Source organism: Zonotrichia leucophrys, chromosome 9 (assembly GCF_028769735.1).
Source record: "Zonotrichia leucophrys gambelii isolate GWCS_2022_RI chromosome 9, RI_Zleu_2.0, whole genome shotgun sequence".
In the NCBI taxonomy this organism is placed as follows: Eukaryota; Metazoa; Chordata; class Aves; order Passeriformes; family Passerellidae; genus Zonotrichia; species Zonotrichia leucophrys.
In genome coordinates, this window is record NC_088179.1 from 24,583,931 (window position 1) to 24,865,321 (window position 281,391).

At 49.4% G+C, this 281,391-nt stretch overlaps 9 protein-coding genes and 1 long non-coding RNA gene across 16 annotated transcripts; 7 read left to right on the plus strand and 3 right to left on the minus strand.

Annotated features, from left to right (window-relative positions):
• Nucleotides 1–2,588: 2,588 nt before the first annotated feature.
• On the minus strand, nt 2,589–27,293 carry GMPS (guanine monophosphate synthase). The gene is made up of 16 exons (XM_064720729.1): nt 27,163–27,293; nt 21,380–21,561; nt 19,550–19,664; nt 18,318–18,415; nt 17,248–17,351; nt 16,411–16,604; nt 15,658–15,823; nt 14,080–14,231; nt 13,539–13,712; nt 11,537–11,642; nt 10,914–11,029; nt 9,919–10,044; nt 9,379–9,494; nt 8,000–8,130; nt 4,997–5,169; nt 2,589–3,090 (listed from the first exon to the last, which is right to left on the minus strand). The coding sequence occupies exons 1-16, from the start codon at nt 27,187–27,189 to the stop codon at nt 2,989–2,991; spliced, it is 2,082 nt and encodes a 693-aa protein (XP_064576799.1). The 5' UTR covers nt 27,190–27,293; the 3' UTR covers nt 2,589–2,988.
• Nucleotides 27,294–28,386: 1,093 nt separating this feature from the next.
• Nucleotides 28,387–38,660, plus strand: SLC33A1 (solute carrier family 33 member 1). Of its 2 annotated transcripts, XM_064721300.1 has the most exons (6): nt 28,387–29,176; nt 33,327–33,517; nt 34,141–34,325; nt 34,718–34,835; nt 35,554–35,769; nt 37,351–38,660. In XM_064721300.1, exons 1-6 carry the CDS (start codon nt 28,447–28,449, stop codon nt 37,516–37,518), a joined length of 1,608 nt encoding a protein of 535 aa, XP_064577370.1. In that variant the 5' UTR covers nt 28,387–28,446; the 3' UTR covers nt 37,519–38,660. The 2 variants fall into 2 exon arrangements, with proteins under 2 accessions (XP_064577370.1, XP_064577371.1); XM_064721301.1 differs by lacking the exons at nt 33,327–33,517; nt 34,718–34,835 and having other exon boundaries at nt 37,351–38,649.
• Nucleotides 38,661–40,083: 1,423 nt separating this feature from the next.
• On the plus strand, nt 40,084–45,832 carry C9H3orf33 (chromosome 9 C3orf33 homolog). Its single transcript, XM_064721471.1, has 5 exons — nt 40,084–40,188; nt 40,275–40,334; nt 43,076–43,229; nt 43,903–44,063; nt 44,687–45,832. The coding sequence occupies exons 1-5, from the start codon at nt 40,090–40,092 to the stop codon at nt 44,957–44,959; spliced, it is 747 nt and encodes a 248-aa protein (XP_064577541.1). The 5' UTR covers nt 40,084–40,089; the 3' UTR covers nt 44,960–45,832.
• A 2,769-nt stretch (nt 45,833–48,601) lies between these two features.
• PLCH1 (phospholipase C eta 1) lies at nt 48,602–103,924 on the plus strand. 4 transcript variants are annotated; one of them, XM_064721178.1, is made up of 24 exons: nt 48,602–48,687; nt 58,831–58,948; nt 77,339–77,485; nt 77,941–78,184; nt 79,392–79,521; nt 81,014–81,184; nt 82,987–83,080; nt 84,272–84,475; nt 85,934–86,054; nt 86,850–87,021; nt 88,498–88,605; nt 89,182–89,343; nt 90,430–90,501; nt 93,752–93,846; nt 94,477–94,574; nt 95,210–95,389; nt 95,481–95,588; nt 96,108–96,232; nt 96,656–96,740; nt 97,224–97,370; nt 97,775–97,854; nt 99,099–99,158; nt 99,625–99,985; nt 100,759–103,924. In XM_064721178.1, exons 2-24 carry the CDS (start codon nt 58,870–58,872, stop codon nt 102,972–102,974), a joined length of 5,259 nt encoding a protein of 1,752 aa, XP_064577248.1. In that variant the 5' UTR covers nt 48,602–48,687; nt 58,831–58,869; the 3' UTR covers nt 102,975–103,924. The 4 variants fall into 4 exon arrangements, with proteins under 4 accessions (XP_064577248.1, XP_064577250.1, XP_064577252.1 ...); XM_064721180.1 differs by lacking the exon at nt 99,099–99,158 and having other exon boundaries at nt 94,474–94,574; XM_064721182.1 differs by lacking the exon at nt 99,099–99,158.
• Nucleotides 103,925–123,818: 19,894 nt separating this feature from the next.
• Nucleotides 123,819–126,390, plus strand: STRIT1 (small transmembrane regulator of ion transport 1). The gene is made up of 3 exons (XM_064721512.1): nt 123,819–123,831; nt 125,266–125,396; nt 125,517–126,390. Exons 1-2 carry the CDS (start codon nt 123,819–123,821, stop codon nt 125,358–125,360), a joined length of 108 nt encoding a protein of 35 aa, XP_064577582.1. The 3' UTR covers nt 125,361–125,396; nt 125,517–126,390.
• Nucleotides 126,391–129,566: 3,176 nt separating this feature from the next.
• On the minus strand, nt 129,567–160,820 carry MME (membrane metalloendopeptidase). 3 transcript variants are annotated; one of them, XM_064721343.1, is made up of 23 exons: nt 160,723–160,820; nt 157,198–157,367; nt 155,673–155,708; nt 152,774–152,935; nt 151,662–151,742; nt 150,877–150,972; nt 150,657–150,775; nt 149,904–149,969; nt 147,156–147,290; nt 145,750–145,851; nt 144,093–144,229; nt 143,916–144,009; nt 142,707–142,835; nt 141,093–141,191; nt 140,517–140,597; nt 140,092–140,195; nt 139,862–139,920; nt 137,436–137,555; nt 136,180–136,313; nt 135,183–135,248; nt 133,084–133,179; nt 132,604–132,680; nt 129,567–130,180 (listed from the first exon to the last, which is right to left on the minus strand). In XM_064721343.1, the coding sequence occupies exons 2-23, from the start codon at nt 157,355–157,357 to the stop codon at nt 130,081–130,083; spliced, it is 2,253 nt and encodes a 750-aa protein (XP_064577413.1). In that variant the 5' UTR covers nt 157,358–157,367; nt 160,723–160,820; the 3' UTR covers nt 129,567–130,080. The 3 variants fall into 3 exon arrangements, with proteins under 3 accessions (XP_064577413.1, XP_064577415.1, XP_064577416.1); XM_064721345.1 differs by lacking the exons at nt 157,198–157,367; nt 160,723–160,820 and adding an exon at nt 156,846–156,902; XM_064721346.1 differs by lacking the exons at nt 157,198–157,367; nt 160,723–160,820 and adding an exon at nt 156,481–156,594.
• Nucleotides 160,821–182,466: 21,646 nt separating this feature from the next.
• Nucleotides 182,467–186,710, plus strand: LOC135451778 (uncharacterized). The gene is made up of 3 exons (XR_010441428.1): nt 182,467–182,610; nt 184,400–184,492; nt 184,939–186,710. It is a non-coding gene; the product is annotated as an uncharacterized LOC135451778 (long non-coding RNA).
• Nucleotides 186,711–196,725: 10,015 nt separating this feature from the next.
• On the plus strand, nt 196,726–206,189 carry GPR149 (G protein-coupled receptor 149). The gene is made up of 4 exons (XM_064721038.1): nt 196,726–198,104; nt 198,916–199,108; nt 199,703–200,106; nt 205,492–206,189. Exons 1-4 carry the CDS (start codon nt 197,169–197,171, stop codon nt 206,038–206,040), a joined length of 2,082 nt encoding a protein of 693 aa, XP_064577108.1. The 5' UTR covers nt 196,726–197,168; the 3' UTR covers nt 206,041–206,189.
• A 690-nt stretch (nt 206,190–206,879) lies between these two features.
• DHX36 (DEAH-box helicase 36) lies at nt 206,880–222,238 on the plus strand. Its single transcript, XM_064721176.1, has 25 exons — nt 206,880–207,123; nt 207,646–207,767; nt 208,638–208,839; nt 209,522–209,560; nt 210,260–210,430; nt 210,909–210,988; nt 211,875–211,949; nt 212,081–212,247; nt 212,793–212,874; nt 213,331–213,471; nt 213,953–214,055; nt 214,367–214,454; nt 215,304–215,359; nt 215,470–215,534; nt 215,999–216,142; nt 216,638–216,755; nt 217,202–217,300; nt 217,743–217,916; nt 218,206–218,292; nt 218,939–219,022; nt 219,121–219,220; nt 219,306–219,396; nt 219,767–219,887; nt 220,447–220,599; nt 221,221–222,238. The coding sequence occupies exons 1-25, from the start codon at nt 206,914–206,916 to the stop codon at nt 221,404–221,406; spliced, it is 2,958 nt and encodes a 985-aa protein (XP_064577246.1). The 5' UTR covers nt 206,880–206,913; the 3' UTR covers nt 221,407–222,238.
• A 730-nt stretch (nt 222,239–222,968) lies between these two features.
• Nucleotides 222,969–250,330, minus strand: ARHGEF26 (Rho guanine nucleotide exchange factor 26). The gene is made up of 14 exons (XM_064720988.1): nt 249,243–250,330; nt 247,825–247,861; nt 245,827–245,972; nt 242,579–242,635; nt 241,122–241,282; nt 235,419–235,571; nt 234,873–235,002; nt 233,541–233,615; nt 232,296–232,385; nt 228,979–229,133; nt 227,048–227,263; nt 225,472–225,539; nt 225,188–225,292; nt 222,969–224,443 (listed from the first exon to the last, which is right to left on the minus strand). The coding sequence occupies exons 1-14, from the start codon at nt 250,290–250,292 to the stop codon at nt 224,301–224,303; spliced, it is 2,586 nt and encodes an 861-aa protein (XP_064577058.1). The 5' UTR covers nt 250,293–250,330; the 3' UTR covers nt 222,969–224,300.
• Between the last annotated feature and the right edge of the window lie 31,061 nt (nt 250,331–281,391).

Genomic DNA, 281,391 nt, shown 5'->3' on the forward strand with positions numbered 1-281,391 from the left:
GCACACCAACCTCCCAAAACTGCCCAGCAAAGCCATTGGGATGGGCACACCAACCTCCCAAAACCACCCAGAGCTGCTGGGATGGATGGGCACACCAACCTCCCAAAACTGCCCAGCAAAGCCATTGGGATGGGCACACCAACCTCCCAAAACCACCCAGAGCTGCTGGGATGGATGGGCACAGGATGGGCACCAACCTCCCAAACAGCCCAGCAGGGCTGCAAGGCCTGGCACAGCTGCAGGCAGGGCTGAGGGGCACAGACTCCCCTCCCATGACACATTCTGATTCATAGTGCAATAGTTTACACCTAGAATGTCCAATACCCAACTTTCTGAGCTGAGGAAGGGCAGGGGGGCTGCCCAGCTCCAGGAACACAGAGGGGAGCAGCCCAGGGGCTCAGGAATGGTGACAGTGCATGGCAGATGGGGTGCCCAGGGTCAGGAGGCAGCTCCAAGACTTTTCCAGGGCTGCAGCCCGCAGGGAACTAAAGCAGAGCTGCAGGGCTGTCCCAGGGGTGTCTCAGCAGCTCCCTGTACCCCTCAGCCCTCACTGGGAGCACATTTCACCCTGCAGGGAATTAAAGGAGAGCTGCAGGGGTGTCCCTTTAGCTCCCTGCAGCCCCAGCCCTCACTGGGAGCAGATTTCACACTGCAAGGAATTAAAGGAGAGATACAGGGGTGTCTCAGCAGCTCCCTGCAGCCCCAGCCCTCACTGGGAGCACGTTTCACCCCTCACACACCACCTGCAGCTGCAGCTGCACAGGGGCAGCCTGGCAGAATGCAGCAGGGGCTGGGCTGCAGAGCTCTCTGGATTATTTGCATTATTTTTAGTGATTCCCTCAGCTTTGCTTGTTTGCTGCTGTCAAGGCAACGCAGCAGCCACGAGGGCGAGCCCGTTGCTGTGAGAACTGAGGGGGCTCTGCCTCTCACAGGGATTCAGCTGCTGGCTCTGCAGCCTTTGCAGCGAGACAGCAGCAGAGACGACAGCAGCTGCCCCAGCCCTGCTGACCAACGGGGCACAGAGCTGCTCTGGGGGCTGCCCAGCAAACACCCCCTCTGCAGGGCACAGAGCCACCCTGAAGCACAGCAATCAACACTCCCTGCAGCTCCCAGAGCTGTGACAGCTGTGGGTGCACATCACCACCCCTTGGGAGGGGGCACTGACGGAGCAGCTCAGGCTGCAGGAGCAGGGCTGGGGCCGGCAGAGCCCCCCACCCCAATTCCTGCCCCCATATCCCCAGCAGCCCTGGAGCACTGCCTGGGATGTGCCACCTCCTCCCCCTCGTGCAGAACACCCCCCAGTGACAAAATAACACACTGACACCAGTTGGGCATTTCCTGGGAGCAGAAATTGCCAATTTCCATAACGTGTGGGCAGGGAATGTAAGAGCAGGAAAATGCGTGCCACCAAAAATATGGAACAAACACTTTCAGTATGATTCCAGTTCACAAATGCAGGCAAGGGCAGAGAGGAGGCACAGCCATGAAATTCTCCATGTTGCTGAACAGCTCAAAGCAAGTATTTCACCCATAGTACTGCAGTGATCTCACAGCTGAACAGAACACAACTGCTTGAACTGGAAACCAGGGGTAAGGGGGTGGGTGCACATCCCAGCTGCCCCAGTGGGGCCCAGGGCAGAATCCAGCTGCTCATGGGACAGGGGCTCAGGGGGATGGAAATGGCTTTGCCTCACAACACAGAGAGCTCCTGTCCAGCAACCAGCTCCAATTATTGCTTCAGCACCAACAGCAGGACAGGAGTGACAGGAGGGGCTGCAGGGCTGGGGAGCTCACCCCGACACCTGGGATGATCTCACAGACTGAGCTGAGCACAGCACAGCCCAAAACCCTGCCAGGGCAAAGCTGCAGGACACAAACCATCACCAAAACCCTGTTAGAGCCAACCTACAGAACACAAACCATCACCAAAACCCCTGTTAGAGCCAAGGTGCAGAACACAAACCATCCCCAAAACCCTGCAAGAGCAAACCTGCAGGACACAAACCATCACCAAACCCCTGTTAGAGCCAACCTACATAACACAAACCATCCCCAAAACCCCTGTTAGAGCAAAGGTGCAGGACACAAACCATCACCAAAACCCCTGTTAGAGCCAAGGTGCAGGACATAAACCATCACCAAAACCCTGTTAGAGCCAAGGTGCAGAACACAAACCATCACCAAATCCCTTGGCAGAGCAAACCTACAGAACACAAACCATCCCCAAAACCCTGCAAGAGCAAACCTGCAGGACACAAACCATGACCAAATCCCCTGGCAGAGCAAACCTGCAGGACACAAACCATGACCAAATCCCCTGGCAGAGCACAGCTGCGGGACACAAACCATCAGCAGGTCCAAGGGAAGCACAGGGCAGTGCTGGGACACTCGAGGCACAGCCCAGCAGCTCTGCACGCCCAGGTTTGTCAGGGCAGGAGGAGCTGGGAGCTCTGCTGCGGCCCAGCAGGGACAGACACACGGACAGCAGTGCAGGACAGGCCAGCACTGCTCCCCCTGCTGCCCTGCCCAGGAGCACAGAGCAAGGGCACGGCACACGGCACACACAGCCACTCAACAGCACCCACCACTCCGTTTGGCAAAATATTTATTTATAATAAATCCGTCCCAAAGCGGTTGGTCACAAAGAATTGACTCCTCCTACACGGCCGGGCTGTAACAATGCTTGTGGTAGAAGTAAATAAACTGCTTCTTTTTCCACAGTGTACAAAAACAAAGAGACACCGAAATGACAGGTAACAGGACACGGGGGGCACTGGAGAGGCAAAGGCAAAGCAGAGGGGCCTGGCTGGCAGCGCTGGCACCGTCATTTACCCGTACAGTCTGAGCCCTGGGCCGCTCCTCTGCCCCGCAGGGCAGGCTGGTGCCCTGCACAGCTCCAGCCACGCTTTCACAGTACTGCATGTCAACACTGGGAATGGTTTCTGATATGGTTTAGACTGCACACAGTACTTGAGAGGGAAAAGGGAGCTACTCCCACTCCGTGGTTCCCGGCGGCTTCGATGTCAGGTCGTACATCACCCGAGAGATGCCAGGGATCTTCTTGATCTCTGCCACCATCTTCAGCACCACCTGTGGGGCAGGGCAAACACAGCATCAGGAAAACGTGTGTGAAACAGACCCAAAGAAAATCTGTCGCCCTGGTTTTTTAAGGTTTTCTAAGCCTTCTGATGTTTGCATTCCTGTAACGAACTTTCTCACACACTTTTTGTAAATAACTTATTGTTTTGCATTCTTTTATAAAAGAAGAGAAATTTGATGGACTGTTGGTTTGTCCAGTGTCATTGGAGAGGTGGCACTCCAATCCACTGTCACTTCTGGAAATCTATAAATGTTAGGGCCAGAAAATAAAATTCCCTCTTTTCCACCCTGAGAACAGCAGTGTATGCACTCGTGTTACTTCATGTCCTGTAGTGACAAAAATCACCCTGGAAAGGCTGGAGGGCAAACTGCTGACACCAGCTCTGCTGGACACCAGAGCCTCTTGGGACCAGCACTTTGCCACCAGACATGGAATAAAATCAGCTGGAAGGAAACCTCTGCTTTCCAGTGAGAGTCATCTTCCAGAGCTCACAGTTAATCCATGGCAGCAGCAACATTCCAGGGGGGAATTTGATGATCCTGAGAAGTTCAGCTTCCTTAAAAATCCCCCAGTTCCCAACACCACGTACATGACATGCTGTTCTGTTTATAGTGAAAACACAAATTAACACTACATTGTTCTGCATAGAAAAACTTGATTATTTCCCCCATAAATATGATTACTCTCTATAACCTCTATTACTTACCCACTACACTACCACCTATCCTTAAAACAACCATTTTTCATTTTGAAGAATGCAGGGCTTTTGTTTGGGGGTGGGTTTTGTGGTGTTTGGTTGTTTGTAAAGACAAATGAATCCTCATTTTATACAGTGGGATAGTAGCTCACATGGCAACCTGAGCTGCTCTTTTCATGGACAGGCTGCCTCAAAGTAGAGGACTTCAATTATATACAATTACTAAACAATGCTCAGATGCTCCTCAAGTGTGTTTAAAATAAAAGGTCAATCCTGCTCCTACAGTGCATTCCCAGAGGGACAAAGTACTTGACTGGACATGGATAAAGTTAGGAAAAAAAGAAAAAGCCTGAACCTGACTCTTAAGTAGTCTTAGTGACTTAAAGAGCAAACAGGGCACTGAGATGTTAAACTGCAAGTTTCAGTAAAACCAAAAGTGCCAAAGAAAAGTAATTCCTAAATTCCTAATGTCAGGCAATTTCCAATTATGATGCAAAAATTAACTCTAAATCCCAGGAATGGCTGGGGTATTCTTTCCTCTTTATCTGGTTGTATTTTAGCTCAGCTCTGCTGCAAAGCCTTTGATTTGTCATACCCACCTGCCAGCCCCTCACTCTGTTAGTTTTTCTTCCCAGAACGCCACAATTTTTTAATGATTATTTATAACAGAGAAAAACAGCAAGAAACTCGAGGTGAAGGCAGTGGGGTGAGAGGAGAGTGCAGTGAGAGGAGAGCTGAGGGGAGCAGGGCTGAGGGAGGAGAGCAGGGGCTCAGGAGGGGAACAGGAGCTGGAACACCAAGGAGCAATGAGTGCTCCAGGGATGAGCTCCCTGACTTTGGAATATGCATCCATCCAGAAGAGGCCAGCACAGAAAAAGTTGTATTTCTGCGTTATTTCCACCAGAATCACCTTTTGTGCTCTGTCCAAGATCATCTAGCACCAAAACCACAACACAGAACACACTGCTGTATTGATATGCAAATATCTCATGGGATAGACATGAAATAAGTTATGGTCAGAGTAAAGTACCCACACAGAAATCCATGTGGGCTTTCCCCAATGTAGGACAGATCAATATTTAGAAAACCATCAATTGCTATGTTTCAGCAGTGCAGCAGGAGAGAAGCCCTGAGGTTTCTGGTGCATCCTGTGCACTGTGCTGGGTGCACACAGGACCCCTCCTGCGGGATGCCCTCACCTCCTCGGGCACCTCGGCGCCCGGCGTGGCGGCGATGCCCGTCATGAAGTCGCTGGTGATGAAGGGCCTGATGACCACTGACCTCTGGCACGAGGGCTGCTTCTGCAGGGGGTCCCGGTCGAAGTGCAGCGGGGTCAGGATGATCGGCATCTGGCTGATCTTGCCAGCATAGCCTGCAGCACACACGGGGCACACACGGGCACGGTGAGCTCTGCACTGCTCCCCCTGCGCGTCCCGCTCTGAACCAGGAGTGCTGCTCATCCCGTGGGATCTGCTCCTCATCCCGTGGGATCTGCTCCCTCACATCCCGTGGGATCTGCTCTCCTCACCCTCTAGGATCTGCTGCTCATCCTGTGGGATCCGCTCCCCTCACATCCTGTGGGATCTGCTCCCCTCACATCCTGTGGGATCTGCTCCTCATCCTACAGGACCTGCTCCCCTCACATCCCGTGGGATCTGCTCCCTCATCATCCTGTGGGATCTGCTCTCCTCACCCTCTAGACTGCTGCTTATCCTGTGGGATCTGCTCCTCATCCTATAGGATCTGCTGTTCATCCGGTGGGATCTGCTCCCCTCACATCCTGTGGGATCTGCTCCCTCATTCTATAGGATCTGCTGCTCATCCTGTGGGATCTGCTCCTCATCCTATAGGATCTGCTGCTCATCCCGTGGGATCTGCTCTCCTCACATCCTGTGGGATCTGCTCCTCACCTCTAGGACCTGCTGCTTATCCCGTGGGATCTGCTCCCTCATCCTATAGGATCTGCTGTTCATCCTACAGGATCTGCTCCCCTCACATCCTGTGGGATCTGCTCCCCTCACATCCTGTGGGATCTGCTCCCCATCCTACAGCACCTGCTCCCCCACCGCCTGTGGGATCTGCACCCTCAATCTGTGGGATCTGCTCCCCTCACATCCTGTGGGATCTGCTCCCTCATCCTATAGGATCTGCTGCTCATCCTGTGGGATCTGCTCCTCATCCTACAGCACCTGCTCCCCCACCGCCTGTGGGATCTGCACCCCTCACCTCCTGTGGGATCTGCTCCCCTCACACCCTGTGGGACCTGCTCCTCATCCTATAGGATCTGCTCCCCCTGGTCCCACAGCAGTGGTGCAGCTCTGCAGCTGCAAACCAGCACTGGCAGGGCCCTGGCACAGGCTCCCAGAGCAGCTGTGGCTGCCCCATCCCTGGAAGGGTCCAAGGCCAGGCTGGACAGGGCTTGGAGCAGCCTGGGATAAGTGGAAGGTGTCCCCAGGGCTGGAGCAGATGATCCCTGATGTCCTTTCCAACCCAGACTGTTCTGAGATTCTATAAATTGCCACTTGAGATGATCCTCAGCCTTTGCAGGCACGCAGAAAAAATCCCAGCTAATCTGTGTTATCCCTGTAATTCACAATGGAAGAGCCACTTTCCTTCCCACATAACATAAAACCAGGGGGCTTTATCAGTCCCCATTTCAAGCCCAATAAAGAGATATTCCCAAATAAATCTTTGAAATATTCTTTGAAATACTATTCTTTGAAATAGTCTTTGAAACACTCAGGACACAGCTCTCCAGTACCCCTGGCTGGTGCTGGGCAGGTAACTCCAGACATTTCCCTCATTTTCCAACATCTGCTCCAGAAAGGCAATGCACAGCTCCCCAGTTTCCCTGTTCCAAGGAGCTGAAGGTCCAAAATCCAGGTGTGAGGAGCTCCTGGGGCTCAGGCTCCCTCCCTGTGCCAGCCCTGGCCTGAGCTGCTGCACTGGGAGGTTTTCTCACTGAGCCACAACTCCAGGCTTATTTTTAGGAGCAATTCATTCACACAGAGCCAAGTGTCACCAAAAGTTAGCGAGACACAGCTACAGCTTTACCAACACAGCCAACAGTGTTATCTCAGCCTTTTGAGGTTAATTCTGTACAAATTCTGCTCACACAGCTCTGCAAACTGAGTATGGATCCTCAGAGAGAGGGATCTGCTGTAACTTGATTTACAGCAAATACAGGCAGGGCTGATGCAGTGCTTCCCACACAGATCACATCTCCAAAGGTAATTAAGTAAAAACCTGAGGAGGCTGAACCTCAGAACTGTTTATTCCCAGGCTCTGCCTGGGCAGCACATCCAGGGGACCCCACACTCCCTGGCTGTGCAGGGTTGGGGCTGCAGCTTTGATTTCAAGTTAAGAAATCTGAAACCACCACGGGCTGTGAGCATCACCCCCATGAGAAACCTGGTATCTGGGCTCTCCCCAGAACCAACACCATTCAAAAACTGTGTCAAGTTCCTTCACCTCAGGTAAACACTGAGCTCAGCAAAGAGAAGGGATCTGGGTGACTGAGCTGCCTGCACAAGTCTGCAGTGAAGCACCACAGCTTTGAGCTTCATGATGTGTAAGAAGCAAGTCAGTCCCCAAAATCCCCTAAAATGAATTCCTGCCCTTTGGCTATCAGCTTCCACAAATTTTCACTGCCATTTCACTAACTGATCATTTTTTTGGACTGCCATTCCACTAACTGATCACCTTTTTGGAAATACCTGTCACAGACATCTTTTATGGAAAATCCTTTCCTTAGGATTTTTCCTCCTGAGAAGCTGAGAGGCCTCAGGAACAAAATGTAAACAATGGTTATCTGCTGCTTGGAATGCAACAGGTGCATCTGTGGCTGGCCCATGTTGGATGTTGGTAATTAATGGCCAATCACAGTCAGCTGGCTCAGACAGAGAGCCGAGCCACAAACCTTTGTTATCATTCTTTGCTATGCTATTCTTAGCCAACCTTCTGATGAAACCTTTTCTTCTATTCTTTTAGTAGAGTTTTAATGTAATATATATGATAAAATAATAAATCAAGCCTTCTGAAACATGGAGTCAACATTCTCATCCCTTCCCTCATCCTGGGACCCCTGTGAACACCATCCCAAACACCTGCTTGCAGATTTGACAGCAGCACTCTATGACCCCCACAGTGTTTGCAGGGACCTGGGAGCACAGTGTGACCCTGGGACGAGGGGGAGCACGTACCAGACTCCCTGAGAATGTTGTGAGCCTCGAAGTCAGCTTGCCGTAAAGTGCTGAGGACTCCCGTGGTCAGGAAGGTGGGGGTGACATCCGTGGGGGGCTCCTTGACAGGGGGCCCAAACACATACACCACCCTGCAAGAGACAGAGCAAACACACAGCCTGCAGGGCAGCACAGGGCTGGGACAGCACCAGGCTCCATCCTGCTCACAGCAAAGCACCAACCCCCGGTAAATGCTGCACCTCATTGTTAATGAGGGCTTCAGCACAGGGCACTGACTGCAATTCGTGCATCTCCAGAAGCACATCTGCAACAAAACATCTCCTGAATTCAGAGCAGTCACGTCAGCTTTGTGCTTTTAATGTCATTCCTTGTGTCGCAGAAGCTGCAGGGCTGGAGTGGCCTCGTGCATGGGCTCACCACGAGGTGCTCCCAGCACTGTGTGGGCCTGCAGACACAGACCAGGAGCACCTGTCTGAGGCCCAAAACACACAGATGTGCCAGTCTGTGCTGTGCATTTCTGTGTGGAACACAAAGCCAGCTGGGCAGGAGCCTCCTCAGCGTGCCTGGAACAGCAGAGGAGCCTGCAAAGACAGCAGAGCTCCCAGAGCTGTGGGATGCTCAGGAGGGCACTGCTGAACCCAGCAGAGCTTAAAGCAATCAGCAGTGCTCTGAAGGCACAGACTGGCTTTTATTTTCATTTTCTGACACACTCTGGAACTGCGCAGGCAATCCTGATTTACGCCTTCTTTTGTCCCCTCTGCACTTAATTTAAACAGGTGCCTTGCAATTCCTGCTCTCACCTTTCAGAGTAAAAGCTCTGTCAGTAGGTGTCACATATGTGAGAAAATGAAGTTTTGCTATAAGCAATTCTAAGCACTTCTGGCAGAAATCCCACAGCCAGGCAAGGAGGGTATAATTCCCCAGAGCTGATTTCATGTCTAAGCACCTTCAGCTGCTGGGGAAGTCCTGGACTGGAGTGGGCAGGAAATGTTACCCTCAGAGAGCTCAGCTGAGATCAAACTGGCCAGCTTTGGAGCCTCCCTGTGCATCAGGGCTGACAGCCCCTCACCAATCCCCTCCTGACACAAAGGCAAAGCAAAGTGCAGCACATCACAGCTCAGCCCCAGCCCGGAGCCCTGCAGAAGGGATTTGCATAAATTATAGTGGGGCTGCCTAATCCAAGGATATAGGCCAGCAACTTCCTTTCAAGCTGGAAATAAATCCATATTTTGATTTATTGTGCATTTGTGACCTCTGTATGAGACACCTGTCCAACATATAAAAATATCACACCCCAGATTAGACAGAGAAATGTCTGCACTTGGTGAAGTTCCACATATGAATTAGACAATTAAAAATAAAGACAGATCAGTACCCACCTGTTGATGTTGTGGCACATGCGTGGGATGAGCCTGGCAAGGAACATCAGGGACTCCCAGTGTGGGGCATCCTTGCTGGAGATGCCACAGACGTAGCTGTAGGAGCGACAGTCACCCTGGGGACAGACAGACAGACAGACAGCCACTCTGAGTGCCAGCCCTGCTGCCACAGCCACCCACAGCCCTCCTGTTCATGCAGGTGACAGCAGCACAGCTGGGGACAACACTGAGCACACGCTGAATGCCCAGGACAGGCTGGCACAGCCCCTGCAGCCACCAGGACAGGCTGGCACAGCTTTCCCTGCATTCCCAGGCTGCATTCCCAGCCCTGCACTCACCAGGACAGGCTGGCACAGCCCCTGCAGCCCTGCACTCACCAGGACAGGCTGGCACAGCTTTCCCTGCATTCCCAGGCTGCATTCCCAGCCCTGCAGCCACCAGGACAGGCTGGCACAGCTTTCCCTGCATTCCCAGCCCTGCAGCTGCACAGGGGCTCCCCAGGCCTGCCCAGCTCCCTGCACACCTGGAGCAGCCCTGTACCTGCACTCCCACAGTTTTGATGGGCAGCAAGAAGGCATTCAGTGAATGTAGGCTGGTGATCTGCATCAGCTTCTCCTGGTCCTCCTCACTCGTGCACGCCTTCACCCTCTGCAGCAGCGTGTGGGGCTGCCAAGGATGGAAGCAAAACTTAAATACAATAAATTAAACACAGCTCCCAGCCCCTCAAACACAACCTGCACGGCACAAATAAAACTGTAATTTAAATAACTGTTTGCTTAGTCTACATTTACCCCTTGGAGCTATTTAAAGCACACCTCTCATCTGACAATTAAACATCAGCTGAAGCACTTCTCTGTGATTACACTGAGTTTGAAGCTGAAGCTCTCCAAGGCCATAGGGAAAGCTCTTTTCCTGTGCTCATTTCTCCCTCACAAAGCTGCACTTCCCAGTTTGATGGCACCACAATTCCACAGCTTTTGAAGGAAAGGCAGATGGAAATCCTGCCCTTCAGGATTTACCAGAAAGGCTCTGGAGGTTGTTTTGAACTCACACCTCAGAGCAGACCCCAATAATGCCTGACAGCCACCACAAAGGTCAGCACAGGTAGGAAATGTGGAAATCACACATCAGCCACTGGAAATTCCTGGTTTTGCATCAGGGCCAGCTCCTGGCTCCTGCACTTGCATTTACACACCCAGGGATTTTGGGGTGTGCAAACCCAGAATGTCACAACTCCTCCAGGGAGGGAAGAGCTTCTCCTGTCACTGCATGATCTCATCTGCACAAAGTTTAACTGCAACAGCATTTGTTTATTATTTGAAAGGTAAATAAAGTTCTGTTTTCCAGGAATGGTTCAAAACACTTGCAGCAGTCACAGCACTAAAAATTCCACTGAACAGCTTCAATGGAGCTGTATTTGGAGGCAGCATTCCTCAAGGAGCACAGACCAGTCCTTTTAACCTTTTAGCAGACTAAACCTCCCTGCAGATCACTTCAGAACCATCACTCAAAATTAAAATTTAGGATTTCCTTACCTTCTTCACACTGGCAGAAAAATCTGCCACTATTTTCAAGATGTTGTTTGTCTCTGGGAAGTCTTTGCACACGTAAGGTTCCTCAGCACAGATCACTCTGATTGCTAAGCCAGGACCTGCAAAGCAACATTGAAGAGATATTATACCAAATAACAGAAGCTGTTTTCAGCTGGAAGGATGGAACAGTGAGTCAGTCACTGAGTTCTGTGCATTCTGCCATTCTGTCTAAGCTTCAGCTGTCTAAATATCCTCAAGGACAGAAAGAAACCAACCCACAGTTGCCAACTTTGCTGTTTTCTAGTGTTGGAAATGTTGAGTATTTACTTTCAAGACAGCAAATGCCCCTTGGAAAGGCAGATCAGGCCATTATTCCAGCTCAGATCCAGGTGGCAGCTCAGGCAGAGCTCACTGCACTTACTGAGAACTCCTCCTTTGGCTTCTCCCACCAAAGCTCAATCATAAAACATGATGTATATTTATCAAGCTGCTCTCAAGTCATCTTTCCTGAAATACCGTGCTTAAGTGAAAGCCTAAATCCATTTTTTCTGTGTTTGAAGATCAGTTTTACACTGCAGTGACTCTGATGTGCTGAAGAGCCCTGCTGTGACCCCCCAGCCCCATACCTGGGAAGGGATGCCTGGACACCAGCTCCTCAGGCAGACCAAGCTCTCTGCCCAGCACTCGCACCTCATCTTTGTGGAAGTCCTTCAGTGGCTCTATTACTTTACCCTAAAAAAGAAAAAAAAGCAATTTACACTCCAGCTCACATATCCAAACAAAAAGCCTCAAATGTTCAGGTTCTGGCACCTAAACCGGCCTGAGCTCACAGCACCAGTGCCAACGATTCCACAAACACTGGAAAGAAATCCCAAGTGAATGTGGGCTTTGTGGAACAGCTGAGCACAGAGGGTGAGCCCAGGCAGCCCCAGGTTGTGCCAGAATCCGTGGCTCCAGCAGAGCAGACAGAGCTGTAAGGCCAAGCTGGCTCTGCCTGCAGGAATTCAGACCTTTCTTGTCCCACAGCCTGGAACACACTTTGTGCAGGGATCAATACTAAAAATGGGATTATTAGTTGTCTCCTGTGGGGAGTTGGTAACTGAGCACCTTCCATCAGATTGCTGGGTGAGGCCTCTCTGCTGGGCTGCTTCTGAGTATAACACAGTTAGAGAACTCACCATTCCAGTGCCAGAAAACCAAACCAGGCAGCCTCCCAGCTTTGCTTGACATGCTAACACTAAAGAGCTGTGCACAGAAAGGGGTTTAAAGGGCTTTTAGGACGGCACATGAACAGACCCTCAGTTCGTTTATCTGATAAACAGAAGCAATGCAATGAACTGCAAATGACAATGGACTCTCAGGGGCCTTGTCAGAGCCATCAGTGGCAGTGGCAGCAGCAGAGTTGCTGGTTTGGTGCTGGCTGTGGCAGAGGCAGCAGCAGCCCCTGCTTTGGGTGCTGGGTGTGTGGCAGTGCCAGCACAGTCCCTGGTTTTGGTGCTGGCACTGCCACTCACCCAGCAGAGGTGTGCCACACACGGTGGCAGAGGCAGTGCCAGCAGCACCAGAGCTCCTGGTTTGGTGCTGGCCATGGCAGTGCCAGCAGCAGTCCCTGGTTTGGTGCTGGCTGTGCAGAGGCAGCAGCACAGTCCCTGTTTTGGTGCTGGCTGTGTGGCAGTGCCAGCAGCAGCCCCTGTTTTGGTGCTGGGTGCAGAGTTGCTGTTTTGGTGCTGGCCGTGGCAGTGCCAGCACAGTCCCTGTTTTAGTGCTGGCTGTGTGGCAGTGCCAGCACAGTCCCTGTTTTGGTGCTGGCCATGGCAGTGCCAGCAGCAGTCCCTGTTTTGCTGCTGGCCATGGCAGTGCCAGCAGCAGTCCCTGCTTTAGGCAGTGCCAGCACAGTCCCTGTTTTGGTGCTGGCCATGGCAGTGCCAGCAGCAGTCCCTGTTTTGGTGCTGGCTGTGTGGCAGTGCCAGCAGCAGTCCCTGTTTTGGTGCTGGCCATGGCAGTGCCAGCACAGCCCCTGTTTTGGTGCTGGCCATGGCAGTGCCAGCACAGTCCCTGGTTTGGTGCTGGCCATGGCAGTGCCAGCAGCAGTCCCTGGTTTGCTGCTGGGTGCAGAGTTGCTGTTTTGGTGCTGGCCATGGCAGTGCCAGCAGCAGTCCCTGTTTTGGTGCTGGCCATGGCAGTGCCAGCAGCAGTCCCTGGTTTGGTGCTGGCTGTGTGGCAGTGCCAGCACAGTCCCTGGTTTGGTGCTGGCTGTGTGGCAGTGCCAGCACAGTCCCTGTTTTGGTGCTGGCCATGGCAGTGCCAGCAGCAGTCCCTGGTTTGGTGCTGGGTGCAGAGTTGCTGTTTTGGTGCTGGCCATGGCAGTGCCAGCACAGTCCCTGTTTTGGTGCTGGCCATGGCAGTGGCAGCAGCAGTCCCTGTTTTGGTGCTGGCCATGGCAGTGGCAGCAGCAGCCCCTGTTTTGGTGCTGGCCATGGCAGTGGCAGCAGCAGTCCCTGTTTTGGTGCTGGCCATGGCAGTGCCAGCAGCAGTCCCTGGTTTGGTGCTGGCCATGGCAGTGCCAGCAGCAGCACAGTCCCTGTTTTGGTGCTGGCCGTGGCACTGGCAGCAGCAGCCCGGGCTCACCTCCTCGCGCAGCTTGCGGATCAGCTCGGTGTCGTTGTGGTGGGTTTTGATCACCTCAGCCTTGTCGCTGGCCACCAGGGAAGCGCTCTCGATGAGGTCAGGCCTCAGGGTGCCCTGAGCAAGGAACACCTCCTCGGGTTTCAGGTTCATCTCCCCGATGACCTCGTTGGCAATCTGCAGCAGGGGCACAAAGAGACAGAGTTCCGGCACTTTTGGGGCTCTCAAAGGTCTCAAGAATGAATGAATTTTACAGCAGGGAGCTGGAAAAGCACAACCAACCAGCAAACTCATGATGTCACTGTCCCACTGCTGAAACACTCCTGTAACCCCATCTTGTGTTGAGCAGAAAATGGAGAAAACACCCCCAGAGCACAGGAACATCAGTGCCTGGTTAAATATTCTCCCTGTCTTTCTTCTAGGGTCATCCACAGCTCACACAAGCACCCACTAATTAAACACCACCAGCACTGATTAAACACTGAAAGATGCACCCAGGAATCACAGTATTTAGAACTTCAACCCAACAACAAGTAAACATTACCTTAACAAAGGTGTCACCGATAATTTTTCTCTTTTCTTCGGGACTCGTAGTCATATTTAAGGTCTTGCTAATTCTTTTACGTGGAGTTCTGTCCTCATCTGAGATGGGCAGAGTCGTTGTGCCATTATAGAATGAATGGGCTGCATTCACCACTGCAGGAAACCACAGGGAGTTTTTGGGGTTTTTACAAAATCAATGAAGATTTTTGTGCAGGTTACAAAATAGAAGCTTCACTTTATTGCTTAAAAAAAAAAAAAACCCAAAAAATAAAAACAATTTCCTTTGACTATTAACTGCATTGAAGAGGGCTGCTCAATACCTCAAAAATTAATTTTAACAAGAGCCTTTTATTTCTCTTATTAACCTATTACTTTTTCCATATTGTGAGATCAAGCAGCCACATTCAAGTCCAGTTCTTGCTTCCCTCTCAGATTATAATTTACTTGCTTTAAACAGTTTACAGACAGTGTTTCCCCAAGGCCTTTCTGCAACCCAAATTAAATGATGCACTATTCACTCATGCTACATTATGCCACTTAATTCAGAGAGGCTCCCGACCCAGAGATCAGCTGGGAGGCTCTCTGGCATCCTTCACCAGCACTGAACTCCCTGACCTACACAAGGAGCACTTGCAGCAAAGGGATTCCCTCAATTTGCTCCTCTGGCTGCCTGCCAGAGCCCAGGTTTATTGCTCCACAGACTGCAAGAATAAGACATGGATTTTCCACTAAAAAAAAAAATAAAGATAAATGTAGAAAAATGTGTTTAGAATGCAGCTGAGGACACTGCAGCCCAGGCTGCACTGTGCCAGTGGGAAGCACTGCACAGTGCCACGACACAGCAGAGCCCCTGGGCAAGGCAGAGAGCCCCAGGAGAGGCAGCTGTGGCTCAGGAGTTCACCAGGCAGCACAAACTTGGTCTTCTCTGACCTCCTCACACCTGAGGTACCTCTGAGCCTTCTCATCAGCCACATCAGGGCACCGTCTGCTCTCTCAGGAACTCCTTCACAGAATCAAAAAGGCTGGAAAAGACCTCCCAGACCATTAAGTGCAGCCTTTGATCAAGAGACCTTGTTCTCAAAAAGTCACTCCAAATCCATTAAAATGCACCTCTTTCAAAGCAAGAAAAAATGCTTTGAGAGTCATTTTGCCTATGGTAGCATTCAGTCACCCAAATGAGCTCACAGCTGACAAAGAGACAGACTCAGGATAAGGAAAGGATAAGGATAAGGAAGCCCAAAGTGTTAATCAGGATACTGGAGAAAATGGAAATGCAGTGAGCTCTGCAGCAGCTAAACAGGATCAGAGAAATGACCAAGGCACAAATCCACTGCTCTGCTGTGCCCCACCTGCACACACACCAACATCTAATGAGGTGGGGCAGCTCACTGTGTGCTCCCATCAAGGAAACCAGGCCTAACACTCCAGGTTTAAATTCTGTGCTCAGGTTCAGGTGGCTCCACATCACCAACCTCGCCTCGGTACCAGAGTCTGGCAACAAACCCAACCCTAGGGGCAGGTTCTGGGGAAACCAGCACAAGTGGCAGTGTGGGAAGGAGCAGGGAGCAGGAGGAGGTACCTTTGACGTGGATGCCCAGCTTCCTGAGGGCCTCCTCCACGGCCTGGCTCTCCCTCTTGCGCATGAAGCCGTTGTCGATGTGCACGGCGATGACCTGCTCGCGGTTCAGCGCGCGGTTCAGCAGCGCCGTGCACACCGTGGAGTCCACGCCGCCGCTGAGCAGCACCTGAGGGACACACACAGCCTGGCACACCCTGCCACAGCCGGCCTGGGGGCAGGGGGTCAGCACAGCACCCACCTGCAGTGAACACACTGCCCCAGCCGCGCCATGTCACAGACATCTTTTATGAAAAATCCTCTCCTTAGGATTTTTCCTCCTGAGAAGCTGAGAGGCCTCAGGAACAAAATGTAAGCAATGGTTATCTGCTGCTGTGGAATGCAACAGGTGCATCTGGGATTGGTCTCATGTGGTTGTTTCTAATTAATGACCAATCACTGTCCAGCTGTCCGGACTCTGTCTGAGACACAAGCCTTCGTTATCAGTCTTTCTTTTCTATTCTTAGCCAGCCTTCTGATGAAATCCTTTCTTCTATTCTTTTAGTATAGTTTTAATGTAATATATACAGTAAAATAATAAATCAGCCTTCTGAAACATGGAGTCAGATCCTCATCTCTCCCCTCATCCTCACACCCCTGAGAACACGGTCACAGCGCGACTCCCCCAGAACCCGGGCATGCAGCACCCAAACCACCACAACTCCCCACACCAACCCCAGCCAGTGCAAACCAGCCCCCAGCTGTGCCCCCACTCACCAGGACCTTCGAGGAGCCCACTTTGTCCTTGATGTCCTGGATGCACTGGAGCTCCCTGTTCTGCACGGTGAAGGTGCCGCTGCAGCCCGCGATGTCGTAGAGGAAATTCTTCAGGATCATCTTCCCGTTCACAGTGAGGCTCACCTCGGGGTGGAACTGTGCTCCATACAGCTTTTTAGACTCGTTTGCTATGCCTGGCACACATGACAAAACAAAAGTAACTGAGCTGGAACTGAATAGCCAAGTCAAGCAGGAGACCCAAAGTGGCTCTTTGGGATTGGCAACTCCAGCAGCTTTCAAACCCCAAATTCTAATGTCCCACAATCTCCTGTGACAATCTCAGTGTGATGTTAAAGCTCTGCTCTCAGTACCTACATTACTCCTGCTCAGTTGAACATTCATGCAATATTAAAAACAGTAACAAGTTAATAAAGCTTTAATAATTAAACAGTGCCTGACCTGTACTGTGACAGTGCACAGCCCAAACCCCACTGGCACTGCACACCACAGTGCAGGTCCCCTCTCCCCTGCCTTAAGGGCACAGGAGATTTTATTTCTAAGACAATCAACACATGCATGCTTTAAAACAATATAAACTGTATAAATAATGTTAACTTTAACCACATTTAAATCAGGACCATTCCTTTTAAAGTCTATTTCTTTATAATCATGGCAGCTTGACATACAATCACACTCCAGAAATTGTTAAAATCAATCCATTTATTTGGCAATCAAATAACAAGGGCTATTACTCTGTTCCCATTTAGTTCTAACGCCTGTCTGCCATAATTCTTTACCAAACACTATCAGAAGACAAATTCAGGATAAAATAAATACCTGCTATGATGTTCCCAGACTGTGCCACCACTTTGAATCCATCAGCCACTTTATCCACGCTATCTCCATGAGTGAGGAGCACAAGCTCTTCCTTCTGAAGGCCTCTAAACCAGGATTAAAAACCAGAATCAATTCAAGGAAGAACAAAGCCCTAACTCTGTGCCTTTACGAGAGATGCCCTGAGGGATTCCAACAAAAGCACATCTCCACAGACGGAGCAGGACATCTGAAATGTCTGCAGGATTTCCTCCCAGGAACAGCCATCTGCAGCTCTGAGATGCCTCCTGGGAAGCTGCCCAAGTCTCTGTCCAACACACCCCTCCTGCAGGAGGGAACTGATCCTGATTCTGAAGGGTTTGTGGGTTTCTCCTTACACACACCCCAGGACTGAGGTCCCCTCTGGGACAAGGGGAGCCACCTGGACACAGTCAGGATAATGGGAGTCTTGCTTTTTATTTCAACAAAGTGAACTTCTCTTGTTCAAAACTAGGTGTTTTCAGGGCAATCCAGGCACATCAGACAGCTCTGCAGGGGCCCTACAGAAGGAAGATAATAAAACTGGAACACCAGGAAGGAGTAAACTGTCAGACTTTTCACAAGGAACTTGAAGGCCATCCACAAAATTATCAAGAAATCTAATTCTGGTTTATAAAACATCACAAAGCAGTTTTAAAGGAAGGTAGAAGAGGAATGGGTTTGGATTTTCTGTGCCCTTTCCAAAAATGGATGGGCACCCACAAATACAAGAGCAGTGCACAGCAGGAGACAAGAGCTTAACTCAAATATTGTCAGATCATGGTGCACTTACAGTGTCTCAGTGAAGGCTCTGAAATAAGGAGTTTATACAATATTCCCAGCAAATACACCTGCTTTTTTAGAGCCAATTGGAAAGTCATCCCTAAGTATTTGTTTCAGTCAGTAACCTGCTTGTTTGTGACCACACTTGTAGAAGTTTTATTAGAAATTATCAGCTAATTGCACTGTTTAAAAAAAAAAACAAAAACCTTCCTCTCATGCAGACAGCCCTTCCCAGGCTGACAGTGCTTTGATAAGTGGAAATGTGTGTGCACCTGAAGAGTGAGCAGGTGTTGTCCAGGGTGATGCTGAACACTCCGTCCTCCCGAACGCTCTTCTTGTGCACCGTGCCTCCAAACACCTTGTTCATCATCTGAGAGCAAAGGGATCCATGAGAAAACACCCCACCCTCACCTCCAAACACCTTGTTCACCATCTGAGAGCAAAGGGAGCCATCAGAAAGCACCTCCCCACCTGCCCCAGCCCTCACCTCCAAACATGTCACCACATCCCAAAGCTACAAGGATTCCCTTCAGAGTTAACCCTGGCTCTGTACTGGGCTCGTTCCCCACTGCCACACAAAGGGAGCAGAACAGATTTGCAAAATTATGTATATTCCATAGTGTGTAGCCCCTTCCCTCAGAAATGGCTGCTCTGCAAACCAGCTGAGTACCTGAGACCACACCAAAAACCTGAATTTGTTCCCTTAGTTTTATTCTGGGACTGACCCTGGAGAAGCCAAGATGCAGGGGCAGAAGTCATGCACCTAAAGCAGCCCTGGTCTCCCTGGAAGTTTTGCCCAGCTGGGATCTACCAGATCCCTGCAGGACCACCAGAGGCTCCAAAGGGAAGTAAGGGTTATTTCTTTTTTCATGAAGGAGTGTTAAGCACTCTGAAGAACTCTGCTAGGAACAGCCCATGCCTGAGACACTGCTCCACTTGTTTCCAAGAGAGGTGCCTTTCTCAGCAGCAGCTGGGCAGAATCAATGAGTGACTGACAGGTTATATTTACCCTGACAAAACCAGGAGTGTGGAGCTCAATTCACAGCTCTGCAGCAAAGCAAAACCATTTATGCAACTGATCCCAAACTGGTTTGGGTTGGAAGGACCTTAAATCCCATCTCATTCCACCCTGCCATGGGCAGGGACACCCTCCATGGTCCCAGGTGGATCCCAGCCCTGTCCAGCCTGGCCTGGGCACTGCCAGGGATCCAGGGGATCCCTGTGCCAGGGCTGCCCACCCTGCCAGGGAAGAGCTTCTCCCTAATCTCTAACCCAGACCTGCCCTCCTTCAGTTTAGGCAGGTACAAGGTGAGGCAGAGCCAGGAGAGGAGCACGCAGCAAGCTCAGCCCATCCGTGGGTGCTGCAGTGGCTCCCCCAGCACTGCCCCTGCAGCCCACGCAGAAATGAGCCTGAAGGAGGCTGTGCACAGGCACATCCAATGGCTGCACGGGCTCCTGGAGGTGTGTCCCAGCCCCAAGGACCCTGTGCTGTCCCCAAGAGCACCTGCATGCCATAGCAGATGCCAAGCACTGGTTTTCCTATTGTGAATATGGCTGGGTCGAACCACGGTGCATCTTCTGCATACACAGAGTTTGGTCCTCCAGATATGATGATGGCTCTGCAGACAGAACAGGAAGAAATCATTAATCCAAACACACTGGTTACCTTGAAATCTATTTACTGTAAGCACTGGCACTGTCTCACACCACTCTTAGAACTGATGCTTTCTAACAGACTTAATTTTAACACAGATATCATTCATTACATGTAACTAGATTTTTGCTGTCAGACCCAGCAGGTTTTCAGGGAATGATTTCCCCAGTTTAAACAAAGTCAAATATAAATCATCATAAAAAGTGCCTGTATTTTAAATTTCTCATAGCTAACCAGTAGCAATGAGAGAAGCAGGATGGCTGGGACAAATGCAGAGTATTAGCACCAAGATATATATTTTTATATATGTATATATATACACATAATTTATGAAGTCTGTGACATCTGGAGGAGACCTGCAGTCAAAAAATGCACTCCCTAACTCCTAAATCTGCTGGAAAAAAGTCCCTTCATCCACTCTGGTTATGCAGAAATGGCATTAGCAGCAAGCTGAGAATTACAAGCACAATACATGTGATCATGTAGGGTTTGGAGTTACTACTTTACCCTAGAACAGAAAATTAAGTTATCTCAAAGGGGAAGAGAAAGTTTTTGCAAACCACAGTGATTTCCAGGACCATGAACTGCAGAAGCACCAGTTGGGCAACACTTCTGGCCTCGTGCTGGGATGGAGCAGGGCTGTACCAGACCTTGGACTCAGAACTGTTTGTTTCACAGAGAACATCAAACTTGTTCTGAGCCAGGAGTGCAAAACCAAACCAGACAGGACGTGCACAAATGGGATTAACAGAGCTGAGCTGTTCTGGCTCTGAGCAGCAGGAGCAGGAGCTGTGCTGCCCACTCCTCCCTGTGCCACCAACAGGATCAGCCCTGCAGGACCAGCCTGGCACCAAGGCCACCTGCAGCCCCTTCAGCCCACGGGGATGGGAGCTGGAAGGGGCAGCATTTGTTCCCCTGCCCGCTGGCATCTCCAGGCCAGCTCTGGAGCCAGCACAGCTGATGTGGGCGCAGTTTTACCATCCTGAAACCACCCTGAAAGCTGCTCCCTGCAGCTCCTGCACAGGCACTCCTGGTCAGCCTGGAGACACAATGCATCTCCTGACCCTGGACTGCCATGAAGAGCCTGAACTCCCCTCTGTGGCTGCTGGTGCTCCTGCTCCAAATAACTCCATGCACAGAAGCAGTTAGCACAACAAGCTATTCTAGTAAGAAAAATACGTTGCACCTGTAATAACAGAAGATCTGTCCCATAAAAATCCACAATGAAAAATGTAAACATCTTGGTGAAGAGAGAATCTTAGAAAAATGTAAACACCTAGGTGAAGAGAGCATCTTAGCATATACCCATAAAAACACCTTTGAACCAATGAATTGGTCAAGAAAACTACCAGCCACCTGGAGCTGGACACAAGGTCTGTGAAAGCTACATAAAATGAGTTATGTGAATAAAGAATTGGCTTTCCCTATGTGAAAAAATTGTGTCCCGTGTGCTTTATTGCAACATTAGAGCTACTGCTCAGGTGGTGAGCGTGGAACGGAGGGCAGGGAAGGGGCAGGAGGTGAGCAGGGAATGGAGAGCAGGGAACGGAGAGCAGGGAAGGGGCAGGAGGTGAGCAGGGAACGGAGGGCAGGGAAGGGGCAGGAGGTGAGCAGGGAATGGAGAGCAGGGAAGGGGCAGGAGGTGAGGATGGAGCAGGGAATGGCAGGGAAGGGCAGTACCTGAAGCCCTGCTCGCGGATGGCGAAGGCCGGCGTCTCCAGCGGGAAGATCTCGGACTGCACGAAGAGCTCGCGCACGCGGCGGTCGATGACCTTGCCGTACTGCGCGCCCGCGTCCAGGATCACCACGGCGCCCTCGTAGTGGTGCTGCCCATCCTTGAGCTCTGCCCCGGCGTTCTCGGGCTGCCAACGGCACCCACTCAGCAATCCCATGGGGTCACCCACAGCCGCGGCAGAAACCCCGTGGAACCGCTGACACCCACATCAGAAATCCCATGGAATCACTGACACTCATGTCAGAAATCCCATGGACTACTGACACCCACGTCAGAAACCCCATGGAACCACTGACACCCACATCAGAAATCCCATGGAACCGCTGACACCCACTCAGAAATCCCATGGACTACTGACACCCATGTCAGAAACCCCATGGAACCACTGACACCCACATCAGAAATCCCATGGAATCACTGACACTCATGTCAGAAATCCCATGGACTACTGACACCCACGTCAGAAACCCCATGGAACCACTGACACCCACATCAGAAATCCCATGGAACCACTGACACCCATGTCAGAAATCCCATGGGACCACTGACACCCATGTCAGAAACCCCATGGAACCGCTGACACCCACGTCAGAAACCCCATGGAACCGCTGACACCCACTCAGAAATCCCATGGAACCGCTGACACCCACTCAGAAACCCCATGGAACCGCTGACACCCACTCAGAAATCCCATGGAACCGCCAGTGTCCACTCAGCAATCCCCCAGAATCACCCACACCCACTCAGCAATCCCATGGGGTCACCAGTACCCATGTCCCACCAAGTCACCCACACCCCTCAGCAATCCCACAGAATCACCAACACCCAGGTCAGAAATCCCATGGAACCACTGACACCCATGACAGCAATCCTATGGAATCACTGACACCCATGTCAGAAATCCCACGGAACCACTGACACCCATGTCAGAAATCCCACAGGGCCACGCACACCAGCAATCCCACAGGATCACCAATACCCAGGTCAGAAATCCCATGGGGTCACCCACACCCACTCAGCAATCCCATGGAACCACTGACACCCATGACAGCAATCCTACAGAATCACCCACACCCACCCAGCAATCCCATGGGGTCACCAGTACCCATGTCCCACCAAGTCACCCACACCCGCCCAGCAATCCCAACAGGGTCACCAAGGGCTGGCAAAGGCCCCTGTGAGTGGCCAGAGTCCAGCTGTCCACCCAGCTCCATCACCCTGGTCACCACTGAACCGTGCCCTCAAGTGGTGCTTGCACACATTTTCAGATCCTCTCAGGGGTGGTGGCCCCATCACTACCCTGGGCAGTCCCTCAAATGCTTTACAAACGTTTTTGTCAGGAAATGTTTCTTGATATCCAGCCTAAACCTTCTCTGGCTTTACACTGACAGCCCACTGACTAAGCCAGATCTCTTTAACAACTAACATGTGCAAGACTTTGCTAATTAGCTATGCTAATTTATGATAAAAATGACAAAGACCAGCCAAAAAACTTCAAAATGCAAAAAAACAAAACAAAAAAATCTTAAAGGTTATAAGGAGCAGTTGAGGCACTTGCGAGATAAAGGTGCTGGACACCAGCACAGAACATGCACCCCAAGCAGACACACAGACACGACATTCCCCAAACCAAACAGGGCACAAATTAGGGAAGAAAAATGCTAATGATCTAATGAAGGCAGAGCTTTCCACAAGCAGGAGCTCATATGCCCTGATCACCATCTGCAGCCTCTCCATCTCTTTCCATTTTCCAGTTCCACACAAACCCCAGCACAGCCCATGAGAACTGAGAGCATCAGCCTTTTTCTCAGGCAAAACAGCACAAAACCAAACAAAAAATGTTTTCCCCCGTCATGCTGGCTCGTATGCTGAACTTCACTTGACATAACCTCCTGGAGAGAATAAAAAGGGGAAATTGAGAACAAATGTCCCTGCTAAACGATTAAAAAAAAAAGAAAACCCACACATTTTGTGTGCAGCATTTGAGCAGACTGCACGTCAGAACAAAGCAGCGGTTCCCTCTGAGCCCCTCCTGCCTGAACTGCCTGCCCAACTTCAGCCAAACCTGAAAGAGTGCTAAAACACACAAAGCTGAGTTTCCTCATTGAGGAAACTTGTGAGGAGAGCAGCTATTCCATGGAAGTGTCTTTATCAGAGCAACTCCAAGGAAGAATCAAGGAATCAATCAAGGAAGAGTCACGCTCCAACACCAAAAATCTGTAACATAAAAAATTGAATTCTGTCAAGGTGTTCTTCCCCTAACTTAAAGCTTACCCTGTCCGTGCCAATGCAGCTTGGTGAAGGACAAACTGGGAAGGGTTTTGCTTTGGCAAATGCTGCCTCCAAACACCTTGGAGCTCCATTTCAAGTTTTACTGAAACTTGAAAGGTTGGAGTGGCTCTGTTGCCTGCTCCAAACCAGCAGAACCTCCAACCAAGGACTCGCCTGTGTTCCCATCATTGCTGCTCAGCCTTGCCCACCTGGGGCAGGAACTCAGCCCAGAGCAGCCACAGGTGATTGTGGAGAGCATCACCCTGCTGGGACACAGCCTCCCAACAAACACACTGGAAATGTCCAAAGTTCACACCAGCTGCAAGAGGTTTTATCTTAATTAAAGTCAATAAGTGGGGGGAAAAAATAGTGCTAAATCCCTCAAAAGCCTAAATCCAGGTTAAACTCAGATATTTAATTTTTGCCCTTCAGCTGGCAGCCAAGTTGCCTGATGGGGAGCTCTTAATGACATTTAGTCCTGGGTTACACAACAAAAAGTGCACATGCTGGAAGAGAGCAGACTTCAGCCGCCTCAGCCCCAGTGAGGCAGAGTCACCAGAGCTCTCCTCCCTTCCAGGGCAGGGAGGGAATCACTGTTACAGTGATTCTGGCCATTTTCACCTGGCAATTTCTAAATTAGCAGCTCTTGCCAGACAGACCAGCATCCTTATGCTTTCCTGAGCCCATCTTGGAGAAAACACTATTCCTGGCAGTGCTAGGTTTTTATTTCAAGCCTTTAAGTGTTTCAGAGCAGTAGGTTGGGTCATTTAGGGCCAGAGCTCTGCAGCCTCCTCACCAAAAAAGACTAAACAGAAGGTACTGTTGGTGTCAGCTCAGCTGGACTGACAGCCAAGCATCCACATCTGTAGCTAATAAATAAATAAATCTGGTTTTCAGTGCCCTACCCCGAGATGCTTTGGGCAAGCAGGTGTGGTTAATGGGGGCATGAGTTAACAGGTGGGAGGGAGACAGGAGTGTGAAAACAGAGGCTGAAGTTACATCAGGAGTAGCTTGAGGAGCACTGTTAAAGCAGCATGGTTTGGTCTGTGTCCTGAACCTGCACCTCCCTCAGACCCCAGCAGAGGCAGGACAGCAACCCAGACTCCTCTGAACTCACCAGACAAGCAGAACTGTAAGGGGGTTCAGGACTAAGAGAGCCCAACACACACCACCATAAACCACAGGCAAAAAGAAGAAAGGAAAAAGGGCAGAAAAGTCATCACAGGATCTGGCTTCACTTATTGAAGGGCACAGTTCCAAGGCTAGGGGCTTTAAACCCCAATTTACCACGGGAAACGTCACTTGATGAAATCCCAAAAGGAACAGATGCTGTTCCTGTGCAGCCAGCACGGCAGCTGAGCCCTGCACACCAGGGTGTGCCAGCAGATTTAGAGGACACCAGACAGCCCAGCTCCTGCAGGGACAGACAGGGTTTATGGGGCCAGCACCTCCTCCTGCTGGGGCTGGCAGCCTCCCATGAAAGCTCCTTTCCCCTCAGTACAGGTGGAATAGAGCTCGTCTTCTGGTCTATCACACAAAATTCTGGAGAACGCTCTGGTTTGAGAGCGGCTGTGGGAGCTGCTCTGACACCTGTCCCAGGTGGTCCAGGCACAGGGCAGAGGCACCACGCTGCTGTCCCAGAGTGGGACTGAAAACAGGGCTAAAAGCGTGGGCACGCTGAGAGAAGAAGGTCTCTATTCAGCTAACTCAACTCACAAGTCGCCCTGAACACCACGGACCCGGGACATGGCACCAAGGTGCCACCTGAGCTGTGTCACCCCAGCTGTGCTGCCAGCCTCATGCCAGCACCTCAGCTCCACCATGCTAACACTGGAGGGCAAAATCTTCCACCACTGCTGCTCCTCTGCGCCAACACCAAATAATTCTGAGTTCTCCAGTGAGCTGAGGTACAACTGGAATCAGGTTTGGGTTACCAGCCATGGACACCACAAATCCTGTTCCTCACATACCTACCTAGTGCCTTAAACTCAGTGTGCAAGCTCCTAGCAGCCCACTTGTGCAGAATTCAGCTTTTCACACACCCACATGCTTGCAGGTTGGTCATTAATGCAATTTATAAACCACATTTCCATACAGACCAGTCCCATGCTGGAGTACTGGAAAGCAGCAGCAGCTCCTCTGCCCGAGCCCCCGGCCCTGAGCTGTCACCCACCCTGGTAACTCAGAACAAACCAAAACCAGGACCTTGATCTTGCACTTTCAGGCCAGCACAGGTTTTAGAAGAGTTTAACTGTTTCCCTGGGTATTGAAATTAAGCAGGTTTAAGAACACTCACTCGTATTTCACAGCATAACAGGAAAGCAGCTCCTTCAAACTCAGGCCATCCCCAGGACAGGGACAAGAGCCCCCAAATCTTTCTATCAGGGAAGCTTTAACAGACAGGTGTCACCTGCAGGTGTCGATGGGCTGCAGGGAGCCAGGCCCTGCACAATCTGCTCTTGCTCTGCAGGACGAGCCAGAGCTGCACACCCCATGGCCAGGAGAACCGGAGCTGCACACCCCATGGCCAGGGAGAACCGGAGCTGCACATCCCATGGCCAGGGAGAACCGGAGCTGCACACCCCATGGCCAGGGAGAACCGGAGCTGCACATCCCATGGCCAGGGAGAACCGGAGCTGCACATCCCATGGCCAGGGAGAACCGGAGCTGCACACCCCATGGCCAGGGAGAACCGGAGCTGCACACCCCATGGCCAGGGAGAACCGGAGCCCCAGGAGCAGGAAAGGAGCCCGTGACCACGGCCGGGGAAAAGCGGGCCAGAACACTCACACAGGGACGAACCGAGCACACAAAACCCCGCCAGAGGCACAGCTTCTTGCAAACGAGATATGGAGCCGAGAAGGAGGGAGGAGGGGAGGTTGCGAACACGGCCAAGGGAAAGCGTGTCAGAAACTTACAAGGGACCAAGCGGTTTCCCAGAACGAGCGCCCGAACCCCCGAGACACGGATTTTCCCAAACTCAATAAAGAAACCAGAACAAGTCCTTTATCCCGCCACAGCAGCGGCTGGAGGCAGCTCGGTGGGAAGTTGCATTATCAGAAAGCGCTAGAAGTTCCCGCGGCGCACGGCTCGCTCCGTGCCCCGCTCTGCCCGGCCCACACGGACACGCGGCCGCCCCGTCCCCGGGGCCGCGGCGGGACACGGGCGGTGCAGGGGCAACCGGGCCGGGGCTGGGGCGGGGAGCCCTGCCCGTGCCGCTGGGTGAACCGAGCCCCCGGCCCCGCTGCGAGCGGGGACACGGCCGGGCGGGGTTAGGGTTAGAACAGCCCCGCTCGGGGGGTTAATCAGTTAATTAATGAATTAGCGCTCCGCGAGCAGCCGCGGCTGTGGCTGCAGCGCGGGCGGTCCCGCTCCCCTCCCGGGCCGCGGGCCCCGCCATGTGCCCGGCCGGGCCGGGCCGGGCCGCAGCCCCGCGCCCCGCGGCCGCAGCACTGACCTTGGTGTCCCCGTTGCACAGGGCCATGGGGGCGGCGGGCAGCGCGAAGAAAGGGCCGCGAGGAGCCGCGGCCGATGAGCTAATGCCGCCCGCGGGAGGAGGAGCCGCCCGGCACGGCCGCTCCGGCGGAAGGGGAGGAGCGGCGGCGGGGTCAGGGGCGGGCCGGGGACACGGCGGGGACACGGCCCGAGAGCCCCGCGCCCCGCGGGGTTTGGGGTGTGACAGCACATTTTGCTCTGTTATCAGGGTAAAGACAACCAGAGCTCTGCAGTGAGTGGGGTTTGTGCGTGAGCATCCTGTGGTACCATGGGATCGCTGCCTGCTTTGCGTTGGGAGCTTAAAGCCCATCCCGTCCCACCCCTGCCATGGGCAGGGACACCTTCCATCGACCAGGTCCATCCCGGCCTTGGACACTGAACCTGCTGTGCCTGCTGGGTGAATCCCCCAGCGGACACCGGAGAACGTGACTGCGTCCGTGGAACCCTCCTGGGGCGGTCTCGGGGCGGTTTTGATGCCTTTGCCAGAGCATCAGTGTACATAAAAGGAATGAAGGAAGGGGTGAATGAAGGAATTCTGTTTAAGGAATTCTGATTCTGCTGTCAAGATTCCAAACAGTTCTGACACGAGTTTGATAGAAATGTACAAGTTTTGTTCAAACTCGGGATTTCTGGTCTGTTTTTTTTTTTTTTTTGGGATGTGTCATTCTTTTACAGTTCTATTTACATTGGCATTGAGGCAGGGTTATCTCAGAGCACATGGCACAGATTGTGTCCAGACAGGTCTGCAATATCCCCAGTGAGGAGACTCCACACGCTCTGTTACAGTGCTCGCAGCAAAGATCTTCCTCCTGTCGAGGTGGAACTCCCTGGGCTCAGTCCCGGTGCCATTGCTGGGTCTCCGGAGCAGAGCCTGGGCAGAGCAGAGCTCTGACCCTCCCTGCACCCAGGGACAGCCAGGCACAGTCAGGGCTAAGGGTTCCTCTGGAGGCTGAACAGTCTCAGCTCCCTCAGCCTTTCCTGGGCATGGAGGCTCCAGTGATCCCGATCCGCATGCGACTCCCGATCCCGGTTCCCGTTCCCGGTTCCGCTCCTGCTACCCGTGCCCCGTCAATCAGGCTCGGGGGCGGTGCTATGCATGACGTCACTCCCATTGCACCAATGGGACGCAGCCACGCCTGGCCCGCGCGGGGCGGGGCTGTTCCCTCAGCGCGGCGGCGGCGCCGGGGCCGCTCCGGGCCGTTCCCGCCCGTGCCGGGGCCGCTGCCGCTGCCGGGCCGTGCCGGACATGGCGCCCGCCATCGCCGCCGAGGAGGGCGGCCGGCAGCGCCGCGCCGCCACCCGCCAGCACAGCCTGGACCTGACGGGCGACCCGCCTCCCGACGGGCTGCCCGGCGACACCGAGGCGCTGCTGCCGGCGCCGGGGCCGGGGCGGGCGCGGGGGTACCGCGCGGAGCTGGGCAGCATCCTGCTGCTGCTGGTGCTGTACGTGCTGCAGGGCATCCCGCTGGGGCTGGCGGGCAGCGTGCCGCTCATCCTGCAGAGCAAGAGCGCCAGCTACACCGACCAGGCCTTCTTCAGCTTCGTGTTCTGGCCCTTCAGCCTGAAGCTGCTGTGGGCGCCCTTGGTGGACGCCGTGTACCTGCGCGGCTTCGGCCGCCGCAAGTCGTGGCTGGTGCCCACGCAGTACGTGCTGGGGCTCTTCATGATCTACATGTCCACGCAGGTGGACGCGCTGCTGGGCGACGGCCACGGCCGCGGCCCCGACGTGGCGGCCCTCACCGTCACCTTCTTCCTCTTCGAGTTCCTGGCGGCCACGCAGGACATCGCGGTGGACGGCTGGGCGCTCACCATGCTGTCCCGGGAGAACGTGGGCTACGCCTCCACCTGCAACTCCGTGGGGCAGACGGCCGGCTACTTCCTGGGAAACGTGCTGTTCCTGGCCCTGGAGTCCGCCTCCTTCTGCAACAAGTACCTGCGCTTCGAGCCGCAGCCGCGGGGCATCGTCACCCTCTCAGGTACGGCCGGGTGTGCGCCCCGGTGTGCTGGGACAGAGCCAGAGTGCGCTGCTTTGGAGGGGACCAAAGGGATTCCCATGGCAGGGACACCTCCCACTGCCCCAGGTGCTCCCAGCCCCAGTGTCCAGCCTGGCCTTGGGCACTGCCAGGGATGCAGGGGCAGCCACAGCTGCTCTGGGCACCCTGTGCCAGGGCCTGCCCACCCTGCCAGGGAAGGATTTTTTCCTAATGATAATGGTTATATCTTCCTCAGGATGCTTCTTCCCTGTGCCTGGAGCCCTCTGTGGTTTGATGCTGGGAACCAAACAGGTTTGGTGTGTCCCTTGCCCCGTGGGAAAGCACAGCCTGCTTGGAGGCTGGCAGAGTCCTCTGCTAAATGCACTGGAGTTCAGATTTTGCTGGGCTTTAACCTGCCTTGTCATTATCTTGGCTGACCTAAGCACTTTGGAGGAACTCTTTTTTTTTTTCCTCCTGGTTTAATGGCCATGGACTAGATTACTCTTTAAGAAAAGCAAGCCAAAGTCTCCATGTGGGAAGAAGAAAGAATCAAACAAACAAAAAAAGATTCTTCCAATATGATATTTTTCACAGAATAAAAGTGAAAGTGTTCAGGGTTGGGCATGTAGCCAGTTTCTGAAGGAAGGCCTTATTTTAGGGGGGAATTTGCTTTTTCTCTTTAGTGAATTAAATGGAATGTGGTAATCCAAGCATAACTGTCTGTCAGTGGAGGAATGTTTCTGTTTGCTGGGGTTTGGGATTTTTCTCAGAAAGGTTCTGTGTGGTGGTTGATGTTAGGGGCATTACCCTGGAGATGCTTGAGGTGCAGCTGGTTTGGTTGCAAGGCTGAGTGAGGACAGGAAATGCTGGCCCCATTCTGGCTGCAGCCTCAGGGTGACCCTGCAGTGAAGAGCAGCTCCCAAGCTCTCAGTCCCTGCTCCCCTCACACTGATTGCCTTGCCTGAGCCATCTCAGATCAGGGATGCCAGAACAGGCTGGAATTGTGTGAAGGGGAGCTTTGCTTTCTGTCCTGCCTTTCCTCAGGGATGAACCAGGACAGCAGCGTCCACACTGCTGTGCTTGCCTGGTCTCTGCAGCTCTCACCCCGCTAACCAGTCCTTCCCTGTGCTGCCTGCTGCCAGCCTGTGCCTGGCCTGTGCCAGGGAGCACAGAGTGGCCCTGCAAGTGTCCCAGCTGGTTCCTGGCTTTCCCTGGGGCTGTGCAGCTCCTGGGCTGCCGTGTCCATCCTCTCACTGCAGTGCACACTGACGTCTTTGCTGCTGATGCAACTTGCAGCCACTGCTGTTCAGACAGCCTGGCTTGGCTCTACTTCCCTCACTGCCCAGGGTTTTGGTTGGTTGGGGCTTTTTCCCCTCAGGGCTGTTTGTATAAATGGGTTTGTTGCTATTACAAAAGTGCTGTTTTTAAAAGATATTATCCCCTAACCCAAACAGCACCAATGCCACCTCCTTAACCTGCCCTGGAGTATTGATGTGGGTGGAGTAAGAACAGCAAATAACTGCCACTGTAGTTGCAGGATATGGTTTTTCAGGTGGTAAAACTGTAAGAAATTTCTGTTTCTCAGTGGTGTGAGTGGCACAGTTTGGTGTTTCCCTGGAGCAGCTGAGAGCAGCAGGAGTCACCAGCTCACCAAGGAGCACAGGGGCTCACTGTCCTTGCCCTGGCTGTAATGGGCTTGTGATGAGCAGGTTTGGGCAGGTAAAGCAGCAGAAAACTTCACTGCTGGAAAAGGTGAATGTTCTCTGCCAGCTCAGATCTCTGAGCACTTTTGTTGTAGGCTGAGCCCAGTGCCAGGGAAAGAACAAGTCACCACTCCATGATCCAGAGGGCAGCACCCCGAGGGAGCTGGGTTAGTTTGGGTAGCAGGGAAGGTTCTTCCCCAGAGGGTGCTGGCTCTGCCCAGGCTCCTCAGGGAATGGGCACAGCCTTGAGGCTGCCAGAGCCCCAGGAGCCTTTGGGCAGCACTGCCAGGGATGTCTTGTGCCAGGCCAGGAGCTGGGATGATCCTTGTGGGTCCATCCTAGCTGAAGATATTCTGTGATCCTGAGTCAGCTTGGAGTTGTTGAGAAGCAGCAGCAACATTCATTGTTCTCATTAACCTCAGGAAATAATATGGACAAATGTAAGCCCATCATCAAACTCACCAAAGCACAGGCTGTGCTGGGCTGTGTCAGGCTGAAGTACCAGAGAAGGAAACAGAAAAACCCTTCTGTGGGCTGGTTGTCCTGGCACGTCCAGGGGTTTATTTTGCACTTGCTGTTCAGGTGGCTTCAGTTTATTTAAGAGCAGGGGAAGCTCCCTGGCTGGGTTTGTGATTCCTGCCTGGTTTGCCCATTCCAGGGAAAGAGAGGGAAAGGGAAAGAGTGAACACAGGACAGAGGTGCCCCTTAAAGGCCTCCCCCACTCACCTGTGCCAGGGACTGTGGAACACCCCTCCTCCTGGGATCCTGGGTACCTGCACCACCTGGGTACCTTCTTCAGGCTGTTTTCCAGCCTGGTCCATCCCTGATCTAGTTCAAAACCTTGTCTTGCCCCATCTCAGTGGTTTGTTTTGTTGCTAGCAGTGTAGCTGCAGAAACAAAATAGGGCTGGGGGAAGCAGCAGTGGTGGCACCAGAAAGTTTGTCCTTGAAATCCCTTATGTAAACTCTCATTCAAAGTTCTTCTGCTTGTAGCCTGTTAGTGAGGTTCCTTGCATTTGAAAGGAAATGTACCTTATTTTTGTGTAAATGGCCTACAGTGTCAAAAAACCCAGTTTTTCTTGTCTGAACTACTATATATATATATATATGGTGGGGTTTTTTTCTTTTTTCTTGCTTTGCTTTGTTGCTGATGCAGCCCCTGCAGTGCTGTGCTGCAGCTGACAGGGCTGGCCTGATCAGGAGCACTCATGTGATGATGCTCAGAGCTATTTCTATCCCCATCCTTGCACTGTCTCTCACTGCAGTGATAATGCTCAGGGTTATTATTAGAGAACTCCTCTACATCCTTTGTAGCCAGCAGCTGTGATTTGTGAGACTCTCAGGAAATGCTTCTTTCCTTGAGAATGTCTGCTCAGGGCACCTTGTGTTTTTTAAGAGAGAGCAATCTGACAGCATTGCTTGTGAGGTCATGTTTGTTTTAGGAAAGGGAAAAGTAGCACAAATGGCATGAGGAGCCTTTTTTCTGTTACCCTGGGAATGGTGGGGCACACCTGGAGCAGTCCTTGCACGTTTTCTTCCCTGCTGTGCAGGAGCAGCGGGCAATGATTGACCAAACCTTTGTCTCTGCACTTTCACCCACCCTGGCTGCTCCTGCTGGGTTTCCTGGAGGCTGCTGGGGCTGCTCCTGACCAGGAAGAATAAAGGCTGTGTCTGTCCTAGCCCTGCACAGGCTGAGTTCTTTATGCTGCTTCTGTCCTAGCCCTGCACAGGCTGAGTTCTTTCCTGCCCCTGTCCTAGAGGCACAGGATAGGATGATCTTGACCTGGCCATTCACTCAGTCAGAAAGTACTCTCCTGGTGGTTTTTTGCTGCCCCACATCCATGATTTAGCAGATACTGATCTGCTTAAAGCAGAGCACTGGAATGCTGCCAAGGATCCACTTCAGCCAGATAAATCTGAGGACTCCTTACAAGTCTGTGAAAACTTTCCTGGGGCCATCTTCACCCTCCTAAATGCCCGTTTCCTGCAGGTGGGAGATGGATGTTGGGGCTGTAGAGCTGAGGCACAGAGTGCTTCCCTGGCTGCAGGGTAAGGGAGGAGCTGGGAAGGAGTTCTGCCTCTGGAGGTTCTTCCCTGCTTTCTAACGATTACATGTGGTTTTCCTCCTTTATCAGCCTGTAGTGGCTGTGTGTGTAATCCTTCAACACGTTCATTTTTGCCTCTGTTCCTTCTCCAGCATGCTCGCTGTGGTAATAACCCAGCAAGCAGCAGGGAGGTGACCTGGTTTGCTGCTGCTCCTCTGCCTCAGCTCCAGCATCACCTCCTTGCAGAGGAGGGCAGAGCTGTGTCACTCACTGGATGTAGCTCTGTGCTTGTGGTTTGATTTTGCTGCTTGCTTTTATTCCACTTTGGTTATTAAGTTTACGTTCTACAACTGTCAATCATGGCTGCTACTAAGAAATTTTTATTTTATTTTATTTTCCCCTCCAGATTTCCTGTTTTTCTGGGGAGCTGTCTTCTTAGTTACCACTACATTGGTTGCCTTCTTGAAAAAGGAAAACGAGGAGCTAATACCAGCAAAGGAAGAAACAAAAGGCATCACTGACACATACAGGCTGCTATTCTCAATAATCAAGATGCCAGCAGTTCTTACTTTCTGTCTCTTGATCCTCACTTCAAAAGTAAGTAAATACACGTAAGAATTGTTAAATGCTGATATCAGAGTCTGGAAGGCTGCTGAGTCCCTGGGATGTAGCTAAGTTTTGCTGTTGGCTGTCACAAGAGTTGTGAATTTTCACATGAAATTCAAGCAGAATGGGTTCTCTCGTTGTGCTGAGCAGGGCTGTGCAGCAGAAAAGGTTTGTGAGAGCTTTTGTGTTTGACACAAGCATTGAAGAGAAGTTTGGTGGCAGTGTGGCATTAAAGTAAAGTCCATTTTTAAACAGGCTGTGTAGCCTGCAGTTGAAAGGACAGAAAATGTTTGTTTTTAGCTCAGAATCCCCAGCTCTGCCCAAGCTGGGTTTCCATGGCTCCTGGTTGGACACTGAGGATGCCAGCAGGGAAGGCACAGGAGTGAATGGCAGTGCTGCTTAATGTTCCTGGAATAGTTTTGGCTGGGGTGACAGTAAGAGTGGTCAAGTGTAGAACATGCAGAACTAATCTGGAAATCAAATCAGGGGCAGAAGTGACTTCAGTGACAGTGTGTTCTGTATCCCATTTCTCAATTTACGTGATAGGGAGTAAATTGAATTTGTAGCCAAACTCCCTGTTCTCCTCAGCTTATTTTGTCTCCCTGACATTGCAGATTGGGTTTTCAGCAGCAGATGCTGTAACAGGACTCAAACTGGTGGAGGAGGGAGTCCCCAAAGAGCACCTGGCTCTGCTGGCAGTTCCAATGGTTCCTCTGCAGATCATCTTGCCTCTGGTTATCAGCAAATACACAGCGGGCCCCCAGCCCCTGAACACCTTCTACAAAGCAATGCCTTACAGGTAAAGCCTCATTTTAGTGGAACACAGTGTGCTCAGTTTGTGTGTTCAGATCACCTGTAGGGTTTTGTGTGTAACTCTCTCACTTCCAGGTCCAGAGAAGTGTGTCAGGATTGTCACAGTGAGTTGAACTGTCTGGTTCATGCAGTGTCACTGTGTGGAAGCATGGGATGTGCATGTACAGCACCATTAGAGCGGTGCTCTCCTGCTCCTAACTAGCAATGTCACTGCTTGTCAAATATTTGATATCTAGTTCTGAGATAGAAATAGGTGTAACTCTTTGGATCTAAACTAATTTAATGTAGTCTCTGTAGTTGTTCAGTGGTTGCTTTGTGTTGGGGAACCACATGGGAAGGATTACTTGGAATAACAAATCATCTTTCTCATCCCTCCAGGTTGCTGCTTGGCCTGGAATTCGCTTTCCTGGTGTGGTGGGCTCCTAAAGTAAAGCATGAAGGAGGATTTCCTGTCTACTACTATGCTGCAGTGGTGCTGAGCTATGCTCTACACCAGGTAACAGTCACAGTGTGGGGAGGGGAAATGCTGTTCCCTCTCTTGTCCTGGCTCACACTGCAATCCCTCCCTCCTGACCTGTGCTGTGTGGCAGGACTGACTTCTAATACTCTTGCCAGTGGTATTCCTCCCTATTCCCTGTGCTCCATTGGACATCATCTGGCAGCTACTTGAGTTCTCCGTGACTGGTGTAGTTCCCCAGATTCCTTTTTCCCCAGACCCAGAAGTTCAAAAGCACAGAGGAACTGGAGAAACCCCAGAACTGTGCCTGAGCTTGGTAGGCATGCTGATGGTTGTGCAAACAAAGTTAGGTGATCCTGGTCCTAGGAAAAGAACTCATTTGTTGGAGGAACATCATAATGGATCTGATCCAAAGACTTGGAAACAAGCACCTGATACAGCATGGTCTGTGCATCAGAACTGGAATGCAGGGCCTTGAGAGGTGATTTTCAGATGCAGAAGGGTTGTGTTAGGTGCTGTTTTAGCTGGCTGATTGTGTTTCAGGTTGCTAACCCAAGTCATGCCAGTGCATGTGAGGCCGGGTCTGTTGCAGCATGACTGGAGGCAAGCAGCAAGGCCACTCCCCGAGTTAGCGCAGGGCCAGGCTGCAGGAGGAACTGCTGCTGCTGCTGGGGTCGTTTCCAGTCAGTGCTGCTGAGCTCAGGGCTGTGCTGGGGGTTTCAGCCCTGTCTGTCTGTGTGTGTCTGTCTGTCCCCAGATCACCCTGTACAGCATGTACGTGGCCATCATGGCCTTCAACGCCAAGGTCAGCGACCCGCTCATCGGGGGCACCTACATGACCCTGCTCAACACCGTCTCCAACCTGGGGGGAAACTGGCCCTCCACGGTGGCCCTGTGGCTGGTGGACCCCCTGACAGTGAAGGAGTGTGCCGGGGCCCAGGGCCACACCTGTGCCACTGCAGGGGCCTCAGAGGTGAGCCTGGGGCTGGGGGGCTCTGCTCCATGTCTGTTAAATGGCTTCCTTTGGGAACCTTCACAGTGCATAGCTTGTGTTCAAAATTCCCACTGATGGGGCTCATTCTCCTGTCTGATAAATTCCAGGCTGTCAGCAGCTGGGCACTCAGAATAAGCACCCCTTACCCAGGGTTTGCAGCTGCACAGTTGTGAGCCCTTTGTTCCCATGCTACCTGGAGGAGAAGCACCAGACTGGTGCCACATTCCCTGCAGTGTGAGGAGCCTGTAGCTGTGGTTGGGGTCAAGGGCTCTGTCCTTGGCAGGCTCTCTGTCCCTCCCCCAGGGCCTCTGTTTCTCTGGCAGGTTTTTCTTCCTCCTGTCTCCCTGGAGGCTTCTTATCTGCCTGCCTTGATACCTTCTCCAAGATGCTGCTCTGCTCTCTGATTTTGGTGTCCACTTTCCCCATGAAATCAAGTGGAACTGGCTGCCTGCCCAGTTCTGGGAGCCCTGTGGAAGAGAACAAAGAACTTGCTGTACACAGATCAAACAACAGGACACAAAACTGCTGGGAAAGCAACATTTCAAATTCACCTCCTCACAGCAAATGAGACATTTGACATGGCTGAAGAGTAGAAATGTTTGGGGCTTTTTTTGTTTTGTGCTCATGACTGAGATTTATTTCACTCCTGAATGCCAGGATGCTCTGGGAAATGGAGGTTCTCTAAATGATCAGAGTGTTCTGGAGTCCAGCATGACTTGTCTGAACTGGAGTTGCAGTTTTTGTTGGTGCAGAGAGGAAACTGCTTCTGCAGCAGATGCTTTCCCAGCCTCTCACTAATTAGGTTCCTTGTGTCTCAGCTTCTACTGAGCTTGAGTCCTTCCTCCTCCTTCACCTCACTCCTCTGATCCTCCTGGTTGGTGACATTCCACCACCACCGCCACCACCACTCCCTTCTTATTCCTAATCTGATTTTGACATGTCTCAGAATAATGACCATGCTGGCAGAGCCTCAACTCAGAGAGTTGATTAATCCTGGGATTAGAGCAGTGTTGAAAGCCAAACAATAGCAGAAACAATCCTAGGCTGTACAATCACCCTGTGAATGCTGGGTGTTTGTCTTCCAGTTCAAAACCACCCTGGGTGTGTTTCTCCCAGACACAACCATGGGATGGTTTGGATTGGAAGGACCTAAAAGCCCATCTAATGCCACACCTTCCACTATCCCAGCTTGCTCCCAGCCCTGTCCAACCTGGCCTTGGACATTTCCAGGTCTGGGGAGCCCACAACATGGATGGCTAGAGAAAAAAATCATCTTTCTCTGTGAGGCTGGGAGCAGTGGTTGCACCTGCAGGCCAGCACGGACAGCGGGGCTGTGTCTGTTTGCTGGAGTTTGCCCTTTGGGCTGATGTGCTCCATTTCCCACATGTTTAGGGCAGGTTTGGTACTTTGTTACTTTTCGTGCTGCTGATAAGCTCAAAAGCCTCTCTGACCAACTGCATAGGAAACAAAGAGTAAAAAACTCTATTTAGTCCTGCCGAGGAGCAAGGAGACGGCTCTGGAGTGCTGTGTGCTCAGTGCATTGCCTGTGCTCTGTTTCAGCTGTGCACAGCAGCTGGGGGCTCCTGTGTCACCACCCTGGACGGGTACTACGTGGAGTCCATCATCTGCGTCGTCCTGGGCTTTGCCTGGTGGTTCTTCCTTGGACCAAAATTCAAAAAGCTGCAGGACGAAGGACAGTCTTCGTGGAAGTGCAAGAGGAGCAATTGATGCACTCAGGTGTTGGATGGACCAGCAAGGTGGTTTTAGTTTTATTACAAAGACGTTCCCCATAATCAGCACCCCGGAATCTCGGTGTCCTGTGCCACGCCAGGGAGATCTGCGTGGCCGAGGCAGGGCTGTGCGTGGCACCACTGCCCTCCCCACAGCACAGCAGTTCAGAAAGGAATGGCCAAAGCAGCACCTCCGTGCCCCATGCTTACCCCTGCCTCCAGAGCTCTGCTTCCATAGGGCACCTCTGCGAAAGCTCCTGGTGCCGTGGCTGTAGAGGCAGCAGCATTGCCAGCTGAGTGCCAGCTTTTATTTTCACACAGAAATGGTCTGACAGGGCAGCTGAGCCGGGGAAGGATGCCCAAGGCTTTCTGACTGGAGGTTAAGCATGGTGCTGTGGAATTCCTTGTGGGAAGATCAGTGTGAGATGTCTGTGGGCTTTGCTTCTTCTCACTTTCTGAACTGTAACCGCACCTCAAAGGATGAAATGTTCCGGAGATTCTTTTAAATGTATTTTCTGGCTTTTATAAGCTTTAAAGATTTATAAGAAACTATTTTTATAAGCAAATTACATTTGTTTAATTTATTTCCGCTGTTTCAAGGCAGTTTGATTTACGTTCAAGGTAATTTCTTGACGGCAGAAGGCTGTAAGGTAGGGCTGGAACAACGCACAATCCTCTGAGCCTTGAGTCCTGCAGCTGGAGCTGGAGGTGCTTCCCAAGGGAGGGCACGTGGGCCTTTGGAAGGGCTGAGTTGATAGGGGAAGACCAATCCATTGGTTTTCCAAAGTGTATTACTAAAATTTGAATGTTCATTCTCAAAAGCAGTGGGAGCACCGAGAGTTCCCCCAGGCAGGGTGAGAAGAGTGAGGTGGTGATGACAGAGGTGCCAAACTCCAGGGAGCTGGTGCAGGACTCACCCTCACACCAGTCCAATCCAACGGGCACAGTCCTGTGGCAGAGCTGCTGCAGAATTCACTGCTGGTGCCATGTGCTGGAAACATCCCTGCTGGATTGCTCCCACTGAGTGCCTTAGGGACCCACAGGGGCTGGAGAGGCACTCAGACCCTGCTGGGTGTATGTGGAACAGTGGTATTGAAAAGGAAAACTATTAAACATCCCTTGCAAAGGTGCACGAGGTCACCTGGCACGTTTCTTGTCAATATTTGAGGGGCTGGGCTGGGAGGGGGTTTGGGATCTCCTGCTACTATGTGTTTTGGGGGAAAAGTGACCCAGTAGCACCTCTGGAGTGCTGGGGGGTGGGTGGGTGGGTGTACAAAGGGTCTCCTTGGCATCAGGGTAAGGAGGGGACTGGCAGAGGGCACTGTGACCTCGTGCTTCACTGGGCACTGCCTCCTGTCCTGTGTCCCCTCCCCTGAGGACACACCTCACAGTGTGCTTCAAGCACAGCAAAACCACTCATGCTAAGTGAAATCACATGGCTCTTACTGCCCAAGCCCAATGTCTTCCAGTTTTCCTTTTGCATGAGAACAAAACATAAAAATATATCAGATTTATGTCTGCCCCTTTCAGTCCCTGTCCCACCAGCTCCACTGCATTGCCTCTGTGAGGCTCTTCAGTTCTGGATCCCCTCTGGAACCGTGGGCTGCTTATTGAAGTACATCTTGCACACCTAGAGGGGTTGTTTTAACTTTTCTGATTGGGAGGAAAAATGTTGAGTTCACAAGCTGATAAATTAAATTTGCTGTGTATTAGATTTGGGTTTTACTTTGCAATTTTTTTTCCCTATTTCTAAAGGTGCCAGTGAAACTTGTCACTAATAAAGATGGGTTAAGGATTAACTCAATCAATAATTTGATTATCAACAATATCAAAATTGCACATAAACTCCAAATAGGTAGGAGTAGATATGTTACCTGAAATAAATAGCTGTGTTCTTTTTCAAACTGGTGAAACAAGTTATGGATTAGTACTTTTAATTTAAGTACTTATTTTGTAAATTGGAAATGTTGCTGCTGTGCCAGCCCCTCAGCAGGCTGCTGAAGAGCACCCATAAAATTTTGATCTTGCTACTTTTTTTCTACCAACTCTGTTCAAAAGTGGTTTTTCTTTTTAACATTGGAATTCGTACAGACTTAAACATCTTTAACATTAAAAACACAAACAAACAAAAAACAAACCCCAAACCAACAAGAATAATAAATCAAACAAAATTGAAATACCAAGAAGAAAGGAGCATCTGAAATGTCAGAGGTGGTGTGGTACAGGTTTGAGGAGCTCAATGCAGAGTTCAGGAGCTCAGAGCCCTGGCAGGGCCTGCAGGGGCTCCAGGAGAGCTGCAGAGGGGCTGGGGACAGGGATGGAGGGACAGCACACAGGGAATGGCTCCCATTGGGATGGACGGGAGATTGGGAGTTCCTGGCTGGGATGGGATTCCCAGAGCAGCTGTAGCTGTCCCTGTCCCCTGGCAGTGTCCCGGCCGGGGCTGCTCGGGGCCCGTGTCGCTCCGTGGCACGGCGGCGCCGGGCACTGTTCGTTCCCGGTTCCCGTAGCACGGCGGCGCCGGGCGCTGTTCGTTTCCCGTTCCCGCGGGGGCGCTCGGCACGCCGCGATGCCGGAGCGGGGCGGCGGCGGCGGCGGCTCCGAGCGCGCCGCGCTGGCCCTGGCCCGGCTCTCCGAGTGGGTGGACGCGCACCTGGGGCTGCTGCGGGTACCGGGGCTGGGCGGGCATCGGGGCTGGGCGGGTACCGGGCCGGGGGGGCCGCTGGGCCCGGCTGAGCCCCGTTCTCTCCGCAGGGCCTGATCGCCGGCGCGGCCGTGGCCGGGGTGCTGCTGCTGGCGCGGAGCCTCCGCGTGGTGAGTGCGGGGCCGGGGGATGCGGGAGAGCCGGGCACGGGCCCGGGGGATGCGGAGGAGCCCGGCAGGGGCCCGGGGGATGCGGGGGAAGCACGGCACGGGCCCGGGGGATGCGGAGGAGCCCGGCAGGGGCCCGGGGGATGCGGGGGAAGCACGGCACGGCCGCTCAACCAGCAGGTGCGGGGAGAGCCTGTCACGGGCCCGAGGGTCGGGGGAGAGCCTGGCACAGCCCCTCGGAACCGGGGGCAGCCCGGCGCGCCCGGGGGATGCGAGAGACCCCGGCCCGGCCCCTCAGAACCGGGGGCAGCCCGGCACGGGCCCGGGGAATGCGGGAGAGCCCGGCCCGGCCCCTCAGAACCGGGGGCAGCCCGGCGCGGGCCCGGGGGATGCGGAGGAGCCCGGCACGGGCCCGGGGGATGCGGGGGAAGCACGGCTCGGGCCCGGGGGATGCGGGGGAAGCACGGCACGGCCGCTCAACCAGCAGGTGCGGGGAGAGCCTGTCACGGGCCCGGGGAATGCGGGAGAACCCGGCCCGGCCCCTCAGAACCAGGGGCAGCCCGGCGCGGCCGCTCGGGCCCGCGGCGGAGGGGCCGGGCCTGCCCTGCCCTGCCCTGCCCGGCCCTTCCTCGCGGCCCTGGCTGTCCCGCCCGGGGCTGTTCCCGCGGCATTCCCGTGTTTTGTTCGGGTTTGCGCAAAGCGGGAGCCTCCAGCTCCCGAGAAAGGCTGCCCGCTCCTCAGTACTTAAAAATATTTATATATTTTAACAAACCATCAGCATTCGCTGTTTACAAGTTCCGTAACTTTTCTGTCAATTCTATAAACTCAGCCCTTTCTGTGTCAGCTGTGTTTGTCGTTTCTCGTGCTGATCAGCCCCAGCCCTTCCCTCTGCCGGAGCGCGGGGTCCCTCTGGCTCGGGTGGTCAGTGCTGTGCTCAGCGGTCAGTGGCTGATGCTCAGTGCTCAATGGTCAGTGCTCAGTGCTCTGTGGCCGGTGGTCAGTGCTCAGTGCTCAATGGCCGGTCAGTGCTTAGTGCTCAGTGCTCAGCAGTCGCGCTGTCCCCCTGCTGGAATTGCCTTTTTCCCGGCACGGCTCAGCCCGGCTGCCCCCACGGCTGGTGGCTCCCGCCCAGACAGCCCATTCATCTTGGCATTGTCTTCCCTTTTCCTTAAAACTAAAGATTAGCCAAGCGTGCAAGGTTCACAATGCGGTTGCTTAATCATAACGGTCCTGCTACAGCTACTGATTAACAAGTGAAAAAAAAGCCAGCACTGTTTGATTCAGGTCCTGAGGGACGCGATATCGCTGTCCTGTGGCATCTCCACGGGTCCCTTGTTCTCGCCTGTTCCTGAGGCCCCTGGGAGGGGTAATGACCCCTTTGCCTGTCCCACTGCAGCTCGAGCACCCTCCCTTGTCCAAACACAGCTGAAACAGCTGCTTGCCTCGGGTATTCTCTGTCCTTCACACGCAGAACTGCTTCTGAATGGTTTAAAACAGCACCCAAATCTTCCCTCACTGCCAGGATGGTCAGGGCACGCTGGGCTAACACCACGCTGCTCACTCCTGGAGAAGCTGAACCTCCACGGGCAGGAGGCACCGTGCTCCCACAGGGTTCCAGCTGCTCAAAAAATCACACTTACCTTCATCTTCCCCCTGCACAATTCCAAATAGTACAGGAGAACATTTGTGTGGCGTTTTTACTTAAAAATCCTACCAGAAAACCTGAACTACAAATGTTGCCAAAATGCTTTTTCTCTGTCTATTTTTTTTTTTGTTGGTTTTGACCCAAGGGCCTGTGAATGCATTAACCTGGCTGGTGGAGCAAATGAGATCGATCAGCTTTGAGCAACTTTTGTTCCTAAAACCCTCCAGGTTTCCTGCCTGGAGGAGGTTTTGGGACCCAAAAAGGTCCCAAATTCCCGTGTTCTCTGTGGGCCGCAGAGGGGGAGTTTTGCTGAATAAATGGCACACAGGAGGCACAGCTTTAGTTGTGGTGTTTTGGGGGTTTGTTTCCCACAGTTGCACAGCAGTGCTCAGTGGGTTTCACAGCTCTGCAGGTCAGTGCTCTGATAAGGCCTCTTACGGTGTCTTAAATTTTGGGGGTCTTAATTTTTTGAGGTCTCACGTGTCCTTCTGCCTCACCCCAGACCTGTGGCTGCTCCATTCCCGTGCCACAGCCCAAGTCTTTGCTGCTGCTCAGCTTGGTTTTCCTGTGTGATCACATAACCATCCCCTTTGGATCCTCCCAGGCTGTAGTATCAAATTTAATCTTCTTGTGATCTTCTCAGGGCTGTTCACCTGCCTTTGTCCCTCTCCTGGTTTCAAAGGCGGGGTTGTTTCTGCCCTGCCTGCTCCGCCTTTGTTTTCAGCGTGTCTGTCCTCTGGCTTCCCTTCACTCCTCTCCCCGCCCCATTCAGGCTGCTTCTAAAACTCTCTTGTCTCGGGGAATCAAGTGAACTTCAATAGGCATTGCTCTAAAACCGGCAGTTTCTGTTCTTTCCCTAAACCTGGTTTTTATGTCTGTGCTGACGTTGCAAGTCCTGTAAAACAGGGAAAATGGTAAGTGTGGAGAGGCTGGCACAGCTTCTGCAGCTGATTAAATATACATCTATATTTACTTGCCCATGGTGTGTAATAATAAAGGTGGAATTTCCCAAACTATTTTGAGACATTGGATTTAGTGTGGCTGTAACTGCTCTGTATTTTTTCTTAAAATTTTTTCTTTCTCTTCCTTCCATTAATAGACAACGAAATTCACAAATCCTTTGGAAATACCTGTGGAGTTTGTAGAAAAGAATGTGAAACTGAGAGGGAAATTACATCACATCACAGAGAAGGGGCTGGAAGTTGAGCACATTCCCATCAGCATTCCTTTCATCTCATCCATCCTGAGAAAATGTGAGTAATGAGGAAAAGAGTGTGAAGAGCAAGGGCAGAAATGAAATGTGCTGCTCTTAGAGTGGCTGCAAGCTTGAGAGGAAGGGCTGAGGCACATTTCCAGCTCTGCCTTTTGGTCTTTCTGTGCTTTGCAGGTGGGAAATAAAAGACATGAGGAGACAGAGAGTTTGTCACTACAGTGTTTGTGTTAATCCTTACAGTTACTGTGATATTTTCCAGCAGCAGAAGTAAGCACTCAGGCAGTGCTTCTGCTTGCACAGCTCATCTCGTTCCTGGCAAAAAGCCTCTGTTGGGATTGTGCTTTTATTTGCAGACAGTGATTTTTGGGGACAGTTTTCTGTCAGAAACAAACTGTCCATCAAGTCCGTGACTCACACTGGCTGTGCAAACAACAGCAGGTGCTGATGCTTCTGCCCCTGTGGATGGAAGATAGGGACTGAGAGTGGGAACAGATCTTTTTCTTTGCATGCACAATAATCCAAATTATGAATTAGGCAACCTTGAATTGATATATTTTTTTTTCCCTGAAGAAGAGATGAGACCAAATTCCTGTTTGCCTTGAGGAACCAAAGGGGATTGTTTTATTGCACAGGAATCAGTTCATTGCCAGCAGCCGAGGGTGTGTGCAAGGCTGAGCTGTGCCCCAGCAGCAGACGTGTCCTTTCCCTTGCAGGGCAGCCAGAGGGGCTCCTGCTGATCCGCCTGGCCGGGGTGGAGCTGGCTGCAGGTGGCACGGCCTGGCTGCAGCGGGAGCTGCTCCCCAAACAGCCCCTGTGGTTCCAGCTCCTGGGCAGGGACAGCTCGGCCCTGGACTGCCTCGTCCTGGTCCATAAGGTGAGAGACACAAACACTGGCACTTAGCTGCGGTTTTAGATGTGACTGCACTCACACAGTTCTCTCAGTGCATTTAACAAATGCTATTGTGTATGATTTATCATCCTTGGTGTGAATTTTAAATGTTGCATTTGCAAATCTGATTGTAGTAGCGGTGGTTCTTCAGACTGATTCATGGCAGGAATGTGTTTCTCTGCCAGTGCCAAAAAGGCATCTGTAATTCTGATTAGCCTAATGTTTGTTATCCAATGTTCCCTCACAAATGCCTTGCATTATAGAATCACAGCATGGTTTGGGTTGGAAGGGACTTACAGACCATCCAGTCCCAGCCCATGGCAGGGACACCTCCCATTGTCCCAGGTGCTCCCAGCCCTGTCCAGCCTGGCCTTGGGCACTGCCAGGGGCCCAGGGGCAGCCACAGCTGCTGTGGGCACCCTGTGCCAGGCCTGCCCACCCTCACATGGAGTTGGGTTTGAAGTCACCTGGATTCCTCTTCACTTCTAACTTCTCCTGCCATGTGTAGGTACAGCCATGAGTAAAGCTTGTACCTCTGAGGGAGTTCACCCCAAACCCCAAATAACCCCGTTTCAATGGTGAATATCTGTTTATTGTGGTTCTTCCAGGGTGGGTTTTTCAGCATGTGCTTGAATGAAGAGCTGCTGAGACAAGGGCTGGCCAGAGCAGCCCGGATTGAGGGGCTGCCTCACCACTCCCGCCTCTACTGGAAACTGCACAAACGGCTCCTCCGGGCTGAGTTAAAGGCTGTGAAGAAAAATAAAGGCATATGGAAGGAGCAGAGCTACTCTGAAAGAATCCAGGAGCGCATAAGCAGCAACAAATTCCTGCAGAGGCTGAAACAGTTTGTGAGCAGGTTTAGAAGCTCCACTGAGAGGTGAAAAGGTGGGGAATGCAGCTCCCCACGTGGGAATCAGTGCATGTTTGTGATCACAAACAGTGCTGTGATGTTGAGGGTCCCTGTCTCAAACACAAACCCCACAGTTCATGGTTACACAGAATGGAAACCCCCAGTTCATGGTTATTTAGAATACATCCCATATCATACCCACACAGGATTGAAGTTTAGTAGCAGTGTGCAGGCCACCAGAGAAAATGTTCAGATGCCAAACTTCTCCACAGTGATGTCCTGCATTACTCGTCCAGTTTCCAGCTGCTGAACTCCTCCAGGCTGTGCTGCCCAGTGCAGGTTTGAGGGGCAGGGTCCCTTCACACCCCTGCAATGTGCCACTGCTGCCAAGCCCACACCAGACACAAAGCCCAAGTCAGGCCTTTACAAAGCTCGTGGGATGCCTTTAAACACAACCTTTTTGTTTGAATTCTGTTCTTATGCTACTTTTTGGTGAAATTTGTGGTTTAAAACTCATTCATCTTGAATGATGGGTTGCATTGTTAGTGATATAAAAGGTGATTTGTTATGGTTGATCTTAAAAAGCTGATAAGGTTGTAATAACTAAAGTTCCTCAGGGGAAAAACATCACTTGGTGTATCAAAGAATATAATGTCAGGAATCCAAATATTTCAAAGACAACTTTCATTTGAAGAGGAAAAACCTGTGGGCTTTTTTTTTCTGATGGTTCTGTATCTAAAATTAGATGAACATAAAACTTTAACATGAAATTTGACAAGGAGGATCAGACTGTGCTAAGAACTTGAATTCTTACTTTATTTTTGATACACATGTGAAGTATATTAGTGTATTATTATTTATGTTGTAAATATTCTCAGAATAAAGACTGAATTTCTCAAGTTCATTGTTACATGTTTTATACAACCAGCCCTTGACTTTTGTTTAACCTCCCACAGTCCAAATATTTATTTAAAGTGAAGTGTTTTACAAATTTTCTTTCTTTCTGTGTGATTGCTTTCCAATGAAACACTGGGTAGAAGAGTGTGGTACATAAAACCTTAATAATTGAACACTGCTTATCTGGCAATTAGTTGCTACATCAGCATTTTCTCTGCTGACTTCAGGGCGAAGTTGTGACTCTTGGGATCCCTAAAAAAATCCAGTTTCCTTGGGTAAGAATAGATGTTAGTGGTTCTTTAGTCCTTTTGTTCCAGGGTGGGGCTGGTGCTAGGGAGCAGCGAGCCATGAAATCCCGGCAGTGTTGGAACCCAGTGTGGGAGAGGGGAGGCAGCAAACCAGGTGTCTGTGCCCGTTTGAAAACGGAAAATGAGAAAAGTGACATCCTGGGTTTATGCATAGGACAGCAGAGGGCTGAGCCAGCCACCACCGCGGTTCTTGGACATGAAATTCATCAGGCAGTCAGGGATTTGGGGTTGGCTGTGGCACCCTCCAGAGCAAAGCTCTTGATTTTTAACCCCAAAGTACGCATTCAGGCTCAGCAGCAATTCACTTCTGGGGGTTTATGGTGTTCCTGCGTCTGGGAAGTAAGAGGAGCTTTTCCAAGCTGGGCGTAATTGTACACTGATGATTTATTTTCTGTAATAATTAAATATAATTCTGGACTTTGCACTTCTGTTCTGTAGATGAGTCACAGGAGGATTTATCACAAAAATCCACTGTAAAGCTGAGTGAAAAGTCTCAGGAAGCCACATGCTACATTTCTAGCAAGCAGAGGTGAGGTGTAGGCGAATGTGAACAGAGTGTGTTGTTCTCTCACATGGATTTGGGGTTGCAGTGACAAATGATTTCTTGAGGGTCAGGTCCTGTAATTGTTTGTTAATGCTGTTTTCCTTATCACGCAGGGCTTATCTTTAAAAAAAACCCCAACCCACCAGCACACCCTCCCCCTTCAGAAAGAGCCCAATTCAGTTCAAAGCTGTGCTTTCCATCTGTGCAGGGCTTGAGAGGTTGCAGATCCTGTCTCTGTGGGAGGCCTGGCTATTGGAAAAGCAGTAATAGGAGCACAGACAAATATCTCTGCAGCAGGCTGGGGGAGAAGCAGCATTTTCTCCCCTGCATAAACCCCCTCAGCAGCTCCATCCCTCCCTTCAGCCGCAGCAGTGCCCAGCAGAGAGTTTCCAACAGAGGAGGCAGTTCTGTGGCTGGGAATAGGGACAAGAATTAAACTGTTTAGCGCTTAGCACTTGTGCCTTTGCCCTCGCAACTCTGAATGTGCCGTGAGCGATGCAACATCTTCAAAAGACCACAGGCAGTGAAAGGAGAGACCCGGCCTCCAAATGGCCCAAGAAAAATACCTCCGACACTGCACAGACTTTTTATTGCTGGTGTGGCATGTCAGGCAAATGGCAATAAACATCCCCGGCCCCTCGGAGCCCACCGGCAGCGCGGGCACCGGGCTGCTCTTTGCTTCCTTCGGGAACAAACTTCTGAGCAGGGCTGTTGTCATAGCACAACGGGGAAGGGCTTTAAACGAAGGGAGGTCGGTTTAGATCGGATTTAAGAATTGTTTTACTCAGAGGGTGGTGAAGCCCTTACACAGGGTGCCCAGAGGAGCTGTGGCTGCCCCATCCCTGGAAGTATCTGAGGCCAGGTTGGACCGGGTTTGGAGCAGCCTGGGACAGAGGAAGGTGTCCCTGCCACGGCAGGGTGGGGTGGGAGGGCCGGGGGTCTCCATGGCACCCGCTGGGCGAGGGGCCGCCCCGAGGGGCCGCTTCTCGCTCGGTTCCCATCGCGTCTCACCGGCACCGCTCCCCACGAGGAGCGCGGTGAGTCCTGCGGGAGGAGACTCTGCCGGGCGGGCGGGGGGCAGCGCTACGGGAGCGGATCGAGGGCTCAGTCCCGGCTGGGCTGAGGGGAGCGGATCGGGGGCTCAGTCCCGGCTGGGCTGAGGGGAGCGGATCGGGGGGCTCAGTCCCGATGGTGCGGAGGGGAGCGGACCGGGGGCTCAGTCCCGGCCGGGCTGAGGGGAGCGGAACGGGGGGATCAGTCCTGGCGGTGCGGAGGGGAGCGGACCGGGGGACTCAGTCCCGATGGTGCGGAGGGGAGCGGACCGGGGGGCTCAGTCCCGGCCGGGCGGAGGGGAGCGGACCGGGGGGCTCAGTCCCGGCTGGGCGCTACTGAGGGGAGCGGACCGGGGGCTCAGTCCCGGCCGGGCAGAGGGGAGAGGATCGGGGCACTCAGTCCCAGGGGCGCTGATGGGAGCGGATCGGGGGCTCAGTCCCGGCCGGGCAGCACTGAGGGGAGCGGAACGGGGGCTCAGTCCCGGCGGCGCTGAGGGGAGCGGACCGGGGGGCTCAGTCCCGGCCGGGCAGAGGGGAGCGGATCGGGGGGCTCAGTCCTAGGGGCGCTGATGGGAGCAGATCGGGGGCTCAGTCCCAGCCGGGCGGCGCTGAGGGGAGCGGGCGCCGCTGCCCCGCCGCTCGCAGCGCACACACAATGGAGCAATGGAGCAGGTTGAACGGGCTCGGGGCCGCGGCAACACCGGGGCTGGATCACAGCTCGGGCCGCCGCAGCCGCTCCCGGGCGGACAGGACGGGACGCTCCGCTCCGCTGCAGGGCCGCTCCGGGTTTCGGCAGGGCCCGCGGCGGGGGCGGGCCGCGCCGGGCCGGGCCGGGCGGGGCGGGCGGCAGCGCTGGGGTTTGAACGGAGCAGGTTGAGCACCCGCACCGGGCTGGGGCTGTGCGTGCGGCCGGGGCGGCGAGGCACAGCACCGGACCGAGCCCACCCCGGCGGTCACGGTGAGTGAGTGAGGGCGGACGGGACCCCCGAGCCCCGAGCCCGCTCCTGGCGGGACAGGACTGTGTCCCTGCGAGCCTCCTGGGCTTTCCCATGCGGTTGGTGCTGGTTTCTCACGGTGTTCGCGGCCGGGCTTGAGGTGGGGGTTTGCGAGCTGGAGTTTCTTCTCAGCCCGTTCAGACGGGATCCGCGTGTCCCGAGCGCTCGCCGTGCAGAGCCGGGGCTCCCCGGGGGCCGCCGCCGTGCCTCGGCCGTGTTTGTGCCGCTGGACACGGGGAGATGGCCGGGCTGAGCTCCAGCCGCTCTCTGCCCCGCTCGCCATGTGCCGGGCGGCGCTGCCCCGCGGCGGTGCCAGGGCAGCACCGGGGCCGCGGGCGCTGAAACCGGAGCGAGCCGCAGCCGCTTGGATCGCCCCAGCCCAGCCCGTGTGCAGCGGGGCTTGGTGGGAAATGCCGAGCCCCTGAGCAGCGCAGGACAGCAGTGGGAGCGCCTGTCCCCATCTGGAAGGTGCTGGGATGGTGCTTGTAATCAAACCTCTTGCTGGGTTGAATCTTCCCTAAAAATACCTTATTTCTAATTGCCTACTCCATAAACCGTTTTTTTTTTTTTTTTTAAATGAAGTACAAATTAAACTCCGTACACGTTTTGTTGTGATTCAGCCACTCTGTGCAATTCTGGGAACTCCAACTCCAGCTGGCCAAAAAGTGTTTTAGAAGAAGTGTTATTAAATTCCAGGGAGAAAGATATAAGCCTTATCTGATGGACCAGTCATAGGCTCTTTGTTTAGAGTGTGCTTTAACTCCTGAGTTATAAAACACAATGTTTGCCTGTTTTCAGGGGGCCCTCCTGCTTTACTTGGCCTTGGGACTTCTGGCCCTCATGTTGCAAAACTTAGGAAATGAAAGAAAAGTTAAGGTGTTTGCTCTGAAATGTGAAAGAATAATTGCAGGTAACAGTACTGAAAAGAGAGGCAGGGTTCAACCCTGCAGTGAGGCACCTGAGTTAAGATAATGTGCGATATGGAAAGAAAATCCAGGCTTTTTGGGAGGTGAGAGGCAGCCTCTCCTCTGAGAGGATACACGCTGCTAAAAAGTCTTCCTGGTTCTTTAAGTTTCAGCTCCCTGCAATAAGTTTGAGAGCGCTACTTTTATAAAATCTGTTTTTAACTCTGATGGATGCTCTTTTCCTACATTTAAAAATGCCTGTTACAGAAAGAAATGTTGAGTTTTATCAGCTGAAGATGCACGATTTGTGGGAAATGATCCATTCACGGGTGCTTTCTGGTTCTCTGCTACCTATTGTCTATAAAAACGGGGATCAGCTGGTGGGTTGGGATCAAGTGGCGCACAGCTCATTATTTTAACAATAGGGGCTCGGCTTGGGAGGTTGCCTAGGGAATTGATTTAATGCTGCTGTCCTTTCAGCCGTTGAGGCGGGTGTCCCGCCATGACTTTGATCAAAATCACCGGTATTTGAGAAGGAGAATAAAATTTTCACTCCGTAAAAGCAAAGGAGAGGTCAGCCGCTATTAACAGCTCCCAGCTTTGCATGAGCTGATCTGTAATTTAAAACACTGTCAAGAAATACCCGTGACACTAAAACAGTTTAATGAGCATCAAAATGTAGAACGAAAATTAGTCCTCTGTTCAAGGTTTGGCTTCCCCTTGTTTCTGGGAAAGGCTTTAAGCTGCGTGTTTCTGTTTGGTCTATAAGATAATCTTTCTATAAACGGAACAGTTTTCCTTTAATGAAATCTGAATAGGCTGCATTTTTTTTCTAAGGTGTCACCCAAGATCCAATTCAATTTAAATGGATAACGTTGGTGGCACAGTCAGGGCACAGCCACGTGGGGTAGTGTGGTGGTGTGCAGATTCATTTTGTTTGTTTGCTCTTTAATAACTTTAAACAAGCCTGAATGTCAAAAAAACAAACAAAAACCAACTCTCCAAATTTGGAAAGCAAACGTCTATTTCCAGGTCTGCTGGAGACCCGCTGTACTGCCTGCAGCAGGACAGCATTTTCTGCGTGTGCCTTCAGAGGAGGTGAGACTGTGATGCCTGATTGCTCTGGGGGCTCTCATAGGAACTCAGGAACCAAATTGTGACCCTGGGTGCTGCGGATGTGCTGGGCTGCAGTGAGGGTGCTGCCCAAGATGAGTTTGGCTCTGTGGCAGTGAGGATGCTGCCCAAGATGAGTTTGGCTCTGTGGCAGTGAGGGTGCTGCCCAAGATGAGTTCAGCTCTGTGGCAGTGAGGATGCTGCACAAGCACTTCGGTGGTGTTTTCCTCGTGGCCCGGCCATGGCTGTTGCACTGGGAGGTGTCAGAGGCACTGGCCAGCAGCCAGTGGCTCCCTGGGCAGTGGATTCACTGGTTTGAGCCCGTGGCTCTGGGCTGTGCCAGGGACCAATCTGGTTTTGTTTCCCAGCCCACGAGCAGAAGGTGATTCTGGTGGAGCCCAGCTGGAGCCAGACTGGTCTAACGGGCAGCAGGGAGCTGTGTGTGCTTGTGTACTCCTTCCTTCCTTCTTGTTTATTTTAGGAAGCTGGAACTGTTTTCTGTGACAAAGGTGGCTTTCTTGTGCCAGTCTCCACGGTCACAGCGGGCACTGTTGTTACTGCAGAGATCTGAGCTTCCCTCTGCACTCCTGACTCTGGAGCCTTTTGCCGCCCATCTGACACTGCAGAAGGACTGTCAGGTGTACCTGGGGGGCTGACAGTGCTGTGGAGCACAGCTCTGAGGGATGAGAAGGCAGGTTGGGGATGCTCAATGCGAGGAGGTATCTGACACTGCAGGTGGGCGCTCACAAAGGTCCCCCAGGGACAGAGGAGGGCAGAGTTTGGAGCAGATACCAGTTGCAGGGCTGGAAGAAGCAGGGCACAGGGTGCTGAGGGTGCCACGTGCCCTGGTGGAAGCTGAGTTAACCACTGCAGGATGTAAAACCACTCCAAGGGTGTTTGGTGTGTGTGTTACAGGTCTTGGCATGAGGTGCCCATGTGAGTCTCTTCAGGCTGAAGTAACTCAAGGCTGCTTGCAAGAAACTTCAAGTGCAGGCAGGCAGTGGTGCAGAGTGGTGTGTGCTCTGTTACAGGTGTGATTTATTGGGACTGACACGGAGTTCCTGTTCCTTTGCACACCGAGTGTGACCCAGCGTGTGGCTGGGATGGTGTGGGTCACACCAGGCAGTGCTGAGCCCCACGAGCTTCTCCTTCTTTGCTTGGCTGTTCTTCCACCCACGGGTGAAAAAAAAATAAAAAAGTAAGAATGTTAGCAATTGCCAACTGTGTTAATTGATGTTCAGCAAAGAGGATCTTATGGTGTGAAATGCCCACTCCTGGGGGAACCACACACACACTGGTAACTGGCCAGGGACACAAAGTGCAGGTCATCCATGTCCATGCCTTGGACGTGGCTGCATTGGCACAATTCCTTCCAGGTGTCCTTATCTCCACAGTTTATCACATTGTGAGTTGTACATTTCAGATTTTCATTTGCAGAAACACTCCGGCATTCATTTGCAGTTTGAAACTCTCTGTGCAGCGAACCCAAACCTGATTTGGATTGGTGAATGGTGTACAGAGCTGGCAGAGGCAGCAGAAAGGTGTGCAGAGCACTGAGGTCTGTGCAAGGCAAACATGGAAAAGTCTCACTGATATTTACCCATCCCATGTCTGCGGGTGAGTGTTACCCTGGACAGGGTGTGCAAGGCAGGTGCCAGCTGAAGCTGTGCCTGCTGAACCCTAGAGGCAGCAGCACGCTGCCCTCCTGCACATAATTCCTCAAAGAGCAGAAAAACAAATTCCATCGAGGCTTCTCGAGGAATGGGGAGCAAATGCTAATTCCCTTTCAGGGTCCGTTGCCATGGGGAGTGGGCTCAAATCCTTTCTAATGCCTTCCTCAGCAGCAAGTAGTGCTGACACACGCTTTTCACGGCTCCCAGAAGGAGTGGGGGAACGGCTGGGAACAAAAGCTGCATGGGAATGAGCAGCAGGGGCTGCTGTGGGCTGGCACAGGTAGAGGAGCCTTTGCACAGGGGGCTCAGCCCCGTGCCCTGCCTGCCTGCAGGGCTGGGTGCTGGGGAGTTGTGTGCCAGAGCCTGCTCTGGTGCTGTGCAGGGAGCCCAGCCTGCTCCTCGTGCTCCTCAACAGCAAATCCTGGCATTTGTCCTCTAGCAGGCCCCAAACTGCTGCAGTCAGGGCTGGGCTGAGCCTCTGGCCTCATCTGGTGAGCGATGCAAGATGTGTTTAGTGCTCTGCTGGGGGAATAGCCAAAATACCAGATTAAACCCAGTAAAAATTCCTAAAAATCTGCGTTTTCAGTAAGTCTCATCTACCTGAGAGCATGCAAGTGCAGTATCTGCATCCCAAACTCCATTGTGACCTTTCCCCTTTGATGAGACATCTCTGAATTCTGAGTTTGATGATTTCACATCTCTGAATTCTGAGTTTGATGATTTCACATCTCTGAATTCTGAGTTTGCAGTGGCTCCCAGGGAAATCCACAGGATGTGTTCCTGTGCTCCTGCTCTGGCTTGCCCCTTCAGACACCTTTGCTGCCAGCGTGGTGCCAGCACAGCTGTTCTGGCCTCTTGGCACATTTGATTAGGGAACTCATCTGTCAGAAAAATAAACCAAGCTAAAATCTCTGCTTTTGTTCCTCCAGACCAGTTCCTAGAGAAATAAGAAAAGAATCCCATACTGGATGGTTTTATTTTCTATTGCCAAGCATTGTTGATATTTTTTCCATGCTGGTAATATTTATGGTTAAATATTTGCTGTTCAAAAGGGATTGTAACACTAAGGATATTTTTTAAGCCTTTTGTTTCATACAAGATGCTTTAACTCTTAAAAGTAGCCATACATTAATGACATAGTTAATACAATAGGTAGGTGAAGCTTTATTTTGTAAGTATGAAAATTATATCAATTTACTGGAAAAAATGTCTTTTTGAGTCAGCAGTATGGAACTTCCATCTTGTGTGCCTTGCTTATTCTGCCTGGCTCCCATATGTGTAACTTTAGCAATGTTTATGCAAGTTATTTTGAGTGAATGATGATATTTGATTCTGATTGAAGTGGAGATTTGCACAGATGATGTGTGGAACCCTTGGAGCCTGGCTTGTGTGACAATTAAATCTAAATCTGCATGAATTTAGACCAGCTTAAATGCTTAGCAATATTTGGGTGACTGTTGGTGGCTTAGTGGAATAAGAAGCCCAAGACTGCAGATGGGTGGATGTCTCATGGAATATTGTCATGTTAGGCTTTTATAATCTCTTCAGATTTGTGCTTTTTAGGTCTAACTATGGCTAAGCTTTTCATCCAAGAATTTCTTTGGTTTGTGGGTACTGTTTCAAAAAACCCAGCCCCTGTTGTGCAGAACTGGTCTCTGAAGTTTGAGAGCTGTTCTGCCAGAGTTGTCACTTTGGTTAGAAAGTAAAAACCTGGACTGGGAAGTTCCTGTTGGTGGCTACTGATTAACCAGGAGAGAGCCTGCAGCGTATTTTAATAAGCTGGTGAGGGATGGAGTTTCCTGGTTGCGTGTTGTGCTGTGAGCAGAAGGGCAGATGACCTCTCTCCCTCTGGCCAGTACTGTTATTCCCAATCCCAGTGTAACAAGGGCTGAGCTCTGGGAGCTCGTCCTGGAGAAGTGTCTGTGTGCTTGCCCAGGTGCTGAGTGCTGATGACACCTTGGCAAATGATGTACAGCTTGATGGGGAACATTTCTTTATTGAGCTAAGAAACTGTGGGGAAAACCCAGTGATCCCCAGTGGGCAGCCCTCGCTCTGTTCCTGAGGAGAGCAAGTGAATCTCTTGCTTGTTCTCACACTGAAGATAAAACACTTCACTTCCTCCCTTCTAATAACACTGAAGGTTTGTAGTGAAGCTGAATTGCTTAGATTTTCAATACCACTTCAGGATCCTCCAGGGGAAGTTCAGAGTGGCATTTGTCCTTTGGTGTTTATTTTCTGTTTGCAGTGGCTGGGAGGTGGCTGCCACACGAGATGGTGTCATCAGAGATGCTGCATGCCCCCACCACCATCCCAGCTGCCACACCAAAGCCCAGCCTTTCTCTCTGGACTCTATTCCTGCAGCTTAGTGCCAGCCAGATGGTCTGTGCTCCCTCCCACACTGAGATCTCTAAAGCTCATCAGAGGGCTCTGGCCATAGCTGGGCCACCACAGCATCATTTCCACCACACACTTGGGGTGGCCTTTGTGTGACTCTGGATTGCTCTTCTCATTTCTTACCTTTTTTAAAAGTAATATTATTATTTTGTTATACTTTTCCTTTATGTCAGTTGGAGAGCCCAGTATCTCTGAACTATTTTTCATACTAAAATTTGTCATCAATGGGCACAAACTTCCAAAATCAGTAGCCCGCTTAATATTCAGTGTTTTCTGGACTTTCCTTTAATTACCAGGAACATGAACTTTATACACCATTTGGGGCTAAGGAAACGAATCAGATTTGATAAGTCATACTTCCCGTGTGTGTTCACTGGGTAGATCTGAGCTCTGAAAGTGGAGCTGTGGTTTGGTCTGAGGGAAGTGCCAGTGTCCTGCCCTGTCCTCAGGAATGATCCCTGCTCCTGGGGCTGTGGTTTGGTCTGAGGGAAGTGCCAGTGTCCTGCCCTGTCCTCAGGAATGATCCCTGCTCCTGGGGCTGTGGTTTGGTCTGAGGGAAGTGCCAGTGTCCTGCCCTGTCCTCAGGAATGATCCCTGCCCCTGGAGCTGTGCTGTGCAGGTACACATTGGGTTGTGCTGCTGCTCTCCAGAGCAGGTCTGTGCTGAGCCTGTCCCACAGCCTGGGCTGAGAAGGTTTCAGAGAGCATCCCAGCCTGCAGCTGCTGGTGGCAGGGCTGTGGTTGCCTGGAATGAGGGAATTCCCTGCTCCCCTGCACAGCACAGGGGCTTGCTCTGTGTGAGAGGGGAAGCTGCAGACACAGTGAGATATGGGGGTCAGGCTTTGCTCTTGGTGCTGAGCTCTTGCCATGAGAAGCATCTCTGCCAGCCCAGGCAGGGCATGTGCATCCTCTGCTGCATTCACCATGCCTCACACATTCATTTCCACTGCTTTTAGAATCAAATAACTTCATAAAGCATGTGTAGAATGAAACATTCCTTGAGAGGGGTTTACCCACTTTCTGACAACAAAGATCATATCTGTTCATCTCATCTGTCTGTATCTGCATTGTTTATTCATGTGTGCACACATGAATCTAAGTTTACTTACAAGTTAACTTATTCCTTGTATCCAACTTTGAGCAATACCAACTTACTTCTATTAATAACAATACCAGTTAACTGATACTGCTCAAGTTATTAATGGAAGTATCTTTCCATTAATAACTCTCTTGTGAAGTACAGCTCTGTACAACTAATCAAAGCTCTCTGGAAAAGTGTCTCTCATGGAACACAGTGCTCAAAGCACAAAAATAAGGCAGCTGACAGGTTTAATGGAAATGAATCAGCTGAAATAGCAGATGCAGTTCTCTCAAGGTGCTGTGTTTCTGCACAGCACATAATGGACACCTTGCTCAGCTTCCAGATTAATACACTTTATCCAGATACAAATAGATGGATTCCTGACACGCTGCACTAGCATCTCTGCTCTCAGGTGGTGAAGCACCAACTGTTTTACCTTTTGGCATGAATGTGGCAGGCTCAGGGCTGAACCTGCAGGAATTTGCTTATTGTGAAAATGATACCCCGAGCTGAGAAACCTGCAGAGTGGAAAAGTGAGGAGTGTTTTCAACTCTCTCTGAATTGGCTGCTTTATCAAGCTGGTTTTGAACCAAGATTTATATCTCGTCAGGATTTTGGTAACTTTTTGCCAAAATAGTTTTGCTGTTGCAGTCCTAATTAAGCTAATTATATACATATGGACACTTTTTACTCTAATAATTTGTTCTACATGTATAAAATAAGTGACACAGGTACAGCCTGCATTTTAGTCAGTGGCATAGACAGAATGTTCTTTTTCTCCTGTATTGAAATGATGCAAATTTGTATACAGCTAAGTTCCTAAGTGTGTGTTCCTTTGAAACGATGGTATTTGGCCCAAGTGTGGGGTTGGTTGGGATTTTGTTTGCTGTTTTTTTGGTACTGTAGGGTAAGGCATGATCTTGGCTGGGCGCTCCCGGAACCCTGTAAAGCAAATAACTTTGAGCACTATCCAAAGAACCGCTGGTGTTTCTTGGGAAGGTTTTCTTGCGGCATGTTTGTGTCAGCTGATGCAACCCCTTGGGGAGCCCGGGAGAACCTTTGTTCCGAGGGGCCACCGTGGTGTGGGAGAACCCTTTGTGCCAGAACAAAGGAGGATTGTGTCAGCCGGCCGTGAGACGGAGGGGAGGGGGCTCAGGGGCTCTTTCAGAGGCACTGCAGGGCGGTGTGGAGAGCCACAGCTCCCTGTAAATCTCCCTGTGATACGGGAGAGATCTGGGTGGGAGATAAGATCTGCTGTTATTGTGTGCAAATTCTTGGAGGTGAATATTTGATATGGTTTCCTTAATTAAAGCACCATGCCTCTTGGACTCCTGTAGCCTAAAGCAAAAAGCCTGGCTGTAGGCTGGACTGTGGTGTTATTCCTGTGCTTTAAAGGTAACTAACAGCTTGTGCCTTACTAGGTAAAGCAGAGTGGCCCTAGTGCAGGCTATAAGGAGAGCTGCTGGGTGACGAGGGTGAAAGAGCAGGGATTGTGGAAGATGAATCCTGGCAGGGGTAGTGGCTATTGCTGCTTGGGCTCCAAAGTTGGCAAAACATGCCTTTAGAGTAAACAACACGCGCTCCATACCCAAAACACACCCTCGGTGGAGCTGGGGACGTTTTCAGATGGAGCAAAGCACACACAGGTGTTTGTGGCTCCCACCTGCAGCACAGCCCCCAGCCCATCCCTGTGACACCCATGGGTGTCACACTGGCACTGCCCTGCGGGTCTCTGGCGCTCTCAAATCAGCATCAGCATTGACACCGAGGCACTGAGGCTGCACGGGGACAGGGGAAATGTTCTCCAGGTCCTTCTGTTCCCTTGTTAGCTGGCTGCACCCCCGGAATGGACTGTGGCTAAGTTGGTCATTAAGGATCAGAGGAGTCCTGTTGGCTGGGATTTCAGGTTATTTGTTGTCCTTGTTGTTTTGAATGAAATGGATCTGTGTCCCTTCATGTGCTGTGGTGCTGCATTTGGGGGTGGCTTTGTTACTAAGGCCCCCTGGCAGTAGTTTAGTGAGGAGATTTGGGTGACAGTGTCCTCACATCCTGCTAGAATTGCTTGGATGAAGGCAGTTGGAGTTGTTTGTGCCAAGTGTGGGCGAGCAAGCAGCTGGGTTGGCCAGAGTGAAGGTGGGAGGGAGATAAAATGGGAGACCTAAGTGGGCATGTAACAGGAAGGGGTGTCTGGATTGCTGAAACCAGAACCTGAACTTCATAAAATAGCAAAGGGAGAAGGAGGATCCAGTGAAAGGATTTGGTGTCAGCACAGGAGATTAAGAATTCCGTGGCTTCAGAGAAGTATGAAATGCTGGTGTGTCTGCCTGCAGCCGTCAGTGTTAATTTTGGGCGGCTGATGTAAGTGCTCCTCCCCAGGCTCAAGCTGCCCGTCCATGGGCGATTTCATCCCGAGTGCCTCAGGCCAATGTCAGCCAAGGGCAAGGGCACAGGGGCGCTGTGTCCTCATAACTCTGCTCTGGTCTCAAAGTCAGGGGGTGATTACCTCTGAGTCACCTCTTTAATTACTGTAACCTTCACTTGGGGAGGATTTATAGCTCTGTGGTGTGGGATGTGTCTGTAGCCTGTTAAATATGGGACAGCATCACTGAATGGATTAAATTGATCGTGTCTCCGGGCCCCACAGTGGCCTGCGCTGGCTCGGGGAGTGGTGACAGAGGTGACAGAGGTGCCCATTGCTCCCTGCAGCACCCGGGGAGGTGCTGGCTGGTGGCACCAGTGCAGCACAGCTCTGCCTCCATCCAGGTGATGTGTCCGTGGGGATGGACACGTTTGGAGAGTGAAGAACTTCCTTTGTTGTCATCTTTGTGTGAAGCCGACAGAACGTTTTGCATGAAGGGCTCAAATAACTACAGTGGCAGCAGGAGTTGGGGGCATTGTTTGTAAATGAAGCCCCAGTAACCCATTCCCGTTTCCCTTGCAGGGTCAGAGCCTTTGATGGTGAGCGGGACGCTGCCTCACGATGAGTTACTGGAGTCTGGATAAGAAGAGCTGCCTGCAGTACTGCCGGCACTTCCTAGCGGACAACGGCGTGTTCCACGGTGAGTTACGGTAACTCTGCATTCCGGCTGTCGGTGTTTGCTGCTGCCGGCGGTGCCCGACATTCTGTGTGCCCGGGGTATCTCCTGGGGACGCTGCTCCGGGCAGAGCGGGGCCGAGCCCCGGCCGTGCCCGCTCCGCCCGGGGAGCGCTCGGAGCGTGCGGGAACCCCGGGAGCGACGGGGGAACGGCGGGGCTGCGGCGCCGCCGCCAGGGGGCGCTCCGGGACCGCCGCCCCCGGTACCGGCTCCGACCGATCCCCCCTGATGTGGCTGACTTCCCCCGGTACCGGGCCCGACTGACGTCCCCCGGGGCTGCCGGGGCTGGGTCCGACCGATTCCCCCGGTACCACCGATCTCCTCTGGTGTGGCCGGGGCTGAGTTCCCCCGATCCCCCTCGGGGCTGCCCGGCTGGATCTGCCAGCATTGCACCGTCCCCCGGGTCCCCCTGAACCCCCCCGGTGCTGCCGGGGCTGGATCTGACCAATCCCCCCCCCGGTCCCACCGTTTTCCCCCGGGGCGAGGTCTGACCGATTCCCCCGGTGCCACCGATCCCCCCTGGTGCTGCCGGTACCGGACCCGCTGGGGCTGGCCCGTGGCCGGTGCTCGTGGCTGTGCAGCAGCGGCAGCCCCGGGGGCAGGCAGGGCTCGGTGGAGCCCCGAACCCCGCAGAGGAGCTGCAGCCCAGCCGGTGGCAGAGCCGTTCGGGTCGGTGCTCCTTGTGCCCTGGGTGACACGGGCTGGGGGCTCCAGCAGGTCTGCTCTGATCAGACAGCTGGACCCGTCTGTCTGCTGAGGGAGTGACCCCCAGTGCTGCTCTGAGAGGCCCACACCTTGTGTTCTTTATTCCCTTTGAGGTCAGTAATTAAACCCCATCACTGGGGCAGATTTATGGCACTATTAATAACAGCGGCATGGAATGGCTTTGAATTAAAGATAGAAATGCTCGTCTCATTCAAAGCAAAGGTGATTTTTTTTTTACCTAGAGAGCATACAGCTCCATTTTCAGTGTGTTTGTCAGGACTGGAGAGGTTTGCAGCCCACTGTAAAACAAACTATATCTGCATTTTTGTCACTGTGGTTATGTCACCATTGATGAAGTTAATGGCTTAGTGAGAGAATTAATAATTTGTCAGTCTGTGAATCTTCCTAATGAACGCCAGCTCTCAGAGAAAGCCCCATTTTTCCCTGTACTGTTTTTTCCTTGCCCACGAGCACTTCTAGTCCTATTTGGGACACCAGAAGAATGTTAATAACTTTCTGTAAGTAAGTCTGACAGTGGTGTTGTCACATTAATTCATGTGTGTGCTGCACTTGGGACTTGCGTTAGCGGGAGAGTGCTGTCATCTCCAGGCAGAACCACTCTGCTTCTCCAATGAAATGAATTTGTTCCTGGCATTTTTCAGGCCACTCGTGCGGCCCCACTGGTTTTGGTGGGATCGTGTTCCTTCAGAGCTCCCTCTGACCTTGTGGAAGGGACGTGCTCACCCAGGTGCCCCTGGGCACTGTGGCAGTGTTTTGGTGGGTGCCTGTTAATCCCTGCTTTCCTGCACCAGTGTGGGACTGGGGTGTGGATTTGCAGCTCTGCCACTGCAGAGCAGTGAAAGAGGAGCCTGGTCCATGCTCTGAGGCCTGAGGTGTGTTCCAGCTCAGAGCAGCACCTTGCCTTTATCCTGCTAATGGTGCACAGGCTGGATAATGATCCATCACACAGAGTCCAGCAATCCATGAACAGCTATTGAGGGATGAGTCTGCAAAGTGATAATCATCTGCAGCCCAGGGCATAATTAGCAGGAATCCTAGACCAGAAAGATTTCATGGCCTAATTTATCTGTCTTTGATTGATGATCAGAAAAGATTAACTATTTTTCCCTCACAGAATCCATCAGGGCTTCCCATTTGTCTCTTTTAACCTAAGCAAGACACTGCAGGACAGTTCCTTTCCCTCTGAGTGTATGGAGGGGCTGAATTCCCTCTGGACAGTGACAGAGGTGACAGTCCCACAGCATGGGTAGGGATGTGTGATGTCCCAGGAATTAGTGCGTTTTTCTGGAGCTCCAGAGAGGCTGGGCTCCTCCAGGGCTGTGCTGGTAATTCAGGCTGCTCACATTATCCAGGTGCACCCTGCCTGGGAGCAGTGGGGCAGTCAGTGGCACCAGGGCTGTCTGGAGTGATTGTCTGGAACTGAACCTGTGAGCTGGAGGAGCTGCAGCACCTTGGGGCAGCCCAGGTAAAAACACCCCACTGGGCCAGCTGGTGTTCTTAAAAAGCACAGGAGGATCTTTAGGAGAACTGGAAGTGTCTGCAGAGGTGCATGAGAGGAATTTTGCTGCCCAGCTCTGCTCATCTCTGGTGTTTTCTTCACACCCTTGTGGCACCTGCATTAGTTGAAGCACCTGAGCAGATGGGGTTCCATTTGTTCACCTGCTGCTGAGGAGTTCAAAGGCAAGAACTCATGGACTGCATTAATAAGAATGCTGAAGCTCTATTGGGAGTGGTTTAATTGTTTAATGTAAAAAACCAAAAACCCTAAAGACCACCAACAAAAACCCCAAACAAAACCAAACCTCTCCAAAACAAACAGAAGGAAAAAAGGCTCAGCTTGCAGCAGAAGCAGCCGGCTGAGCCTGCAGCCCTGTTGCAGTGCAGTGCCCTTGCAGAATCCCATTAGTGTGGGATGTCACATCCCTGGAAGTGCTCAAGGCTGGAGGGGCTTGGAGCACCCTGGGGCAGTGGAAGGAGTCCCTGCCCATGCAGGGGTGGAACAGGGTGAGTTTAGGGCCCCTCCCAAGCCAAAGCACTCTGGTTCTGTGACCAGGTGAAGGAAGATGCAATGTTGAGCACTCAGTAAGATGAAGGTGTTGGTGCCACAAGGCCCAGCCCAATGCAGTTCGGGGCAGCAGAGTTTGAGCAGGGGGAGCTCAGGAACAGGGAGAAGGTACAGAAGGGGAGATGAGATGAGTCAGGCTTGTTTAGTTTGGGAAATCAAAGATTGAGAGGGGATGTGACTGCTGGCTCTGAGTGCATTGCAAAGGGAAAGCTCAGGGAGGAAAAGGCTTATTTGAGCTGATGGGGGAAGTTGGCACCAGAGCAAGCTGAAAATTGCCCACAAGTGTATGAAACAGGCCCAGGAAAAACTAAGATATTTTGAGTGAGAGATTGACAGGTTTTGGAAAAATTGTTGCAGCATTGTATTTGTGCTCTTGCTCTGAAGTTGTAAATGTGATTAGCAGGCAATGTATTGACTAGTGGGAAATGAGGCTGGCAAACTATCTGTGGCCCCAATTCAATCCCTGTGTCCAGTGAACATCAGCTACAAGCAGCAGAGCTCCCGTTCCATTCAGGAGGTGCTGCTGGCCGTGGATCAGGCTGCTCTCTGCTGGGTTTAATGGTGCTTTGGGACACTTGCAGGCTGTTACACAAGCAGTGTTGGTACACAACTGTGGGGCTTTCCACGGGCGCTGGTGGGTTGTCTTTAAATAATGACTGAGATTCATGTGTGTAATGAAGTACTGGGTGCATCCACATCGCCTAAGGCTCTCTCATCATTTTATAATTTTATTAAGAAATGCTGCTAATGGCTGCATTTGCAGGATATTAAAATTCTTATCTGTTTATGTCTGAAATTTTTGGTTACAGAAGTGGAGGTTGCTGCTGTGCCTTGTACTCTGGGGAGTCTTATCTGCCCAGAAGCAAAAATGTCAGTTTTCTTCAGCAGCAGCAGCAGTGAGATACAGCAGTGTGTGTGCACACAGAGAATAACAGACCAGAGACAGGGCTGGGGGTGAGCTGTTTTAGCAGTTTCTGCAGAACAGAGAAGACAGGCAATTAGAATGTTTGGAATAGCCTTGAGGATTTGATGAACTCACTTTCATTTCCTTCCTCTTGCAAGCAGTTCCAAAATACAAAGTACAGCATCCCTCTAGGCTTGGAAGAAGAGATTTATTTTTTTTTTTTATTTTTGCTGGGGTTTTAAGCTGTAACTGTGCATCATGTTTTGTTTGTTTGCTGGCAGTAACAATGTAGGAATGGCTGTGCTGTCAGAGCAAACATCCATTTAACTTTGCTGCTCGATGGTCGGGGCTAGAAATACAAAGGGGAAAAACCCAAAGTGTACAGAGCAGCCCTTTCTGTGGCTCTCAGTTCCTCCCAGTCAGCAAGGCAAGTACTTCCCCAGCCAAAACTGCACCTAGATAATTCCAGTTTCTTCATTGCATCTGATAGCTTTATTTTTTTCCGTAAGATTTTTGGAATTCATTTATGCTTGTGACCATCTGTGGGAATTAACCCCAAAACTTGTGGTGGTTGATGGGGACCCTCTGGCTGGAGGGAAGCAGGGATGGAGCAGGCTGTGTTTCACCTTGGGAAGGGAATTGCCTGGAAGGTGGGAGTGGGTCTGAGCCTGGCAGGTGACCATGGAAGGTCCTTAAATCATGTTGGGCACATCCTGGTGCTTTTGGCTGTCCCACACCCTGATGAGGAAACCACGGAGAGCCCCTCCTTGCTTCAGTGGCCTCAGACTTCCGTGCCCAATGAGAACAGAAAATGCCTTCTGTTGTCCTTTTTTATGCAGTCAAACGGCCGATTTTGGTTATTGGAGCACGAGAGTTTTGGGGGAGCAGTCCCGGAGCTTCGCCAGATTGCACAAATCCTCCAGGCCTGATGTTTGCTGATGGGCAGTGCTCTATAATTAGCTCTGCTGGAGCCTCGTGCAGGGCTGGGGGCACAGCTACAGATGCCAGCTGTGGGCTGCAGGACTCAGCCTTTTATCTGCTTCAGAATGGTGCTGGGAAAGCAGAACGAGTTAGTAGTGCAGGAATTTGGGTTTGGGTTCATGTTCTGATTTATGTGAAATATCCACAATCCATTCCTTGTGACAAGCAGATGTAAATGGAAATGTGTTTGCAAGAAGAGCATTAAGGAATTAATGTATTCAAGTCCACTGAGGTTTAAAAAGGGCCTGAAGTGCCTGAAGAAACTCTCTCTGCTTTGTTCAAGAGCTGTGTCTGTCTCTGCATCTGTTAATGAAAGGTGGAGTCTCATGTGGGATCTCTCTCCAGACAATATTTCAGGTCCTTGTGTTCTAATGCCAAGTTATTTTCTCCTTTCATTTTTGAGTGTTTCTCAGCTTTCCATAGAACCATGTCTTCATTAACGATAAATGAGTTGATAAAAGCTTTAATCTGATAAAAATGGCAAGTTTTCTGTGCAGCTGATACAAAGTTTTATTCACTGCTGGCTGACTTTTCACAAGGAGATTGTCTTACAGTTCAGATCTAAGATTACACTTGGAAGATGATTATGAAGATGTTGTTATCTCCTTATTTCATTATCTATTCCCCGTAAGAGGTGTTAGTTCTCTAATCAGCTTTTCTTGCTCTTTAGCAGAATTAGCTTTGTGCTGGTTTCCAGCTATTTTGACAGTGATAAAGGAAAACCCAATGAGCTAGAAAATGAACCTTCCTCTGATGCTGTAATTTCCAAACTGTTAGTTAAATCATATTCTCATTTATTGGAAAATGGATATTTTTGCAGTAGGACTTGCAGGGTTGTGTCTCTGTGCAGTAATCGGAGCCTTGTGAGGTGTGGGCAGGAAACCCAGGTGGGAAAAGCAGGCGTGGAGGTGAGGCTGTTGCTGTTGTGCCAGCCCTTAGCTGGGACTGTGCAGCCCCCCCAGGACGGCAGTGATGGCCGAAAAGGTCTTGGCTTGCAGTGACCATTGATGTCAATCAGCTGCAGGCAAAGGGAAGTGGGTTCTTTGTTCAGAAACTCGTTTGTCACCATCACCTCTGGGACTGCTGGAACCGTGTGAGCTGTGGCCCTGCAGAGCATTCCCAGCAGGACAATGAGCCTGTGAGCAAGGGAAAAGCCAAACCAACTGACAGGGCTTGGGATTCAGTGCACAACCTGGCTTGACACTGAGGAGTTGTCATGGGGATTGATTTTGGAGTTTTTTTTGAAGTTGGATAAACCTACAGGTCTTCTTATACCATTTGGCATCTGTCAACTAAATTACATAACATCTTCATTTGTTTGCTGTAATGTGCTTCTAACCTACATAACATGCTTGAAAACATCTTCATTTGTTTGCTGTAATGTGCTTCTAACCTACATAACATGCTTGAATTTCTAAAGACATGTAGCATTTAGGCATGTCTGGTTTTAAAAGGAAGCTTATTTTGGAGACAAAATAATGAAGAGTGTATTGGTGATTGTGTAAGGTTTCTTACAGAGCAGCTGTGGCATTGAAGGTGCTTGTGTGTAGCTTGTATTATAATTAACAGAACAGTAGGAGTGTGGGTAATTTGCATTTAACACATTATCAAGTGCAATCTGATATATCAATAATTAAACTGTACAGCAGTGACAGTTTATTTTTTGTTGTTGAATTGCATAATTTCAATGCACTGGTAACTGTCTAGAGGCACCACAGTGGTGGTTTCAGCCACGAGCGTGGTGGGCTGAGAACCAGAGCTGGGGTAACGCCATGGCCACCCCATTTCCCTTGCAATGGGTGACACTCCCTCCTCAGCGTGGGACTTGTGCCACCTCCTGCCAGTGCCACCAGAGCCACAGCTGAGCAGCCAAGAGATCCTGCAGTGGGTCTGGGGTCTCGTTTCACGTGCCAGGGTGCTGGACACGGTCCATGGATACCCACAGAGTGCTGAGCTCTGTCGTGGGGGCTGTGGGAAGCCTCTCTGTGTTACCCACAGCTATGAAATTATGATATCTCAGCAAGTAAAACACGTCAGCTCCACTTGGATTTTGTCTCCCATCCCACTGAAGTTCTGCAGGGATGTGGAACTATCATGGGTGGTTTTTTTGAGTGGTTTTTATTTGTTTTCCTCCTCTGTCACGCTGTCTCCCGTGTAACTTTTTCCTGGCCTGTGCTTGACAAATTCTGTCTCTTTTATTGCTGTCACAATGTTTAGGAATACAGCTGGGAATTCCTTTGGTGTGCTGATGTAAATGTCACAGTGGAAGAGCCAGCTGAAGAGGGAAAGAATTAGAAAATGCAATAAATGAAGGATGTGAAGCATTGTATGTGGAGCTGACTTCATTCTTGCTGTGCTTTCCAGCCCTGTGGGCTCCGTTGTAAGGAAGTGCGATTTATGCAAGTCTGAGTGCTTCTGCCCCTTGTTCCACATTGCCTGATTTCAGGAGCACGGGATGCCTTAAACCAGCCCAGGGTTTCGCCAGGGGCACGGGGGGTTTCTGTAGCTGCTGGCAGAGCTGGCGCTCAGCCCCTCCCGGGGCACTCCTGCTCCTTGTTCCTTGTTCCTTGCCCTGCTCAGGGATGCTCAGCCCGAGCCGGGTGCGTTTGTGCCGCAGCTGGACTGTCCCTGCAGGGTGGCTGTTCCCGGAGTTGGGGACAGCGGCAGCAGGAGGGCACAGCAAAGGCCACAAAGGTGCTGGGGGCTTCTCCCCTGCGGCTGCAGATGCGGGGGTTACTCTGGAGCGGGCTCGGGTTTCCCCTCCCGCACTCAGCCTGCGTCACTCCGCCGCTCCGAGCCGGAGTGTGGTAATCCCTGCCCGCGGGAGTCCCTGCGCTTCCCGGGGCCGGCCACGCTCCGAGCCCGGAGCCCCTTGCGGAGCCCGGAGCCCCTTGTGGAGCCCGGAGTGCCTGCGGAGCCCGGAGCCCTTTGTGGAGCCCCTTGCGGAGCCCGGAGCCCCTTGTGAGGCCGGAGCGTGCCGTGCCCGGCGCTGTGTCGGAGCCCGGAGCCCCGTGCGAGCCCGGAGTTCCTGCGGAGGCCGGAGCCCTTTGTGGAGCCCCTTGCGAGGCCGGAGCGTGCCGTGCCCGGCGCTGTGTGCGGTGCCCGGCGCTGTGTCGGAGCCCGGAGCCCCTTGCGGAGCCCGGAGCCCCTTGCGAGCCCGGAGCGCTGCGTGCGGGGATGCCGGAGCAGCGCCGCCCCGCAGCCGCAGCACGGGCAGACCCCGCCGGCTCCCGCGCAGCCTGCGCTCCTCCAGCGGGAGCCCAGTGACCGCCTCTCCCCTCCGCATTTGAGCTATGGATCGCCGAGGCTTCCTCGCTCGTCCTGAGGAGCGGCGCTCGGCTGTGCTTCCAAGGATTTGCTTTCCAAATGTGTTGGCTCTGAAGGCGTGAAGATCAAACTGAGCCTTTCCCGAAGGGAGAATTTCCATTCTGCTTGCCAATAATGCCCGAGTTACAAATTTAATGGCAGACCTTGAAGTATATAAGAATTTAAGTCCAGAAAAAGGTAAGGATGTTTGAGTTTGGAATTGCCGTAAGACAAACTTGTAATCTGTCTGGAAATAGTTATAGAAAAATCAGGTAACTTAACCCTTGGGTTTGGTAAATTGCAGTGTTTATGTGGACATTGTTGGTATAACAAGTGTGCATCTATTCCTGAATGTTTAACAAGAAAACCCGGTGGGTTTGTATTGACTTGAAAGTCAAGTCAGCTTCTCTATGAAAACATGTAGCTTGTGTTTGAGATACTGCTCTTTTGATGAGAACAAACTGCACTTCTGTGTTAGCCTAAATTATTACAAATGTGTTTGCCTTGAATGAAAACATTCTTGACCTTTTCATCTGTTGGGAATTTTGCTGTGGCTTTCAGTGGAGAGGAGTTTTTTTTAGTAGCACTTATAATAGTATAACACATTTGCAAGTAGTATGTAAAATTTGAATGAAAGCACTGGATAAAAAGATGTCTTTCCAAGAATTGCAGGAGATGGTACAAAAAAGGAAGACATCTTGAATAACTTTCTTCAGTATCTTGTAGTTTATAACATCTATTTTTTTCAGTTTATCTTGAATAACTTTCTTCAGTATCTTGTAGTATAACATCTATTTTTTTCAGTTTAAGTCAGTGCTGAATGGAAAGTGGCAGTTAGCTTAAGCCTCTAAGTGGATAGAGAGTGAATGCTGTAGAGAGAAGGAGAAATCATGGTAGACTAAAGTTAATTTTTGTATTTTGCTAATTCTTAAGGACGTTGGATTATGTTCTTTTATAGAAGACACTTAGAAAATACATTTAGCATAAGAGCTTTCTTGCCAGAATTGTGTAGAGCAGAAGAAATTTTTGTGACAAGATTGTCTGTAATTTAAAATCAAACAAGCTAATCTAAAATAAAGCCATCAAAACTCATGGATTATACTTTGAAATATCATCTTTCCCGTTATAAGATGTTAAAATATTTCAGGGCAGTGTTGGCAGTTGATACTTTTTTTTCTTTGTATCTGTCATGGTTGATTTTAGTAGATATTTTTTATCTGCTGGAAGTCTCTGGGAATAGGGACAGCTTTTGTATAGAAACCAGAGCCTATTTCAGGCAGAATGAGTTATTTGAGGATGGCCTGCAGGGAGGGCTGCTGGTGTTGGGTACCCAGAGCTCTCCATGGAGGCCGTGGCTAAAGGAGGGCAGGTGTTACTCCATCTGCCTCCCCAGGTAATGGATACGGCCCCACTGAATAATTCACAGCAGCCAGCCCTCCTGGAGGGGCTGCACCAGCCCTGCAAGGAAAGCATCAGGTTCAGGTTTTGAATCTCATGGTCCTGTGTGTGTGGGTGAGCTCATTCCACAGCAGGGAACTCGGCTGAGGGTGGAATTCTGCTCCAGGTCGTTCTGCAGTCCCTTCCTCGCCCAGATGTGACAGCAAGGCCAAATGCCAGCTGGTCACCCTTGGCCGTGGCAGTGCCATCTCTGTGTGGGGAGGGCAGCCGGGGCTGTGCAGCAGTGAGTGGCTGTCCCTGCTGTCCTGGGCTGTCCCTGGCACTGAGGTTTGAGGTGGGGTCATGGCCAGGCTCCCCCTGTAGCAGGGACCATGGCAGTGCCCTGTTCAATGTCCTTATTAGTGCTGCTTTGGGACTCGTGTGCCTGCAGCTGTCCAGGCACCTGTCCAGGCACTGAGTGCAGGCTCTGGAATCCTGGTATGTAAGGGAATTAGCCTGGAACAGCAAACTGGTCTGAGTGCATATGGAAGGCACCAATCTCTTGGGGAGAACTTGGCCATCCACAGGTTTCGCTCCAGTAACAGCTTAAATCTGTCTCAGCATTAAATGCACTCACAAGAAGTTAGCACATGCACATGGCAGCTTGGGCAGGTGGAAAGCCTCCAGGTGTTTGGGGTATCCTGGGGAGGTTGCCCCGTGTTGCCCTGAGTGCTGCCTGACCCAGTGTCACAGTGGGGCACCACAAAGTGTCCCTGCATGGCCCTGGATGCTGATGGGGCAGTGTCTCACCAGCTCTGCAGAGATGTGGCTGGCCAGGGAGTAAATAGGTTCTGTGCTTGCTAACTGCTTAGTGTTCGTGGTGTTGGTGCTTATGGGTGAAATCTACTCATTTCAGTAAATCCACAGAGCACAGTGATGGTGTTAGGGGAAACGTTTTTGTCATTTGCTGAAGAACTGCTGTCTTTCCAAAAGCCTGGGGCAGCGTAGATGAGAGTTGTGGAGGTGACTCCTTCAGTGCTTGGCTGGAGCCTGAGCTGCCCCAGTGCCACGCTGGGGTCAGTGGTGGCTCACAGCAGCCTGGGGACACCAGGGGCTGCGAGCAGAACGTGCCGACAGAAACCTCCCAGCTCTGTCCAGCACTGAGCCTGCTGCAAGGGGGGTGTGTGTGCTGGCTTCTCCTCTTTCCTCCAGCAGCTGGTGCCTCAGGGAGCGAGTGCTGCTCGTGCCTCCTTGCCTGAGTGAGGTGGGAGCTGTGAGGAGCCCAGGCTGGCTATTCCCTGCTGTAGGGCAGGGAGCTGGAGCTGTGCTGTGGCAGGTCATCAATACAGCAGAGAACGGGCTCACAGGTGTTCCCACGTTACCAGCAGAAACATCGATCAGCCTGGAACTCAGATGCACAAAGCAGCATCATTTTCAGTAATAAAATCACTTTGGTGTTTGAGACTGTCAGTTCATTGTTTGCCCACAGATGACTCACTGTCGGTGACTTGCACCGAGGCAATTTAAAATAGAATAGATAAACATGTTTCTTTAGCAAAATGACTATTTCTGAGGAGAGTGAATAAATTAGTTCATATCATCTGTTGCACTGCAGTCTCCATTCATTATTTTTAAAGGTTAATTAACTTCACCTTCCATTCTATTCTGCCTTTTTCCCTCTTCCTAGCCTGTAGCCGAGCCCCAGATGTGGCTTTGCTTGGCAGCCTGGAGGGGAGCAGTGCTCCCTCAGCCTGGCCCCAGGTGCTGGGCACTGGATCCCCTTCCAGCTGCTCTGTGCCATCAGGGCACTCCCATGCCAGCCCGTGGTGCTGACAGGGCTGAGGGGCTGCCACACGTGGCTGTTTGCTGATCACTCTGCAGACATCAGGGCTGGCTGCTTGCACTGAGGCTGGCACAGTTTATCCTCTGCCCGTCTCTGTGTGGGCACAGGGGTGAGCTCTAGGAAGGGCCTTTTGGTGGTGGGGTTTTTTTCCCCCTATTTTTTGTTAAATTGGTGCAGTTAAGTGGGAGGTGTGACATGCAAAGGCCAGTGTGGTGAATGAGGAGCTCTGCCCTAGCTCAGTGTGCTGTGGTGGGAATTGTATTTGTTGCATCATACAACACAGGGAGGCTGAGAACAAGGTCTGGTTCACTGATGTATGATCCTTATTTATGCACTTATTGATTTTTTCAGAAGGCAGATATGGGATTCTGGCAGAGAAAGAGCTCGTGGCTCACTGTTCTCCACCTCTGCACCCAGAGGCTCAGCTCCTGGGGCGCTCAGATGTTCTCTGCCAAGGAGGAGCCCCTGGCACTGCAGGGGTGGCTCAGCTGCAGTGAGGAGGCATTGCCCTCCTGGGCAGAGCTACCCTGGCCTGGGGAGCCCCAGGTTTCATGTGGGGACACGGGGACAGACCTGGGGATGGTGCCTGGTGCTCCGGGCCATGGTCACACAGAGGGAGGGTGCTTGTCCCGAAAGCCACCCTGGATGTGGCACAGTGACACCACACACCTGTGTGCTCGTCCTCCCCTTGGCAGGGGCAGCGGAAACTCTCCTCCTCCTCCTCCTCCTCCTGCACCTCCTGCTTTTTCCACTTTCTGGAGTGTCATAATCGACTGCTGCGCCCTCCCTGCTGAGGGATCCTCGAGGAAGAAAGAGGATTAGGATGTGCAAACTTAACAGTGTTTGCTTAATAAATCTGTGCTCCTTGTTCACCCCATTGATGTGACAATGTGCCTTGGCACTCGGCCATGGCTGTGCTTAAACGATTGTGCTTTTCAGTGTTGACAAAGGATTAATTCCACAGTCCTAACGGGAAACGAACAGTCCCCAGCCACGCCGTGCTGCTGTGGCACCAGGGCTCTCACAATGCCCAGCTCTGGTGGAGTTGTTTCTGAAGAAAGGATGAAACCTGGGCTAATTGCTTGAAGATAATGAGTGGAACTTTGCTGAGCTGGCAGAAGGAGGGGTCCTTGGGCGGGGCTGGAAAACATGCATTATTCATGGGGTCCAACAGGGCAGCACAGCCCCTGTGAAAGAGGCACTGGCCTGGCAGGACATTTCTGCGCTGCACAGTGCTCTCTGAAGTCTCAGTGAAGGAACAAAGCTTGTCATTAAGGACCATTCAGGCTCTTTTTGGATTATACTGTAGTGCCAAGCTTTTGTTTGGATACTTCTGGTTCCTTTCTGATCTCTCAGAGCAAAAGAGGAGGGGGCTCAGCCTGGGAAGGAGCTCTGGGCTCTCCCATGGCAAGAATAACTAAGGGTTGTCAGGGATCAGCTTGAAAAGGTGAAGAGCAGAGACCTTTCACTTGTAATGTGAAAATAAGATGAGTTATTGGCCGTCCTGGAAGCACAGAGCCCGCAGTGTCAATAGGGGAGGCTGAAAGAGCAGCTGCTGTGAAATATGTGTTACTCAGACATGACTTCTGGGAGCTGCTGCTCCCCAGCTTTTGCATTTGTTTTGGGTTATTTTGAAAGAAAAAAAGACACCACCAGACAGTTCCCAGACTTACAAGGAGCTGAAACACGCTGATAGATTTTGGTTGTGCTTGGGGTTGTTTCTCCATTCTGGATAGTGAATGGTTTTGCTCTTCAGCTTCACCCCTTTTTTGTTTGCATATTATTTAGTGACTTTACAAGCACGAGCTGCTTCCCAGAGTTAGTGATTTCCTTTGATTAGACACCATTCAGTTGTTTGAGTAGTCCCAACTTGTGTTTGGTTACTGGTGTTGATGATGCTCTGCCTCTCCAGGGCTGAGCTGAATTGCCCGTGACCTTTTCAGCCTCTGGTGGCTCTGCTGGTGCTGTGTGGCTTCCTCGAGGGTTTCTTGGGAAATGCAGAAGTGTGAGAGATTGATTGTCCATCTCATGTCCACGGACTCCCAGAGATTACCATTAAACCCACTGTAAGAAGCTTAATGTGAAATTCCGTGAGGCTGCAAGAGCTGCTGCGAGGCAAATTAAACTGGCATAAAATATGAGCTGTGCCTGTTTAAACCAAAGCCCAATCCTGCTGGGGAGTGCCCCAGACCTGCGTCTGCCCCCTGTGCCCCGGGCCCTTGGGCTGTTATGTAACCCCAACAATCAGCACCCTGCTGGCATTAGTGCTGCTCCGTGGGATTGAGATGGGATGTGCTCCCGGGTGCAGCTGGCAGAGCAGAAAATGGTGTTTGATGGCATTACTGGAAGGGCAGACTGCGTGCTCAGGGTGGGGGAATGATGGAGAGTGCAGAGGGCTGAGAGCATTCAGGGTTCTGGGCTTTGCTTTGGGCCGGGTTGGACCCGGGGTATTTTCCCTGCAGGATGGGGCTGTGCAGCTGTGTGCGGGCTCCAGGGCAGGGATGGGGCTTTTTGGGAAGGACCTTTCAGACAATGAAATCCAACCATAGCCCAGCACCACCAGTGTTCAGCACTACACTGGGGCCTCCAGAGCTGCATCCACTCATTTCCACACGCTGCAGGGCCAGTGACCCCAGCACTGCCCTGGGCAGCTGTGCCAGGGCTTCACAGCCCTTACAGAACACACAGAAACCCCAAATACTGAATGCAGGGGACCAGAGCTGCTGCTGCACTTAGAAAAGTAACCCCTGCGTTTCATGGGTACCTTTTATCTCTTCAGGCTTAATGTTGGCTTAATGCAGTTGATGCCTATCATTTAGGAGCCCAGTTTATATCCTCTTTCATAATTATACTTCTCAGTGTTTGGTAATGCTCTTTATACCTTATTTAATCTTTTTGTTTTGTCAGATGGCTGTAACAGTAAGTCCATAAAAGCAAGATGAGACCAGACCTTTTGTCATTTGGTTGCACTTTGAAATATTAATTTCTTAACATACAGGAAAATAAAAGAACATTTGTGGACAGCAATAAGAAATTTGTTTTGATCTTTGACTTTAAGTAAAATTATCTGTCTCACAACAGGGGTGAGACAGATAATTCCTTTTGCTGTATACTCTTGGCAGTAGGGTTGTGCTGCTAATGCAAAGGTAATAGTGTTTTCTTGAATAACTAAACACCAAAATATAGTAGCAAAAAATTGCCAGGATGTTTAGTTAATCTCAGAGAACTTGTTTTATGGGAGGGGGTGTTTGTTTCACTGCAGGGATGTGCCCTGTGTAGCAAAATGCTCTTGTGTTTGCTGGGAAATGCTGCTCAGTGTAATGTCTTACTTCCCTAAATAATGATCATTTTTCTGGCATTGACTGCAGGGTCCTGCACACCCTGAAGTCCCTGTGGTGAAGGCACAAGGGCAGGCAGAAGTGCTCTCACCAGCGTGACTGCTGGGATTAAAGGAACTTTAAACCAGAGAATTCCCAGCTCCTGGGATGCAGGGAATGGCCCCTGAACGATGGGGGTTTGTGGGGATCCTGGGGGGCTGATGCTGAGCCATCCCTGGGTGTCAGGATAACCCGAGGGCACAAGGGGACGGAGGGTGGCACGGGGACGGAGGGTGGCATGAAGGGATGCAGGGTGGCACAGGGACAGAGGGTGGCATGAGGGAACGGAGGGTGGCACAGGGATGGAGAGTGGCACGGGGATTTAGGGTGGCATGAGGGAATGGAAGGTGGCATGAAGGAACAGAGGGTGGCACAGGGATGCAGGGTGGCATGAAGGGATGCAGGGTGGCACAGGGACAGAGGATGGCATGAGGGGATGGAGGGTGGCATGAAGGGACAGAGGGTGGCACAGGGACAGAGGGTGGCGTGGGCTGCTTTGGGGATTGGTGCCATGCAGTGGCCACAGCTGCCCAGCAGTGCTGGCTCAGTGGGCAATGAGAGCAGCCTGGGCAGGGGCACCCACAGAGCTGCCTAAACTAAATTAAAAAGGGCTATTTGAATTCAGGTCTGTGTTGCTTTAAAGGGTTATTTTGGGAGCAAGAAAAGGAGACTGGTCTTTCATTATTAAATCCCGTTAAACTCCACAATGTCTGTTGGGATGATTTTAGACTGTCAAGTTTGCATAACTCTGCAAACAGAAGTGAATGTAGTTTTCAGGGGTTTTTAATGTTAAATTAAAGCTTCAACTATCATAGAATCATGGAATGGTTCACCCAGTTCCAGCCCTCCACCATGGGCAGGGATATCTTCCTTATACATTGCATAAGCATAATTTTTTTATTTAAACTTCCAGATTAATTTTCTTTGATCTTGTAACATAAACTCCATTGTGTCCTAGTTTAATTTAATTCATTTTCAGACTTTTGAGCAAAAAATGCACAGCTAGTCTTTGTGTTGAAAGAACAGCTTTTAATGGGAATCATGTCTCGCTTCCCCAAATTTTAATCTATGTCTGCATTGAGGAGCTGCTTCATTTACTCTGTATTCCTGGTTTATCTACAGGATTAGATGTTTTTCTGGAACCAGCTTCCCTATTCCTTAGTGCAATCCTTCCTGAACTGCTCTTCTGGAGCTTTATTCTGCCCTGCACTGCTCAATACCTTCCCTGATTCAGATGCTAATGTGTGGTGTCTGGCAAGGGACCGGCATTAGCATATTGAGAATAGATTTGAAAAAGACCTTTTTTATTTGCGTGCTTATATTTTATAAATAGCCTGAAGGGGAGGATGGGGTGTTTTGTAAATGGTTTGCAGAGCTGAGATCCAGTGGGCTCGTGATTGCTGTGGCATTTCCATTACCCCAGTCCCTTCTTGAACGTGGAGCCTTTGTTATTAACACCTACACAGCAGCAATGATGCCATGAACTCTCTTTCATGTTTACTATTCTTTAAATGTTTGAATTCTCGAGGTACTTCCTTGGAACTGGGAAGGTGCAAGCAGCAGAGATGGTGCTCCCTGGGGCACTGGACCCAGTGCAGGTGGGGTTTGGGAGTGGAGGCTGTTGAGATAGTGGGCAGGAACTGGGATTCTTCCACTTTGTAAAGGAAAGTGATTTCAAATCTATTCCCTGTGACTGAAGTGTGCCTGAAGCATGAATGTGACTGTACCCATAACAATTCCAAATGTGGTGTAGAAATGTTTAAGCAATTGAAATGGTGAAGAAGGAACTGGATTGCCTTTTATGGTTTTTATTTTCCCCGCAGTTTTGTTGGCTGCAGTTACCTGACCGTGGCCCATTCTCTGCTTTTCTTGTATTGAATAGATGTGATCTTCTCCCTTCTGCCTTTTGCTGGCTGTCCTCAACGGCATCTCAGTGAAACCGGGCTGGGATTTTTTTCTATGACAACCGAGCTGGTGCTAATAGAGAGACTTATGTGAGAATTAGATCTTTTTGTAAGACTTTCACCAGTCACTGCTAGCCTTAGGTGCAAAGAAGCAGATTTGCTGTGTTGAGTAGCTTGTTGCTAAAGCTCTTAGTGAGCTAAAGCCCTGCTGGAGTGATGTCTCTGTTGGTGAAAGCAGAGGTGCTGCTGGTGCGTGTGCCAGGCTGGGGAGCAGGGCACGTTTGGTACCCACCTCACTGCTGGGCTGGGACAGGTCCTGTTTGTCTTGGTAGGAATCCAAGGCAAACCTGCTCTAAACTCAGGTCCACAGGGAAGGGGTGGCTCTGCCAAGAAAAGGCATTCCTGTGTGGGTGTACATTGGGACTTTTAGAGACTCCTTTTGCTTCAGTTCATCTTTCTTCTCTCAGGTTCAGAGTTTTCCATCCCTCGTGGTGTAAATGTTTGTCTTCCTGGTACTTTGTGTGTATTAGATATATCCAAGTTAATGCTGCCCCAGCCAACATGTGGATATGGTCTAACATCACCTTCTGGCTTGATTTATGTCACATTTATGGTTTATCTTAAAGCCCTTCCAAACTCACCTTCATTCAGCATGTGCTGATCCGCGGGGTGCCATTATTTATGGACATAATGAAGGACACATTTATTGCACTCACATGAGGCTTCCAGAAGAATTTGGTTCTGTTCAGCTCAGCCTCAGTCCCCTCCTTTCTCCAAAAAGAGAACTCAGGAACAAGACTCCTCCTGATGGGTTTATTCCATGTGGGGTTTGTCTTGCCAGCTCCTGGTGAGTGAAGGAGCCAGGGGAGGTTATTCCAGTGCCAAGGGCTGTTCAGCCCTGCTTTGCTCAGTGTTTAGATGCTGCTCTGACTGCCTGTGAGCGTGTCAGAGCTGCTGGGAGAATAAATAAATAAATCCCAGCTCTGGCAGAGCAGTGGGAGTGTGGGTTAGCCTTTGCTGTGACTCTGAGGAGCACTGGGGAGAGAAGTGCTGCAGAGAGGAAGGGTGATAAGAAATAAAGACAGACCCAGAGAGTTTATTTGGGAGCCAGCCAGAGTGTAAACAAATCACCCAGGGAGATGAATTTGGAGTCATACCAAGTGAGGAGAGGCTGTGAATGGATAAAACCAGAAGGTAATTTAAGAGCATGGATATGTACTGAGATCAAGAGGAAATCTTATCTTGATCCTTGTGTTTGGAAGGCTGCAGGAGGGAGGATGGGAGATGAAATGGAAGAAATGGGTTTATTTTAGTCAAAACACAGAGGAGGAAAAAAGCCTTATCATTGATGGGGCGGGTGGATAAAAGGAAATCATCCCAGTGTGAGTTGGAAGGTCGGTGGCAGCATGGAGAGGGTGTGAATGGGTCTGTGTCATTCTGTGAGCAGCTCTGCCAGTGGCACAGCACGAGGGACAAACTGCAGGGCTACTGAGCCCAAAGGACTGCAGGGTTTGAATGAGCATCTCACCAGTCCAAGTGCATGGAGTGCTGGGGTTTAAATTACAGCACTGTGTGCAGTAATAGAAAAAATGTAAATAAGATGAGCATGAAACAACTATAAAATGTTTTCCTTCAACACAGATCAAAGTTTTCTTTGCCTCCTTTGTTGTGAGGGTGTTCAGACAGATGAGCTGTCCCATTTTCCTGTGTGCAGAAGGTGGCAGTGAAGAAGGAACAGTCTCCCAGCAGTGCCCACTTTGTGTCACTGGAGGTTCAGGCCAGAGCTGGGGCACATGCTGGGCAGCCCGTGAGCCATGGCATTAGTGGGTGAGGTGGCCGTTCAGCTGAGTTTGTTCTGCTCTGCCCCACAGTTGAAAGATGCATGAGTGTGATGCAGTCTGGGACGCAGATGGTGAAGCTGAAGAGTGGAACCAAGGGGCTGGTCCGTCTCTTCTACCTGGACGAGCACAGGACCTGCATCCGATGGAGGCCCTCCCGCAAGAGCGAAAAGGCAAAAAGTAAAGTAAACTCCTCATATTTCTTCTAATTTCTGGGGCAGTTCAGTATTGGAGTGTGACTTACAGAGCCGCACAGGGGCTCGTGGGCTGATGGGAGATGCTTGGTCTCTCCCCGGCTCCCTTTCTATAACCTCAGCCCTGTGATGTTCTGGGCAGTGCTCAGAGCCTCCAGGGCAGCCGGCACTTGGCACAGCCATGGCAGGGAAACCTTCAGTCCCACAGGGCTTTGGGATGTGGAGATGTAACATTAATCAAGCCTAATGCCTCTGAGCCTGAATAACTCAGACTGGGAGAAGCAGGAGGAGGCTGCCTGGCTGTCCCAGCGAGGGCTTTGGGATGTGCAGATGTAACATCAGTAAAGTTTAATGCCTCTGAGCCTGAATAACTCAGACTGGGAGAAGCAGGAGGAGGCTGGCTGGTGTCCCAGCGTGGCCTTTGGTTCCCTTTCCCCCCAGTTGTCATCGACTCCATTTACAAAGTCAGCGAGGGCCGGCAGTCGGAGATCTTCCACCGCCACGCCGAGGGCAGCTTCGACCCCAGCTGCTGCTTCACCATTTACCACGGCAACCACCTGGAGAGCCTGGACCTGATCACGTCCAACCCCGAGGAGGCTCGCACCTGGGTCACGGGGCTCAAGTACCTCCTGGCCGGGATCAGCGACGAGGACTCGCTGGCCAAGCGCCAGAGGACGCACGACCAGTATCCTTTGGGGGCCAGCCTCCTCCTGGGTCATGTTCCTGCCTTGGTTTGCACCTCAGCACAGCCCGTCCCTTCTCCTCCTATTGAGTGACCAAAGCCCCTCCGCCGATTGCAATGGAAACCTGAGCAGTGGGTTTGACATGGACACTTCTGTGTGTGATAAACCATGGGCTGTGCCTTGGGGGCTGGATCAAACTGCATGGGAGTCAGGGGATAGGTTTGCATTTTGGTAATGAATTCCCTTTTGAAGGGGCAGACCAGTTATTTCTAGTTATCTCAGTACCTCAATAACTCCTGGCCATCTCTGTTGCTCTTGTGTAAGTCAGATGCCTGTGTTCTTCCCAGCCTCCATTGTTTGTCGGAAGCACAGATCCATAAAGCTCCTTAAATGTTTGTTGTAGCCAAAGTGAACCTCATGTTCTCTGAATATTTTCTTCATGTGCCTTTTTTTTCCCAATAGTTTTTTTTTCACAACAGTGATGACTAAAATGTTATACACAAAGAACACTCTTCCCCCAAAAACCAAACCCCAAGGCCATCTTAATTAAAATTGTAAGCTGTCTGTTCTTCTGCCTCATGGAACTCTCCAGTGCTACTCCTGGAGAATATACATATTTCAGGTATTTTTAATTTATATCTGCCGTGTTTGATTCTGATCCACAGCAGGCACAGGTCCATTGGGGTTGTATTGCATGCTCTGTTGCACCTGTCCTCAGCTTGCTATATTTAACCATGGCTTTTCTGAGCTGCTCCTGTCTGCTGTGTCTTCTCTCCTGGTGAAACATCACTGCAAGTCCTGTTTGTTTTATCCAGTGTGGCAGCTGGGAGCCTGCACCCAGAATGGCCCTGTCCCACTCCCAGCTGCTGCAAGAACTTAGCAGGAGGTGCTGAGGGATGTTTGTGCAAGGAGGGGGTGAAAGGTGGGTGAAAGGTGCTGTTGGGAAGTGAAGCTCAGGTAGAATGAAGGGACAGGTGGAAGAAGATCCCAGCAATATTTGAAACCTTTGGAGCACATTCTCAGAGGAGGAACCAGCACCAGAAATGGGAGTGCAGAGGGGCTGAGCTGTGAATAATTGCCATAAACCAGTGGTGGTTTAAGCCTTTGGCTGAGCTGTAGTAAGGGCAGGGGCAAAAGGTTCTTTCCTGAGCTGCCCTGCCTCCTGTGCCCGGGGAGAGCCCTGTGTGCCTGTCCTTGACACGCTGGCAGCTGGGTGAAGCAGACCTTCGAGGAGGCTGACAAGAACGGGGACGGGCTGCTGAACATCGAGGAGATCCACCAGCTGATGCACAAGCTGAACGTCAGCCTGCCCCGCAGGAAGGTCCGCCAGATGTTCCAGGTGTGTACCTGCATAACCAGGTAACATCCATTTCTGGGCACAGCCAGGGCAGGCTCTGCAGCCTGGGACCAAAAACACAGCACTCACAGGCTTTTCAATGTCCTACCTTATTGTAGACAAAAAGGATCAGACATTGTTTAAATTACATGAAGCACACAGAAGAGTTACCCATGTTACTCTTTCTGCTGCATTGTTGGTTTCAGCTCTGTGAACTGAACTGTTCGATGCTGGCACTGATGGACAATGAAGTCACTCTGTTGCTACTAAAATATTTTTTATGTCCTTTATGGAAAATTATTTTATAGAAACTGGCTTGATGCAAGTAATTAGGTTTTCTTTAACAACTTCCTCATATATAGCCATCCAGATTTGATGGATTTAGAATCAATTTTTTACTTCTGTTGTCTGAAAACGGCTCCCATTTTCCACCAGTCCTTGTGTTTACTGTAGGAAAGGAAAGATAAACCAAGGACATAAGGGAGAGCAAAATATGCCCTCTTCACTTTTCTAAACCAGTACCAGCTCAAAGCTGGTTTGCTGTAAAACATGGGAAAGTTGAAGAATCTTCTATTCTTCATAAATTCCCCACTAGAGGTACATCTTTGGAGTCTGGAGTTACTCCCAAAGACCTGGAAAATGGTGGAGTGGTGTTGCAGAGATTAGTTTGGGTTGTACTCGTTCCCACAGATTGTAAATGTAATCTAAGGCATGTAATAGATCTAAAATGATTTAAAACCCCATTCAACACCATTTAGCTGAGAATTCCTTTCCTCTCAGCTGACTTGCTGTGATCCGAGTTTGCAGCTCCTCTCTGCATGGGGACCCACACAGTGCCTGCCAGCCATTCTCCAGAATATATTCTTTGTTTTCAAAATCCACAGCAATCCTCTTAGGCAGATGTTCACAGGAAAAAAGCTTGCATTAGTGTGTGCTAAGTACTGTTTTCTTCTCTTCCTAGCTCTGAGGAGAAGCAGCAAATCCAGCCTGGAGATGCTGGGTGTGTGTTTTGGTGAGGAGTCTCAGAGCTGCTGCAGAGCTGTCCCCTCTGCAGAGTGCTGCACATTAAATAATGTGCATTGGAGACTCTGACACTGTCCTGAGTGGTTTAAGATACCAGACTGTTGTTGGGGAAGCCTTGGGTGATATTGTTATGCCTCTTGCTGTGTTTTAATCCAGGATAACTGCAGGGCACACAGGAGGGCAAGAGATCAGAATAAAGCCCAGGGTGAGCCTCTTTCTGGGGGAAATAAATATGGAATTAAAGAAGGAAATTAGAGTTTCATGGGGAATCTGTGGCTTTAGTTTAGTAACCAGAAACCCCAGAGATGATGATATAATTTTGCAGTTATTTTAGCCTGTTAGGATTTGTGTCTGAACAGTCTCACAGACTAGAATTTACTACACTTCTGTTGGTGTACACAAGTCCTGCTCTGTTTTATTCCCTGATTTCTCCTGTGCTGAGCATGTTTACCTGAGTGTCATTACCTCTTAGGAGGCAGACACAGATGAGAACCAAGGAACCCTGAACTTCGAAGAATTCTCAGTGTTTTACAAGATGATGTCCTTGCGTCGAGATCTGTACCTGCTGCTCCTAAGCTACAGTGACAAGAAGGATCATCTCACTGCTGAGGAGCTGGCCCAGTTTCTGAGGGTGGAACAGAAGGTAGGGCAATACCTGCACCCATGCCTATGGCCATGCACTTACATCCAAGTGTGGGGAAAGGATTTTATGGAAAATATTAACTTGGGGCAGAGGGCAATGCACAGATGTGACAGAAGAGAGTTCGGAAGGTTTTATTGTTTTTTGAAATGCTTCTAGAAAGAGTTTGAGCTGCTTTGGATGATTTTTGCAGTGCCCAGGATAGCGGTGTGAGAGGGTGCTCAGGGACCTGGAGCAGGAAGAGGAACATGTGGCAGAGCTGCCTTTGGGGTGCACAGGGACATTATGGAGCTGCTGCTGCAGCAGAAGCTGGAGCTGACTGTCAGGTCTGGCATTCTGCACCCTCTCAGTGCCCTGTGTGCCCTCCTGAGAGCCCTGTGTGGGCAGAGCTGCTCTGCTCAGCGCTGCTCCAGCAGCAAACCACAAACAGTGAAAGCAGCAGCTCCTCCTGGCTGGGCACCTTGCAGCCCTGTGCCCCTTCCCAGTGCCCAGCACTGGAGGTCAGGAGATTCCTGAATGTTCCCTGCTCCCCTGGGACATTGCCCCAAAACCTGATTGTGCTCCCAGGCAGGAAGCAGCTCCCCAGCGCCCTCAGCACCCAAACAGCATCTTGGTTTTGCTGTTGTCTGGATGCTTGCAAATCTGTGGACGGTCTGTTCTGCTCCATCTGCTACTCAATTGGCAGGATATGAAACACTCTGCAGCCTGAGGACAGAACAAAAGCGGCTTGGGGTTTTTGTTAGCTTGCTAAACTGGCTTCTTGTTTAGGAGAGCAACCCATTTTATTTTTAGTGGAGTACTCTGTAAAGTGTAACAAGAAAAAAGAATGGCCAAACTCATAATCTCTCAAGCTACAATTAAAAAGCACAAATGTGTGGACTTTTCCCCAGCAGATGCAGCTTTGGACTAGATTAGACATTTCCATTCCTCAAGCACATGAGAAGCCCACACTGGGCCAGCAAGGAGCCATGGGGGATAATGGAAAAGTGAATTTGAGCCAGCTTGTACCAGAACAGGGCCTGCTCTGAGCAGTGTTTGCAATCAAACACCAACCTGAGCAAGGATAATCAGTTATTTTTCTTTCTGAATTGTTCTCTTTTATTATCCTATGTAATTCCTGCAGCCTCTCAGGATGGTTGGCTTAGCTGGGACAGTACAAACAGTGAACTGGATGATGGCACAAGGAAGGTGCCAGAGGTTTGAGAGCCAGTGTTGTCTTCCTGTGATGTTGGTAGGGGAGAAATGAAATCCACCCCATCCTCATTCTCCCTTTGGTTCTCTACAACTCAAGGCAGTGAGGAAAGATGAAATAGGAGCTACTCCTTCCCTTTAGCTCTGAAGGAAATATAAGTGAATACTTGTAATTGCCCCACAAATCAGTTAGAACCTCAGCTGTGGCCTAGCTGAAGCTGTTGACAAAATTCCTATTTGTTTCAGAAAAGCTGCTGTTTTTCATTTCAGAATGTAATTATTTCTCTCCTAGCCTGTGTGTTACAGTGAACTCCCTTGGAAGTAATGAAATCATAAGAGTGGAAAACGCATGAAAATGAAATCCAAGCCTGCCAAATCTTTTTGCATGTCTAAGAAGATTGTATTAAAGAATATAATGTCATAGTTCTCATTTCAGTATTGGCCAGTACAACTATTAAGGCTGCTAAACAGCTAATTTTATTCTTGAGACTAAAATGACATAGGTTTTAATTGATGGCTACCTCTCACTCCTGTTTGTCTCCTCCAAGTTAAGTAGATTTTCACCTGCTGGTGATGCTAAAAATGAGTGTACCTCCGCTGCTGTTTTTGTGCAGATGAATAATGTGACACCAGAATATTGTCTGGACATCATACAGAAGTTTGAAGTGTCAGAAGAAAACAAGAAGCAAAATGTTCTTGGGATTGAAGGTAAAAGTTTTGTTTTCAGAGTGAGTTTTCTCTTGCCATGCTGCAGGGGAGTGGAAGTGCTTTGATGTGTGTTGGTGAGGCTTTTGCTGTCCCCTGGATCAGCAGTGTGGGAGCGTTTTGTGAGTCAGGGGGGAGCTGTGAGTAGGTGTGGTGAGGCAGCAGCTCTCAGCCATCCATCACAGGCACCCTCAGCGGAGGGGCTGGATGCCTGAGGCTGTGGGGATTTATTGCTCACTCTCACAAAACTGTCCTGGACCGTGCGGTTTATCTACAGCCTGCTCCCAGCGAGGTAATGAAAGCAAAGTGTTCATTCTGCCTCAGCTCTGGGGATCTGGGATCCTGCACAATCCATTCCTTTATGCTTCTGTGAAATAAAGTACAGATAGTTGCATTTTCATTGGGTTTAAATACCTGATTCCCTTTGCTTGTGAAAGCACTTGTAAATTGTATGTTTATTCAGAATCCAATTTAGTATCAGATCAGCCTCAGAGCTGAGATGAAATAGATTAAAAGCCATGTTGTGCTCCTTTGCCCAGAAGGAAGCTTCTGTGGAGCAGCATTATGTTCGTGGTGATTTGGGGAGGGGGAAAGGAGGAATTTTCCTCCACATGGTATTTAAATCCTGGGTATGGCCTCCCTTCAACAAGCCTCTGATGTGACCCAGGGCACTGCACTCAAACTGAAAAAAGGAAAGTAAAACAAACAAGCTGTGACACTTAAACAATATTTCTGCAAGCATTTCTGCTCCTCTTAACCTGCTGCTGCAGCTGCTTTTATCTCTGAGCTGCTTTCAGGGCTGGTATTGTTTGCACAGTCCTTTGCAAACGTTTTACATGCTTCATTCTTAAAGGAGGTATTTTTAAAACTTTCTCTGTACAGTGCTGCTCTATTTAGAGGGTTATAAATGAAGTGCCATCTTCTTGAATAAACTTGCAGGAAAAAGGAAATTGTGAAGTGAGGGTGATGGGTCAGTGCCTTGGCTGCTGATGCGCGGTTGTGCTTTGGGCAGCTGCTGCCTTGCGTGCCCCCGTGTGCTGAGGGCAGCGCCATGCACAGCACAGGAGTGCCACCCAGGAGCTCTGCTGGGAAGGGCGTTTGTGTCGGAGCCAGGGCGGCCTCACCGTGCCCGGCAGTGCCTGCCCACTGTCGGAGGCTCAGCCCGGGGGCTCAGAGCGCTCTCTGTGCCCGCAGGCTTCACCAGCTTCATGCGCAGCCCGGCGTGCGAGGTGTCCAACCCGCTGCACCGCCACGTGCACCAGGACATGCAGCAGCCCCTGTGCCACTACTTCATCGCCTCGTCCCACAACACCTACCTGAGCGGGGACCAGCTGCTCTCCCAGTCCCGCGCCGACATGTACGCGCGCGTGCTGCAGGCCGGCTGCCGCTGCGTCGAAGGTGGGCTGCATGGGGGCTGCATGGGGACTGGCTGCACGGGGGCTGGCTACACAGGGCTGCAAGGGGGGCTGCACAGGGGCTGCACGGAGTTGCATGTGGGTTGGCTGCATGGGGGCTGGCTGCATGGGGATGCACAGGGGCTGGCTGTATGGGGGCCCCATGTGGGCTGCACAGGGACTGCATGGGAGCTGCACAGGGCTGCATGGGGCTGGCTACACAGGGCTGCATGGGGCTGCACAGGGACTGCATGGGAGCTGCACAGGGCTGCAGGGGTGGCGGGCAGCACAGGGCTGCATGGGGGCTGCACAGGGCTGCACGGGTGGCTGGCAGCACAGGGACTGCATGGGAGCTGCACAGGGCTGCATGTGGGGCTGGCTGCATGGGGCAGCACAGGGGCTGCACCAGCCACTGCCTCAGGGCCACGCTCCCAGCAGCGATGCAGGGCTGCCTCAGGCACTTTCTGACCACTCCAAACTGGATTTTTCTGTTTGGAATGATCACCTTGGGCAGGCATCGAAGACACCAGAGAATCACAGAATGGTTGGAAAGGGTGCTAAAGATCGTCCAGCTCCAACCCCCTGCCATAGGGATCACACTGGATTCTTTTTTAAGCTGTGCATGATTTAAATAATAACAAAACATTAGTGGTTTTATATTAGTATTAGTATCTTTCTTTTCCAAAAATAAATAAAGTCTTTTGGCAAAGTTAGACTCAACATTAATTTTTTATGAATAGCGTTACAAAGGGTCATCTGGAAAAAAAATATTGTTAATCTCTATTTAAAAATTAATTAGAGAAAATGAACCTGAGAAAACTGGGTGATTGCCTTCTGCAGAGCAGCTCCCAAGAACACTCAGCAGTGTTATTTTCCTTGAACCCAAAGCTATTGCAGCTACTTGAGGGCCCAGGGACTAGCTCTGCAGCTTTCTCCTTGGGAAGTTTAACTGCCTGTAGAGGCAGCAGCAGTGACAAGATCGGTACAAATTCAGGGAACAGGCATTCATTAGGAAAAGCATTCTTATGCTGGTCCATTCTGCATGTGCTGGATTTGATGCTACTCTTCATACAGTCAGTTATAAAGCTGCAAGTTAAACTGGGAGTGGGAAAAGATAAGTTCTTTTAAAATAATATGTCCTCAGAAGCAAAAACTCCATTCCCAAGGTAGCTGTAAACATTATTTGACCTATTACACCTTTGTAGTTTTATATATGAGGAAAAAAGCTCAAATAAATACAAGGAGGAAAACAGTTCTAGGATGCAGAAATGCCATCTGACCTAGGAAAAGACTGTCCTGTTAGTCTGAGCTCAGCTGGCAGGGCAGGGGAGATGGAATGAAGGATGCCAAGGGATGGAGTGAACCTGCATGGCTGAGCAGGTGAGCTCTGCTGGCAGCAGGAGCACAGGAATGGGTGAGACTGGGGGCATCCCTTAATGTGTGCCTTTTCTGGTCTGCACAGTGGATTGCTGGGATGGCCCAGATGGGGAGCCAGTGGTGCACCATGGCTACACCCTGACTTCCAAAATCCTCTTCCGGGACGTGGCAGAAACCATCAATAAATATGCCTTCATCAAAAACGAGTAAGTGTGCAGCCAGCTTTGCAGCTACACCTGTTTTCTGTAGTTAATCCCACACTGAAAACAACCATCAAGCCCAGGAAGTGCAAATATTCCTTCAGGCACATCAGGGTAGATTCTGTTCCCCTGTTTATTGCCCATGCTGTGTTTATTGTTCAGCTGCACAAGCTCTTCCCATCAATTGAGGGAGAGAGTTCTCTCTAAGTTGAACCTTTTTGTGCTCTTGAACTCAGTAAGGCTTTGGACAGTCTGACACTGCTGATTATCTTTCAACAGAACTTCCCACTCACATCCACAGGGAAATTCTCCTGAAAAATCGATACTGTGATCTTCTTTACCTACTGAAAATACTTTATTTCAGCAGAAAAATTGAAAAGCTGTCATGTGTAGTTTGAGGAAATACTGAGGTGTGGGGTAGTGTTCTGAATCTGTTTCATTTGCCACGGTGCTTTATAAGAGTTTATTATGAAAACTGTGGATTTTACCCATATATATATATGGGTAAAGTAGTACCCATATAGAGTATGAGGTAAAGAGTAGTCTCAAATTATGAGTGGGTGTCGAGAATTTTGAGTAGTTTAAAGACAATAAAAGGAAAATACTTCCTTTTCTCTATTTAAATAAAAAGCACCCAGAAATGGATTTGTGGGAAAGAAAACAAAACTCCTTGTTATAGAGCCCTGGGGCTGCCAAGAGTTTAGAGAACAATGGGGCAAATCTGTGCAAGAACCTGGCTGTTCCATTCCCAGGTGGGTGGTAAGGGTGCAGCTCTGAGAGTGTCTGGGGCTTTGTTTCCAGGTTTCCAGTGATCCTGTCCATTGAAAACCACTGCAGTATTCAACAGCAAAAGAAGATCGCCCAGTACCTGAAGGAGATATTTGGTGACAAACTGGACTTGTCATCTGTGAGCACTGGAGACCCCAGGCAGCTTCCCAGCCCTCAGGATTTAAAAGGGAAAATCCTAGTGAAGGTAACTTGCTGGGCATGTTGAGAATGCAACAAAAGTCAGCTTGTGATGTTTATTGTAGGTTTTCTTTCGAGGACCAGTTCATATCCCTTTAGCATCTAAACATTATCTGACAGTCTTTCCTTGGACAAAGTACTTTGGAGTGGTAGAAAAGTGAAGCTCTCCTGCCCTTCCCCTCAGCCAGCAGGGAGCTGCAGTTCATGGGATGGAGCTCTGCTCATGGTTCATCTGCTGTGTTTATGGGAGGAGAGCAGCTCAGGAGGAGCTGGAGGAGGCCCCAGAGCTCTGTGCAGGATTAATTGTGTGAGCCCCTCACTCCAAACAGATTTGCTCTGAAAGGAATTCCAAAGGCCAGGACGGATAAAACAGGGAAGGAGCACAAGGCAGACCTTTGGGAGGATGATTAATAGAGTTCTGCCCCATTAGATTGTCTAATTTACTTGGACACAGGGGGGCAATTACTTCTGTGTGAACTCTCAGGATACTCTGGCTTTCCCCCTGTTCTTGGCTGCAGGGATTCTCAGTTTGTCTGATGTTAGTTTGAACATGCTGCAGTGCACAGTACAGAGCTGACCCTGAATTAGGAGCCCTTTGAGTGCTCAGCCGTGATTTTGCATTTCACTGCATCCGTTTTCTGGGGTGGCTGCTGGTTAATGAACTGTGCAAACACAGTTTGGTGTTTGAGGGATCCACAGGAAATCATATGGAACATCACTCCTGCAGAAATCCCCTGGCACTGCACCAAAGGCAGCACAGGCTGGGTGCTCTGGGCTCTTACCTGAATTTCTGAGCTGCCTTTCCAGCATGTCTGAGCTGTCATTGCAGGGTGATCCTCCAGCTCTCACTGCTGGAGCCCTTGGGTGCAGACTGCTGTGGAGCTGAGCTGCTTTCAGAATGAGAAATTCTATCTCGAGCATCCCAGCATCCCTGCACAAAGCCCTGTCTCCCATCCCCTGCTCAATTTAAGCAGCTCTGTTGGAAAACATGAAATCAGATTTAGGAATCAGTGCCTTGTTGAGAAGTAAGCCAGCTTCTCATCTTTTTGCTATTGGTTTTGCTCTTTTTATACATTTTCCTTTGAAAGGCAGTATTGATTCACTAGCCAAACAATTTCAAATAATGGCATGATTTTCATCCTGTAAGTGTATATATAAAGATTCATTCTAGTTACACTCAGGGATTTCAGCCAGTGTAAAGGTACCAGCATGAAGTGAATTTGACCCCTCATTAGCAGCAGCATTATTAATTTCAAAATGCAGCCTAAAAATCAATCCTCTGCATTTCTGCAGAAATCCTGAATGTCATTCCTGTCTCCCACTGATGAAGCAGGTAGGCTGAGAACATTTCTGTGCACAGGAGCAATATCACAGAAGTTTAGTAGGTGATTTATTTAGGAGCAGATGGTGAAGCAAGAGGAGCAGACTGGGTGCACTAACTAACACTGACCACATTTATTGGGGTGTTTTTTCCTCATTTTAGGGTAAGAAGTTGCCCTGCAGCCTTGGAGCAGATGCTGAGGAAGGAGAGGTTTCAGAAGAGGACAGTGCTGATGAAATTGAGGACGACTGCAAGTTAAAGCCCTGCTTTGTATGTGCACACAGTCAGCTCACAGAGTGTGACAGCTCTGCATCTCTTGCATGCACACTCCATGTCCTACTTAGAGTTAGCAGAGTTTTTCATTCCTAAGTTTTTAATTCCTGTGTCACGTTCATGCTGCTCCATAGGATTCACTTTTACTTTTAAGTGCCTTATGTAAGAGACTGGTTTGAGTCTGTATAGTCTGGATGACTGTTAACAGAAATCACTTCCTTTTTTCACTGTTTGGAGCAGGAATCTAATGCTTAGGGTGTCTGTAAGTGCATTAGCTGGGAATTCATGCTCTTCTGAAAGAGAAGGGGGGCTTGTGACAGCTGTGGGGCAGAGAGAGCCCATGGCCAGGTCCTGGGGATCTGTGGGGGGACTGTGAGCTGAGCTGGGAGGGCTCAGGGGAAAAGGAGAAGGGAAATGGCAGTGAAAGGCACAGGCAGAAAGGGCAGGATCAGGCAGGATTGTGCAAGGAGTCTGTTCTTGCAGAGGGGAGGAAATGGGAGCACTGTGTGACCCTCAGTGTGCAATGGGATGGACACAAAGCCTGCTTGAGCTGGGTTTCCTGGTGCCTTTCAGAGCAATGGTGCAACTCAGCACCAGGTGGAATCCTTCATACGGACGAAACTGGAGTCTCTGCTGAAAGAATCCCAAATCAGGGACAAGGAGGATCCTGACAGCTTCACTGTGAGGGCCCTGCTGAAGGCAACTCACCAGAGCTTCAGTGTGAACATGAAGCAGGTATGTGGGCTGTGCAGGAGGGCACATTGCAATGTGCTGCAGATGTTTCAGATGAGAGAGCCAGGAACTGAGGAACTGCATGCAAACTCCAGGGACATTAAATACAGAGGGAATTTTCTGTGGAGATGTGCCTGCTCATGAACCAGTGTCACAGAACTCTTTTCTGGGAGTTACTGTGTAATTGATGGACTAGAAAGGGAGCAGTTGGGTTTTTTCCTGTTTTTTTCCTGTTCATTTATTTTTCCTTCATTAGTGGTCTGCCTTCGATTTTTCCCAAATAATTGCTATTAAAAGAAGTAAAAATCTGCTAAAGATTATTTCTGCGTGTTGCAGAGACTTCCAAAGCCTGAGCTCTGAGCAAATTTCTGAACCCAGGTTATTGATTTTGCTGGGCCCCCAGTGCCCTCATCGTCATGAAAGCCCAGAGTGAGTCCAGCTCAGCCCTGAGCAGGGAGTAGCTGGAGTTCACAGCGCTGAAACACTCACCCAGCTGAGAAGCTGGGGGAATATTCTTCAGTTTTGTTTTGCTCTTCAGAAGATGAAGGGCTGTGTGTTCCTGACAGAAGAAGTGAGATGCTGCCAGGAGTTATCCAGCTGATGTCTGGGGGCATGGCTGGGAATGTGGAACTCAGCCTGCAGGCTGCCTATGAGAAGTCCACATTTATCTGCTAGGAGATTCTTTTTCCTCTCCCTTTTCCCTTTGTGGCTGCTTTCAAGAACACTCAGATGTCTTGGTTTGTTGTTATTTGCCTGGTTTTGCTAGACTGCTTTTTCTACATGGCTTGTTGTTGTCTTGAGTGCTAATGTTAGTATTTTGCTTTACAGTTAGATGATTGTAAACTGTGAAGCGTACAAAGAAATTAGAAAAGTCCTGTAATGAGATTTTGGATTTCAATTTGTTCACAGATCAGACTTTAACTCACTTTGTCTCATTTGCAATAATTTTATTTTCCTAATAGTGAGCCAGGGTGGCATACAGGAACTTGTATGAGGTTGAAATGCCGCTTTTTGGAGACTGTAGCAGACTCCTTAAAGACATTTCTGAAGGTATTTAGTTATGCTTTTTATTGCACTTTTTCTGCACAGAACTTAGACACAAAAGAAGGTGGAAAAAAGTCTCATGGTCGATCATTAATGGGGAACTTCAGTAAACACAAGGTGAGTGAAATAAATGAGAGCTGAGGTTGCTGTTGTAGGACTGGCAGCATTCCAGAGACCCTGGCAATGTTTTACTGCTCCAGACGAGTGTGATGGGCATGGGGGCAGCGAGGAGGGAGCCTGTGTGATTACACTTGGTGTCTTAATCTGTTCAGAAGATTGAACTGTGGAATTGCTCATTTTCTGATCAAACCTGCAGCAGCAGAAGAGCAGCAGAGACAAATGTCTTGGCATACCTTGTTTTCCAGAGAGCTGATGGTGCCTGGTTCAGTCAGGACCCAGTTTTGCTGTGTCCCACCCTGGGCAGGGCCGTGCTGGGACTGTCCCTGCTCCCAGGGGCTGCTATGGCTGCGTGCTGGCTCTGGGCTCCTGCTCTGTGCAGATGTGTTCTGCATGATCTCCTCCTGGTTTTCCTGTGCTGGTTATGTTTGTGCAGCTGCTGGGCTGGACTGCCTGCCCTGCTGCTCCTCAGGGGTGTCTCCATGGCCAGGCAGGAGCTGAGAGCTCCCGCTTCACAGCTGGGCACAGAGCAGCCCCCACAAGGGACAGTGCCACGTTTCCTCCCGTTCCCATGTCCTGACACATGTGCTTCTGTCATCTGCCTCCCCTACTGCCACACTCCCACAGCACCCTGAGCCTGGATTGACGGCCTCAGCCTGAGCTGCTGCAGCTGCCATCCCCCTTCCTGCTGCAGCCAGAGAGAGCTGCAGTGGTCACTGAGCACAGAGACAGCTCTGCAGCCCTGTCAGTGAGAGCTGCAGTGGTCACTGAGCACAGAGGCAGCTCTGCAGCCCTGTCAGTGAGAGCTGCAGTGGGTGCTGAGCACAGAGGCAGCTCTGCAGCCCTGTCAGTGAGAGCTGCAGTGGGTGCTGAGCACAGAGACAGCTCTGCAGCCCTGTCAGTGAGAGCTGCAGTGCATGGCTGAGCACAGAGGCAGCTCTGCAGCCCTGTCAGTGAGAGCTGCAGTGGTCACTGAGCACAGAGGCAGCTCTGCAGCCCTGTCAGTGAGAGCTGCAGTGGTCACTGAGCACAGAGACAGCTCTGCAGCCCAGCCAGAGAGAGCTGCAGTGGTCACTGAGCACAGAGACAGCTCTGCAGCCCTGTCAGTGAGAGCTGCAGTGGTCACTGAGCACAGAGGCAGCTCTGCAGCCCTGTCAGTGAGAGCTGCAGTGGGTGCTGAGCACAGAGACAGCTCTGCAGCCCAGTGAGAGCTGCAGTGGTCACTGAGCACAGAGACAGCTTGCAGCCTGTCAGTGAGAGCTGCAGTGGTGCTGAGCACAGGCAGCTCTGCAGCCCCCCAGTGAGAGCTGCAGTGGTCACTGAGCACAGAGGCAGCTCTGCAGCCCAGTGAGAGCTGCAGTGGTCACTGAGCACAGAGACAGCTCTGCAGCCCCTCAGTGAGAGCTGCAGTGGTCACTGAGCACAGAGACAGCTCTGCAGTCCAGCCAGCCCCTGTCCCACCAGCAGCCCTCTGCCCCAGCCATCCAGACTCTGCTCTCCGTGGTGAGGGCTGCACCGAGCTTCAGGACTGAGAATCTGAGTGGGTTTTTGTGATTAAGAGATGTTTCAAAGAACTTAATCAGCCAGCAGTCCGTCTGCCCTGAAGCCAGCTAGGAGCCATCAAAATTCCCCAAGCAGAGAGTACCCGGGCTCATGTTTACACTTCAGTTCCAAGCTTGCATCAGTTACAGTGCCCGTGTTCCCTTCAGCACCTTCAGCTCAGTGCATGTTCCTCCCTCGTGGGCACCTGAGAGTGGGCACTGCCCCTGGCACCCTGTGCTTGCTGCTGGCCACACAAATGCTGGGAATGACATGGCACAGGCAAATGTCAGCCACTGGAATCTGCTGCTTCTGCTGAGGGCTGAACGCCTGTCAATAATTTAATTACTTCAGCTAGTTATCCTAATGGATATAGCAGGTTTGGAAAGCCTGTTCATTTCATCTCTGGTGAAAAAAAATAAGGGTATATATAGATTTTTTTTAGAAAATAGTGATTGTGTTGTAGACTGAGGCAACAGAGACATCCTGTAACTGCTCCCTGATGCCTTTCCAGCTGAAGGGATGCCTGGGAAGACTGGTTATTATTGATCTTTTTGCAGATACAGAATTATCCCCCCAACAATATTGACACATGACATTTTCAGCCAGCTCTTGTGCCAAATGAACAAACACTTTAAAAACTACTGGGGAGGTACAAAGACACTAAAGCTGGCGATTCCTGAAAGTTAACTGCGTGGAACATGCTCAGTGCAGACCTTCAGACTCCAAAGTGAACCATGTAAATGATTTCCAATACAGTCAGCTTCATGTCAGCACCAAACACAGCAAACTGAATTATGTCCAATAGGGTGTAGGACAAGAGGAGGAAAGAGCCCTGTGCAAAAGGATAAAGAGCTCTCAGTTATATTAATTACCTCTTGACGAGAAGAGGATTAAGTAACTCTCACTTGAAGCTGTGTTTAGCATTACAAAAGATGTAATGTTGAAATCAGAAACTGTTAAATCATAGATGCTTATGAAAAAAGGGGATTTTGAGGATTTAATCTTTTTATCATAGCTATTTTCTTTATAGTTTAATAATTTAGAATCACTTCAATATTTGTAAGTGGCTCAAAATGGAGCAGGAAGATGATGTTTGAAATTTTGCCCAGACTCTGTTACACCCTCACTAATGAATATGTTTAATTTTCTAAACTGAGGCGGGGCACAGGTGGGCATTAGCAGTGCTCTGTATATTTAGACCCTGCTGTGTGTTGCTGTTTGTTAAACAGGACACAACCCACTGGGATTCCAGCAGGAGCAGTGCCCTGGAGCCAGGGGAGCAGCATTGTCCTCTGGTGTTGGGAGGGAGCAGGGCAGGGGCAGAGCACAGAGTGGCCTGTGCTGGACAGATCCTTGGCAGAAATGAGCCCTGAGGCCTGGCTGGGCTGGCAGCACACAGAAATAACCCCTGAGGCCTGGCAGCACCCAGAAATGAGCCCTGAAGCCTGGCTGGGCTGGCAGCACACAGAAACGACCCCTGAGGCCTGGCAGCACCCAGAGCCGCTCCTGCCCACAGCTGGAATCCCTGCCATGGGGTGCTCTGTGCTGCCTTTTCTTCTCCACAGCAGGGAAGCTCTGCCAGCCCAGCCCCAGGGGTCACTTTTGTCCCTGGGGCTGCAGAGCCCAGCTCAGCCTCCTGCCCAGCCCCAGCCCCAGTAACAGGAGCCCCTGTTACAGTGACTGACCCTGCCTGGCTCTTTCCCCACAGAGAGCTGCCAAGGCAGCAGCCAAAGCCTACAGTGCCTCGGATGATGAGGACGGCCAGCAGCACCCTCCGGGCAAGGAGCTGGGGCAGCCCCACAGGTGAGCTGGAGCCCCTCAGGTGGGGCCAGGGCTGCTCTGTGCCAGCAGCGTGTGAGGCTGTGCCAGAGCAGGTCCTGTGTGTCTGTGTCACGTGTGATGTGTCTGCCACACGTGACAGCTGTCAGCTGGGTTTGCTGTGAGCCCGGTGTTGTGGCTGTGTCACCTGTCACAGGCTGCAAGCAGCAATTAACTGCACAGAAGTGTGACAGTGCCACTGCTCACGGAAAGGTGCCAGGCCCTATTTCACCTGCTGCAAACAGAGCAAACTGTGCAGGTTACAGAACGTGCATCACAGCCCAGGCAACTTCATTGCATCTGAGAATGGGAAAAAAAGCAATCAGAAAAGTGCCACTGAGAATGTGTCTGCTCTAACTGAAATGCTCCTTGGTTTTGTCTAGAACAGCCATGGTGCAGCTATTCCATTATATTTTAAATGAAAAATTTTGTTTGTGTGGATGGGCTGTGGAGATAGAGGGGAGCAGTCATCCCAGAACCCTCTCCAAGAGAGTTGCCGCACAGGGTTCCCTGCTCACAATTCTTCATTTCCTTGTTGTTGAAAAGAACAGAAAGGGGGATTGAAATACACTTCAATCCTGCAAGTGCCCGTTTATGTTTGCTTTCACCCAGCAGGCTGGCCCGCCGCAGGAAGACAGTGAAGCTGTGCCGGGCCCTGTCGGACCTGGTGGTGTACACCAACTCCGTGGCAGCCCAGGACATCGTGGATGATGGTATGGGGTGGCACAGGACTGGCACAGGGCAGTGCCAGGCATGTCCCCTGTCACTGGGAGAGGAGGGGCTGAGTGCTGCTGTTAGGGTGGCACAGGGCTGGCATGTGTCCCCTGTCACTGGGAGAGGAGGGGCTGAGTGCTGCTGTTAGGGTGGCACAGGGCTGGCATGTCCTTGTCACCTGTGAGAGGGGGGACTGAGTGCTGCTGTTAGGGTGGCACAGGGCTGGCATGTCCTTGTCACCTGTGAGAGGGGGGACTGAGTGCTGCTGTTAGGGTGGCACGAGGGCAAAGCCAGAGCCCAGCAGGGCACTCCCTCCCTGGCAGTGACTCCTCTGGCCCTGCTGCCAGCAGAGGATTTTGCTGCAGGTTCCCTAGAGCTGCCAAGCTCCCACTTGGCTTTCCTTTCAAGTGTGCAGACTTGAGGGGAGAACAACAGACCCTCCTGGAAGGGGGAGAGGGGGAGCTGGTGCCCTGCAGTTACTCAGGGTACATGATTTGTGTAAGACAAGACAATCTGGAACACAGGACTAAATCTCAGGTTGCCCTTGATGAATAGCCAGGTAATGAGGTCTGGGCTCAGGCCCATGCCCCGGGACTGTTTGTCACCTGTCTGTTGGTTGTGCCATGGCACACAGGCTCCACAGGGAACGTGCTGTCATTCAGTGAGACCAGAGCCCACCAGGCAGTGCAGCAGAAGGCTGAGCAGTTCATGCTTTACAACCAGAGGCAGCTGACCCGGGTCTATCCCTCAGCCTACCGGATCGACTCCAGCAACTTCAACCCTGTTCCCTACTGGAATGTGGGCTGCCAGTTAGGTAGGAGCTGTGTGAAAGACTTCCTTCCCTTCTGTGTGTATGTGCCTAATAATATTGTCTTTATTAATGGCACCCCACTTCTCCCTTTCAGTGGCCCTAAACTACCAGTCTGAGGGACGTGTGATGCAGTTAAATGAAGCAAAATTCAGGGTAAATGGCAACTGTGGTTATGTCCTCAAACCTCAGCAGATGTGTAAAGGTAAGGTTCAGTGTAGTTATCACTGTAGCTGCCAGGCCTTTCACAAAGTGTCCTTCACAGAGAAGGCACAAGAAAGGAAAGTGCAAGCAAATCTAGAATCTCATATATCCATGCACTCACAGCTCTTAGACTTGTATCAGTGTGCAATCTCTTACTGTGATCATACTTATATATATATATATGTATTTCGAGGTCTTTGCCTTAACAACATGAGTTTAAAAGAGAAAAAAGGGGTCCCAGGATGACCAGCTGCAGTAAAGTAGAGGAAGCTCTGCAGCTCTGCAGTGGCCCAGGAGCAAGTATCCAGGGCTTGGTCTAGCTCTGCCTTGGAATCACAAAACCAAGGGTCTTGTATCAGAAAAGGTTGTAAAAAAGAGAAAGAGAATTTTAAAATTACTGAGCAGCTGCTCCATACTCATAGTTTCTCATTTCTGACTGAATTTGTCTGTGTGTGTTTTGGGGGGAGATATTTTTATGTGTTATCTTTTCCCTTACAATCTCATTCTTGCCATCTTTCAGGCACGTTCAACCCCTACTCTGCTGATCCACTTCCTGCCAGTCCTAAGAAGCAGCTGATTCTGAAGATCATCAGTGGGCAGCAGCTCCCCAAGCCCCCTGACTCAATGCTGGGGGACAGAGGAGAGGTGAGATGCTCTGGTGCATTCCAGGGGAGCTCGGCAGTGACAGGCAGTGTGGGACTCAAATCTTCTCCTTATTCAAATACACCAGTAAATTTCAGATAATGTTAAGCTTTTGGTCACAATATACTACACTTCCCCCAGCCTGTATCCTACTTGTGATGTTTAAGAAGTGATTTGTTTTGTATTTTAAAGGGTGACTTTTATGAAGATTAGTCATAGCTGTCCATAGCTCTTGATGCAAATCATGCATCAACATGTACTCCATGGAACCAATTCCCATGATAGTGCTGCTTGAAAATTCATGTCAATCAAAGGAGTTTGAATTCTCATATGAATTTAAATCAACTCTCCCCATTAATTTTTAAAAAATTCACCTTCATTTGTATGGCTGGCTGGCTTTTAAAATCTTGTGTTTTTGAAAAACAGATCATAGATCCCTTTGTTGAGGTGGAGATTATTGGGTTACCTGTTGACTGCTGTAAAGATCAGACCAGAGTGGTGGATGACAATGGTAAGATAATCTAAGAGATTTCTTTTTCTTAGAGTAAAATATTAAATAAGTGTAAATGAATTAGTGTCTGTTATTGCTTTCTAAATTGCAAAGCATCTTATCTGATGAAATCAAATTATTGTATTTTAACAAATTATTTCTGCTTCCCAGACAGAAATTCTGGTGTGGAGACAAACAAGTTAGAGGTGAAGGGCAGGAGTTGTCCCCCACATTGCCTTTTAACCAAATTGTTCTTAGATCTCCTTTATGCAGAAGCTCAAATCTATCTGTATCTATATCTGTATCTATCTCAGGGCTTGCCTGGGTATCTCCCAGGCAGACCCATTTTGTTTTCAAAGCAATCCTAGAGGCAGATGTGTCACATCTAATGGCTGGCATGATGGAACTGTCATTGCTGCTGCTGTGTCCTTGTGCCCTGTGCTCCTGGAACTGGGGCAGGCACTCGCTCTGGCCTGTTCCCCAGTGTGTCTGTCTGCCCTGCAGGGTTCAATCCTGTGTGGGAGGAGACCCTCACCTTCACCATCCACATGCCCGAGATTGCCCTGGTGCGCTTCCTGGTCTGGGACCACGACCCCATCGGGAGGGACTTTGTGGGCCAGAGAACTGTGGCCTTCAGCAGCCTCGTGCCTGGTGAGTCCCCCTGCTCTCCTGGCTGTGCAAATCCTCCCTCAAACCCAAGGAGGATGGTAGCAGCACGAGATGATAGATTTTATAAACCTTTATCTCTGTGACTTCATGTGAAACTTGGACAACTCTTCTGTTCTCTTAGGGTGCTTTATGCACCATCCCAAAAAGGAGTTTGGTTGTCTGTGCTTTTGGAAATTACTGCTGTGGTGTTTTTTGTAACTTGGAGGCAATTTGTACTGGGGCTCAGAAAACCTGTGAGGACCCCAGAGAAGTTTACTGAAGGCACCAGGTGGCTTCCTGTGTGTACATCACTTTTATAGGCAGTCATTCCTAGCTGGGCATAAAATGCAAACTGCTGGTTCTTGGTGGAGGTTTGTGTGGAAATATTCCTATTTCTGTTTCCCCAGGCTATCGCCACGTGTATTTAGAAGGACTCACAGAAGCTTCCATATTTGTTCATATAATCATTAATGAGACCTATGGAAAGGTAGGTACAGCTGGAAATTTACATCTTCTGATAAAAATGGATTTAAATGTAGCCCAGAACCTCCCAGGATTTGTGCTGGAGTGCCCAGGAGGCTCAGAGTGTGTGGGGTTTCCCTGCAGGAGATCAGCAAGGAAAGGTCACCATACCATGACTCCACTCTTGGTGTGCACATACTTGCAGATGTTCTTACTGTTAGCACCTAACAATGATCTTGTCTAGGTACAGGAGGTACATTTCTTCAGTGTGCTACACTGATCTTATTTTGCAAGTAGATCCTGAGAACTGTAGCTGCACCAGATCATAATATTTGACAAGCTATTTTTAGCAGCTAATTAAATTAATTTAAATTAACCTAATTTACTTTTAGGTTTTAGTGCGTAGATTTTGCTTTTCTGCAAGTTTGCTAATTTTAGAATGATTTTAAAGTGAAAGTGAAAGCACTGTGCTTTTTCTGTGTTTTCAGCTGCCCTTCCTTAGCTGTTTCCATCTGGAGATAAGCAGCACAAAGAAATTAAGGCCATGGTCAGCAGAAGGATAAAGTAAAATAGCACCTTAGCAGTGATTTAAGAAACAAAGATAAACACAAAACCCTGACTTTTGTGAGGTTTGAGGTTGCAGAGGACACAGCCCTCAGTCTTTGTGCCTTCTGAGAGGATGCAGAGAATGTCATGACAAACATGAACCCAAAGTTGTGCAGCACCCACAGAAAGCTCAGGGGAACAGAGAGACAACAGCAGGGAGAAGGGCCCAGGGCTGAGGTTTGCTCTTGTCCAGATCCTCTCCCAGCTCCACTTCCCTTCTCCTCCCTGATCCCCTCGGATCACGGGATGGGATCTCATGTATTGGTATGTGCACATCTGGGCAGATAGGCCAATCACATCCCTTGCAAGGCCTGTTTGGCTGCTGCCTTTTCAAGAACAAATCTGCTCAAGAAAACCAGCAGTGTAACTCCAGAGGGGAGGCAAGGGGAGCAGGAGGGGACACCTGCTGGGATTCCCTCTCTGTCCCTGGGTCTGTTCCCCTGATGCTGCTCTGAATCAATGATGGCTGCACTGCTGTTTCTCATAGGCTGAGTGAGGAGATCTGCTCAGCTCCTGGGGGACACCTATTCAACTAAGAAATAGCTTTAAATGGTTTGCTGTAGAGTGGTTCTGTTTACAGCTGATGTACTGTTACCTTATTTGCTTGTGTGGCAGTCTTGAAAACATTAGCCAAATGGATTTGCATTTCTTTTTGCCTTTCAGTGGAGCCCTTTAATCCTCAATCCCAGTTACACAATAATGCACTTTCTAGGAGCCACCAAGGTAGAGCTCATTGAGCATGCACTTTGCACTTGCTGGGCACACACTTTCCAGTGGTTCACAATCGCATGATCTGCAACTGCCAAACTGGAACCATTCTCCATGCAGGCTCTGAAACATCTGAATATTGCTTTGATGAAACCCATGCATAGAAAACTCCACGTTCATGTGCAGCCTGTCACTGCCGAGCACTTCCTAGAGCCTTGTCAGGTCCCATTAGGAGGCTGAGCAAAGCTCTCTGGTAACTGTGGCAGGCTGCCATCCTAATGAGGAGAAAGGCAGGCATGCATGAATCCATGGAGACCTGTGCTGGAGCTCCTTGCTCAGAGTAGCTGTGAGTGGCTTGGTGTGAATTTTTGCTTTGCTGCGTTTTGAACTTTGCCGTCATCGCTCATCGGCGCTGTGGGAGCAGCTCTCTGCCCCGTGAGCGGGCGTGAGCTCAGGCAGGCTGTGCTTTGTGTCCCTGCAGAGCAAGCAGCTGATGGGGCTCCGAGGGCTCTTCTCCAAGGCGCCCAAGGCGGGCACGGCCGAGCCCAGCGGGCACCACGCGCGCAAGCGCTCCATCGGCGAGCGCATCCTGCGGCGCACGGCCAGCGCCCCGGCCAAGGGCAGGAAGAAGAGCAAGATGGGCTTCCTGGAGGCTGCTGAGATGAAGGACAGCGCCTCGGAGCCGGCAGACCTGAAGGACAAGGACGGGGTGCTGCGGCGGCCGAACCGCCCCTCGCAGGCGCGCCCCGCCTCCATGCCCGTGGACAGGTTCCTCATGGTGGAGCTGCCCTGCCCTGCACAGGACACTGCCCAGGAGGCCGAGGCAGAGGACAACACATCTGGTAAGGTGCTTCCAAAATTACCTCTGGTGAATGGTCAGGGCTCCCCTCGCTTCTTCCAAGAGTACCTGATTTCTAGCAATCATTAAAACCAGTATCTATTGCACCGAGTTTACTTCTATAGTCCCTGCTTCATTAAATCTCCAAAGGAGTGAGTCACAGAGCTCGAATCTGGCATAAAAAGACAAGAGGATTTGTGGAGAAAACACCCAATATGTGTTTTTCGAGGAATTCAAACCCTTGCCCTTGTGAATGCTGCCTGCTGGTAGAAGATCCAAACAAAATCCTTGTACTGTAACACTTTGCAGTAGCCACATGTATAAACCAGTCTGGAGTCCATCTACTCGATGCTTTTGACTCAGCTTGAAGCATGCATCTTGTTTTCAAGTGTTGTGTGTTTTAACAGAGCTGTTTTGTTCTGTCTTTATTGCCACGCTTCTTTATAGTACAAATGTGACTAGGAACACAGCTGAAGGTAATGCCACGTGCAAGCTATGATGTGGTACCTCATTAACATTACTTACAACAAATATTACATCACCTGCCTGATGTAATAGACATTCCAAGGAAATTTCAATGAAGTGCCTGCGGTTGTATTTTTCCATTTATTCATGTCACTCAGATAATTTGTACTAAACCTGCACAACCCCATGATTAAGTTCTGTCACAACTGTACCTAGTTTTGCGTTCTCCATTTGTCTGTCTAAGGACAAAATAGCTGTTGATAGACAGAGCAGAGTCTTTAATGCCACTAATATGTTTCTCGTTTAATTTAGCCAACAGTGATGACAATACAAATGAGAAGGAAACAAGCTTGAAAGAATTGGGTTCTCCACCTTCGGAGCAAAAGTCAAACGCTTCACATTTAGCATCTCAGTTCAAGAAGGAGAATGACCAGAGGGATTCTACAGCTGACTGTTTAGCACCACCTCCACAGGAGCAACCTGAACATTTGGTTTTTGCAGATGGTATAGCTCAAGCAAATCACCTTGTGGACTACCAGGAGGATAATCTCTCTGATGGAACTGTCCCCCTAACGCAAGACTCTGACTCTGAACTTCCCACAGAAAAATCACACCACAGAAACTGTGCAGACAGTAAAAAGGAAGATGACACAACAGGATCTAAGGAAGGGAAGACCAGTCTCATAGGGACTTCTGTTTCTCAGAGCACAGAGGTGGAGAATCACAAATGTGACATGAAGAAAAGCACTGCAGCACCTCTTTCCCCTTCTTCTGCCGAGTGCTCTGGGAGCCCTGACTGTCACTCCGCAGCAGCCCTGCAGGACAGTGACATTTCTCACCTCATTGATGAAGTCTCTCTCTCGACTGAGAGCGAGCTGGACAGCGCTGTGTCCACTCTCATTGGGCAGCTCGATGGCACAGATGACCAAACACCCCTTCCCCTTGTCTCCAGCCCCCACGGCAGCCAGACCCCCAGGGTGGGGAATGCAGTCCCACACGTGTTTGCTGCAGACCTGAGCAGCTCCTGTAGGCACAACTTCACTCCCACAAAATCCAACAAATCCTCTTTATTCTCCACTCTGGACACAGCCATGTTCTCCAGCTTGGAGGATCCAGAGTATTCCACATACACAGTTCTCCATGAGGCATCTCCACCTTCTGAATGTAAGAGCCACAGGGCACTAGTCTGCAAGAAAAGATTAAATAATCTAGAAAGTAACTTGCCCAGCTCTTCTTCCCTCTCTTTGCTAAACGCAAATCCCAAAAGGAACTGTGCTACAAAATCTGGACCAAGCTGGGAAGCCCCCGAGCCTGCCAGTTCCTTTGGGTCCAACAGCCTCATCTTTGAGGAGGTGCTGGGGCGCCCTGTCCCTGGGGAGCACTCGGCCAGCAGCAGCCTGCTGGAGCTGGATGGGGACTGCCAGGAGCTCCTGGTGACCGCCCGTGAGTACCGACGGGAGGACATGAGCCAGCTGGCCTCGCCCGTGAGCCTGAGGCAGAGACAGGAGCCCGGGCACGGCGGGGACAGGACCGCTGGGAGCAGCTCGTCTGGCGGGGACAGGAGCTCGGGGAGCAGCTCCACCGGTGGGGACAGGAGCTCGGGGAGCAGCTCCACCGGGCACGGCGGGGACAGGAGCTCGGGGAGCAGCTCCACCGCTGCGCCCTGTGCCGCTGCCCGGCACTGCTCCAGGACCTGCGGGGCTGCAGGGAGCCAGCCGGCTGTCCCCGCGTGTGAGAGCACTGCGGGTTCGTGGCAGCAGCCCTCGGAGAAGCACAGGGCTGCCGTGTGTGCCCCCCAGGCCGGCTCAGCCTTTCCCCTGTGCCCCGGCGCTCTGCCGTTCCCCACACACCCGGCCATCCAGCAGAGCAGCCCCTGCAAGTCCAAGAGCCTGGGAGACCTGACCTCGGAGGACATCTCGTGCAACTTCGAGAGTAAGTATCAGTACATCAGCAGGAGCTTCATCTCCTCGGGCCTGAGGGACGGGAAGCTGGCCGCCATGCAGGGCGTGAGGCCGCACTCGACGGACGCGCTGACGGAGCAGCTGCGGAGGCTGCTGTCCCCGGAGCAGGAGGACGGCCGGGAGCCGCCGTGCCCCAGGCAGCCGGACGAGGACTGCCCGCGGGCCCTGGTGAGGAAGCTGTCGTCCCGCAGCCAGAGCCGGGTGCGGAACATCGCCAGCCGCGCCCGGGAGCGGCAGGAGGCGGCGGGCAAGCCGCGGCCGTGCGGGGGCAGCGCCGTGCCCGGGGTGGTGCTGCGGAGCAAGGCCCCGGGGCCGCCGCTGGCCGCCAACCGGCACTCCACGGGCTCCTGCATCGGCCGCTACCTGCGCGGCTGCCCCGGCGAGCGGCGCGGCGTGCCCGAGGGAGCCTGCTCCGCGCTGCAGCAGCTCGGCTGCGGGGAGCTGCGGTACGGCTGCGGGGAGCTGCTGCCCGGCTGCGGGGAACTGCGGCAGCACGGCTGCGGGGAACTGCCGCTGCCTCCCGGCGCCCAGGAGCAGCCCGAGATCTATTTCCTGCTCCGGCTCTAGGCACGGCCCGGCCCGGACTGCTGCTCTGCAGGGTACAGGAGCTGCTTGGAGCTTACAGTGTATTTCAAATAAGCAGTTTCATGCCAGTAAGTCAGGGGTAGTTTAACGTGCCCCTTCCTGGCAGGGCTGAGGGAGGCAGGAGCCGCCCTCCATCCTTTGGGGTGCTGCTGATGGAGCCCGTGTGCATTTGTAGCATTCTGTGTCCGTAATGCCGTGCTCCAAAGCCTGACATTGCACTGAAGGCAATACTGGTTTCCTTGTGTCTTGTCCTCCAGCTTGGAAAAACACTTTTGGCCTTTTGTGAGGATTCTCCAAAGCACTGTGGTGTCTGGAATGCTGGACTGGGGCTTGTTCTGCCCGACAGGCAGCAACCCTTCATTAGCATCACTTGTTCTGAATTGTTACTATAAATTTTACATGTTTTCATGTATGAACTGTGAGTCTGCAGCAAATGGTTTGTAGAATTAGGGTTAGTCCAGATTTGTGAGTCCTGTGTAGATTTGTCTTCTGCCCTCTCTACAAAGTGTGACAACAGTTGTCTTCCTCTTTGGTTACTGTGTTGGTTTGGGACAGAGTGGAATGTGGGAGTAATTATACTTTTATGAATGAAAACACTTTATTTCTGCTTATTTTGTTATGTATTTTTGCTGTTGGTTGTGTGAGTAGCTTCGGTACAGTAGATCCATTTTCTGTATATTTGTAATTTTATTGCTGAATTGTCGACAGTCAGTGGAATATTTAAGCTGACATGGTAGAGTGACTATTTTGACTGTTCACCTTTTTCTATGAAGGCTGAAAGTGAATTGGGTGAAGGAATCTCAGATACTTAAAGCTTCCCTGTAGGGAACAACATAGCTTTATTTTGGTTGGAAGATACTCTATGCCTTTGCTGTAAGTTTTTCTGATATGTCAAAGACGTACCTTTTACCTCTTTCTTTTGTAATGCAGAGTATTATTATTCTTGAAAACGTCATTAAAATAGATTTTTAAGCACTTGGTTATATGTTTTCTCAAAAAAAAATCTATCCAAATAGATTGGTGCTGAATCCAGCAGCAGTTAGTGGCTGCACACATCTGTCTTGGCAGGAGATGCAAGGAGGGAGGATCCTTCATTTCACAGGGTGGTCTTGGCTGGAGGTGGCAGCTGAGCTCTGGTCTCCTTTCTGGGACAGGAGCCACACTTGAGTTTGTCTGACTGTCCCACTCAGGCTCTAACACAGCACAGTGGCTGTGCTACCACTTGGGACAGAACAGTGGATTTTCTAAACAAAAAGCATTTTTCCATGGAGGACCAGAACCAGACACTGGATGAATCCCTTAAGCTTTGCATCTGGATTTCTCATAGCCAGGATGCAGTCTGGCAGGTGTGACTGAGGCCTAGCAAAAGTGCCTTGTAAGGAAGCAAATGAGAACATCTCCATTGTGGGAGGTGAAAAAACTTGCTTTAATTGGAATTAATTTAGAAAAATTGTATGGTGTTTGCAGGAGGTAAGGATAGATTATTGCAGCAGTGTTTTATCACATAATTTCTTATACTCTTCTCTAAATTTTAGAAGTTAATCCAGATGGGGACAGTTCTTTGACAGTGACATTTGGCTAATGGAGCAGGGCAGGGTTGCTGTAATGCAGCTGAAGCCAAATACACATCAGCCTTTATATATATATATATATATATATATATATATAAATATTTCTTCAGTTTTTAGTTTAAATGAACAAGCTTCATTTTCTTTCACGGAGTGGAAGCAATACAAACAAATGCACCTGCTGCCAATCCAGCTGCTCCCGTGGGGATGTTCCTGCCATGAAGTGTCCTGGGGTACCTGAACCACCCTGCTGATCCTCCTGTGCCCAGGTGATGTGTGTCACTGTGAGTACTGGCGATGCCAGCCCCCAGCTGGGGTGGGACACTGTGGGTCAGAAATGTTTGTGTCACTGTGAATCGGTGCTGCAGCAGCAATTTGGGGTCCCAGAAAATCCAGCCTGGGGGTGACATGCTCTGAGCAGGAGCTCCAGAACCCCGTGGGAATGGGACACTTTGGGAGAACTGCAAACACCTCCTTCTCCAGCTTTGTGCCCTGCATCATGAACTGAAGGGATGCCGGGTTCAGAAATTCAGCCTTGAGACTCTGGGAACAGCTGGTGTGTGGGTCCCAGCAGCCCTGTACACAGCCAGGGGTTTAGATTTCTGGGTGGGACACACCAGCAATCTGCACTTCAGACATCTAGATGGCCACTCAATTTAGTCCTCTCCCAAAATTAATTAAACTGTCTGAACAAACTGCAGCTTGCTGAACATCCATCTAGTGAAGACTTTTTTGGTGCAGAATCTGCACCAACACAGAATAAACAACCACTTCAGCCTAGTAAAGGCTAGTGGCTCACATCCTGGGGTAGCAGGCTTAGATTGCTTTGCTAATTCATGACAGAAGGCATAAATTAAGCTGTTCAAGAATCTGCAGAGAACAGATGGGTTTGGAATATTACTTTTGAGAAATTATATATTTTCTAATTCAAAGCCAGGAAGAGTGTCCAGATACATTTATATGATTGTTTACTGGAATATCAACAGCCCCTGCTTTAAGCAGTTGTACAGAATGTTCCAGGTGTCAGGAGCCATTCCACATCCCTCACTCCTGCACAGGAGCCCCTGTTCTGATGCTTTGGTAGGAAGGCTTTCATCCTGAGTTTCCCATTTGCAACTTAAATAAGATTACGGTATGTAAGAATAAAACATTTTGTGAAAGAACAGCCAGGTTTTCACCCAGGAGCATGTTGGGTCAATTTTGTTCTTGGACTGATGCTCATTTGGATTTGTTTTGATAAGATTTTAATGCTGTTCCTTTTTGCAACAGGGAAAATCATGCAGGACCCTCAGTCACATGAGACAGTGGCACAGTGATTACACTGATTACAGATCTGCTTAGACATGCGGGAGGAGAAACAAATTGAATTTCTACCAGAGATTATCTTTTAAAGTCCTGTGTTGACTGAGACAGAAAGAAATTAAAATGAACAGTGCCTGGCTGGCCTAGTTGAGGTGGGATTTTGTGCTTGTAGAAAGCCATGGAAGTGGAAACATCTTCTTCTGCATGTGACTTTAGTGTAGCTATGGACCAGCCAGGAGGGTTTGCAGTCGGGGTGCAGCTGAGTTACCTGGGTACAGCTGAGTTACCTGGCCTTGTGTCTGCCCCCAGTGCTGGCCTGGCAGGTGGGCATGGCTGTGTTTGTGTGAGGGCAGGGATGCAGGGAGGGAGGGAGAGCAGCTGCAGTGCTTTGTTAGTCCTTGCTTTAGGAGCAGTTGGGGGTTTAACGTGAAACCCTCTGCAGCAGAGCCTTGCCCTGTCACTGCTGCAGCCCCAGCAGCATCTGGAGGGTCCAGCTCCTGCCTGAGGAGCTCTGCAGCCTCTCTGCAGGTGGAGGCATGTGGATTTGCTGCTCTGGTTCCATGTGTGTGTGTCTGCAGTGAAAACACAGCAAAGGGATGCTGAAAAGGGGGTTAGAGGTTCTGAACAGCCTGGATCTCACTGGCTGCTTGGCTGGGCACCTGCAAATAAAGATAAATCCCATTCTTCCTGGTGGGTGCATTTAAAAGAAATGGGAACTGCTGTGTTAGACTTCATAATGACACAGAAACAGTTCCTTTACAGTCAAACCAGTCAGGTCATTTCCAAACCCTGCTATTCTCTGATCTAATGGCAGCACACAGGGAACGCAGCCATGTACAAAGTGACCCTGGGGTGGGAACTCTGGTGTCTGACAGCCCCAAACTGGGTGTGGGACAGCCCTGTGGCTGTGAGGAGGGCTGTGACCTCCTTCCTTGAGGAAGCATCCCCTAGGCCCACCGCTCTGTGTGGTTCCATGAGGAGCAGCAGATTCCTGGGGAAGCTGGGATGGACCAAACACTGCTGCAGCACCAGGTGGGATTTGCAGCGTCCTTTTAGGACCTGCCCTGGGGCACTGAGCTCCCCAGGGCCTGGGGTGGCCCTGATTCCCCTGGAGCTCTGCAGCCCTGCTCCAGCCCCTGCTCCAGCCATCCCTTGGGTGGGTAATTAAAGTGCAGCTGGGGGCAGGCTGCAGCTCCCCAGTGCAGTCACACAGGATTTATGTCATCCCATTTCAAGGAGTAATAGACTTAAGGAAGCACATTTTTAAGGTAACAGATGTCTGGAAGCAGATGATTAATTTGTGCTGAGTTTTCAAGCACTCATTTAACTTACAAGCTCTTTAAAGTGGATTTTTTAATTTAGTGTTTCACGTCTTAAACATTTATAGTCAAAATCTTATTTCAGTTAAGGATGTGTTTGTCTAAAGTGATACTTCTAAATTCAATGAAGTTCTGCAAATGAACACTGCTCAGAGAACAGAATATGAATAGTTGCAGAGTGCTGCAAGTCATGTTAATTTGACTTTCTTATTTCCATGGCTGATAACATTTTTTCAGTAACATGGAAATTCAGCTGCATCCAAGAGGATCCCCTTGCAGTGCAGAGTTCAGCAGGATGAGGGAACACAACTGAGTTAAATTTGGATGCTTTAGGCAGTTTGAATCAGTGTAACTGGTGCAATGGCTGGAGTTTCCCCAGGTGTGTGCTGGGGTGGGTCTGTTTCTTGTCTGCTTCTCCAGGCTTGGTACATCCAAAGCTGTTCCAAAGGCACCAGAGATGGCAGTTTGGTTTAAAGCATGTTTCTTGTACTATTTCATATTTGATTTCCAAACAGAGGTGATGCTGAGTGAGTAAGCTGGCAATTAATATTCTTGTATTTGTTTTGTCTTGGGACTATAATGTTAAATATTTAGAATGTGTCTGGCCTTCTAAGGGTGACTGCATGTGCTGTTTGAATTAATTTAGATAAGCACTAGTGATATTGGCCTGAACCCCACGTTTCTGCTATGGCTTAAGCCTCCTGGATGGATTTGGGCTGTGTGCACAGGGTGTGGAAAGGGACTGTTCTTAATTGGGTGCTCGTTAGCTCTCTAAAGCTAATTGAGAGGTGGAGCTGTGGGAGCACTGTGGCCCTGCAGCCCTGGTTGCAGTGGGATCCTTCCCCACCCAAACTGAGAGAGAAAACTGCAGAGGATTCCATCTTTCAGCATTTCCCGAGGCCAGCGTGTGCGTCCATGAGAGAAACCAAGATTTACCAATCAGTGCAGTTTTTAATTGGAAGGATAAATCCTCAGCAGCTCCTCTGGTCTGTTCCAGCACGGAGCTGAGGCAGCCCTGCAGCAGGAGTGCCCTGGCCTGAGAGCAGCAGCGAGGGCAAGGGGCTGAGCACACATGTCCAGGATTGCCCCTTGGATTTCCTCGCACAAAAGCCTTGTTTTGGCTCAAAGGAGGTGTTCCTCTGGCAGTAACTCAGGCCCACCCATCAGCAGGCCCTGCTCTGCTCTAGGTCTGTGCTGGGAGAGCTGCAGAGGGATTCAGCCCAGAGCCAGAGGAAATGGTTCCTCTCTCTGGGATGGTTTTGGCAGCACCTCCTGCTGCACATAATGGAGATGCTGAAAGCTCAGCAGGAGGAATTCACACTGCAGGCCCTGTGCTGCTCTCAGGGGAAGCTTTAAACAAGGAGTAACTCCATGTGTTTGGTTTCAGGTATATAATAATCTAAATCAGGCCAAGATTCTGAGTTGGTGGTCATTGACATCCCATATATTTTCATTTGTTACCAAGTGGAAGGATTGTGGGGAGTGCTGGCAGTCCTGATCCACCAAAGCCTTCCCAGGCTCAACAGTCCAGAGGCTGCAGCTGCTGAATGTATTTCTGTTCAGTTTTTATTGAAATGGTGTCAGAGTTAGTCAAACCATATTGATTGATTGGTGAGAGCTGGGTTGTGATCTGCAGTTTGGATTTCCCAGTCACTTTTCCTGAGGCATCTCCTCTGCAGGAGGGACAGGAACACAACCCCTTGGAGTCACAGTTTCCACCCCAGCAGAATCCAATGGCAGCCTCCTGCTTTTGCTGAGGAAATCATTCCACCAGCTCTTCTCTTGCCCAGCAACTTTCCTTCAACCTCTTAGCTGGACCAGGACAAACAATAATGGAATGTTGTTAGTTTCTTGAAGTTTCTTGAAGTTTCTTTGTTGTTGTTTCCCTTGAAGTTTCTCTAGCATTTGTTAGTTTTTCAATTTCATTTCCACTTCATCCAAGGAAATTACTCCAACTTCAGCAGTGATTTTCATGGCCAGTGATCAGGTTAATTTGTTGATTTTAAAAAAAAACATGTGTAAATTGATACCTTCTCAGAGGCTTTCCTTCCATGGCTTTTCCCAGCCATGCTCCTGTGCCTCCTGTCCGTATCACTTTGTGGTGATCCAAGCTGTGGATAACATTTGATCTGTGCAGGCTGCAACAAATCCTCGTTGTGCGGGACCAGAGAGACAGAATTTTCACCCCCCCACTCCAGAACAAACCCTGGCTGCTCTCAGATGGTCAATTACCTTAACTGACTTCTCATATTGATTAACAGATCTTTAATTAATCTTCCACTCTTGCCTTCAGATTTCTCCCCAATCTTTCCCCAAGTGTGAGACAGGGTGATTTCTATGCACGGGCTGTGCACTGAACAGATGGATCTGACAGCAATGCCATATTCTGCCACCAAAATTGACAGGATAATAAGTGGAGATCTTGTTAAACTTGGCTGTGTTACCATCAGTGCTTGTTTGCTAATATTTCACAGCAAGGCAGACTGGCTGACAGGGCTTTGCTGAATGCATTGGCAGCAGCCTTTTCTGAAGCTTCAAGAAATAAAGAGGAAAAAAGGAGCAGGGATGGCTGGAGACCTTTCCAAGACCAATCCAGAATATGAGGGGAAGGTCAGGGGTTGGGGGAGCCCAGGGCTGCCCTTCTGACATGGATCTGACCCTCCTGCCAAAGGCTTTTCCATCCAGCAGCTCCTGAGCTACCCAGCATTACACACAAAGCTTTGCTTGGCAAAAGCTGGAGTCTCTCCAGACCATGTGTCCCTTCAGCAACTGCAGCCTGTCTGCCCAACTCTGGGCCTGGCACACCTGGGCACGCCTGGGCACACCTGGGCCTGGAGGGCTCAGAGGCAGCAGCAGGGGAGGATTTGACAGAAACCTCTTGGGTTTTACTGGGCCACACAAACACCTGCTGGAGCTGGGCACAAGAACTGAATAGCTGCCAGACAGACACTCGTTAAAGTTTAATTAATCACTCAGACTGAGTGTGGATCCAGCTCTGGGGCTGCACACCCGGGCTCTGTCACTGTCCTGTCTGCTGCCAGTGCTGGCAGGGACACTGAGTGTCTGCAGAACAGACTGGCACAGCTGTGGTGCCACCCTGCTGCCTTGGGCTCTCTGTGAGTGTCTCTCAGAGTGAAACACAGACTGAAACACAGCTCCTCCAGACTGAAACACAGCTCCTCCAGACTGAAACAAGCCTTTGCTTTCCAGGGGACAGTTAAACCTCAGTGTGTTTACTAAACCTGTTTGGAGATACTTAGGGGTGGCAGGTTTGTAGGATTCAATGAAGTCATGTATTCTCTGAGGTCAGAATTTGTCTGGAATTTTTCTCCTCCATTTCTCATGGGTGGCTCCCCCATGAGAGGAGAGGGTCTCTCTTTTTTTGCTATTCCATGCGATAAAAAAAAAGGTGTGGTTTTTTTTTTGTCACTGGGCTGCCCTTGTGGCCTCTCCATGTGGCATCCCTGGCACATGTCCCTTCTCACTGGTGAATGTCCCTTCTCACTGGTGAATTCATTATGTTGTCAAGACTCACTACACCTGTTGATCAGCAGGGATGGCAGGAAAACATAAATATCTGTTAAAGCAGTCAGCATCTTTGGGAGCCAGAGATGAGTGAGCTGTGCTTGGTGGCACACATGAGGTCAGTGCCCCTCCGCCCTGGGGACAGCCCTGGTCTCTTGCTCATCCTCACCCCAGGTGTGGGCAGGAGGAGCCAGAGAGGATCTGGCGGTAGAGATGGGCTTTGAGTCACACCAGGTGAGCAGGGTCAGTCCTTCCCTGGCTCCATCACAGCTCCAGGAGAGCTGTGTGGGGAGAATTGGGCTCTCTGAAATGTCTGGGGGTTTGGTTTGGGCTTTGGAGTTTGGTTCTCTGTTTGTTTTTTTTTTTAAATGTGAATCAGAGGCTTGGTTCTATGTCCTTTTATAAATGAAAGCAATAACACCTGTGCTGGAGGAGCTGCAGGGTGGCTTTGCAGTGCCCAGCAGCACCTCGTGCCCAGGACCCTGGGTGTGGGTCACGCTGCACTGCGCTGTCAGTGTGCTGCATCCTGGGCAGGGTTATTTTTCCATGCTGGATGGGAGCGTTTAAGGTGAGATTTGATCATTGTTTTTCAACTCGTCTGTAACCATGGAGACCAGGAGCTTCCTAAAGCAGAGCAGGAGCTCTCGAGGTGCAGCTGGAACTCGCTCAGACATTTCTGCCTCTTTTGGCCCCTTGTCAAATCCTTTTGCTGTCGGGAAACTGGAACAAAGAATCAGAGCAGCACCTGCAGAATGTTACACTTCAAATTAAAGTTCAGTGGGATAAACTTGAGTGGATCTGCATTTGGAAATGAAGGGTAGCTCAAAAGCTCCTCTCCCACAGCCCCTGCCCTGAACATGGAGGGTATATGGCAAGGAAATGAGCAGGTACAGCAGATCTCTTCATTCTCTATAAAACAAAAGCAAGAGGACCTGTACCTGGAAATTACAGAAACTGAGGAGGTGGAAAAATATGATGGAAAATATCTCATTAGTCATATATATTTGAATCTGTAAACTGTTGGATAGGGATAGGAAAGTCTCTGTCATCTGACTTCCCATGATTAATTGTTCCCTCTGTGACAGGATTGCTCTGTGCCAGGTCCAGCTTGAAGGGGAGAGCTCAGATGGATCCGTGCAGTGAGGCCTGACTTTGTTTAGCATTCCTGCATCTTGAGCTAATCATTTTGCTAGATGTGCACACAGTCCTGCCTTAGTTCTGTTAGATGATCAACAACTTTGTTGTCATCCTCAGTTCCTTACACCCGTGTTCAGAGAGCAGAATTTATTTCCTCAGCATTGAATTGCAGTGTGTTTAATCTTGGGATATGGCAGCAGAGAAAAATGTTGGGTGTTTTATTTCTGTAATTCATAGCAGGAGCTCAGTTTCACTGCTGCCTGTGGCTGATGAGTCCCCCAGAGAGATGGGATCTGTGATTTCAGTGTCCAGGGCACATCCCTGAGGCAGCTGAGCTGCCCTGGCCCAGATCCCAGCAGCATCTCACCTCCAGCAGTCCTGGCTTCCCTCCATGGAGGGAGGTAAACTGAAGAGAGGATATTTCCTGATGTGGAGCAGATTGTTCTGTGAAACAGCAATGAAGCCAGCCCTTAAGGAGAGCCCTTGGATTCCTGCTCCTCAGCTGCCTCACTCCTCAGGCTGGGAATGCCCAGCAGACTGGGGATGCCCTGCAGGCTGGGAATGCCCAATGGACTGGGAATGCCCAGCAGACTGGGGATGCCCAACAGACTGGGAATGCCCTGCAGGCTGGGAATGCCCAGCAGACTGGGAATGCCCAATGGACTGGGAATGCCCAGCACCCCTCCCCGTGCCAGCAGGAAATGGGGATTGTGCAGCAGAGTGTGTTTCACTGAATGACAAAGCCCAGGCAGGTGCAGGTCTGGCTGGTGTGCAGCAGGACTCACAGCTCCCTGTGTGTGGCAGCAATCCCTCCCAGCAGGGAGGGAGAAGGGAACGAGCCCTGAGTACAAAGATGTGCTGGGAAATGCGTTTGTGGCAATGAAAATTCATTGATTTGTGGTGCAATGAGTTGTCACATGTCAGGAGGCACGAATAATGGATATGGATGAATTTTAATGGGATTTTTAAAGTTATCTGGAAACGATCCTGAGTCGCACTGCAGTTCTGTGAGATTTCAGCCCACACAATGATCATCTCCTTCAGAGAATTGTTATACATAAAGTTTGAGTGGCTATGGGGGAATTGTTTTCTTTTCTCTGTATTATACAGAAGACTGAATTTAATGACAGGAGAGGAAATGTCAGAACTAAATAAATGACTAATTCCTTGCAGCAGTGGAGCTGGTGCCATAAAACATAAGTTAATAAATGACAACTGTTGAGACAGGCCTGAGCCACCCTTACTGTTCCAGGCAGTTTGATGGCAGAGAGGGGCTGTGAATGCTTTTCTCTGCAGCCAAGGAGCCGTGGCAGGACCTGGAATTGCCTTGGGATGCTGCCTGGGTGGGCAGCCTCAGGTGTGGGTTGTGCAGCCACGCAGACAGAGGTGCTGCTCCTTCCTCTTCTCCCTGGGGAGCTGTGCCTGGCTGCAGGCTGAGCAATCCCTCCCTGGCCCTAAGGGCAGCACTGAGAGGTGGGCTCCTGTGCATCACGGTGCCCTTGGAGCAAAGCATTGCTGGTAGCCAGAGCAGGCCCAGCGAGTGGCCACAGTTGTGCTCCCCTCCATCCTGCCCTCCCCCTGCAGCTGCTCTGTGTCCCTGCCTCTGTCCCCTCCCGCCCTGCCTCCCTTCCTGCCCCAACCCCTGTGCCCACCCCTGGGTGCCATCCATACCACACTGCATGCCCCTGAGCGGGGTGACAGCATTCCAGCCTTTGCATGCTTTCATTTACCTTTAACATTAGATTATCAGCTTTGCAATGTATTGGGGAAAAATTTTATAAAGTCCTGTTTTTCTCCTTAAAAAATCAATGTGCAGGTGTGGCAGGGAAGCAGTCTGAGGCTCAGGATATCAACATGTGTGGAGGGATCATTCAGCAGCAGGCTGTTTAAAAAGCCAGAAGACAAGTTGGGAAGGAGATTTAATAAGGAAGGAAATGATCTGTGTTTTGTTTTCCTGGAGCAGTTGCTGTTTATGAAATTGAGGCACACACACAGTGTGACATCACAGAGGTAAAAGGGTGCAGTAAGCAGAGCTCAGAGGCAGTAGGAACTTGTATTGAAATGTGCTTATATTGGGATGTCATGTTTGGTGGAAGACAATCCCGTAATTTAAGATCTGTAATTAGTTCAAGATCTATATTGTTAGGAAGATATTTTTCCCAAAAGAGCCAATATGCAGTTTAATTTCAGTACTAACATGACTTACTAGAGACTCCTTAATATTTGTTAAAATTGGCAGTGGAGCATAAAGAGGCTCTCTGTAGTTCTGGTATCTCCTTCAATGAACTTGGAATCATCTGTTAGCAGCAAATTAGTGAGCAGCTGTAATTATACTAAAAATATAGTTGAGAGGATTAAGGCAGGCCAGAAGAGGCTGGGCAGTGGGGTGGCACAAGGCAAAGTGAATCTGCCCAAAGCAGCACCAGGGCTCACAGGCAGCATTGACCCCGTGTGCCAGGCAAGGGCAGGGCTGCAGATCCTTGGGTTTCCTGGGTATCTATTGAGGATGAGTTTATTATAAATTTATAATCCCCAGTATAAATTTGTGGGCAGCCTGGGGCTGCAGGGCAGTGAGCAGTCTGGCAGTGCACATGCTCTGGTTCACAGGGCATGGCACTGGGCAGGCAGCGATGGCCCTCAGGCTGGGAGAGCTCTGCTCCAGAGAGGAGCTCGTTGGGAATGAGCCTGGGGAGGCATACGTGCCTGGGTCACAGCCCAGTGTCCCTGCCATAGCTGGGTCACAGCCCGGTGTCCCCCATGGCTGGGTCACAGCCCAGTGTCCCTGCCATGGCTGGGTCACAGCCCAGTGTCCCCCATGGCTGGGTCACACTCAGTGTCCCTGCCATAGCTGGGTCACAGCCCAGTGTCCCCCATGGCTGGGTCACAGCCCAGTGTCCCTGCCATGCCTGGATCACAGCTCAGTGTCCCTGCCATGGCTGGGTCACAGCCCAGTGTCCCTCATGGCTGGGTCACAGCCCAGTGTCCCCCATGGCTGGGTCACACTCAGTGTCCTTTGTGGCCTGGGTCACAGCCCAGTGTCCCTGCCATAGCTGGGTCACAGCCCAGTGTCCCCCATGGCTGGGTCACAGCCCTGTGTCCCCCATGGCTGGGTTACACTCAGTGTCCCCCATAGCTGCGTCACAGCCCAGTGTCCTTGTGGCCTAGGTCACAGCCTGGTGTCCCTGCCATGCCTGGATCACAGCTCGGTGTCCCCCTGTGGTGTGGGTCACAGCCCAGTGTCCCTGCCATGCCTGGATCACAGCTCAGTGTCCCCTGTGGTGTGGGTCACAGCCCAGTGTCCCTGCCATAGTTGGGTCACAGCCCTGTGTCCCCCATGCCTGGATCACAGCTCGGTGTCCCTGCCATGGCTGGGTCACAGCCTGGATGAGCAAACCTTCAGCCCAGCACTGTGAGGTGTTTCCCCCATCACTCTTTACCCCAAACTCCCTTTTCCCTGCAGGACCTGAGCTGGAGCCCTTCCAGCAGGCAGGGCAGGAGTGGCCAGGTGCAGGTGTCCCCCCTCCTGCACTCCCAGCCCGGCTTTGTCCCAGCATCTGTCACAGCAAACTGCACCTACAGATGTGGAAAAGCAGCAAAAGAACCAGTAAAAACTGTCCCAGTATAAATTTATGAGCAGGGTAATGGAATAGGATCATTCTGACACAAGTGTTGTTTATATTTGCCTTTTTAATTTGAAGCATTCAGAACAGTTGGAGAGTTTTGATGTGTAATATATCCCTGACCTGTTTTCTGCCAAATTGCAATTGTACAGCCTTGGCTTAGCAATATATTGCCAGCTGGAACTGGGGCAAAGTAAATCCACATACATTATATAACTTGAATTGGTTTATACAAGGAGAAAGGGATATATCTTAAGCCTTTTTAAATAAGGGATAAGTGCAATACTGGGAATTTGTTAATATTATCTCATGCTAAATTTTAAAATGCATTTCCAGGTGCAGCATTTAAAGCTGAGGATGTTTAAGTGATGGGATCATTGGCTTCCCTGTGTCTGGAGCTGTCACTGCAGGGATGGCATTGAGTTGTGCTGTGGGTGGATATTGCTGTGTGAGACAAGGTGGGCAGGAGCTTTGTGGATATACCTGTTTGGGCAGGGAGAGCTTTCCTCATGGCCACAAAAGCAAGGAAATCAATCATTTGTCAGAGGGAATAGAAATAGTTGTGGTTTAAGGCCCAGGCTCTCCTGTAATGTTTGTCAAAGTCAGTGAAGAGCTCCAAAAGCAGCTCCTTCTGTCAGTATTATTGACCAGCCTGGAGAGAACCATCCAAAACTTTTAATTTCAGTAGGAGAAAATAATTTATTGACATTTAAAAACGTATTGACTACTTTGGGAAGGCTAGAGAATAATACTTTAAAATATCTCCATTGTGTAGGTTTTTTTGTGTCATCATTCTAGTGTCAGAGCTTAGGGCAGAGCACAAAGAGAGCAAAGCTGTGATCTTAGTGACTCCTGTGTACACCAATATATAATATATATACTATATATGCCTAAGTTCATGCTTCTGGAGTGGCTGGGGGCAAGGTGCAGTGGGACAGGGGTGAGCACTGCACTGGGAAATGCAGTGCAGGGACCCTGCAGCAGTAAGTGTAGAGCAGACAGCAAATTAAAAATAAATCAGCTAAAGATAGCCTGTGCATCCACAAAGCTGGAACTCGGCACGCTGTCAGTCAGCTGTCCCAGAGGAGCCCTGACAGGGAGGGAGGGAGCAGCCCTGCTCAGCCCTGCTGCCCAAATGCCAGTCTGGCATTGTTTCCCCGAGAGGGCACGGATGCTTTGGGAGGAGCCGGTGTCACCGAGCCCCTGTCTCTCCAGCTGGCAGGGGACAGCTGGCAGGCACAGCACAAAGGCCAAAGAATGGCCTTTTAAGACTGTTTTACTCTGTTTTCAGTGGGTTTTTAATGCTGTCATTGCCGTGAGCGTTGGCACACTGGAGGTTGTGACGGGATTTGAGTAAATCTGGACATTGGGGTTTGTGCTGTCCTTGTTCCTCCCCATGGAGAGCAGGGCACAATTCCCTCCCAATATCCCATCCAGCCCTGCCCCTGGCACAGGGAAGCCATTCCCTTGTCCTGTCCCTCCAGCCCCTTTGGTCCTCCCAGGTTCCTGGGCCCTTTCCCGGGCCCTGCTGCCGTGCAGCTGTTGGAAGGACAAGGGTGGCATCCTGTGACAGCTCCACACTCCTGAAGGAGTCACAGGAGGGATGGCCTGAAGGCTCCTTTAAGCTCTGTGAAGGACACTGTTTGAATGGAGCTCTCTGGTGTGACCGTGTTCACAGGGGTCCCAGGGTGAGGGCAGAGACGAGGATCTGACTCCATGTTTCAGAAGGCTGATTTATTATTTTATTATATATATTACATTAAAACTATACTAAAGGAATAGAAGAAAGGATTTCATCAGAACGCTAGCTAAGAATAGAAAAAGAAGGAATGATAACAAAGGTTCTGTCTCAGCTCTCTGTCCGAGCCAGCTGACTGTGATTGGCCATTAATTAGAAACAACCACATGAGACCAATCCCAGATGCACCTGTTGCATCCCACAGCAGCAGATAATCAATGTTTGCATTTTGTTCCTGAGGCCTCTCAGCTTCTCAGGAGGAAAAATCCTAAGGAAAGGATTTTCCATAAAAGATGTCTGTGACACTCTGGGATCAGTTTTAACTCACCTGAGCTCATTTTAGGAGTTCAGAGCCGTGGCACCAATTCCTGCACTGCCCTGCAAACCTGCCCTGGTCACCTGTGGGATGAGGCCCTGGCAGTGCCACAGTCAGTGCCTGAAGGAGCTGCACAAACAGGGATCAAGGACGTGGTCAGTGCATCACAGATCCTTCATTAATAACTGCACCATAATAATTGTATGCTAATGTGCCAGTGCAGAAAGACATGACACTGAATATTAACTGTCTCCATCTGAATGTCGCTTAATGCATCCAGAATTTAAGGTCAATGTAATTACCTTTGCTACTAATTTAATTAGCATTCATTTAGAAGAAAACATCCTTTGGCATTTGGCAGCATTTAAACTTTATTTTGCTTGTTCAGAAGTAACTCCCCAGGGAAAAAAGTCACTTAGGGAATGTCTGAAAAATCCCAAAGTATTTGGAAATTAAACTGTTGCTTTACTTCCCTTCCCATGTGTCTGCTCAGACAAAAATAAGCCTTGGGGTTTTAGAATCAATTTACATGAGGGAATGTATCTAATAATAATAACAACAATTACATCAATAACAACAATAACAACAGCAGTAATCATATCAACAATAACAACAATATTTACTGAATATATTTGTATCAGTTACCAGCAGCATCAGTTTCTCTGGAGAGGGGAATTAAGTGGTTTTTGTGCTTCTTTTGGGGTTTTTGTATATTCTAAACTATTGCTGCTGGCTGATGATGATGCTAACTGTTCATGTAACACATGGAATATTTTGACTTCAGGATATTTTGGGATTTTTGTAGCCTAGAAAACTCGATGGCAGTTCACTGCACCTGCTGAAGTGGCAAAGGCTGGTGCTCAGGTAAAAATCCATGAAAAGTTGTGACACACATTTAGAAAACAAGATCTTGCTATCTGCTGAGAAGATGATCCAGCAGAGATTATCACACCCCCAGGAGGGTGATTTGCCTCCATTTTTGCTTTAAATCCAAACTGCAAGATAACTGGCCAAAAGACTATTTTTAGAGATGATATGCCTATAAAAACCTTCAAAACTCTCTTTCCCCCCCAGCCTTCAGGCTTTTCTGCCTGTGCTTTTACTGGCAGCATGATCGTAAAGCTCTTAAGCCCTTACAAAAGATAACATGCTCTTGATGAGGTTTAAAGATAGCTTATTTCAGATTAATTTAAATGAACCCAGAATAAACTGACTCCGAGGAAAGCCTTTTACTCAAATAAGAATTTCAGTATTTTTGCAGCAATTAACTTAAAAGTGGAGTAATTGAAGTGGTAAATTTCTGTGTGCGGGGAAGGGCCTGGAAAAGGGATCATTGGCCTTTTATCATCTGAAGGAGGGTTTTATATACCCATCATTCTTCAAAATACAGCACCAATTTGGGGAAATGTCACTTGTGACCTCTTTTGTCACTTGAGGAGCATTGCAAAACACGCTGATTTTGAGGAGAGACAGCTGAGTTCAGGCATTGTTCTTTGCTCCCTAAAAACAAGGGAAGGGGTGGAGAGGTGGGGTAACAGAAATGCGGGACATGAAAATGTTTCCCAGGGCAGGGCTCTTGCAGGAGGAGCTCCCTTCCCTTCCCTTCCCTTCCCTTCCCCCTTCCCTTCCCTTCCCTTCCCTTCCCTTCCCTTCCCTTCCCTCTTCCCTTCCCTTCCCTTCCCTTCCCTTCCTTCCCTTCCCTTCCCTTCCCTTCCCTTCCCTTCCCTTCCCTTCCCTTCCCTTCCCTTCCCCTTCCCTTCCCTTCCCTTCCCTTCCCTCCCTTCCCTTCCCTTCCCTTCCTTCCCTTCCCTTCCCTTCCCTTCCCTTCCCTTCCCTTCGTTCACTTATCCCTTCCTCCCTGCTATCCCTTCCCTTCCCTTCCCTTCCCTTCCTGTCGGTTCTTATCCCAGCGGCGTTGCATCCCAAAATCCGGCTTCATTTTCCTTTTGTAGGTTACTTAGAAATGTTCATTGTTTGCATCCAGTTAAAGGCTATCCCCAGATATGGGAAGGCCGCTGCATGTATTGCTCTTGAAGCTGTCCGGAGAGTTTGCTTCCAGAATTTACAGGCATCAAAGCTTTCACCCAGTGACAGAGGCGGCTCTGGGTGCCAGAAGCCTCATCTGTCCAGTCCATTCTGAAGGAGCTTCCGGGGAATGCGGGCAAGCTCTGCGGGCATGGCAGTGCAGGGCAGAGCTCTGCCAGGAGCAGCCAGTCTCGTTCTGGGTGTACATTGTCCGGTAGCTCGGTGTGAACGCAGGCAGGCCCGCGGCACCTGGGCCAGAGCCTCCCCCTTCTGTTTGTAATCTGCCTGGATGCAGCAGAGGCCATGCCAGGCCAGCAGCCAGTCTCTGTTTCTGCCTGTACATACTGCTCCTGGTTACTCAGGGATGTGAACAGCAGGCAGTGCCCCTGTGTGTCACCTTGGAGCATCCTGGCCAGTGCCAGAGGGACCCCAGTCTCTGTTTCTGCCTGTAAATCTGCCCTTGGTTACTCAGGGATGTGAACAGCAGGCAGTGCCCCTGTGGGTCACCTTGGAGCATCCTGGCCAGTGCCAGAGGGACCTCGGGCTGAGCAAAGGGGTGCAGGTGCTTCATTCCCTCCAGCTGCTGTGGGATTCGTGTGAACAGCGGCAAAGGCATCCCGGGTGGGGAATCTCCTTTTCCAAAGCCCAAAAGAGAGAACACACCTTCCCCGAGGGGTGTTTGAAAACCGGCAGGTTTGGTTTGTTTGGAATCCCCAGCCCTCGCCCCTGTGTGTGGCTCTGCTGACTGAGCTCCTGCTTCCCTGCAAACAGGAATTTGCTCTGGCTGTCGCAAGAGGGAACTGCAGCACCAGTCTGGAGCTGCTGCTCCTCACACCTTTTCTGCAAGGACTCGGTGGTTGCAGTCATCTTCCTCCTAAAACTGCTCCCTTCTTACAAATAAGATTGTCTTTTAATTTGTGCATGAAATTGTCCATTTTTATTGCTTTCTGGTCAGGTAAAACTTGGTAATATCTTCACAGCTTTTTTTTTGCAAAACTTTTTTGAATTAACTGGTTTGCCATAGTAAATTTAAAAGTGCATTTTTCCCACCACAGAGGGTTCATTTAAAAAGGAATATATAAGCTGTAGGAAAGCAAGGACAAGGATCCCTCTCATGTTCTCCTTCAGGTAGATGGACTGCCAAAGGAAGGAACATCTCCAGTGGTGTGACTTGGTGATCTTAAAGGTCTTTTCCAACATTGTCCATTCCCTGATTCTATGAAAATGTAGAATAAAAGATTCTGAAGCAATTCTTCATTTTGCTCTAAAGAGGACATTGAAATTAGCTTGCTCCATTTTATCCAGTGTTTATGGTCAACTGGAATGGTCAAATCAAGAAATAAATCTTAGACAAACATGACATTTTAGAAAGTCTTTCACAGTTGATGATAACGGACACACCCTTTTTTCTTCAGCCAGTTTGTGAAGTTTGGCTGTTTGTGTTTTGCCATTGTGTTCCCTGCTGGCACAAGCCAATGTTGTTTCAGAGGACACAGTAAGATCCAATAAAGAGGAACAGAATGGAGCAATTATTAACTTCATTGTTCTGTCACAGCAGAGAAATCAGATGGAAAACGCAGCGTGGTGGGCCTGGAGGTCTGACTTGGCCCAGGAGTGAGGATTCAGCTCAAATCCAAGTGACACATTAAACGCCTCTCAGCTCTGAAGGAAATGCCAAGTCAACAGCAACAGGTTGCAGTAAGGTACAAACCATAGTATGTATCTCAGCACTCAGCTGGGTGATGCTGCTCTCTGCCAGCAGAAATGATGTGCAGACCCAGAGCCTTAGGAAGCAGCGTGTGGAATTAATTATTTAGTAGCTTAATACATGGATTTTTTCAGGTCTTTGGCTGCATAGTTATCAAATAAATCAGCCTTTATTGTCATGATGTGGATGTGAGTAGAAGTAATGCCTAGCAATATTTAAGGGAGCTTTCAAATGTTAAGATTGGTGTGACTAATAAAATGCATTTATTAGACAGATTTTCCACACATAAACCTATTTTGTGAATGCAATAATCTGATATTCTCATATGTCAGTCTGCAGGTCACAAGAGACTATGGGAAAGTCATAAAATAATTCAAGGCCTTTTGATTCACTCATAAATCAGGGTTTTCTCTTAAAGGAGAAAAGATCAATTAAAAGAAGCATGATTTAAAAATTAATACCAGTATTACAAAGCTATAAAGATTTTATTACTTGGAGCATTCCCTTTGTGGAGATGAGTTGGTCTGTCCTTCTAATCTCCTCTAAGGCTGTGTAGGCTGCAGTTATTTATAGGGATCATATAGAATTTGTAAAACAAAACATTTCTTTGCCAGCCTCCTGCATATGGGTTCAGATTCCCAGAGAGCAACAAAGATAGAAATGTGACATTCCAGTATTTGATCTCTGGCTACTGCTGCAGTGATGAAGATTGGGAAGTGCTCTGAACATATTGGGTATTTTAACACTAAAAATGGCCAATTTTCTTTGCACAGTGGGGGAGGTCACTGAGGTTCTGACAGTTCCTGCCCAAACACCAGGCACTAAAAGGATTTTTCCTGTTGAAATCCCTTCTCTCACAGAAAGCCTTGCTGCCCTGCTGCCTTGCCCTGTTCCTCCTCCTGATTCTGGCCCTGACTCCCTTGGAGCACTGCAGACATTTAAAGCATGGAAGTGATTCCCACTTGGAGCATTAATGGCAGTGAAGTCCCAAAGGTTCTGAGACCAATGTGTTTGAGCACCTCAGTGAGCTGGAGGCTGAAAGGGAATCTCATTTCTGAGCCCAGCTGCCATCCACGTGTGACTCTGAGATTGAGTGTCTGAGTCCAGCACAGAGGGGGAAAGCATAAACCATGATCACGTAATTGGGCACACAGATAGAAATGAGGGAATTGTGGTTCTTGTGGATTGTTCTTCAGCAGCAAAGCAGCAGCTGCATGTTGCCACAGATCATTCTGAGTGTTTTCTTAAGCTCTGTGTCCCCTCCTTGTTATTGTACTTTGAAACTGTCCCTCTGCTTTTTTTATTTGGGCTGTTGGACTGAGCTCTATTGTGGAATTGATGTCTGCAGTTCATTCCTCAGTTCCCAACAGAAGATGTGTTGTTTAAAATAATGTCTATACTGTTAGTCCATCTGCTGCAGTTGCAGCTTTGATCTCCTTTGAGTCCAGCTGTGGACGTGCAGGGCAGCACTCACTGGGGAGAGCACCCAAACTGGTGTGAGCTGTACCCAAACTGGTGTGAGCAGTGCCCAAACTGGTGTGAGCAGCGCCCAAACTGGTGTGAGCAGTGCCCAAACTGGTGTGAGCAATACCCAAACTGGTGGGAACAATACCCAAACTGGTGTGAGCAGTGCCCAAACTGGTGTGAGCTGTACCCAAACTGGTGTGAGCAGTGCCCAAACTGGGGTGAGCTGTACCCAAACTGGTGTGAGCAGTGCCCAAACTGGGGTGAGCCGCAATGACTCGCTGCCCTTGCTTGTGGCAGCTGGGCCTGGAAGGATCCCAAGCCCTGAAGGTCAGATGCTCTTGTCAGGAATACATGATTCCTGCTGGAAATTATTTCCATGAGATCAGGATAGATATAATTACCAGAACCAAGCCAGATAGGATTCTTACAGGAACAGCTGTGCGGCCAACAAAGTTATTGTATCAGAGATTTTTTTTCCCAATAAATATTTGACACAGAGTCATATTTCTTTTCACAACAAATTGGATCTTATCCCAAAAAGATTTTCTTTATGGCAAAGCCAGACAAAGAAAGTGAAGCTGTTGGTTTACTCTCGTGTCTCAGAATGTTGTGATGGGCTGAACAGTGCATGGCAGAGAGCTGGTGACCACGGGGATGGATAACTGTGCAGGAACCCTGAGCAGGGCTTGGCTGGGTTTTCCATAGGAGAGGGCTGACAGAAGCGTGGGGCACTCAGAGCACAGCAGGTCCCTGCCATGCTGGAGGTACAGGGTGCTCCTGAGTGTTGGCTGCGTTTACCATGGCGCCTTCATGCCTATAAAGAGACCACAAAGCATTTTCAGCCTTGCTGCCCTCCCTCCTCAGGAAACAGACCCCTCTGTGGTCAGACTGCTCTGAAACAGAGGTGCAGGGACAGGCAGAGGTAACCTTGAAGCCCTTGTTCCTGCCTTTTTAGACAATTGAATGCTTATAGCCAACCCCTGGCACCAGTGGGCCAGGCAGCTGCAGCACATTCCAAATATTGCTCTATTTAAAGCATCCCAGGGCTCTCAGAGCTGCTGCAGAGGCAAACCCTAACTGCCATTAAACCAGCAGAGGGGAATGGCAGAACCAGGTAAGAGGCACAATTACATGGGGATGTATATATATAATACATTATTATATACTGAAATTAACAGGTCTGAGCAATGCAGTGTGAATACACTCAGCTACCTGTGCTCTTGTCTGATACACTAGATATAATTTACTTTTCAGTTAGAAAGTGTAACCTCTTTAAAAGCTAATTCTATTAACAGCTTGGGTTCCTCCTGTATTTTTGAATCCTACCAGTTTTGTTTTCTCTATGTTTTGTAGTTGTCATTCCAGGTTAGCTGACACAATAGGACAGTGTGTAAAATAAGTTGTTTGACAGCATTTTTGTTATGCTGTGTGGAGCTGAGCTCCAAGTGTAGTGCCAAGTGAACGCAGAGTAATTTAGATTTTAACCCCACAGAGCTCAAGTGGCAGAGCAAAATGAAATTTCAATAATGACCTTTCCATTGTAAGCACACTTCACTTCTCCAAGGAGAAAAGGAAGTTTATCAAAATGAATTTTATATCTGTTGTAAATTTTTATTTATTTAACTTAAATTTACAACTGTAGCTGTGCTGTGTGCACAGTTACTCAGGTAACACTTGTGAAGGGAACTTTTTAATACACCTTCATAGCTACGTTCAAAGTTTTAAAAGACTTTTCTCCTGTTTTTTTTTTTGCACCACTGACTCTGGTATCTAGGGAGATAGTTTGATAGATATCTGAGTTTGCTCCCCTGGGGCAAAAGGACACCCGGTTTGGGGCAGGATATTTAATTGTTTATGTATTTAATATTTTCATGGCAGCAGAGGCAGATCTGTCCCTCTGGCAGACACTGTGCAGTGTTTTGGTGAGACAGGTGTGCTGTGCAGAGCTTCAGAAGAACCATGTGTCACTCCTTAAATCCCTCTGAGTCTGCCTGCTCCATCTGAACTGGGCAAGGTGTTGTGGATAGTTTCACACAGTTTGTTAATCCCTTCAGAAACCCGTCATTCCATTACCTGTGTAAAGATGTGCTGTAAGAGGTGTAATGTACTGGTAAGTCACAGATCTCAGAGGTTGTTATTCTGCTTTCTGGCAAGGGTGTGCTGCTTGCAGGAACCCATAGAAGGGTCCATGAAGTTTTGCTGTTGAATGGAGATGTGAAGCCAGTTCTGGCTTTGCATCTGGTTTGCAGGAACCCACAGAAGAGTCCATGAAGTTCTGCTGCTGTATGTAGATGTGAAGGCAGTGCAGTGACGGCAGTGTCACACAGTTCTGCCTCCTGTGTGCTCCACAGAGAGCCTGGCTCTGTCCTGGGCCCCTCTGAGCCTGGCCTAGGGCTGCTGAGCAGCTGAGCCAGGGCTCAGCACCCTGGATGTGCCCACCTAGTGCTGGCAGTGGTGGGATCCTCTCAGAGAGTCCCTGCCAGTGTCACTGACCCTGTGTCCTTGTCCTGTGTCCTTGTCCTGTGCTCTGTTCCTGTGTCCTGTCCAGCCCAGGCCCCGCTGTCCCGCCTGCTTGTGCCCGTGCTGCTGGCGCTGGGCTGGATCCTGGGCTGTGCCCTCATGGTGTACATTGTCTTCTCCTGACCTCGGAGGGATGGCAGTGCCACACAGAGCCCTGTGGTAAGTGACGGTGTCACACAGTGACAGCAGTGCCACACGCAGAGCCCTGCAGTGACAGCAGTGTCCCCTGCCCTACGTGGCACTGCCACCCTTTAAAATGCTCTTTTCTGTGTCTTACAGGTGAGAAGAACCTACAATGAAGTTGATCAGAAGAACTCAGAAGTTCAGTTTAGATTTCTAATTACTAAAATACGTATAAAATGAGTTATTTTTAATATCAAGCATGTAAATGCTGTGCACACTTTTTATCCGTTAGGAAGCATCACCAAACCTATTTCCCTGTTCTCAGATTATTTGCAATTTAGGGAGTGGTTTTTGGAATCTCGTGGTAGGTCAGATCCTGCCTGCTTGCTGAACAGCAAACTTTTAAAACAGCTACCCACCAGCTAAGGAGCTTCAAGCTTGGTAGAAACAGGCAAGGGTTAATTTCTCATGGGGCCTGGGCAAGTATTTTTAGCGTTATTATGGGGAAAATCTCTTGGACTCCATTGCTATGAAACAGAACATTGCATGTCCTTGGAAAAGAGAAGCCCAGGCCGAGTCAGGGCTGGGAGGGTTGTGCAGCTCAGTGTGTCTGAACAGGGCTCACCAGGGCCCTCAGTGCCCTGTGCTGGGGTTTGCTTTTTAATTAGAACTGGAGATAATTATACTCCCCCAGTCAATAATCAGCCATGTGAACTTCCAGTGACTTTGCCATTTAAATCACAACTGAGCATCAGATCACTGCATTTTCACTGACAGCTCTGGGCTTTTGAGCATGGAGATTTTTCTACTGAAGAACTGCAGTTCTGAGAAGATGAAATCATTAATAATTCAATCCCCAGTTAAAGCAGAGAATTGATTGTGAGAGGCATGTCTGGAAGATCCCAGCAAGATGTGTGTTTAAGGGAATGTGAAAAAATTCTTAACAAACTCTGATGGGGTTAAATAGAGAAAGAAACTAATTTTTTTCACTTCTGCTCACATAATTAGTATAATTTTGAGAATGTGAGGAAGGCACATCAGTCAGACATCCTGTCTCCATCTGTGGGCACTGTCTGCTGAGCTTTAGGAATGGAAACACAAATAGATTTGGCCGTGGTGCAGCCACGAACATTCCTGGGCCACTCCAGCAGTCGGCAGCAGCGCTGAAGTGTGACATTCCGTTTGGGAATTGTCCCAGCACCGGGTTTGTGCACCTGGGAACGAGCTGAGGGCACAGGGGGTCCATTCTCATCAGATGTCCTGGGAGAGAGGGGCTGATCCACACACACCTCAGGGTCTGAGCCCACCCTGGGCTGATCCACACACACCTCGGGGTGTCATCTTCCATCCTTGGTGTCTGAGCCCACCCTGATCTGATCCACACACACCTCAGTGTCCCACCTTCCATCCATGAGTGTCTGAGCCCACCCTGATCTGATCCACACACACCTCAGGGTCTCACCTTCCATCCTTTGGTGTCTGAGCCCACCCTGGGCTGATCCACACACACCTCAGGGTCTGAGCCCACCCTGGGCTGATCCACACACACCTCAGTGTCCCACCTTCCATCCATGAGTGTCTGAGCCCACCCTGGGCTGATCCACACACACCTCAGTGTCCCACCTTCCATCCATGAGTGTCTGAGCCCACCCTGATCTGATCCACACACACCTCAGTGTCTGAGCCCACCCTGGGCTGATCCACACACACCTCAGGGTCCCACCTTCCATCCATGAGTGTCTGAGCCCACCCAGACCGATCCAGCTGTGACTCCACACTGACCACCTCTGTGTTTTCACAACTCACTTCATTTACCAGGCACGGAGGGAAACAGTTCTGAAAGGGCCCGCTGGCCCAAACAGCTCTTTGGGTGTCTCACAACGCTGGAAATCGAATGTTTCCAATTAAAATGTTACAGAGATAAAATGTAAACACTGCAATCTGGTTTAGCTTTACCTGATTTTTGAGATCTGATTTGGCAGAGCAAACCAAAATAACTTTCTAGGCTGGCGTCAATATCATCGAGCTGGCTTGCTGTACACAAAGCAGGAGTTCCTGCCAGTTTTATGGGGTAATAAAGAGAAGATTATTCCAAGAAAATATGCGTCCCCCACGCTGCTGGAAGATCACTGAGCACTCTGCAGTGACCTTTTGTAACCACCTTCAGACTGCCCACTCGGGTGGCTGTCGTGGTGCAGCTGTACAGCGTGCAGCTCTCCTCACATGTGGGGGTAAAAGGGGCAGCAAAAGGTTTGGGGTTTTTAGTTCCTGAAAAATTAAATGAGTGTTTGAGAGCCAGGTTCCTTTCTCTCAGAGAGGTGCTGGTGATTGAGGGGAAAAACCCATGCATATTCAGGTTGCTTGGAAAATGCTGGTGCTGCACTATTAAAGTGAGGTGATAACTCAGCGTCAGGCCACCACAGCATTGCTACAGCAGGATGCCAAGCTTGCTTCTGCCTGGCTTTCCCTGTGTCCCCTGAACAGCTCTTGGTGTAAATCAGGTAGAGAGGAGTGTCTGTCCCCCCACAATGTCCTGGGATGCTGCATCCTGGAAACCTCCAGGCTCATGTTTATATTCTTCAGTGCTCGTAATCCCATTTAAGGGTGTTGGTGTACACAGAGCACGACTGGTGCAGAACAGAGCCCTGGGGATATCACCTGCCTGTGAACCAGCGTTTGGGTGGGACAGGGACAGGGACAACACCTGCCTGTGAACCAGTTTGGGTAAGACAAGGATAACACCTGCCTGTGAACCAGTTTGGGTAGGACAGGGATAACAGCTGCCTGTGAGCCAGATTGGGTAAGACAAGGATAACACCTGCTTGTGAGCCAGTTTGGGTAAGACAAGGATAACACCTGCTTGTGAGCCAGTTTGGGTAAGACAAGGATAACACCTGCCTGTGAACCAGTTTGGGTAAGACAAGGATAACACCTGCCTGTGAACCAGTTTGGGTAGGACAGGGATAACAGCTGCCTGTGAGCCAGAGCTGGTGTGGGACAGGGGACAGGGACAACACCTCCCTGTGAACCAGTGTTTGGGTGGGACAGGGACAGGCATAACACCTGCTTGTGAACCAGTTTGGGTAGGACAGGGATAACAGCTGCCTGTGAGCCAGAGCTGGTGTGGGACAGGGGACAGGGACAACAGCTGCCTGTGAGCCAGTTTGGGTGGGACATTGCCAGTCCCACGCCAAGGACAGCGGCTCCGGGCGCTGCTGTGTCTCTCCTGCCCCAGAGGCTGACACCCCTCCAGAGAAGAGATTCACCTGCTCGTGGCTGTTCCCGCAGCACCTCACACACCTGGGCTCACCTGGGCCCGAGTGACCCCGTTATGCCCCCAGACCTGAGGGCCCTGCCCTGCTCTGGGCGGAAGCACAAAGGGAACAACACACGGCGAGTCCCTGTCCTGCTCCGGGTGTGGCGGGGGCACCATTTTCATAATTCCTACGAAGAACACGCACTGCATTTGGCTCATAATTTCAGTTTATTATCAAAATGTTTTGATCAGATGACAAACTCGGCTAAAAGGACATAGGTTTTTTAAATAGACCTATTGTAGCAGTCATCTGAGGTATCTGGTACTTGGTTTGCAAATGTCTTTGCTTTGATAAACAAAGCAGTAAGTTCGTTTGCAATCTGCATGAGGATGTTTAATACATATCATTGCAGATTTAAAGCCTTTTACCCTCTTGCTTAAAGCTCCTTCAGACTCTTGCAATCAGCTGTGCAGCTTTGCTGATGTGAGGGCTGACACTGATCAGAACACGTACAAGTGACGTGCAGGATCAGAGCCTGAGCACTGACAGTCAGCCTGGAAACTGCCCTGTTTGTGCCCTCCATTGGAGAACTCAGTTTTGTAGGCTTTGTCTTATTGCCCGATACCATGCTTTAGTCCAATTTCCCAGTTCTATGCAGCCACTGATAAAATATGTTACAATACTTCAAGTCAAAAGTGTAGCTCAAGATTTAAATATAAAAACTATGATTTATACATTACTAGAAACTTTAAAAAAGAGCGACTTTAGAGAAAGCAAGATAAAGCTTAGAAAATGGTGAAAGGGTCTTTGATCACAATCTTACAGATTATAGGTACAGAATTTAATAAATTACCTACGATTCCATTTGGGCTGGAAAGCTGTAAATTAACTGTTGTAAATAGAGACTTCAGGTAATACACGCTGGAGTAATTAGTGAGAAGTTACTTAAGTACAGCAGGTCTTTGGACTCCTCTTGTATAAATGGTTTCAAGTAAAAATGAAAACATTTGGTAGAACAGATTTCCTGCAACAGCAGAGGGTACAGAGTCTGACACTGGGATATAAACTGCTGTCTCTCTGTCGTGGTATGACGGCTAAAATGTGTGTTTCTGAGTGTTTCCCTCCTGCCCTGATCAGAAACCTGCACTCACCGGCCCGTGGGAGATCGTGGGCTGTACTTTGCCATTTCCAATGACACTCCCTGGGCTGTGGGCAGCGTTACAGCTGCAGGTGAGGTGAGCTGTGCGCTGCCAGGTGAGTTGGGCCTGCGGGCTCTGGGGAGCAGCAGCCAGCGCTGCCTTCCCTGCTGCCAGGGTGGTGATTTGGGGTTTGCACGTTTGCCAAGGGTCACAGCCGTGTCTCCAGCACATTCCACTCAGCTCCCTTCCCTCCTCCCCCTCTTGAATCAGCTGGAAAGGTCTCTTTTCCTGGAAAGCTCCTTGAGGTGCGGGGCCTGCAGTCCGTCACCAGACGCGGCACTTCTCGGCAGGGTCCATGTTGTCTCTCGTGGTGCAAGAAAAGGCTTCTGAAAACTCTGGCGAGTTCTGCAGCGACCCCAGGACCCTTTAAAAGAAAGCAACACGCTGTCATTGCTGCTGGCCTGGGTTTGAAACAAACAACACGACCCATATTTTGTAATTTGTTTTTGTTGTGTCACCTCAGCGTAGCGCGGGGAACGCCCCGCTGCTGAGCTCTGCCTTGCTTCATCTCACCTCAAGGGCTGGCTGTGCTTTCTCCTTCAGTTTGTCTTGCCCCTATTGCAACCCCAGAAACACAGGGCCTGTCCCCTGCTCATGGCTGGCTCTCACAGCCAGTTCTTGCCCCCAAACAGATTTCTCACTTGTCAGTGGTTTCCACCGAGTGTCTTGGTGAAGGGAAAACAAAATCCCGAGGTCAAGGGCTGTGGTGGTAACTCCTCACTGAATGTTCATTTACATTTTTACACCAACCAGGTTTTAACTGAGATCATGCTGCTCCTCTGGGCGTTCTGCACAGATTTTCCAGTGAATGAGTTTTCTGGCAAAAATCTCTTACAAACAATGGCTTTCAACTCAACATGGGGAGTGAGTATGAGGCTGTTCCAGCTAGGGCTGATTTTACATGTGTAATTGTGAACACGTGTGAATAGATCTGCTAAGAGTCACTTGTTCCTTCAGGATTAGGATACAGCAGCACATACCTATGCAGGGAAACAGGTCAAACACAGATACTGATGGATGTTGATTGTGCCTCAGAAGTTCTTTAAAGAACTGTTTCTTTGAGTAATTCATGATTATTCTGAGAATTATGTTCATCCTTAGAACCAGGGTGCGCCCACAGAAGCTGAGGTGAAGTTCAGCAGGGACACCTGCAATACTTGAATTGTTCTAGAAGGCCAAAAATGACTCCCTGCTCTTGGGAGCCAGCAGTGGAACAGGACATGGCACAGAAAAAGGATTATCAGGAACCTCATGAATTTTGGTGATCTTCACTGCTCCAGTGAACAAGGACTGCTAAAATGGGATGCACTGCAATTAACAATTTCCATGAGGAGCTGCCTGTTCTACTTGCAAGGAGAAGCAGCCCCCAGCCAGTGTAGCAGGTATTGAAAAGGCTCATTGCAATCCCCAGGTAATAATCAAAAGAGGCACCTGGGGAGCCTTAGTGACACTTGTGTAGTACCTTATTAGGTGTTAATTTTGTGGGTATGTCTCATGAAATGTTTTTGTTTTAGAGCTCTTAGGGGGCCTCATGCTGTAAATGACTGCCCACTCTGGGGATGTTGTCTGGTTTCTCATGAGCACCTGTGTCCCTGCATGCACAGTTTATAGCCTGTCCTGCCGAGGTACAGACAGCACAGCTCGATGTGACGTGCCCAGGGTGCACACAAACACCGCCTGTTGCACTGGATGCTGAACCAGCCACTTCAAAGGCCTTGTACCTCGTCCAAATCAGATGTGCTGAGGCTCTGCAGGGCCTCTGGAGCCTCATTAGCACCGAGAGCAGGCAGGCCTGGCTGCAGGAGCACACAGTGCCTCTGGGAGAGATCCCAGATAGCACAACCCACCCTGGGGAAACACGGAGAACAGCAGGAACAGCCGCTGCTTTCACTGAGCATCCCAGCGCGGGGGCAAACAGGGATTGCTGAAAGCTGTTCAAGGAAAGATACCGGGGTTAATGTGGGGGATTCTACCAGCACAGAGCTTGGCTCTGGTGGACGTGGAGCCTGGGGAGGGCTCAGCCTCCCGCAGATGCTGTGATGGCTGCGCTGCCACTGATACCGTGGCGTGGGACCAGACAGGTTTATTGGAGCACATTGCTGCACTGCTGATGAACAGGCTGCTCTGGCTCCAGAGAAAAAGGAAAGATCCCAGTCTGGCCTGAGCAGCCACATTTCCTGCAGGGCTCCACTGAACTGAGCCCAGCTGGTCCTGGGAAGGCTGGCTGGGCACTCCAGACACAGAATGCACATCTGTGTTGTGCCACTGCACAGGGCTTGTTAGCAGGGAGGGCAGTGATCTCCACTGATTCTACAGATGAAAGTTCATCCATGCTGTTGTTCTGTGTACAAGAACCCTAACAGGAGCTATTGCAGGAGATGGGATTTGTGGATGGGCCCTGGATCCCAGACACAGTCACTGGGACTGCAGTGACAGTCACACAGTGACAGCCAGGTGATGCTGCGTGTCCTGGGGTGGAGGCTGTTCAAAGCTGCTCCATAGTGTGGACAGAATTAAGCTGGATGTTCTCAAGGATGAGACAATGATCCCACATCCCTGCTCTGCCTGTGGAGCTGCCTGGGAAGGGCTTTGCCCGTCTGGGCAGTGCTGGAGGGACAGGAACAGCCCAGCCCTCTCCAGAGTGCTCTGCCTGTGGTGTGTGCCTGTCAAAGCCCCCTGGAAGGGCAGCCCAGCCCTGGGCAGGGTCTCTGCAGTTCCCCACACAGATCCCATTCTGCAGAGGTGTTAGCAACCTCAGGGCTGCTCTGGGGGGCTGGCTCTGCTGACCTGAATCGGCCTGGGCTGTGCACGTCGGTCTTGATGGAGTTCACTGCGTATTCTGGTCTGTACGTGCCACACCACACCTGCACAGGTAACAGAGAGAAGCATCATTAGCCTCAGATTTTACAGGAAGAGACCTGCTGTTATTTAACTGTGAAATACCTGATGTTCATGAGAATAAATCCCACATTAGAACACAGAGGAGAAAGGGTGTATTTTGTTAAAAAAATACATCACTGTCCTCAGACAAAGGCATTTGGGCACAAGGCACTTCCTACCAGGCTTACAAGTGGCCAAATTAATTTCTTTGGGGAAGATAAAAATCACCCAACAAGACTTAAATTTCACTGCTGTGCAGTGAGCACTGCTCAGCTCTGCAGCTCTGCCAGCTCTTGTTTAGCCCATGGGAGGCAGCCTGTTCTGACTTGCTGCTAAACTGTAATGCCAAGTGGTTTTCAAAGCCCTCAGGCAAGGAGGAAAGGATACCTGTGCAAAGTTCAGAAAAAACAGCTGTTTGTGGTTCATGTCGAGACCAGGAAGGAGTTTTTCTTTTCCGTGTTTTCTCTCAAAGTTCTCATAAGCCTGTAGAATGAAGTGAGCAGAAATGTTACCACTTCCAGCATTTTTCCAGTCAAAATGAAATGATGACGAGAAGGAACATGGATTCTTTGACATAATCAATCATTGCCTCCCTTGGCCATCCATCCCACACGTGCCACCTTGAAGCAGAAGACATCAGGGCCATTTCCTAGTACTGTGCTATCAATAATCTAATGCTGCATTATGGAAAAAAGATTTTTCCCACTGTGTGTTGTTTGGGGTTTGGTTTTTTTAAAGTGAATTGCAGAAGGCTTTAAACCTTGCCACAGTAAGGGCAGCTGCTTTCATGTTTCTCATGGAGACGTGTCAAACGTGGATGTGTTGTTGGTGTCTCATCCCTGATGAAAGATGCTGCAGAAATGTTCTGCCTGAAGTCAGAGCCAAAGCAACGCACGAGCAAAGCCAATCAACTGCCCAGGCACAGCTGAGGGATGAGCAGACAGCAGGTCCATGGAAAACTTCTGGAAGTTTCCATGGATAACAGCTGAACGAGAGCCAACAGTGCCACAGCACTGCAAAGGGCCCAGTGCTGTACTGGGGTGTGTAAACAGGAGTGGCTTATATGAAATACATGAAGTAATCCCGCTACTCCACTCTGGCCAGGGCTCAGCTGGAGTGCTCTGTCCACTTTTGGGCACTGCCCTTCAGGAAAGATGTGGACCCACTGGAGAGAGTCCAGAAGAAAGCAGCAAGAATGAGCAGAGGTCCAGCAAACATGACCTATGAGGAAAGATTGAAAGAATTGGGTTTGTTTAGTCTAAAGGAGAGAAGTCTGGGCCTTGAAGCATGTAAGTCCTCAAATATGTGAAAGGTCACAGGAGAGAAAGGAGCAATTGTTGTGTTTGTTGGAGGCAGAGCCGCGGCGGCACTGGCAGTGCCACGAGGTGGAGTGGGAGTGCTCCTCTGGAAGGGTGCACAAGGGGTTAATTCTACCTGCATGGACAGGGGGGTGGGATACTGACCCCTCAAGACTCCTTCTGGACCTTTTTTTACTGTTTACATGATGTCATAATAATTTTTAATACTTCTGACCTAATTTTTCTGGCTACTCCCATTCCTTTCGGAAAGCGTATCCCCTTTCATGGCTTTGTACTTTGCACAAATATTCCAGTCACCAAAGATCACACTAATCTAATAATCCTGAAGCCTCTTTTAGGCTTGCAAACCATTCCTTAACTCTCATTAATAATTGTGTTTGCCCTCAAACATGTCCATTTGCAGTGAGAGCTGGCCATGCATCCAGAGGCTCTTTGTTGGGCAGGGACAGCACTCAGCTGCCAAGGGTTGAGTGTTTTGCCACAGAAGGTGTTCAGGGAAGCAGAAGGAGGATATTTGTGAATAAACAGAAGAAGCTGACTGGCTGCTTTATCCCAGACCACGCTCACAAAATAACCTGAGTCTCTCTGAATGCCAGTCTCAATGATGGCCAACCTAGGGAGTCCAGCAGCTGCTTGGGAAGAGAAGGAAAGCAAAGCCAGAAAGCATCCAGCTGCCTGGAGGGCTGAGTGCAGGGACTCCAGTGTCTCTGGCATCTTGGATACCAGCACAGAGGGCCCAAGCCACCTGAGCAAGATGAAAAGCAAAGTGTTTATGGGTCACAAGAAAGCCATCCTGCCCTCCTTCCTGGCGTGAAAAACCTGGTGAAAAACACAGCCAGAGGCAGCCAGCTGCTGGTGTCAGCACTTCCTTCAGGTCATGGTCCAATGTCAGCCAGGGAATGTTTCCATTCCTCACATTCCTTATTCACAAAGGGAAAAAAACATTGAAAAAGAGTTCCCTAGGAACAGGTAATCTGTAGCCTGACACGATTAACAGGGTGAGAGAAATGCCACAGCTGGACAGTGGCTTTAATGCAGGCCTCGATGGCACAGTAGGTCAGGTCCTGTCCCCAACACAGAAATTGTGTTTCTTCTTCCAAGGCTCTGAAACTGACTTGCTTAATCTCTGACAGTTTCAGCTAAAATAGAGAAATGGATATTTCTTACCTTGTATGCTTGTCTCACACCCCCGTTATCAGCAATGTTTTCTCCTAGTGTGTTGATTCCACTCAGCTGTAAAATAGAAAGGAAAACTATTGGTTTCAAAACAAAAGCTCATCCAGGACCTGTAACACCAAACTTTGTGCATTTTCCAGTTTCTAAAGGCAAGAATTACCCTAAAATCTGAAGGTTTAGCAGAAGATTATGTTAACATCTCTGAAAAGTCTTTATGTCCCTTGTCTCAAAATCCGTGTTTTGAGATACTATTGTTTTTCTAATCCTCTTCCTTCCCCTCCAGGCAACTTTCTCACCTCTGGATCTCTCACTCAGACTTTCTGCTACTTAGTCATTGCTCATTTATTCTTCCTCTTTTCTCCTTGTCTTTAATCCTCAGTTTCTTACCACAGCTCCAGTTAGAGGAAGTGGAACTACAGAATCTGTAGTCTGTAGAACAAGTTAAAATTCAAACTCAAAACTGCTGAAATTGTTGTTAACAGACATCAGCAAACCTGCTAGAAGGTATTTTTCTCTATAGGAGGCAAGTTCAGTGGCTTCTTGGTAGCCAGATATGTAGATCTCTATTTAGCAGGTATTCCTGAGTCAGTCAAATAGCACCAAAGATGATGAAGCTTTGATAATGGGAAACATCTAATTCTGTTTTCTAAAAATCATTATTTTAAGTATTAGTCCATCATATTGATTAATGATAGTCAAAGGTGCAAAATCTAGAATCATGCTTTGATTGAATTTAATGTGTGAATAAAAGGGCAGCAAAATATGCTGAAATTTTCTTCTCTATTTTCATTGGCCTCTCTCTGAGTTCCCACACTTCAACACGTTTTGGGACAATCTCAGGCTGGGAGTTTCATCAGTTTTATCTGTTCCCTGTCCTGTGTGATGGCATACATTGTCAGGCTGTGGAAAGGCAGAGCCATGGTGGAACAGAGAGGAATAACTCAGTTATTGCCCTGAGAGCAGCGCTGCCTCCCCGGGCAGGACCTACGTTCTGTCCGCCTGCCAGGTCCCACGAGAAGTTCCCATACTGGTACACCATGCACTGGGACAGCTCCTTGAAATTCCGCGCTGATTCTTCACTCCACCAGTCCACCAGGTCGCCGTTCTCATTGAAATTCCTGCCTGTGACAGGGAGTTAAACAGAATTATTCATATGAGAAAAGAGGGCTTGGAGCGAGCACGACTTTGGAGTGTGCTCCTGGGAGAGCAGCGCTGTGGTGGCTCAGGAACCCAGAGTCCGAGTTACACAGGGAAATTCAGCTCCCTGTTGGGTGCTCCCTGAGGGGATGGAGCCCTAGAGCGTGTCACACACCCTGCAAGCGTGTCACACACCCTGTAAGCGTGTCACACACCCTGTAAGTGTGTCACACACCCTGTAAGTGTGTCACACACCCTGCAAGCGTGTCACACACCCTGTAAGCGTGTCACACACCCTGTAAGCAGGTCACACACCCTGTAAGCGTGTCACACACCTGTGTGTCACACACCTGTAAGCGTGTCACACACCCTGTGTGTCACACACCCTGTAAGCAGGACAGACACCCTGTAAGTGTGTCACACACCCTGTAAGCGTGTCACACACCCTGTAAGCGTGTCACACACCCTGTAAGCGTGTCACACACCCTGTAAGCGTGTCACACACCCTGTAAGCAGATCACACACCCTGTAAGCGTGTCACACACCTGTAAGCGTGTCACACACCCTGTAAGCGTGTCACACACCTGTAAGTGTGTCACACACCCTGTAAGCGTGTCACACACCTGTAAGCGTGTCACACACCCTGTAAGCGTGTCACACACCCTGTAAGCAGGTCACACACCCTGTAAGCATGTCACACACCCTGTAAGTGTGTCACACACCCTGTAAGCGTGTCACACACCCTGTAAGCGTGTCACACACCTGTAAGCGTGTCACACACCCTGTGTGTCACGCACCCTGTAAGCGTGTCACACACCCTGTAAGCGTGTCACACACCCTGTAAGCAGGACAGACACCCTGTAAGCAGGACAGACACCCTGTAAGCGTGTCACACACCCTGTAAGCGTGTCACACACCTGTAAGCGTGTCACACACCCTGTGTGTCACGCACCCTGTAAAGCGTGTCACACACCTGTAAGCGTGTCACACACCCTGTAAGCAGGTCACACACCCCATAAGCGTGTCGCACACCCTGTAAACATGTCACACACCCTGTGTGTCACACCCCCGATCTCTGGGTGCTGTGCCAGGGCAGCTGGCGCTCACCGTTGTCGTCGAAGCCGTGCGTGATCTCGTGCCCGATGACCATCCCGATGCCGCCGTAGTTCAGGGAGCGGGGCTGGGAGGCGCTGAAGAAAGGGGGCTGCAGAATGCCCGCAGGGAACACTGGAAGGGAAGCACAGGCTGTCACAGACATCTTTTATGGAAAAGCCTTTCCTTAGGATTCTTCCTCCTGAGAAGCTCAGAGGCCTCAGGAACAAAATGTAAACATCGATTATCTGCTGCTGTGGAATGCAACAGGTGCATCTGTGATCAGCTCATGTTGGTTTGTTATCATTCTTTTCTATTCTATTTTTATCTAGCCTTCTGATGAAACCTTTTCTTCTTTTAGTATAGTTTTAATGTAATATATATAATAAAATAATAAATCAGCCTTCTGAAACCTGGAGTCAGATCCTCGTCTCTCCCCTCATCCTGGGACCCCCGTGAACACCATCACACCAGTAAACACTGAAGAGGAAGGCACAGCACAGCCAAGGCCCTGCCCTGTCACCCTGCAGGTACAGGGGGGCCAGACCAGTGTTATGGGCTCAACCCAAACCACCCCATTCTCTCAGATCTCCCAACAATGCTGTGGGACAGGAGAAACAGAGCAGCAGGAGCACCCCCCTCCTCAGACACTTCCAAAGCCATGACCAGCTTGTGCTTTGTTACGCTTCTGCTCTGCAGGAAAAAGCAGTTTGTTCCAATTTACATCACTTAGCATTCACAGACTTCAGTCTCATCATTAAACAAACCTCACAACATTGTGAGAAGTGGGAGGGTGTCCCCCAAGAAGAATAGATTATTTGATCATTCCATCACAAATCAATCTCGGAGACAGGAATTTATTCTTCCCTTGAAAATACAAGTAACTCCCACTGGAATCAATAAAAATAGGCCAAGCTGTCAATAAAAGAACTGGAACAAAGCAGTTCCATTTACCCACTTCTCTGCTCATTTTTCTAGGCTTCTTCTACAAAACAATTCATTTAAAAAGAAACCATGTTGCAATTCTGATCTTTTTATAAATTAAGAGTAATAAAATACTATAAAATATTCAGTTCCACTTAGTATCTTGAAGGCCTTTTCCTGTCTCCCTGCTGCCTCTGCAATATGAAGTTTTAATTCTCCCTGAGAAGGAGGTGGATGTAGCTCTACACAACTTAGACAGAAGGAATTGAGTGACAGTCCTCACACAGCAAAGGAAAGAAGATTGATATTTCTTGCATTTCAGCATAAATCCAGTTCAGCTCTAGGGCTTTCTTTCAGGACGAGAAAGAACCATGGGAAAGCCAGAAAATAACAAAGAGGTTAGAAATGAGCCAGTTGTGCTGTGTGTGCAGGCTGCTGCCACAGCAACCCCAGTGCAGGGCTGGTTTGCTGTGGGATGGATGCCCCAGTGTTCTATCTGTTATCAGGGAGCACAGAGGTATCAGCAGTGAGAGGAGCCACATCTGGAGCTGCTGCCACAGCAACCCCAGTGCAGTGCTGGTTTGCTGAGGAATAGATGTTCTATCTGTTATCAGAGAGCACAGAGGTATCAGCAGTGAGAGGAGCCACCTCTGGCTCCTCTAGCACAGCCCCAGTGCTGGTTTGCTGTGGAATGGATGTCCCACTGTCCTATCTGTTATCAGAGAGCACAGATGGTCTGAACTGCTGATGGAGCAGAGCAGGTCACACCTCACCCAGATGGAGCCACAGAGCTCCAGGTTCCCCACACCCCGTGCACAGAGCTGCTCTTCAGAGGGGTTTTTAAAGTCTAGTTCTAATTCAGACATCACTCTAAAGATCAGACTGCTTTAATTATCCTGTGCATGCCATAGTTGAAGGATGAGGTAAGAATTTATGACTCACATTAACTGCCAGTCACCAGTTTCAGTCTTCCACATCATGATTCCTTTCCTACAAATTACTGAACAAAGCTAATTTAAACAAAGCCTTCTGGAAGTTTTTGTGTTAACTGTTCAGTCAAGAGCTAAATGCTCACATCAAGGAACAATCTTGTTTCATTTCTGTGCAGAGCCCTGCAGGACAAGGCTTTTCCATTTCCTTGGACTTGTTTTCAGGAGTTAGGGTGGATCACAGTACTCAGTGATGGCCTAGAAAGGACACTGCAGTCTGTGACACTCGGATGACTAAAATTCAAACACTCTTTGCAGAATGGACGTGACAGAAATGCTGAGATGCATAATTAATGTTGTGAAATGTTTCGTGACTCTGGGGAGCCTTGCAGCACTGTGCAGGGGGCTGGGATGGTTCACAAGCCTTGGGGCTCCATGTGGTTCTAATCCTCAGCCAGAATGGACAGGGCTTTGCGTTCCCATGGGTGGTGTTGGGCAGGCTGACATTAGGAATCTTTACACTCAAATTTGTTATTCATTTTAAAAGTTCATACATACATATATAAAAAATAAATAGGTAAACCTTACCTATCTGATTCCGACTTGCTGAGTAAAAAGCATTGACAACAGCAGCTCCACTTATCCACCTGGTAACACCAGAAAAATAAATGTTAGTATTTCAATTGTTAATAGCAACGTTAATGGAGTTAATAAGCCTAGAAACTGTGTAACAGAATCACAGAATATTTGAAGTTGGAAGGTACCTTCTCCTGTGAAAAGGGGATAAAAGACTAGACAGAATATTATTAAATACTTACTCCTCTTTGTCCACCTTTTCTCTAAGCTTTTTCAACCTTTTCTTCTGGGTAAATACTAAATTTTGGATAATGTTTTCAAAGTATTCTTCTTCTTTGTAGTTCAACTAAAAAGAAAGGGGGAAGAGGAGTTAGTGGCGGTGTTAAAGACACACAGATCAGGAAAATCTAGTCTTAAGCATGATGAGCTAAGCAACACATTTCTAAGAATATTTTTTGATCTACAATTAGAGCGTGGTTTGCAGAGCTCTGCTACACCACAGAGTTGATATTGTAGCTGGATCTGTGTTGGCAGCTGGGTACTTTTCCCAGAGCTCTTCATTCTCTCTTTGCAGACATATTTTGAGTGGAGTTCAGCAATTGTTGGTGTTGCCCTTAACCCTTTTCCTCTCTGAAAACCCTTTTCCCTGCCTGTTGTGCAAACTTACCTCCTGGTACTCACTGTTGAGCTTGTCATCATCTGTCACGATCTCATCCGGGTAACCAATCCTCTCTTTAATTGCTCTTGCCTAGGGACAAGGGAATTTGATATCCATAGCAAATCCAGCCATGTTTTAAATAATAAATTACATAAGAAAGGCAATATGGAAGCCACTGCAGAAACTGTAGGATGTTAATTATATATAGATTTTGTTTAAATTTTTCATTCACTGAAAGCACAAGTTTATGGGTTTTATCCTGTTCTGCCTAATAGCTGGTCAAATCACCAGAAATCATTCCTTCTCATTTTCAGTATTGTTTTCCTGTAGATATTCATTATCTAGCTCCTTAATCACTGATTTGCCTGAAAGGTCTTAATCTTGTATGCAGATTTTTCCTATTTTGTGTGCATATCTCCAGAGGCCCTTCCCTTGGAATCCTAAACTGCTGTGCCTATATAAGCATAACTATAAATTTGTTGGTATCATAATATAGAAGTTACTGCTTATTTTTTGTCAGGAAAAGCAATTGAAATAGCAATTTTTATAGAACTACACATTACCAATATTTCAGACAGAACTTACTTTTTGTTCTGCTCTCTTTTTGGTCTCTGCATCCATCCAGGAAAGTTCATCTAAGGTTTTTATAAAAACATCGCGTATATCTGCAATCATTTCTTCAACCTGGAAAAACACCAGAATGTTACAAACCCACAGAGTAAGAGGGTGGGCAATGCAGTTCAGCCATGCAGGGTTACCAAAACCTGATAGACACTGCCCTGCTGGATGTTGTGCATCTGAGGGAATCATTGTGTTTGTGCCAAACCCAAAAATGGGTGGTTTCACACCAGGATTCCAGTGGTGATCACAATCAGCTAGGGCTTCACTTCTGGAACTTTCTGTGTGGCTGGGGGTGAGCAGAGATCACCAACTGTTATTGGTTATTGGTAAATTATTATTATTTATTGGTAAATGGTTATTTATTTATTCAGTTGTGCCCAGCGGTGGCAGGGCATGAACGGTGCCACTCTCAGAGGGCAGCTCCTGGCATGTGGGGATGCTCCTGCACAGCTGCCCATGCACCTGGCCCAGCTGTGCACCTGCAAACCCCACATTTCACACTGTGCTCTGGGAAAAACCTGCAGCTTTAAACCTTTGGAATAACCCCACATTTCACACTCTGCTCTGGGAAAAACCTGCAGCTTTAAACCTTTGGAATAACTGTTATTAGCACTTGAATAAAAACTCGAAAATCAAGCTCACCTTGATTAGGCTGTAATAGAAAGTGCAACCAAAGCTGTGTCAGGAAGAGCATGGCTATAGGAATGTGCTTTTTGTTGATGGAGGGACAAAACTATTCTTTGTCTTTTTAAAAAGGAAACAAGCTTAGAAGTTTATTTCCTTGATTAGGTGAAAAACCTACTTTATAGGCTTAAGGGACATCAAACTCAAGGATAGCTAATTGGACAGAAGCTAAAAAGTCTTGCTTAGGCAATTTACTAGAAAAAAGAAGAGAACAAAGAAACTAATTGCTTTTGTGAGGTGTTTTACTAGGAGCAAAAACCTCTTGCACTTGGCTTGGTTTTTTTTTTGTTTGTTATTTTGCCTTTTATTAAACCTTTTTGTTTCTAATACTGCAACAGAAGCTATCCTGCTGTTTTTGTGCCTCCAAAGGTAGCTGAGCTATCTTAGGAGGGCAATAGACCTCCAAGGGCTTATGAGACCTGGCTCGAGGGGGCTGCTGTTACTCATGGTGGTGATGAAGGTACCTTCTCCTGTGAAAACTGGAAAAAAGACTAGACAGAGTACTGTTAAATACTCTAAAATGCTAAATACAGAGTATTGTTAAATACTTAGTGCCCTTGATGGAGTGCACTTGTGTCACTAGAGGACACGAAACAACACGAGTGCACACACCACTGTTCTCAAGGTGAGAAAAGACAAGTTTATATTCTGACTCTAACATTTATAGATTTCTAAAAGTGACAGTGGATTGGAGGGTGACAGTGCCACCTCTCCAGTGACACTGGACAAACCAGCAGTCTAACAAACTCCTTTCTTCCACAAAAGAACACGAAACAATAAGTTATTGACAGAAAGTGTGCGAGACAGCTCGTTACAAGAATGTCAACATCAGAAGGCTTGGAAAACCTTCAAGAATGGGGGTGACACCCTCAGGCTGAGGGGTGAGGGCCTCACCACGTGCTTGCTGTCCCCAGCAAAGGCCTCCTCCACGTAGAGCCGGCCCACGGCGTTCTCCATGTTCCCGTTGACGTAGTTGGCGCAGCGGCGCCACACGGCGCTCTCGGAGGTGGTGCCATAGAGCGCCTGCGGGACACACAGCAGGAAAACACAGGGATAAACGGGGCTGAACGGGGCTGAACGGGGCTGAACGGGGATAAACGGGGCTGAACGGGGCAAACAGGGCAAACAGGGCTGAATGGGGCTGAACAGGGCTGAACAGGGCTGAACAGGGCAAACAGGGCTGAACGGGGCTGAACAGGGCTAAACAGGGATAAACAGCAGGGCAAACAGGGGTAAACAGGGCTAAACAGGGTTAGACAGGGCTAAACAGGGTAAACAGGGCAAACAGGACAAACAGGGCAAACAGGGCAAACAGGGCAAACAGGGCAAACAGGAGACACACAGCAGGCAAACAGGGCTAAACAGGGTAAACAGGGCAAACAGGAGACACACAGCAGGCAAACAGGGCTAAACAGGGCAAACAGGACAAACAGGACAAACAGGGCAAACAGGAGACACACAGCAGACAAACAGGGCTGAACAGGGCTAAACAGGACAAACAGGACAAACAGGGCCAAACAGGGCTAAACAGGGCCTCCTCCACCTCCGTGCACACACCCAGTCCATGCCCATGCAGGGCACTTAGCTGGACTCACTCTCTAACCAGGATCACCATGAAAACTCTTACAGAGGAATAAATTCTGCTGTGGGAATACAAAGAACTTCCATGCCCAGTTGCTGAAATCGCTCAGCATTTCCTTAAAAGCACTGAGCTGTCAGCAGGATCGAATGATTGGAAACCAAAATTGGGGCCATAATGTTTGCCTTGAATATATTCCCCTGGATGATGAGGAGTTTCTAACAAGTCAGTCAGAACTGTAATCCCGTGCAAATAAATGGGGCTGTTCTGATACCAAAATGGGGATTAATTTAGATTCAGAAAAACAAGAGACCAGGTACCAGAGCAGTGCTTTCAAATCCACTCAGCTATCAGGCATAAATCCCATAAATTATAGATACGCTCCAGCAGAGCAAACACATCTGGCTTTTGTGTGCAAAATCCAAAATACATTAAATATTTATATATTACACCTACATAAAAACCTATCTTTTGTGGCTCACAAAAGCCATCATTAGAAGTTAGGGAGAGGTGAATTTCTGCACCTTACGGAAAGCATTCCTCGTGTCCTTGTAGTCCCGGCTGAGGCTGTTGACAAGATCCATGACAAATCTCCAGGCCATGTAATTCTGAAGGTCTCTGTTTCACAAAACAACAATAAGCTGGTGATGTTCTGAGGCTTTTGAAGTTTTCTGGAAAGAAAATGCAAATACCACACCTACCTGGAAGAGTATTTTTCAAGAATAGACCTGAGCTTGAGCAGGTAGTCAGGGTCATAAACAATGACGTGTTCCGTGTTGTCAACGTTGATTTGCACAGTTGACATGATGGCATTTATGAATTCTGACCAGTTGAAGTCCTGGAAAATCAATATGCATTATGATATGGTTCCATCGTAAACAGTTTAAGTATGTTTGCATGACACAGCTGCTCTGCCTTTAGTTTCCCTAATATTTGCACTACTTATAAATGGGGTCATTGTAATAATAGCTGGCCTGAGATCATTTATAGCTCTAGAAATGTTGTTAACATTGGGGGGTTCTTGGCAGAAAGGGTAGAGAAATTGCTTTGATTTCAAACTAACACAATTTTTTTTTAAAGTTTCTGTTCTGCCTATTACTTTAAAAAGTGTTGGTGATTGTTCCCTGCCCGTGTCTTTGGAAAGGTTTATTGGAGAGGTAATGCCTTCCATCAGACAAGTGGAAGCAGCTGAGGAGAGCAGATGAGCTTTCAGGAGCAGTCACTGCAGGTCTGGGAGAGAAGCAGCAAACTCCAGGCTAATCTTGGGAGTAATTGCTGTTCTATCCTTAGACACTGCAACACTACCAGCTCCCATCAAGTGTCTTTTGAGCATTTTGGAATAAATTTAAATTAGTGCTGATCTGCAGCACCCCCCAGGCACTAATAATAACCAGGGCAATGCCATTCTGTGACAGGAGTTGTTGTTTTCTGACAGCATGACTGTAATGGTAACCAACTACACCTGTGGGAGACGGTGAATTATGAAACCAATTAAACCAGGCAGGAGGGAACTGTCAGAGAATTAAAGTCAATAAAACTGCAGCGAATATGAACAAGTGCCAGGAATAACAGTGCTTCATGGCACCTCACTGGCCTCCCAAACCTCAATAAAAGTCATGAGGATAAAACCTGCCCGTGTTCAGTGCGACATCGTGTTCCTGGGGAGACAGAGCTGTGCTGGCAGAGCTTGGGCAGGTTCTCAGCTGCTCTCTGGGGCCGTGGGTTGAAGGCTGCCCTCACAAACAGCACGTGGCTCGGGGTGGGAGCAGAGCTGACCCATCCTGGGGTGACTGAATTGGGAGGGACGTGCAGAGCTGCCCCATTTCATGGCCCTGGCAGCCTGGGCTCCTTGCTGCCTGCCCTGCCAGCAGTAATTACAGGGCAAACTGGATTCTTGCTCTGAATCTGCAGCTCTGGATAAACAGAGTGGGGCTGGGTATTCACTCAACATCCCTGAGGCAGCTGGGGGCTGCAGGCTGGACTCCAGGGCCATGAACCCATGGGGACAAGGAACAGGATCAGAGAACCACAGAGTGGTTTGGGTTGGGAGGGATCTGAAAGATCATCTATTTCCAACCCCCTGCCATGGGCAGAGACACCTCCCACTGGAAATGGTTTTTCCCTTTGTACTTTTCCATCTTTTTATGTTGAGGCCGATGGGAAGATGTGCCTTCAGGAGAAGCAGTGGGTACAGAATGTGCATACAGTTCAGTGTCATCAGAAGAGCAAGAAAGACTGTGCCCATCAGGGATCCTGTTCTATTGCAAATATGTCTTTAACAGAAAAAAATCCAGGCTTCATTGTTTAATCCCATCAGTGATAAATTAGAGGTTAAATACCAGGTTATGGATCACTCACCTTACCATTGATTACCAGTGAGAAGTTCTTTTGGAGTTGTGCCAAGGTCATTTTGTTGTACAGCAGAAGTGGGTCATTTCTGTCTTCAGATTTTGTTGTTGCCTGTCAGAGTGAATCAGGAGAGAATCACTGAGTGTACTGAGTGAGTTCCCAGGAGTTTTGGTTCTGCTCGGGGTGCACATCTGCCCTGTGTGCTCTTTGTGACCCACAGCCCCAGCTCACACAGCCCTGTGCTGCTCTGGGCACTGCTGAGTTCAACATCTGCATCCACAGCAGCAGATTTCACCCTTTTAAAGCGCTTTGAAAAATCAGTTATGCCAAGCCTCCTTTTATCCTTCCCTTCCGCTTCCTCTTCCCTATTCTATTGTGCATTCAGTGGGGTTTTTTCTGTGTTTTTTAAACAAACTCCCAAGAGCACAATGCCAGCTCTCTTCAGTCACACTGAGGCTGATGCTGAGTTTTGGATGCAAGGTTAAAATCCCTTTTAGGCAGTGGCAGCTCCCCCAGCACCAGCTGGACCCCACCACAGCAGGGACAGTGCAGGCATGAGCTCCTCTCATCCTGCTCTTTAAAGCCTTTCTTCAATTAACTCCCTTTTTGATAATAATTGCCCATCTCTGATCCAAGCCCAGAGGTGTGTTTCTCATGAAAATGAAGGAAATCCAAGTCAGATGGGTTTAGTTTACATAAATGGTTTTCCCAAGTATGAGACCTTACTGTCAGTGTAACTTCAGAAATAGCTGAAGCTGTAAAATATGTATTCAGCCTGTTTCATGGTCATCCTCAGCTTCAGGTCCTGCTGCAGTGGTTAATAATAATAAGCCATGGTTTGCTCATGAATGCCTTTGGTTTGCTCCACGCACATTCAAACCCTCGCTATTCCTCCAAAGTCAAATTCATGATATTATTTTTCCTTTGTTCTTTTCTTTTAAGGGAGAACAGTGTTTGGTAAAAAATGCCCTTGGAACAATCAGCATTGTGGAGCAGCTTGTGCAGCACAAACATGACTTTGTGCTCACAGCAGGCCAAGGGCTGGGAATCTGCTGCTCTGGGATCCAAACAGCCCACAGGGAAACGGGACAAAGGGAGGAGAGGCCCCAGACATCTCCAAACCTCACGCTCTAAACCACATTAACCAGACCCCAATCTGTCTCTCTCTGCTCTTGCAGGCCTTCTGTGAGCAGGTCAGGATAAACATTTGGTTATTTGGAAAACAGCTGCCTCGAATACTTTCCCCTGCTCCTCCCAGGGCACAGCTGTTCCTTCAGGTGTGACAGGCTCTGAGCATTTCTGCTCCCACAGAACAGCAGCACAAGGAGGTTAACCACTCACTGCACTGTCAGCTCTCTCAGGCATTGTGGAAAAGGCCAATTGTTTAAAGGATAGTTTAAAGAAGCTTTTCTTACATTGGCGATCTCTTTCTCCAGGTCCATAACTCTTCTCATTTGTGCAGAAATGTCACTCTCATTGACAGGAAGATTTCTTTCTTGTCGGATTAGTTTAGCTACAGAAATCATGAAATCAACATAGGCAGAACATGCCTGCAGGAAAAAACAGGAGCAGTTTAAAGACAAAACTCTTCCAAGGAGAGCATACCTTGATTATCTTCAGGATTTCACCTTCATTTTTATGAGCTACAGTTCTCATTCCTTCTTTAAACAGGTCAATTTTCTCAGAAATACTGTTAGGTCACAACTAGAATTTGACTGTGAGCATTTCCTGATGGAGCACTGCTGGGTAACTGGAGCAGTGTTCAAAGCTGAACACTCCCAATGACTGCACTGTTTTCATTATTTAGAATGAGACATTTGTATGTCCATATTTAAACCATCACCCATGTTTTTTCTAGCTCACTTTAATTACAAGTTCCAAAAATACCATTTCCAAAGAGCTGTGTTCCCAGGAACATAAACCAAGGGAATTGGCTTTGTGGGAAAAGCTCTCCCAGAAGCTGTGAACCTCCCCCAGTGCTCCTTGGAACAGCCAGAACTCGCATTGCTGTATGCAGAGTTAGGTATACCACTGACAATTTATATGAAATCTAACATTAAAGAGTTCAGCAATGGTAAGAATGTAAATACAGCAGAAAATTCTCTGAAATGCCACACAGCCAAATATCTTAAGGTGTCATTGTATTTTATGGAACCTCTGTTTTATTGTAATTCCATTATTATTTGTAATTCCAGTTCCTCATTGTTAAGTCACACTCATTTTTCTATCAGCAGAAATGCTGTTTTCAGTATTCCTTTTCAATGCAAATAAAAAAAACCAACAAACATGCATAGTGCTGGATCAGCTATCAAATAACAAATCTGTTTTATGCAATGTAACCTACCAGAGCTGTGATTAAAGCTAGGATTAATAAGGTGTGCATGTCATCAGCTTTACTGATAGGAGTATTTTGGTACATTCAGCTCCTGAGGCAGGGGACACACCTGTTTAATGAGAGCTGCAGGTGAGCAGCCATTCCCTGTGCCCTGCTGGGCACCCTCCCTGCCAGGCTGTGCCCACCTGGCTGTGCCCACCTGGCTGTGCCCACTGGGGCTGTGCCCACCTGGGGCTGTGCCCACCTGGCTGTGCCCACCTGGCTGTGCCCACTGAGGCTGCCTGCAGGGACAGGGACAGGCACAGGCACAGGGACAGGGCTCAGCAGCCCAAAGGGCTCAACTCGCAGTGCCAGTTCCAAGCAGGAGAGATCATTTCAGAAATAGAAAAGCCCATGAAACCACTGACAGCTACAACAAGTCACAAAAGACAGCGCGTACCAGCACTGTAAAAGCCACCATGAAATTCAATATAGCTATTACCTCAAAGTTAACAGAGGTTTTTAGGTACCAATCAGTGACTTTCTTTTTCTGCTAGGTGCAGCTCTGAAGTCAGACAGCAAAGAACTAAGTCAGCTAATTTCATCTGGACTGTATAAATAGTCTCAGCAATTCCAGTGGAAGCCTAAGACATGGGAATCACTCCAGTGTGAGCAGAGCCATCCTGTACCTTACAGGAGTAAAAGACTTTACAATTATCTTGTTGGCAGGTTCCAGCTGTGGCTGTGGGGTGGGCAGTGCTGCTGGGGACAGAGCCCTGGAAGGAGGCAGAGATGGATTTGCTGTGGGCAGCTCCTGCAGAGCCAGGAGCAGGAGAGAGGGGCTGGCAGGGAACAGCTCTGGCGTGCAGCAGGGACACTGGGACACTGGGAGCCTGCTGCCAGTGATAATGCTGTTTTCCAACTGTGTTTATTTCCTCCTCTCCTTTCCAGCAGTGCCCAGCTGATACTCAGGTAGGTCAGAGGACAGGAATTGTCCCTCAGTGCTGCAGTTAACACTCACATGGAAGGCACAGAGTGTGCAATGTGAGTCAGCTCCTAAAGGCCATCTCACATGGACCTGGCAGTTCAGATGGCAATGATTGTCTTAATGAGCATGTGATCTGTAATTAAATGTAATCACCATTAACTGTTGGCACATCAGCAAAATACCTCCAAAGCCCAAATGGCCTGCACACTTTCTCACTGCTTCTGCATTTAATTACAGAGAAGGAATGTGGTTAATTAAAGGTCACTGTGGTAGCAGTTTCAGCTCCATGACTTCAGCACAGACACCCTTCAGCTCTCAAGGACTTAGAGCACATCCAAGATTAGCAACAGGGATACAGTGTCAGTGCTAACAGGTTAATGAGACCCGCACAAGTAATGAGCAAACAAGAATTAAAGGAGCCCATGTGGGGTTTCAGGTCTCTGAGCCATTTCTGGGCTATCACATCCTTCTGCTGCTGTGTTTGTGCTCAGCAGTTGCTGCAGGAGACTGTGATCTTTTCAGATCTTTCATGCAGCAAAGTGTTGTCTCTCTGGTTCTGAATGTTCTGTGTTTCTTCCCAAGCCTATTCCTGCTAGAAGTTCACCTGCAGCATTTGCCAGTGGGTCACAGCTCAGAGGTGACCTCCTTTCTGCAGTGCCACAACAGGGCTGACCATGGCCACTCGTATTCTGCCTAAATACAGCCCTGACACTCAGGGGACAGCTCTTGATCCAGCTGCGAGGCTCTGTAAGAAAGCTAAATTATTTTCTGTTTATCTCCTTCCAAAAGGTCTCCGAAAGCCGAGGAGCTGCCTGGAAAACACAGGCTGCAGCAGGAGCACTGTCCCTGTGTGAGCCTCACCTCTTGGTATGCACCCGAGCACTCGTAGTAGTCCCTGGAGGGCAGCCCCAGCCCCGGCTGGTCGATCTGTAAAGGCAGAGGGAAACAGAGAAACGCTTAAGGGAGATGGCAGAGCCCTGCACTGCTCCTTGGGAGCTGCAGGTGCTGAGGCTCCACTGGACGGATTATGTTCTGGCCACAGGGGCGTTCCTCTCTCCCCCTGTTGCCCACCTTTTTAATTGCCCACCTTTAACTATTTTCGTTCTCATTAAACTTTTTGGTTTTCTTTCCAATCTTTTTCCTCTCCCGTTGCTGAGCAGTGCAAGGCAGTGGCAGCCAGTGCTCAAACAGGTGACCCACAGGTGACAGAAGAGCCCAGGGAGCAGCTGGGCAGCTCCTGCATCCCTGAACTGCTGCACAGGAGGCTCCATCCGCCCCTGCCAGGAGGGAACGGCCCTTGCTGCTCTCATGCTCCATCCCAGCAGCCAGCAGCTCCTGCCCTGCTGACGTTCAGGTTTCAGAGATGACCTTTCTGTCTCTGCCACTCCTGTCTCCCTGGCAGTGACAGTGTGTGAGCACTCAGAACAGAGCTGTCAGCTCAGGGAACTGTGGAACCCACAGTCTCAGCTGAAAACCACACTAACTCACAAATTCATCTACAAAGTGCTCAGGTCAAATCCATATCACTGATGTTCCTCCTTGCCAACATTTATGTCTGTGCTTTCAGTTATTTGCTGCACTTTTGTGATCAACAAGGCACCCAGGCAGACTTACGTGAATGATATGTGCTGTGGAATTTTTGTCGTCCGTGCCAACAAAAAAATTAATAAGGACTTTTTTTCCATATCTGGAGTTGAGCTGTGCAATAGCTGTCTCAGCTGTCCAAGCAGTACCTAAGCAAATGGAAGGTATAGTCAGTCTCTATTTTTAGTAAGCGATAAATTAAATAATTCAGGTATTTTAACTAAAAGGAAGTAAGCACAGGTTATCTCACCATAGGAATCGTCCCAGTTAGTTGTTGCTACAGGCCACTCAGACACATTTGGCAATAAACTGATTAGAGGACTTCCACCTCGGAGATCGATGGCAGCTTTTGGAAAAAATAAAATGAGTTACCATGACATTTTAAACCCCACAAATGTTATGTATTATAACATATATTATAATGAGTTCAGAAAAGTGAAGCTGAGAACAGTTTCCCCCATCACCACAGCAGCAGTTTGCTCTGATGTATGACTGTGCTTTAACATTTAATATAAAAATGTTCCTGTCACAAACAGCATATGCAGATCCTTGAGACCATGACATTGAAGTACCATCTTTCTTCTTCTCTCTCTGCAGATAGCTTGAAATTAGTTTTGAAAAGTATTCACACTATTACAGAAATGATAAAAATATGGTTTAGGAAGCCCTGCAAACTTTTACTGCTCTTTGTTCTAGTGGCAGAGCCTGGTGTGCCAGGCAGCCTTCACCTCATCCCTGCTAGTTTCTACAAAAGAAGTTAATTCCCATTTAACTGAAAGGATTTGAGTTTATATATCTGCAGCAAGTTAGTAACTGAAGAGTTACCTAAAATACTTAAGGTAGTAAAGCAAGAGGTACAATACCAGTGTTACTGCTGACATTCTGACTGGGCTCTATAGAATAGACACATTTCAGTGTTCACACAGGATATCATCTGAGAAAGGATGCACAGAACGGGACACAGGCGCAGCTGCCTGGGGCACCCTCTGTGTGCTGCTGGGGTGTCTGCAGGCCATGGCCTCAGGGGACACTTACTTTCATTTATGCAGGACCTGTAGAGGGTTTTGGCCTTCTGCACTGCTGGGATGTCGTTGGTGCTGGGGGTGTCGAGGACATCTGGAACACACACAGAGAGTCATGGTCATTCCTGCTCTGTGCTGGTCATTGCTGCTCTGTCATGGTCACTCCTGCTCTGTGCTGGTCATTGCTGCTCTGTGCTGGTCATTGCTGCTCTGTCATGGTCACTCCTGCTCTGTCATGGTCATTGCTGCTCTGCCATGGTCATTGCTGCTCTGTGCTGGTCACTCCTGCTCTCTCATGGTCACTCTCCTCTGTGCTGGCAGGCTCTGGGGAGCAGGGCTGTGCCAGGAGAGCTCCGTGCCCAGCCCAGGGAGGCTCTGCCCTTCAGCAGAGGGGAAAGCTCTGCAGGTGAAGGGCCCTGCAGGGGCTGCAGTCTGTGCTGATGGAACAGAGCCAGGACATAACTCTGTAGGGTCCCTGGGGGAAATACAAACGCTCTGACTCCTCAGGGACAGGTTTTAAACAACCAGGCTATTGTGAGAAGACACAGCTGGCAAAACCAGGAGATAGGCAAAGTAAAAAAAAAAAAAGGATATTTAGCCTGGAGAGAATGGGCTGGAGAGTGTTACATGAGTACAGACTGCCTTCTTGGACTCTGTTATTCTCACCTGAGAAAAGGGATGGTGAAGAATGTGATACTGTTGATATGGCAGATAGGGAAATAGCTAGCCTGCTCTTTGGGCTGTGTGATGGAACACAGATAGGCAGGGCATGGGCTGCCAGGGAGCAGCTTGCAGCATTTCAGCTGATGTGCACACAGACAGAGCTCTCCCTCCTCCTCCTCCTCCTCCTGCCAGGTGCTGCGCTGGGCAGGCTCAGGGTGGGGACTGCAGCTGCTCTGACCTGCAGATAGCAGCAAGGGCAGGTCTGCCCAGCCCTGCTCCAGTGCCACACACAGCAGCACACTCCCAGAGCCCCCAAACACTTTGGGGCACATTTGTCCTGAACCAAACACAAAAAACCTGAAATATCTGGCAGTATTTTAAGCTTTGCTAGAAAACCACAACTTCTCGGGATAACACGGAAGGCAAAGCAGAAACTTTATTTAGTCCCCAAACTGCACTGACCTTTCAGAACAACTTCCAGCTCGTCTCTCAAAATGTCAAAGTTGCTATAACGGGAGCTGGTCTCGGGGATGACGTTCCTCTTGAGCCACCCTCCGCACGCGTACTGGTAGAAGTCCTGGCAGGGCCTGGCGCTGGGGTCCATGTTCTCCAGGATCCTGGCAGCTGCAGCACACAGACACGCTTTGCACACGCTTTGCACACGCTTTGCACACGCTCCTTGTCTCTCAGGAGGGAGGGCACAAATGTCCTCAGTCTAGAACAGGCTCGAGCGTACTGGGATGTTCTAGAGCAAACCGAGTTCTCAGCGGTGAACAAGGAATTGCTATTCCTGTGCTGACCACGCTTCCACACTCTCCAGTTGTTTGTGTTTACTGATGGTGTACTGGCAGATGTTCCTGCTCCCTGTGAGGGGTCACTCAGTTCTGAATAAAATGTAGGATGTTTCATTTACCCTTCATTTACCCTTCACTTAGCCTTCTTTGTACTGAAACGTGGTGAAAAGGGACATTAAAAGCACAAGGCATAGCAGAGGTTAACTATCCACTGTAATGTAATTTTGGTAATTAAGTATGATTTAGACTCAACTCAATCCTGTCTATTTCAATCAAATACCGACTTTGTTGGACTATTTCAGTTCTTGTCAGGAAAGGTTTTTCTGTTAAAGCCTTCTGGAAGCTACACTCATTATTATAGCTGCTCCCCATTTTTCTCTAGAGCTGATACTGCCTCTTGCTATCCCTGTGACTCCCCTGTCCAAGACTGGCCGGTCACTGACCAGTCGTGACAGGGATTCTCAGTGAAATCCAATTCCTTGGTGACAGCTTCCCAGCTGCTGCCCATAAACCCCTGGGCTTCTCCCTGTGCCTATTCCTATTCCACCCAGACTGCTTCTACCACCAGTGTGCCAGAACAGAGTCTGTCACAGACAAGAGAGATCTGGGGAGTCAGGCAGGAGCTAGGGATACCTCTGAATTTCCCAGGATACTGAATATTCTTCCCATTTTTCTGACATTATTTTTAGTAAATTATGAGGCTTGTGATTTCAAGTGTTCATTCCTGCACATGGGCAAGTCAAATATTTATAGTTATTTTTCCAGTGCTTTCAATATTTTCCATGTCTCTTGTGCTGGTGGAAATGGAGAGACAGTCTGTGCTGTTTGTGTTGGTTTGCCTGCCCCCATTTTCCTGCTGGCTCAGGAGTGTCACATCCTAGGCCAACACCTGATGGTTTTACAGTGTTCCAGCACCTGCAAGATGGAAATAGCCATGGACAGGTGCATTTGCAACCTCAGACTGCTTCTGTAGCACAAAACCCACTGTGGAAATAGATGCAAAGCCTGCTAGTGATGGTTTCCCTGCTGAAGTCGATGGCTTCAGGGTGACTTTGATTTGAAGGGACACAGGATCATGCCAACAGCCAGGGACTGGGAAATTCAGTCATGTTTTCACTAACTGTGACACTTGCTGCAGCCCCAAGTGCTCTGGGATTGTGGAAGCCCTGGCGCTGGTTTCTGTCCTTTTGCCCTGTTTCAGTTAGGGGAAGGGGAGTGTTTTGGATGCTGCAGTTTATTCCTGTCCTAGCTCCACCTGTCTGCTGTGAAAGAGGAAGGCTGTAACCATCCCTACCATCTCCTGTTCTAGGGTGTCCCTCTGATCTCTCTGCAGGCTGGGCAGCACCTGAAGGGCATCCCTGTGCCCTGGGTGCCCTTGGCACGTGTCAGTCCAGCAGCACAGACCTTCCCAGCCAGGCTGGACACCCAGCCCTGCCAAACACCGACAGCAGGACAGAAACACCTCCTGACACCAAGAAAATACAGCCCTTATCCACTGACTTGTCCTTTGGGAAAAACCTCACAACAGAAGCCAGGAGAAATCCAGGTCTTGCTTAAATCTAATCATTAACAGTGTAATATCAAACCTGGCTTGAACTGTGCAGTCGGGTTGCTCTGCTTGGAGTCAGCACCTGGGTAATCCAATGTGCCACACAGAAATAATCATCTCCCATCGCTCTCCTGCTCCAAGGTCCAGCCCAGCCAATATCAGCTATCCAATTTTATCAGAACCTAAAGCCTAAACCCTGCAAAAGCACCAGGAAGGGCTCAGCTGTGGGCACTGTGGTGTTTCATTTAGGGCTGCATGTGAAGCACATACAGTGAGTATGACATGCAGAACACTCTCCTCAAGAGTGCTGCTTGCACACCTGAGCCCCCAGATAACCATTCATTATTTGGCTGATACCACGGATATATTATAACAAATTATGTTTAATTATGAATTAGTTATATATTATAATCGATTATGTTACAAAAATTTTATTATTTTATCTCTGATCCAGGTGAATTTATACCTATGCAAATACAGGTAATACGCAGTGCACTCTTGATCAGTGCTCAGTGCTGCTGTGACACACCAGTGTTGGGCTTTGTTCCTACTGTCACTTGTTTACTCTGGCACCAAGATTGTAGAGCTTCATATCAATTACTAGTAATGATTAATCTTACTGTAGTGCTCCTGATTGCCAGTTGTTGCTTTAATAGCTTACAAATAAAGAAATATGAGCTGGCAAAGCAGCCAGTGACCTGGGGAGGATTCAGGAGCAAAACAATATGCTTACCTAGGTAAGAAACAGAGACTTAAAAAAACTGAGACCAAAATCCCTGTTCCATCAGGCTGTGTGCCTGAGCTCAGGGAAGTCATCAGAGTGTGTCAGCTTATCCAAAAAATGATCAAATGTACAAAAGTTTACTTTTGCAGAACTATGCTAAGGAAATCATGTGGGGTAACAGACCCATGCTTCCCTGTGCCACACTTTTCTGCAGTTAGATGGGAGAATTCTGTGGTAGCAACTTTGTTTTAAACCACATAAATTAATTTAAAACATATGTGTTTTCATTCTTACCTGATTTGATACAGTCTGGTGTCTTGCAAATGCCATCTAAAAGAGAATACATAAGTCATATTCTTAATTATTTACTTAACTATTTACTCAATGTCAATATAATAAAATCTACTGTAGATATTTCCATTGACAGTCAACTTAATGGCACTGTACAGTAAGATAATATGAATGGACACCTTACAGTCAGTAAGGGAATATTTATAGGATCAGGCTCTAAAAATACCGTCATCTTCAACCCTTTAGGGTCATTCAGTGCTAGTCACTCATCATGTGGAATTTTTGTAGTCATCAGAGGAAAATGACCCATCAATTGGAGGTGGGCAAAATACTATTTTTATAACAGAGAAGCAATTTAGAGAAAAATAGCTCAAGGACTGGAGAGAATGACAAAGCCAGTTTGGATTTAGCAATACTTTACAATGACAAAAGGATTTTCAAGGAATTATATGAAAATTCTGAGACATTCACTCTGAAGTATTCTGAAAAAAATACAGGATTCAGGAAAATTAAAATATTTCCTTTTGAGACTTTGAAAATAAAACTTTCTTTTTTTCCCCATAATGGTATTTTTCCAGTCCATAATTGAACTATACTTCAATAAAAAGCTTAAGCACAACTATTAAGTACTTCAAAATTTATAAAAAAACACTTAATTCCAATATAAGGAAAAATTCTAGTTTGACCCTAGATGGAAATTTTAGCTTCTCTGTATTATCTTTTCCAAAAATTACCAATGTATTTCCCCCTGAATGAAATTATTTTGCTCTGGCTACTGAAGCACAAAGCCTCTCAGGATGACTACACTCACTGAGAGTCCTTGCTGCAACAGCCTGAAAAAGGAAAAACAGGAACACAAAGGGAGCCCTGGAGTTTGGTTCTCTTCAGCAATGTTGTTCTTTGTTGGGATCGTTGCTTACTGAAGCATTAATTACAAACAGAAGTATTCCTCAGTCAGAACCAGCAGATGGTTTGTGTTTACCACAACTTTGCAGGAACAAACGAATCTACCGAGTCCCAGTTGGAAAGAGGCGGTTTCGGAGTTTTTCCAGCAACAAGCCATGTGTGGCAGCTTTGCATTTCAGCCAGAATTCCAAACCTTCCCCTGCCTGTACCTGTGCTCCCAGGTATGGCAGCTTTACATTTCATCCATCCAAGCCTTCCCCCTGCCTGTACCTGTGCTCCCAGGTACGGCAGCTTTGCATTTCATCCATCCCAGCCTTCCCCCTGCCTGTACCTGTCCAGCACTTCCATAATCACCACTTCCCCCTGCCTGTACCTGTGCTCCCGTAGGCAGCTTGCATTTCACATCCAGTTCTCCTTCTCCCTCCAAACCTTCCCCTTTCCTGACCTGTGCTGCCAGGCACAGCAGCTTTACATTTTCATATTTCCGCCTTACCTTTCCCAGCAGCTTTGCTTCATCTCCAGCCTTCCCTTGCCTTACCGGTGATCAGGCAAGCATTCACATTTCATCCATCCCAGCCCCATTTCCCCCTGCCTGCTCCCATGTACAGCCCCGTGCACTCACCGTCGTACGTGGCGTACAGGACGATCATGGTGACGGCCACGATGGCCAGCAGCAGCACCACCACAGCCAGCCCTATTTCCAGGCCACTCCATCCCAGCTTCTTCTTTGGTTTTGGAGTATTCATTTCAGTTATATCCATCTGGCTTTCTGACTTGCCCATAACCCAGTGTCTGCAATAGAAAAGGCAATATTCACTGAGCTCTTACCCTGAGTCACAGGCTCGAAACCGGCTCCTCAACTGCACACAACAAAGGTGTTTTCTAGGTGAGTTTTCCTGTTGTTTGTAATACTACAGGGCTGTCAGTCAGGAAGTGAAGAATCCTGCCCTCTGCCAGGCCCGTGCACACTCACACACACACACACACACACACACACACACTCACACTCACGTACCACGCACTTTGTGTCATGGATGGAGAGCAGAAGAGTGGAGTTCCTTCACGTGGAGGAGCTTCCTTCACACCGCACAGAAAAGGAAGGCCAGTGAACCAAAACCTATTTTTAAAATGTACCCGTGGGGTTTAATCTTGTGTGAAGGTACAGGAGTTCACAAGCAGTAAAAAGCAAGTCTCTTTGCTTGAATAAAAATTAACTTAACCTGCCAATTACTTATCTAATGCCAAAGGTCAAAATATGCCATTGTGCTTCGCTGTCACTTCTAAAATATTATGTAAGCAGTTCTTGACTACAGCTTTACAGCTGGCTCTAAAAATAGAAAAAAAAAACTCAGGCTGTGCTGGGAGCCTGTCAGACTCACGCTGAAGACAGTGAGTGTTCACAGCAATTTTTAAGGAGCTGCGAGCAGCCTGCCTGTGGAGGTTAGAGCGCGGCACTCGCAGTCACGCAACGCCGCCGGCACAGCTCACGCTCCCTCGTGCAGCCCCTGCAGCAGCTCTGGAGATTCTCCTGCTCTTCAGAGGGACCTGGGCCACCTTTGCAGGGCTGTGGTGGCAGCTCTGGGCCCTCCCTTCACCTGCTCCCACTCATCCAGGGCCAGACCTTCCTCCACCAGCTGGGATTCCAATCCCTACACACACAGCAATGCATTTCTCAGTATTTCACAATGAGATCCCTGCCAGCATTTCCTGGGGCTCTTTACATCCACAGGCAGTACACACCCTTTCCATTCAATGGGAAAAAATATGGGAATTTCACTGGGATAAATAATGGGAACACTACATTCAGCAGACCCCTCACACAAAGGTCAGCCTTCCTTACACCCTCTCCCCATAAGTCAGTGAGGGACCCTTCTCAGGCTATGCATCCAGCCAAGTCTAAGACTCAGAACTTCATTATTTTAAACTGGCTTAGCTGTATTATTGCTGCCTTGTGTTCATCCCAACTCAAACTCTCCTCAAACTGCTGCAGTCTCTCAGATCTCCAGTCTTTGCTTTTCCACTGGACTCCTGCCTGATTATTTTCCTTAGTTTTCTGCCCGATTCACATTCCTTAGTTTCCAATAATCTCTTCCTTCCTCCGATGTCCCCCTCCCCTAGAATGAGGCTCCTCTGCTGCAGAAACAGGTCCCTAAAGTGTATGTTTATTAATAAACTAAAGATGGCAAATATCCCACAGATGTAAGTAAGAGAGGCTTCTACAGATGTAAGTAAGAGAGATTTCATGTTCCATGGGTTTACCAACACCTATCTTGGTGGCTCACTGGACATTCTCACACTGTTCCTCTACGTAAACGAGAGCACATTTTATTTCTGTGTGTCTCATCTGCCCTTCTGTCCCTGCTCCTGGGACATGAAGCGGCAGGAGGTGGCTGGCAGTGCCAGACTGCAGCTCTTCCATGGCTCAGGAGGATGAATCCTGAGGTCTGCCCAGCCTCTGTCTTTCTGCACTACAGGGACCAGCACAACTACTTTCACGTGCCTCATCAGCTGCTGTTTTTCTCTGAAGAACAGGATTTTTGGTCAAATGAGCCAGTGGTCTCTGAGGCACAGGACTGAAATCCCACTGAAACGTGCAAGGAGTGAGAAAACTGCCCTCCATTAACTATGGGCTAGAAGTTCATAGGTAATAAAAAAGCAAATTAACCATTATCCCCTTCCCACTTTCAGTCATATTAAGCAGCAAAAGAGAAGTTATTTATACAGACTAAATAGTGCCGAGTCTCCGGAATGCTCTGAGCACTCGGAGCCTCACCGAAGCAATGATGCTTATCTCCTGACTCTGGCGGTGACTTTGAGCGCTGAAAATACAGTTCCGTAGAGCAGCAGGAAACACTGCACCTTTCATGTGTAAATATGTTCTTTGCAGTCATCTACGTTTTCCAAGCGAGCTAATCTTTCTGTTCCTGCAGGAGAGAGCTCCTCGCGTCTAAAGGCACCTAATTTTTACTTCTAGTTATTTGGAGAGTTGAATCCATTTGCATTAACGACCACCAGGTAGAAGCTGCTTTATGTGCTACTGCAAGCACAGCGAAACCGTAGGAATAATTTAAGCACATACAAGCCTCGGTATTCTGGTTTTCTTACACTTCTCTGGTGCTTTTGTGATCCCCTCTGCTCTGCCTGCTAAAGCTTAGACACCACAGAGAGCTGAAGATGTTTCTAGTGATGCTGATCTAGATGGCACAAGGAGTTAAAGAATGCATTAGCTTTTGGTTTTGGGATGGGTTAGTTAAAATCGATTTGTGGCTTACTTGGTTCCCAACGTCGCCTCCACAGAAAATGTAGCACATGAGGGGAATACTTTACTGTGTTTTCATTAACTTGTGCAGCCTGCCCCGTGCCAGCCGGGCAGTGCCAGGGGGCATCGCCGGGCAGCCTGCGGGGGCTGCTGCTCTTGCGCCGCACGGAGCCCGGCACAGCCCGGAGCAGGGAACAACCCGGGAGCCGGGCACATCCTCGGAGCCGAGCACAGCCCTGGAGCCAGACACAGCTCCGGAGCCGGGAACATCCCCGGAGCAGGGAACAATCCCGGAGCCGGGCACAGCCCCGAGTAGGGAACAACCTCGGAGCCGTGCAGAGCCCTGGAGTCCGGCACATCCCCGGAGCTCTGCACATCTCCGGATCACTGCACATCCCAGGAGCTCTACACATTCCCGGAGCTCTGCGCATCCCCAGAGCCCGGCACAGCCCGCATCTCGGCACAGCCCAGGAGCCGGGCACAGTCCGGATCCCGGCACAGCCCCGGAGCCAGGCATAGCCGCGGAGCAGAGCATAGCCCCGTAACCCCGCACATCCCCGGAGCTCTGCACACTCCCAGAGCCCTCGGAGCGCGGCTCCGGCCCCCGGGGAGGCGCCTAAGGCCGGGCCGGGCCGCCCTGGGCGGGGAGGGCGCTCGGCGGTGCCGCAGCCGCTGCCCGGGCCGGTCCCGGCCCGCCGAGGGTGGCTCGGGGCGCTGCTCCCGGCGTGCGACCCCCGGCCGAGCCCGGCCCCAGCCCCAGCCCCAGCGTCCCGGCTCGGGGAGCGCCGCTGCCGGCTGCCAGCTCCCAGTTTGCGGAGCCCCGTCCGTCCGTCCGTCCGTCCGTGCGTGCCGCCCCGCTCCCGCAGCCCCGTCCCGCACTCAACTCACCCGCTGCTGCTCGCAGGGCTCCGGCCGCGGGGCCGCCTCGCACATCCCCGGGCGGCGCCGGGCGGAGGCGGCGGGGACGGCCCGAGCCGGCGGGTCCGCGCCCGCGGGGCCCGCGGGGAGGCGGCGCCGGCTGCGGCTGGGGCTGGGGCTGGGGCTGGGGCTGGGGCTGGGTCTCAGGCTCGGGCTGGGGCTCAGGCTCGGGCTGGGGTTGGGGTTGGGGCTGGGGCTGGGGCTGGGTCTCAGGCTCGGGCTGGGGCTCAGGCTCGGGCTGGGGCTCCAGTTCAGGCTGGCGGAGCTGTGCCGGGCAGCGGCCGGCGGCGCTCAGCGCCCGCGGGCAGCGGCGGCGCCGCGGGGCTCCCGCACGGCCGGGACATCCGAGCCCGGCGCTCCCGCTGCCCGCCGATCAAAGCAGCCCTTGTCCGCCGGCCGCCGGGCCAGCAGTTCTCCGGCTGACCTGAAGGCTCCTTCCTCCCGGCGATCATCACAGCGCGATGGGGCAGGGAACAAACAAACACCGCCCGCCCCCGAGGCGCGCCGCGCTCCTGCCCGGGCAGAGCGGGGATGGAGCGGCCCCGCACCTGCCCGCGCCCCGCTCCCCCGGGCGGCTCGGGAAAAGGAGGGGATGTGAGGGGAAGGGGAGCGGCTCCATGTCTGCGCCTCCGTGCCTGCTTCGTGCACACTCATCGCCTTTGTCAAATTAATGCAGCCGCAGACGCTCTGCAAGATCTTGCATCCTCATTCACGACTCATTCTCCCTCCTTGGGAGGGAGATAGCGGTGATTTTTTGCACGGACAGGCAGCTCTGAGCGCTGTGAAAAGATTTCTCTGCCACCGGTATTTGTTTCATTCTTACAAAGTTTCATCTGCATTAAGTTTCATTTTTACTAAGAGACTGACAAACATCAGCAGCAGCAATATGAATTGCAGTCATTCCTCTCATTCAAACCAGACACCACACTGCTTTCTGCTGCGTTCCTTTAGAGGTTTATTACCTCTGAGGCAGACATGGCAGGAATTTCTGAAATCTTTTATTACCGGCTACACACACTAAAATGTCTGCGGCTTGAGAGCGGTAACTTCTGCCAAGAAAGGTGGAAACTGAATCCCCGTTTCTTTGTGGGACTGCCCAGTGAGTGATCTGCAGGGCAGATGCAGTGAAGAGGGGAAGATGAGCATTAGCTGTACAGATTAAGCACTTTTGCAAAATGAACTTCCGAAGAAGGAGGTTTTATTCACCACAGAAGCAATAGAAGTGTCAAAAATGGGCAAGAAAAAAACTTCAAAAGGTCTAGAGAACAAAAATACTGCATCTTCTTACAGAGAGGAGTGGGGGAAATACTGATTATATCCTTTCCAGCATCAGTGTTCAAATTATTATAAATATCTCACATTGACCCTTTCCTGCAGTAATTCTTACAGAGTTCCAGTCCTTTTCCTGGGACAAGCCATGTGTTCCTGCAGGTCCCTCCTGTCATTACCTGATGCCTTAAACAATAGCAGATTTCACCAAGCAGTGTAAGACTGGAGGAGGCATTAAAAATACATGTGATTTTGTAACCAGGTGCCCATTGCAGAGCCTCCACTGAACAAAGCTTGGGAAGTGCAGGGTGATGTGCAAACAGACTGAACCAAAATGCAAAAAAAAGGACTTGTTTCAAAAATTCTAGGTGAACAAGAAAAAAGTAGAACTGCCTAATTAACCACAAAGAGAGAGAAAAGGAAGGAACTCGTCTGGCAATCTGTAAATAGCCCAAAGAGGACTGACATACCTGACAGGCAGGGAGAGAGTTTCCACTCTTGGAGAGCCCCGTGCTTGGAAGGAGAGAGCAGCGTGGGTGACACAGGCTGTGTGATCTGTGAGTCAAACACTGAGATTCCTTTGGGCCTTTCCTAGGGAAAGCTCCCAGCCAGCCAACAGTGAGACCTGCTTCTTGAGGACAATGTTATCTCTGCTGCTGTGGGCAGTCAGAGAAGGGAGCTTTGCAGGGGAACACAACGGTGAGGTGGGGTCTCTTCTCCTCCCAGATAACAGTGATAGGACAAAAGGAAATGGCCTCAGGCTCTGCCAGAGAGGTTTTGTTTGCATATTAGAGAGAATTTCTTCCCAGAAGTGGTTGCCCAGCCCTGGCACAGCTGCCCGGGGCAGTGGAGGAGTCCCCACCCCTGGAGGGACTTAAAGGTTGTGTGTGGTTGGATGTGGCACTTGGGGACATGGTCATTGGTGGCCTTGGAGTGCTGGGGAATGGACAGTCCTAGAGGGCTTTTCCAACCCTGGGGTTCTCCACATCCCTAGGGTACTTTAACCCTTTAATCCACCGCCTAAGCATGACCAACTTCCTCAACGGAGGACAAAGCATTGCCTCCCACCGAATGGACCTCTCCTGATAGAAAATACTGCCCAAAAGGACAAGCCAACCTGCAACTAATATAATCCTTTGTCACTCTAGGGATGACAGAGCTGTATCTTCATTCTGCCCATGGACGTGGCCTGCAGATTCCCGAGGGCAGGCCCCAGTGACCCAAGGAGCAGCTGACCCTTGTGTTGATTCCAGTTAAACACTGAGTGTTTGCTTCTCTCTTACTCACCCTCTTACTCTGCTTCCTCCGTGATTTCACCAAGATAAGAAACAAAGAGGCAAACCATCAGCAGAAAGTTCACCCCACAATTGAAAGAAACAATGGAACCCTCGAATTCAGAGATAAGGGTAAATAGTTTTCCCTTAGCACCTTGCTGAGGTGTGCTGCTCTGATCTTGCTCCTTGCTGTGAGGAGCAGGAGGAAGAGTGTGCAGCTTCATCCTTTAGGGACGAGTTTGGAGGGTCTGGCACTGCTGCTCACAGACCCCTCTGGGCTTCTGATGCACAACCACCAGGCTGAAACAAATACAAGGTAAATTCATAGAACCAAATAACACTCAACAGAGCATTTAGAGTCAGAAAATGAACAAAAGGGAGTTAATGTGGAAGAGCACACTATTGTTAAATCTGTGTCCTTAAAAAACAAAGAGTTCTGCTCGCTGCTGATTTGAGAAGAGCTGGCAATACTTAGCAGTAGTATGCCTTAAAAATCTGGCTAGGGGAGGAAGCTGCTCCAAAATCTGGGCCCACAAGTAGCTCAGAACAACACACAGAAATGGGTTCACTGTCCAGCCTGCAGAAAAACAAACTGTATCCCAATAGCTCAACTGGAATTCCTCATGGAGTCTAGAAAAGCCAGTGATCCATTCAATATTGTGTTCTCCTGTTGGTCCATAGGACCAACATTAGGACTCATTCACACGACTGCGAAACAACATTATTGGTACTTGTATTTATTTCCTTTTGGAAAAGCTCACCTTTCAAAGCAGCAAAGCCAGGGTTCAAGGAACAAATAATGTCAATGCAGCCTGTGTGAGTGAGACCACATCTCTCAGCCCTGCTGATCCCTTCCCCATCGTGTCCTCTGCTAGAGGAGAGGAAAATGGGGAAGCTCCTGCCTTCCCTCCTGAGCCCTGTGCATGTTCAGTGCAGCTGGACTGTGAGAATTGAGGTGGTAAAGTCTCACCACACTGAGCATTTCCTCATTTGGTTCTGGTTTTGTTTCTCAGTAGGTCTGTAATGAGTCCAAGCCAGGGTAATTTCTCATTCAGGAAAGCAAACAGTCTTGGCCTCAAAATATTTGTTTCAATGCCTAAATTATTCAGGTCTAATTGTATTGTATTACAAAGCTTTGTCTTTGTTAGGCGACAGGCTTTGCAATGCAAGTGATTTGCAGGTGTTTGCAAGCCTGATAAAACGCTTGGCTGAAAAGGCTGAAAAGCTTGGGGTTTTTTATTTTTTTTAATCCCCCTCCCCGTGTTTTGTGTGTTTGTTTGTTGGTGTTTTTGTTTGTTTTGTTGTGTTTTGGCGGGTTTGGAGCTTGCCTTAGAGCCACAGACATTGCTGCAGCTAGCTCTGGCTAACAGGCTTTTTGGGGTTCTGAGTTTCTGCAGCCCTACCAGGAGCCATGAGTTAAATTTATTGGGACAATAGCGGGTGATTCCGTGGAAAAAGAGGGTCAAAACAGGGGATGTAAAGCTGCATGTGCAGATGGGGTGAAAACGGATAATGGTGCAAACACAGAAGAAAAGGAGAGGAGAGAATTGAGATCCGTTAACCACAGGTTTTCCTGTGCAGTGCTAATGCAGTTGAGAAGGCTCAGTCACACTTTTCTGGTTAACTTTGAAACCACAGCTCTGGGAAAAAAGGAGCAGAAGCACAGAGAGGCCTTCACTCCAGCAAAAACTGGAGTGGAACTGCTGGGGACACAGAGAGCCCAAGGAGTGAACACCCTCAGTGTCCCCAGGCTGCTCTGCGCTGGGAATGCCACACACCTGGGACTGCAGGGCACTGGGAATGTCACACAAGTGGGAATGTCACACACCTGGGACTCCAAAGCACTGGGAATGCCACACACCTGGGACTGCAGGGCACTGGGAATGTCACACACCTGGGAATGCCACACACCTGGGACTGCAGGGCACTGGCATCCTGGATGAGAGGTTCTTTTCACCACCCAAATGACATAAGCAAATAGCCAGCAAGAAAAATAGGTTGTGTTTCAATGTCACAGATTAGCTGGCTCCACAGCCCTGTCCATGAGATCATTTGAATCAAGTCCATGACTTAAATGTCTCTTTCTGGTCTTTTTTAATGTGAAATGACAAAGTACAAGGCTTGCATGGCACAAGTACAGTATGGAAAATGCAGAGGCAAAAGTGCTGACTCTGGACTGTCAGAACACTGGGAGAGCTGTCCTGATCCCAGCCATCCTTCTCAGGCCACACTGAGACTGCAGATCTGGGAGAGAAAACCGAGAGCTTTTCCTAATGGTTTGCATTAGATTTTCTATCTTAAAATATGAAAGGGCAAATGTGCTGCATGTGTGAATGTGGGAAAAGAGATCTCTGTTGTTTGTCTCAGTGAGAACTTGTCCTGCCTTCCTGGGGCCCGTGTCCAAGCCCCATGGGTGACACGAGGAGCCAGGAGGTGCCTGTGCCTGGGAAATGGGTGGGTGCTCGTGCCTGGCGTGTTCAGCTGCACACTGAGTGCTGTCTGAGCATTCCCACAGCTCAGCTCATGTGTTACTGCAAATGAATGCATTGCACGCTGCCAAGGGTGAGCACACCTGTGCCAGGGGCAGCTCCAGGGATCCCTGCTCCTTATCCAGCCATGGAGAGCTGCTCCATTCCTTTGGTACCAGGGAGGTGCCCTGGCATTGCTCGTGTGTTACAGCAAATGAATACATGGCATTCTGCTGCCAAGGGTGAGCACACCTGTGCCAGGGGCAGCTCCAGGGTTCCCTGCTCCTTGCCCAGCCACAGAGCTGCTCCATTCCTTTGGTTCCAGAGAGGTGCCCTGGCACTGCTCATGTCATACAGCAAATGAGTGCATTGCATCCTGCCAAGGGTGAGCACACCATCCTGTGTGTGCACACCTGTGCCAGGGGCAGCTCCACAGGATCCCTCCCTGCTTGGTTTTTTTCCTCTGCTGTTCACTTCCTCACAATTTCAGTTTGCCCGCTCTCTGATCCTGCTTCTGCCTCTCCCGTTGGCTCTGTTTTGCCTGTCTCTGTTTCACTGGAGCTTTTACTGTGGGGAGGATCAAATAATTGCAGGCTTAAAGCAGACCCTTGAACCCACAGTGTTTAATGGGTTTGTAATTAGGCCATGTATCCCTGTGAGAATGGGCACTCTGGGAATTTGCCAGGGTTTTCAGGGGGATTTAGTAGCCTACTAAGAGTTTCCAGACCTATTACATTCCTTAAGAAGTTTTAAAGACACCACTGATTTTGGCAGGGAGCTAGGATGTCTCAAAATACACATAGAACTGAGGGATGAGAATTGGAAAACTACTTATTTTGTAAAGAACGAGGAGAAGTCTCACAGATTTCATAATTTGAAATGCAGAAATAAATGTTCAACATTATCTTGGTAACACATGCCTGGCTTCGAGTGTATGATGTGTGTTTTCTATGAGAATGCACATTTACATATTTGATAAGACATGAATATTAAATCACACATTAGCCAGGCTCTGTGTATGCATTGTACTGTAGGTATATGTGACTGCTGCTGCTTTCTGATCTTGGAATATGTAATTGTGTTCAAAAACATGATGAAGTCTTTGCTTTCCCCCATCATACTTGTTTGTCACTGACAAGGTTCTGTGGCATCCCATTTTCTGTGTGTTTTGGGGAGATCCATGTCTGCTAAATGCCAGGTGAGTTTATTATGAAGCCCTGGTTTATTTTTTACTCATAACTGAGACAAGCACAAGCTTCTGTTGTTTACTTTCCAGAAAGGAAGGGAAAATTACATCTAACCCAAAAATACCTTCCTCCCCCTACCCCGTGTCTCTGAGCTTGGGCAGGGTGGAAGTGAAGAAAAGGCAGAAAACAACTGGGCAGTTTTCTCATAGTAGCACAAAATTGCTGGTTTTTCTTCCCAGTTAAAAAAACACAAACCATAATTAACTTTTTTCTCTCAGTTCAATAATTACCATGAAAAAGGACCACGGTGATAAAAACTCCTCTGCTTACCTGTGCAGAAAGGGAGTGTAGGACTTTCTGGAAATTTGACCCATCCACGTCTGGTTTTGGATCAGCAATGGGTTTGACTTGTGAAATTGGGCTCTGAACTCCAATTCAGATTTTTTTGTAGGTGTAATGTGTATCAGGATCTCAGAGTGGTTTGGTCCATACCCATATCTCTTGACTGCAGCAATCCAGGGATACTTGCTCGTGTCAAATTGATTTGCTCCTGCGGAAAGTTTTGAAGTTACAGTGAGTTTAAATCTTGTTTAAATACAGGACTATAAATCCAGCTGTTTCTGTACCTATTACAGCATAACTTCAGTGATGGAATCCTGAGCACTAAAAACATGTGCTTCTAAAAATGCTGACCTTGGGAGGAGTGGGATGAAAGACAAGTGCTGGAGTGTTCCTTGGCCTTGGCAGTTTGGGTTTTATGTATTCAAGAGCCACAGTGAGCTTTTCTTGCTGCTCTTACACAGCCTCAGAGCAGCTCTGTCACCTGTGGGCAAGGGAATTCCATGAATATCTTTGGCATTACACTGCATTTATGCCAGGAACAGCTGAGCTGCTTTGGTGCCAGCCCCTCACTGTGGGGACATCCTGGTGACGCTGCTGGGGCCAAGCAGAGGCCCTGTGCAACAGCAAGTCCTTACATATAGTCCTTATATATAAAGGGTGTTTATTTTTATAGGGATAACAACACTCACCTACCACGTGTGAAGGGCTGGAAAGCACACTTGCCTAAACTTCTTTGTGTGAAAACTTTGTGACATGCATTCTTCACTTCTGAGGACTGGAAATAGTAGTATTTGTTCTGTGAGGATTCTTATGAAATACAGTCATGCATTGATGTAATTTCCACATGTCTTCATGGACTTTTAAGTTTTTCTTGTCTTAGACCACTGTTATAGTTAGAGTTTGACCTTCAGTCCAGCAAGACTTCCTCTGGAAAACATTCAGCAATGCTCACAACTAGTACAATCATTTTGTTTATTTTCATACTTTAAAAATTGTTTCTGACACCGCTGTTCTTGATTTAGGCAAGGGAATGGTGCAAAACAATGGCTATAAAACACTAAACACCCCCACAGTGTGCTGAGCTTGTCTCACTTCTGTTCTCTTTATCCTGTGTGTGTGATTTAGAGCATTGGGAATGCTCTGAAGTCTGTCCTTGTAGAAATCCCCCTTTGGGAGTGTGCTGCTGAAGGCAGAGCCCTGTGGGTGCGCTCACTGCTGGGAGCATCATCATCATCATCATCATCATCATCCTCAGCCCCAGCCCTGCCCTCCCTGGGCTCCGCCTGGGCTGAATCCCCAGCGGGGCAAATCTGGGACAGATTTCCACACCTGTGCCTGCAGCTCCTGCTGCTCACCTGAGCTCTGGGTGAGAGATGAGAGGAGGAATTTCCACACCTGCAGCTCCTGCTCACCTGAGCTCTGGGTGAGAGAATGAGGAGGAATTCCCACACCTGCAGCTCCTCCTGCTCACCTGAGCTCCTGTGAGAGGAGGAATTTCCACACCTGCAGCTCCTCCTGCTCACCTGAGCTCCTGTGAGAGGAGGAATTTCCACATCTGTGCCTGCAGCTCCTGCTCACCTGAGCTCCCCCAGCAGTGTTTACCTGCACTGGGGGAGCCCCATCTGTGCCCTTTACATTCCAAATGCAGCATCAACTGAGTGCTTACACTGTGAAATTTCAGCTCTTTCCATTTACAGTGTACAATTTCTTCATAGACAGGTTTTTTTGTCCTTATATTTTATTCAGACTTTTCTTGGCAGTTTTAGGTGAATGCTGTCTCTGCTCATGCATCATTTACAGCTGTTCTTTAGCTTTGGGCACAGTTCACACTGTGTGATGTGTGACACTATTCCTCCTTTTGCACTGACTGGCTGCTCTCATCTTTATGAGTTTTATTTGTTTTACCTGAGACAAAAATCCTCTGCCCATCAGCATGTATTATCACCCTGATCATTAGTTTTTGTTTACAGATAGGAGCTTGCTTTTTACTATGTAAATAATGTTCTGCTCTGATGGCTGAGCCAAAACAAAACTCACAAGAGTGTTTATAAATATTTATTCCTGCGTCTTCCCAGGTCTGGTGTATCCTATGCTCTGAAACACTCCTGGAACACCCTGCTGCATCTGGGATAACTTAATGTCAGATATCCAGATATTCATCATTGATATGGTAGCAGTAAAGAAAAGATATTTTACCTTTTATCTCACAGGTTGCTTTTTACACCTGTCTGATGCAGGTATTGGTTTCTTAAGAAGCTTTTAGCACTGCTGGGCTGATAAAAAGTACTGTATCTATAAGGTGCCTGGCTAGAATGGGATTAAAATAGGAAGGGTGTGTGAGACAAGACTGAAATGTGGTTGTTGGGGTTTTTCTGATGAGCTTGTGCTCCCTGGAACACCCTTGCTGTGTCAGAGCAGCACTGAAATATTCCACAGTCATTGTGACTTGGCTGAGGCTCCCCTGGACAGTGACCAAATCTTTGCTGATGCACTTATGGGGAGATGGCACTTATGAGGAGATTAGAGGAGGAGATTTCTCTGATGATTTTCCTAAGAGTGATTAAAACAAATTAGTTTTTCATTATTTTTTATATGATTTAGTAAAGATTAGAGGGAATAATCCACATTTTTGGAGGATTTAAAAATGAACCATTTTGCTTGCAGCATTTTAGGGGATTAGAAATTTCAGTTTGCGAAGATGTTCACAGCTTTGTTAAGATGCATTCAGAGCTCCCAGCTTTAGTTATTATAAAGATACTGACAAGTGATACTTTATTTTTAATTTTCGTCTCACCTTGTGGTGGAGAAGCACAATCAGATTTCCCAACATAATAATAATTAATTTTTTTTCTGTATCAGCCTTAAAATGAGATGCACCTGAAGTTCTTTTGTTTGAGCTGATATACACAGCAAGCTTAGAACACAGTGAGGAGGGAATACAGGTCCAGCTAATGTGACATTTCTGTGCTGGTGGTAGGGCTCAGGAGCAGGGCTCAGTCACTGCTGTTTTTCCTTTTCCCTGAGCTCAAACTCAGAAGATTGAGAAGCTCTGAAATCTCAAAAGTTCTCAGTAAGTTTTTTCTGAAGTTCTAAGGTTTACCTGGCTGGACCACTTGCTAAATGTAAAGGGTTTGGGTGCCAGAGGATTGAATAAAGAAGCACCTGAGGGGGTGACACGCCTGGTTTTGATGGAGGAAATTAATGAATGTGTTTATTACAACTCAGCTTCCCCCAGGAAGTGCCAGTCACAGCCTCTGCCTTGGTTACAGCTGCAGCTGCCTCCAGGGTCCCTGGGGGCCAAGTGCCCACGAAAATACTGCAAACAGCATTTCTGAGGGTGAGAACACGGGCTGGCCTCACTGCACTGGCCTCTGCTCAGTGTGACATGACTGGGCCTGAGTCTGTCCTGTGCTTCTGCCATGCTCTGTGCTGGCCCAGATGTTCTCGCTGGGGCTCTTTGCTGGCCTGCAGTGCAAAGAAGCAGGACAAGAATGTTTGAAATGTTACAGCAGTTTCTAACACAGCACATGCTTCCACCATTTGTTTCCAGGTGGTATTTGAGATGATGCAATTTTACATGCTGGAATTATCCTCTGCCAAAACAAAGATTAACAATTCTGGGGTTTGTATTTTCTAAAGAAGAGGGCTCTGTGGTTACCTACCAAGGTATATTCAGTGAGCATTTCAGTTTTCTGGACCTGCAGCCATTTATAGCACAGGTCCCACCTGCTTTCCATTAGAGCTTGAATTCATAAATTATTTACATGCTTTTGGAAAAAAAATTAGTCTGTCTTATAAATTCTTTCCTCCCCTTAAGTGTTCCAGAGTAATGGGTTTCATGAGGGCCTGGTTCTGTATCAGTCAGCTGCTGTCCTTACCAGGAATTTTTATTTTGTTTATTCCCCTTCCCGTGTGAGCTGCAGAAACGCAATCTCATAACTCAAAGTGGGCTGAGCACGGTGAGGGAACAGTGACATGGCATTGTCTGAGTGCAAAGGGAAGATGTTTGAAATTGTCTGAGAACAATGCCCGGGGTGAAGGGGCTGCTGTGGAACACGGAGCCCTGCCACGGGAATGGAGCTGCCAGCTATGGGACACCCCTGGGCGGTGACATTGCAGTCATTTCTCAGAAGGAGGGACACAGAGTGCCCCAGGCCCCCCAAGGGCTCACAGCACATCTGGGGGGAGGCCCAGGATTCAAAGCATGTCCTGCTTGGAGCTTGGTCTCCCAATAACACTCTAATACATGTGTAAGCAGGAGGGGTGTGTTGAATTTGCAGCAGCCCCGATGGGGGAAGAGATGGGAATCTTGACTCCATGTTTCAGAAGGCTGATTTATTATTTTATGATATATATTATATTAAAAGTAAATGATCTATTAAAACTGTACTAAAAGAATAGAAGAAAGGATTTCATCAGAAGGCTTGAAAGGAATAGAAAAGAAATGGAATGATACTAAAATCTTGTGACTGACCAGAGAGTCTGAGCCAGCTGACTATGATTGGCCATTAATTAGAAATAACTGCATGAGACCAATCCCAGATGCACCTGTTGCATTCCACAGCAGCAGATAATCATTGTTTGCATTTTGTTCCTGAGGCCTCTCAGCTTCTCAGGAGGAAAAATCCTAAGGAAAGGATTTTCCATAAAAGATGTCTGTGACAGGGGTGGTTTGGGGCAGGAGGGATGTTGGTTTGGGGCAGGAGGGGTGTCATGCAGCTCCCCAGCTGGAATAATCCAGTAATACAAACTGAGGAGTTCTCCTCTGCTTTTGGAGTCCTCATCATGGATGGCAGGGTGAGAGCTGAAGGAGCTGTCACTCCCTTGGAGATTCAAGCACAGTTCCTGGTGTCCTCTGCAGTAACCCTTGGAAGATTTAGGGTGGAAACTGGCCCTGTGGAATGGGTGATAAGTTGTACCTGTATCTAACAGCTGAGAAGCTTGTTGGGATTTTCTGTATATAAACACTGAGAGAAAACAAGGTGCAGTCTTGTGTTGCTTGTTTGAGAAATAGAAAGAAATACTAAACTTCATTCTCTATCCACATTTCTGTCATTCCTAACGAGCCCACTCTCCCAAATTAAAGGTGCTGTGTATGTAATTTGAATATATCTTATTATAATAGAATCTTCTCCTTACTCTTCTTAGGTTTAGCAACTGTAATTTAGATTTCATATTTCCATCTGAAGTTAATTGTTATTCCTCCTAGTTCAGGAGAAGCTGCCAGTGGTGCCTAATAAAGAGAACTCAAGGTAAATTATGCCTCTTGTCAGTTAATTTAAATTTTGTGCTGGCATTCAGAAGAGATCCGTCTCATCCCATAAACATTATTAGCATTATGGCATTATTTATTTGGGGAAATTACTGTGTATATGAAATAAGCTTTTTGGAGTGAAGATTTCTTCTGGCCAGACCCCACAGTGCTCTGCTTTGCTCTCACTATTTTAAAATTGTGTGCTTTTGGCAGCTGTTTAAATACATGTTCCCAACATAATAATTTTCCATACACACTTTCCCCCACAATGACAGGGATTGGGCTTAAAAAGTGTTATTTTAGGACACGGTGGGGGAAGGAAAGAAACGCTGGCTGTGTTACACAGAGGTGAAGCAGAACCCTGGTGCAGTACAACGTGCACAGAGAACAATTGCAATGGTGATAGCCAGAGCTGGCACCATGGAAGGGAGCAGGGCTGTGTTTGCTCTGATAGCGCAGAAATGGGAGCTGTCAGCACCCACAGCACCTCATCCTGCAGGCAGGACACAGCATCCCTAAGGGCAAGCTGCTCTGGGAGCTCCTGGGCAGGGGCTGTGCAGCTGAATACAATGCTGCTGTGGAGGGAGGGTGGGATCAGCCTGCAGGTCCTGGGGGAAGGATCTGTAAACTCCTGAGGAGAACCAAGAGACCTCTAGAGAGAAACAGCTGAGTCATCCAGCTCTCCAAAATACACCTGGAGCTGCTCCATGTGCTGTGTGAGTCCAGGCTCCAGTTGGTTCTCTGGAGTCAGGGGCAGGATCAGTGCAAGGTGGGCCTGCTTCCATTGAAGTTGACAGACTCACATTCTTTCCCACACAGCTGACTTTAATCCAGCCACTCAAGTGCTTGTAGATGGTTTATGGAGTTGGTAGCAGAGTCATAAATCCAGATTAAGAGCCCTGGGCTTGCTCGTACAGATTTGGTTCATGGCAGTGGTGAAATGGCTCTGCCAGTGCCTTTGTAGAGGATCCTTTAGGGCTAATCCAGCACAGCTGCATTCCTTGTTGGAGTTCCCATGCTGTCATGTCAGAGCAGTTTCACTGGGTGCCTTGCTGGGGCTGGTGTCTGACAGCAGAAACAAATCACAAACTGTGATTCTTTTGCACTTGTGTCTGGATAAATGCAGGTGTTTGGCAGCAGGAGCACCACAAACCCCAGCACAGCGTCCCAACAGAGCAGCTTTTGTTGAGCAATAAGGAAACCTCACTCTCCCTGTGCAGCAGGGAGCAGCTGCAGCTGGAGCTCTGCTCACCAGGGATGGACACTGGGGCACAGGGACCAAGCTCTGCCCTTGCTGTGGTGCCCAGGCTGTGCCCGGGCTCCTCTGCTCTGTGCCTGGGCACAGCCCGGAGCTCTCAGAGCTCCCAGAGCTCCGTGGATGGTGCTGTCCTCTGGCTGCTCTCCTCAGGAGCTGGGACGCTGCTTCAGCACCCCGAGTATCTGTGCTGTATTTTCTCCTGGAGCCCTTCCCACTGCCATTGAATTGGCCCTGAAATATCAGCCCACCGTGGTATTTTTGTGCTTTTAATATTTGAAACCTAAGTCTTTGTTGGTCTTCTTCCCTGTGAGGGGGGTGAGCTCCACAGAGCTCTCACAGGGCTGGATTGGGTTTATCACCTGGCCCTGAGCACAGGGTGTGTCGCTGGTGGCCATCTGGGGACCACACAGCTGCTCTGTCCTGGGCTGGGCTGGGACAGGCTGGGAAACCTTTCCAGCTGGAAGGAAATCTGGGCCTGGATGTCTTGTGCTAAGCTGCAGAGGCCAGGGAACCTCCAGGGACAGAACCTCTGAGCACCTGTCCTGGTGGGATTGGGATGGATCAGCCTGTCCTGGTGGGGCTGGGATGGATCAGCCTGTCCTGATGGGCCTGGGATGGATCAGAACTTGTCCTGATGGGGCGATGATATCACTGTCCTGGTGCATTGGGATATACACCTGTCCTGGTGGGGCTGGGATGGATCAGCCTGTCCTGATGGGCCTGGGATGGATATACACCTGTCCTGGTGCATTAGGATGGATATACACCTGTCCTGGTGGGACTGGGATGGATATACACCTGTCCTGATGGATTAGGATGGATATACACCTGTCCTGGTGGGGCTGATGATGCAAATATTCATTTCCTTGAACTACCAAACACATACTTTATCCCTTTCAAACAAAACACTCAACTTTTTACTGTGTCCAGCTGACAGAAATATATTTCAATTAAACATTATATCACAACTTATGATACTTATCACACTTACACTGAGTGTCTTAAATAGCCCCACAAATCTTGCTGCTAATTCAATATTACTATTTCACTCTGCTCTAATTTATGTTTAACAGGGTTCAGTTTGAATCTCATTATTGTTTGTCAGGAGTTTATTCTGATGATCTTGGAGTTCACCTGTTCTTTGTGGTTTGGTCTCAGCAAACATCATCATAGCAGGAAAAGGATTCTCCTGCTATAATAATTTGATCCTGCAGGGATCAAATTCTCATTTGATCCCTGCAGTCTCCTTCCACAGGGACACACATCAGTGCTGCAAGCCTCTCAGCAAATGCATGGTGTGGGTCACATTCTGTGCTGCCATGCCTGAGTTGGTAAAAGAGGAGTTTTCTTACCCCTGATTATATGTGCAAATTGAAAAGAAACTGATCAGGTGGATGAGCTATAAAATAGAAGCAGCACCAGCTATCCAGATGCAACATTCTACAGAAGTTGTGTTTTATAAATACTTCCTAACTGAAGTGAGCAGAGGTTCTGTGAGTGAACCCTCCAGGGTTTGCAGTCCTGAGTGTTCAGTGCTGGCATAACCTGCCAAGGTCACTGATAAAGCTCCTTTGGAGTCAGAAGGAGTGGGAGAATGAGCCATGATCCAATGCCTCAAAAATCCTGTGGGCTGCAGGGCTTTGTCTGTCTTAGTTCTGAAAGTTTTATTGCTGTTTTTTGAAGCAGCAGTTGTTGCTCTGGTGGAACCAATGTGCCCACAAAGCTCAGCCCTGAGGCACAGCAGCTGTGTGAGGTTACAGGGGCTGACCCTGAGCAAGGAGACTCCCCCAGGTTCTCACTCTGAAACATCTTGTTCCATCGGGAACTGCCCTTGGTCCATTGTGAGAACCAACCTGCCATCAGGAATCTGGGTTTAATGCAGCCCAGGAGTGAGATTTCCCACTCAGTATGGGTCACTGTTTCGTGCTCAGTTTGGTCTGGAAAGCAGAACCTGTCTGCATTATGGACATTGCTTGGTGACTTGCTGATTTGTGTGCATGTCAACGTAAGAGACTCTGCCATTGCCTTTTTCCTTTTTTCTGCTGAAGAGACAGTTATATTAATAAAGTGGATATGAACTGTTAGTTTGGGTTTTTTTAAAATAGACAATCCAGCTAGCATGGGACAATCATATTTATTCGGTTTGGGCACAGTTAATAATGGAGGTTTGTTTTTCAAAGGACAAATAGGGTTTAATATATTGGAGTGAATTTCCATAAAGTCCAAAGCCCAAGGCAGCACAGAAATATGCTGCATTTTCATGTGCTCACCACATTTCCATACACAAATCAACTTAATTGTGTGCATGTTTTTACTTGGGGCCTTGTGCTTCTGCTTTAAAATGAGGGAGTCTTTTATTTTGTTTTATCTTAAAGCAGCCTTTCTTAGGAACTGGCCCTGCAGCTCGTGGTTGCAGTGGCAGAGACAGTGGGAAAAGGCAGGAATGGGACTGTGTTTGTGCTGTGGGGCTGCAGCAAAGCCCAGAGGTGCAGCAGAGACTTGGTGCCACAAATCCACAGTGCCTGGATAGCCAGGCTGAGCTCAGGCTGCCAAAATCTCACCAGGGCAGCTTGCAGTCCTTCTGAGAACAGCTGGGAGAGGAGAGAGCAGAGAGGGCAGATGAGGGGTGTTGGAGCAGGGATGGTGTTCCCGAGGAGCAGGGTCCCTGGGAATGTAAGGGGGCATTGCCAATGCCCCAGTGCCCCAGTGCCAGGGCCTGTTCCTGCTCACCTGCAGCTCAGTCAAAGGCCACACTCGAGGTCTCCCCTCCCTGGCCTTTCCTGCTGCCCTTGACCAGCCTGGAAACGACTCTGGTGGGGCCTGGCTGTGGAATAGCAGGGGTTTGGGGAAGGAAGGGGTCAGTGCAAGCCCACATATCCCGTTATTCCTGATGGCACACGCACAGAGTGCTGCTGTGGGCACCGTGGGCTGTGGCAGCCTCATCCCCCCAGCTGTTCCCCCAGCTGTGCCCCCAGCTGTGCCCCCAGCTGTGCCCAGGCCTGCCAGTGCTGGCACACAGGCTGGCTCCCGTGTGGGCTGTGCATTCCCCGTTTCCTGCCAGCCCCTCTCAGTGCTGTGCCCTGCCGTGGGTGAGTGGGGCTGAGCTCTGCCTCAGGCACAGCAGGGCCATCCCCAGGGCCATCCAAGAGCAGAACTTGGCAGGCACTTTTATGGACTGCCAGGGGAAGGTAGAACCCCATAAAGTGGTGCTGATATGTGCAGTGTGCTTCAGCAGGAGGGAGACATTCTGTTCCCAGGCCTTTGAGGCATTGTGGAGAAGGAAAACACACAAGTGCTGGGACAGAAATGCCAGATCTGAAAAGAGAGCAGGAGCAATCCTGGAGCTGTACCTGCACAGGCCGATGCTATCGCTGTATTTGATCTGACAGGGAAGAGCTCCATGCTGAAATAACACTGACTCTTCCAAGGCTCCAAGGAGCTGTCCCTGGAAGAGCCAGTGCAGCTGGAGACCCTCCCAGGCTGGCTGGGATGGCTCCAGTGTCCCTCTGGGCCACCACGGGCTGCTGCTGTCAGAACAGGGTCCAGCTGAGAGCAGAGCTGCTCCCCCAGCCCTGGGCTGTGCTCTGGGGGAGCACTGGGCACCTTGGCAGTGCAAACCCAATGCCCATGCTAGCTGGAGGAAGGAAAACTCTTCCCACTTCTCCTCCACAGTTCATTGTTTAGCTGCCATTTGGTTGTTTTCCATCAGGAATAACATTTTTTTCCCCCTGTAATGAACCACAGTGTCTTTGTTATGTGGTTCTGATTAATTGAGTGAGAAGTAAGACCTGTAGGATTCTTGCTTCTTTTCCTTTCTTCTGGTATTTGGTATTTGTATAAGGATGGCCATTTGCCAGCTTGGCTGGCTGTACAAGATGAGGAGCAGTTTGCATGCTGGGTGTGTGCATGTTACATGTGGGGTTGGTGTTAATCCTGAATTTGCTGTTCATGAAGGCTCATTGGTGTGGCTGCTAAAATCTGCAATGCACTGAGCAGTCACTTACCCTCCTTGGGCTGGCAGCGTGCCTGCATGGGTCGAGTCAGAAATGGAGGAATTCAACCAGGATTCAGGGAGAGAATTGTTTAAATTGTGGAGGGATTAATTTGGGAAAAGTGCAAGGTAATTTCTAACTTTGCTCTCTGATTGCAAAATCTGAGTTCTTCCTGCAGTCCCCCAGGTGATGCCAGGTTATGCTGATCTGTCTCCCCAGTGCCAGTGGGATCTCCAGTGGGAAAAAGGGAGCTTTCCATAGCTGAGCACTGGTGATCTGAGCACGTTCCCCTTCCCTCCCGAGCTCTCTGACTCCAAACACTTGGCTAATTCTCCTTGGCACCCCAGTTCTCCTTCAGCCCCTCCAGTGCTGCTTTCCTGGTGCTTTGCTCTCCCTGTCTCCCCACTCCCATGTCCTGAGCAAGCTCCCATCCCTGCTGCTGTTCCTGTTTATACAAGCTGCTTCACGTGAAGGAAATTAAGAGGTTGTTTAGCCAAACTGTCTCACTGCTCGTTTTAATTCTCTAGATTTATGATAGAGCAGCTGTGGCTGAATCCCATTTGAAAAGCTTTTGGGACGTTTTCCTATAAGTGTGAAATGATATAAAACCTTGGAAGGGGTGAAAGATTTTATCTAAAGCAATAACAGTGAAATCTGTTTATGTTCAGGCTGTTTGTAATACAAGACTGATGCATTCTTTCACCAGGGAACTTGCACCTATAGATGATTTTAAGCCCAGTTGCCATATGGATTGGGGTCTCTCTAAAGAGCCCCCACAGTGTTGTTCACCAGAAATGACCCCAGAATATTTTAGAATTGAGGGGAAAATGGGGCACCACGTGCAGCTGAGCCAGCATGCCAAGCAGGTCTGAGTGGGAGTGAGCACAGATTGCTCACATGAACAAAAGCAATCACATCTGATCAATCAGTGCTGAATTCTGCCCTCAAAGACAAGGAAGGGAAGGAAATTCCCTGTGGAAGGATGCCAGGAATGACAGTGCAGGCAGTTTGCTGCACAGGAGGGTTTGGGTTTGAGCAGCGTCCCCTTGCCAGGGGTGCAGCCTGGTGGCATCCAAGTGACTCAGGTTACCAACCCAAAACCTGACAGAACGTGGCTTTATTGCCTTCCTGCCCCAGCCACAGGGCCCACGGCATGCTGTCCCCCTGGGTGACAACAGACACTTTATCACCAAGGATAATCTCAGTTTGGGTTTTCCTTCCAGGCTGTTCTCTGCTCTCACAGTGGGCCTGAGACCAGGGGCTGCAATGGTGTCACTGGTTATCCCCACCCTGCAGGGGTACTCTGTGCAAGCTGAGTAAAAAATGTGCTTTTCCTTTCCTCTTTCTTTGCACCCTACAGTGGAATTTGGAAAAGAAAAGGAAAAGGGCTGTGTACAAATTAAGTGTAAAGATAGTGTGAAAATGAAACAAATTTCCGCAGCTTCTTCAGTGTGATTGTACAGAAAATGCAGGAATATTTTCCCAGCGGATTTGCATCTGATGTGTTTCTTCTCTCTGCATAAGGAAATGTCATAAAAACCCAGAAGCTTTAAATAATAGAAGAGGAAGACGTTCCTAGTGGGGCTGAGCAGAGCAGTCCCAATTTAACTAATGTAACTGTACATTCACTCTGGACCTTTGTCAACACACATTAAAAATACCTCATCAGTTTAACCCATTTCCTGCTCTAGGAGAACGCTGGGAGATCATTGCTGCAGAGTGGACGAGGAGCCACAGCCAGGCTGGGAAAGTTCAATTTCCCTGTTGCACAATGCCCTGTGTGGCTCGGGCAGCCTCAGCACACCTCTGAGCAGGCAGGGGCACCCTGGCACTGAAATGGGGCCCTCTGCTATTGCCAGGAGAATTAATCCTGATTTGCATAAAACTTCCAACTTCCACCACATAGAATCGTGGCAGATGAAGTTGATGCATTTAATGTACCCCTGAACAAAGAAGAAATTAAAATTGTCTATTTGTTTATCCTGTGGTAAGAGACTGTATTTACACTAGTTTCTATCACTGCAATGGGACATTTTAAGAGAATAACTTGGTTTAATGGGCCCTAGTTATCTCATATATTCATTACTATGAAGAATGGATTTTGATGAAATAGTATTTTCCTTTTTATAAATCAGGCATTGTAGCAGTGGTCATGTATTGCCTCACTGTCCCATCTGCTTTTCAATAATCAAAATTCTTAATTTAGATTTGTTTACGTTGGGTTAAAATGAAGTTTGATTCCTTTAGTGCCTTTATTTCACACTTGGCATGCTCCAGTAACATGACTGGATTTGCTTGCTTAGTGATGAATTTTGGAAGGTCAGGTGTAAACCAGCGCAGGCAGAAATGCCAGGAGGGGCGAGGCTGGAGCCCCAGGAAGAGGGGTGGGATTGTGGGAGCCCCCGGAGCAGCAGCTGATGGAAGGGCTGTGATTACGCTGAGGCACTGCCATTGTGCCATGACTGACAGCCCCAGCCTGCTCCAGGCACGTGGGAAGGATTTGCTCACAAACTGCGCCCCAGGTGAGGCAGAAACCTGAGCCCTGTGCCGGGAGCTCGCCCTGCTCTGCAGGGGCTCAGTGTGTCCCAGCATGGCCAGGGGCACTGCCAGGGATGGGGCACTGCCAGGGATGGGGCACTGCCAGGGATGGGGGCACTGCCAGGGATGGGGGATGTACCTGGGACAGGGGCAGTGCCAGGGATGGGGGCACTGCCTGGGATGGGGGCACTGCCTGGATGGGGGCACTGCCAGGGATGGGGGCACTGCCTGGATGGGGATGTACCAGGGATGGGGGATGTACCAGGGATGGGGCACTGCCAGGGATGAGGGCACTGCCTGGGGCTGTGCCAGGGATGGGGGCACTGCCAGGGATGGGGGCACTGCCTGGGATGGGGATGTACCTGGGACAGGGGCTGTGCCAGGGATGGGGGCACTGCCTGGGATGGGGGCACTGCCTGGATGGGGGCACTGCCAGGGATGGGGGCACTGCCAGGGATGGGGCTGTGCCAGGGATGGGGCACTGCCAGGGATGGGGGCACTGCCTGGGGCACTGCCAGGGATGGGGCACTGCCAGGGATGAGGGCACTGCCTGGGGCTGTGCCAGGGATGGGGGCACTGCCTGGATGGGGGCACTGCCAGGGATGGGGGCACTGCCTGGATGGGGATGTACCAGGGATGGGGGCACTGCCAGGACACCCCCAGAAACCCAGCAGCCTTTGCCTGGCATAAGGAAAGCCCTGGGCATGGTAAACAGAGGAAATTACTCAGGATGCCTGGAATAGTTCTGTGTGGGGAGGTGCAGGCTCCCATGAGGAGCCAGCTGAGCCTGGAGCTCTATCCTGTAGACAGCTCAGGTCTTCTCCCAGGATGTGTAAACTGCCCCACACTAAACCCATGGATCCTTGGCATGCAGGGAGGCTCTTGATGAGGAGTGCTAAGGGAGAAGTTTTCTTGGTTTTCCTTGTCCTGTGAATCTGTATTTGCATTTCCTTCTCCTTGTCCTGTGAATCCGTATTTGCGTTTCCTTCTCCTTGTCCTGTGAATCTGTGTTTGTGTTTCCTTCTCCTTGTCCTGTGAATCTGTATTTCTGTGAATTTCAGGGAAAGTTATGATGCAGTTCTGGGATTGACTCCTGAGTTTGATGGACTGTCACACAAGGATCAAATCAAGCTGAAAGAAATTGAAGTTGTAGCTGTCATGTGGAGTGTGACAGCTGTAACTGCAGAGAGGGATGATCCAAATGGCTTGCCTTCAAACCCCTTCATTTTCCTGCTCACTGTAATCTGTTTGGACAATCTCAGGTCATCTGTTCTGTTACCTGCCACAATTACCTGTCATGGAGAATCTAGAGCCAATTTTACAGGGGGAGCAGCATTCCCAAAATATCTTAGTGTTGTTCCAGTGTGTGTGGAAGAATTCCTGGGGAAAAAAAAAGATCTTTTGTTCTCTTGGCAGTTCTTCATGAAAAGTTCTTTATGAAAAGTTTGAGCTTGTTCACTTACAAGGTTTAAATGATGTCTGTTTATGCAGCACTTGTATCAGAAAGGATTTCCACACAGAATGTCCCCAGGTGGGAAGGACACGAATGCCTTTTTGTGCTGGAATCTGTTGTTTAGCCCCTTTCCTTTGAGTGCTGTGTCCCTGGATCCCTGATACTCCAGGTCTATGGGCAGTGTGGTGCCAGGCTCAGTGTGGAGGGAACGTGCAGGATGGGTCTGACATCCCCTGATGGGGGATCAGCCCTGCAGGGATGCAGCCTCTGTGAGCCTGAGCACTGAGGTGTCTTGGAACAACCTTGGGACCCTTTGCTTCCTTCCAGCATCATCCCATTCTTGTGAAGGGGTGGCTGAAGGGGGCAGGAGGATGAAAAAGCCAGCAGAACTTTTGCAGGAACGGTGTTCATATATTTAGTGGCAGACAAGATTGTCACAGAACGTTCAAAGGCACATTTCTGCCTGATTTTCCTGTTATTAGTGAAGCTAAAATAATTCCTAGTTTCATTTCTAATAATGGTTATAAGGAATGGACTGGATTACTGTTATTGGGGTATTTTTATACCTCCCCAAAACGGAGCTCTAAGTGGGTGCAAATTACCTCTGTAATTCACAGGTGTAAGTATCTGCATCCCATTAGCAGAAATATTTAAAAGAGGAGTTGGTGGAGGAGCACTTGTCTAAGCAGGGCTCACTGCAAATGAATTATTCCCAAACTTCTACTTTTTCTTTTCCTTCTCCCTCCTTCTAGCAAACAGTGGGGAGAAGCTGATGCTAAAGAAATGTTGATTTCCCAGCCCTGAGGACTTGAAGCATGCTTTGGTGAGTGTTCCCCTCCCAGTCCACTCCACATGCCTGAGCTGGAGCTGTCAGTCTGGGTGGAATCTCTGCTCAGAGCCCTTATTAGTCCTTATTATAATCTCTGCCTTAAGCCCTTACTAGATTGTGCTCAACACTTCCTCTAAGAGGTTAAGAGCAAATGGAGCTGGAATTGCCTTGTTTGGTGTGTGAGTGACACCCTGAGCAGTCTGTGCTGAGACACGTGGGGTGTGTGAGCACCCAGGGGTGCTGTGCCCATGCCAGGGACACACGGCAGGGCCAGGGTGGCAGCTCTGCCTGCTGTGCCCATGCCAGGGACACATGGCAGTGCCAGGGTGGCAGCTCTGCCCGCTGTGCCCAGGGACAGCCATCCTGGCACGCTGCCACAGGCAGAACCCAAAGGAAAGCCAGGGCACCCTGTTTCCAGAGCATGCACATTCTCCTGCTCCAGCTCCCACGTGTGTGCACATTCCTGCAGGAGTGTCTCTGTGTCTGAAGGAGAATTGCTTTGCACAGCTGGGCATGTTCAATCCAGGGCAGTGCCACACATTGCAGGGCACATCCAATCCAGGGCAGTGCCACGTGTAAATGGCCAGGCTGCAGCTGCAGAGCTGTGGGTGCTGAGGGACAGACCCTGCCCTGCTCTGGGGCACTGTGGGGCACCTGCAGCCCCACAGGAACAGGAGGGTCTCATTGCCAGGACTGCCTGCACAGGAGGGCACAGTGCCCTCGCGTTGGCGGCTGTTTCCAGGTGGGCACTGAGCTGGGCTCCCAGCACAAAGCAGCTCACAGACAAGATCTGTCTGTGCCGTGGGGAGATCACTGAGCCTCGTGTCTGCCCCGCTTGAAGCTGGTCAGAATGTGAGAGAACAGGAAATAACACGCTTGTCATCAGCAATTTTCCAGGCTTTGTCAATGGACAGCTCAAAATGAGGAAGGCTGACCAGCACTGCTCTCATTCCCTGTGGGGAATAAACTCAGCTAGCCAGGATGGTTATGGGGGGAAAGAAAAGAGATCCCTCACAATTCTTGTCTTCCCCATCACCTGTACAGAAATGCACGTCCAGCTGCTCCAAATGGCAATATTCCCTCTTAGAAGTGTTAGTTGGCAGCAGCAGTGGGGCAGTGCTAAAGAAATGATGGATTATTCAATTATAATAAAAGGATTACAGAGCTTTCTCTTCTTGCAGCCAGGAAGGAATTAATGCCTGCAAGTTCTGGTAGCCAGGGATGATAGACACAGAACCACAGATCTTCATTAATGCAGAGGTTGCCTGTTTGAGCTTGTAATGTCCCAGCTGGTGTGTCCATGCAGTTACAGAGAAGGGGCAAGCAGAGTCAGTTCTGTTCTGTGAAGGATGACCAGAACCTGAGGACACTTTTCCAGATGAGCTGTGTCACAGACAGGCCTGAAAGACTGAGCTCTAGAAATATCAGGAAGGTGAGAAAACCTCCTCCAGTGAGTCAGTCTGTGAGCCTCCACTGAAAACTGACCTTGTTCACTCTGGGATTACTCTGCATCCTAAGTGTCCAGTGAAGCAGGTCCTGAGGTTTTGATCCAGCCCTTGTTCATGCCTGATTCAGTCAGACTCCCACGGAATCCTGTGAGAAAAAATGAGTGAAAATCTGCCGTAAAAACTCCCTCAGTGTGCATGCACACAGACAGAGATCTGCTCTGCCTGAGCCAAACTGCACGGGTGCCTGTGACTCCTGAGACACTCTGGGGCTGTGTGAGGGATTGCAGGGAGCATTGACCATGTGGTTTACATTGCTTTTGTTCTTCACACACCAGGGCTTGAAGCTCAGGGGAAAGGCAGGTAGAATCTGGTTTGGGAAGGGTCAAAAAGAGAACTCAGTGTTACCTGCTGGCTGGAGCAGCAAAGAGGTAAGAGAAGAGAGGGATTACAGTTCTGTCCCCTGGCCTTTAGGGCCTCCTGTCACGTCCCTGTGGGGCTGTGGGAATGACGGCAGGGAGCTGGATGACACTGTCCAGCCAGAGCCTTTGCGTCTGAATTGATTTCCACATGGAGATTTGCCAGAATTCCTTTTTCCAAGGCGTCCCTCCTGGGAAAGCTCACTCGAGTGTCTGACCAGGCTGACCTGCCCTCCTGCAGCCCCTCCTGGTGTGACACCCCTGGGAAAGGGCTCAGACGTGGTTTCCTCCTTAGGTGTCAGTGTGCTGCTTTCTCTCCTTTGCCCTTCCTGGGCAGTGTGGTGTTGGGTGGCACAGCCATGCCCTGGGTGAGAGGGAGTTCAATGATCTGCCTCCTGGAACAGGGATGTGCAGCTCCTCTCCCCTCATCTGCCTCTGCTCTTTATTTCTGCCTGCAGGGTTTGTGCTCAGCAGCACTTCTGGGTCTCCTGTGCTGCTTTCAGCTCCAGCTGCTCCCATCTGCACAGGGGATGCAATCCTGTGTGTGCTGCTTCTCCTGAAACAGCAAATTTCAGTGTAAATAAATCCCCACGTGAGAAACACATCAGAGAGAAGGACTTGGAGCCAGTACGAGTAGGGAGGTCTGAAGTGTTCCCAAAAATTCCTGAAAGCTCCCAGGGATTGCTTTTTTTGCTGAAAACTGGGAAATACTCAACAAGGACAAGGACAACTCCTCAGACCCCCTGGAAGTGCCCATGAACCACTGATGCTCTGCAAATAATTCAGAGAACTTCCCTGGGTGGTGACTGCTGCAAATGAGGAGGGATTGTCTATTGCCTCAGAGTCTGGGTGGGCTTTAATTACTTAGCACAAAACGCACAGAAAGAGAATTTCTGTGAAATGCTTTCAATCTATACATTAACCTTGCACCAATTAGAGCATTTAATATATTGCACATTTAAGTTAGACTTAATTTAATAACACAGCTTAGATATCATTTGAGATCAAAGATGCAGAGTCTTTGGATATTTTCTCATCCTTTTCAATCTCTTCAAGCCCTTGTCAGTGCTTTGGCATTCTTTTAGGACTGGGTAGAAGCACATACAGAAATTTACCACGTTTTATTAGAAATGATTGCTTGTTGCTGTAATGAAATGTGAAAAAGGTAACATAAGGGCCTAAAAGTAGGTGAGAGACTGTAATATTGCCTGTTAGAAATAATAAACACACTGAGTCACTAAGGGCTATGTGAGATCATCATGTGGAGATTAGACAAGAGAAATGCTGACTGAACCCCAGGGGCAGGTACTGCAGCTCTCCAGAGGGCAGAGGTATTTCACAAAGAGGGTTTTTATTTCCTTATGAAGCCTTTGTCTGTGTTACTGCTCCTGCTGAGTCCTTTCCATGCACTATAACACTACAGTGTGCTGTGGAACAAACAAAAAGTCCACAGGAAATGTGGATTTCAAAGAAGTCTCCTCTGCTATCCAGGCTTATTTCAGTTCTTGTTCACACTTCATTTTGGCCATGGGGAGGGAAGGGAGATCCTTCAGGGCACTGTTCTCCTGGAACAAAGGGGAGTGCATTGACAACAAACACTTTTTATATGGCTGAACTCCCCCAGCTGCCCCCAGGCCCTGCATCCACAGCACCTCTGACTCAGCTGAGAGGGATTTCTAAGAATCAGCCTCACAGATTGGTTTTGTTTTGCTCTTGCTGTGGGGGATCAGTAGGAATGCCACAGTGGAACAGAAGGAAACCCTCCTGCAGCCAGACCTTGCTCTGCCAGCCCCACAAACCCACTCGGGCCAGCTCACAAGCAGCAGCAGGACTGAGAGCAAATGTGTGAACTCCAGAGCTCCCTGAAGGGCTGCCCTGTGGGCAGGGCTGGGGACAGGAAGGGTTCACTGGTGAGAGCACAGCTGTGCCACAGTGCCACCCTGATGCACAGCGGGCAGGGAGGAGCTCAGCCCTTCCTCCTGGCCCTCAGGGCTGGGCTGGAACCTCAGTCCATGGTCTCCTTAGCTGGGGATGCAGAAAACAGGCTGAGAGGCACATTTTTACTGATAAAGTGACTGAAAGGGAAGGCACAGGCACTGTATCTTCCAGTTAGTCATCCTTCCTATAAGAACATGAAAAAAAACTTTGATTAGGCTCTTCAGCATTTGTGTGCAGTCCTTAATTTTCTCATTCCATTCCTACGGATTTCTTCTTTACCTAACTATGTATAATGAGGCTCTGAGGAATTAGATTCTTTGTTCACCCTGTACCAGTCTTGTATAAGTTTGATTTTTGTTACTTTGAATATTCAGGTCCAGCAGAGTTGGGGTGAAGCTCAGGTCCTGCCTGAATGCCATCAGGACTCAGGGAGGATACCGAGTGTACAGGATTGTGCAAACCCCACGGGTGGTGTTAGACACTTGGGGTGACCCACAGAGAACAGCTGGAGCCAGGCCCTGGAAGAGATGCTCAAATTCTTTGTTTTGCCACTCTGCCATGTCTGGAGCTCACAGAAGTGTCTGGCAGGGCACAGAAGGTGCCCTTTGGAGCAGCTCCAGTGCAACAGCAGCAGCAGCCGGGGCTGGGCTGTGACAGGAGAGACACAAATCTGCCCCAAAGGGGAGATACAGAGAGCAGGAAGAGTTAGGCGGGTGTCACTGGGTGTTGGGCAGTAAATAAGTGGCTGCTTGCTTTACTTTGGCCGCTGTTCTCTGCCCTGGGACCCGGGGATGCCCCGCTCACTGCCGGGCTGTCCTGGCCAGGAGCGCCCCGAGGGATGGACAAACCCCGAGTTTCACCTGCCCAGAGCCTCCTCCGGGCCGGGTCCGGGGCACCGGGCTGTCCTGGCCCGGCTCACCCTGCCCGGCCCCTGCGGGCTGTGCCGGGCTGGGCCGGGTCCCTGCTGCCTGCGGGGCGCGGATGCGGTGGGAACGCGATGGAAATGCGGGGCTGCAGCTCCCTCTGCTGCAGGAACACCCCGGGCTGTGCTGCACCGCACTGCGAGCAGCGGGGGCTGCCCGGTCCGGGCCCCTCTGGGTGAGGATGCGGTGGAATTGCGGCTCCCTGCAGGGTGCAGGTGCAGTACAGATGCGGCGCAGATGCGGGGCTGCAGCTCCCTCTGCTGCAGGAACATCCCCAGGGTTCCTCCCAGCCCAAACCATTCTGTGATTCTATGACTTTAAAGTCTATAAAAAATGGAGATGTGATTAATAATAACAATTATATTTTAAAAATAATAATAATAATCGACAGAGCAGAGTTCTTACCTCAAAATAAGTTTCTCCTTATGCACAGGGAAAGAACCTGGTTCTTCATAAAATTCCCTTTAATGTTGATATTTAGGGGCATTAGTTTAATGTCTCTAAGGCTTCAAAAGTAATTTGCACAATAAATTTCCCCTTTTATATTTCAAGCTCACATCAATGCACTTGTAAGGAATATGTAGATTTTTGCTTTGGTGTTATCGTACCTTATTTTTTCTATTTGCTTCTGTTTTTCTGCTCTCAGCCATAGTATGAACTTAATTGTTATAGAAGGCATATTCACTACACGAAATTTTAAATTTGCGTGTACAGACGAATATGTTTTTATGAGAAACACTTGAATGCTTCCAGGCCCTTTCTCTGGGTCCTGTCGTGGGCACTGGTGGCATATCTGGAAAAAAATGGGTGCCTAAAAAACCCACAGGAGCTGCTCTGTCCTTAGTGCAGTTCCTTTGGTTCAAAGGAGGTTTTTCACACTGTGTGTGTTTATCAGCAGTCCTTTAAAGCACCATTAGTGTTTGCTGTGATTGCTGCTCCCCTTCTGTGGCATTCCAGCTGCTGATTCACTGCTGAAGAGCAGGAAAATGTGCAGGAAAATCATGATCAAACACCCCCTCCAGAAAATACACAGAGGAAATACTTGAACTGAGCAGACACTGAGAAAGAAGGTATTCCACTCCACACCGTGTCAAAATGCCATTTTTATTCCATTCTATAAAGCTGAACATGAGAAGTGTGTGGTGAAGTGACTGAAAGCACTCTCCATCAGCCATGCTGCTAACTGCACTAATTCCAGAGGCAGCACTTCAGTAATTCCACGGAGTTCAATGGGCTGGTGATCAGCAGTGATTGCAGCTCAGTGAGGAAGGGACAGCGCCTGATTTGTTCTGTAATGAGCTCTGACAGGAGGGAGCACGGCCGTGCTGTCGGTGTGGGCACAGCGTGGCAGTGAGTGGGTGCAGAGGGCAGCCTGGGCTCTGCTGCCACCCTGCCTCCCTCCTGCGTGTCCCCAGCCCTGCTCACCCCTGGGAGACGGGTTCTGGGCATTCCCACCATCAGCCGCCACAGCTCCAGGTGGCACTCCCTGTTTCCATGTCCCTGGGTTGGTGTGTGTGTGTGTGTGAGCAGCATCCTGCTTGGCCCAGCCAGCTGATGGGAGCAGCTCCTTTAGCTCAATTCCCCCTTGTCATTTTTCAGTCATTCCTGCACTCCAGGCCTGTGGAGTGAAGCTTCTCCATGGAACATCCATATTTTACCACTTCACCATGAAAATGGGTGTGAACTCCATCATCTCCAGTGGTGCTGTGTCTGAACCTCAGCTGTCACCTCTTCACCCCTTTGGAGGGTGACTGAAGGCAGAACTTGGTTTTGTTAGTGCAGGCATGTGAGCAAGAGCTGTGCTTTTTGTGACTCATATCTATTTATTTTGATTTGTACATGCAGTTATCTTGCATATTTCTGGTGCCAGGCTTTCTGCTCCAGGCAGCTGAGCAAGAACAGAGATATTTAGAGTGGATAAGTTGTATCACCAGTATAAATTTACAGGTAATTAAGCAAGATGGAAAAACAAACCAGAAATGCAAGCTGGCAAATGGGTCCCTATTCTGTGCCAGGAGTCCTGGCAATGCACAAGGACAAGGAGAGATGTTGCAATAACCTGATGCCCATCAGCACCAAACTGGGACAGGAATCCAAACAATCGGGAAAATGGTTTGTGGTGGTTCTTGTCACACCTGAGCCACTTTCCTGGGTGTCCAATATCCACTTTCCTGGATGTCCATTCCCCACTTTCCTGGGTGTCCATTCTCCACCTTCCTGGGTGTCCATTCTCCCCTTTCCTGGATGTCCAATATCCACTTTCCTGGATGCCCATTCTCCTGTGTCCCTTCTCCCTCTGCTGGAAGAGAGAGCTGAGCAGTGCCAGAGCCTGGCACCAGCTCATGCACTGACAGCAACTCCTCAGGAGTTTCCAGTTTCAGAGGGGAAAATCCTTCAGTAGTCCCAGTTACAACTTGCTTTGTCCTTAATTTCTTGGGGGGGGGGGGGGGTTATTTATTATTTCCTAAATAAATTCAGTTAAGTAGTAAGGATTTCCCTATTTTGGAAAGTCTCAGGGCCTCTTCCAAATTCTGTTATAATTAGTTCAAGACTATCTCCAACTGTTTTCCTGAGAGGAAGCCTTTCCTTGGCTGCAGGAATATTGGCTCCACTTCCCTGGGATCCTTTAGCAGTGTGATATCTCCGACAGGATGCAGGTTTTGGAGTGATTGCTCCAGGCTTTAGCAGAGCAAGGTTTGGGTCTGGGAGCCACTTCTGGCGCTGCTGCCTGCTCTGGGAGCTGTGTCAGAGATTGGGTGCCTTGACTCCAGGGGCTGAACTTTGGCTCCAGAATTTGTTTTGATGTTCTCACTCTGCTTTCAGGGACATTATCCTGTGTTTGAGGAGGTAAAAATAGAACAAAAGCTGCTCAGGATTGTGAGGAAGGACTGAACTGCATCCATCAGGGCTGCACAAGGCATAAGTGCAGCCCAGTGCTGTCTGCCCAGCCCAGCTTTTGGCAGAGGGGGCTGTATGTGATGAGATCAATGCTTCTGTAATTGTTGTGGTTTAACTCGTGATGTCAGCCTCCCTTTCTGAACTCAGGGAAGTTCTACAGAGGTGAAAATGAGGAGCCATTAACTGGGCAGTCCTGAGCAGTCACAAAAGCAGCAAATGAGGTGCATATGAGCAGAATGAAAGTTCAGCTTCTTCATTGTTGTCATGTGAGGCCCTGTAAAGCTTTGATTTTCTTCCTTTGATCATACCAGAACCTCCTCTCACACACTGCAAATTCTTCTGTAATTTTGTCTGAACAATCCCACTTGAAATCCCAACAAGCACAGATGTTCAGGCAGATTTCAGAGTGAGAATGAATAATGGAAGTTCATTATGTTCTACAATGTCCCATTTAGAGCAGCCAGCTTGTTCTGAGCGCTGGAGTGAGCTGCAGTGGGCTCTGGGGCTGTCTGAACGGGCTGTGGTTCAGGAGACAGCCCCGGGAGCTCCTTCCTTTGCTGTTTGTGATGGACAGGGAAGGGATTCCTGCCTGGGAAGGTGCTCTGGGGTCTGCATTCAGCAGGGGCTGTGACTGCCAGGGGTGACAGAGATCTGTAACACTTCTCCTCCAGTGGCCTGGGGTGGAAATGCTGATTTCTGATGGCACAGTCCTGGTCCAGGGGATCCCATTCCCATGCAGAAGCTGTGGCTTCAGGCAGCCCCTGTGCCTGCCATTGGTGTCTGTCCCCTGTCCCTGCCAACACAGTCTGTCCCCTGTCCCATCAGTGCCTGTCCCCCTGTCCCTGCCATTGGTGTCTGTCTGTCCCCTGTCCCTGCCATCAGTGTCTATCCCTGTCCCTGCCATCAATGTCTGTCCCCTCGTGGCAGTGCCCTCGTGTGCCCATGGCAGCTCTGGCTGTGCTCACCCCGAGTTCATCTGATCTGGAGTGAAGGATCTTTCTTTCAGTTTTTCTTAGCACATTGTGGAAATGGGCTGTGCTGGGCAGGGGGGAGCAGGGTGAGGTGCAGGGCTGGGCAGCAGCTCCTCCCTGTGTGCAGACCCTTGGAGGGCAGCTCTGGGGATGTCCATGTCCCACTGAGGCCAGGCTGAGGCCGCTGCTGGCCAGAACCCCACAGGAGGGACCCCTGCTCCTCCAGAGCTCTGCTGACAGTGAACACTGGTCTGTGCAAATGTATAAATTGGTCTGTGCAAATGTATAAATTGGTCTATATAAATGTATAAATTGGTCTGTGCAAATGTATAAATTTACACGTTTATACAGACCAATGTTCATTGTGTACTTGTGACATTTATACAGACCAATTTATACATTTGTACAGCCCAATTTATACATTTATACAGACCAGTGTTCATTGTCTGCTCGTGGCAGACATTTGCACAGACCAATTTATACATTTGCACAGACCAATTTATACATTTATACAGACCAATTTATGCATTCATACAGCCCAACTTACACATTTATACAGACCAATGTTCATTGTGTACTTGTGACATTTTAACAGACCAATTTATACATTTGCACAGACCAATTTATACATTTGTACAGCCAATTTACATGTTTATACAGACCAATGTTCATTGTGTACTTGTGACATTATACAGACCAATTTATACATTTGTACAGACCAATTTATACATTTATACAGACCAGTGTTCACTGTCTGCTCGTGGCTGCAGTGCTGCACTGGCACCAAGTGCCCAAGGAACCCCACAGGGAGCTGCTGCCCTGCTCATCATTTGCCGTCTGATTGAAATGTTTTCAGTGGAGGATAAGCAGGCGTTTAGGATTCCTACTACATCTGTAAGTGGCCTTGGCAATGCTCAGGGATAAATGCATCCTGTGCTCAAGCAGTTCACAGTTACCATTGTCATGGTGACCTTTGCTGTTGTCCTCATTCAAATCTGGCAGGAGATAAAGGCTGGAACACTTCTGAGAAGCAGAGGAGAGTGGAAAAAGCTCATTAATATTTCACTGAAGAGTGGTGAATGAAATCACACAGTCACTGCCATGAGTTTCCTTATCAGCAGACAAGATGGAGTGGAGGGATCCTGGCACTGGCAGACGTTTTCTTGTGTGAAGGATTCAGTTTGAACAGATTTGGGGGTTTTAGAGCCGTGTTCTCATTGAACAGGGAGCTCTGCCAGACTTGACCAGCTCCCAGTTTTCCCTGTTGCTGAAGGTTAGAGATACCCAGTGAGTGGTACCAGAGCACTGCCTTAAGATCTTTGTTCAGTTTAATTGAAATTGAGGACTGAAGGGAGGCTGGGCATTGGCAAGGAAATGGGAAATGTACTGTCTCAAAATAGGAGAGCAGAGAGGACACTGTTAGGGGCTCAAGGACCAGTGCTCACTGTGGAAAGGCTTCTGGCAGGTCTTTCAGAGGCACTGATATACGAGACATTAAAATAATAACAGAATCTGATTCAGGAGCCAGCTCAATTCCAGAACTGTGCTATGGATGTCAGGCCCTGGTGGAGTGCTGGCACAGGAGTGAGTAATACAAAATCTGTAATAAAAGCACTGGTAAAATGGACAGGAAAACAAAATTACTGCACCTTTCCCTATGAAACAAATCTCTTTTCTGTCCTCTAGGGCTTGTTTTCTGCCATTTGTGAGAAAGAAAGGCCCATTTTGCCATCTCATGCAGCTTGCTCCAAATGAGTTTCAATTTTCTCTAGACTAGGAAATTTTTTGCAGATCCTAACAACTTCAGGAATTCTAGCAGTAAAGGCTTTTAATGGGATTCTCTAATTTAGGTTCAGGGTCTAACAGTAACCTGTTTTTCCAGGCCTAATGCATCTGGCAGCATCTGGGTATGTAATCCTGGGGAAAAAAAAGGGTTCCTGAATAAAATTAATGATTAAAAATAATGCCAGCACCCCAGCACCTCACCCCAGAAGTAAAGCCATCATTTTGGGCTTGGATTTAACACTTTATCTCTCAGGTTAGCAACTGTAAGCTAAAGAAAGTTGCATATTTGCATTCATTTTTGCACACATAGCAGTGAAGTTAAATTTAGTTTGTAAAAAGACTTCACGAAAATACAATGCGAGCATACAAATCAGGCAGTCTTGTGAGGCTCAGTAAACATAAAGGAAGCAGCATTTTAATCAAAATGAGGAATTGCATCCTAATCACCCCTGAGCACATGCATATTTCATAAGTACATGTTCTGCAGAGCAAAGGCTGTGTAAGGAAGGGGCTGCTGATGCTCAGCTCTCAGCTCTCTGAGCCCCAGCCAGGCTGGCTCTGCACAAACCCAGCCTGATGGGAGCCCTGCCTGCTCGTGGCTGTGGGAAATGTTTGATAAAATAAAATCAACCAGAGCAGCAGCCGGGCTGTGGGGAGCGATGCTGGGAAGATGGAACAGGAAAGCCTTATAAATATGATTGTCTGGCAAAAGATTTTGAGAATATGGAGACTGTAAGTGAGATTGAAATGAAAGCAAGCTTTGAGATCCCTCAGAACAAATGGAAAACAATGGTGTGGCTGGCTGAAGGTGATCCCCTTTTGATGGAACAACACCCTCTGCTTGCAGACAGGCCCAAGGGTCAGAGCAGACCCTACAGCTTGGCAGAAGGGCCCAAAGAGGAGTTTTTAGGGTTTAAAATATAACACAGGATGGTAATGTGATGATTCTTATAGGCCATGTGTAAATGCTGTAGGATTTGTGTATTGTACTAGATTGGTTAGTGAGAATCAGAATATTCAACACAGAAGAAGATTTATTGTATTGGAACAGGAACTTTACTCTCTTAGCTCTTGTCCCTCTTACTGTCTTACCTTTTTTACTCTCTTATGCTTTGGCTCTCTTGCCTTTTTTACTCCCTTACCCTCTCATCCTCTCTTTCCTTTCTTCTCTTGGGCCTGCTCCAGCTTTGGCTGCAGCTCCCAGCAGGGCCCTGCACCCAGGCCCTTGGCAATGAACCCCAAATCCCAGCAGGGCCCTGCACCCAGGCCCTTTGCAATAAACCCCAAATCCCAGCAGGGCCCTGCACCCAGGCCCTTTGCAATGAACCCCAAATCCCAGCAGGGCCCTTTGCAATGAACCCCAAATCCCAGCAGGGCTCTGCACCCAGGCCCTTGGCAATGAACCCCAAATCCCAGCAGGGCCCTTTGCAATAAACCCCAAATCCCAGCAGGGCCCTGCACCCAGGCCCTGTGCAATAACCCCAAATCCCAGCAGGGCCCTGCACCCAGGCCCTGTGCAATAACCCCAAATGCCAGCAGGGCCCTGCACCCAGGCCCTTTGCAATGAACCCCAAATCCCAGCAGGGCCCTGCACCCAGGCCCTGTGCAATAATCCCAAATGCCAGCAGGGCCCTGCCCCCAGGCCCTGTGCAATAAACCCCAAATCCCAGCAGGGCCCTTTGCAATAAACCCCAAATCCCAGCAGGGCCCTGCACCCAGGCCCTTTGCAATGAACCCCAAATCCCAGCAGGGCCCTGCACCCAGGCCCTTGGCAATAAACCCCAAATCCCAGACCTCACTGCAGAGATCTCTGTCTCTGTCCGTCCCCACTGTCCCACCCCCCAACACTCCAACAGAGCAGCGCAGAGCTCTGTGCTGCCAGATCTGCTCCCTGCCTGTGCCTGGGCAGGACAGAGCTCCCAGGTCCCTCCTGGTCCCCAGGTGATGCTCCCAGGAGGAGCTGGGTGTCCCCAGGGAGAAGGGACTGGCTGTCCCAGGGATGGGGACACTGCTTTACCAACAGTGACACTGATGGACTCCAGTGAGCACAGAGCCCAGCTTGTCATCAGCCCCAGGGAATAAGATAAACACATGAATTGAAAAGATTCAGTGTTTGAAAACACACTGCCTTCTTCCCAAGCATGATTTCTTTAATCTTTCTCTGAAACCTTCGTCTCTGGGGCAGTGAGCCATGGTTTCCATCTAGGCTGGTGAAGGAAGGTGTTTGTGGCAGGGCTTTCCATGCTGACACGCTCTGTCCAGCCTGGGCTGGCACCCAGCCTGGCTCCTGCAGTCTGTCACAATCTGAGTCAGAAACCACACATCAGAGAGGCTGGAACTGTCCCTGCAGCTGAAAGGCTGTTTGCTAAGTGTGATTTTATCGTCTTTGGGACGTTTCCCCTCACAATCTCATTAAAGTATTCATGAGTTCTTTCTCTTGACTGGAATAATTAATAAATAGTTGATGTCAGTGCCATAGCTCTGCACTTCCTTTCTGGATAGATCTTTCAGTATTCCACATGTTCCCAGGCTGGCACCTCCTAATCAGGATGCAGAGCTTTGTCTTGTATATATTGTATTATATATAATATTCCACATGTTCCCAATCTGACACCTCCTGATCAGGGTGCAGAGCTCTGCCTTGTATATATTATATACAATTATATATATATATTATATATAATATTCCACATGTTCCCAATCTGACACCTCCTGATCAGGGTGCAGAGCTCTGCCTTGTCAGGTGTTCCTCCCCTGAGCATCCCTTCCCCACACAAGTGGGACTCTGACCCTGCCAGGGCGCTTCCCAAGGCACAGATTCCCAGGAATTACAGCTGGGGGCAGCCCTGGAGCCTGGGCTGAAGGTTCCCCATCAAATGCAGGGTGTAGGTAAGAGCAGTGCTAACCAGCAGTGTTCTTACACATCTTCCTGGTTCTCTAGAGGCAGAATTTGGTTCCAGAGCTTTGAATCTGTTGTTAAAACTCAATTTGATCACACTCCTGGGGCTGAATTTCCCAATCTGCTCCCCCTGCCTTCCTTGGAGCTGGGTGGGAGAGAAGGTGATGGGAAAGTAAAGATGGAGCAATGAGGGGCTGAGACAACCCGTGGGACAGCTCCTGGGAATGCACAGCAGGCAGGGAAATGTGCAGCTTTACACATGGCTCTTGCAGCCATCAATTTTATCATTACTGGAGAAGGTCCCATGTACACAGCTGATTTTCTGCTGCTTCCAGATGGGGTCACAGCTGGGTCACTCCAAGCATATGCCCTCTTCTATTTTATTCCCTCCCTTCAGAAAGGGATAGCTGTTTCCTCAGCAGTTTGGATTCTGTGTTTAACCCTCCCTGTGCAGTCTCCCACCGTGGTGTGCTGTCACAGACTGCACAGCATTGGCTTTTTCTCCAACATGCCACAGACATTTTGGAGCCTCCACAGCAGGAGTGGTTCCTGAGCAGTGTGGCATGGCTGGGTTTGCTCAGTGCCAGGTGTGACCTCACTGATATCCCGGGCTGACAACCTGGGCTGATATCCCGGGCTGCCATCCTGGTCTGATATCCCGGGCTGATATCCCGGGCTGCCATCAGCCGGCAGCGCTCGGCGGAGGTGTGGCTTGGCGGGGACACTGATGCTGCCGCTCAGCCGGGAGGGGCCGGGCTGGCATCGTCCCTGCTGCCGCTCCATCCTCCGGCTCCTCCCGCTCCATCCTGCGGGCACGGCTGCTCCCGGCACGGCTGCTGCCGCTCCATCCTGCCGGGCTGGCAGCATCGCTGCTCCCGCTCCATCCTGCCGGCACCGCTCCTCCCGCCGCAGCTCCGGCAGCTCCGCAGCCTCTCCCGATGCTGCTCCGGCTGCCCCAGCCCGGGCACGGCTGCCCCTGCATCCGGCACGGGGAGCGGCATGCTGACACCCGAGCAGCCCCAGTTCATCATCTGACAGCACCGGAACGATCTTGAAGAATTCCATCTTTTTTTTCAGCACCTTTGCTGCTTCATTGTTGCTTGGCTTTTTGACAGCATGAGTTCTGCTCATTTGGGGTGCTGCCACCTGAATATTTCTTCATCAGATGCCACAGAAGAGAGTCTAGGAAAACAAAGAAACTTGCGATGTGGAGCTGACAGTTCTGGTTTCAGCTGGTGAAAATTTGCAGAATCAGTGAGAAGGCAAAGGAAAACATGCCCAGGACAATGTCGGTGACTCCTGGTAATTTGTCACTCAATGGGACGAGCTTCTCGACTGATCATCACAGCATTCTGGACAAGCCCAGTGAGCAGAGAACTTGGAATGTCTTTCTGTTCTGCTTGACTCTTGCCATTGCACTCCCAGCCCTTCTGGGCAGCATTTATTCACTGGTTTCCCTGCTGAAGCTGCAGACCAAAAGCACGGTTTCGTGGATTGTGATCTCTGTGGCTGCAGATGATCTGATCAGCATCGTGCCAGTGATTATTTTCATGCTCATGCAGTGGTCAAGCGAAGTCCTCCCCCAGCCTCTGTGCACCACCTCCGCGTTTTTGTATTTATTCCAGGGCATTTCTAGCAACCTGAAAGGGTCTCTTATAGTTTCCTACAACTTCTACACCCTCAGCACGCCCAGGACACTGAGCTGCAGCTCCTCCAGGCGCCGTGTCAGTGTGGCATGGGCCATCCTCGCCATCTGGACCGTCAGCCTGCTGCTGTGCACTTTGCCTCTCTGTGGCTGGGGCAGGTACATCCCCACGTCCTGGGGCTGCTTTGGGGACTGCGGCAGCTCCCACACGCTGTTGGTGCTGGCTGTGTACTCGCTGTGCCTCTCCCTGCTGGCAGCGCTGGCCGTGCCCCTCTCGCTGCAGCTGCTGTGCTCAGGTGAGCCCCGGGGGCTGCGCACCGGGCACCCGCAGGGCTCTGCAGGCTGCAGCTGCCCCGGGGCTCCGTGCGGCTGCGGGGCCCCTCGGCTGCCGCTGCTGGACCCTGCGCACAGAGCCCCGGAGCCCTCCCAGGCCTCGGAGGTGGCGTTTGGGAAGGGCGCGGCTGGGAGCAGCACCCGGAGCAGGAGCTCCACCGTGGGCTTGGCCCAGAAACGATTCTCGCTGATCCTGGCACTGACCAAAGTCCTTCTCTGGCTGCCAATGATGGTAAATTCTCAGATGGCTTCACTTTGCAATGCTCACTTACATTTCAGTGGGACGTCACCTGTGGGCCATGGATTGAAACATGAACAGTGGCCAGTGCAGCTGTTCCTTGTAGGATAGCTGAGCCAGCAGAAGGGCTCTCCAGCAGGTCTGTGTCACTGCATGAGTTCCACTGGTGCCAGAGGGCTTGGCAGAGCCTGGTTCATGGCTCTGACACTCTCCCATCACATCATTCATGTCACAGGAACACCAGGGCAGTAAGGTCCCCCTTGGGACTGCCAGCTGTGGGACAGGGCTTGCTCAGCATTCTGGGGCTGGGAATTGAGCTAAGAGCCCCTCTATCCTGTCCTCTGAGACACATCCTTTGGGTTAAAAATAGGAGTTTGGCAGGAAAATGCAGTTTGGTGGCACTTTTGCAAACCCTGTAGTGCTGGGGCAGGAGGGAGTGCTGCTGTGGGCATGTGTGTGTGTTTGGGAACAGGAACATGAGAAAGGGATCTGCTGGGAATGGGGAACGTGGGGAAAGGGATCTGCTGGGAATGGGGAACGTGGGGAAAGGGATCTGCTGGGAACAGGTGGTGTTCAGCAGATATATTTATCTTCAGTGAGGGTTTTTCTGAGAAATGCAGTGTACGAGGAGAGCAGTCAGTGTGTTTCCTCCGCTGTCTGTTGGAGCCACAAGTGTCCTCAGCCAACACTAATGACAATCTGTGTCCCACAGTGGTGTCATATCCACAGCGAGATGTTCTCCTTGTTCCTGGAAGCATCTCCTGTGCCCAAAGTGATTTACATTTCAAAATGCTCTGCCTTTCAGATACACATGGCTGTCCAGTACATCACTGGGCTGCAGAGCCTCTCCTTTGAGGCCCTGAGCTTCCTGCTGACGGTGCTGGCTGCTGCAGTCACCCCGGTGTTTGTGCTGTCCCAGCACTGGCTCCACCTGCCCTGCGGCTGCATCATCAACTGCAGGAGCAGCTCCCATGCAGGGTCCTCACCAGGGGCCAAAAGTAAGTGTGCAAGGGTTGTTGGTGTGACAGAGCTTGCACACCTGCCCTGGTAACCTTCTTGGCATCTTCCAGAGCCCTGTTTTTCCTTGGGCTTTGTGCAAAAATAGCTGGAGGATCAGAGGGGGTCAGGTGGAAGAGGCTCACAGGGATCATCTGGTCTCATCTGCAAATGTGAAGGGCTAAATATTTCTGAGGATGTGGGAGTTGTTTCCCATTCTCTGGAGTGAAAATCCTCTACCATCAGTGGACAAATTCCTGACTTTCCCTGCTTGTTCAGGGAGAAAGAACTCCTGAATCTTAGAGAAAAGCCATCCCCAGTGCCTGACTTTCACCTGCTTTAAACACATCACCCAGGCGCAGAATGGCTTGTGCTGCCCCTGCTGCCCTTCTGGCCACTTTCCCAGAGAGAACGACTGCAGTTCATCTAGAAGGCAGCTCCTTCTCACAAGTCTTTCTTCTCAACAATTCGTTTTTGTAATGGAGGGAAAATTGCCTGTTTATTCCATGTTTTAACATGCCATTTACATTATGTTTGCAATTTCATTTTTCTTTTTGGTCCCAACTCCTAACACAGTTCCTTTCCTTCCTGCCTAGGCAAGCGTGGCGGTTTTGAGTTCAACCTGTCGTTCCAGCAGGGCTGTGGCATCTACAGGATATCCCTGGAGAGCCCTCCCCATGCCAGCAGGGATGGCAAACCCTCGTCCTACCCCAGCCTGGTGGGCTCTGCCTGTGGGGAGCCGGGCAGAGGCAGGGACAGCCTGGGACAGACAGGGACAGGGGCACTGGGACACGGCCCCCGGGGCACCAGGGCTGGCACAGGGCCCTGCCAGGGCAGCAGGGCTGGCACAGGGCCCTGCCAGGACCAGGACCAGCAGGGCAGCAGCCCTGGCCCGTTCCCTGAAGGACCAGAGTGGAGGCTGTGCCACCAGGAGAGCCCCACGCCCGAGCTCTCGGACTGGGAGTGGTGCCGGAGCAGATCCGAGAGGAACCCTCGGCAGGTAAAGGAGCAGTTTTGTTCTTTGCTGATAATAAGGGTTTCCTTATGAAATAGCAATGATTTTCACTGACAGTGATACTTCTGAGTCCCATTTTTTAGTAAAACTCATACGTGGCACTGAATAATGTTTAGTCACCACAGACCTATTTGCAGGTGTTGATCCTGCAATAATTTCTCACTTGTCTTCTTAATCATGGGGTTTTCTTATTTTGTGTGCACCTACATGATTTGTGTATGGTACGAAGTAAGCATGAATTATGTTACTTTATCTAAGTGAATAGGAAGTTTCTCTCCAAAAGATGACATTTTCCAGAGAATTCCCCCATGGAATTCAGTGGCCATTGGGCATTGCAGCAGGTGGGAGTGGGGTAAGAGCCCAGGTGAAATCTGTCAGACAGGAGCTCTGGAAGGCTTCATTAGGAAGGGCTCTCTGGAAGTCACCTAATCCGAGCAGGGTGATTTCAGAGCCAGATCAGCTCATGCTCAGCCTCTGCACATGCACAGATGGATAAGGTGTGTTTTATACTCAAATATGGGCTTCTCTCTCCATCTGATAAACACAAGTTTATCATCTGAGTCACAGCAGGAATTTGGCTGATATTTCAAATGGGACTGATCATCCCTTTCATAAAAACACCACTGCTCACTCTGTTGCAGTGTGCAGAGAAGAATTCCTGTGTTTGGGGGCAAAAGGAAGTGATGACTCAGCCTGGGTTTAATCTACCAGTCCTTGCCAAGGTCTCATGTGCCATGTTCAGCTTGGTTAATGAAATCAGTGTCAGGTTCATAGCTCCTTGTAGGAGTTTCCAGATGATTTAAAACAAAAATTATAAAATTCCTTTCCCCGTGTGCCCTGGTGCCAGTTCAGCTGCAGCCGTGGCACTGCAGCAGGTGTGAGCAGCTCTGTGTGAGCAGCTGGCAGTGACTGCCTGGGCTGTTTTATGTGCCCTGGGGCCTTGTATGGCACTTTGGGACATAGTCTTCCCTTCCTGCATTACAAAGAGTCACAGCTCATCCACTTCTGACACTTTCCCAGGTATAGCCCACTGCCAGGCACTGGAGCTCCCGTGGGGTGAGAGCTCCAGGTTTGCAGTCACAGCTCTGCCTGCTCTGACATTCAGCAGGAGCTGCCAGAGCTTCACAGCTGACATTTGCTTTGCAGCTGGGAAAGGGCAGGGCCTGAAACCCCTGCGAGCTCTGTAAAAACAGCTTTAATGATTGTTCAGGTTTATGCTGGATGAAAGATCAATTTGGGCCACACATTAATAAGCTGAAAACCATCTCCTTTATTCATCATGTCTGGAAGTCCCAAAGTCTAAAAGAAGTCACTCTGTTCTCATCACTCTGCATTTCCTACATGTGTTAAAGAAGGAGTCGTTCCCAGCATGGATTGGCCACATCCTTCTGCAGGAAATACAGGGGCTCCTCTGAGAGTCCATAAATACAGGGGCTCTTGGTGGAGGGCTGCTGATTTTCTCATCAGGAGGAGGAGCTGTAAGAGCTGGCAGCAGGAGGGGATCAGCCATCCCCACGGATGTGGGACCAGCCAGTCTGATGGGGTTTGATGTTTGAAGAGCAGGTGCCAGACAGGACCCAGGATGGCTTTGGCTCCCTGTGGAAGCTGTGGGCCTGGAGAGTGGCACCTCCTTGGGGTGGCAGCAATGACTGTGGAGCTGGTTGGCTCTTCATTGTCTGTTCTGTGAGTAAAGAGCTGCTCCATCAAAGTGTTTTCTCTGGAATAAAAGTGGCATGAGAGAATAAGGCAGCAGGGTTTATATTGAATATATGATAGGATGGCTGTAATGGAGAGGGAGAGAGAAAATTGTACTTGTCATTTCCAACTCCTGCTCGGCTGCAGTTTTGAAAAATACCTTTAACATCTCATAAAATACCCGTGTATCTCCCTTCCTAAAGAGATTGAGTGTAAATATGTCTTGTCTTATTTTGTCTGTGCTTCAGTGCCCTCAGGCAACAAAAATTTCCCAGGCTGGCAGTTTGTTCCAGGCTTGCTGATTATTTTTCTCTACCTCATCTGTGGGTTGCCTCGAGGAAACTCTTTGGAGAGGCTGCACAGGACCCATTTATGTGCCCTGCAAGGAAAGAGAAGGGGAGGCTGTGCAGGTGACCTCACTGAGGAGGAGCAGTGCAGGCAGGAGTGTTTAACATGAGAAATACACAGCATCTCCTGGCTGCAGGAGGGCTGTGAGCAGGAGTGTTTAACATGAGAAATACACAGCATCTCCCTGGCTGCAGGAGGGCTGTGAGCATTCCCTGGAACACCAGGCACAGCACAGGAGTGTTTAACATGAGAAATACACGGCATCTCCCTGGCTGCAGGAGGGCTGTGAGCATTCCCTGGAACACCAGGCACAGCACAGGAGTGTTTAACATGAGAAATACACAGCATCTCCTGGCTGCAGGAGGGCTGTGAGCATTCCCTGGAATGCCAGGTACAGCACAGGAGTGTTTAACATGAGAAATACACAGCATCTCCCTGGCTGCAGGAAGGTTGTGAGCATTCCCTGGAACACCAGGCACAGCACAGAAGCTGAGCTGGGGATGGCCTGGGAGGTTCCCATTGCTGGTGGGAATCTGCACCACCTCAGCCCTGCTGGTGTGCTGAGCTCTGCCCAACAGGGCCCTTCCTGCTCAGCTGCTTGGAACGTGTTCCTGATTTCCACAGAGGTTCTGTGGCTGGGAAATCAATGTCACATCCACCTCCACCTCCTCACCCTGCTCCGAGGCGTGTGCCCTCTGCGTGGTGCTCCTGCTGCAGCTCCAGTGCCCCTGGCTCTCTCTGGGGCTGCAGAGGAGTGCTGAGAGCAGGGACAGGAGGGCAAGGCTGGATTGAGCTCCCACAGCCCTTCCCTCCAAGGCGTCCTCACCTTGGGGCTCTGCTGCACCTCCTGGTGCTGGCAGACACAAATGCAGGGCTGTCTGCAGCAGGCAGGCCATGGCAAGTGCTGGGCTCAGCCCATCTCAGGTGAGCTTCTCTCCTCCTGCCATACCCCCTGGCTCTGCATGTGCTGCAGCCAGCCTCAGAAAAGGCAAATCATTGCAGCAATGAGTTTCACTGCAGCTAATTTGCACTCTTAGGGAAGTGGAAGGCGAAGCCTCTATTTTGAAACAAACAGAAAACTCATTGTCTCTGGAAAGGAAAAGCCAGGATCCTTACTGGAAACATTCTAAAAATAGACCTTTTCATCTCAAGCTGTGTTTGACCAAAGTAATTAGGAATGCAAACTGCTCAGAGCTGTTTCAGATTGCTGGGTTTCTGTTTGGGAGGGCAGCAGGGCTCAGTGGAGCAACAGGCACAGGGCACAAGCTGAGGGTGCCCTTGGTGCAGAGCCCTGTCCCAGGGAGGAGGAACAGAGTCCTGTGACCTGTGCCTCACTGGGACACTGCTGGCACCCTGTGCCTCACTGGGACACTGCTGGCACCCTGTGCTTCACCTGTGCCTCACTGGGACACTGCTGGCACCCTGTGCTGCACCTGTGCCTCACTGGGACACTGCTGGCACCCTGTGTGTCACTGGGACACTGCTGGCACCCTGTGCTTCACCTGTGCCTCACTGGGACACTGCTGGCACCCTGTGTGTCACTGGGACACTGCTGGCACCCTGTGCTTCACCTGTGCTTCACCTGTGCTTCACTGGGACACTGCTGGCACCCTGTGCTTCACTGGGACACTGCTGGCACCCTGTGCTGCACCCTGTGCTTCACCTGTGCCTCACTGGGACACTGCTGGCACCCTGTGTGTCACTGGGACACTGCTGGCACCCTGTGCTGCACCTGTGCTTCACCTGTGCTTCACTGGGACACTGCTGGCACCCTGTGCTTCACCTGTGCTTCACCTGTGCTTCACTGGGACACTGCTGGCACCCTGTGCCTCACTGGGACACTGCTTCACAGGGTGTACCAGCAGAGTCTGGTTTGCTGTGGATTCCTATTTACTGCCATGGATGTGTCATGAGAAGCAAAAATGGGTAATTACTAATGGGATCAAGGACAAGATAAAGGTCACTTTCTGTTCTCATTAATAATAATTTATACTGAAAGTAATTCCAGTAATAATCAGTGCTCCTTGGCTGTACCTAAACCCAGGATAAATGCATTTATCCCTCCCTTGGGCCCCATAACCATGGGTTTAGTCCTAGCACTTGTATCCACCGTGCTCCCCAGAGCACAGCATTGTGGTTTGCACTGATAAATGGATTCTGTACTTGAGAAACAGGTAAAGGTGTCTGGAATTGAACATTTCCACGGAGCTGTTCAAGTGGGAAATGACAGCATTCAGTGAGTGTCTCCCTGGTTACTGACTGGGCAGTGACAGAGGAGCCTTGATGGATCTTTTTCACTTTAACAGTAAATACTGATTTCTCAAGAGAAAGCTTGAGAAGACTTTCAGAAAGAGGCACTTTCAGAAAGTGATTGGAAATGTCTCATTCTCCAGACATGGAGTTCTCATTCCAGCAAGTGGAGATTGCTCTTTTTCCCTCCAGGTGCCTCACGCTCAGTCTGGCAAATCCAAGAGTTTGATTAAACCAGACATAACCGTGCACTGAAGGAATCAGCTTTTATTTAAACTCTGGTTTTCATATTCTGTAGATTTCACAGTCAGTCACAGGCACTTGGGACTTCATACACTAAGGTGTATAATACCACAAAAAACTTTTCACTACTCTTTCAAGTCATAGATACCAGGTGTGTAAAATTCTGCAAGGAGCATGCAGTGAGAGGAGTTAACAAGGGAGCAGAGTGGCTGATTGGTGCTGATTTTGTGTGATGCCAGCACAGTGCCTGATTGGTGCTGGATTTGGGGCAATCTCAGCACAGTGGCTGATTTTGCTGGGTTTTGGGTAATCTCACTCAGCACAGTGGCTGATTTGTGCTGATTTTGGTCAATACCAGAACAGTAGCTGATTTTGCTGGATTTTGGGCAGTCTCAGCACAGTGGCTGATTGGTGCTGGATTTTAAGCAATCTCAGCACAGTAACTGATTTTGCCGGATTTTGGGCAATCTCAGCACAGTGGCTGATTTGTGCTGATTTTGGGCAATCAGCACAATGGCTGATTTTGCCGGATTTTGGGCAGTCTCAGCACAGTGGCTGATTGGTGCTGGATTTGGGGAAATCAGCACAGTGGCTTTGTGCTGGATTTTGGGCAATCTCAGCACAGTGGCTGATTTGTGCTGATTTTGGGCAGTCTCAGCACAGTGGCTGATTGGTGCTGATTTTGGGCAGTCTCAGCACAGTAACTGATTTGTGCCGGATTTTGGGCAGTCTCAGCACAGTGTCTGATTTTGCCGGATTTTGGGCAATCAGCACAATGGCTGATTTTGCCGGGTTTTGGGCAATCTCATCACTAACCATGCTTGTTCCCCGCAGCGCACGGGCGGAGCCCTGGCCGTGCCCCTCTGTGCCTTCCAGGGCACCGTGTCCCTGCAGGCTCCCGGCGGCAAAACGCTCTCGCTGTCCACGTACGAGGTGAGCTCGGAGGGGCAGAAGATCGCGCCCACGGCCAAGAGGATCGAGGTGTACCGCTCCAAGAGCGTCGGGCACGAGCCCAGCCCGGGCGAGCCCGGCTTCGCGGACACGAGCGTCAAGATTCACCTGGAGGTGCTGGAGATCTGCGACACCCCCGAGGCGCTGGACACCGTGTCCATCGTCAGCAGCATCAGCCAGTCCTCGGCGCACGCCCGCTCGCCCTCGCTGCGCTACTCCCGCAAGGAGAACCGGTTCGTGAGCTGCGAGCTGGGCGAAAGCGCCTCCTACTCGCTGCTGGTGCCGTCCAACAGCGACTTCAGCATCTCCATCCCCGACACCGTGGAGGCGCACCGCCGCAACAGCCAGCAGCAGGGCTCGGCCCGGCCGGGGTACCAGGAGGAGATACAGCTGCTGAACAGAGCCTACCGAGAGCGGGAGGGCAGCAGCTAAAAGAGTGTTTAATCTACGCGCCCCGGCTGCTGTGACACAGTGCTGCTGTCTGTCAGTTACCCCAGCAAATACGGTATCTGCTGGTTTTGTCCTATCATGCAAATTTTGTTTAGGTGCACTGTTGAATCAATTCGAACTCTTAATGCTGTATCAAGGGGATAACAAATACTCAAGTGCTTTACAGCTTTCCATATGGATTTTAAGTCATTTATTTATATACCTATTTATTTGAGGCACACGTGTGTCTAAATGGAATCCTAAATAAAATCTTAAACCCCAGTTTTGGTGTTTGTTGGCACTGGGTGGCGTGTCTGCAGGAACCTGTGGAAACGAGGGAGCAGCTCCACATGTGGGAGGTTATAGCAGTTTTGATTTACTTGCAGTCCTTTTCAGTATCTAAATCGACATAGTACTACAAATACTTTTCTAACACCTGGACAGCACTGGCTGCTCTTTGTTTCACGGATTAAATCTGTTTTCTTGATTAGGCCTGAAGGTATACGAATTCAAACACTAAGAAAACGACACAAATTCCCAATTCTGCAACACAGCGGCCGGCTGGGACTCGAACCCGGGTCCAGCGGGGGGATCAGGATGAGGACTCGAACCCGGGGCCCACGGAGGGGTCTGATCGGCTCGGGACCCGAACCCGAGACCCGGGGGCTGGGTTAGGTGGGGCCGGGACTCGAACCCGAGGTCCCGTGGGTGGGTTCGGTCAGCTCGGGACTCGAACCCCAGTTCCCTACTCTGCAAGGCAGCGGGCAGGCGGGCGAGCGGGCGGAAGCACGGCGGCGGATGAGGCGGGCGGTGCCGGCGGATGAGGCGGGGCCGCGCCGAGCCGGGCCGGGCTGAGCCGCGCCGGCACCCGCGGCCATGAGCTACGAGCAGCGCCGTGACTGGGGCCGCGGTCGCGGCCGGGGCCGGGGCCACGGCAGCGATGGCGGCGCCGCCGCCGCCTCCTCCGCGGCGGGCGGCGGAGGCGGCGGGCGGGGACGGCACCCCAGCCACCTGAAGGGCCGCGAGATCGGGCTGTGGTACGCCCGCAGGCAGGGCCAGAAGAGCCGGGACGCCGACCGGCAGCAGGTGAGGGACGCGGGGACGCGTTCTGGGGTGGGGGCCTGTGCCTCTCCGCGCAGGCAGAGCCGGAGGTGTCCGGTCGTGCCCGGAGCCCTGGGCACAGCGGCGGGCCGGTGTGAGAGCGCTGCTGTGGCCGTTGTTTGTGGTGCCCGGAGCCCTGGTCAGAGCGGCGGGCCGGTGTGTGAGCGCTGCCGCAGCCGTTGTTTGTGGTGCCCGGAGCCCTGGGCACAGCGGCGGTGCCCGGAGCCCTGGTCAGAGCGGCGGGCCGGTGTGTGAGCGCTGCTGTGGCCGTTGTTTGTGGTGCCCGGAGCCCTGGGCACAGCAGCGGTGCCCGGAGCCCTGGGCACAGCGGCGGGCCGGTGTGTGAGCGCTGCCGCAGCCGTTGTTTGTGGTGCCCGGAGCCCTGGGCACAGCAGCGGTGCCCGGAGCCCTGGGCACAGCGGCGGGCCGGTGTGTGAGCGCTGCCGCAGCCGTTGTTGGGCTGCTCGGGCTCCCCGCTGATGATGGACCCTGTGCTTTCTGCCCTAGAGAGCTGTGGTGCGCATGGACGAGCGCCGGGAAGAGCAAATCGTGCAGCTGCTGAATTCTGTCCAGACTAAAAACGACAAAGAGCAAGAAGCCATGTCCTGGTGGTCTGGGGATGAAGAAGGGTAAAGAGATATAATTACCAGTTCATTTATTTACTTTGAATTGCACAAACTTTCCATGAGCTGTCAGGAAGATGGGTCAAAAGTGATTTACGTTTATTGAGTGTACTCAACAAATATCCTCCAGTTTCTCCACATGTGTTGTTACACTGAAATGGTTGTAGTCGTTGCTGTAAAACTCTTTCATTACTGCTGAGTTTAGGGTGTTGAATTTCTACTTAAACTCATAAAACTTCTAACTCATCTCAAGGCCTACTACAGTAGTTACATGGGACTTTTCAGCTCTCTTGGCCTCTGGAATTGCTCTTCCAGAGATGGATTTTGGCTTCTGTTTTGAGTTATTGTGCAGTCTTGGAACATTTTCGCAGGGTCTGTTCTGGAGTCATTACGGATTTGCAGGAATAGCTGGAATGAGGGGATTGGGGTTCCCTTTGGTGAGGGATCCAGTTATGGGGCAGTGGGTCAAGCTGTCCTTCTCTGATGATGCTTTGTTGCTTTGGGGCTTTGTTTGGTACAAAAGAACATGTTGTTTCTTAGATCCTGATGTCAGGTTTTTGGTGGTTGGTAGTTTGAGACTTTATTTTGGTTTAATGATTTTCGCTGCAGTGACAGACCCAGAGCAGCTGGGGCTGCCCCTGGAGCCCTGGCAGTGCCCAGGGCTGGGTTGGACACTGGGGCTGGGAGCAGCCTGGCACAGTGGGAGGTGTTCCTACCATGGCAGGGTGGGCTTTGAGGTCCTTCCAACCCAAACCATTCTGTGGTTCTCTGTTCCCATGGACTGTTGGTTCATTAACTGCTGGATGTAATTACCTGCAGTCTGTTTGTGGCCAGGCACAGCTGGGGGAATCTGAAGTTCTTGTTCTGTCATTCCAGCCCTGCTCCAGAACAGCCTGCCAAAGTGAAACCAGATGCTGAGAAAGCTCCTGTGAGACAGATACCAACCTGGGAAAAAACATCCCTGGATTTGGATGTGGAATTCCTCTGTGAAAAAACCGAGCAGGATGCTGATTTAGATGAACAACTTAAAGAAGACTTAATGAAGAAGAGATCTGATCCCAGATATATTGAAATGCAGGTACTTTTCCCTGTGTTAAGTTGAAAATTTTAATTGGATTTTTTTAAAATTAAACTAACCTCAAAATGTAGTCCTTCGTAATTTACTACAAAGTTGTCATGATGTTACTTTTGCTAAAAATTATCTTTAGAATTCATAAAATTCTTACCTATTGATAGAACAGTGGTTAAAAATTGGAAAGGACAAATTTCAGAAACAGTTAGAATCTGAAATTTGAAGCTGACATGTTGTTCTATTGGGTGGGTGTCTCTTTCTTTTTTATGGATTGTGTCCCTGCAGTTATGTCTGAAACTGAGAGCACAGCACTGGGCTCTGAAGGAATGGCCTCTTGAAAACAGAGGGGGTTTTGTTTTGAACAGCCATGTACAGAAAATGGTCTTTCCCTGGACACCAGTTCTCTCTTCCATACCAGGCCCTGCTCTTGCACCTGTATATACCTGCCTTGTCATGTACTTAACTGTTGGGCTGAAATAATTTTTCTAAATTGAATGAAACTGAAACAACACATGGAATTAAAGTTATTTCCCACAGGCCTGTGTTTATACAAGTGTGGCTGAGCAGTTTGTCATTATTTTGTAGTTTAGCCCAAACTAAAGGGTGAAATCTAATAGAGGTGAAATCTGTTCTATTGCTTCAGTGCTGAAAAGATGTTTAAAGAGAAACATTTTTTCTTTTTCCCCAGAGATTCCGAGAGAAGCTGCCCTCATACGGGATGAGAGAGGTGGGTGTGCATTGAGAGAGTCTCTGTGGTGCAGTGCTCCAAAGCAGGGGCTGTTATTAATTGATGTTAATTCTTAGGCTGATATCCCCTGCATGCAGTAGAAATGGAATATTCTGATATTCTTTGCTTTTGCAGGCTCAGTGGGTGATCAGTGAGCTCCTTCCTACAGTCCCTCTGTTTGCCATAATGTCCTTGCTGTTAGGATTGGTTTCTTTAAATAGTCATACTCCCCTTTAACAGTCCTTGGGGTGGGGAGGATGAGGCTGGGAAACTGTTCCTCTTGGTACAAGAAATATTAAAATATTGTGCTGAAAACCTTTAGTTGTGCAGGCTTGGAGTCCAACAGGGCAAACTCTTGTGTTCAGCCTCCAGAGATCTACAGGAGCAAAGCAGGAAGCAGAAACGTTAAAAATGTATTTCAGGCTTTCATTTTAGTTCTTCTATGTTGCTTTCATACAGGATCTAAAGTATTTAAAGCTAGTGTTGAGGCTGAGCATGCCTTAAACCCTACACATGTGAAGTGCAAATGTGCAGAAATGGCTTCTGTGAGATTTGATGTTTTTGGTAGCACTACAGGAAGCAGCCGAGCACGTTGGTACTTTGCTCAGAGTTCACCCCACAGGAGCAGGGGATTGTCAGAACCCTCCAGAGTGTGTTTGCAGCAGCAGAGCAGTAGCAGCTGTGTCTCTGTGTGGCCAGGAGCTGGTGAGGCTGATCAACAGCAACCGCGTGACGGTGATCAGCGGCGAGACGGGCTGCGGCAAGACCACGCAGGTGACACAGTTCATCCTGGACGACCACATCGAGCGTGGCCTGGGCTCCACCTGCAGGATCGTGTGCACACAGCCCCGCAGGATCAGCGCCATCTCCGTGAGTGCCCCTGCCCAGGCTGCTGCAAGGAACAGTGCTGGTAACCTGCGCTAGCTGGCTGTTCACAAGGTTCACTGTCCATGGAGCACTGGACTGCAGCCTCCTTCTTCCCTGGCTTTAGTCATGGTTACATCTGTGGGTTTAATGGATTTGGCCAGTGCAAATGCCCATTAAGGTACAAACTAATGCAGTGTCAGGCCCTCTAGAGGTGTGTTAATGAGCAGGAAAGAATCTGGCTTTCAAATGCTCAGTAGTTACTCTCCTTGATAGTTCAGTGTCAGATGGCCAAGCTCTGAAAGGGGAATGGGCTGCTAATGCCCTGTGTTCCTCTAGAGTCTTGTCCCTGGGTTGCTGCTCTCATGGGAGGAGAAAAGGTGTTCTTCAGGGCATTTCTTTATTTACAAACCTCTCAGTACCAGGTGTTCCTACTGGTGAGCAGCTCAATCAGAGATCAGCCTGATTTTCTTTGTCCCCCCAGGTGGCTGAGAGAGTGGCTGCAGAGAGGGCAGAGAGCTGTGGCAATGGCAGGAGCACGGGGTACCAGATCCGCCTGCAGAGGTGAGCAGCTCCATGGCAGGGGCCTCTTGTTATCCAAAGGAGACCATTTGAAAAGTACTTCTAAAAAGAAAGAACTGCTTTCCTGCTGGTGTTTTCCCCTGAAGGAATTCCTGCGAGGAAGGAATGAGGTTTTTGAATTTTAGGAAAATTTTGAGTGCATTTACTGTGTTTTATGCCCCATGTGACAGTGGCTAGCCTAAGTTAGGCTTTGTCTAATAAATCCTGTTTTCAGCTCTTGTAAAAGGTTCTTCTATGGGCAGAAATAAAACTGATGTCCCTAATCAATGAATTTCAAGAAAAAATGAAAATGCTCCAAACCATATTTCTGTGGAAAGCTGTGCATTTGCTATATGTATTTATGGACCAATTCCCTGGGACCATGTAATAGATGCAGTGACAGAAGCTTGCAGAGCAAAAGCTTTTACATTTGTAGTTGGCTATAATTTAAAAATCTGAAGTGGTACCAGCACGTAAGGGAACCCTTTTGTTGAAGCAAAACTGCTGGTGAGAGGAGAGCTGAGCCCTCCCAGCATTTTACCTGGGGTTCATAGAATCTCTGCTGTTTCTCTTTGCTCGCAGTGCTGTGCATGTGAGTGCCCTGTGTGCTGGGCCTGGAGGGCTGCAGGAGGTGGGGATCAGCTGGGGATCAGCACCTCAGTGTGCAGGGCATGGCACGGGGTGCCTGGAACTCAGGGCCTCCCCCTGCTCCATTCCCCAGCCACAAGGGTGGTGCAACAGTGGCCTAATTCCTTGTGCTGTGAGTGAGGGAGGCAGTGAGGCACATTGCATCATGTCTGCAGTGGCACCTGCAGCTGGGGTTTAAGGTTTTACAGCATTTTGTTAAATACTGAGGAAAACTGAGGAGTTCTTACTGTGTTTCTTTCAGCCGCTTGCCAAGGAAACAAGGTTCCATTTTGTACTGTACCACGGGAATTGTCCTGCAGTGGCTCCAGTCAGATAAGTAAGAGCTCCTGTTTAATGAGACACTGAATGCAATTATGGAATGAGTCCTGAGCTGTTCCAAACAGTCATGGCTCTGCTTTTTATTTTTTCTAAAAGCAAAAGTTTAACTTCTTCCCCTTCTCTTCTTAGGCACTTGTCCAGCATCAGTCATGTAGTTCTTGATGAAATCCATGAAAGAAATCTTCAATCAGATGTTTTAATGAGCATTATTAAAGATCTTCTGAATGTTCGGCAGGATCTGAAAGTCATACTGATGAGTGCTACTTTAAATGCAGAGAAGTTTTCCGAGTACTTTGGTAGGTGAAATGCTTCCTAGAAATGTTCTTCTTAAGTAATTTAGGCTTCTAAAAGTATAGTGCAGTTCTTGAATGATAGCATTGATTTGTATCAAAAGAAGAAATTACTTCAGTTTTACAAATACCTGCCAGCTGCTGGAGATGCAGTTTCTCTCAGTTTTATCTCATCGCTTCTGGTTTTGCTTTTCAAACACATTATGGAAACAGCATCCACAGAGAGTTTTCCTAGTAAATATTTACCACGTTTAGCATTCTTGCTCTGAGGGGGCAAGCAGATTGAACTTTGAGTTGTTCAGTCTCCCAGCTTTTTCCAGTAGCTGGAACCAGTTGAACATCCTGGTGTGCAGAATACTGCCTGCTGCCTGTCCTTTTTTTATTCAGCAGCCTTACTTGGGGGTGAATGTGACATCTTCCCTGACAATTGGAAATGTCCTGTAGACATGGCAGCTATATTGCAGAGCTAGTGAGGAATGTTTATTGCTTCTGTTCTTTCAGTGCAGTATTTCATCAGTAGTTTTAAAACTGAGTTCTGCCTCCCTCCACAGACCATTGCCCAATGATTCACATCCCTGGGTTCACTTTCCCAGTGGTGGAATATCTGCTTGAAGATGTCATTGAGAAGTTGAGGCAAGTGTTTTTTCTGAACATCATTTCAGAGAGTATTTGGGTGGGGGCTTAGCTTAGTGTATGTGTGCTCAAAGATTAACTTGGCGTAAAGAACAGTTGCCTGTATTTTTCAACAGGAAACCTCCTAAAGGGTGCCCTGTACAGTAATTACAGGTGGCACACACTTACCTGGGAATATTGGCTTGAGGGGGAGAACAGTTTCTCTGTTGCTGTGGTGAAATTTCAGGTCTCTAAATCAAGCTAGTCTTTCTTGCTGTTCACTTTTTTCCCCTACATGTTCTCATACTTACTTGGGTTGGTCCCTGCTTTTGTAAGATTTCTGTCAAAAGAGAAACTGAAGATTTTTACACATGATTTAGCTAAAGCACAGCATATTGTCCATGGTTTGAAAACTGTGCAGCTGCTGTAAATTCCCTGAGTTTCAAATGGAATTGTGTCTGCTCCTGCTGTGCAAAGGTACACCCCGGAGAAGACGGACCGCCGGCTGCACTGGAGGAGAGGCTTCATGCAGGGCCACATGAGCAGGCCAGAGAAGGAGGAGAAGGAGGAGATCTACAGGCAGCAGTGGCCGGGTTACCTAAGGCAGCTGCAGGGCAGGTTGGGCCCAAGTTTCTCTTCTGCTTTCAGTTTTCAGGCAGCTCTGAAGTGACAACCATAAATTAGTGCTGTATTGTGTTGCTGGGCTTTAGTAACAGTGGGATAGTGGCTGCTGTGGAAAATGGTGATGGAATTGTCTGTACAGTTGGCTGGCAGCTAGTGAAGTGCTTTAGAGACAGCAGGATTAGCTCCCTTTGCCTCTGAGTTGTTCAAGTTAAATTTCAGTTTGTTACCTAAATATGAATTGTCAGTCCCTGGCTCATCAATGAGAAGGAGGGAGGTCATGCAAATGCTTCAAAACAGTCCAGTCATGACATGGTAATTCCTCAGCAGTTCTGAACTGACAATAATCACACTGAACTAAATGTGGAGAGCCCTTTGGAGGTGCAGGAATTGCTCAGAGAACTGAGCTGGTTGCAGGTAGCTTCATGGCTGGGTGGCTCACTCAGAGCTTTGCATGTCTGTGCTTTCCCTGCTGCAGGTATTCAGCAAGCACAATCAGTGCCTTGGAAATGATGGATGATGACAAGGTGGACCTGGACCTTATAGCAGCACTGATCAGACACATTGTGCTGGAAGAGGAGGTACAGTGGGACTGAGCTGGGGGCAGTGCCAGAGCTGGCAATGGCTTTGGCTGGTCACACAGAAAGAAGAGAAGTTTTTGTTTGCTCTTCTAAGTAATTGAACAGTTTTGAACTACTCTTATGTTCAGATAAATACATGGAGGTAGCTCTTTTATAGAAAAAAAAAACCCTTGACAGACTGTACCAGGCTGGGTCAGTGAGGTTTCAGATCTCACATGCCCACCATATGTCAGTGTGCAAGGAGCTGGCTCTCTGTGCAGTGTGTGATGTGTTCTGACCTCTCTTCCCTTCACTGCCTCTTTTCCCCGTAGGATGGTGCAATTCTGGTGTTTCTGCCAGGCTGGGATAACATCAGCACTTTGCATGAGCTCTTGATGTCTCAAGTCATGTTTAAGTCAGGTAAAACCCAAACTCTCTGTGGGACTTCTGGCAGTGGCACTGGGGGCAGACTCCTTTTGCATGGGGTTGCTGCAGTTGGGCTGGATTCATTTTTTCCCTTGTCTCCTCTCCAGAGTGTTCAGCAGTTTTTGTGTGTCTGGTGTCCTTTCCTCTGCTAACAACAACTCATTATTCTCACTGTGGGAGTGACAATCTGAAAAACAACCTGACCTGCATCTTCTTCCTCTTGTCCTTTCCTGCAGCTGGGAGAGCTCCCATCCAAAACTAAACTCCATTCTGTGTGTGCTTCCTCTGTGCTTCATCCTTGAGCAGCTTCCCCTGCTTTGCTGATCGTTCCCTTAAGTCCTGCTGATTTGAGAATTTCTTACAAACTCTCAAGTACTCTGTGCCTGTCTGACACACTTTAACTTGTCCTTTTGCATCTCTCCTGTTTCCATCTCACCTGTCTCAGCTGGGCTCTTGGCTGTTCAGATGGTGACTTGCAGTGTGGTTGTGTGCATTCCATAGATGGAGAATTCCAGTTCATTGGAAGACTGAGTGTCAGTTTGTGTATTAAACTTGACCAATTGTTTAATAACTTCAGAATTTAAAAAGGAAGTCTGAATTACTATACATAACTTCACATATTGTCTTAACTCTTCATGTTATAGCATCGTAAAAAAGGCCTTTATACCTTTTTACTTTAGAATTTGCTGTTATGATACAAATACCTGTGATCTCAGAGCAAGAAGCAGTAGCCTGACTTGCAGCCTATTTTCTCTGTTCTGCATGGTTGATTTAATAGATTTTCCTGTAAAATTGGAAGTTTCTGTGCTTAAACCATATCTTATACTGATTTTTAACTTTCAGATAGGTTTATTATCATCCCTTTGCATTCACTGATGCCTACTGTTAACCAGACTCAGGTACACTTCTTTTTTATTGCAATTTTTCACAACTACAAAAAAAAAAAAAAAAAGAATGAAGCACATGTTTGCTTTTGGCAAAGACATAAATGGGCCCTGGATAATTACAGGTGTTCAAGAAGACCCCGCCAGGAGTCAGGAAAATTGTGATTGCCACCAACATTGCAGAAACCAGGTAAGTGCCTGGCTGCCCAGGGCCAGGAGAGCTGTGTGTTTACCAAAAGAAATGGAAGTGATGATTTAAAGTATAAGCCTGTTTGGTGTTCCTGAAAATATCCTTGTGTTTGTGCCATTAGTTTAGAAATATTTATAGACTAAACAAGAGTTTTCCTATAATTGTTTTAAACAATCCAGCCAACTCCGTTGTTTTGAACAGTTAAACTACAGGAATACTAAACAATTGCTAGAATGATTTGTGCAGGATAATCTGAGCTGCCTGTCCTCTGTTCAGAATCCAAGTGGGGATTTCTGCCAGACCAAGGAGAATAAATCAGTAACATAGTTCTTAATGAAATTCCAAAGACAGATTTTTTTAATTGCTGACTCTGTTTGGGAGGGAATAAAGAGAGGCCGAAGCCAATCCTAGGTCACACTTGCAAAGATGAAAAGTTGCTTTTTTTCCTCTTTTTTTCCCAACAGCATCACGATTGATGACGTGGTGTTCGTTATAGATGGGGGGAAAATAAAGGAGACTCACTTTGACACCCAGAACAACATCAGCACCATGGCTGCAGAGTGGGTCAGCAAAGCCAATGCCAAGCAGAGGAAGGGTCGAGCAGGAAGGTAGGAGCAGGGGGTGCTTAGGGAACTTTGGGGATGTTGAGTTTCCCACAGTGCTGAAGGTTCTTTATTATTTGCATGTGCTGGCACAGCTGGCTCCTGTTCCTGGGCAGGGAATGATTTCCTTGCCTTCCTAGGAAGCTGAATTGACTTGTGCTGTGTTTAACTCCACAGTTTCCCTCCTATAGAAGAGTGTCCTGCATTTTGTTGTAATTTTTGTCATTGCCCTCACACCTGATTTATGAGGCTGATACAGTAAAGTGGAAATGGTGTAAAAATTAATTTCTGTGTTCTCTATGCCTCTTTCCTGCTGATGACTGAAGTCCTCCTTCAGAAGACTGAAGTGGGTTTTACACTTGAATACACTTCAGTTCTAATTCCTGGAGGAGTTTTGGGAAGCTCTTTGTAAGAAACAGACCCATAATGTCTCAGTTTCATTGGTAAAAACCCCCAACAAATGCCCAAACCCATAAGAATAGTTTCTTTAAATCATTGCAGGGTTCAGCCAGGCCACTGTTACCATCTGTACAACGGGCTGCGTGCCAGCCTGCTGGATGATTATCAGTTACCAGAGATCCTGAGGACACCCTTGGAAGAACTCTGCTTACAAATCAAGGTAAAGGCAGGAATCTTCAAAAATATTTATTACCTATTTTTCCATTGGGATAAATGGTGAGAGAATAAGTTAATCCAACTGTGAGCCTAGAGTTGTTCATCCAAAGCAGTAAGAATGCCAGTGAGTCAATTTATATGATCTCTTAAAAGAATTTTACTACAAAGTCATTTTAGAACTGGTGTGAATTTCCTTTTTGGCAGTTTGCATTGAATTCCTTACGAAAGCAGAAGGATTGCCATGTGTAAGTGAACTGAATGAAGAATAGATTCTTCTGCTGCAAATTCTATCACTAATACATTTTTTTGTCCTTAGTTCTTAACCCAAGAAATTCTAACTGGGGCTGTGAATTACTCACACGACTTCAATGAGTGTGGTTACTGCTAACCCGTTTTAGACAACCATCTTTCTCCAGCTGCTGTAGGCTTTTGTTGTGATTTTTCTTTCAGATCCTGAGGCTTGGTGGAATTGCCTATTTTCTGAGCAAACTGATGGACCCCCCCTCTCGTGATGCTGTGATGTTGGCCATAAATCACCTCATGGAGCTGGTAAAGTGTTGCTTCATCTGTTGAGAGCCGTGGTACTGTGGGTGTCAGCAGGCAGGGGTGCCTGCACAGCTCTGGGCAGAGCCCTGGACCCTCACTGCACAGAGGGGACCCTCCACACAGTCCATGGTGCCTGGGGGCTGCAGAGGGGCTTTGTAAAGGACTCCAAACACACACCTGGCCCTGCACTCTGTGAGGAGCTGGAGACAAAGGAGCCCGTGGGAGGAGCACCTTGTGTCATTGTTCCCTTGGCTGCTGGGGAGGGAGAGGTTCATGGCACGTTTGTTCTGCTGACTCCTTGCTCCGGTGGTATTTGTACAAAAGAGTTGTAGCCATAGATAGGAACATCTGGTTTGGGTATTAGTGGGGGATACCTGTGTACCAAGGAAATGCTCCCCATTTCACACAGTGTGGTTTTGTTCCCTCTGTGCCCTGGTGCTGGCAGAATGCTCTGGACAGGCAGGAGGAGCTGACTCCCCTGGGTGTGCACCTGGCACGGCTGCCCGTGGAGCCACACATCGGGAAGATGATCCTGTTTGGAGCCTTGTTCTGCTGCCTGGACCCCGTGCTGACCATTGCAGCCAGCCTCAGCTTCAAGGACCCTTTTGTCATCCCTCTGGTAAAGTCTCACAGACCACAGTTACCTGTGGGAATGTAAGAATCTCAGGAGGGTGCTGGGACTCAGTGAGGTGTTATAGTTTAAGAGCACTTTCATTAGTGTCATGGTAATTACATTTTTACTAGTGAGTTGCCTTTGCATACTATGAATTATCATTTTTCCTGTGGAATATTTGAAATAACTATAATTTTCATGTGTTACATACAAAGTACTGCTGTACAGATGTACCTCAGTTTGGAGAAGAGAACTGTCATGTCAGTCTAGGTATTATGTAGGTTCTGATTTTTAGGGCAAAGAGAAAATCGCAGATGCAAGAAGAAAGGAGCTGTCAAAGAACTCGAAAAGTGACCATCTGACTGTGGTGAATGCCTTCACTGTAAGCATGTTTTCATGTGGTTTTTTTCTTCTAGAATTTTAATTTGAATAATATTAATGATCCTAAGGAAAAAGCTGATCAGCTTATGCTCTGTAGGCTTTCTTGTTTGGCTTCTACAGAAACATGAAACCCAACTGATTTTCACCCTTCTAGTGTTGCATAATCTTTCTCCAGGCTCAGTAACCTGATTTCTGGAGGACAAGTCTGAAAATTACAAAGGAAGCATAGTACTATAGTTACCTTGCTGAAGTTGTTCACTCTTGGTCTCTACAAGAGGCTGAAGCCAACTTCAGAAGTGTGGGATGTGCTGTATTGTGTTGTGGTGAGGAGAGGAGGAAATAAACGGCCTGGAAAACACAAGTTACTGCCCAGAACTTGAACTTTGTTAATTCCAACAAAGGGAGAGTGCTGTGGCAAACACAGCCAGGTATCACTGCCCACCAGGGCAAAAGGAAGGTTGTGATTCAGCATGTTGTGCAGTTGTGTTTCTCTGCACTGTGGTGTGTGCACATACACAGAGAGATCAAAGGAGTTGCTTTCTCCCTGGTAGGGAACATGGGACTGTTTGATGACCTCCAGTTTTGGCTGTCCTTAAGCCTGTAGTGTTCACTTACAAACCCCTTACACCTCTGGTTTCCATTCCTAGGGCTGGGAAGAGGCTCGGAGCTGTGGTTTCAGGAATGAGAAGGACTATTGCTGGGAATATTTCCTGTCCTCAAATACCATGCAGGTAACAGCACCTGCCAGGGCCACACAGGATCCTGTGTGTGGGGAAGAGCAGGAGCCTTTGGCACAGCATCATTCTCTGCAATTTTTGTTGTTTCCTAGATGCTGCATAACATGAAAGGGCAGTTTGCTGAGCATCTCCTTGCAGCTGGATTTGTGAATAGTAGAAACCCCAAGGATCCCAAATCTAACACCAACTCAGGTAACCATGGAGGGAAAGGGAGCATTTATCCCAGCTGAAATCTCAGCTTGCAGAAGTGCCTCACTCCCTTTGCTGTCTCCTGCAGGTAATGAGAAGCTGCTCAAAGCAGTCATCTGTGCTGGCCTCTACCCCAAAGTGGCAAAGATCCGGCCCAGCTTCAGCAAAAAGAGAAAAATGTGAGGGTTTGCTTTAAAGTTGGTTTGTATTCAGGGTGTTTTCTGCATGGCATAATTTGGCAAGGTGAAGCAGTGGCTTGAGTGAATGGCATGAATGAATCTCACTTTGGAGTTGGAGTCATGGTTGTGCATTCCTTCCTCTGAGAAGGGTGGGATTGTTGATTTCTTAACATCTGGATTCCTGCTAACACCTGAACTAACTTGTGTGACCTTCTCAAGCCATGCATAATGTTACAACCTCTCAGTAGCACTGCTCTAAAGGGGTTCTACAGCAGCACTTCAAACACTGCCACTCCTGGTTCTGTGGGAAAAGAGACCCCACGGATCCTGCTCTGTTGATTTATCACTTCTTGTTGTTTTTTCTTTGAAGGGTGAAAGTTTGCACCAAGACAGATGGATCAGTCAATATCCATCCCAAATCAGTGAATGTGGAGGAGACAGAGTTCCATTATAACTGGCTGGTGTACCATTTGAAGATGAGGACCAGCAGTGTGAGTCAGAGCTGTGCTTGTGGGGTTCATTTGTTTTATTATCCCCTCTCATGAGAGTGGGTCAGGGTTCAGCCTTTGTTCTGGGGCCTTCCTGTCCTAGGCCATTCTTTGTACACACCATCAGATTATTTCCTTTGTGATACTGGGGTATTGTACCACAAATAATCAACTTCTGCAGTTTAGTTCTGGGGGTTTTTTTGAGGATTTGGATTTTTTAAGGTCTGGCAGTAACAGGTGTAAATTCTTTTAGTAGTTTTTTTTTTAAATTTCAATACAGTCTTAACACTTCTCAACATGCTGATGTTTTTTCCTCTCATTGTTTGGAGCATCTGGTTTCATTTCACCATTGGGTGAAAGACTGAAAGACTCGGGACCATTTTTGACCTTGTGCAATCTGATTTCATGTAACTTTTTTTTAACTGAGTTGCTTCATGCATTTTTTTAGAATTTGTGAGTAACTGAGTAAGGATCTCCTGGAAATCTGTAGGAGTCTCATTAAGGATTACTGATGGCACTGGAGATGTTTAGAGGGTGATCAGAGAATTCTGTTGTTGTGCAGATTTACCTGTATGATTGTACGGAGGTGTCTCCATACTGCCTCTTGTTCTTTGGAGGGGATATATCCATTCAGAAGGATAAGGACCAGGACACCATCGCTGTGGATGAGTGGATTGTTTTCCAGTCTCCAGAAAAAATAGCAAACTTGGTCAAGGTAACTGTTTCAAAATCATGTACCTGGAAGGCTCAGTGTAACACTGGTTCTGCTTAGGGATCTCTGGATTTGATATTCCTGTGGGCCTATTGATTTATCACTCAGGGAGATGATGTTAGAAATGCACTCCCAGCAAGCAGTTCTAGCACGCAAAGTAAGCAAAAGAGATTTAATTTTACATAGATAGTGTGGGATGATTTGGTCAGTACAGGAGATATCCACACAGATGTGGAAACAGGAGAGTGGGGCTCCTCAGTTAACAGGAAGGGGTTCCATAGAACTGTTTAATATTAGATCCCAAAAATCAGACTGGACTCTTTTTTTAAATTTTATTTTTATTTTAAACCAGTCTTTTTAATCCTGAGGTAGTTAGCTAAGTGCTGGGTGGGCTGTTAGAGGCATCACTTCCAGAGATGGTCACCTCTCATCAAAGAGACTGGGTTTTGAGAGGATGTTTGATTGTGAAAATAGCAGTGTGGAGATGAAGTGAGGGGAGAAGAGCAGGTGTAAAGGTTGGGAGAACAGGGGCCCGAGGCACTGGAACCTCTGTTGATGCTGTGTGTAGCTCTAACACCCATCTCTTTCCTTTTTCCTTCTTTTCCTTTGTCACAACACTTCCAGAAACTGCGAAAAGAACTGGATGACCTTCTACAAGAGAAAATAGAAAGCCCCCATCCCGTGGACTGGGACGACATCCAGAGCAGGGACACAGCGGTGCTGACGGCGATCATAGACTTGATCACCACGCAGGAGAACGAGGGCGTGCGGAACTTCGCGCCGCGCTTCCAGGGCGAGCGCTACAGCTGACGCTGAGACCCTGACCGGCCGCGCCTCCTCTGCACCTCCCTCGGGCCAGGCAGCCACTTCTGGGGGAGCCGGAGCTTTCCTGGTGCTGAGGAGCCGCTGCCTGGGGCTGGGGGGCAGCTGGGTGTGTGCATGCGCTCTGTGCGGCTTCGGGAGGGACACAGAGGCAGCTGCTGGATGGTGTAAGGTTCTTGTCTGCTGTAGCTGTTTTCTTTAGGATTTTTACCCATCAGGTAACAGATACTTAAAAACCCTGCTAAAATACTGCTTAGTAATACCTAAACTGTTTTGGGTTTTTTTTTTTCTTTTAATGGGGTGTGGTGAGTAATTACACTTGCTGTGTTATTCCAGCTGTGCAGCAGTCTGCTCACCAGTATTCCACAGAAGGTAATTACAGCTTAATTTAACTAAACTTGAAAACACTTGTTGAATTTGTACGGTGGGAGGAAACAATCTTCAGAAATTCTTCTCCTTTTCTGCATTTCATCCCATTTAATTAATCTTCCTTTGTCTTCTGTCCCCATCCATCATCACTACTGACTGAAATAGCAGATTGCAGAAAGCATGGGTAGATGAAGGTCATGTTGGGTTATGTGTTAAGGGTTCATTGCATTGGAGGCTTTTTTTTTGTTTTTTGTTTTGTATTTTTTTAAAGAAGTTCATGTATGGGTTATAGTATTCCATTAAGTCTTTTTTTCAACTGTTCTCAATGTTTTGAATGTTCTGTTTTGAATGGTCTCCAGCTATGGAAGATTATTTGAATAACAAAGTTTGTTAAGGATTTTGAGGTTTATCTTTGAGAAGAAAAACCTGGAAATATAACTTTTCTCCCTTCTTTGGTGTTTTGTTGGTTTTTTTCTTTGCAGACATGACTCTAATCATCAAGTTCAGGGGGATTTATGCTTCATTCTGAGGAAAGCAGAGCAGCTCAAGTGAAACAAGTCAAAGTTAGTGGCTAGGCTGTGCTTTCTATTGGGTTAACAAGGGATGGAGGGTGCCAGGCTCCTCATTGCCACTGCCAGCTGCACAAAACGTGGGTTAACCTCCCTCCCCTGCACCAACTGACTGTTCCACCCTCGGGTGTTCTAAATGAGGAGACAGAGGAGGAGAATCACCCTGCCCTGGGGCTGGGGATGCCACAGGGAGGCTGAGGAAGGGGAGGAGAGAGGAGGGAGCCTGAGGAAGGGGAGAAGAGAGGAGGGAGGCTGAGGAAGGGCAGAAGAGCCCCGGTGGCAGCAGGGAGGGAGGAGGCAGCCCTGGTGCATTCTCTGGGGGATCACCACATCAGGTTGGACCCCAAGCAGCAGAGGGAACTGAAGACTTTTCCCATGTCCCCATCAATGGTGCCTCAGCAATGAGATGCTGTCCCAGGCCATTGCTCCAAGTCCAACAGGTAAATGGGATCTATGACATGAGGCAGGACACATGATCGTGCTATTTATCGTTACAGAACAGGAAAATGTAAAATGCCAGTGTTTACTGAAGAGATTTACTTTCTCTGACAAAAATGACATTTGTCAACTGGTGGCTTTATGGCATTTAAAACAAAATCAAAACTTTTTTTAGTAAGGATTTAAAAGCACTTTATTGATTGTTGTCCTATAAAATCATAGAATTCTTTTAATTCCTGAAGAACTGTGTCCAACAATAGGAAAAATGAAAAATGTCTTTACAAAACATTACAGCATTTTTTGAAAAACTAGGTATGAAAAATATATACAGTGCATTAAAAAAATCTGAATAAAATTAATGCCTGGATTTATACATTCAGTTATGTGTTAAACATCCACATGTATACAGTGAAATTTGTTAAAACAGTAGCAGTGTTTTTACTATGTTAAATAAGTCTTTGTTCAATTTACAGTTTCTCTCATTACTATTCTATCAGTCCACTTATAAATTAATTTGCAAGGCTGTATAACCACTGTCACACTGTTCAGGTAAGTATTTTTGTACAAAATTACTGCCTTCCTAATGTAGTTTAAATTATTAGAGCTACACATCTTTACAAACAGTTCACTCACCACTGAAATCAGCATCTTACATAAAAACCAGCAGAGGCTGGGGAAGGCAACAGAAGAAAGCCTTGGTAGTACAAGTTGTCCCCTCATTTCTACACTGCTGAGTCAGCAGCTGGTCCTTAACACAGAGGGCTTTTCTCATCATCCTCTCCCACCTCTCTGCAGCCACCTGCCCTGAACTCTGCTCATTTGTTCCCAGGGCAGGGAGTGCAGTTCACGTTCTCATCACCCCTGTTCTGCAGCACTGAGTGATGCAAGACCTCAGTGGACAGCTGAGGAAGCCATAAACAACTGCCCCAGTGCCAGCACCAAATACCTGTTACTCTGCAGCAAAATCCCTGTGCTGGGAGGGAGCAGCAGCACCTGCTCTGCAGAGGGTGGTGCCTTTATCCAGCTTGCAGAAATCCTCTGCCCACGGCAGAACCTGGAGCAGTCTGTGCAGCCCCACGCAGGAGCAGCTGCAGAGTCCTCACAAGGTGGTGCCAGCTGTGCCTGTGCCAGGCCAGGGCCAGCCCTGGACTTGCCCTGGAGAGGTAGGTCAGCCTTTAGAGAGGCCAGAGCTGGGCACTGGAGCTCAGGGAGCACACGGCTGCTGACACAAAGGCAAGTGGCCCGTGACACAGGGCCTGGGGCTGCAGGACAGCCAGCACTGCTGAAAACAACTTCAGCTGCTCCAAAGCAGAAGGAGCAGGAGCACAAGGAGGCAGCGAGGCAGGAGCTGCAGGAGTGCCCGGCCACTGCTGCAGGGTGCTGCTGCTGCTGGGGCCGGGCTCAGCCCCGAGCTGTCAGAGCAGGGCTCCCCAGTGTCAGGTGCTGCTGGGCTGTGGCCCTGCTGCCCCCTGTCCCAGAGCAGCCCCAGCTGGGCTGAGGACACGGCTACACGTTGGTTTCCAGCCCCAGCAGGCGCCCCATGCGCTCCATGTTCTTGTCCAGGGTGGCCCTGCAGGTGATCTCCTTGGCACACTCCGAGGGGAACCAGCCCCTCTGGCCGTCCCGCAGCCGCTCCCCCTCGTACCAGCCTGCGGGGAGGGACAGCAGTGACCCCTCTGCACCGACCCTGCCCTGCCCTGGGGCACTGAGGGGCATTCTGCATCTGCCTTGACTGGGGATCGTGCACCAGGTCAGGAGAGCTTTGGCAGGTGTTTGTAATCCAGCCAGACCAGGTAAAAAATAGTATGTGCAAAGCATTGCACAATTTCACTGTCTTTTTTGTCATTCAAATATAGTTTGAAGTAATGCTACAGTACAGTGACAGAATCTCCGATTTCACAGGTAACTGAGAAACAGCAAGTTAGAATTTAGTCCCTCAAGGACTGACTTGGGCAGCACTTGGTGCTATCAATGCCGTTGTGGGCAGGTCTGGGCAAGAACCACAGAGATCTTGGGACACTCGATCCTGTGTCAAACCTCAGCAAGCACCCCGTGCCAGAGCTGCAGCAGGAGAGCCCAGGCCATGGCACGACACACTGGGGCTGTTTCTCTTGGACAACCCTGGCACTCACCAGAATGTCTGAGCTCTGTGGTTTTAGACTAATTCAATTTCCTATTTGTGGACACCTCCCATGCCAATACTGGCCAGCAGCCATGTTCTACAGCTGGTTACAGCTGCTGCTTCCTTTAGAAACCTGAACCCAAATGCTCACGTTTTCCTTGGAAGTTGAACTTTTACTCACTGCAGCCCTGTGCTGATAGGAAACACGTTTTTGTAGCTGGATCCCCCTGCAGAGGTGACAAATGGTTACTGACACAAAATCCTCACTCACCATCATTCACTTTTTGATAAACCAAAACCACATCAGCGACTTGGAGAGAGAGCTCATCGGCCTGCTTGGCTGTGTACGTCCTGATGGTCTCCACCTGAGCCAGGGCTGGGGAAGGAGAGAGCCAGGGTCAGTTAAACCAGCCACAGGGCTTTTACTACAACACATCACCATTTATTTAACACATTTCCACTCTACACCTTCCCCCATGGCTTAGGGCAGCCCAGCCAGCCCCAGTGAGGGCAGTGCCCTGCAGAGCACCCGGGAGCCCCAGCATTGTCACTCACTGGTCCTGTCCGTGTGCTGCCTGTCGCTGTCCTGGCCCAGCGCCGTGATCCAGCGGGCTCTGTCACTCCTGCAAAGCACAACCAGCTCATGTCCTGGAGAATGCTCAGCTCTGAGGCTGCCCCTGCTTCTTCCAGTGCCTCCATCTCTCCCTTCAGCCCCTGCGAGTAACCCAGCACCTCTGTGTATGCTCTGCCTTCCTCCCAGGGCCATAGAAAGTTCTCACCTAACACTGGTGCTTTTCTCCTTAGGACCCAATGCCACAGGAGGTGGTGAAACACGATCAAACTGTGCTGGAAGTCTTTGGCTCAGAGAAAACATTTCAGTTTTACCTGCACAAAACTATTCTGAACTGTTTGGCCTTGGAAATTCCCCTCCTCTCCTTCTCAAAAGATAAGACTATAAAAATAGGTAACTTAAAATACAGGAATTCTTTTCAGACTCTTGCTCTGAGCGATGATCAGCTGGACTGCTATTTATACTGCAAACAGCACAGAACAAATCAATAATAAGTCTGCAGAACAAAATGTCTTTTCATATAAAGCCCAGACAACTAAAAATGTCCTGCATTTTTTCCCCAATAAAATTGCATTTCCAAACAAGTCTGAATCATCTCCTGCTTTTATAATGAGATCTTTAATAGAAAGCACTGATGATCTTCAGTTCCTTTCATGGTTATTCTAAACTTTCAAAGCCAACCTAAAACTATCGATTTTTCCAGGCAGGGACATGTCTGGAGCACTCCCTTTCATGTCTCTGTCCTGCCTCCAGCTTCCCCCAGAACAAGTGAACTCTTTCAGTGCTGGGAGGCCGTGAGGAAGCTGATGGCACATGCACATCCCAGAGCAGGCACTGGGTGCTGCTGCTCTCTAAGGCAGGGCACTCCTATGGCACACGCACATCCCAGGGCAGGCACAGGTTTCTAAGGCAGGGCACTCCTATGGCACATGCACAGGTTTCTAAGGCAGGGCACTCCTATGGCACATGCACATCCCAGGGCAGGCACAGGTTTCTAAGGCAGGGCACTCCTATGGCACACGCACATCCCAGGGCAGGCACAGGTTTCTAAGGCAGGGCACTCCTATGGCACATGCACAGGTTTCTAAGGCAGGGCACTCCTATGGCACACGCACACCCCAGGGCAGGCACAGGTTTCTAAGGCAGGGCACTCCTCAGGGTGCCCCAGAGAGAGGAGCAGAGCTGCTCCTGCCCCAGCCCTGCTGCTCCCTCCAGCCATCAGCACATCCCAGCGCCTGCTCAGGGCCCGGAGCGCTCTGGCTGTGCCCGGGACACTCCTGTGCCGCGCCCTGGTGCTGTGCCAGCCCCGCGGTGACAGCACCTGGCAGCACCGAGCCTCGGGTGAGGCACCCAGCACAGGGAACAGGAACCTGCCCGAGGCACAGCTACACTCCTCTCTGCAGCCAGGGTAATCGAGGCCTTACCCAGCAGCTTCAATTAACAAACCAGAAGAAGCAATAGAAATAAATAAATAAATAAACGAGTACTACTGTGGGCAGGGCGGGAGGAGCCGCCCGCGGACACAGTCAGGTGCAGAAATGCCTCAGCAGCGGTACTCACTGCGTGTCTGCTCCCAGGAGCATCTCCACCCTGTCCCCGGCGTGGTTGCTGAGCAGCAGGAGCCTGAAGAGGTGGGAGGCCGCGCTCCTGCCCGGGTGCAGCATCCCCGGGGCGCTCCGGCCCGGAGAGGAGCCGGGCCCGGGCTCGTCCCCGTCGCAGGGCAGCACCAGCAGCTGCTCCCGCAGCGAGTACCCGGTCACGTTGTAGCTCTCCTCACTGCGGGCAGGCAGGGAACAGAACCGGGTCAGGGCTCGGATCCCCGCTCCGTCCGGCTGCAAGCGGCCCCAGCCACAGCACCGCGGTGGGGACGGCTCCTCCAGCTCCTCCCAGCCCCACACAGGGGGGAGCAGCTTCTGCCAGAGCTCTGTGCAACACAAAGCCCCAGCCGAGCTCCCAGGGCACGTTTTCAGACATTTTCACCTGGGTTCTGGGAAATAAACACTGACAGGGCTTCGGGTTCTTTCTGCAGAATGACTTTGTGCACTCCCAATGATGGACACACAACATGCTTCTCATGGAACCAATCCTGCTCAGATGCTCTGAATCAGGGAAAGGATTGATTTGGGCTTGGTTTTTTAGGGTAAGTTTGGGGATTTTTGGAGGTGCATTTTTTTTTAAAGAAGTCAGTTCAGTATTTTAGTCTAAATAACTCCTTAGCCAAGGGAAGAACCGGCAATCCCAGCTGGGAGTGCTGCCATCACTACATGGGAATCTTGTGTCTGAAAAAGAAATGTGTCTATGCATTTATGCAATGAATAATAAATGTATTTCTTATGAATTAATCAACTAGTCTGTACATGTGCACAGCTAATCATAACAGAACCTCTTACTAATTAATCAGCAGATAAACCTCTACAAATCCTTCCCACTCCTCACTTCCATCCCACAAACCCGCTGGATCAGACTGCTGCTGCAGGGATCCAAGCCCAAGGAGAAGCAGCGAGTGCATTTCCCACGAGCCCTCAGGGTGAATACTGCACTGATTTCAGCAGGCCCTGCCCCAGCCCACAGCCAGGTCTGTGTGAGCAGGACTGGGCTGACCCTCTCCTCAGGATCCAGCATCCCCACACCTGCTGCCACTGACTGCTCCTCTCAGGACACTGCATTAGTGCTTGGCAAGTATTGTGGCATTTTAATGATTAAAAAAAAAAAATCAGATTGTATCTACACACAGCAGGGGCTACACGGACAGCTGGCAGAAGAAACATTCCCAATAAACTAAAATCTGGACAGTGGGGAAAAGCAGATTTTTATCCCTCTTCAAAGCCTTGCACACATGCCAAATCCCTGTGTCCCCTCCTGCCCAGCCTTGGGGAGCAGCCCTGTTACTGGAGAGCCCTTGGGCTGCTCCTCTGCAGCATCTCCAGCAGCTCAGAGGCACAGCTCAGCAATGGAGCCAGGGCAGAGCCAGGGCTGGAGATGAACTCTGGTAAAGCCCTGAGTGCAGCCTCAGAAATGCCCATTTTTAGCTCCAAGTGAGGAGAGGTGTCTTGGTGCAATGTTAAGGATCGTCCGCGATTCAGCTGCTGAAGGAAAACCACAAACATTCAGCCCCAAGTCCAACAAACATTTCTGTCCATGCTGTGGATCCATGGCAACGCTGTGGGTGGGAGCAGGGCTCACCCCGAGCTCCAGCACTGCTAATGAAATCAGGGGGAGCCTCATGCTCCTGCAGTCCTGGCACTTCATCCTTCCCAAACCTGTCTTTGCTAGGGCAGAAAGAATCATCTTTTTAATTCCTCTGACAATTTGGAATCTTAACTGTGTTTGCCAAAAGTAAATCCTGTTTAACAAGCAGTTACTTGTTATTGGTAACCCATGGCAGAGGCTCAAATAACTCCTGAACTCATTCCACAGCCAGGATCACATTAAAAGTCACTGTGATTTGAGAACTGAACACAAAACGAGTTTTATACTGGGGAAGCTCTTACCTCTTCTTCTTGGTGATGATGAGGACATCATTGAAGAGGAAGAAGTACACCTGCTGCTTAGAGGTTCTTTTGGAAAAAAGTCCAGTGTCTTCTACATATGCTGTTAATTCACCCCTTTTCACCAACCACCGAGAAGAGGAAACCAATGGAAACGGCTGCAAGGCAAGAAAATCACATTGTAATCCTTCCAAATTAAATAATTTTTAAAAAACAGATGACAGAGTACAATCTATTTGGGAAAAATGCTTGAATAAACTCAAAGCTCAGAGATTACAAACACAAAGAGGTTACCAAAGTTCAAGGGACTGCATCGTTGCTACAACACACAGGTAGCAGCTGCAAATACCTGGGAATCACTGGGGCACCTGTCATTGCTGCTCATGGAAAAGAGAAATGAACAGACCTGACTGCTCCCATGGGGCTGGAACAGGCTGTGAGAGCTCCTGAGGGCACCGAGCAAAGCCTGACCTCGGCAGTGTCTGCAGGGTGAGAGCAGCTCCCGAATGGGCGGCAGGGTGTACAAATCCCGACAGGCGGGCAGCAGGGTGTACAAATCCCAACATGGGCAGCAGGGTGTACAAATCCCGACGGGCGGCAGGGTGTACAAATCCCGACAGGCGGGCAGGGTGCACAAATCCCGACAGGCGGGCAGGGTGCACAAATCCCGACATGGGCGGCAGGGTGTACAAATCCCACAGCGGGCAGGTGCACAAATCCGACAGGCGGCAGGGTGTACAAATCCCGACATGGGCGGCAGGGTGTACAAATCCCGACAGGCGGGCAGGGTGTACAAATCCCGACAGGCGGGCAGGGTGTACAAATCCCGACAGGCAGGCAGGGTGTACAAATCCCGACAGGCGGGCAGGGTGTACAAATCCCGACAGGCGGGCAGGGTGCACAAATCCCGACAGGCGGGCAGGGTGTACAAATCCCGACAGGCGGGCAGGATGCACAAATCCCGACAGGCGGGCAGGGTGTACAAACCCTCCTGTTCTGGGAGTGCAGGCACAGCCTCCTTCCCTCCCCACCTCTGCCTGCTCTCCTTGGCAGCACCAAGGGAAGGCTCCCATGGCCCTGCTGTGCTCCTGAAGTGGCCCAGCTGCCTGTCAGGCTTTACTGAAAATGCTGAGGAGGGATCCTACAGCTCCTGTCTTTATCCAGCTCATGGATGGGGCAGGAGCTCCCTTTCCCCCCAGGTGAGGGCCAACACCTGCAGCAGCTGCAGAAGACACAGAGCCTGCAGGAGGCCCTTTTGTCCCTCTGGGCCAGGAAGGTGGAGGGAGGGAGATGTGGGACTGAGCTGTCACACAGACCCTGCGAGGCTGCCCCCAGACAGACACTCCAGGCACACCAAGGTGATGAACACAACTGCCTGTTTTCCCTCCTTTAAGCACCTTTCACACACTTTAAACAACATCCCTTCATGCAGTTTGTCAGCTGCCTCCCCATTCTGCATGAGTTGGCTTTTTGTCTCTGTTAATCCCTGGCCAAGCCGACTGCAGCCTGCCTGTACCTGCTGAGCCAAACCCAAACCCAGTGCTGGGACTGAGACCTCACTGCTGGAAGAACAAACACTGACTCCCTAAAACAAACCCCCACAGCTTCTCTCGTGCAAAAGATGCAAAATTTAAAGAACAAAAACTGCTGAAACTTAATTAAAAATTGAATTCCACAGTTGAGCCATGTACACAAGCACCAGGAGGTTTGAGTCACTTCCCTTGGTTCCCATGAAGCTCTCCACAGTTACATCCAACTAAATAATAAACAAATCTCCAAAACTCTGTGAGACTGGGCAAGAACAGAAATACTTTAACTAATTTATAATGACCATAAAACAGAATTACAGTCCCATGATGATTGGTTTACAACCAAAAAATACTTTTAAAAGTTCTATTTGGGGATGAACAAAAAATTCCTCTAATCTGTACTCCAAATGAGTTCATCCCATTTTTCTAATTGACTCTCTTCCAGAGGCAGCTTGGTTTAAGTTTTCTTGAATTGCCAAAGGAGCAAATCACGTGCACCATGGCCCTGCTGCAGAAAAGAGGCTCTCAGAAGTGAAAAATGCCTTGAACCAGAGCTGGGCTCCCCTGCTCTGGGGCCTGAGGGGCTGCAGGGCTGGGGCTTGGATGCAAAATGGGAAATCTCACACAAAATCGGGGAAAGACAAAGCCCCAGGGCAGGTGGGGTCACCCAGGAGCCACAGAGCCCGAGGGACAGAGAGGGATGGGCAGGGACAGAGAGGGATGGACAGGGACAGAGAGGGATGGACAGGGACAGAGAGGGATGGACAGGGACAGAGAGGGATGGACAGGGACAGAGAGGGATGGACAGGGACAGAGAGGGATGGACAGGGACAGAGAGGGATGGACAGGGACAGAGAGGGATGGACAGGGACAGAGGGACCCCAGACCCCGAGGGACTCCTGGGATCTGAGGGAACCAGGGAGCAGCTCAGCCCCCACACTGCGCTGGACTCATCAAGATTTGAGTCTGGTACCACCCATCAGGAAATGCTCTGGTGTCACTTGCCCAGAAGTGTTGTGTTTGTTGCTGCTGTTGCTATAAGCAAATATTATTACTATCAATTTTTAGACAAAATTTGAGAATAAAAATACTTTAGGCAAGTTGAAAATGTCTTTTTGGAGGCAGCATTTGCCCCAAGCCTGACCCAGGGCCTTTCAAGAGCTGTGCTTTTAAAACCATGAACCAATCTCCACTCACTACATGCCTGACAATGAAACAATCTTCTCCCAGAAGAATCCCCATTGTGTAATGGTATCAGACATGAATTACAGAAATGGGATTGCAGCAAACATTGAATAGAAACAATAAATGTACTCAAACAAAGTCTAATAAACCTCCCCTACCTATGACTGGGTCTGCTGGTGTTTCCTACAAAAGACTGATAGTACAGGAAGTGTTTCACAGAAACCTGTGATATCCCACCCTTGAGGGGAAGGACAAACACCCCTGGATCCCTCCCTGGCCTGGAAGTGCTTTCGCAGGCACACCTTTCCCATCAGGTACATAAGCAAATCTGAGCAGTGAGCAGCAGCCTTTGGCCTCTCTCTTAATGCCAAAATCTTCACAGCAGCATTATCTTGACAGCAAAGAATACTGTACACTCAGTATTTAATCAAATTCCCTTGTGCTGTAGCATCACCTTCTAATAAAACTAAAATATTTGACCAAAAGTTTTAATTTCTGTCATGCCACAACAGTTCATTTTTCCAGAATCACTGTGGGATATGACCATGCTGGTGATGCTCCCCTGTTCACTGGCCTGGCTGGTCAGGATCATGCTCCTCACCCTACCTTGATTTTGAATTCCAGCTGGGAGTTAATGGTGTACATCATCTCCGTCCTCTCCATCTTGCGGGCGCCCTCGTTGCACAGACGCACGAGCTGCAAACGGACACGTGAGGGCTGCAGAAAGGCGCTGCTGCTGCAGGGCACTGTGGCATGGAGCCTGCAGGGGCAGAGCCTGCAGGGGCACTGCTGGGCACACAGCCAGCGGCACAGAGCATGCTGGGGACAGAGCAGCAGGCATTGCTGGGGCACGGAGGCACTGCTGGGGCACAGAGGCAGCAGGGGCACTGCTGGGGCACGGAGCCAGCAGGGCACAGAGCCTGCAGGGGCACTGCTGGGGCACTGCTGGGGCACTGCTGGGGCACAGAGGCACTGCTGGGGCATTGCAGGGGCACAGAGCCTGCAAGGGCACTGCTGGGGCACGGAGGCACTGCTGGGGCACAGAGCCTGCAGGGGCACAGAGCCTGCAGGGGCACTGCTGGGGCACAGAGCCCTGCAGGGGCACTGCTGGGGCACAGAGCCTGCAGGGGCACTGCTGGGGCACAGAGCCTGCGGGGCATTCTGCACAGAGGACGCTGGGCACTGCGGCACAGAGGCACTGCTGGGCACTGCGGGCACTGCTGGGCATTGCAGGGCACAAGCCTGCAGGGGCATGCGGCACGGGCATGAGGGGCACGCTGCGGCATCTGGGGCACAGAGCCTGCAGGGGCACTGCTGGGGCACACAGCCAGCAGGGCACAGAGGCACTGCTGGGGCACAGAGCCCTGCAGGGGCCCAAAGGCATTTCTGAGGGCCCAAGGCATTGGGCCAGACCCACAGGCAACATCACTCCGGTGTTTGCAGCACATGACAGTGCCGTGGCTGCACCGCTCCCAGCTCCCCCTGACCCCAGTGATCCCACAGGAACCCCATCATTTGTGATTCTCCAGCAGGAACAAAGGTTCAGCCCCATTCTGGCTGAGCAGGGCACTGCTCTGACCCAGGCTGATGATCAGCTCCAAACACACACCCGCCTCCCAGCTGGATTCACTTCCCACACTGCTCCCCCACAAACCCAGAATCACCACAGTATCATCCACTTTGGGATCCCTTCCCAAGTAGGAGCCAGTAATTCTGCACAAACCCAATCCCCAGTGCCCTTCCTTAAATACAGCAATGCAGAGCCTTCAGTGCTCCTCCTGCCTGCAGTATTTATGCATGCAAAACATCCATTTTTCCCTGGAAGTACTCAGGAATTACTTGAGAGCATACCTTGCTGACTTCCTTCAGAGCCTGCTTGCAGTTCTCATATTTTGCTGAATCCTTGGGAGTTTTCTGGCAAATAGTCTGGAACAAAACATCAGTTACTTCAGAGGACCAAACAGCACAGACTGCAACCCACAGAGATTTCACATCTTAACTGAAATCCAGGAGCTGAATCACAGCTGTGAGATAAAGAGGGAACTCCGGTCACTTGGTCATACCAAGGAATGCTTCCCTGCAAAGGTTTGGGAACAAAGTGATGAAAAACCTCTCAAGCTGAGGTTTATACAAAAAACAAAACTGAAAGAGTGGGAAATAAAATGCTAGATTTGATTTTTTAGATTATTTCAGCCAAAGAAGGGAAGGAGGTATAGGAAAAAAAAAAAAGCCCAAGAAGGGGAAGGCACCCCCAGTGACACTCTGCAGGAATACTGGATTATTCTTCCATTTTTTACCTAGAAACATAGTGCAGAGAAGAGAGAATTCAATATCCATAAATGAACTAACTGTCCAGGTGATCAAATTACTCAGTGCTCAATTTAAAAATATACAAACAAAATTATCAGTTCTGTTTGTGGCTCCCACCAGTGCTGGAATCTGAGCCTGATCACAATCTGCACTCCTGCTGGTGATCCAGCTCCTCACTTAGTCCTGGCACCTTAAGTGAAATACCCCAACTCCTGGTGTGAATTCTGCCTGACAAACAAGATTGAAGAGTAAAATCTACACCTCTTTAAAGCTGGTGAAAATACCTTTTAGTAACTTTAGGAGAAGTGTGATGGATCTATTTTGAATTTAACTTAGGTTGTAAGTGTAACACCTAAACTGATTGTAGTGTGTGCTGCAAATAATACAGACAGAAACATCACTCCATGATGGCACCCCCATCACTGAGTCCCTGGTCACTGCACAGGGAGGGACAGCTCAGTGCCACTCACACACAGCTCCCTTGGGAATGAAGTCCATCCTTCAGCTTCCCAGAGTACTCCCTGCCTAAGGGCCCTCACCATCCTACACGACAGCAGGTCTTGTTTTTCAGCTGCAGGGTTCATTTCAATCCTAGCACCACATACAATTCCTGGGCTGGTTCCTCCTGAGTTTCAGACCCATTCTGACCCTTTACTGTACAATTTCCCCACTAGAACATCCAAGTATTTAACTTGTGAATGGGGGAGCAGGAGGGCCCAGTCCCAGTCAGCAAAAAATGCAGCAGGAATCCATAATCCACAGCCCAGAGTGCTGTAAGGAAGAAGGCAGGAAGAGACTGGAGAGAACCAGAACTGAGAGAATGTTAACAGTGTGAGAACAAGCAGCAGGAAAGAGGGAAGCAGGTGCTCTCACATCCATCAGCAAGGGGAGCCGAGTGACTCTCTGCATGGGGAGGATGAGGAAGGAGAACATGGGCAGGTTCCTGCAATCCTCGTGGGACTCGATCCGGGACAGCACCTCCTTAAACGCTGGGTTTGTGGCTCTGGGGGAAAGAGGATGGAACAATTCAATGGGATGCTCTACCAAACGACTATGAGAGTTGCTACATTTTAAATAAACCATGATTTTATAAAAAGGAATGTCATTTGCAGGAGTCAGACCACCCCAGCCTTCAGCTTTATTCTCTCAGATCCACCAGCCCCAGCACTGACATTAAAGCTCAGGAGCTGCCCCCCCTGACTGTGAGGGCAGACCCAGGTGTGCCACACAGGGAGGGCCACTGTCACACTGTGTGACACCGAACTGACGGAGGAAGGGAGTGTGAGCCATGACCTGGCAGGAGGAGGTGCCCAGCAGGGCCAGCCCAGCCCGGCTGGGAGCCCCCCCAAACTGGTGTCCCCACAAAGGTGCACGCAGAGCCCCCAGCCCTGAGCCCTGCAGGAGGCTCTCCATGCTCACAGCAGTCTCTGCAGGGTGCGCTGCTGGTACACCTCGTTGGTGCAGTACTTCACGTAGGGGTCGAAGGTGGAGCCCGCGTGCCTCGCCACGATGTCGCTGATGTCCTCGATCAAAATGTTGTTCTGGTGCCTGGCCTCCAGCTCTTCAAAGAACCTGGGGGGTTAACATCCACTGCTCACTTTTACATGCAAACAGCATCTTCCTCTCACAGCATTCCCCTGACACAACCCTGTTACCAACCCATGCCAGCCGGGCTGGCCTTGGCAGGGTGAGGCCATCCTTCCTTTGGCAGGGCAGCGAGGGCAGTGCTGGCAGGGCACAGCCCCGGGGCTGCTGCTGGCCCCTGGCAGCTCAGCAGCAGCGCTGGCACAGCCACCTCCCACTCCCCCACTGCCACAGCCAAACAGCATCACCGAGCTGGTCAGACCAGAATTTCCAGAAACAGGGTTGGAAAAGAAATGAAACGACTTCATACACACATTAACACATTTCCTCTTGCAATTAAAGGCAGCACAGCACCAGAGGTGCTGGACGGAGTACAGGTATGTGGGGCTCTGAGCCAAGGACACAGCCATGTGGTGGTGGAGCAGGACATGGTGCTCCACATCCTGCAGCCCTCCACTGGAACCCAACAGGCACTGGAAGCACTGAAAATGGGCACAGAACCCAAACTCCTGAGCTGGCCCTTCCCCTCACCATGCTGTTCTGACAGCTTCCCTGCTGTCTCTGTCCCACATGTGAGTCTCTCTGGCCACTGGATGCCTCCCACTGCTTTCTGCACTCCCAACGCTCCCAAAGCACCTGATTTCCATGGTGCCCACTGGAAATCCGCCACTGCTGGGGTGGAACAGCTCACAGAGCAGCTCTGCAGGTCACCCCTCACACATGAAATGCTGTCCTGCCTGAAGCCTTTGTACACCAGCATTCACTGCAAGAATCCTCAACTCCCTGCAGTCAACAAGTTCATACAAAAATCCTCATACAGCACAGAAAACATTAAGGAAATACTCAGAACATATGAGCTCACATTAAGCTCCAATATTTTGAAATCTGCTTTATTTAATTTCAGCCCTTTATTCAATTTTTTTATCGCTAACACTGGCTCTTCAAATCTGCCACCTTTTTCAAGTGATGCCCTCCACAGTTTGCTTTACAAACACACCTCAAACATGCTAGAGGAGCAGAACAGGCTGAGCAGCAGCTGACTGTGGGCAGCAACAGAGCTTAACTAAATTAAGGCACTCTCCAGGTGTGCTCAGAAGCAGCTGCTGCACGGAGTGGCTGCCAGGCTCTCGGTGGGGCAGCCAGAGCCACCACAATCGAGTGGATTTTGGTCTGGTTTTGGGTTTTGTGCCGTTCTGACACAGGAACTGCAGATGGACTGGCTGACTAACAGGGCTCAGCCTGCAAGCACTGAGCAGGGTTTGTTACAGCCCTGTCGCTGCAGCAGGCAGAGCCCTGAGCACCTCCTGTCCCCCACACAGCCCCTCCAGGGCACAGCACATCCTGAGCTGCCACAGACCTGTCCTGGGCTGGGGGCTTGGGCCAGCCCCAAGGGGCACATAAATAATAAAATCACAGAAAAAAGAGCCTGTAATATGGAGCCTGCAGTGTCTCAGGAGGCACAGCAAGCCCCGTCCCACACTGGGATTTGTTTCTCTCTGCTCAGACATGTTTATGGCTGGGAGAACCTCCCACTGCTGCCAATTCACTTTGCTCAGGAAATGAGGAAATCCAACATTTCCTGCTGTGCTATGGCACACTGACAAGGTGTTGGACCCTGCTGGGCCACAGCTTCCACCTTTAGAATTTATCTGGTGCTTCAGCAGTGACATCAGCACAGACAGTCTCTGCAAGAACAGTAAAGACATGGGAGAGGAGAAGACAGAAAAAAAAAGAAAAGCTAAAAGGGAAAAGAGAGACAAAGAGGAGCAGTATATCAAAGTCCCACTTCCCAATATGTCCCATAAGGAAATCCTGCATCCAAGTTTGAATCAAAAGCTGTAGTTTTCCATATCCAATCTGCTAATTATTGGACACAATCAGTGAACCAGACACATCATAAACCCTTTCACTTACAATTTTAGGACAGATTCTGCCATAGAGCTCAAGACTGAGGGATGGAATGATTCCATTCAATTTAACCAACAAGGAATTTGCTGTGATGTGTGCAGCTATTTTTGCTGAATGTCAGAAGGATTTACTTCAAACATCTCTTTGTTAATTCCAGGATTTTTCTGGTTAAAGTTAGATCCAATTCAGAGAAAGTCAAACAGCACTGTAGGACAGAATTTGATTTCCCTCACCTTGTCCTTACACTGTTTAAAGAGCCATCCACTCTGCAACACTCCTGAAGGCCAAATTCAAAATGCAGGTTTAGCTCCAGGGTGCTGCTGGCACCACCAGGGACAGAAAGCAGGGGAGGGGCAGCAAGCAGAACTCAGCCTCTTCCCCCTGGAGATAGGGGCTGTGATATGTGCAGCTGTCACCAGAGCAACAACTGCCACCTTGAGATAACTTCAGCCAGAAGTAACAGAGATTTCTGATTAACCTCTCCAAATCTGAGCCTTCTCATCAGGGACAGAAGCTGAACATCTGCAACATGATTGTCATTTAGGGAAGGGGAGGGGGATTTAAAATAGTGAAAATAGGAAAAATAGTCTTATTTCCATAGAATCTTCATGCTGAATCAAAATATAAAAGGGCTGGAGAGAGGCTTATTAAAGTGCAGAACTGAAATCAGTTTGAGTTCCCACAGTCTCAGTAATGGAAGCCAACACACAGCTACACACACAAATGTAACATCCAGGCCTGCAGACTGAGAGCCCACAAAGCTCCTTTCACTGGGCAAGGGCCAGGCAGGAGCAGCTGGCCCTGCAGCCTGTGTGCCCCCTGTGTGCCCCCTGTGCCCAGCCCCAGGCTGTGGGAACATGAAATGGGAATGCCTGCAAGTCATGAACCCAGCACAGCCAGAGTGCTCAATCCTGTCACTCTGCGACTAAAAAGAGTTTAAAACCTGACAGAATCTGTTAAAATGGTTTTGTCAGGATCTTTTTCTGCCAATGCTGCTCTGGTATCACAGAATCATCTGCCTTTTGCTGGCCTAATGGCAGAGAAGGCACAAATGCTAAAACTTTCCTTCTTCCTATAAACTGGGGATGTGACCCTGCAGACACTTCCCTCATTTCCCCAGAGAGGCTCCTGGGGAGCTGTCTGACCTGACAGTGCCTTCTCAGGCTGCATTCCTGGCTCACTCCTGGCTGAGCTGCTCCCTGGCATCCCCACAGCCCAGCCCAAGAGCCCCTGAGCAGGCTGGAGCAGGGAGAGTTTGGGTTCCAGCACATCACACAAGGGTCCGTGCGCTCCAGCTCTCTGGAGCCACCTTCCAGGAGCTCCCACAAACACAGCAGGTGCTGCACAGGTTATTCATCCCCACTCCTCTGCCACAGACATTCCAGGCAGCTCCCAAAGGCACAGACAGTCTCTGCTCTCTGCATTCTGCTCCCAACAAAGGCAGCTTTGTTCCCGCAGGAATGCCCTGTCAGGCACTACAGGCGCATCCTGGTGTTACTGGAGAGTTTCCATTAAACGTGTTCCAAGTCAAAGTTCCTAGACAGGGGCTTTAAGCAGTTTCAAATAAAGGTTTTTATGAAGTATTTTCATCAGCACAGGTTCTTCAGCTCACCAATCTTTTGTCCCAGCAACCAAAACCACTGGTAACTACCCTCATACTCAGGTTTTGTACTAAGCAAAGGCTGCTTAAAAACCAGCAGAATGGGAGAGACTCCATTTTAAAGTGAAAAGGTGGATTTTGTTACTTTGAAACCCCTTGAAAACAGAAAGCAGCAGTCTGGAGATACCAAGCTGGTATCTGGTTTAAAATCACTTCCATTGTTTACAGAAATGACGTTGCTCAAAGCCAGCACAGAGTTTTGTTTTAGTTTAACAGTATTGCAAAACTTGGGAGATAAATTATGTTTTCATTTAGGTTTAAAAAGGAGTTATGACTTCTGATTTTACCCCAAGTCATAAAAACCCAAGTTCTTAAACCATGAGACTTCACACACAAGAAAGAATAAGATAACAACTCTAGGCTAATGTGGTATTTTTCCATCCTGTTTTTTCCTCTCCCTCCCACTTCCTTTGAAGTCTATTAATCAAAAGGGATGCTAGAGTTCCCCTAAGAGTTCTGCTCTCCCCACCCCCATTGTCCTTTACTTTCACACCTCACACTGTGTAAGGAGCACCTGTAAAAGGAACTTTTCCTTGAAAACGAAGCCTTTGATGAGCTGCACTCCCTGACACCAGTGCCACCAGACTGGGGTGGCTCTGGGGCCACACAACCCCAGCCTCTGGCAAAGACCTCAACTGCAAGAGACAAAGAAGGGGGGTAGGGAGGGAGAAGGGAAGGGTCCCCAGCCAAGCCCTAACATTCTCCTGCTCGGTAGCTCCTGAACTGTGTTTGCACTTGACACAGCACATCAGCCTCCAAAACACAAGATCTTGCTGCTGCATGAACTTCAGAAGACAAAAGTCAAACTGCTGCACAACAGATGTTAAATTCCACAGACCTTGTGGTATCTCAGACAAAAAGGCCAAGAAATGACTTTACTGTGACTGGGGACATGGACCTTCACAAGTTCCACCAAGGCAAATGAGGGTTTAATGCTAAAGAATTCACAAAGGAGACAAAAGAAGGGGGAGCAAAATAAAAATCCATTCAGAATCCTTGTTCAACCCTCAGCCCTTTTCTGAAAGGAGGCCAATATTTCTCTGTTCCACAGGTAAAGAGATCCATGTAAAGCTGTAGAGAGCCACAGCTGTGAGCACTCAGTACCTTCACCAGCCACTGCAGCCACTGTGCTCATTGCAGACTGCAAATCAGGGACAGGAAAAGCAACACAGACAGTCTGATGCTTTAGTTATGTGGAATACATAATCCACCTGCTGCTGTGAACAGAACAAATTGCAAGGAAGCCAAGCCACTTCCAGTAACTTTGTGAAAGAGAGTGTGAAGTACTCTGAGAGCACATACATATGCATGTCCTGGATTAAATAACACTGGCAGTAATTACCAGCCAGCAACAAGACTCCTCTGCACTTGTATCTTGTAAGATCTGCCATTTCCTCCTCTCCAGGCACTATCTGCAGTGTCTGTTCCCTGGCTGCAGACTGAAGGAATGTGCCCCAAAGCAGCAGAGCAGAGCAGAGATGCCCCTGGCAGCAGAGCCAGGCCCTGGTGCCCACACAGGGGGGCAGTCCCAGAGCACAGCACGCCTCAGGACAGAGCTCTGCACCACCTGGCACCAGCCAGCTCTGCAGGGCAAGCACGGAACTCCAGCTCCAGTTCAACAGCTCAGCAGGGCACACTGAGCTTTATCTGATGCCCTGCAAGGAGCAGGTCTGAATGCCCGAGCAGCATTTAGCCTAGAACTGCTCAGATTTGAAGGATGCTGATTTCCACTATGATTCACTCTGTGCTTTCCTTCCCTCCCATTTTCAGAGACACAAATCCCAGGCCAGCCCTGCTCACACTGCTGTGCAGATCTCTGCCACTTGTACTTCCCACCTGCAAACCAGCAGGAGCTTGGGAAGAAATGCTCACCACTAAAATGGCTAACTCAGCATCCAAAGAGAAAAGAGAAACCTGCTGCTATGTTTAAGGACGCACAGCTCTGGTAAGTACAGAAATGCCACACTCACTTTTTGCTTGCTTCATAAACATCCGTGATGTTGGAGAAGAGGTGGTGGCTCTCTGTTTTGGTCATTGTGAGGCTCAGTTCCCTGGAATTTTTAAACATCCGGATCAGAATCTCCAGGCTCAGCAAATAGGAGTGCTCAGAAGATATCACCTCAAATATTGCCTGCAAAGTGAAGGGGGGAAAGAAAAGACTTACTAGTGATTGGGCTTTTTTCCTTAAAAACAAAAAGAAAATGTTGAGCAGGGGTGCAAAGCAAAGTTTTGGATGTAACCTAGAGATTATGACTTAAATGTTCATCTCTATAATAGTTGCATCATTAATTATAAATAAGTTATTCAATACTAAGAAAAAAGTCTTTGTTAACAAGTCTATATTCAGAGTTTTCAATCTAATAGGCTCTAAAAAGCAATTCAAAGAACGGATAAAGAATATATGATAAAAGGCACTTTAAAAGAAATACAGCAAAAGCATGAATTGGTAACGTACCTACAGCTTAAAAATATTTATTTAGGCTCCCACTGAAAGAACTGGCCTCTAAAATTCAAATTAAAAACCCTCAGGCATGAAAACAGTTTTTGGTAACATTGAAGACTTTACATTTAAAAGGAATGCAAAGAACATGTTCTTTTTGAAAGGATGCAAGTATGGCTCCAGGAAACACTGACTAAGGGCTCCTAAAGGATATCACTGAAATACAAGCCTTGTCTCAGAAGCTTCCCAGCAGGAGGAGGCTGAGCCATGTCCTGAAGAGGAAAGAAGACACTGGGACAGATTGCCATGGCAGGTAATGCTGCAGGGCTCCTAGCCAAGCCCTGCTTGCTGGGGAAGGACACAGCTGGCCTGGCCAGGTGGGCTTGGCAAGCTCCCCTTCCCTGGGACAGAGCCCTGCAGGGAGGAACGGGGGCACAGCACATGGACAGGACACAGGAGCAAAGGGGACAGGGAAAGTGGATGGAGAGGACACAAGGAGCCAAAGGGACAAGGAAAGTGGATGGAAGAGGACACAGGAGCAAAGGGCAGAGAGAGAACAAGCACCCTGATGCTGCTGCTGCCATCAGGGAGCCCCTGCCCTGCTGCAGGGCTCAGGGACCAGCTGGGCTCCAGCAGGCACACCCCGTGCCCAGCACTGCCCACAGGGGTAGGTACAGCCCAGGGCTCTGTAAAAGCTGCTCTTTGCTCCCCACTGCTATGGAAACTGCTGTGCCACATTTCCTTCCCCTCTGGGAGCTGGAGTTCCTGGCACAGCAGTGACCCTGGTGCTGCCAGGCTGGAGCAGCCCAGGAGCCCCTGGCATGGACACAGGCACCTCAGCACACTCTGGGCTCATTTTTTCTCCCTGGGGAGAGAGGAGACTTCACTGGAGAGCAGGAAGGCAAGCAATGAACTCTTATCAACAAGCAGAGCACTGAGGCAGGCGTGCAGTGCAGCCCTAGCAGCCAGCCCCAAAACACAGAGTACCTCCTGTCTCTTCCTTTCCTCCTGGCTGATGGCTTCTGACAGGCCGTTCTTCTTCACCTACAAAGACAAATCAATCGATGTTTTAATACCTTTTGTGGGAAAATGTGATTGAAAAGAGAGACAGGACTATCAAAACCTAGAGAGCAAAGCACCAAGGAGGGCCTGGCTCTACAGGAGTTCCAAACACAGGACCCAGATCAGGAGGGACACCAGGGCAAGGGAAGGGAAAGGGCCACAGCACCACACACGTGGAAAGCCCTGCTCTCTTTGAGGAGAGAGGCACATCACAGACACCAGACCCACACCCATTTCTGTCAGTCTTCTCCTAACATGCTATCACCAACAGCTTTCTCTTCTTGCTCCACCTGCTCCCTGGCGTTTTAAAGGATATATTATTCCTCACTTTACTCCTGCACAGCAGGCCCCACAATGCTGGGCAGCAGGAATAAGGAGGTGCCACACTCGGGTCTGCACACCAAAGCACAGAGTCACAGGTAAATGCCTGTGGAAGTGACAGCAACATTCCAGTGTGGGAGCCACCAGCCTCTGGAACACAACTCCCAGACCCCCACAGCACCACGAGCAGACACTTCTGGATGCTGAGCAAGAGCTAATTAGATGGCTTTTTATTTAACAATTAAAGTACATCTTAATCAGGAGCCTGAAAGCTTCAGAGCATTCCTGAGGAAGTGCAATGGCACTGAAAGGTGCAATGTAGCTTTTTTCTGGATGCCGTGGAAGAGTTTTCTAAAAATACACAGCACAGGAAATAGCTAGGAACACATCCCCCAGATTTCAGTGCTCCCTGTTAACACAGACAGTGCCAGAGAGCAGGGAGCTCCACGGGGCACCTGCTGAATTCCTGCTCCAAACTGCAGCTGGCACACACGGGTGTGTCCCACTGAGTACACAGCAATTCAGGGCACATGAACTCACAGCCAAGGGCCCAGCCTGACACTCCCCACCAACAGCAACACTTCCAAAAGACAGAGACCCAGATAGGGACACTGCTCTGGCCATTTCTGCCAAAGAAAATTCAATACTTAATTTTGATGTGTCCAAAATGTTTAAGCTGAAGTAATCTAAAAAAACATCACATGTGTGATACTAAGCAAAAAAACCCCTTTATTTACATTAAGAATATGATCAGAAGGAACAAAAGAGGCCCAACATCACTGCTACTAACACTGGACAGGCTTCTCCTCAGCAACGACTGATTCAGCCATGAAGATGAGAAGCAAAGGATGAAAGGAGGACAGGTGAACTCTGGTCAGGGACAAAAAGTGCCTTCAAAATGAGGAGGTGCTGAAAGGGGGAACTCAACAGGAATCTACTAAGTGGCTGCACCATAGCCAAAGTGACCACAAGCCCTTTAGTACAGGGAGAGAAAGGTGCAGACATCAGCCCTGAAGGCCCCAGAGAGTCACACCAGGGGTCTGGGCTGGTACCACGGAGGGGAGGCAGCCCTGGGCAGGGACCTGTGAGTGGCTCCCTAAAGCCACTCACAGCACCTGAATTTTACATGAATGAGAAACCAGTCACATCTGAGATCAACATGTGTGAATTCACTTCAGGAAGACAGAAACACCCTTTTATATTCCTGTTCTCATGAAGAATCTGAGCACTCCATGCCTGAAGGGCACTACCCCCAGGCTCAGCACTGCCAGGGCAGCCTCCTGCAGACAGGGGATCCCTCTGCCCCTGCCCTCGCTTTCCCAGCACAGGCACTGCTCACAAACACCACAGGCATTCTCCTCCTCCTTTCCTAGCATATGCCGAAACCCAGGACTGACATTTTCCAGCTGACTTCCTGCAACAAGTCCAGACTCACTTTTTAACTTCTTAATACACATTGACAGCATGTAATTTTTCCAGAGTTATAAACACAGTCACTACGAGTCTCACATTCCCAGATTTTGTTTTCTCCATGCACCACCTTCTCCCATATACTCCCCACTTCCAATTTTGCAAATCAAATACAGACAGTGCACAAGTTTGTGTGCAAGGAGCAGTAAAGAACAAGCTGGTTTCTGTAAGTGAAGCACAGCACAGTTCTCCTCCTGAGATGGTCCTCATGCTATTTCTGTCTCAAAGCAAATTAGTGTTTTGAAATTATCATTATTATTACTAAATAGCGTTCCTTCCAAAATACCTCAGCTGTTGAACATTTAACTGCTAGTTTGCCCAGAAGGCAGAAAAAACAATTTGACTTCATTATAAACACTTTTTTTTTTGCAACATGAAGCCAATGAACTGTATTTTAAGTATTTGATTGTTGGAAAAAGAAAATTAACGCACATATTTACAAAACCACATTGCCTTGCCTTCGTTATAATTACTGAATCAGAGAGGTTCATCTTTCAATACTTTAAAGTGCAAAGGGTCATCAGCATCTGTGAGACAGCCCTGCTAATGAGACCATTTAACCAGCCTTTGGGGAGCTCCCTGAGGCTTAATCCATCATTTATTGGGATATACAGAGCTGATGGTCAAATCCTCCAGGTGATCTTGTCATGGCATAATCTCTCTAATGCCTGAGATGAGCATCTACAACATTCTACAAGTCACATTAACAAAAAACAACCCCAAATCCTTCATTATAGGGATATCCCTCCAGAGGCCACATAAATAGTCCAGAATTTTTATGGTTCCTTCAGTCCCAAAATCCCATGTTTGAGAAAGAGCTGTGGCAGTAGCAGCTGCCATCAGTGATCCGTCAGGTTAGGAGCAGGGAAGGCAGTGAGACTGCAGCCCTGAGCAGAACAGCTGAATTCACTTTGTTTAACGATGCTGCTCTGCCAAGGCCCTGCAGACACTTCCCAGCCTGTGCAAGGGACAGCACAGCACCACCAGCTCTGCTCTGCACTTCTCAAAATGCTTTCCATCAAACATCTGCACTCGAGCCAGCCTAAGAGCTGCTGGGCAGTGATTTAGAACAATTCAGCAGCAACTTGTTTGTGACTAACTGAAGCCTTTCTTCAGTATAATTCACCCTTTTAGTGAACTCACACAACACTTTTTTTAATGAATCAGTAAAGTTGTGTCTTTGCCAAGTACAGGACTCTAAAATGAACTTGGTTTCATTGTTTTTTATGTGGAACAAAGACCAGTAACTGACTGGGACCTCCATGTCGTTGTTATGATGTGACAAAGATGATGACAAATTTCAGCCAAAAACTCCAGCAGCGAGTAAGAGAAGACTTTGCTTCAGCCCACCCTGAGATGCTGTCTCTGGCCATACAACTCACCACAGAGAGCTGGCTCCACGTCGACCTCAGGGGCTTATAGTGAAAAACAACCTTGTCATCCAGCTTCTGCTCTTGGGGCTCAGACTCTTCATCAGAATCTATGTCCAGAGCTTTTTCCTTATAGTTCTGATATAATACAGCATTTTCTGTCAAATAACAACAGTGTGTCAGTCATTGCTAGAAAGTTAGTTCAGATGGTCTCACAAAAATTTAAAGTAACATTTAAACAATGGAAGAAACCAAAGTGTCACTGTGCTGCTCACACTCCACAAGACAAAGATAGCAACTGATTTGGGCTGGACAATGGTGCAGTACAGTGACAATGGATCACTGTACCCAAAGATCCTCCCAGACCGAATTAAAGAACAGATGTGGCCTTTGTCAAGAAAAAAAACAGCAAACAATTTTTTCTTCCTTGGTTTGCTGTGCCCAGTTCTGTAATTAACCAGCAATCAGCAAACAGGATTGTGTGTCAGTGGAGCAGCCACTGATGTGCAGGTCTCACTATTTTCATGTCCAGGAAAAGCACACTGCCCAGGCCAACCCTTCTTCTGTCAACTCTAAATACTGTCTTCACATTTCACTGTGTCCCAGTTTCAGACATCTGAGGTCAGAGATAGTCCAAACAGAAAGTTAAAAGCCTGTCTGAGTAAGCAGGAGACCTATGAACCTTCAGACCAAATACCCTCCTGGTGTATTTGAGTTGTGCCATGATTAACTGAGAACTATCAGTGGCAAAGGAACACAGGCATGGAGCACTCTGCTGCTTCCCACCCTCCCTGGCCACACACCCCTGGCAACCGCAGTGAGCAAGGACAGAAATTCAACACCACAAAAACCCACAGGCCAACTCAGCCATTAAGCAGGCAGGCTCTGAAAGGTACTTTTAGATGGGCCAGCCTTTGGATAACATCCAATCTTCCCCTACAAGAGAAGGGGGAACTGAAGTGGAAGTTTGGCTGCTCCAGGCAGGGCCCCAACTCCTGCAGCCCCTCAGCTGGCTGGGTGGGTCTGTCCCCCCTGCTCAGACCAGGTGTGGCCTTTGGAGCAGCTTTGGGGAAGAGCCTGTTGAGTTTATACACTTTCAACTGAGGAAACTGTCACAGCAACTGAATTGTGGGAGGCATTCCAGAGAAAGTTATTAGCTGGGATCGTCCCAGACAGACAGGACCATTGAAGAGAATCCAGAAAACATCATCAGGAGATAGCATGAGAAGAGACAAAAATAAAGAAACAGAGTGGGAAGCTCTGAAAACAGAAACAAGAGGAAGGTAACACAGCTGACATGACCTCAAAGAGGCATTAAACAGGGAAAAGCCACGAGAGTAGCAGTTATTATAAGAGAACTTCTGTGGACTTATCATAGATGTTTTCTTGTTGAAATATCGGGAAAAACAGCAAACTTGGCAAACCCAGAATTAATGAGTACCACAAAAATACAGCTCCACAGACAGTGTTTTCCTGACACTTATATCTGAAGCCTAAGCAGCAAGAAATGAAAATGCTTACAGAGCCCAAGGGCTGAGCCCAGCACCCTGAGCTGATGAGAAGGCACAAACAGCTGTGTGACCCCCAGGCCAGGGTAATGACTCAGGGGTGTGCTGCAGGGAGGGCCCAAACCCCCGATGGATCAAATGTCCCGCACCTGGGCACAGCCCCAGAACAGGCAGGAGGGCAGTCCCACCTGGAGGAGCTAACGATGGAAGTGCACAGAGCTGTCAGGGCTGAGGCAAACACAGCCAACAGCTCTGCTTTGGGGAGGGACAGGAGCTTAAGCGGAAAAGAAGCCCTTGACACACCTTTTTAGTCTGTCACTCCATAGTCTTTAAAATAGCCCTAAGGTAGGTCGAGTGCCAAAATTATAGTCCCAAATCTCAGCTGCATTACTGAAAAAGAAGGTACTGAGTCTTTGACTCTGTACAAAGGAAGCGTGCAAAACGATCCTGAAGTTCATTTCCCTTGGGAGTTATTAGCAAGTCTGGACAGAACAGGACTCACCTTCCCCATCGAACGTCCCTTGTCCTTTCAGCATCTTCTGCAGGTAATTTTAAGAGAAAAGAGAAATATGTTAGAAGGAGGAGAATGCAAAATAATCACAGTAACAAGAATGTCTGTTTTATTCAAGACTTGGGCACCAAATCAACAGGCCCTAATCTGTGAACTTCATGTGTTGGACAAGAGTTCAGTAAAAACAATTGTGTCACGAGAGAAAGTGAAAAGCTACCCTAGTTTCATTTCTCTCATGCCTTGTTTAGATGTGTTTTCCCTGTGTTTCAAAAACAGACTGCACTGGCTGGAGAGGGGTTCAGTGAACTCGGCTCATCCCTCTGTCCCAGGGCTGTGTGCGGAGGCGCAGCGCTGAGAGGCTGCCCTTCCCCTCTGCAAACAAAACCACTCTGAGCACTTGGTAAAGGAGCCTTCCGAGAGCACAACAAACCCCTGAAATAAAACAGCTGCTCTCGTGCAGCAAGTCCCAGGGCCAAGAGTCTACTTCATAAAACACCACTTGCAGAGAACTCTGTAAGGACAACACAGTTTCATGTCCTCCTGTCTTAACTCATTGTTTTAAGTCTACTACCAAACCAAACCACGCTCTGCAGCTGTTGACAAATTCATCAATTTCTATTTCGCAGTTTGCAGTGTTTTCACAGAAGCATCCACTACCATAATTTCAAACTGGCTGAAAACTGCTAAAAAGCTGATCATTATTTTAAAAGCTACAGCATCAGCTCTTGGATGTACTTCACTACACAGAAATCTGTGAATACATTTCATACAGTAACAAGTTATATCTAAAATAACGAAATACAATATTACACTAAGATAAGTAAAAGAACACTATCGGTATGTCTTTACAATTTAATACATTAATATTCAATGTAACTCTACTACAGGATTCTAAGTGATTACAACCAAGATTTAAAAACAGGCATGCTGCTTTTACTTTCAAGCATTAAAATACCTGAAGTGATTTCTATCAATTTAAAAATCACTCAGTGATTTTAAAAAAATACTTTAAAAGTAATGTCTCAGAGAAGTGAGGGAGGAAGTTCATTTTTCTGTCTCTATTCTAGCACACAGACTTTATTAAAATAATGTCCCTTTTTTTTTGTCCTGTTTACTCCTTTCTGGGACACAGGTTTTAAGCCGGTGGTTCAGTTGTGAAAGCTGGAGAATCCAGCAGGAAAGGCAAGCAGGAGGCAGCTAGCAAAGGCTCTGAACCTCCTGGGTTTCAACAGAGCCCGCCATCTCCAACACCTCACTTGGAAAACAGCACTTTTAAAACTCACAGTCACATGAAAAGTTTTGCGTTAGCAAAAAAGCAATCTGAGAACTCCCAGCATTTATGGGAATTGCAGGATCAGCAGGGCCACACTCCCACGAAGCCAACACCTTCACCTTTCAGCACACCTTACCTTTATCCTCCCCAGGCTCGAGAACTTCTCCTTATCTTCAACCACCGCTTTCAGGATGGGCTGGGACATTCTGTTCTTCTTCTTGCAGTTGGCGGAGCCGTCCAGGTCCACGCCGCTGACCACGGCCCGGCGGTAGGACGTGGAGCGGAGCCCGCGCCGCAGCGCGCCCGGGCCGCCCTCGGGCTCGTCCTCGGGGTCGCTGCCCAGGGCCGGCCGGGGGGTCTCCACCAGGCTGCGCGCCTTGAGGCCCCGCTCGTGGCCCTGGGCGCGGCCCGCGGGCCGGCTCTCGGCCAGGCTGCGGGGGATCAGCTGCTGCGAGCCCACCCTGCGCGCCGCGGGGCTGTGCGTGCTCAGCAGCGCGGGGGGCTCCGCGCCCGCCACGGCCGGCGATCCGCTCCCGCGGGGCACCACCGGCTCCTCCGGGGGCCCTCCCGGCTCCTCCGGGGGCCCGGCAGCCCGGCCGTTCCTAGGGGATCCTCCCGGCTCCTCCGGGGGCCCGGCAGCCCGGCCGTTCCTAGGGGATCCTCCCGGCTCCTCCGGCGGCCCGGCAGCCCGGCCGCGCCCGGGAGATCCTCCCGGCTCCTCCGGGGGCTCACCAGCCCGGGGGCACGGTGGTGGCTGAGCGCTGGCTCCGAACACGATCCGCTCCTGCTGCGCGGCCAGCGCGGGCAGCCCCGCTGTCCTGGGCGGCCGCGGCCGGCGGCCCTGCCCGCTGCCCGGCGGGGAGACGGTGCCGTTGGCGGTCGAACCGACGGGGCTGTCCGGTGGCAGGGCGAGCAGCCGGGAGCGCCGCTCCGGGGACAGCGCGGGGGAGCCCGGCGGCCGCACGGTCCCGTTGGACACCGATCCCATGGCGGGGCTGCCGGTGCCGGCGGGCTGAGTCACGGGGAAGGCGCACCTGTCCTCCACGGGGAAGTCGGTGACGAGCACTCCGCTGGGGCTCTGGTACGACTGCGGCCGCGGCTTGCTCCAGGCGAGCGGCAGCGGGCGGGGGGTCGCTCGCCGCCTCCAGCGCGGCGCGGCGGGGCCCGCCGGGGGCTGCCCGTCCATCGCCGCCCGCCCGGCGCCGCTCGCCAGGGAGGCGGGCGCGGAGCGCGGCTCGTCCGCCGCCACAGCCCCGCCGGGCGCGGGGCCAGCGCGGGCCGGGCCGGGCGGCGAGGGCCGGGCAGAGCCGCACCGCCCGCTGCCGTGCCGCTCCCGCCCCACCTGCGGCTGCGGCTCGGCTGGGGGCGGGCGGAGCGGCGCTTCCGCCGCCGGCACAGCCCCTGCCCCGCCTGGGCCCTCCCCTGCCCCGCGCAGGTACCGGCGGGTCCGGCTGTGCCCGGCTGTGCCCCGGCTGTGCCCGGGCCCGCGGGGTGAGCGAGGCGAGCTCTGGGCAGGAGCCGGCCGCGTTCCCGGGGTTGGGTGAGCAGAGCCGCGGGCAGCAGGGCAGCGCTGCCCGCCCCCGGTGCTTCCCGCGGCGGGACCCGCGGGTGTCCTGCCGGGAAAGGTGCTGGATTGCGCGCTTGGCACTCGGCAGTGCCACCAGCCGTGCCTCAGCCGTGCGGTGGTGCCACCATCGGGACCCCCCGGCTGTGCCCCCACACCTGCCCGTTCTGTAGGGGCACCTCGCCGGCTGGGGCTGCCTTACTGCCGGCAACGAGCTGGGAGAAAGCTGGGAAAGGAACGGCTTCGTGGTAAAAAAATGGGGCGTCGACAAAGTACCTGCTGGGAATTCTGACAAACTACATCACCCTGGAAAACCTGTGTCTGTAAAAATGGTGAAACTTGGCTGTGACTTTGGGACAACATACAGCTTCAACATACATCAATGGAGAGCAAAGTAGATTTTAAAAAGGAAAACAAAATATATGCTCGTTTCTGTGCCAGGGCAGGAGTCCTGCCGATTCTAGCAGCCCAGGCAAGGGTCCCTGCACTCCAATGAGGGGAGAGCTTCAGCACAGAGTCCTGAAATAGACACGGGCATTTTTCTGCTCCATTACATTCAGTAATAATTACAACGTGCCCTTATTTTGCTCTCTGCTCCTCTACAGTTAAAATCTGCCTCTGCTTCCACTGGAAAAAAATAAGGAGTCCTGTGTTTTAAAAGCCATTTTGTCACAGCACAGGGAGCATCCACATGAGAAATTAGCTCCACTATTAAACGCCACATTGGCCAGGAATCTAAAATACAATATAGAGTGCTTCCCTAGTACTGAATCACGAAGCTGGATTATTTGTCTGTCTCAAACACAAGAAAGGCAAAATCTAGGTGTGATTCTGCTCCTGTGTAATTGGCAGAGCAGAAATAGCTGGAATGTTTGGAGGTGCTGGAGGCCAGGCCCTGCCCGCACAGTGACAGCTCTGCCGTGCAAGGGGTGCTCAATAAACCACTTGCTTATTTACAGATGAGCACCCGCTTAGGCTCCTGGCTGAACTTGAAGGGAGAAGGGACAGAAAAATATTGTTAGATTTGTAATTGTCCTCTTCATACTTGCAAGACTTGAATTTGCCAGATTTCATATATCACCGAATAAGATACAAAATTGGAGTAGATTGAAAGAGCTTTCTTGTCTTTTTAAATATATGAAAATTTAATTTATACTGAGTCTGTTAACAATCAGAAAAAAATATAGAGGAAAATGTAAGGACCAGACAACTCTGCGTACATCCACTTAAACTTCAGATGTATTATTAATTCTTCTGCCAGAAGAACCCAGTAAAACAAAAAATCTTGCTAAGAATCCAATTAAGTAATGCAGAAAGAAATTAAAATGAACAAATGTGTATGTCCACAAATGAGACAAGACTGCAAATTGCCACTCCATCTTCAAACAGTCAGAGAAGCCACAGGCAGAACCTAAGATGCTGGTTTAGTTGTCACTTGGGATTTCCCAATGAATTATTTCTAAAATTATCTCTCAACTTTCCACATGCAATTGCCAAGGTAGTGGATATAGTTGCAGCATATTACTTAACTCATAAATCCTAATTATTAATGACTGAGGTAATCAGCTTTTACAAGATTATTCTCTTGCACATAGTTATTCACTGTGCTACAATTACAGGAATAATTTTGATTCTTGAACAGCCACCTCAGTGTTCCATTTCATGCACAGTGAAAGAGAAACAAAACCTTACGATAAAATTGCCATCATAAGAAAAGTAAAATCAACTGTGCAGTTTAAGAGAAGAAAGAAATGTGCACGTGGTTATTCAGCCTTCTGACAAAGGCAGGGATTCACTGAAATCCCAAACTCAGGGCCCAGGCAGGGCAGCGAGTCCTTCCCTGGGGCAGCTCCGTGCCTGCAGTGCTGCACCCTTGGGATGGGGGCAGGAACCTGCAGGGCAGCCTTCCACCCATTCCACAGCACTCCAGGTAACCCAGATATGGACCTAGAGCATCTGTGAGGGAGAGCTCCCATTTCCCAGCCACAGGACCTGAAGCTGGTGTCAGGAATCGGCACCTAACCAGAAGCATGTCCGTACCTGCCTGCAGGCAAACACTCTGTCATACCCAGAGCCCCTGTTTATCACAACCAGCATGAGGCAGGTGTGCACAGATATGTTCAGTGGGGAACATTTTTATTGCCTGAAAATCTACCAAGGAAAATGGAGGATTCTTCTTCTTCTCCCTACAGTCACATCAAAAGCACACTTTGCCTCTCTGTGCAATCAAAGAGCAAATCCAGCAGTGAGACCTGGCTTTATTTATGACCCGAATGTTTCATGTCCCAAGCACAGTGTCCTGTAGGATGTCCTGGCCATGTCCTGCCATGCAGGTGACCCTGGCTGCTGGCTGGAGCCCAGCCCTGCTGCCTCTGGGCTCCCCAGGGCCATTCCCAGCACATCTGTCCCTCTGTGCCTCCCAGAGAGGGCAGGGCTGGAGTGGCTCCAGGACAAGTGCCCAGTTGCTGGTTAATCCCAGAGGAATTGACTGCATGTCCCATGGGTATTGACTGCCAGCTAGGGAGTAGCAGTGTAAATCACATTCTTCTGAAGCTCTCCTGTTTCCCTGGCCTGTTCACAGGCAGCTGAAGAGCCAGCGTGCTCTGCTCAGAGCATTCTCTGTCCCAGAATTAGCATGCAGGGGATAAGGCTCCCTCTGTCCCACAGAAACCCTTCCCAAGCCCAGCAGTGACAGGGGTCACCCCAAGCAAAGAAAAGACGAGGTGTCAGTGTGACAGAGCCAGCACTGGGGACATCCCTGTCACTGCTTTCGCTGCTTTTCCAGGGACATGAGCCAAGGCAGTGGAGCCTCCTTCCAATGCAAGCAGCAGCATTTTCCCAAGGAGGACACGGTTACTCCAGCAACACAGGCAATGCCACAGCACTGCCAGAGCTCAGGAAGGGTCCAGCCTTCCGACCTCCTGCCCCCTCCTTCTTTTCTCTACAACTGTACGTAGGCTGTGAGAGACTTTTCTCTGAGCACTGCTCAGCCAAATTATAACTGTAAATCAATCCAAGATGGCAGAAGACATTTAATTATTCCTATTTTCCCCTTCATTGTTTTTTTTGTGTTGCTAAAATATTCAGCAATAATAGAAAGATTTGCAGCATTCACTAAAAGCTTTAGGGGAAAAGCACATCTCATTGTACTGCAGGAATAAAGGACCTGGTAGTGCAATGCCCATGGAGCATCAAAGTTGAAACAAGATGCTGTTTTACTGCTGAACTGGCATGAAAGAAAAAGACTAAGAAAGAATGTGTACCCAAGAAACACAGCTGAGGACTGAGGTGCTGCTGCCTCTGTGACTCTTGTCATGGAGGTTACAAATTCTTGTCTACGATTGTAAAATGAACTTTGTATTTGCTAATATTTAGACTGATATTACTTGTTTCCCAGCTGATTTCCTGATCATGTCTCTTCCTTTCCTCCTCAGAGGTGGGTGCAGAGATTGTCTCCTCCGTGAGAGAAGGAGGGTGCCTGGCAGCTCCAACATTTATAGAGTTGACAGGGAATTTTCCAACTGGAAGTATTTGAGATTTCAATATTTTAACTGTATTTTGTGCGTGTGTATTTAATATTTTGATGTGAAAAACATTTCTCACCTTGCTTGAATTATATGTTCTTCTTTGGTTTTGCTTTTAATTTTCTAACACAGTTTAAATCTCCCAATACTTTCACCAGTGAAACTCCCACAGGCTTCAAGGTAGCTAATCATGCCCAGTAAAATTAGGTCAGTGTAACATTAAAGTAGGTGATTTCTGTCAAAGATTATCAAACTTTCCAAAAGTTACACCTATTTCTAATTTCTGTTCAGTGAATATGAAATGAATCTGAATATTAAAGGAGAATTGTGAAACTGGGAAGTGTGTCCCTTCATCTCCAGTTTAGTTAAATACATTCTTTTTTCCAGTTTTACAATTCCATTTTAAAATTCTGACAGTGAATTTCCCCTCAGTAACTCAAAGACCATTCTTTCCATAGGAGAACAGTTAAGAGAAAGTCCTAGAAAATGCAGATAAAAGGTCTTTAATCTGATGACTGTACTTCATAAGATGTTGCTATTTAAAGTTAGCAGGATTTCAAACATGACCTAACAAAAGGATGGCGGCACTGCTTGCCATAGCTGGAGAGTTTTTGTGGTTGCCATTAGAAACTCAAGCAAGCTGGGAGCCTGCACGGACAGTGAGTGCAGCTCGGGGCTGGCTCTGCTTTGTTCTCCCTTTGTCAGCTGTGCACAGAAATGCCTCAGCAAGTGACAGGGGCAGGTCTCCAAAGGGCTGCTGCTTATTCCCTAAGTTTCGTTGCTGCTGGGTTTTTTGGTGCGGTTTTTATTTTTCTCAAAGGAATGAACATTCTGCCCATACAGAAATTAAAAACAAAACAATAAAAAAAAGGAGAACTCCGATGTTTTTTATTTGTTTGCTTGCCAACAGATAGCAATTTCTGTGTGTGGCACATCAGTGGCACCGTGCAGTGGGAGAGCAGTCAGCTGTTCCCAGCCCCTCTCAGGCTGTGGCTGCCAGCCCTGCCCGTGCCAGCAGGTTCCAGTGCCCAGTGCTGCCTGGCTGGGCCTGCTGGGGCTGCACAGCCCCTCTGCCTCTGGGCAGCTGCTGGGAGCAGGGGCTGAGGCTTTCCAAGCCCCACTCTCCCACTCTGAGCCCCAGGAATGGATTCCTTGCCTGCCTGGCTCACCTCTGCTCCAGCTGACAAGGCAGAGGCTGGGCAAAGGTTGGGCTCCATCATCCTAGAGGTCTTTTCCAACCTAACTGGTCTTGTGATTCTGTAATTGGGGTGGATTTAGAAATGCTGAACCTGATTTCGTTTCAAACAACTGATTAACCTGCAGTTATGTGCCAGATTTCCTCGTTGCTGCATTGAAATGCTGGAATTTTATGAATGCCATAGCAACAGAATCAAAGTGAGGAAATCTGGAGTGCGAGGCAGGGAAGCTTGTGTCTGTTTTTCTCTAACGAGCTGAAGCTCTGAAGCATGCCTTTCCCCCTTCAGTTCCAGTTTCCCATTTGTGCTCCCCACAGCCAGGCTCCACGCCTGGCTTGGCTGCAGTCCTGCAGTGGAAACTATGCATGGATGGATGCGTGCAGAGCCTGCCTGCCAGGGGCTGGGGACCTTCATTCCTCCCTCAGCAAGCCGGCCTTGGGGCTGCACTGGGCCTAATTGCACCAAATAACCACGAGTTTGACCCAATTCCCTGATCTGCTCACAGAGGCCTCTTCCCCTCCCCCTGTGCCTTTCCTAAACATTTTGAAAAATTGGCACTTCTCTTATTATCTTTCCTCTCCAAGCTATTAAAAGTGTTCCTAATTCAACTCTGATCCTACTAATTAGCTCAAATACGTTTTAATTAGTGGGATTTATTCTACTGTTGGACGTGCCAAAATTCAATTCTAAGGTTTCTCTAAGCTCAGTTTCTTGAGTTGTCTCCTTTCCAGTCAGATCCAAGCTCTAATTTTCTAGCAGTCGCTTCAGTGTTCTTCTAAATAGGAAATAATTTCTGTCATATTATCTAAGTTCTTTTTTCATCCTTCACCTTACTGTGACTTATTTCCTGACCTGTGACCACACAGAACAGAGTTGAAGTTGTGGACCTGATAAATGCAGTCCTGAGGAGGACAAAAGGAGAGTGGGTGTGTAAATGAGGATATTGCAGGAGAGAAAATCCTTTCAGCTGGGACAGCAGCAGGTCAGGAGCAGTGAGAGTCTGAGAATTCGTACAGCACTTCTAACAAGACTGAAAAGAGAGAGACTTGGGGGTAGAGACACTCACTGAGCCAAAAACAGATTCCCAAAAGAAAGGAACTCTGGTTTCAAAAGGAAGGGAATAAAGGAGTGGATAGAGCAAGTCCTGCTTTGCCAAGGCCTCTGATGCAGCAGCATGGCCAGTGAACTCTGCCTGTGCAGCAAATCTGGCTGAGACCGTTCCTTTTATCAGTGAAACAAGTCCCCACAGACAAAACAATTTTGTTGCTTTTTAGTTGGTTTCAAAATTAGTCATGGACTGATTTCATTCCTTAAGTCAAACTGAAGGTGATCAAGACCTTGCAAAAAGCTTTCTTACAGAGAGGCAGGGTTGGACCCAAAATAAGCAGAAGCCTTGCCCAGCATCACTGCCATGGAGAATAAACTGGTTTATAAATGTTAATAAAGAGTTTAAATGCTTTTCAAGTTACTCTGACAAAACTTGGCACGAGAGCCATGCAAAATGATTTCTTCCAGCAGGTCAGCTGGCCAGTGTGAGCCCTGCACGGAGCGGAGGCTGGGCAGGATCCTTCCACATACTTTACCTAGTTGGGAAGAGCTGCAAAGGCACGAGCCTCTCCCAGAGAGTGGGGACACGCTGCTCCGAGCTCCGGCGGCTCTGCCAGGACCGTACAAGTACCTGGAACGCGAGGGGAGCGCGGCATCCCCGTGGTGGCTGTGGAAACACAGGAGGAGCTGCCCTAAGGGCCGGGACGGCGCCTCCCGTGTGTGCAGGGTCCAGCAGGGCTGGCTGTGCCCTCTATGTGCAGGATATAGCAGTGCTGCTCTCTGCCCCAGCAGTGCTGGCTGTGCTGTCTGTGTGTGCAGGGTCCAGCAGTGCTGGCTGTGCTCTCTGGGGACAGCACCTCCCGTGTGTGCAGGGTCCAGCAGTGCAGCTCTCTGCCCCAGCAGTGCTGGCCGTGCTCTCTGGAGAGCTGACAAAGAGACATCAGCCAGCACTGAAGCCCCAGAGTGCCCCCACAGCACAGTGACAGTGCTCCGTGGCACACATCTAAGTGATGACAAGGAGCCTGTGGATTGTGATTCCTGTTTCAGCACTGCTCACGTTTGTACATGGTCTTAGTGTGCTTTGCAGCTCGTTTTTACAGGCTGCTATTGTATATTTTGTAAGGACGGTTTTTTAGTGTTGAATTATGCTCCTCTGGGGTATAGAAGACATAAGGTAGCAGTGGATTAAGATACCAGTCATACAGCAAGAATATTTCTTTCTCAGAAAATGTTGCCTGGCTTCTTCCTAGCAAGTTCTGTGCTGTTGAATACCTCCGGATTCATCTGTGCTGTTAAAGTGCTTTTGTTTCATTTACAGTTTACTCAGTTTCTCAGGAGATGAAAGAGAAATAAAGTGACTGAAAATGTTTTCAAGTGCAGTCTGAAAGCAAGAGAAACCTTTTGTTTCATTGCTTGGAAACCCCAAAAAGAGAACTGCGAGGAGCAGTTTGCTGTGAGACTCTGTGCTTCCTGTTCTTCTTGTTTCTGTGCGTTCTTTCTCTCTTAAGAATTCAGACAGACGAGAAGAGGGACACTCAGCCGCTGGCATGCTGTGCCCCAGGGTGCTGAATTCAGCTGGCACTGCCCAGCCCTGCTCAGCACCTCCCCATGCAGGGGCAGGGCAGCCGTGGATAGCATTCCCTGGGAATGCTGGGATGTGCTTTGTGATCCCGTGTTTTGCAGTGATAAAAGCCAGACACTGGAAGGAAATAGAGAACATGTTTTTCCCTCTAAGAAGAGGAGAACATGTGTTACCAGCCAGTTTGCTCTGCTCAATACCTACTTGCTCTGTGTCATCATTAATCAATTCTTCAAGTAGCAAGATAACCAAAGTACATGATTTAGTCATCTCACTGTGAGTTACATGGGCTCGTTGAACAGACCGATTTTTAAGCCCAGAGATGCTAAAAATCAGATAGAAATGCTTTCATGAGGTGAACTGTTGTGTACTGGGGGGAGAGAATGTTCATTTTTATCAAAGATGATTTTTTCCATTGGTATTTCTATGGATTTCCCTGGGTGCAGTTGTGCCTGTACCTTGTGGACTCCTATGACGTGGCAAGGACTGCACAATAAAGATCCTGGGAATGGAATTTGGTCTGAGAGTGCAGCACAGCCCACACCTCTCCAGTTGTGCAACGAGGGATTCACAACGTCCCAGCTCCTTTGCAAATGCTTCTAAAGGAGTGTGCTGGCTTAGAATTCGTTTTTGAGCTAATGCCAAATACAAGTTTAAATCAGTATACAATAAAAATGAGGTTCCTTGTGCCTAGCTGGGATGTGAGGGGAGTCCTTCAGCAGCTTCAGCACTGACCTTGGGCCATCGAGGGAAATGGCAAAGTGCAAACTGTCACCCACTAGAAACAGTGAAACAGATTTTTTTAATAGCTTCATTTTCTTAGTGGGATAAAAATAAATGTTTTCTCAGAGGAGCTAACGATCTGAAGAACAAAACACTAATTAAATGGGGTGTTTTCAGACCATAAAACCATGCGTATGCCTTAATGAAACAGGCACACAACAGTTCAACTTGTACCCTGATCCTCTTTACTTTGTTGTTGATGTTTAACTTGATTTCTATCCACAGTAACGTTCAATGCAGCACCTCAGGGCAGGAGGAAACTGGGTCTTAAACAGCCATTTTTTGCATTGCTGAAAGCCCTCAGCCCCAGAAAGTCACAAGAACTGGAAATGCTCTGGTTCTATCTGAAGGCAAGGCAGAAACACTGACCAGTGACAACACCAGTCCCTGCTGTGCATTTTAACCTCTGCCCAGTGTCCCCAGTGTCCCCAGAGCTGCAGGGCCCAGCACAGCACCCAGCTGCCTCCAAGGAATTCAGCCTGTCCAAGGGCAGAATTCAGCCTCTCTAAGGACAGAACCCAGCCTGTCCAAGGGCAGAACCCAGCCTGTCCAAGAGCAGAATCCAGCCTGTCCAAGAGCAGAACCCAGCCTGTCCAAGGGCAGAACCCAGCCTGTCCAAGGGCAGAATCCAGCTGCTCTGAGGGAGGCAGCTCAATCATTTTAACAGGTTTTGTCTGTAGCACAGGATACACAGCCTGCTGGGTGTCCAACTACAGCCAGCCAGGGATTGAGAGTTTAAAAAACCATTCCCAAAGCTCCTGAGAATTCCAAGGGAAACGTTTAAGGCAGAAGCAAGATGCACACAAAAGGACAGCCAGCTGCAGATGCTCTTATCCTTTGCGTGAAAAGCTAGGAATACTTGAAATACTCCAGATAGTTATGACTGGGCAGCAAACACCACAGCAAAGATCTCTTTGTTTTAAGTAAACCATTAACAGAGCAGTCTAATCATAATGATAAAAACCACACTGATATTCTTGGACTGAACTCCCTCACTGTAACTGTCCATCCAAAAGTAAAGCTGCAAATTCTGAGATGCTTCCAATAGGGGAAAAAAGCGCATAAAGAACATGCTTCTGGGACACAAAGATTGGAAAGCTGATCTTTCAGGAGGTTTACTAGAAGTATGATGTATTACAGCAAAGGAGGTCTGCTCTAAAATTTCAGTCCAAAAATAGTTTTTCTCACAGAGACCTACTCTGAGTGAATACATAATATTAATGTATAATTGGAAACCTTTCTTTGTCCTTTGCACAGTTAAATTCCAGTTCTTAATTACCAAATTGATTTAATCCATGGTTATGTTTTTAGAAGGAAAAGTGTGTTTTAACAACAGTCCATACCTGGTTTCATAAGTTCCTTGCATTATTGCACCTGGAGGTATTTAGGTACCAATATATTTGGTATTATTTACACTGCTTTTATTTTGAACCAAACAGGTTTGTGGAGGAAAAGAAAACTAATAAAAATCAGTGTTTCTCATTTCTCCTGTCTTTTATGTCACCACATACACAGGTCAAACACAGCAAGGAAATAGGTCTTCAGTTTAAATGTCTGCAGTTTTTATGTGGAGTTCTATACCCGCAGGAAACTGATATGGAAAGGGAGAAGGACGGGACTCTCCCAAATCTGCTCATTCACCTTGTTTTCATAAAGCACATGTGTAGTTCTTTCCTTCCTTGGAGAAAAGCTCAACAGAAGTATGGCCTTAGTCCAGGAAAAACATGAAATCGCATTTGTGGATGGTGAGCCCTTGGCTCCACCCCTGCCATGGGGATCTCTCTGGTGTGCCAGCCCAGGCCTTGGGGGCAGCCCTCATCCTGCTCAGGACAGTGGGGCCAAGGACAGGACAATGTCCCCATCCTGATTCTGCCTGCAGGCCAAGGACAGGGTCAGTTCCCCAGCCTTGCTGTGTCAGTGTGTAAGGGAAGGGCGTTCACACCGAGGGTGCTGCACCCTGGCCTTCAGCACAGGAACAGGGGGAGGGATGCTTTGTTTGGGGATGAACCTGGAAACACTGCTTTAATTCTACATACTCCAATGAAGGAATTACTTGGGCATTTTAGGCACATGATTAGCTATCTGTGCTTATATGTACAGATGGACATCTGTTTTCCCTGGAGGAAAGGGAGCAAGAGAAAGGCACACAGAGGGGACCAGGGACAGGGACAGTGCCACTGCACTGCGAGATGCCCCCAAAGCTGGAAGGGCAGAACCAGGTACATCCCAGTGAGCAGGACCAGGGCTGCTGGAGAGGCTGTGAAGGATCTGTCTGGAAGGATCCCAGAGACCCTTCAGGGCTGTAAGAGCATTGGCAAGGCCCCTGGGGAATGAGGGAGTCCCAAAGGGAAGCAGGGCTGGAAGGGCAGCTCTGCCTCTGTGCCCTCTCAGCTCTCCATTCCTTTCCCTGGCACACAGCAGGGCCAGGCCTGGTGCTGAGCAAGGCAAACCTGATGCAGGTTCTTTTCCTCTTTTGGCACATGTATTCATTAGTTAGCATGTGCGTGCTCACACAGTCTCACCAACGTTCATTAGCAAAGGAATCCCTCTGTGTCAGGTGCTTTGTGCCAGCCCTGCCCTGTGCCCAGCTGAGCTGGGGGCTCCCAGAGCAGCAGCAGCTCATGGACAGTCCTGCCTCCTGGGGAAACACAAATGTTCACAACCTGGGGAAACACAAACATTCACAACCTGGGGGAACACAACTTAACCGGAACACAAACATCAATCCTGGAAACACAATTCACAACCTGGGGGAACACAAACGTTCACAACCTGGGGGAACACAAACGTTCACAACCTGGGGGAACACAAACGTTCACAACCTGGGGAAACACAAACATTCACAACCCACCACTCACAAAGAGGAGGGCTCCCTTTACCCAGGGACTGCCCTCCATTGCCCTGCTCCCTCCCAAAGGGGACAGATATTCCCCTCGTTTCTGCAAAGGGAGGACAGGCAAATAATGAATCCCAGAATGGGCTGTTCCTTCAGAAGCTCCCAGTAACCAGGGGCGATGCCAGGCTGGCTGTTCCCAAAGCACAGAGAGCTTTGGAGCTTTGCACAGGGCTGCAGCACAGGACTGCAAATGGAAAGCAGCCACTGCTCACACATAAGAGCTCCTGTCAGGGCAAAAGAAAAGCTCAGCACGGTTTTAGTTCTGTATTTAAAAAATCCAGTAGGGAAAGCTCTTCACAAAGCTAAACAGAGGCAGCTGAGCTGGCAGCTACACCAGCCCCACATTAACGAGCTCAGAACAGGCCCATTCCCAATCCACTAGGAGAAAGATTGCAAGACACTATTTTTAAAAGATCCATTTCTCCACCAGGCCATGTACCATCATTTCACTCACACATACTTCACATTTTGTCCATTCCTGTTTTCTATGGAGAAGTGAAAACACTTTTCTGAGAAACCAAAATGGAACAGAATGGATTTAAATGTGCCTTTGTGATAAACACTGTTAAAGACTGTTCACTTAATAAAGAGTAAACTACAAAAAAGAGTCCTTTTAAAAATAATTATATGTAAAGTAGGAATAATTACTATGATTCTTGAACAACTTAGGAATTATTTCATATGTTTCAATACCTATTAAGGGTAAGACAGAGAGCAGAAGTGTCCTGCCCTGGAGATTCATTTATTTCATAAGTCACTGCTAAATAGACACTGTGTCTTACATGGAAGTGGATGAGATGGAACAAAACATGACTGGAGAGAGAATTATCCAAGACATGGAAAAACAAGTGAAGAACAGGCAGTTCCAACTTCTGTATTCACAGGCCAAGCCCCAGTCAGTGAAAATGAACAGATGACTTAATCACTTTAGTAAATAAGGGCTCTGTTTGGATGTCCCCACTTTGAGAGAAAGTTCCTGTCAGGCTCCTTGCCTCTGGGTGCTGCAGTGCAGGGCTCTGTGGGGCAGCAGCTGCAGGGCACCATCACTGTCCATCCCCTCCTGAGCTCTGTCCATCCCTGCCCAGCTCTGTCCATCCCTCCTGATCTCTGTCCATCCCTCCTGATCACTGTCCATCCCTCCCCAGCTCTGTCCATCCCTCCTGAGCTCTGTCCATCCCTCCCCAGCTCTGTCCATCCCTCTCTCAGCTCTGTCCATCCCTCCCCAGCTCTGTCCATCCCTCCCCAGCACTGTGGCATGTGGGACATCAGAATCCAAGGCCTATTAATCCTTTGTTTCCTCTGCAGTTAAATTCTGTGGAAGATAAAGAGCTGAAGTTGTTCATGACTTACATTCCTAGACTGATAAGCTTGTTTTCAACCAACCTTTACAAGTCTCCAGATGAAGTCTGACTAAAACTTTGAAGGTGGAAAAAGTGTGTAAGTGTTTGACCTTGGTCATTGCTTCCCCTGGTAGCTACAGAAGAATTGCATTCAATCTTTTTTTCACATTATTTTACAATATAGTTTAAAAAAAGAGCCTTGGAGCAGGAGAAATTGAAAAAGCAAAAGGAGAAAGTTAGATTTCCCTGTCCTTGAGGAGATAGAATTCAGCAAAGCCAAAGTGACCCTGGTTAAAGTACTGGATAATAAATGGATAAGCCTTTCTCCCCAGCCTCTCTGGAAACGTAAGACTCATTCCTAACAGCTTTTTTCATCTGCTTTCAAAAGCTACCCAAGCTGAATTCACTGAGGGTTTTCTGACTGATCTCACCTGGAGACAGGTAATGAATAAAAGCCCATCAGAGTCCAAAGCCCACATTCCTAAGCAGGGTAAATTATTGCTGAGCCAATCCCATTTCAATTCTGCCCACATGAAGTAGAGCTGCAGCAAAGACACCCAGTGTGATAATCGGTATTAGACATTAATTATTAGCTGCTTTCACTTTGCAGGGCTTTGCAGGGACAAGCATTCACCCAAGCAGCAATTAAATCACTTGCAAAACCCCAGTTTGTGAGAGACAAACCGATTTAAACAGATCCCCTGAGCCACACATGTATGGTTTGCAAAGACATGGGCTGACCCTGAGCTCCAAGCACTGTTTTGTCCCGTGCCTTTTGCCTCCTGAGGTGCCTGGTGCACACTGTCCTCATCTGCTCCAGCCTTCCTCCCCCCTGCATTCCTGATCCCTGCTCCTGAGGGTGAGGCCACCAGTGCACAGACAGGGAGGGACAGGGACAGGGATGGGACAGGGACAGGGACAGGGACAGGGACAGGGACAGGGACAGGGACAGGGAGGGACAGGACAGGACGGAGGCAGGGATGGACAGGGACAGGGACAGGGACAGGATGGGACAGGGACGGGAGGGAAGGGACAGGGAAGGGACAGGGACAGGGACAGGGAGGGAGACAGGGAGGGGACAGGGGATGGACAGGACGGGGGAGGACAGGACAGGGACAGGGATGGGACAGGGACGGGGACAGGGACAGGAGGGACAGGGACAGGAGGGACAGGGACAGGAGGGACAGGGACAGGGATGGAGGAAACAGGGACAGGGACAGGGCGGGGACAGGAGGACAGGGACAGGGAGGGACAGTGGGATGGGACAGGGCAGGACTGGGATGGGACAGGGACAGGGATGGGGATAGGACAGGGACAGGGACAGGGACAGGGACAGAGACAGAGACAGGGACAGGGTTTCCTGCTCTCCCTTTACCTCCCCAGCACTGAGCCACCATCGGCGGCAGCTCTGGCACCCCGCTCCCTCCTGGAAGGCCCCCCCAGACAGACCCTGCAGGAGCGGGCTGTGCCCCACATCCCTGCCTCCTGCACCAGCCGTGGCTGCTCCGGGACCCTCCCGGCCCTCCCTTCCCCGGGGCTGCTGCAGCAGCCTTGGCAGAGGGCTTTCGGCACGGTGCTGTTCAGCGACAGCTCAGGGACAGTCCTGGGAAAAGAAATTAGAAGCTAACCAGTGAAAGGCAGTTTGGATGAACCACTGGAGAGCAGTATCCTGAGATTTACATTTCAGACTCCACTTAAGGCATAATTCCTCTGGTATTCACTGCAGCATTTCAGCTGTGATGAACACATGTGGCATTAATAAGAAACACAACGGACTGTAACAGGAGTCCCACTGCTGTCAGCGCAGCTCAGGAGAGTAAATAGAAAACAGTTATTTGTAGAAACACTAAATCATAAGGAGAGTATTCAAGAGCCTGTGACAGAGAAAGCTGCACAGTTTATTACTGGGCTTGGAGTTTATATGAAGCCTCAGGCAAAGGTAAATAAACCTCGAGGCTGGGAGCTGGGGCTGTGTCTGGGAGGGTGGGAGAGATGCTGGGGAAGCCGTGGGCTGGGGCTGGGGCCAGCACCAACCTGAGCTCCTGCTCAGGCTCCTGCCCGTGAAGGACACCACACACAGATAGCACACCACACACAGATAGCACACCACACACAGACAGCACACCACACACAGATAGCACACCACACACTCTTTGTTGTGTCTAAAAGCACCAATCCAGCCCTTTGATAGGAACTGGACCCGCAGTTCAGCAGCAGCAGAGCTTCAGAGCAGGTGTGAGGTGGAAGGCAGGCTCAGAGGCGTGTTTGTAAGGAGGGCAGAGGAGCTGCCTTCCACAAGGAGGCATGGATGTACACATTGGAGCTGACATACTTTTTCCCAATTTGCAGTACTGATCAAAGGGTTGGCATGGAAAAACATCCCAGAATATTTTCTCCCCTGTAAATTAGTAAGCTTCCCTCATTCAGTTGTACTTGATTGTTTGTGGGAAATGCCCTTTATAGCAAATAGGAAGAACACTGAATAAAATTATCAGAATAACGCTGTCTGTCAACTCTTGCCTTTCCCAAGGCTGTCAAAAATGAAAGTGTTTAGCATATATAGATCACTGGAGCATATTAAAACTGTGAATTTTGGTTTATCTACAGACTATCCCTTTAAAGAGGCAGCTGAGAGCCCCTGCAATTTGAATAAAGCCTCCAGGAGGATATTGCAACAAATCTCTACACCACCCTTCGGAATTCAATCTGTTCCAAGTCAGGTCGCCAAAGAACCTTCTTATTTTCCTTGTGCCTAGAGAGAGTTCAGCACAGGGCCAAAGAAGAAATGGTTAGAAATATTAAAAAGGGAGAGGAAATAAAAAAAAATCTCAGGAGAGCAGATCCTAGAAATACTGAAGTTTAAAGGCTGAGAACTGGCAGACATCCAAGTAACATAGTGGAGAGACAGTGGGGATTGCAAGGAATTGGCAGGCAGACAGCATGGGAGATGCCAAATGAGAGCTCACAAAGAGTGAAATGAATCAGAACCTAGAGAAGGAGATGTGAGAAAGAAAACTCAGCACAAGGGAGAAGGAGGGAAAGGAGACACGATCCAGGATTTGCAGCTTTACATTTTGGACAGAAATAACTGAAAAACCCCAGATTGAGGGTTCTGGCAGAGAAAGGCAAGAGCCCAGGGTGATGGGGCACACAGGGAGAAGCAGCTGCAGGGAACCAGGACAAAGCAATGGAATGGGAGCCCAGGATCCCTCGTGGGCAGGGGAGGAGCAGTTTCTCTGACCACTTCTCTCCTTATCTCCAGGCTCTGCTATGCAAAGCGATGCTGCTGGAGGGAGGGAGGAGCAGATTTAACAGGAATGCATTCCTTTGGAAATCCTGTTGGCTTCATTGGAGATTTCAGAAACACCTGCAAGTTTAGACTCCATATGAAAATTGTGCTGGACATGACTCCTAGCCAGTCACAGCTTTATTTCTGTCTCTACCTGCTTGCCATGGCTAAGGAACAGAGCCTTCCCTGCTAAGAAAAGCCATGGTTAAGGAACAGAGCCTTGCCTGCTAAGGAAAGGCAGAGCCTTTCAGGAGAGATTTAAGTATAAAAGAATGTGCCACTGGCTTTGCAGTCTCTGCAGCATCTGCTCTGGGCACAGGGGGAGCACATGGGCGCTCTGTGCTGTGGCTCACCCGCAATCCCGAGCCCTCCGGTGCCCTCACCTCCCTCTTCAGGCTCTGACCTCTGGTGCCCTGCAAGCTGAAGTCACTAGACAAAGGTACATGCTGAATCCCTACCCTGAAATAATTAGTGCATTCTCTTTATTATTTGTGCTCCCTAATTTTGATTCCGCAGGTAACACAGGGGGCTGCAGTCAGACCCTGCAGCACTGCACACGGAGGTACACTCACACATCCAGCACAAAGCACTCCATTCTGACCCCAGCAACTTCACTGGCTTCTCCCTTCACTCCCATTTTCCCATTTGATGCAAGGTGTTGTTTTACCATCAACATCTTACATACAAGTGCACTTAAATCCCTCTCGAAGCAGCAGCTGGGGCAGGTAAGAGTGAGTGGGTGGGTGTGGAGGAGGCAGGTGGGCTGCTCTGGGCTCCCAAAGCTGGCTGAGCTCACTGCTCAGGGTGACAGGGAGGCAAAGGCAGAGCAGTGGGTGGGTATGAGACTGCTCAGGCCTGTCAGAGATAAGGCCTTAACACCTGGGAGCTGCTGAGGCCAAAGAGCCCTGTGCCCAGGGGAGCACACGGGTTTCAGTGGCACATTTACCCGAACCTCAGGGCACTCAGGCTGGCAGCGCTGGCATCCAAAGCCTTGGGGTACCAGGACACCTGCAAGCACTGCAAGCCCCTGCTGTCCCCCTTCTCCAGGTGGAACACCAGCTCTGTGCCAGCCTGAGCACACCCAGAGGTGCACACTCAGAGCATCCATGGAGACAGGGAACCCAAAGCTGTAACAGAACAGCCACCAGCTGCCATGGGTGCTGTGCTCCCCTTTCGTACATCACATAATGAATTTGCGGTACCAAAATCATGAGAAAAAAAGGAAAATTTTTGAAGAACATTTTTATAATTTTGATATTTCATGGGAAAAAACTCCTGTCCTTTTGTGACTTTTTTGGGTTTTTTAGAAAATTTGAAGTGATTTAGAATTTTTGCAGTGTTTTAGAACACTTTGGACTGCAGCAAGCTGCCCACAGGGCTGTTGTAAGGAATAACCAATATCATACATCTTATATTCACAGTACAGAACAACCAGCCCAAAGGTAACTCACCATCTGGCCACATCCTGGGAGCTAAAACCCAGAGGGGACACATTGGTGTCCTGTTTGTAACTGGGGCTTCTTCACCCTCCTGAACCAGGACATGAACCAGGACCTGTCCAGGCTAAAAGTGGTCACGTGAGGGATTCTCCAGCCCAGGTCCTGGCAGGTCCAGAACCATTTCCAATTTTGCATGGTTTTGTTAAGAACTGCACAGAGCACTACCATGGAACTTGCCCAAAACCCAAACCAAAATGACTGTGCCACACAACAGGCTGGTGAGCTGAGATGGATTTGGGACACCTCAGGGAAGGGAAGCACAGGGCCCTCAAATCACAATCACAGCTTTAGGAAAGGCAAAGCCTCTGGGATTTATTGCTTTTGGTGAAAACTAAGTAAAGGCAGTAAAGCTCTTAAAAGAACAGAAAGCTCATGGCAGAGTGTGGCCTCACATGTTTATCCCATGTCTCCAGAAGTACTTGGAGCACTTGCCATGTGGAAAAGCAAGCCAATCAGCTATTTTTAGACTCACTTGATTCAACACATGGACTGAATTCTGTAAGAAATAACAACCTTCTCATGTAGTTATTGCAAGTGCCACTAGACAGAGCTGTTCATCTGATTTCTAACCTCAGAAATATTTATGAGAGCAGTGATGTGCTAGAAATCCAAGAGGAGTTTGTGTTACAGGCTCCTTCAGAGAAGTGGCACACGCCTGTAAGAACTGCCTGGCGTGCACAGCCAGGGTGTAGCTTTGGCACACACTATAAATAATCTCCTCCCTGCAGCTGAGAGCTGCATCTGCCCCTTATGAATTCTCTGGTCACTCACCAAGAGCGAGTGATGAAGAGATGACAGATGAAAAAAAAATACTGTTTTTTCTTGGTTAAACTACAGTGTATGTGTTGAACTTGAAAATGAAGAGTACACCTGGAGATCTAAAAGTGCTGTGACAAGTCTCTGGCTGTGGAGTAACTGTCAAAGACATTTTACCAGGATTTGGGAAAGGCTCAAATAACAGTATCTTTGGAAAACAGAGAAGTTTCCATTCCAGGTAGGGAGCATGCATTTAGACAGTCCTTAAGGGAGCATCAGTGGACTGGACTCAAGGATTAGAACAATGCAGGTTGTTCAAACCCAACATTGCAGTTAATCACTAGGTGATGCCTGATGGTGGCTGGTGCAGGATTGCCCAGTCCCTCTCACCAGGCAATGCAGAAATCACCCAGGAATGAAAATGCTTGGATCCCTGCTGGTTGATAGAATGTAATTATCTGCTCTTTTCTGATAAATTTAGGGTAAGCTACATTTTCTTTAAAGAAAAGCAAGCTGTCGTTTCGGGAGGAAGCAGAGAGAGATCAGCATTAGCACTGGTTCTCCCGGGTTCACACCCTGCTTTGCATCACATCAACCCGGAGCAGGAATTTCTGGAATTTCTGCAGCAGTAACTGCAGCCTTGATTTCCCCGTGCGATTGGAGCTAAGCAGCTGTGCAGCCCGAGCCAGCTGCAGGCCGTGGCACAGGGCAGGGCTGCCGGAGCCCTTTCGAAGGTGTCAGATTATTTATAGTGTGTGCCAAAGGTTTCGTGTCCTGCTGCTCCCGGCTGGCATTGGGTGCCATTCCTGTGCCAGGCTGGGCAGGGCACGGCCCCTGCCCGCCAGGGACCCTCTGAGGATGGGCACAGGCCACGGCAGGGCTGAAGCTGCCCACGTATCACAGCCCAGGCCCTTAGTCAATGTGTTTGTTGCTCAAGAACACGCCTGCGGCTGCTTTTCCTCACCTCAGAGCTACCTCTGACCTTGGCAGTCCTGTCAGCCCTCGCCCTGGTCCCACCCTGAGCAGTGAGCTGCTCTCTGCTCTCCCCCAGCCCCGCTCCTGCCACCCTGCATCATGCTCAGCACCAGCTGGAGGTGAGATCAAGCCCCCAGGAGTCCCTGCGCAGCAAGGCAGGCGCTGGATACACGTTTGGTTTTGCCCTGTCAGCACACCCCTGCCCAAAGCCGGCTCCGAGGGAGGAGCGGGCTGGGACAGCAGGGCTGAGCTGCACCTCCTGCCCTGGGAGACGTGCAGGGCACGGCCCGGCCAGCAGCACGTTAAACCGGGTCATTAGTCATCGCCATTTCCAGTGCTAATTATTGCTGGCTTATTAAAGCTTCTGAACTCAGTGACATTTCTTGTACCTGTGGCCTCCTCACTTCTTGCTGAATTTTGAAAGAATTCAGGGGTTGGTCATATCCACACAGAGATTAGAAAAAGGAAACTGATCCCTTTGTCAGTTCCTCTGATGGCCTCTGCACATTGGCAAAGGACTGGTCAGGTTTTGAAGATGTGTAAGGGAGAAAGAAGCATCAGCAGGTGTGTAGGAAACACTGGAAGGAAGATTCAGACACAGATACACTGGAGGTTGAGTCCCATGCTCTGCTCTGGAGGTGGCAGAGGTTGAAGGGGGCAGCCTGGCGAGGTCAGCAGAGTTTTGGGGACACCCACTCGCTTTGGCCAAAGGCTGGAGGTCACCCACCCTTAGGTCAGAGCGTGACCCTTGTCTCTGCAGAGCCGACCCGAGCTGAGCCGCGTTAAACCACGGCTCAGTGTTCCTTGTTCCCGCAGCTGCTCTTGGTGAAGGCGCATTTCCCCGGGATCTGTTTCTCCATTCCACCACACGGTGGCACTGCAGCAATTGCCATCCATTCCCCTGGAAGGGCCGGAGACACTCCCTTGCACTTGCCTGAACCATTTCGACGGGAATTTTCCTGCCTCATTTCCACGGCAGAGCCTCGTGCAGAGTTTGTGCTTAGCCCTTCTGCCAACTTCTGCCTAAACTGAACTAACAGAAAGCAAAATTATCTATTTGCTTTAGCAAAAACACAAAGTATCAGAGACACCAGCTGAAGGGAAACAGCTCAGGGAGAAAACCAAGAACAGAGCGAGTCTTTCAAAATCTCAAGCACTTTGTTCCTCTGAAGGCTGAATGGTTTGGGCCCACAGAAACTCTTGAAAAGATCTCCATTAATGTCAGTGTCAGATAAAGCTGCGTATAATGATATATATTTTATTTCTATAGTGATACCTTTGTCCTCATTCCTCTGCAGTTTCAAGGCTATAATGGAGCTGTCTCTGGCCAGCAGTCCCAGGTTTCTGGCAGTTTGGAGCCAATGGAACATCCCTGGGGGATTTACCATGGCAGCTCTCCTCACAGGGGCCAGCTCCCTGCCTGCCTGCAGGCGCGCTGTGCTGCCACTGCAAGGATTATCTTTTTGGCTTGGCTCACACACTCTGCTGCTGCCGCCTTCCTTGCTGTGGGGAGCTGGAGATAGAGCTGGCTCTGGCAGTCCTGCCGGGGCAGCTGGCAGGCCTCCTCCCTAGCAGGCTGCAGTTATCGTCTCCCGCTCACGGCAGGACTGCTTGGGGATGATTTGTTGTCACTGAAGGGCTGCTGCTCTCAGCAGCTGCCAGCCCTGCCTGGCAGCTGGAGCTGCCCCCCTCGAGGGGTGGTGCCGTCAGGGCTTGGCCTGGGGATCCTAAGCAAAACAGACTCCATGCTGCACCATGCACTGTAGGAAAACTTGTCTGCCTTGACACATAACATGGCCTTGCTTGGGCAATGATTTGACCTAAGGAGTAATCTCTACAGAAAAATCAAGTAATTGATGAGCCAAATAGATCTGTTCCTTGGCAGGTGTTTTGCCATGCTGGGTTTTTGTGTGAAATTCAGGGTGTGTAGAGCCAAGCAAACCTTAAGCCTTCTGCCTTTCACCAACCTGCCCCCTTCCACACCAGCCTTCTTTTGGTTGTAGAAGTGGGGAGGGAGCTGTGGCTCCTGGGGGCCTTCCCTCAGCACCGAGCACACACTGACTTTTGGAATGTCTCATTTTCAACTATCAACCTTTGCCTCCCAAAAAGGGGAGATATTCCATGGTTCTCTGACTCTGTGTCCTCTGAAATTCTTGCAGTTGGAAGTGCAATAAAATGCAAAGAGCTTCAAGAACTGAATAGGATCAGGCAGTGCTGGGGAAGGGGAGCTGGGAACAGCACCCCTGGGAACAGAGCCCTCTCCACCAGCAGCTGGTTCTGGCATGGCCTGCCCAGGGCTGGGTGTCCTGTGGGACATGCACCAGAAGAGATGATTCCTGTTCCACCTTCCCCTGCCAGCCTGGAGATGAGCTCCTTAAAACTTAACTCAGGCTGTCTCGGATCTGTCTGGAGAGGGCTGTGTCCTCCCTTGGTAGCAGAGGGGAGATGGAACCAGACATTGCACGGACCAGGGAAGAGGTGCCAGAGCAAACACATCAGTGAACAGTCCCTGCCCCCCAGTGCCACTGAGGCTGGACCCTGGAATGGCTCAAGGCCTGGCACAATGCATTCACCAGGCTTTTTGGAGGTGCTGTGAAGAACCAGGGTGTTGGGGCCCTTCTCTTGCTGTGCCTCAAGGGCAGTTCTGCCTGTGACAGTCCAGCAGCCAAGGTGCTGCCAGACCAATGCAGCAGGGAAAAGCTTCCAGACTCTGTGCAAGTGGAGGCAGCAAGGGCAGAGCCCCAGGGAGATCAGGAAGGAGAAAGGGTAGAGGAGCTTTGAGGAAGCTCTGAGCTGACATCAAAAGCTGCTATCATTCAGTATGCTTCAAAGCTATTGGTGTTCACTTAGTTTTTAATTGGAATGAAAAAAGTAATGTTATTTTTGCTTGCGATTGCTTTGTTACACTTGCCGTCTAACTTGATTCATGGTAATCCTCTTACCACAGCCATCTGCCAATTTGCAGCCAATTACTCAGCCGTGCTGAGCCCCTCTGGTTGCACCAGAATGTTAATCTGAAGCAGTTCACCTGCTTCCCATCCATCCCAGCAATGTGTGCCCTCACTGCTGAACAGTTCCCAACATGGACCAAAAGTGGACAAGGCTTTGCTTTTCATATATCAAGAATGTTTTATCCTTCCATTCTCAATGATTAAGCAGATCTTAAGCATATATTATTCTGATTTTTCATCTGAGGTTATTTTTAGATACAACATATTCTACATTTCTGTAACTGTGCATCCTTTTGCTTTGTTTTCTCCATATAATTGCAGAGCAACATGGATTTCCAAAGCTTTGGAGACAAAAATGAATAGTGCCGTGGATGCTTAAACTCAGTTTACTGTCCAGGCAGTTAATGAACATGCAGATCCACTCCTAAAGTTCAGGACCAGCTGTGTTTCCCTCATTTGGACAGACAGGATAGACTTTCACACCCAGAGGAGAGGGAAAGGGTTTTTGTCATCAGCAGTTGAAGACAGTTGGGAATTACTTGAACCTTCTAAAGAAAACAAGGAGATTTCTCATGTCAAAACACGGCTCAGACTTTGCTGAAGCCAATGGATTCCACATGAAGGGGCCTTCAGAGCTGGAGTGGTGAGGGCTGTCCTGTGCATGAGGGAGCCAAGAGCAGGGCTGACATCAGGGGCTGAGCTGCGAGGGGCCAGCAAACTCATGTTGGAATGTCTGTGTGCATTCCTGCAGAACCAGAAAGCAAGGACAGCTGTGGTCCAGGGGCTCAGGAGGAGCACACGTCCACCTCTCTCAGTTCAGCTTTTGCACTGGAACTGTTTTGGTACAGGGTGGTGCAAAACAGTCTGGCTTAGTCCTCAGGCAGCACTGAACCTCCAGGGACAGTGGCATAAACCCCTCCCCAGCTGTGTTCCCAGTCCAGCCTGCACAGAGGAGTGCTTGGGCATCCAAAGGGAGCAGGCAGCTCCGGCCCAGCCTGCAGGGCAAACTGGAGGCATTGGTGATGCCTTTGGGTGTTGTTCCAATGGCGAGTGATTTCTGTTCCAAGCACTTTGCAGAGATGCTGCCTGAGACAGGGAGGTGGGACTAATGATTGATCTTTAGCAGCCTCCCAGCAGCTTTGGCCAGGGAGTTCTATTCCCAAAGCATTCCTCCCCTAATGAAGCCATTGCTAACCTGAGCAAATCGAATGGAGCAGGCAGGAGCGCCCAGGAGGCTGAGCAGGAGCTGCTGCCCAGCTTTAATCCAGGAGGGGATTACTGACACACCAGGGCTGCCTAAATGGCTTAACAGGCCTAAGGCCACACAGCCCTCCTGCTCCTTGGAATGCTCTGAGCCCTACACAGCTGCACACTGTGGGACTGCCAGGGTCAGAGGGGAGGAAACAGCACGTGCTTCCCAGCTGGCAGGTTTAATGCTCTTTGTCTTCCTCTGAGACACACACACGCAGGTTAACTTCAGCTGACTTCATCTCTCTTGCAAATACTGCTCCAGATAACATGGAGCCATTGTATTTACCCTGCCATGAGCCTAAACAAGGGAACAGTCTTAAAATCCCATGTCTGTGTGCCTGCAACTGGAACTTAAACATGTTTAACTTTAAATAGAGAAGCAAGGCACAAAGGTTGAGCCTGCTTCTGTAGTCTAATGACAGCCTTCCCTAGAGAATCCTCCCAAAGCCTCGAGGGGTGGCACCTCAGGGAGCAGCTGGCCCAGGTCAGGCTGTCTGTGACCTGCTGCTCATGAAGCTGCTCAGAATGAGCTGCCTGCAAAGCCTGGTGCCACATGTAGATAATGTGGTAACCACGTAGCAGGCAATTAAGAATTGAACAGACACAGAAAGTTCATGTCCTCATGAGTATCCAGAGGCTCCCTACATGCTGAAGAGGAAACAGAGTGGACCTAGCAGCCATTCTGCCCCTTTTTGGTGGAACTGTGCTCTGGATATGGTGGTTCCTGTGCACTGGGGAACAACCAGTGCTTGGCAACCTGCTCTGTGTTCCTCAGGCTTGCATAACCCATGTACCTAAACTTCAAATGAGCCTTTCTGGCTGGGAAAGGGAAAGGAAAAACTGTGTTTGTCATCAAATTGACAATAATCTCCAAGTCCAAATTGCCAGCAAAATATTTTGGAATGACTTGTCAGTGACAATTGAATGTCCCAGGAGAGTGAGGTATTCAGTTTGCTGAGGGACACATGAGGCTTTATCATAACAATGTCTGGAACAACAATTGCTGTCATGTTTGTTATAAAGGAACACTGAACACAGGAGGGATAGCCCAGTGAATTTCTAGAAGACTTGACCATCTGATTTTCATTCTCCACCTGTAACATCATGTCCCCAGGCAACCTGGACTTAGCAAGCAGCTCATTTTACCAGAGAAACAGCCTGGCACCATGAAATGCACTGTTCATTAAATGTCTTCATTTGTGTTCAGTGAAATCAAAGACACAATTCCCACTGACTTCCGTGGATAGGATCATGCTCCACAGCCTGATCCAAAGACAACAAAAGCCAAGAGAAGGTATTTATTGATTTCAGCAGGCTTCAGGTCAGGTCAGGATCTCAACCATTCATCACCGTACATAAGGGAGTTCTCCTATTAAAATGGAAATGAAATATCTTCCCTCTGTATTATCAGGGGGAAGTCATGGCATAATTGATGAAAAGACAAGTCAGAAATATTATGTTGTCTTTCAGGGAGGAGGAATGTTATCTTGGAAACCAAAACTCCAACATGAAACATCCATGAGCAAAGCACTTGAAAAAAAACCTCAATACTAATCATATGCTAAAGAGAAACTGCAATAAAGACCAACCCCCTCCTTGCTGACTCAGATAGGAAACTGTGGTGTGGATGCTGCAGTATTCTTTTTTTCATGCTTAACTGCCACCGAAAGTGTTGTCACCTGAATAAGCATCTTCTAAGCAACTGACTGTCTCTGCACTCAAGTGCTTTGTTGGAGGAATGACTGAAGAAATAATTCCAGAACCAGAGAGACAGTGTGAAAGGAACTACAACAGGAAGAATGAAGAGCTAGGTAATGAGCAGGAATGTGGGGCTACATCTCAGCACTTCACTTTTTCTTACATTGTATCTTCTATCATATTTTATCAAATATAATACAAATTTTTACTTATCCTACAGCTTTTCATAAAGGACCAGTATAATGTAGTATGGACTCTGTGCCTAAGGAACCAGCACAGAAAACAAATTTCTTACCAAAATTATTTGGTACAGTGAACTTGTGCTTTCTAGTTGCTGTGAAGGTAAACCCTTTGCCAATGCACTGTCAGATGTGGGGCAGGCCTGTGAGAGGCAAGCCCTGTGCTGCTGTCACTGTGCCAGGCTCAGCCTGTCTCATTTTGGGGTATTCACATTCTAACTCTGCCCAAATGCAGATCCATCACACCAAAAGCCCATGTTCTGATCCATGGCCGGGGGACACAGCTCTCCACAAACACCTGCATTCCATGCCATCTTCACACAGGGACACATTGACAGAGGCAGCAAAGCTGCTGCTGAAGCTGCTCTGCCTGACCAGCACAGACCACAGACAAGAGCTCACAGCTAATGGAAAAGTTCATTAGCAACAGGAACTGGGTTAGATTAATTTCTTCATAACACTGATTGATTTGGACAGCACATTTCACTAACGTTTATGCTGCAGGGAAACATAATTATGATTTCCCTGAGTGACAGGATAAGATGACACAAAACATGTAATCAAATTTTGAAAGGGCAAATTAATCCTGTAATTGTTTGATAATTCCTTGCCAGTGTTATTTGAGCTGTTTGATATATCCAATGAAATGAAGATCGGAAGTTGCACCAATAAACACCATTCACAGGACATCCTTGCATTCCATATATCACTGTTCCCACTGCTTGCAAATGATAACCTGGAGCTGTAGATGGCTGCCTCTGAGAGTCCCCGCCGTGAACTTGGCCTGGGTTTGCTGCCATGGAAATAGTCACCTGCCAGACACTGTCTCAGATGCCCCAGGGCAGCCTTCTGACATGCTCTGCGCTACCAAAGCCTTTACTCCACTACAGCCTTTGTGTGTTTGGCTCTGACATTGATTAAAGGCACAACTTTGTCACAGCTCAGTGGCTGAAGGGACTCCTGATTCTTAGAGCTGAAGGTATTTTCCACCAAGTGGCTCAAAGGAGGATGTGGCTGAGTGGCAGAGATTCAGACACGTGTGTCCTCTCAAGGTACAGACAGATGTGTCTCCTCACTGCTTTGATTTGTAACGAAAGCATTTGTGACTATAGGAGAGGGATGAAGAGAACCCTAAATGCAGGCAGGATTTAATGAGCTTTGAGGGCACAAACCAGCACATGGTTCTCGCTGTGCACTGGGGAAGGATGGCTGCAGAGAGAGCTTTCTGCCACAACCCCTGTGCTACGCACATCAAACTCAGTCCATAGCCTCACCAAAGAGGAGATGAGAGACACCGGCCAGGACAAACCCCATGGTCTGCTTGTTATGGCCTGAGCTGCACACAACAGTGGTTCTCATTTGGCTGTCGTTCAGTATTAATGCAAAATGAGAATTTATTAAAGACAACGATAGAATAATTGATCAGGTTAATGTCTCCAAGGGCAATTCATGCCTGATGGCAGCTGTCAGGTCAGGCTGGCCGCAGCTGAGCACAACACAAGCCAGAGCCGGGAGGCCGGCATGCCAGACCTGCCATGCAGCTGAGCCCATGTCGGCTGGCCACACCTGGCCGGAGCGGGACCCGGGCCGCAGGAGGGCACACGCCACGGCAGGCTGCCGGTAGAGCGCGTGGCCTGAGTGCACACACCTGGCCGCCTGCACACACCTGTGGCCATGCCACACACCCTGGCCATGCCACACCTGCAGGCACACTGAGCTGGCCAGCCCCTGGCCATGCACACCCTGGGCCATGCTCACACCCTGCGCATGCTCACACCTGCATGCACTCTGCAGCCTGGTGTGCCCTGGCCGTGCACACACCTGGGCCATGCACACACCCTGGCCATGCACACACCTGCATTGCACTGCTGAGCCCTGGCCGTGCACACACCTGGGCCATGCACACACCCTGGCCATGCACACACCTGCATTGCACTGCTACCTGGGCCGTGCACACACCTGGGCCTGCACACACCCCTGGCCACTGCACACACCTGGCCATGCACACACCCTGGCCTGCCACACGCATCACACCTGGCCATGCACACACCCCCTGCGCCACACCATGACACCTCATGCAACACCCTGGCCATGCCCACGCTGCACCTCGCACACACCGTGGCCATGCACACACCTGGACCATGCACACACCCTGGCCATGCTCACACCCTGGCCATGCACACACCCTGGCCATGCTCACACCTGCACAGCACTTTGAACCCCTGCTGGCACCAGCACTGACATGCTGCTGCTAAAACCATCACTCTGCCTTCTGTCAGTTCCACATCTAAGAGATAAAACACTGAAATGCTTGTGAACTCTGCAGGTAGCACCCAGGCTCAGAGCAGTTCTGTGTGATGGTGACTGAAAAACTGTCCAAATCCCAAGGGTTTGGGTATTTCTGACCTGGTGAAATGGAACTTTTGCTTGCATTGATTTTGAAGAGATCTTTCCAGATGAAACTGAAATTCCATTAAGCATGATGAGGTACCCATTTCCAAGTACAGATCTGTCTGGATCCTTGAGGCTGACCTTATGGTCATCATGGATTGCAGGTGATTAACATATAAACTTCCTAATTCTGCTTTGAAAAGCCATCACAGGAATAACGTGGTATAGAGTATATAAGGATTTATTTAGTCCCTCAATTTCTTCATGTATGTAAGCCAATGGAAGGTGGAATGGAATATTCCATAGTATGAATGGACTAAATAAAATGCTAATTGACTTTGCTAGATAAAAAAATTAAGTGTGGTGTGATTCTCAGATGAATGTGTGATTCTCATTAATGATGCAATAATAATAAATTAAATCCAGGCAGGGCTAGACAATGTCTGGAGAGGGGGATGTGGAGATGAGGCTGAGGCAGAGCTGGCAGCCCTTCCTCCCAGGAAAGCATCTCTGGAGTGAGTGAATTTAAAATTGGAACAGGCAGATAATGCAGGTGCACCCAATGGTTTCTGCCCTCTGAACAGAGACCACGTTTCTTTCCAAGCCACAGATTCTCTCCCACCAAAGACTTTTCTTCTCTGGCAGATGTTGAGCAGAAGCTTTTTATTATAAACAGATGGGAAAGATTTTTCAATTACCAATTATTCAAAGTAACAAAGAGGCCTGTAGCCTAATTTAGAGATTATATTGAAATAATGTTTATGTACATTAAAAATAACATTAAAATAATATTATCAATCTGGATTAAAATTTTAATTTCATTTGTCATCTTTGAAATGTTATCCTATTCCAGTCCAGTCCAAGAGACTGGGCCTGTCACCTGGACCTATCTGGCTTAGATTGGAGGTGCAGATTCTAAAGGCATCCCACCACTCTGATAAACATTTTCAGCTTCTTAAAGAGGATCTGTGAGGCAGCACAGCCAATAAACTGCATTTTCAGCACCACTAACTACAGTAATCAGTATTAATTACATAAAATTTTTGAATTTATTTTAATAAGCACTGACTTGAGTGTGAAGAGAGAGAGAGAGAGAGAGGAGAAAAGGTCACAGAACAATTAGAAAATGTCAGTGAAGAAGGAACTCCCTGTGTCTTGTTGAGATTACCCAAGACACTCACAAGGTCATAGAGAAGGAAACCAGAATTACCCAGTTAGAAAAATTCAAATGGTCCAAGTTTTCTTTGTGTTGCCTGTTTCAAACATGTTAAATCTCAGGATCCCATTGGTCCAACACTAAATGAAGCCTTGTTTGTTCATTGACCTTGGTGATGGAGTGAAGAAAGACAATAGGCTTTTCTAGAAGCAGCAGTACTTCTGTTTTTCCTGCACAATCCCCAAATAGCTCAGTGATTCTATAGAGCATATCCTACAGCACTGCCTTTTTCAAGCTTCTCCACAGAAAATCTTCCATCTTACAAAATACCTTTCTGACCTGGATAACACTCAGAAGGATGAAGAACTGATGCTTGTTCAGAAGCAAAAACAATAACAGGGGATTAATTCTACTTTCTGGTTTACCACTCTTGCATCTGTTATTATTTGAAATATTTTGAAGAGGGGAAAAAAAGAAATGGTACATTTCCCTGTAACCTCTTCATTAACACTCCTGTTACCATCATTCAATTATTTCAGTACTGTTGAAGCCCTGTAAGGTTTTTCCAGGCATTGGAAGTCTGGGTATTCTCCCTCCCCCCAGTCACTAGTGGGAGCAAAAGCTTTGTGGGACCAAAGCAAAACTGCAGAAAAGGACCAATCATTCAGCTCCTGACCATTCCTATCAGTGCCTCCAGCAACTGTACTTGTTTGATTTTCAGCAGATTTCTTTTTCAAATAGTAAAACAAGAACAGATTTTCTTCTTAATTCCTGTTTGATTGCAGGGGGGATTCGTGTCAAAGGATATTCCTGGAGATTCAAATGAGCTGTTGGAAATGATGTCTCCTAAAGTGTTTAGAAAACATGCAAACAATGTGCATTCTTTGGGATTCTTTGTCAGGGCAGATGCAACAATAGACCTCAGGAAAGATGAGCAGATGTTATTCTGCACACTCTTCATTTCAGAGGCTTTAGAAATTCATGAGGTCTTTTGTAGGTTTTATGAATCTTCTAATAACAGTGCAGCTGTTCCATTCAGAACCTAAACTTGTCATCAGACGTTTACTTGCATCTGCAGACGTTGAAGGAATGGCCACATTTGACAGGTTTGTCAAATGCCTTTCCTCTCCAAAGGCAGCCAGGCAGCTCCTGTAAATTCTGTATCTTTCCCTCCTCCCATGCCCTGGATTCTGCTGTTCCATGGCTGGAATCCTTTGGTAATTCAGTGTTGTATTCCCTCCATCCCTTTAACCTAGAGCTCTCAAACACAATTCAACTTTCTCAGAATATTTCCACTTTCTACACGGGCAGTATCATGATTATTTTCCAATTTCATGAAAACAGCCATTGAAGCTGTCAACAACAGCCCAGAAACTCAGGTACTGCCACATACAAATGTGTTCTCATTACATTCTGGTCAGGCAAGACAATCCCATTGCAGATGGTTTCACTGGAAGACGTGGCTTTCATCAACAAATGCACTGTGCTGAAGCTGGCTGGATTGCCCAGAGCCAAGCTGTTTTACACCAAGCCTCCTCTGACAGAGCCACCATCCCTCCTGGATTGTGAATGTCCAGATGGAATATTTAGGTCTTCGCTCATTTTGCATTTTTGTTGTCTCACCTTGCATTCACTTTAAATTCACTGATGGGTTTATTCAGCTATTTGTTCTCCTCAACCTTGAAAAATGTTGCTTACTGTTACTCATGTAGTAACTGCTGTAGCAATTGGATGTTCCCCAGGAAAAAGCCAGACATCTTCAATATTGTGCTTGGCTCCTCTCCAAAGGTAGGACAGTACCTCACAAGCTTCTGTCTCTGCTCTATGGCTTGCAAATACCCTTCAGCTGCCTCTGGTGCTCCCTGAATGCAGCCAGTGTCCCTCTGCATCAGAGCATCAGGGGTCATTCATCCAGCACTGGAGCCACACAACAGATTCCTTTGGTACACGGTAGTAGCAGTTTACCTTAACAACAGTGACATTTCTTGAACCAAAAATATTTATGGTCTGCATCCAGTGTATTTATTCCTCAAATGAGAACTTCTCTGCCTTTTGTGTTAAGTACTGGCAGTAGTAATGTACAGGTAAGTACTCACTAATAAGTGTGAACTGAATTTGACATTTCTGAGCCCAGAAGAGAGATGGAAGAAA

Coding starts and splice junctions, on each gene's coding strand:
- GMPS (XM_064720729.1), bottom strand. CDS start 27,189: ATGGCCCTGTGCAACGGGGACACCAAG. Junction 21,562..27,162: donor TGTGCAACGGGGACACCAAG/GTCAGTGCTGCG, acceptor TGCCGTTGGCAG/CCCGAGAACGCCGGGGCAGA. Junction 17,352..18,317: donor AACACCTGCTCACTCTTCAG/GTGCACACACAT, acceptor ATCCTGGTTTAG/AGGCCTTCAGAAGGAAGAGC.
- SLC33A1 (XM_064721300.1), top strand. CDS start 28,447: ATGGCGCCCGCCATCGCCGCCGAGGAGGGCGGCCGGCAGCGCCGCGCC. Junction 34,836..35,553: donor TGAGCTATGCTCTACACCAG/GTAACAGTCACA, acceptor GTCTGTCCCCAG/ATCACCCTGTACAGCATGTA. Junction 35,770..37,350: donor CCACTGCAGGGGCCTCAGAG/GTGAGCCTGGGG, acceptor GCTCTGTTTCAG/CTGTGCACAGCAGCTGGGGG.
- ARHGEF26 (XM_064720988.1), bottom strand. CDS start 250,292: ATGGACGGGCAGCCCCCGGCGGGCCCCGCCGCGCCGCGCTGGAGGCGG. Junction 245,973..247,824: donor AGGGACGTTCGATGGGGAAG/GTGAGTCCTGTT, acceptor GTTATTTGACAG/AAAATGCTGTATTATATCAG. Junction 242,636..245,826: donor CGTGGAGCCAGCTCTCTGTG/GTGAGTTGTATG, acceptor TTGTCTTTGTAG/GTGAAGAAGAACGGCCTGTC.
- GPR149 (XM_064721038.1), top strand. CDS start 197,169: ATGCCCAGGACAATGTCGGTGACTCCTGGTAATTTGTCACTCAATGGG. Junction 199,109..199,702: donor GTCCTCACCAGGGGCCAAAA/GTAAGTGTGCAA, acceptor CTTCCTGCCTAG/GCAAGCGTGGCGGTTTTGAG. Junction 200,107..205,491: donor CCGAGAGGAACCCTCGGCAG/GTAAAGGAGCAG, acceptor TGTTCCCCGCAG/CGCACGGGCGGAGCCCTGGC.
- PLCH1 (XM_064721178.1), top strand. CDS start 58,870: ATGAGTTACTGGAGTCTGGATAAGAAGAGCTGCCTGCAGTACTGCCGG. Junction 89,344..90,429: donor TCAGTGTGAACATGAAGCAG/GTATGTGGGCTG, acceptor TTTTCTGCACAG/AACTTAGACACAAAAGAAGG. Junction 95,589..96,107: donor ACCTCAGCAGATGTGTAAAG/GTAAGGTTCAGT, acceptor GCCATCTTTCAG/GCACGTTCAACCCCTACTCT.
- DHX36 (XM_064721176.1), top strand. CDS start 206,914: ATGAGCTACGAGCAGCGCCGTGACTGGGGCCGCGGTCGCGGCCGGGGC. Junction 209,561..210,259: donor CCTCATACGGGATGAGAGAG/GTGGGTGTGCAT, acceptor CTGTGTGGCCAG/GAGCTGGTGAGGCTGATCAA. Junction 214,056..214,366: donor ACATTGTGCTGGAAGAGGAG/GTACAGTGGGAC, acceptor TTTTCCCCGTAG/GATGGTGCAATTCTGGTGTT.
- MME (XM_064721343.1), bottom strand. CDS start 157,357: ATGGGCAAGTCAGAAAGCCAGATGGATATAACTGAAATGAATACTCCA. Junction 151,743..152,773: donor GCTGGAAGTTGTTCTGAAAG/GTCAGTGCAGTT, acceptor TGTGTGTTCCAG/ATGTCCTCGACACCCCCAGC. Junction 145,852..147,155: donor TGGAGAAAGAGATCGCCAAT/GTAAGAAAAGCT, acceptor TCACTCTGACAG/GCAACAACAAAATCTGAAGA.
- C9H3orf33 (XM_064721471.1), top strand. CDS start 40,090: ATGCCGGAGCGGGGCGGCGGCGGCGGCGGCTCCGAGCGCGCCGCGCTG. Junction 40,189..40,274: donor CGCACCTGGGGCTGCTGCGG/GTACCGGGGCTG, acceptor TTCTCTCCGCAG/GGCCTGATCGCCGGCGCGGC. Junction 40,335..43,075: donor TGGCGCGGAGCCTCCGCGTG/GTGAGTGCGGGG, acceptor TTCCATTAATAG/ACAACGAAATTCACAAATCC.